Below are 288,358 nucleotides of genomic sequence, written 5' to 3'. Positions count from 1 at the left end.
CTGTTTTGCCAAAGAGCTATTTATTTAGAGGACAAAAATCAGTGAGTGTGGCAACTCTGAACTGCATGGCAGAGTCTTACAAGCTGCACAATCAATGCACGCAAGGCTGATCATCCAGGGAGACACAACACAGCGAAGCATTTGTAGAGGAAGAACGCATCCAGCAACCAAACAACAAGTTAGAACATTGTTTCTGAAGGCTGATACAGAAGAGATGGTTAGCCACCAGCAAAGGGCTGGTACAGCAACCGTGAGATAACACTGGTCAAATAAACTACAGTTTTATAGAATCACCCTCGCTTCTTCTCCTGAGATGATACACAATATAATATATGTTATATTTTGACAGCTTGGGCAGACAGCCTACAGTCAGCGGCTTGACAGACATGCCACTCGACACTTGCTGTCTGTAGTGTTAAAACAGCGTTACCTTAGTAAGAGTGATAATGTGGCACTCCTGCAGTTCTGACACAAAGACTCGTGTTTTTTGCCACTGCATGAAAAGACACATAACTATTAAATCTTACCAAACTTTTCTTGCTTCAGGCCAGAAATAATTATTAAAATATGTTTTATTCCTTGAATGTTTGAATAATTTTTTAAAAATCGTTCAGATTCATCAGTTAACATATGCTGCCTTACTCAAGGACTCCCGACTTTTCACACTCTTGTCTTTTCCTGACACACGGGCTCTGACTGGATTTTCCCTCTATGGACCACTGGACTCTCAAGATCGAGCATTCACATGAAAATATGCACCAGAAATCCTGCCAGCAGAAACTCGAGTAGTAAACTCAAAGCTGCATTTGCTGATTGAACAAGATTTCGCACGTCGCTCTTCTAAATTTTCTCTAAACCACTACCATATCTAAGTACTCGCTTATTTTTTGCGACTAAAAGATTTTAGTCTGTTTTTCCCCCCAAAAGCAGATGTGTTTTACTTTGCCTCAGTGACTCGCTTCCTTTCTCGACTCAAATTACTGCAAACCAGATCACAGGTCTTTCTTGCGAGGCCCCATTAACTTCAAGATGTCCTAATTGCTCCGTACATCATCCGACCCGATCGGATTCCAAATCGGATGCGTGTTAAAATGCGTCCGATGTGTTAAAATGCATCTTTTAAGCTAGGGTTACAAAGATTAGAGTTTTTTTCATGCCAAAACATTAATTTGGCAGTAAGATTAGGGTCAGTGTCCATTTACAAAATTATCATCCCCCACAGCATGATGCTGCCTACGCTGACTTTCACAGATTGCATGCAAGTTTATCCCCTTTTTTGCCCAAAAGTAACGGCTGTCATCATGGACAAACATTTACTTTTCAGTTTCATCAGACCACAGGATGTGCCTCCAAAAATGAAGGCTCTTCATCCTGGAGTGCTTTGACAACTGTAATCTGCTTCTTGAGTGATGGCTTCCACCTCGTCGAGTGGTTTTTCAGAGTTGGTTGTAGTATTTTCTTTACTGTGAATAATGACACTGTCTTATGCATCACTGTCTTAAGCATCGTCACAAGGTCCTTTGTTTTCTTCTGAGCTTTAAACGCACACATTTTATACCGAATCGTGTTCGTCTCTAGGAGACGCAACCGCCTCCTCCTAAATGGGATGATGGATGGAAATCCCCATGGAGATTATATTTCTATAGATTTGTTTGAAATGATGAATACGACACGTTTAGGAACCCGAAAATTGCTTTCAAAGACGAACCAGACTTGCGGAGGTACGCAGAGCATAAATGTTTTGAGTTAATTTATCAGAAGATCATCGTCTGGGCTTTTCAAAAAATAATTTGAAGACGTAATCTTAATGGATGTGAACTTCTCTTTATTCTGGCATTCAGCAAATTGTTGTGTTAATTCCAGCTGACCTAAAGGAGGAAGCGTTCGGGCTGATTTAATGTCGAGCAATGAGAAAAGAGGTTGCGTCTCATCACACGGTGTGTGTAAATATCTGTTTTCAACTGTGTACACGTACGGCACAGAAACAGAGAAGCCAAACATGCTGTATTTTATTTATTTCTTGGCCTGAAACAAGGATGAGTCCCTTGTCAAGAAAATGCTATAATGCCTCAGGTCAATAGAAACAAACAAGTAGAAAGCACAAACTCTTGAAAACACAACTTCTTCCCAGCAGTCCCCACAGTCAGGTGGAGATGTAAGGACAGCTCAGACTTAAAAGCTCACATATGATTGAAGAGAAATGTTTTGTTTTTCTTTTTTTCTTCTTTTTTTGCGTCCTTACACCAAAACTGCAACTATTGATCTCGGGAAGTTTAACAAACTGCACTAAGTCCAGTTCACCAGAACTTTCTTTAATGTAGAGGAATTTAATCCAGCTGGGGACAAACAAACTGTTTTAATTGATTTGATATAGATCCAGATGAAACAGATGATTTTTAAGGATGCAGTGCTGGCGATAAAAATACATGTAAATGTGACCACAAGCTGGAGATCTTTGGACATCTGTCGTATCCTGCCAGTCGTAATTTGAGGCACATGTTGAGCCTTTATACTCCACTGCCTTCCCTCGACTTTCTTAATTAAAAAAACCCCCCAAACTTTAATATCAATTTAATATGATTTATAATACTTCAGGAAAATGTTTGAAATCTGTCGGCCACCCACCATTCCAGCTCCCCGCATTTATTTTCTGCCTGGAGTTTTAACTTTTTCAACAACAACAGTCCCAGCGCCTGCTGTCTGACCATCTGCAGAAATGCAAGTCAGGGATTCTTTAGGTTTTCATGCTGAGATCCGTATCAGGAGCATCTCCTCCTGTTCCCATCTTCAGGAGCCAGACAGCTTTCTGCACAACTACCTCACACTGTTGGTCAGGCGAAAAAAAACAACCTCACTAACAAGAATGCAAGGCACTGAGAAAAAAAAGTCCTTGAGAAAAAGTTTTCACATCAATGACTAAAATTATACCTGGAGAATCTTAGTTTTCTGAATGTTGAACTGATTAGGTCATTCAGAGTTCAACTCAACTTCTAGGATTTGTGGGTTTAAAGGTAGTGATGGAAGGCAACTGAGTACGGGTGTTTAAAGGCTCATCATGCACCAACCTGCAGAGAAATCTAACAAGCTCCCCTGACACGCGCAGATCCTGATAAAGATTAAATGCTATCTATTTCAATGCTGTTAAAGGTCCCTCTTGATAGAGGAGTGCAGCAGAAAGATGGGCGAGAGAGAGACAGAAATTGAGAGCGAGAGAGAGAGAGAGAGAGAGCGAGAGAGAGAGAGAGAGAGAGAGATGCGTGTGTTTCAGCATGTCAACACATTAATATTTCCTCTGCAGCCCTCTGTCTCCCCTCATATCTCACCCAAGTGTCAGGGGAGTGGGTGGCAGGGCCTGTCTGGAGAGACAACACTCACGTTAAGCATTTGAGAACATCGGCTTGAGCAGTGCTGGTTGGTGTCATGGACAGGAAGCTAACACACACTGCAGCCGCGCGCAACATTTGCTGTGTAGAATCATCGAAATTTATTTTAGCAGTCTGGCCCTACCGCCTCAATCCCAAGGCATCACACGGTGCCACTTTGTCAGGAACTATTGGGCTTAGACGAGGATATATCAGGGCTGTTTATCAACAGCCAGGATAAACATGGTTACCATGGAGACTGATAGTTTTTAGTTTGATATCGATCTAGTTTGTTGGGGGTTCCCAAAAATAGTTTTTATTCGCTAAATGTAGGAATAATGAGATATAGGTTTATCTTCTTTTTTTTTTGTTGAAAAAAATGCATTTAAAATTTTAACACAATCACATTTAAAAAAAAAACAAATCTTTTTTTTTTTTTTTAGATGCAAATGTCAGATGCCAGAACCTTTGTGTGTTTCTGTCAAATATCTGACATTTGCAAACAACAGCAGTGGACGACAAAGCCGCTTCTCTTGGCCTACTAAGGGTTAATTTTTTTGCTTTAAAAACAATCTGTCAGGACACTGGAAAAAAAAAGTCAATTTTATTTGTAGAGCACATTTCAGCATCGAGGCAGTTCAAAGTGCTTTATTTACATCATAAAAATACACATTTTGATTGTTGTGTTCAAGTTGTGCAAGAAGGAGCTGGTATGTCAGTGAAGCCATAAATATCACCTCAAAACCAAACAGGTTGCATCAAGTACAGATGTCCCCAACGCTAAAGTCAGCATCCATGGTACAAATTTATCAAGTATCTTTTTCACATTGAAAGCTGAATGGGTATAATGGCACATTTTTAAAATAAATATTTGTTAATATCTGCTTCCTACAGTACACATTGCCTTTTAGAAAACTGAACTAAAACCAAGTGTAAATAAAAATGTTGCTTAAAAAATATTATCCTCCCTGCTGGGAAACTTAAGCCGATTTTTCAACTTTTTTTTTAAAATTAATAAATACGCGTCCTGCCAATGGAAGGAGGAATGGGGGGGGGGGGAAATGAATCCTGCAGGTCTGCTCAGGGGACACTGCCTGGTTAAAACCTGCTGAAGTGTCACAGGAAGGCTATTTTCCACTTCAAGTACTGTAGCTGATAGACTCTGATGTTTGGACTGAACTTTTCACAAATTAACAACACAGCCAGATTGACCTGCCACTTCAGGAACACCTGAACTGTTTTGTGTCTGATATTTTTTGGTCTGCGTTGATGCAGGATGCCAGTTCAGTCTGTGCCCTAAAATTCCACGGCTGCAAAAAAAAAAAAAGATCAATAGGTCCAACTTTTTTTAGTGGAAATGTCAAGCTGCTTGTCTCGTTTGCGAATAGAACAGCCTCATTTCCAGCTTGTCATCACAGAATGTGAGCACAGTGGTGGGGAGGCGTCGCCCATTTGAAGAGTCTGCCTCAGGAGGAAAACGAGGCATTCTTTATCTTGTTTTTCTCTGTGGAAAATAATCGTAGCTACAGTATGTGCTTTTATGTTGAGATCTGTCATTTCCTAGGGGAAGCCATTGATAGAGCCAAAGTGCCCAATGCCTACATGTACTCAACTACTCATAGAAAGCACATCAGACTTGGTATTTCTTTGATTAATTGTGTCTTCAACCAAAACAGAGTCATTAACAGAGCTATTGTTTGTTTTTTGACTGTGCGTTCTGGCTTTATTTCCCTTTCCCATGCAAAATACTCCTAGTTAGTGCTTCTCTTTTCAGCACTGAAGGTCCACAGCCAATGGCTCGATGCATTCTTTTACTGTCTCTGCTTTATGTCCCTCCAGTGCCTAGGTGGTTGTGGCAAATGGCCTCTGGGACTGAAATGAGAGGTTAGGGATTGCAGCACCATCAATGCCTTGATGTACAACTGAATATGACTGCATCGTATCATCCTTCTTATTGAGAAATCTGAAACGGACCACTGAAATAAGTTGGATTTGTTTTGAGTTTAACAGATTCAAATCTGTGCAATTGGAATTACATTGGATCTAACTGCTTCGTGAATTGCCCTGAAATGACGTTTGTTGCAATTCGTGCATAAATTAACATTCACGCAAAGAATTCCAGCTGTTAAATTATACGAATGACTTCTAATTTTCCTTCGTGACTTCAGACGGCGTTTTTACTTCTACAGCACTTTTATGGCATTACAGACCGTCATTTATATACCCAACAGATTTATATGTTAAGCAAGTTAATAATGAGCTTGGAGGTCTGTCACTGACCTTTAATGTAGCAAGTAGAAAGAAAAAAGCATTACTAGCATAAAGTCAGTTTGGTATTTTAAAACCATCAGACGCCTTTCGTGGCCTTCTCTTGTGGCTTGGACATAAAAGATGTCATGGAGTAAATGTCATGAAGCGACCATGAATAGCTATTGTTCACCTTGCCTCAACGCTGACTTTGAATTTATTCTGATTTCCCCCTGAGCTCGTCTTATTTTAGAATCTGTGATTGTAACGGACTGTAGATTTATGTGTTTGCAAGCATTGAAATTTTCCTTTCAACCAAAGATGAAAATGGGCAGAAAATCACACTTGAGGCTTTTCTCAGGGATCTCGTACTATGCGATCGGCCAAGGACCCAAACACAGGATGACAATGAAAAGTAATAGTTTAATGCCTGACCCAGAACAAGAAACTAGTGGAAGGATCTAACTTTAACTAAACAAGGGGGACTTGATTACAAAACACAATACAGGGGAGTAAATGAGCGGATGGAAAACAGGTGAACAAGGGCAGGAAACTGAAGCACTAAGGTCAAAAATAAGTAGATCAGGGGTGTCAAACTCAGTTTCGTTTTGGCCCAAATCAAGACCACGAATGCACTTAAAGGGCCGGTTGTGCCAGAATATATTGATAAAACCTGTTCACCAACTGTTAAAATATCAATGGATTCTTAAAATTAAACATCAACAATAATAATAATAATAATAATAATAATAATAATAATAGTAACAATAATAATAATAATCTTATTAGTCCCTCTGGGATTTTGTGATTCTTTTTGTTATAGCTGTAGCCCATTCTAAGTGTTTGTGAAACAAACTTGGAAATATTTGTGCTTATTTGTGACTACATTTTATTACTCGCTGCATAGATCATGGACTATAATCTGACATCAGTGGAGGCTCAGGCAGCTGTTAGTACAAGTAAAAAAGTTTTTGACAGTTTTTGAGAAAAATCTGCAATAAACTACCATTTATGTATTAGCTTAAAAAAGTGTGGGGATTTCTTGATTTTGTGTGAATTTCCACAATAATTCTCAAGAAATTGAAGGAACTGATCTATATAATTTGGCAGTAAACAGATAAAAACTGCATTGATTTGATTGACAACATAATATTTAAGCTCACTTAGTGTTTAGTCTAGAATCTATGGGGCCACATAAACTGCTATGGAGGGCTGAATTTGGCCCACGGGCCTCGAGTTTGACACGTGAACTAGATAATCAAAGACAGAAATAAAAATGAAACGCAACATGGATAAAACAACTAAATTAATTAAACTAAACTCAAAGTCCAACAGATCATGACATTATGAATGAAATGTGAAAAGTAAAAGTTGTAATTCTGAAAACTTAATGTAGCTTGCTGCATTTTTGTTTCAAACACAGAACTGATGCTGTTCAAGTTTATACTTTTGAAAGTTAGTTTTCCTGTCAGTAGTTATCAGTAGTTAACATCTTACATGCAGTTGTCAGATGTTTTGATGCAGTAAGTCATGAGAAAAAGGAAAAAAATCATTATACTAAAGGAACATCAACTAATTTTTACCTACAAGAAAAGAAAATTGGAACAAAAAAACTTCCAACAAACTCAGAGATGATAAATTGCTGTGAACTAGTGCTACATCGACAGATTGCACACTAATAAAATGTTGTTTTGCATTTAAGTTGCAAAAATACAATCATAGTCAATAAACTTTGGTATTATTTTGAATTTTGTTTATTTCAGTAACTCATTATAGAGTAATTACCCACAGACTAAAGTTTTGAAGCCTTTTCTGTTAATTATAATGATTAGAAAAGAGAGCATTTAAGGTCAGAATGTTACCTCAGATCAATAAATAAAAAAATTTTAATACAGAAATGAGCGAAACTATGTTTATTACCTGTTATTTTCAAAACCGATCTTTTTTTTTCAGACGCTCATATTATCTTTTTTCTAATATGACAAACAACCCAGTTTGGAAGCCTACTAAAGTACAACAAGGTATTTTTACTCATGTCTAGTTTAAAACGTAACATCTGTTTTAAAATGCGCTCGAGGAAACAGACGCACGCCCAACGGTTCGACACAACGGCGTATGTTAATTCCTTAATCTGCTCACGGAGTAACAGAAAGAGCCCCCGAAATAACCGAGCGGATCTGAACTGAGAAATCGTGTCTCTTGGTTTCCACCGGATGATATTGTTTAACCACCCACAGTACTTTTCCACATCATCAGTATCCTGCAGAAACTTGATGCTAAACTGGTGTCACACTGGCAATAACAGCCCATGCCCGTTTCTCCCACTTCTCCTGATATCTCTTCCAGCCTTTTCCTTTCCCTCCTATCTCTGTTCCTCTGTTTTTTTCCATCCCCTCTGCCTCCTTTCTCTCCCCCCTACCAGGTTCTTGGCAGTGCTTGGCAGTCGCCCACCTTGTCTAACTAGCAGGTTGATGTGCGTCTGTGAATGTGCGTATTTTCTCTTTTCCCTCCGTGTCTGTGTGTGTGTGTGTGTGTGTGTGTCTAGCAGTGGTCTAGACATGGTTTCCTCTCCTGTGTTTGTCTTTCTCCTCTGGCCAGCTGATCTGTTCAGCCAGGAATGCTGCTGCTACTGCTGCCATACTGTTAACACTCTCTCTCTTTCTCTCTCTCTTTCTCTGTGCAGCTCCCACTCTTTTTCCTCTATCACTTCTGCACTCATTTGATTTTCTCCTTAAATCTTTATCTCTACATGCCACCTATCTTTCTTCCTTGCCGTCTCACCTCCGCCTGCATCTACCAATTCTTTGCTGCTTTTGCGTTCTGACAAACACCAATTTTCTTCACAGCAATTTAAATATCCATCTCCGAATGCCCACACTTCTAATTTTAGAAAGGTGCAACCGCATTGATTGTTGGTCTCCGTTCTCCCCCCCATCCTCTTCTTTTTCTTTCTGGAGACAAACTTTTCTTTCACTGTCCTCCACTATGAGTTGATGAGCGTCCCTTGGCTTGTGTGCCGTGCATTCAAGTTGGTAGTTTTTGTATGCAGTCATATAAAAATGTTCGGCCCCTAAAACTCTTAGATGTTGGGACATATTGATATTTGAAATGAATTACATTAATACTGAGAAATTCAAGAGATTCAACTAGGAACAAACAATAACAAATACATTTAAAATTAAAAAATGTATGTTAAAGTTATTTAAAAATAAAGTTTATGGTGTGAAATAAATTAGGACACCCCCACCTGCTTATAGTGGTAAAGATCACACACATGCACACACACCCACGCACACACACATTTCATATCAGGAATATAGAACATAATTACTCAGGATTTCCCTCTTTATATAAGTTTATTTAATCAAGCACAGAACATAATACATTAAAACAATGCGACCGTTGTTTGTTTTTGGGATCACCATTAGTCATTGCCATGACAATGGCTACACAGAAAAAAAACTGGAAAAAAAAACATGCAACAAAAACAGCTAGACGTAACATAACATTAATTAACTTATAAAGACACAAATATAACACTTTATATTATAACTAAACAGGGCTCATTCAAATGTTACATTTAAAAAAGCTAAAGGAAAGGAGGTTCATATTTTCATTCCTCTAAAAACAACAGTTTTGTCCATTATCGCTGTTGCGTGATGGAAGAGTAAAAAAACCTTTAATATTATGTCTTGTGTTAAAATCGTGTAAATTGTGGCTAAATTGTAGTTTGGTTAGAGGTTTTTCTGTTCTGTACAAAGGTTTTCAACCCAGAGGCTAATTTGCAAAGCCAAACCTCGCTTGGTTTAAAATGCAAATACGAATTTGTTTTTGTTTCAGTCGTTGGTTCATCTGGGAATTAAAAACTCTAAACTCTGATAACGTTTCTATTGCGGAGCGCAAACTGCTCTAAATCTGAGGACAAGAACTGAGCCGATTTTGCCACTTTAATGGTTCCTTTGGCCACTGTTGTGCTGCTGGCCTTAGGAATCATTCTGTAGCAATAGTCCATGTTAAAAAAGAGAGATTTAAATACTTTTGTCTCTAGTATTTTATAATGGTACCACCTCATGGTTTTGTTTTTTCTCCAGTACTTTCAGTGTCTATTTAAATAGCAGCATCATAGCATTTTTACACCAAACGTGCCCAAGTCCAGTTCTCGGTAGCTACCATCCTGCAACCATTCGATGCGGTCATCCTCCAGCACATCTAAATCACATGATCATCAAATGATCATACATGTTCTTTCACCCCTAGAGCTAACTGCAAGATGTTAAAACAAGTCTCCAAAAACCCCTACAATATCCTCAAAAGAGCTACAACAGACACTTTATCGTATGAAAGTGAATGCTGGGACGATCAGAGGTTTTCAAGCTTTGCTCTCTTAACATGAAGCTTACCAGTGAGAATGTACAAAGAGCAAGATTTCTGGAATGAAATACGGCATTCCAGGAAAAGACCCCCGTACCAGCTGTGGAGGATAAAGCTGGAAGAATCTTGGTTTATGATTTCTCTGCTGCAGCAGGAACTGCAAAGCTTATGATCATGCACTGTCATGAGTTCTGCTGTGTATTGATGGGTGCTTGAGGAAAATATGTAAAAAATAAAAGCAGAATTAGAATTAGACCCTGCATTACAGCAGTAACACAAATCCTACCAGTAAATCCATGGAGGGACTGGCTGAGAAAAACAAAATGGAAAGTCGTAGACCAAGTCAACGCCAAGATCATGACCAGATGCCGGAGGGTGAGTTGAGGAAACTGCTAAAATATATCCCATCTGAAAGCGATGAGTGAGGCGTACTTTCCTCAGACTGATGTCAGGGATTGGTACAAAATCAACTCGGTGAAGTTGATTTTGGTAGAAACCGTTTCTACCCAACGGTGCTTCTATACCAAACGCAGTTTTACGTTTTGTGCAATGAGTAAAGCAGAGATAATCTTTGCACATTTAGAGCAATTACATTTCATTCTTTCCTGGACATGAGTTACGTCGCCTTAAGAGGGCCGTGCATCCACTGATGGCAACAAACCTCCTTGAATTGGGGCAAAGCACAAATTACACTGATAATATTTAGTTATTTGACCGGATGATTCGGTATTTGTACTAACAAGAAACTTACAGAGTGTACCTTAGGAAGCAGTAATTGAGTGCACAGCCAAAGGTCAAACCCACAGTTCTTGCACTCAGATTTTGATTTTTTTTCAACCTTCTGCACAGAGTTTGCATGTACCGGTGATCTCTGGGGACTTGTCTCTTTATGTAAGCTTTGCTGCTTCTTTTCCAAGGTACAGCTCATAAAGACAGACTTTTGGTTGTAGCTTAAATTTAATTAAACAAACCTTGGTTGACCCTGACGAAAAAAAAAAAAAAAAAGGAATGCATTCCTTAATGTTCATTTAGTTTGAAATGTTCATTTCTCCATCGCTCTTTGTTCTGCACACCTGTCCCTTCCTCCATCCTCAGCTCATCACTTCCTTTACCCACCTCCACCTCAACTCTATCTGTTCTCCCTTTTCCCTTTGCTTCAGGCCTTCAGGTTGTAAAACTTAATCTTCATAAAAAGAAGGAAGAAAAAGGGTTTCTTCTTTCATCTCCCTTGCTCCTCTTTCACAAAGACGCGCACAGGGGTGCCCATGTAGACTTTCTCTCACTTTTAAATTAAACTGATAAAATTCTCTTTCTAGTTGGCCTTGACAACGACCTGCACTCTCGGGTACACGCGCACTGCAGCAGTGGTCACACACCTCACATAAATAAGCAATAGGAAGGAGTTTAGAAAAAAGAAAAAAAAAGATTAATGCAGTTCCACCTTTACTTCAGCAGAAAATGTAATGGATGAGTCAATGCGTTTGGAGCCAAACAGCTGGAGGAGCATCTCTGTGCCGGTGCATAGATGCAAAACAGTTGATCGCTGGGTAGAAATAGAAAACTAGACTGAGTCAGAAATCCACTCATTTGTCTTGGTCTTGCAGGACATAACGGTGCAAAAGCTTCTGCAGTTCTTAAGTTCATTGAGGCCAAGATCCCTCCAAAATGTGTTTTATTGTGAGAAACAAACAGAAACTCATCAGAGAACTTGGCATTTGGGAAAAGTTCCTTCCCCGAAATACAAAATGATGGCAGTGCATTCAAATGCAATTCCTCAAGACTGACACAGATTTATACAGACTTCCTGCCCTACATCTTTGACAAGTAGGGGAGACATAAGATGTTTAAATGACAAAAAACAACAGAAATGTACATGTTTTTGAGTTAAAATCCGGCTTAATGTGTTTTTGGGTTGATGCATGTGACACAAATTTGCTTTAATTAGCCGCTAAAATGTTCTGAACTGAGGATTGTTGCTGAAAATTATGGTCTCGGATCCATTTGCTTTGACATAAATGCAGAAATGGACGGCCACAAATTTGGTAGTTTTGCTTTTTCAAACTCTGTAAAATAATACCATTGTTATTCACTGAATTAAATTTGCATACGAGTCTCGACAGCAGCTTGCAGCAATTTACAGAGACTAAGTTACAGCTAAATGTGCAAATTTTGCATGTAAGTGTCAGCTGAGGTTGCAGTTTCGCCAGTGATAGGCGCTTAACGTCATTTCTCATGGCATAAATCCCCATTTTTGTTGGTGACAATCAGTCACCAACATCGTGAGCGTCGTTTGTTGCTCGACTAAAGATGAAATTTATTTAAACACTGAGAGGCTAATGTAACCAAAGTAACCTGAAGTGTAAACCTTGGAGTTTGACTGGGCAACATGCAGAAAATAAACCTGCACAGCAACTTTTCTTTTTACTACTATTTTCATGAATTAAAATAGGATAAATTCACTCACCAGGAATGTTTTAAGAGACAGGCTCACTCAGCTGTTTTGAGATTCTGTTTTTCCTGTTTGTGTTTAGTTTGAATGGTTTTTTTTCCGTAAAAGTTCCTGCAACGTTTGTTTTGTTTTTCCTCCCACACAACGGGAACTTTTGCTCAGTTTCACATAGTAATTTTATTTGAGCATATTTATGTTTAGATTTCTTGGCCTGGATTTCTAAGTGATCCAAAGTGGAGAACTCTGGACACCTAACGGCCAGAGTCCGAAGAGACTAATACCCCCTGTGTCAGAGCGACTTTTGGCAAAAAAAACCCAATTTAAGTATTAACATTATGTATTATTCAAGTGAGAATTAACGGAGGTGTGGAACTGCATTGGCAGAAGCGCAGGTTGTGTTTGGCCTATCCGTTTCTTTTCCTCATCTCTTGTGGTGGTTTTGGTGCTGTAAGCTAACCAGGCTGGTTTTGAACGTCTTACCTTCCGACATTAAACTTTTTTCCCCTCCCTTCTTGTAATAAAGATTAAAACTTAGCGCTAGACAATAAATCGCCTTCCTTCTTGGTTCTTTATGAATTTTAGACTTGGGCTCAAATGTGCCGTGCCAGCAGTTTTAACAAATATCCGCCTTTTTGCATGCATGCTTTAATCAGACGGCTATGGAAATAATGCTTAGGTAAGAAATTAGATGCGCAGTTGGGAAAAATGCTGTTTCTGCTGCTGGGATTTCAGTGTTTTACAGATGAATTCTTTAGAGTGATCCACTGCCAAGCCCTGAAAACTCAGAGGATTGTGTAGGATGGGAGCATGCAGATGGCAAGTCGGAAAATAACAGAAGATAAGGACTGCAAAGCGGAAATCATAAATATTGCCACAAAAGATACGCGTTCTGAAACAACAAGACAGAGAAAGAACAAAAGCGGAGAGAAAAGAGAGAGAAAGATGATTTGTTTTTGCGACTCTTTACGCGTTCTCTCGCTTTTGCTGGGGCACCGTGAAGAAATTAAAATATGAATTAGGAGTTGAAACGACTGTCAGCCTTGATCCGTCGTCACCAGAGACTCCAGAAAGGCCCGAAACACCACTGGAGCAGCTCTGCATGGACACGCACAAACACGTCGACACACAGAAAGAAACACACGCTCCTCTCCTTCTCCGGGTCTCTAACCATCTGGTTAACTTATCAGTCCTCTCTCTCCTCGTTGTGATGGCAACCAAAGAAAACAGCGACTGGGGGCTGCCACACAGCACAATGCCTCTCTTGTCCTCTCTCCTCCTTCTCTCGCTCTCTTCACACTCCCCGGCTCCCTGCATCCCTCGCTCCCTCAGCCATCATTCCTTCTCTGGATCATTTCTCCTCTCGTTCCCCTCATTGCTTCGTTTGTTTACTCTACTCTCCTTTTCTGTGACTGCCTCCCATCTTTTCCCACCTAACAATCTACACTCCACTCTTCTTTTCTGTTCCAAACTTTCTCTCCTCTTTTTTTTTCTTTTACTTTTTTCTTCCCTTTCCCTCTGTCGCGTCTTCCCTTCATTCTATCCGTTCCTCCTTATCCGTCATCCACCCCACGGCAGCTCTGCCAGTTCGGGAGCAACACTGAGCTTCCATATATGTTTTTGGCAAAAAGTAGAAAAACTATTTTCTCCTCACAAAAGATGGGAATTTGAATATGTTGAGTCACTGCATAAGTGATTTTGGAGTCGACCATGTGGGTGGTTATAGAAAAACAGTCTTCAGTCAGAGGCTTTTTCGAATTGACCGTAATACAGACTGCTACATCACTCTTTGAATAATCTTGAATTAATATGAGTTACAGCAGCATTTCATTTCCCTTTGAGATGAATGCTTTTGAATTTCATTGATTTATTCTTATAATTATACACCTTATTCTTGAACTAAAGCAGGACATGTCTGAGTTGTAGACGTTTGCCCTACATGTCAAAACAAAGTTTACAAGACGTTGACCTCGAGTAGCGCAGCGTACTCTTTTAATGGATTCAACAGCTCACTTTGAACTTTCTCTGCCTGCTTTCCTGCTTCAGCCATTAACACTTCAACCATCACCTCTCTGTTCTGGTCGGTGCTCTGACTTCTTATCATAATCCGCTTTCTTGTTCTCTGCAATATTTTTCCACACATATTTATTTTCATTGCTGTGTTGATGACCTTCAGCTCCTGCTGTCCACCAACCCCGCCTCCTTCCTCCCACCTACCGCCATCTTTAATTTGCTACATCAAAATAGAGCTTAACAGAGCAACCGGTCTCTCTCTGCGCTAACCCATATTGAAAAAAAGGTACAATTCACATATTTAAAGGGGACCATAGCAGGAGGTTAAAGTGTTAGGAAAATCAAACGAGCATTAATCATTTCTGAATTCTTTACTCCATTAACCTGACATTAATCCTGTTCAGTTCAAATGGGAAACAAATATCTGTAGGAAAAGAATGTTTAAAAATGAAAAAGAAAAACGTTTTTACACAACTAACATAAAAAATACTGAGTCAACTCACGTTACTGGACTTCCTCACACCATCGGTTTCAGAGCGGTGACAAAAGATCAACATGTTTTCATTTTACAAAGGAATCATTCTGTAGAAGGTTGAAAAAAAAAAGTCTTTAAAAAACTACTTACACTACAGCGCAGTAAAGTCAGCTGATCAACGACGAGGGAAAATATGAAACAACAATAGCATTATGAAGACAGAAGGGAAACGACCAAGCAGGTCACCCAACAACACAGAAGCAAACACGGGAATTTAATACGTCTCTGTATTCTCCTTTATTCTGAGTATAACTGGACTAAGGAGTGAGGCTGGAAGATAGACGCCTTTCCCTTCAAACAGAACATCTAAGGCCTGTATAAAATCTCTCTGAACTTCGTAGAAGTACATAGTGTTGTCTCAGGGAACTAAATTGGAAAAAACCCCAAAACTAACACAAAGGAATGAACTAATGTGGCAATGTCAAAACAGAGGTAAACAGAGAAAATCTGGCAAGATATTAAGTACTACAAAACTCAAACACTAAAAGAATGGTGACACCTGATAGTTTAGGGTTTCTGGAGACTTTTTCTGTTTGTTTTTTTTTTTGTTTAGTTTCTTGCAGGATGCTTTCGGGGGGAACTTGCCTGTATGACCAGGCCTGTTTGCATGCTGTTTTCAGCCTCCTCGACTTGTGGAGCATTTTCTTTTCAGTCGAATGGTTGATTTTCCTGGACTCATTAACTGCTACAATCTTCTTTCTGAGAGCGTCAGGCAGCTCTTTCAGTTCACTCACCCTTTAACATTCAGGAACACGAAACGTCTGAGGCTCAGACAGAGCGAGCCTCCTCCAAAACACTGCACAACCACCTTCTTACCATACATTACCTGGTGTGGCGAAAAGCACACATGATGTCGTAGGGCGTACTTATTTTATCACAAGACTTTCACGAGGTTGTTTATGTTTATTAACGTCTGCTTAAATGACTCAAATTCAAAGAGACCACCTACTTCTGACTTTCTCAGTATCGTATTACGATTATATCAACCTTGCCTTTGTGTGCAGCCACTTCTGCTTACAGTACGAAAAATAATTACCAACAGCAAACAAAGATTTCACAGCCAGATAGTCACGTTTTACTGCGGTGCTTTTATTGCTGAGCCATATCTGAAGGGGGACACGGCGATCTAATTAAAATGTCTTTGTAAGTGATCTCAGGCCATTGTGGCAGCTAATTCTCTCTTTAATCAAAATCTTTATTACTTATATGATATACATAAACATGTTAATTTGCTTTCAGTATTCCCAAACATAGACAGAGGTATATTTTTTGTTGTCAGTGTGGTGCTTTGATGGTTTACCTTTCTGGGGTCTCTAATGAAGGGATCAAACAAATGAATGACGAGTTGGGAAAAAAAAAAAAGCTAACAGTTAATGCCTTTTCTAATCGGGTTTTAGAAAAGGTTGCCACAGATGGATCCTTCAAAGTGCATGGCAATACTTTATGCAGATGTCTGATGTTTGCCTCTTCTTTTCTCAGACTCCATTGTGGGTGTGCTGATTGTTAGGAAATCATGTGAGGTAATATTTGACAATGTTATGATAGTGATGCGACTTGACATAAATAAACTAATGATTAAAAAGTGATATTGTCCTTTTGCGTTGAGTTCACAGCAAGCATGACCCCTGAATAAGTTGCATCATTGAAACAATTTAACTGTTTCTTGCTGATTGGCCATTTTTCCATCTCTTAACCTTCTGAAATGTATTGAACAACATGTGATTCCGGTCCTGGTGAAAGTGCAACACAACACTTACATAATTAGCTAACGTCTGTTGCAGTTCAAGCAGCTCTTAACATTATGCATATTACATACAACGCCAGTGGAATAATGATACATTTACGATACATTGTGCAGCCCAGAGCACCGATTAAAGAATTATTGATTGAGAAGTAGTGAAAACAAATTTTGGCTTTGAGTTTTGTAAGTTTGAATTCGATATGTTAAACTCTGGCTATTTTAATTGTTATGGAGGACCTTGTCAACCCAGTTTAATGACAGGGATGTTAACTGAGGAAATAGTAATAGGTTGTTATAGGCCTGCTAAAATAACTTATTGGCTTCTTCTGAGACCTTTTGTGACCTGCTTAACAGTGGTTTATGTACAGTCACATTCCAATAATTTTTAATTTCCCCCCAAATAATGCATTAGTTTCAATCATGTCAAAGTGAAACTGTAAATTTTACGACAGGGTGATTTATTTCAAATGCTCTTTGAGGACTGGGCTTGCAGCTAATGAAAACAAAAAAACAAAATGCAGTTTTAAACAATTAAGTTATTAAATTTTTTATGCAGAAAGGATGCCCTCTGGCTTTGCTGAGGTGTTAAAGATGCTCGTGGTTGCTTTAATAGCAGCTTTCACCCTCATCTGCATTGTCAGCTCTGGTGTGTCTCATCTTCCTCTTGAAAATACTCCACAGATCTGCTGTAGCGTTTAGATCAAGCGGCTGCACCGGCTAATCAAGGACGGTGACATCATGATCATTAAAGCAGGTGTTTTTGTGACAGTATGGGCAGGAACCAAGTGAAACGGCATTCCCATAAAGAGAAGCATGAAACGCTGTAAAGGCCTCCTAGCAGACGCCTGTGCTGACCTTGGACTGAGCGCTGCACACTGGACCAACACCAGCAGATGACACCGCTGTCACTGAACTGGACTTCAATCGAGCTGGCTCCAGTTCCTCCTGAATCCACTTTGAGATTTCAAAAAGGAAATGCAATATTTACTTTCATCAAGAAGGAGGATTTTGGAACATTAAGAAGCCGTCCAGTCATTTTTTTTTTTTTTTAGCCCAGGGAAGACACTTCTAACATCATTTCGGGTTCATAACAAAAGCTGCCTTCTCAACTTTGAATCTCCCCAAAACTCGTGAAGAGGGTTTGCTATAAATTCTCTAAAGTCTGTGTTTATCCCTGTTGCTTGGATAAAGGACTCTGTGAGCACCCAGCTTCGTTAACAAAGACTTTTTGTGGCTTACCGCTTGTGAAGGGTGTTAGTGACTGTCTACTGAAGAGCCACGTCAGCAGTCCTCCCAGTGACTGTTTAGGCCGAAGCATTTCTGTAATATTTACTGGCTCAAGGAAGTAGTCTACTTTTCTGGGGTCTTATTAGCTGTAAGTACTAATCGCCAAAATGTATAGAAATAACCACTTGCAGCACAGACACTGTATTTACATTTACTTGGAGCTCATGAAATTAACAACTGTGGAAAGAAGGGAATTACTTTGGAGGTTTTCTGTTGTGATTTTTATTTTTTCCAGAAAACAGCAGCCTGAGTGAGAGCTGAATTAAAAGTGTTTGTTGATAGTGCAGATAAAAAGTATTTGCCTCCTTACAAATTTCCTTCGTTTTTCCATTTTGTTGCATTGAAATCCAAAATAAATACAAAAAACAGTTTTCAAATGATGATTTTGTTTATTAGACAAAAAAAAAACAACAAAAAACCCAACAAAGACAAATTATTAATACACATTCAGTTTCAGAAGCCACATTCAGACTTGATTGCTGCCTGACATGTTATTTTCTTCGCGTTTGTTGAAAGCACAAAATTTAGTTTTTAAAAGCAAGCCATCAAATTCATACATTCATGCCTTTCAAAATAAGAAGGCGGATTCATCAGTTTGCTGTGTCATTTAAGAATAAGAATCTATAAGAATTAGATTAACATTACATCTTTTTGAGAATCACATGCAGATACAGTTAAAAGTAGGTGTCAGTCTAACTCTACCTTTATTTTGAAAAATACTCGTGGCGCCGCTGCCCCCTCCCCGTTTCCGAGCAAATGTGAGCGTGATTCTGTGCTGCCCTTGCCTGAGGCTGTGTACGTTTCTGTCTGAGTGCATATGTGTCTGTACGTCCCTGCGTGTGTGAATACAGGTGATGGATGCGTTAGGTGAGCAGGTTAATGTCTCGCTAATGTAGATGAATTGTCCGCAGCCCATGTTACACAAAAAAAAGCGCAATCACATCCCACACCTCTCCCATGGACGAATTACATTGACTGTGAAAAGAATTAGACACACACACACCCACACACCCACACACACGGATCCTGTAGATGGATTATTACAGCGCCACACAAAGAGCTGCGAGGTGAAGGAGCTCAAACAATCAGATGTGGTGTGGCTTTATGTGAATTAACATCGTATCTAACTTCACGTCTCTGATAACACGAACGCTCACGCAGGAAACAAACATTTCTTTGCCGTTTGTTTCTTCTGTCAGAGTGCAGATGCTCTGGGGCTGGCTGCCTGTCAGAGGTGCCTCTGAGCCGCGGGAGGAAAACCTCATTTGAGCTCGGACCTCCTGTTGCTCCGGGTTCTGCAGACAGACAGCTGTCAGGCTTTGAAGCCGCTGCGCTCAGCTCCACAGAGCCGGCGAAGAGAGGGCATCCTGCCACCTGTTGATGCATCAAATCTCCGGGTACCTTTGTTAGCCGTGCCAAGAGGCTCTTTGCCCTTTTGGGCTCATCTCTAAAAGTAAACCCTGTGTACGCCGAGCAGAAGTGAATCATGTTCACGGTCTGACTGAAACTCTGACTGTGACAGGAAAAGTCTTTGTTCGTTCGGTCTAAATTGGATGGAAATTGAACTGCCTCTTGTGTGGAATAAATCCTGCGTTGATGCTGCTTTTATGGATCTGATGAGTTTTATTCTGTGCCGTGTGGTTGGCCTCTTAACCACCATTAGTTCTCAACTCAACAATTCAGTTTTGGAGTCAAATCCGGTCTGATGAGCCTGTTAATGTTCAGCTAATTTCCAATAACTTAATGCTCTCCTCCTCACTTGATCCTAACTTTTTATTCCATCTTGAATTTTCCTACCCAGTGACAAATGTAATTAACCCCAAAATGTAATCTCGTCTCTCTGCTGCATGAATTCATTTAACTGCATGTACTCTGTTTTCCATCCCATAGATTTTACTGCTGACTTGGGGTTTACCTGCTTGGCTGTAAACTCCTGTTTTGAACAGCTGACTTTTGTTAGCACAGTCAGCAAGTTATTCCTGTTAAAATGGAGTTTCCTTTCCACTGTGACCCCATGCATACTCTATAAGAGAAAGTCTCAAATTAGCATAATCAACCAAAACTGACCACGTTATTGTAACTTTGATCAAATTGTTATGCATATATTTAAATATGACTCTGTCTTCATAATTGGATTGATTTGAAGCCTCGTCAAGCTGTCTGGATCTTACAATTCCCTCAAAATGGCCTTTCCAAGCGCAGTGAGTGTTGGTAGCATAGTTGTGCAACAACTACTGAGCAGGCTGTGGTGTTTTTTTTAACTCCTCGGTTCCCTTTAGTTTGATGATGTTGTAAATTCTTGGTAGTAGTGCCTGTAACACTTGGGAAAAATAAAAATCCTTGAGTCTGCTAAGAGTTCAGTTTTCAGATGCAGATTTAAGCCAACAAAGGTATGATTGACTTTCACGCCGTCGCTCTGAGAGAATACCAAATTAACAAACATGTTTTTTGTTTGTCAGCACAAATCAGACTCTCTCATAAAGTCTGCAGGCACAGTGTGCACAGAGGTGTGGACGTGTTTATTTTCACCACAAGGCCTGCGATTATGGTTGCACTGTAAAAGTGTTGTTTTTTTTTATTTATTGTTGGTTTTTCTGGGTGTGTGACTGCAGTTGGTATGCCACCCAAAGCATGGGGCTGATTTCTTGATTTTTTTTTTTCCTTTTTGCTGATCGCTGTGATCGTGAGGTTCACTTGGACCAATGTGACCAAGTTTAAAATGTTGCTGCTTAGTATAAGTTTCATTCTTCAAACAAAATAAATGCATTTTGTTTGATTTGTCTTGTTTTTGAGTTTTAGTCCTGAGAGTTAATTAATTTAACATACCTAATGACTTAACTTTTTTCTTTAAATAAATATCTGAGCTTCAGACTTTTCAAATGTTTTATGTACATTTAAAGTAAGAGTCGTCCCCAGGTATCTGTTATTGGGTTGTTTTACAGTAGAACCACTTTCCAGTTTTTATCCATAATACCACTGGGGTAGTATATTATGCTCGTCTATTTTTCTTCACATTTTCCTTTCGACAAACTTCTACCCGTCGCCACTGTCACCCCTGCTTCAGTAGATTTCTTATCCTGCTGATATGTGCTGCAAACAACTTGACTTTTTTCACAGAGTTCATGCCAGCGAGTAGGCAGGAATTAAAACAACAAATATGAGATTTAGATTTTCGATTTGAAAGCAGGATTTAATACATTTGTAATGGTTACATTCAAAATGCCCCCTTTCTTTCAAACGCTGTTTAATTTCCTCATTAGCGCAGCTTCGCTACAACATTGTCTGTGCAAGCAGTGCACCTCTCAGTCTGTCTCTTTTCTCTACTTCCACAGTGTAAGCTGTGATCATAGGTCCGATTACTGTTTGATTAAACTACTGTTTTCCATTCAGGCAGCTGAAATAAATATTGCTGAAACTCAAAAAGATGGATCATATATAATTTTGATTTTTTTTAAAAAACATTTAGGTACGTGTGGCAAAATAGAAAAGGTGCCGCAAAGAGTGAATATCCAGCTCCGTCATAGTGTTATAACATCAAACACTTTCACACACAAACTGTTTGTAGGCCACAAAAACCAACACAATTAAATATTAAATTAAATTCTATCCTGTGGCTCCTTCATGAGTTTTCTATTTTTGACCTTTTTAAGTCTGAACAATGATGTCGCTTTCTTTTTTTTCTTTGAATCGGATTAAAAACAATTTCCCTTTTCGCATCTGTTTGAAAAAAGTAGAAAAAGCAAATGCTACATTTATGTTTGTGCAGTTTTCGCTTTATCAAAATGTTCATCTTAATGCAACACTCCATGCTGTCAGTAGGTGTAACATAATCCTATTTTGCTAAACTTGGAGCCAAAGATGTTATCTCCGCTTAACAATAAAAACGTCTGTGATAGATCTGATGTTTCTGGTGTTTTGCTTTAGCTTCAAAACTTCTGCTCTTCAAAGTTTTCTCTATATTCAGCTCCCATCCATCTTTTTAATTGAGAGGAGATAATTATGTGCATAAAGTAAGAAGTGAAATGAATTAACTCTCTAAGAATGATGATTTCAAAGAACATGCTGACGTGAGCATGTTCTTGAGCCGAAAGTGAACAAGCCTGTGAAATATTGCAGGCAGTAACATTCACAGTTTGGGAGGTTTGCCAGAAGCAATTGCATGGAAAGTATCTCCTTATATAAAAACACTGAAAGTGTAGGACAAACCTTTTAGACCGTAAACCCAAAGCGATGCAGCCGAAAAAAAAAAAAAAAGACAGCATGCCTTTTTTTATTTATTTATGCTTTCTTGCCTGTTCATCCTAATTTCTTTAGTCTCCAGTCATTTTTCCTTCAATTTCTCATTGTCTTCATTCCCTCTGGCTGTCTTCATTTATCTCTGTCTTGATTTTTCATCCTTTCTTTGCTGCTTCTCCCACTGCCAAGAGTCCTCAGGCCATCCCAGAGCATTTTACTCAGAATGTTCGTCTGTGACACGCATTGTGCAGTAATTCAGTTTTGAAATTGAGAATAATACCAATCCAAAATGGCTGTTTGAAGAGAGGAGAGAAATGGGAAATCAATGCGGCCAGCAGTATTAGTTCTGCTGGAAAGAAAATAAAAAACGTATTAAGATTGGGGTGAGGATGTAGCGGCTGGTGTTTGGATGCTTTCACCTAATGCGTTATCTTAAGTGTTTGATTTAGTTTATTGGATAAAACAGTGAGGCGTGAGTCCAATAAAAACCTTTTTTTTTTCCCTCTCTGATTCTCCAATATAGTTTTCAGGGAGGTTTGTAAATATTCTTCAACTTCCTGCATCTCCTTCATTCCCTGTATGATTTGAATTGTTTCAGAAAAAACTGAATACTTTGTGGAAGTGGCAGTCCTTATTTATATATTCATTCCAATTAGTTGTAAAATTCCTTGTGAGCTCGGGTTATAAATTGTGAGGGTGTGATATAGGGATAAATTATGGATCTCTTGCACATGTAAATAAAAAATAAATCATGTCAAGAGCTCATAGAAGCCAGGAATATGTGAAGACAGGAAGCTGCAAGACAACTCAATGTGCAAACGGGAACAAAGATGATGAAAATCAATCAATCAATCAATCAAACTTTATTTGTATAGCACATTTCAGCAGCAAGGCATTTCAAAGTGCTTTACATCGTTAAAAACAAAAACACAGAGTAATAAACAATCAGATAAAAATAAAAACATTTAAAATAACTTTTTGAATTCTATAGTTATTAAAAACTTATATATATACTTTCTTTCCATGCCCTATTTGTTGGATTTCTTTAAAAATAAATGCCACTAGTGGCAAAAAAAAGTGAAGTCCATGTTATGTTAGGACAGGAGACAGGATGTTTCCATCCCTGAAATTATGATGCATAGAATCACATATCTAATTCTAAACTATGTTACAGAGTAAACATAATAAAAACATGCTTTATCTGTGGCATTGTTCATTAAAATGGCACATTTCTAATGTAATAAAATTAAATATGATTGGTTCACTTAATGATATTGCATTAAGGATTATTATTCAGCAAGTACTTTTACATTTAATGCTTAAGTATTTTTAAAAGCCAGTACTTTTTTACTTTTACGTAAGTACAAATGTTAATGTGGTAGTTTTACTTTTACTTGAGTACATTTTTGTCTGTGTATTTGTACTTTTACTTAAGTCAATTTTTTGAGTACTTTCTCCACCACTGTTTAAATCAGGTGTGCTGGAGTCTGCGATACGTATTGTGCAGCGACTTTGCTTCTTGAATATGAGGCAAAAATCGCTGCGTTTCCATAGCAACTGTTTGTCAGTATCCTGCTAATGTTGAAAAACATCCACAAACCAGCCTCATTCCTGCACATCGTTCTCAAAACACCGTCCTAATACAGAAACACAATGGTGGCACCGTGATGTTGTGGGGAGGGAAGACGACCAAAGCTAAAAGGAGGATGGAGCTAAATACAGAAAACCTGAGCTGATGGGAAGATACATTTAACCATCTGTTGTTTAAGGAGTGATAGAGAAATAATTCCTTTATAGCTGAACTCAACTTTATTGCCTAAACTAGGCACCCTGTTGCAAAACGTCCCTTTTTCAAAACATACAAATGTTTTTATTGTGTTTTTTTCACTTAACTGAACAGAAAAAAACACATACAATACAAAGTTTTGCTTTAACAAACACCCATAAAGAGTTAAAGACTGGCATGTTGTGCTGCAGAGAAAATGTTGCCTTGGGGAAACCCAGACCAACAAGAAGTAAAACTTTTCTGATTTATTTAGTCTGCTATTTGAATACATATTTTTATCCTGCTTTGTCATAATTAATCCCCCATGCCCAGATTGTGAACTAAAGTGATTGTTTATTTTCGCCCAAGGCAGAAGCTGTACAGCACTTGAAGTGAGCCCACGTCTCTGATGCTCCTGTTAGTTCAGCGTTGCCACTTTTGTTTTTGGATTTACCGCGAGGGCCAGATTTCAGCCACAGAGCTCCAGCAGCATCAGTCGGCATCCTCTGTGATGCATGGAGAACAGCAGCACTTGGTTATCTGCATGGAGCAGGCTTCTCACTCCAAGACACACAGGCCTCAGAACAACAGGAAGGGGGTTTGTGCCAGTCTGGCTGTTCTGTGAACTCATTCATATAAACGCCGGTCACCGTTGGAGGCAGTGACGGACATTTTCTTCTCCCACTGCAAAAACGTGACTGTGAATGTCTGTAAGTCCAAACAATTCAAACAAAAAAAACTGAAAAGAGATGTAGTATTTATGTCATATGGCAAGCTTGTTTTATTTTTATGGTGCACAAAAAAGATTTTTGCAGTATTTAATACAAAAAGTGGTCAGAAACTAAAGACTAGACCAATTCCTAACCATCCATCCATTTTCTTTACACCTTTGTCCCTCAGTGGGGTCGGGAAGGTTGCTGGTGCCTATCTCCAGCTAAGGTTCCGGGCGAGAGGCGGGGTACACCCTGGACAGGTCGCCAGTCTGTCGCAGGGCAACACAGAGACACACAGGACAAACAACCATGCACACTCACACCTAGGGACAATTTGGAGAGGCCAGTTAACCTGACAGTCATGTTTTTGGACTGTGGGAGGAAACCGGAGTACCCGGAGAAAACCCACGCATGCACAGGGAGAACATGCAAACTCCATGCAGAAAGACTGGGGCCGGGAATCGAACCCAGAACCTTCTTGCAAGGCAACAGCTCTACCAACTGCGCCACTGTGCAGCCTGTTCAATTCCTAACCAATTAAAAGTATCTTTAATTCTGCTCATGAACGGAATAACACTGAAAGCAAATAAGTTAACGTTAGCTAGTTAATTAGTCAGGTCACTTACTCAGATAGAAAGCCTTCATCATCATCACCATCACCTTTATTAAAGACACAAATAAATCAATAATTTTTTTTAATGAAAATTAATTTTAAAACCAGTCGGTCAATTTTTAGCATCTCATTTAAAGGACTTTAGAAAGAAATATTAGGGAGTTTTCAAAGCTTTGTAAATACTGGATATAGATACATTCCTTCAGGATATCTGGATCCTCCTTCTAGTTGGATCCAGTTTCTTCCTTTTCAGCACATTTTCACACATGTGCTCAGAGTTACATGTATTAGTAAGTATTTAAAATTCTCATCTGTCATTTCGAGAAGTTAGCCAAACATTTTCAGTAAATTAAGCTTATTTTGACATTAACCAACTTTTATGCACTTATGTGTTGGGCCCATTTCTATTATTTTACAAAATACCCAAAATAATGCAAACTTACTGATTGTTAGAAATACGGATATTGTTCTAAAGAAACAAACTCATCCACCTTGACCTCGTCTCCACCAGTACTTTGTCAATGACATTATTTTTTTTTCCTTTGGAGCCAAAGACCAGTGTTTTAATGTTCTGTGGGCCTGAGTTTGAGTGCATTTCCAGTATTTCAAATGTTGTTCTGATTTTTCTAGAGAACACATGTTGACTTTGTGCAGGTCAAGAGGTGCAAAAAACCCTGCTTTTAAAGAAAATGACTCAAACTAAGCACCTAAACTGCCTGTGCTTAAGGTTGTTATCAGCAGTCCATCTTGCACCTGTCTCTGTCCAACACACAGACAAACACTACTGAGTGTTCTGGTTCTTTGTGTTTTTAATAATGCTCTTCATTAAACTGCAAGGTGCTAAAGTAAAACGTATGCTGTTTGTCTTTTTGCATTGAGTTTTGCAGTGAGCAGAAACATCATAACCGTGTGAAATCGATCAAATTAAAGCGTGCTTTTATCCGTGGTTTCTAAGTGCTCTGAAACGGCATATTCGTCAGCGGGTGGAAACAGCTTCTGAGTACAGTTCAGGTTATTGTGCGAAGCAAAACAACTTCACACTGACCAAATATAAACAATAAAAAGAACAAAAAGTTAACCTCAAAGATGAGTAAACCTTTTGTCCTACATGTTCATTATGAACTATTCTACTTAGGAGAAATTCTTTTGGTTTTGGGATACAACTAGAAAGAAGTCATCATGCACTTACACATTTAAACCACAGAGTATTATAAATATTCAAGTTGGTTCAAAAACACATCCCAAAATATATTTGGTTAAATTCCTCTTTAGTTGCAGAGAAAGCACACAGGTATTGTGGCCATTGTAGCAATGCAAAAGCTTAGAAATCAGTTATTTCTGCACTTTTTGCACTGTTAAAAATCCCCCCAGAAAGACTAGATTAGATTGAGCTTAAATGACATCCTGTTCTGCGTAATGTGTGCTGGAAATGGTCCAAAACATGGCGTGTCTATGAGCAGAAGTTATTTATATCCATATAGATTCATGACAAACGGTGCTCTTTAAAGTCATACTTTAAGTTTAGCTAGTTTAGAGCTCAGAACACTTTTGAAAGAAATGCATTCCTGAATTTCCCTAAGTTGAGTATTTCAGTGCACATCGCAGATCCAGGTTTGTTTAGGAAATGCATCACTCTGAAACTGTTTTGAGTTTGGGAAAAAAAAAATAAAAATACACCACATCCTTATTTGGCTTTCTTGTACCATGAACACACATTTACTCAAATTCTCTGTAATTACTGCCTGATGACTTCACAAGGGTGCAGCTCGTGTTTCCTGGCTAAAGCTGCTTCAGAGGAGAGTCGACATTCACCGGCAGCGGTCGGAAAGATGGCACTTTGCAGATACATTAATTTGTAGTAATGTATAGCAGGAGATGCTCTGAGTGAGCAAATTATAGAGTGTCTGATTTTAAACACATGAATCACAGCAGGAGATTAAGAATTGTTTCTAAATCCTATGATTAAAAATGTATGTTGAACTGTATGTGGCCTCAGTTTTAACAATGCAAACCGAACAATGCGTATGGTAAAATATTTGTAGAGCGTCAACTAAATAGTGTCACCAGGTGAGCTGTTGATCTTTACGGGTCACTCAGAGTTTTACCGTTAGTCTCATTTTTGTTTCACATGTTGAATTAAACGGTTCTCGTTTAAAGTTGGAGACGCTGTTTTGCAACCTAACTCTGATCCAGAAGTTTCTCTCTGATCTGTCTGCTGCGCTTCTCTGTCATCAGTTGGCATTAATGCAGCGTCGGGATTTGTGCCACACATCGAGGATTATGGTCACAAATGTGAATGAAAACACAGATTGTCGCCTCTTTTCATTGCTTAAAGGAAGACTGGCTGATACTCTCTTGAATGTGCTACGACTATCAGATGTGGATGATGTGCATTACTCTCTCAATGAATTGCACAGGTTTTTTTCTCCCACTTTTTCTCAGAGGAAAGATGTCAGAGGTCCAGCTAGCTCACCTGCAGCTTGGAAGCAAATCTGACAGAAGTTGACATATCAGGAAGTCGGGTCGCTTTAGGTTTTTCATTTTGATTTATCTTCTACATACTGCAAAATACCAAGGGTCATTAAATCCGCCCATAACTGTGACTCAGACGAAAGCGTTGCCTCCGGGATTTTTCTAAACTGTGTCGTAATGTGTGCCTCTGGGGCTTGTTCAGCTTTGAAAGCGAACCTTTTTACTGAGCCTCGTTCCTCAGATCTAGTACATATTGTATGTAGCATTCAAAAAGACAGGATATCTATGTAGAACCCGAGTAAGAATTCCCAGCCTGGTGCCAGAGCGTCTAAAAAAAAACAAACAGATGAACTTCAAATGTACAAAACCACACATGACGACACATGGACGGGATTAACTAAATCTGTGATATTACACGTGAGTTGTGACACACATGTAAAGCATGGTTTGCACATGAGCAAAACATGAAATATTATTTAGTGATGTGAGTCATAAATCAGTTCCCATTCCTTCTGGCTACCAACTAATTTGCAGATCCAGTTCCTATCTGGGCTTTTCTATTTCTGTTCTATGATATACATATTTATACAACGATAATATTTAATACTGGTGACAAACAAATAATTACACCATTCATAAAAAGGTTATGCATTAAAAATGACTAAAAGATTGTTAATGCTTTTAATATATTTGGGAGCAAAAAAGAAAAATACCACAAATGGATTTAAAGGAATGAATTAAAAAATTCAAATCATGCAAAGTAATTACACATGGAAATTATACAGTGCAGTAACATAAAAAACATGGGATAAAATATGTGGATTTCATTGCAAGTTTCACTTTTCAGATTTTTTGTTTTACATTCAAAAATGCATGTTTTTTTACAGTACATATTTTTCTCTAATTATTTTTCACTAATGCTCTTTTGCTGTCACATGTGAAACATAGGCCAGCGAGTTTTTCCATGTGATTGTATGAAAACTGTAACAGAGGCTTGCAACTAGAGCCAATTTACATCACAAATTAAAGATTTTCTCTTGGTAAACAGAAGCAGCGTAACCCTATCAGCAACGATTTGCTTGCACCTGATACTGGACTCTGGGTTTGGGCATTGAATGCTACAGTATGGTGGGCTTCGTCGTTATGAGATCCCAGATGTTGTAAATGCCTGCGGACATTTTAACGACCTCCGACCTCACTCTCTAGGTGAGCTTTCAGGCTCCCTGCAGATGTGCACTTCAGCCCTGCGACCTGCAGAAACCTGCTTTGTGTACCACACCGGCAATAACACACACATAACGGCACACACATAATCTGTTATACAGCCGCGGTTGCTGGGGTTTTGAGTTGATGCAGTTTATTTCACGTGGTCGAAGAACACATATAAATAGCCTCGTACCTTGGACAGGGTGATGCAGTTAGACACAAATTATGGTTATGGTTGTGTGTGTGTGTGACAGAATGAGTCAGTTGCAGATAGTATTTATAGTTATAGGAAGAGGTGAACAAAGGACATGAAGGATACACACACACACACACACACAAATGCAAATGCAAGGTTGGCTGCACGATCTATTAAACTTATCAAAGCACTGATGTTCTTTGCACACCACACACACCCACAGCAAAATATACAGTTGACAAGAAGCTGTTTATTACTGCTACGCTGTACTAATCAATGCTGTCCACATTGGTGACATATATCTTCGGCGATAAGGTAGTCTGTCTGTGTTTTCCTCAGAGATTGCGTTTGACCATGTGCATGTGCTGTGGTAATAGAGGCATAATTCAAAGAAAATCAGCTTGTGAGAGACTAGAGTGCGTGTTTCGGTGACACTAAATTTTTCCAAACAAATTTTGGCTTTTAAATCAAGAGTTCTTGTGATCTATGCGTGGCTTGTTGTTCATTATGTCATGCACTTTGTAGAAATGCACATTAAACATCAACAATCTTGTCACAGTAGGGGCAGTAGTGGGTTGATGAATCGCCTCCAAGGGTCAAACCGTAGCCGTCTCTTCAGCCATGGTGGGTCAGGCTCTGCTTGGGATCCAGTACCCACACACAGCCACGATCCAGATTCAACCCTCTGCAGCCTCTACCTTCATCTTCATCGTCTCCATCCGAGCAGATCTCCCTCAGGGATGCCTTCATCTTCGTGGAAGCAACAGTCGTCACCAGAAAAGCTGGTTTCATGTGGGCAGCCTTCAGCAAAGCTGCAAAATCACAACGTCGTCTACTCTGAGCTACCGTCTTTTTCAGAGCAGCGACCTTCATCAGAATCTCAAGTCCCGTCATCTTTTTTCTTTTCTCTTCGTCACATTTATTGTCTCCTGACCTCCTGTACTGACCGTCTGCCATCGTTGTCACCACGGCTACCGTGATCATTGGTTTCTCCTCTTGAGCCACCATCATCCTCTTCTCCATCGCAATCCTCATCTTGCACTGGCACTCATCATAGAACTGTAAATATTTGTTCCTTTTAATCTTTCCCGTTTGATTAATTGTGCGTTGTGGTGGGTAGGAATAGCTGGAATAGCCCAGCTTCGTAAGGAAGCCAAAGACCACGGAAAAAAGCTAAGTCTAGGAAAATGGAAACTTTCCCAGAAAGCCATGCAACACTGCTATTTACCTCAAGCAAATAAAAGAGAAAGCCAAAAATGTTTCAGTATTTCACCTTTGCTGTAAAATAAGTGTTGACTGCAACAGCTGATTGGAGTCGATGTCATGCTATCAATATATTTTGTTTGAACAGTTGTTGGCTGAAGTAGAGGAGTTAGACTTTTCTACCACCTTCACTACCTACAATCAGAAAATATTTCAATCTTCTCAACTAAACATTTGTGTTCAGCCCTGTTGTTCAATTATAGATTCCTTCCAGCAGTCATTAAAACTTTAATCAGACGTGATCAAGTAAACCAGACCGTAATTGTCTTGTTCAATAAAAACAAATGTCGTTTTCCCCGAGATAATCGGATAATGTTACCTGAAAACTAAATAATTCATTTATTTGTCGTCACAAGACGGCAAGATAATCAAATTAAAATTCCTGTGTTAAAAACTAAGAATAATAAAGCAAACAGAAGTCTTATAAACTAAACAAGGGATGCAGAAACGCTCATAGAAATTGGTTAAACTCTGCAATTTCTAAATCTTCCTGTACGTAAACGTGTTGCTAGATAAAAAAATAAAATAAAAAATCTCATTTTCATCCGATTTCAGAAACGCTCTCCCCACCCCCAGCTGTTCTTGCTCGATGTGCACAGCAGCAGCTCAGGCTTCAGTGTCTAAATCATCATCATCAGCAAACAACAGGCCATGGCTCGCCGCGCCGAAAACTGTTTTCTGGCCATCAAATGTTCCTCGGGAGAATGAGGTAAGGATGGAATAAACAGAATAAGCGGAGAGACGGTGGGCCGTCTCACCTCAAAACAACTTATTTGTTTCAGAATCAACAAGGCTAAGAGCTTCGGATACTTCCTGAGCCACGCTGCCAGATGGAATGAAGATAAACAGTGAAAAGCATTCTTAAGAGATGTAAAAGCAGATAAATAGAAAGCGCTGCAATGGCGCGCCTCATATTGGAAAGTGGGCTGGCAGCCTGATGGTTGGTGTTCCGGGAATGGTGTTGGAGAGGAAAATGACAAATGCTTCTGTATTTTTATAGGTTCACAGTCAATGCTTCCTATCCGGTTATGATGTTGCTATGGAAACATTTTTGTCTTTGAGCGCAAAGTACTCTAATTTTAAAGAAGTTTCTCCTCAAGACGAGTCCTCGGCTGCATTTTTTTATTTTTTCTGAATATTCCCAGATTTCATGAGGGAAGAGATTTAAAGATAAATATTCATATATTTAAAAAGAATAGACATCAATCCCTGAAATATCAATGCAATTCAATACGTTTTTGTTAAAAGAGATGCAGATTTAAATTGATTTATTTTGTGTTTGCAACATTTGATAGTAACGACCAAAGCAGGTCGTGTGCAGCTCAGTTCTGTGCACATGTGGCTGCTGGTTGTTCTCAAAGAGTCTCACCTCGGTGCTCATGCGGTTATTTGAAGATTTTTCTTTTATCCAAGTCAGAGAAGAGCAGCTGAGGCGAGAGGTGAGAATGTTTCCTCCTGCTGATGCAATAACAGCTGAGCTGCTTTTACTTGGGTATTCAGTTTGTGAAATTGTTCCCTTAAATAAAGCGAGTTGGATAATAACGGAGGGAAAAAAACGTGTTATCCCTACTTTTAGAAAAATGTGAGAACAGCTGCTCCATTTTTCAATGGTCTTTGAAACATTTGGAGTTTAGAATGAAGCTCATAATCTACGCAGTAGCACCACTGCATAGATTAAAGCATCAATAGGGGGTCTTATTACTTTCTAATGATGATTTTTCTAATAATCTTGACTCTCGTCTATGAGAATTTGCCTTTAAAATTTTACATTTGTGATTTTTTTTGGTATACATTAGCAAAAAAAAAAAAAAAAAAATCCAGACACAAATCAATCAGATTGACTGCAAAATGAGAATAAAATTCAAAATACAAAGAAAAAAAAAAAGAAGCAGAAAATATTAGCTGTGCTTTGTCAGTTCCTTGAAAAAGATACCATTTTTTTCTACAAATAAACATCCATACGTCACTTTGTGACTGTAAGAACCGACCGATATAGGTGAGTGTTAAATCATTGTAAGTGAGTTGTTGGAAAATTGCTGGAGTTACTTTCCTCCATCAGGAACTGATGGTGTGTGTCGTCCGTCAGTCCGCCGCTGCGGTCGGTGGTGTGGACCTGACTGAGAAGCAGCCGCGCTCAGGCTGTGCATGTAAACAAACGTTTTTGATAGCTTAACACGATTGAGGTGAATATATATGAAATTTGTCAGAGTGAGAATATCAGAGGAAAAAAAACTAATGTCAAGCGGTCAAATCATCTTTGCAGATGAATTTTCCATTACATCTCCAGCTGCTGCTTTGTTGAATCTCATCATAGTTAAAGTTTTAGAGGTGCTACATGAAGCTCCTCTGCCATTCTGACCCAAAACGTCTGGAGTGATTCCTTCTTTTCTCATTCTTTACTTTTTTCTTAATATCTGTCTCCCTTCCTTCTCTGGCTGCTTTTTTCCACTCATTTTTTAGCCCAGAACAATCCATTTTCAGAATGAGGATCATTTTTTTAAAACCCCTTTTAGTTTGTTACAGGTAGTCTGTTCCAGAAGCACAATTTCTTCCCATTTTTTTAGCTGAATGCATGACAATTTAAACAAGTACATAGAAGCAAAATACTATTTCTGTCCCAATAAGGAGATGCATGAAGAGCCATTAGCTGAAAACTTGGCACACAGTAGTTGGTGCTTTCCAACTTAATCCCACTGTAAATGGTGTACTTCCAGGACTGGGACATATTTAAAAATAATTGCAGGCTGCACCGTTTTTTGTTTTGTTTTTCTTTTGTCTCCCACAATACACAGACTTGGTTGTGATAAATTGCTGAAATTTTTTGCAATTGCTGTGGACACTGCTTGTTTTTTGATCGCTGGCTAAAGGTAGGAATCACACCTTCCCTGACTCAGCAAGGAGTCCGTATTGAGAGTTGAGATTTAATCCAGTTTGGTGTGCTAATCCACCAAAGGTCAAGATTATTCTCTTGTACTCTTGCGTCAGCATTCATTGCCCCTTAACTAACAACTTTTAAGCATCTTTTGGGGATTTTTTTTTTTGACGAATCAATGCTATTATGCTGAAGTTTTACTTGCATGATAATCAAGTCAATAGATTTTACATGCTTTTTCAATGGTTTTTTTTTTGGAATGAAAATCTGGAAGTTATGTTAAGCACATTAATTCTGCTTTTTCTTTTACAACCACCTTCTGCTTTTGAAGCTGCATGTCTTTTGGAATATGTCTCTACCAACTTTGCACATCTAAACACTAATATTTTTGTTCATTTTCTTTGCAAAATAACTCGAGTTCAGTCTATTCTTTTGCCACAAATTGAGTTAAGGTTTGGTCTGGATCCTTGTTAGGCCATTTATTACATGCATGTGTTTGATCTAAGCCATTAGATTGTAATCGAGGATGTATACGTTTAGGGTGCTGCACTGCTAGGAAATGGAAATCCACCTCAGTCTCCGTGGTATTCAGCTCCATCCAACTTCCAGTTTTCCAAGTTTTCAAAAAAAAAAAAAAAGTCACCGCTTGATACAAATGCCGCCACGTTTCATCCCCATGTTTTGACGAGAATGGTGGTCAGAACATAAATTTAAACTGATTTTTACTCGTTTTTTGTAATTATTTTCCCTTCGATTCACAATTACAAATTACTCTGTGTTGGTTTCACACATAAAATTTCAACAATCAGCTGAAGGATGATGCATCGTTGAGGCCAAATGTCAGAATCGTTTCTCTGTTAGGCATTGACCTGACTTGATTTCCCTTGCTACTCCCCGCACATCAGGCTCTGTGGTCAGCGACATGAAGTATTGAAATCCTGAAAGCTCCCCGATGAGCAGTAGATCTGATTTAGACGCCAACCCTCACCTCATTTAGACCGAAGTCAATGATATGTCTGTTTGTAGCAGTCATTAAGATCAATATATAGGGTCTAGATTTAGACAAGGCAAATTAACAAAAACAAACAATAAAAATGATGCAAAAAGCATAAACTGAATCTAGTTTAGTATGATAAACTGCTCTAAACTACTTGGTACTTTAGTATATTTAGTTGTGACAAACTGAGGGCGTATTTACTTATTTATAATTGAGGCCCCATCCTGGCACTAAGAGACTTTCTTGATTTCTAAGACAAAGTAAGGTTTGTTTTTGTTAAAGAAAAATTTGAGGTTTTCAGCCAAAATCAAAATTTCTGACCAGAACTGCCACAGTATCATACAGCAGAAACCACCTTCAGTCGTTTTTATATGGGTTAATCTGGATTAAAACATGTGTTTAGACTTCAGAAACGCAAAATAACTATTTTAGACCTTTATTAAGCCGTCCCTTTTTAAATGAAAACTAAATTTAACCTAGATTGTTTAGACATTTTCTTCCATATAATTATGTACGTATATTTGTTTACATCAGATCTGTCAACATTTTGAATAACCACATAAAGGACTGATTTAGTGTACATTACTTCTTATACTTTATATGTGCTGTAGTTCCCTTGTTTTGTTTTTATTGACACAATTTATGTAGTTAAGTAATTTTAACCTTGTTTGTGTGACCTTTGTTTGCTTTGAACAGGACAAAATGAGAATTGCCCAGGGTAAACAAATGAAAAATAGCCTTTTATCGCATTTACAGAAATGTCAGTTAATGTGCATTGTCCCTAAAAAAAAAATACATTAAATAAAATAAAATGATAAAAAAATGCTTTTTGGTTCTACAGAAAATCTGGAGGTCTGTTGATGAGGAAGATTATAAGAATGTCTGACTTTCTGAAGGGAAAACAAGAAAGAAAGAGAGGAACCTTAACACAGTCTGCCTAACAAATAACACTAGCAAGTCTGTGGATGCTGGTGGTTTCTGTTTTGGTCCGGTTGTCTACGTGAGCGCGGTGATTCATCAGACCCTGGCACAATGGCAGCATTTTAAAACACATTTATTTCAAAGGGAAACTGCTAAGTTTTACCGCAAATCTCTCAATAAAAAGTGACCTTTTTAGCAACATGTGGTAAGCACACTTGACAAAAAATAAATAAAAAGCATTGGAGTGTTTTTTTTCCTGGTGAAGCGATGATTACATGAGTAACATTTCCCAATCTGTCTGTCTGTCTGTCTGTCTGTCTCACCCTCACATGCATCCGGCCTGCTCGCCTCCACAACAGGAATATTAAATTCAATATTCCGACCAGATGCACAAACCTGCCGTTATTCCCTCTTCTGAATGATTCAGGAGAAAGACTGGGAGGCATTGTGAGAGAATACGTGTTTATATTTATGTATGTTGCGCACACATGTGGATGTGGTGCGCCGCCCCACAAGTGCTGTTTCTAGTTGTAATACATGAAGGCCTCTGCAGCATTTAAACCACATGTTTTACATAACTGCTGCTCTAGTTTTACATGAATAAAACGTGTGTCCGTGTGTTTGCTTGCTTGAGCGCATAGGCCCAATCCGTGCCGCGGAGTGTTATGGTAATAAAATCATCACACAACATCTCTGACATCTAAGCAGAAACTAAAAAAAAAGAAGACGAGAGCAGGAAGTGTCCTGAGGGAAACCTGTGGTTAAGGTTTCAAGTCGGAGTGATTATTCTCAATATGATGGCAGGTTTATTTCCATGCTAATTTCCAAGCATCGCCCCTTGATTCAAGCAGCGACGTCTGCGGCTGACACGCAAGAAACTTGCCTCCAGCAGACACAGGAGTTGATTTGTGGGGGCTAAAATCTTTCGATTTTTACCGCGTCAAAAGTGTTTCCATAAATATCCCAGCAGGAGCGAGAACTGGATGTTAGCTAGCATTAAAACCACTGACAAGTGAGAAGAATAGCATTAATTATGTTGCTAAGTTGCAATGTTCTGTCGGGGAATTTTGAATTATGTCCAGTGAATTTTATTCAAAACCATCGTGCAAGCACCATGGGAACGAGACTGTACTTTTTTTTTGCATTTTTTTACATCATGAAAGAAAGAAATAGAAAAATCCATCTAAAGTGTGCATCGGCTTAGATAAATAAAGCAAAAAAATAAATAAAATAAAAAACAGAGCAACAGAATGGATTTATTGTCCAGCTCCAGGTATTGATCAGCACCAAAACCGACTGATTCTTACAGGAACTTAAAATATCTTGATGCCCCCTGAACATTTTCAAGTTTTTTCACACTACAGAGACACATTTTAATGGGTTTAACTTTATTTTAGTAGATATAGCTGTCCACCTGTGCCACAAATATGCCAGTATCATGTTTCATAAGCAGCATCATGCTTTCTTCTTCTGTGGGACAGAGACCGTAGAAGAGGTAGTTTTTATGTGCCGTTACTTTCACTTTATTTTTATTTGTATAGCCTTCCTGGACCTGAACAGTAAGGCTATCCTAATACAAAATCTTAGATGCAGTTAAATTGCATTTTATTTTAATGTTGAATACATCTTGTGTTTTTGTGATATGTTGACGTTTTATTTATTTTGCATTGATTTTCCCCCGTCTACATCTTGCATTAAAACTTGCCTCCGACAACTGCCAAATTAGAACGAGTTCATCTGCGATCTAATGGGATTGGCTAAAGACATTGTGAGAAAAAAAATAAAAGCGTGGAAGGAACGGAGGACAGGTCACGAAGAAGAGAGCAAAGAGCAAACGGTGACATTTCGTCATAAACTAAGAGCTGGAACACGCTGCAATTTGGCAGATTAAGAGTTTGCGGTGGTGAGCGAGACCTCAGGGTAGAATTTTCCTTCTCTGAGGCCACTGAGACGACGACAGCAGATAACAATGGAGGAATGATGTGTACTCGTAATGCATTACTTCTGCATGGGCGTACGAGTGGGAAAGTCATTGCAGTGACAGCTAAAATGACTGGAAACAAACTGTACCTCAAAAACAAACTGGCACGCTGTGACGAAAGTGCAGTCGACTGGCTGCCGAGCTAAAATGAATGATTCCGATGTAAAAAGTGCTCAGATGGATTATCTCTTTTTATGCCTTGTGGATTTTTCATGCAAACCAGTGGAGTAGCTACAAAAGTTGCTTGGCTTTGAAAGTCTGTCACAGATTACCGATGGCCTTTGAAAGGGAGAAAACTACAGAGGGAAACTTTTTACATTGCGTTGCTTTAGTATTCCGCATCCATCATGTGCTTCTAATCTAAGAATATATCTATAGACGCTCTTCACGACTTTCTGCTAATTTATGACACAACACAAAAGAGTCATTATATGTCTACAGTGGTAAACATAACCAGACATATTGTTAAAACCTGCATATTTACATATTCTGTATGGAGTATAACATTATCTTATCTTCTGTCTGATATTAAATGTGATTTAGGTCCATTAAACCAAAATGATTGGTTTTATATTTACTTTTAAGCAATATTTTAACAATTCCATATATATATATATATATATATAAAAGCGTGGAAGGATATATATATATATATATATATATATATATATACATACATACACTGCTCAAAAAAATAAAGGGAACACTTAAACAACACAATATAACTCCAAGTAAATCAAACTTCTGTGAAATCAAACTGTCCACTTAGGAAGCAACACTGATTGACCCGACGAGGTTCCCCGTTGGCAATCAGTGTTGCTTCCTAAGTGGACAGTTTGATTTACTGAAGCTGATTTGTGGGTCTCCTTCCTCAGCTCTGACTAAACGTTTCTGAGAAATCAGAGATTTTTGATGCTCACTCCAAAACTCTGACTTTGTACCTAAGCCACTTTATACCACTTATTAGCATTAGCTGCCATGTTTTTCTGATGTCTTAACATATTTGTCCTGTTGTTCCTTTCTCATAATGCCATCTATTTTGTAAAACACACTAGTCCCTCCTGCAGCAAAATACCGACACATGACGCAGCCAAACCTCCCCGCCATCAAACTTTCAGCCCCAAATTTAAGAACGGTCGGTAAAACTTAGGCTTTGGTCAACTATAATCTGAATTATGTTGCTTTTGTCGTCTATCACTGATGTTAAAGTTTGTTTCATGATCCAAAACATGAAGATGTAAATAAAAGGCTAAAATAGAAGAAATCTGATGCTTGTTGCCTTGTCTGCATTGGCCTTAAAACATGTTAAAGGACATCCCAACACGTCAAGATAAGAAAAATACACATTTGAAATCAGCTTATAATTCTGTTTTTATTTACACAAAAGTAGATCTGCTGCTTTTACAAACTGATCTCATTTTTGAGATTGACAGAATGTCAAATATTAAATGTTTTTTGTGTGTAAATTAACTATAGTGATAGCCTTTTTTATGGGTTCTCTTTAGCATCATTGTCAGTGAAATTAAATGCAATTCATCCGATTTTGTCAATTCTAATAATTAGAAACAGCAGCAGCACTCTGTAATTATTTTCTGCAGAACTGTTTGTCAAAGTCCTTTTTTTCTGATTTCAGGCATATAATTCCTAGTTGCTGCTGTTGCTCTGAGTGTATTTCAGAACTTTAAAAGCTCCAGTCAGAAACATTAATACATTTCATTACTATAAACCTTTTATCATGCGCAACAAAAAGAGCAGTTATTACAACAAATCTTTGTGTCTGCAGCTTAGAGTCACTGATTGCTTTGCCATATGCGTGCTGCTGCGTGTGCGTTCTGCGTGAGTAATACTGCAGTATAGATGAAATACTGGCGTCCGTCCACGGCTACGAGCTGCTGCGAGATTGTGTGTGAAACAGAGACCGTGTGTATCACCGTGTGCGCCTCGTTTAAAGCCACGGCTTTTACATACTGGCTGCAAGACAAAAATAACAGCCCTGAAGGTAGAAGCAGACAAATCTAATCACACAACATGGAGGGAAAGCAATCACCTACTCATTTAAAACTGAACACAGGTACTCTTTCTTCAGCCCTGTCATTTCACATACATTCACTGTAAAAAAAAAACTGGACTGATGAAAGCTGTGGAAAGTTTAGGAAATGGTGAGGTTTTTTTTAAAGAAAGTGTCAGCACAGTGGAACGTAACCGCTGTGTTTTCGCCCTGCTCTTATTCCCGTTTCTTAAAAAAAAAAAAAAAAAAAAAAACGACCGGCATCAATCATGAAGTCACGTATTACGTTATGTTTAATTCAGATCAACACTTCTTAGGTAAACATCGTGATAAACTTGTTAAATATAAACCATAGGGCTGTTCCGTCCATTAACAGGAGAAAAAGAAGAGCTTTGTGCTCTAAGGTTGAAACAGTAATCAAGAAAATTATAGGTGCCCCTCCACTGCTGCAGCTTTTTCCAGGAAGCAGTGTCGTTTTCTGGGCCATGTTTTTTTTTTTTTTTTAAAACCTCTGTTGTTTCCACTGCAGGAACCAGTGTCATGCTCAGTTATGTGTGTGTGAGTCAAAAGCATGAAACGCTCCGAGAAACGAAGGTAAAAGTTTGAATGGACGACTGTTTGCAGGCCTCGAGTTGCAAACCGAATGTGGACGACCAAAACTCTGGAAGAACGAGTGGAGTTAATGACACTTCAGTGGGTTTTAGTGGCTGGCGTGATTACGTTTAGAGGCTCACTTGACAGTTGCATCTCGTAACGTTCAGGATTAGAGGACTCAAGTTCAAGACTCGTAAAGTAAAGTAAACTCTCGTTTAACAGGGAGAAACCGTCAGCAGAACCTGGTGGGCGTCCGTCTGTCACAACCGACGAAGGAACTGATGTAGGATTGTTTTAGATGGTCATGAGAGCAAACAGAAAAAGATTTTAAAAAAGACAAAAAACTGGACTAGTCTATTTTGGAGTGTCAGAACAAGGTTTCCCAGAGAAAGTAGAATTAAACATGGTTGTTGAAACAGTTCAGGATCTTTAATTTGTCCTAAATAATAAGACTCCCAAAACTTCTTGGGATAATTTAGATTTCAGACGTGACAGACGAGCAATATTCTGATTTGACTTCCTTTATGAGAGAAGAGCGCTTGTTTCAGTCGTATAAAAACAAAATCAGTTTGAGGTAGAACCTGTCATCTGCGTCTTTGTCCAGGCTGAATGTTTCCAAACGAGATCTGGCAGTTCAGAGGAGAGCCAGGCGTTTTCACAGTTCTGTTAAGGAGCGAGACTGTTGAGGAGTTGAGTGAAACTCTAAAAAAAAAAATAGACTAATTTTGCAGCCAAATCAGATGATGATCCAGACCCCTCTGTTAGATGAATGTTTGTGAACGGTCCCAAAGTGAAGGAACTTTAAGGCTAACTGTTCTAGAGGTAGGTTTCATTCAGGAAGAGGAAATTCTGATCCGTGAAATTTTGAGAAAAGACTTTGGGTTTCCAGAAAAGAGCTGAATATTGGTGACAGAGGAAGCAAAGGAGCCAGAGGACGACTGTGGAGCAAAGAGAACGTTCCAGTTGAGCTCGTGACACAAGGAGGCTTGACTCTACCACACTGGATGTTCATTAGATGAAGACTGGCAATCAAACAGCTCCTTCCATCTTTACCAGACTAAGGATGGAGTTGCAGTCAGGTGTGAGAGTTGCAGAGTGTCTGCTGCACCCATTGATGAACTATTTCTATTCAGAAAAGAGCCTCTTTCTCTCTCTCTCTTACACACACACGCAAATATATACACGCAAATATAATTTCAAAATTAAATATACAATAAGAAATAATGTTGAATCAATATACTGTAAATTAGGAACACACTGAAGATCCTAAAAGCAGTGAAATTCAAGAGCATCAAAGAAGCTGTGGATTTGTAAAGGATTCTTTAGAAGGGAAACATCGTCAATAAACAACTGATGTGCATTTGGTGTGGCACTGTAGCTATAAATTAAAACTTAATTAAGCCACAAACTGTCTCCTCTTGTTTATTTTCTGCTGATTAGAAAATCTTGATAATTGCTGATGATACCGATTTGCATAAATATGAGAAGATTCGACTTTCATTGTCACACTGTTGTAAGAAAATATGTAGTATTGACTAATTTTATGTATATAAAACAAGTCAAATTAGTTTCATTTCAGGCATTGGAAGTTCAAGAAAAATCTGAAACTTTAAATATACAAAATAACAAAAGAGAGGACAACAAGAGAGTCGAGAGCAGACGGTGAAAGAGAGAGAAATAAACTCTACAACAAACAGTTTAATAGAAATAATTATTAAAAAATACTGAATTAAAATTCAGTGGTAGGCGCAGTGATGGAAGGTGACAGGGTGCACCAAGAGAAATGCTCCCGGTGAAAGAAACACAGATGATGAAAGCGAGAGACACAGAGAATCATAGTTTCCATTTTCCAATGCGTCACATGAAAACAGTCTATTCATTAAAGCATCAAAACTAACACGCGAGGGTCTGACCACTTCAAAGCGTGGGACGAATATAAACAGAAATATTCAGAAGGAGAGGGGGAGGAATGACAAAGATGGCCTCTGTTTCCTTTGCCAGCATCAAACATCAGTGTTTAGGTAACGTACGGTGTGCATACATGGCTGTGCTTATGAAGCCAAGACTGCTTTCAGAGGATGTATGCACCAGCAAGGATGTGGCCAGAAACGGCTGCTGCTGGAATATATTTTCAAGTTCACAATAATAGGAAATAACTTAAAGGTGCTTAACAGTATTCCTATTGAAAAAAAAAACCATTTCAAGAAGGTCATTTGAAGATTTGTTAGTTTAAGTTCTACTAACCATTGAGAGTCATGTAAATGTCTTTATGTTGATGTCCTACTTTCACTTTTGACATTTCGAAACGCTATAAAATACATGTAAACCTGCAAAGTTGGTTTCTCAGATATCTGGGACACGACGACCCTAAGTGCTCAAGGGTCCCAGACAATTGGACTTTTTATTTTATCTTCGACAAATGAGGAGACGACGTTTGGTTGCCTTTTAAGCACTCAAGATTATAAAGCTGGTTGTTAATTCTATACTGCTTACATTTTGTCATTAATGAAAGGTTTTAAGAACGAGAGCAAAGTAACAAAGTTCCGCAAAATATATAAAACGTTGAAATAAAATGCTAAATTCTTTTAAGCTAATAAAAATGTAGGGATTTCTACCTAAACAAGTCCTTCAGCCCACAGTTTTGCATCCGTGGCTTCTTTCCAGGTACTCCAGCTTCCTCCTCCTCCCACAGTCTCAAAATACGACTGCTAATTGGGATGAGCGCTTCGGTCTGCGGACTGGCAACCTGTTTTGGGTGTACCCAGATGACATCCGTCTGTCCATCAGTCACAATAACAAGCAAGACTGTGTGAAGGAAGGAAGCCAAGTGTTGCACTCCTGAGTAATGTCAGTGAAAACATGGAAAAAAGCTGGTCAGCAGTCATGAGAACGGTTTGAATGCTGATATGTCAATAGTAATTTTTCAGGAGAAGAAAACAGTTCAGTATATATTTTTTTTAATAAAATGGTAACTGAAAACACAGATTTACATGTCAGAGGTGTGAATGCATTTGAATTTAACTTCATATTAGATCAAAATTAGGTGTTGGAATGTCTGGCAAACCTACAGCAGCAGATTACTTTTGTCCTGCGCCGAGCATAAAGCAAACCTGTGCACAGTTGAAAATGTGGAAAATCTATTTTTAAAATACTTTTTATGCACATTTGCAATTAGTTTGTTCGTATCACACACAGATAAAGCCTCTTGGTTTGGTTTACAAATTGATTTTTCTTTGTTTCACGTGTTACCCTGATAGAGGGCAGTCTTTTTCCAGTCTTCAACAGAGAAACATAGGAGCTACTGGAGCGATGCAGAAGAAAAAATGTTCCTGTGCTCTCATAGTATCAGCTTCACACCTTGAAAAACTCTCAATGAGAAAAATCAAACAGTAGAACAAGACACTAATTCGAGTTTTACAAAGTAAATCTCAAATCATCTGATGAATTTTTAACATTGACTGCAACAATGAATCAAAGAGGCGAGTCTAGTCTGAATATGTACTGCTAGTCCAAATTGATTTTTTTTTTATTTCTAAGACTAATTTGAATGATTTGTAGAGGGAAAGTAGAAATAATAAAGTCGGCATAATTTTTGTGTAAGAGAATGACTTTCCTCCCTCTTTATTAGTTTTTGGCAAACCCCAAACTCCACAGTTTGGGAACTCGCTGCAGGCTCTCTGACAACATAATGCTATGATTTATTCACTGTGGTTCAGAACTACACTGACACATATTTTGGCCTGTATTATTCAATCTCTGCCCAGGGGCCTCTAAACAGCAGTGGTCTAAACTTGCTAGCTGCCCGGGGTAAAACGCCCCGGGGGTCACGAGGCAGTTTTTGCCGTTGCTCTGTTGAGTAATCTTTGCCGTTAGGATTGTGTATGTGATAAATTTTCCAATCACTCTATTATTCACCTTCTCCATTCATGCCTTTTTTTGTGCTTCCCTCCATTTTCAGCCTTTTTTTAAAATTTTTGTCTCATTTCCAGTCACTAACTCCACACTGCCCCACTAACATGCTGTTAACCTCCCAGTATAAAAGAACAGCTCCTTTTGCTCTGTGTGGGATTCCATGGCCTTACAAGACAGGCTACATTGTCTCAAACAGCGTCAGGGCCTCTTCACCTGCTTCTGCCAAAAAATCCATTCATTTATTAAATACTGTAGAGAACTACACTGCCACTGTTGTCTCAGCCTCATTTCCCATCATTTCCTGGGAAATTATTGGAATAAATTTATTGATTCTACTGCTGATCTTCGGTGCTTGGCACTTTAAAAAAAAAATGTTTTTTTAATTAAAAATCTACTATAATTATATTTTCACATAATATCAAGATGTTGGTAAAATATGTTAGTCATTTATTATAATTACACATTTATATTTGTGTTACTTTTGTTTACTTATTACCTTATATTTAGCTTTTTGATACTTATCTACTGATGTTTTCTTTTACCTATTTTACTCACTATAGCAGCAATCATTTTGCAATTCATTGATTACATAGTTTTTACATTATGCTCAATTAACTTTAAAGGTCTCAGACGTTCTTGTGGAAAGTTCAGTTTTGATGACTTTTACCAGCCATGATTTTTTTTTTTAAACTTCCCTGTTGTAGAAAATTAGTTTCCTGTGTTGTATAGCAAAGAGCTGTTGTTCTGCAGGCTTGCAAGTTGCCCACATTCAATGCTTCAATGAAATAAGTGGGGTCGTTTCCGTTTCTGTCAGTGTGGCGCCATTACTCGTTGTAAGCTCATCACAAAAATCCTTCAAACATTTGTGAGTATCTGTTTCCTATTTGATGATTCCTCACAAACATTTTTCTGATAGGCATGCATGATATTTCAAGTCAGCTGCACAGTAAATGTATGTTATTGGTTATATGTTACACCTGTTGATCAGCATAGTTCTTTCGTGGTGGTGTTGTTTCTCTGATTGTCTTTTTGAAAAAAAAAAAATCTGAGCAGGAATCCAAGCAGAATGGTGCTTATTGTTTACATTAAATTACATTTTATCATATTTACGTATATTACACTTGGTATTTTCAATAGAAAAAGCAACGTCAATTTTAATAAAAACATGCAGCCTAATGTTGTTTTGGGCTCTAATTATCTGCTTGGCAGTGTTTCCTAATGTTGGTCCTCGGGGGGCCTCTGTCCTGCATGTTTTAAGTGTCTCCCTTTTGCCACACACCAGACCTGAATAAATGGGTGATTAACAGGCCTGTGACGCACTTGATGGCATGCTGGTGCTAACGGTGTCATTGGAATCAGGTGTGCTGAAGCAGAGACAACGAAAACACGAAGGACAGCGGCTCCCGAAAACCAGGGTTAAAAAAAAAAAAACCTATTGTTTGTTAAATCCTTGAGAAAAAAGTAATTAAAACTGAACCTGCGTTTCTTTGTGACGGTTAAAAACTGCCAAATAGGTTATGCTAATTATGAACTTTTAGATAGCTTGGCTGAAACCCTCCGTTCAACTAGGAGGATTCAAATGTTCCTTTTACATGTGAGGATGTGAGCAAATCAAAGTCAGGTTGTACAGTACATGTTGTATATGGAAGTGTACACAACAATACGTACAGTATACACGAACACACATGCAAACAATTGCTCTTTTTCCATTAACTATTGTTTTCCTGCCTACAACATGCGCATGTCCAGATGCCCCCCGTAACCAGTAAACGGGCCAACCAAAACAAGCCCAAGAAACAAAAACAAATACGCTTAAACCAAAATGAAACATTTTATCATGCTTTAAGCACAGTTCACTCGCATAAACACATAGATATATTGAGAAACATTTCGTCTCTGTGAAACAATGCAACGATTATCGGATTATCGTTTCATCTTTTGTTGTGGTGGATCTGGACTGCTGATTTAAAATTCTAAACAGATTCCATAAAAGGATTCTTTGAAGTCTTCTTCTCTTCGTTTCTCTCTCCCCTTCTTGTCTCATTTTTTTTTATCTTTGCATGTTGCTCGATCTGTCTTGAGTTGTTTGTTATGAACGAAGGCTTCTCGCCAGTGAGCTGCCGCTGACGTTGGTCTCCAAAACAATCATGTTTTTCAGTTTTTATCTTGTGAAAATATATTTGCTTCTTTACCTTCAGTAGGTCAAAGATCAAATTGGATCTTTTTGATCCTCTTTTTTTTTTATTTCCACCCTAGAATCTCTGCTTCTTCTTCTTCTTGATGCATTTCTGCCTCCCTTGTTTTCAGCTCACATATGTTGCGGTAATAACACTAAGTGAGCATTTTTAAACATCCCTTAACCTAATCCATGTTCCTATGATGACATAATTAAATTCCACTGTCAGATTACCAAACAGATTTATCTGGGAAGGAGACACGTAAACACAAATGCACATATCTGCTCAGTCACTTGTCCGACTGGCATGTTCCTCCAGCTGAAGTAAATAACAAGGAACACCAACGTGGTCTCGGTGTGCGTGATTGTGTGTGTGTGTGTGTCAGTGTGTGAGGGAACACCAGCGTTGATGGTTGATGAAGAAAAGATGTAACTATTAAACTCATTAAAAGGACGATTCAACAGTCACGCTTTGCTTAGACGCAGACGTGCGGGCCACGCAGACACACATGAGCAGATGTTTTGCTTGAAATCCCACGGAGGGAAATAAGTTTAGATTCTTTATCCCTATGGGAAGTTCTTTGCCTCTGAAAACGATCTGGTCACCCTTTGTGAAAGCTCAGGACTTTATATGTGAGGAGAGCGCTGGTGGAAAACTGTGCATCATTGTGTGTGTGAGCCCATAAACACGTGTTTGTATCAGCGCGTTATAAACAAACGGTTTCTGTCCAGTAAAAACATCTCGCAAATCCTTGGAAGTAATTAAGGCAGTTTCTCCATTACTAATTGGTTTGTTGTCGCTGTTGATTGTTTATTTGTTTTGTTTTGTTTTGTTTTTTATTTTTATCATGTTGCACAGAATCCTAGTAAAAGAAACTAAATTGTGGGATCTCCGACTCCAGACTTCACCACACACTGTCATGTCAGGTGACTGAATTGTTATCGAGTTCTGGAGAGATCCAATGTCTAAATTCATCCATAGAAAATAAAAATAAAATAAATCATTTTTTTGTAATGACAAAACATGAATAAGAAAAAAAAATCTTGTGTGAATAGCTAAATTACCAAAAATATCTTAATGTGCATTAATACACACAGTGGAAACCATCTAGTCTTTTTTTTATTTCCGCTCTTAAGGGGGCAGCCAATCCGCTCAAAGGAAAATAAATGAAGCTCTTGGATTGGCTGCTTTGAAAACACCACCAAATAGTGTGTCAAGTAACATTGAACCTCGCAACCTTTCCAAGTTGCATTTTCTCTTTGGAGTATTTTTTGAATATTTTTGGCTTGCGGCGTTAAAGTAGATAAATTAACCACAAATAAATCTCTAGAAATATCCAAGATTAGGTGATTAGATATGAATACTGAACCGTGGACATCATTACCTTCCATTGATGCATTGTATCCACTGTTGATTGAGAAAGTGAGACTCAAGTAGATGTAGGAAAACACAAGGTCTGACGTGTCAGTTTAGAAATATCAGCTGGGTTAGAGCCTTAACAGAGAACCCAAACTGTCGTACGTCTCAAAATACGCAAAAAACGTTCATAAATTGACCTTTACAAGAATCCAGAGATCTCAATGGAATTCACATACAGCCTAGAATCAGATAAAAGACTCGACATAACCACAAGTGTGAACATTTTGAAGGACACAGGCAGTTAGAACAGCACGCAAGTAAATCCTTTCTAGATAAAAAGGCTGTATTTACAATCCATTTCCACTCTTTTCAAAAGCTGTGCAAGAAGACAGACATCTGTTATGTTGTAAAGTGGGACTGAAAGCATCTGATCACTGTCACTCTGCTGTCAGGAACCAGACACAAACGCCCTGCATGCTTTTATCAAAAATAAACTTTGAAGTCCTTTTAAGGAGAGAAACGCTTCTTCCACCAGTGGCTGTTCAAAGTCAGATGATTCCACGGGGAGAAACGGCTGAACCTCAAGAGACTAAAACTGTGGAGGAATGCCCAGTAAAACTGGAAATGTCTTAGAGACCAAAAATATCTCAAAGCTCAGGAGTGTAATGTACCCTCACCAGCCATTTAGTTAGCTATGCTAGTTTAACAAGGTGCCTGAATGTCTTTTTGAGACTTTGGTCCACATTGACATGACAGCATCACAAAGTTGCTACAGATTTCCTACCTGTGCATCCAACAGACAGCGTGCGAGATCTGGTGACTATGGAAACCACTGGACTCCAGTGAAGTCATTGTTGTCTTCAAGAAACCAGGTTGAGTTGATTTGAGCATTGTGACACGATTAATTGTGGAGGAACACGGTCAGCGGTAGAGCTCAGATACTTTTGTGTTCTCTACATCCAATTGTAAATCTGTCATCTGAATGTTGCAGCTTTGAGGTTCATCACACCAATTTCTTGTTCTATCTTGTGGTGCATGTTTAAATTGTTTCCTGTTATTACCTGAGATGACTGGCACCCACCTGCTTAAAGGTTCAACATGCTGCATGTTTAGAGATACTAGTCCATGTTACTTAGTTGTAACAAAGGGTTGTTTTAGCTGCTGTTGCCTTTGTATTATCCCTTTCATTATTTTTTGTTGCATGCTCGCTGGATCTTTCTCTAGTTCAGATCATTCTCTTTAAATGCAGCTTTGTGTGCAGATCCAAGTTGATCAAATGCTCAGAACTATTATGTTCTGTTCAAAGCCATTTAAATCCCATTTCTTCACCATTGCAATGCTTTGTTTAAGCTTCAATAAGTTGTTTTCACTTTAAACAGGTCCATGGACCTTTGGATTTGTTTTCTGATTCACTGTTTCTTAACAAGCATCTGTCCGTCTGTCCTTGTGTCTATGTCCAGCAGTCGTTGGGCGAGAGGTGGGGTACAGCCTCGACAGGTTGCCTTTGTGTGGTGGGGTGATTAGCTGAAAGAGGAAACAGAAAAAGGGTTTTAAAGTGGCCTAGTCAACGTCCAAACTTAAATCTGATTGAGATTCTGTGACTGGATCTGATTGACCAGGTCATTTATTCTTAGAAACCTTCCAAGGTGACTGAATTAAACCATTTCCACAAAGATTAAGGAGGCAACGTCTTTTTCCCAGCTAATAAATTCAATCATCGTTCGAAACATATTATCCATGTCTGACGCTAAAATGTGTTTGACGATCAGAAACAGTTAAGTCTGAAAAAACAAGTAAAACTGTAAAAGATCTGTGACTAAAGCAAATACATGTTACAGCATTTTGCATCATAACTTAGTTTGCGTTGATTAGCACATTTACATTTGTCCGTTTGTGCCGAGAGACGGGAGTGTTACTTTGTCAGCTGTGCATAACGCCATACAAAGCCTGGTGGAAACACACCAAGTTAAGAGGATTAATTCTTCTCTGAAACCAGATGCCTTGGTTTTTCAAGAGCAGTCACACTTTCTAATCCTACAAACAACGCCTTTTATACCATCTATTTTATAGCGGTTAGCGGCAGCTTTGCTGAAAGTGGAAGACAAATCTTTCTGTGTTTACATAACTCCTGTTGAACGTGCCATATGAAAAGAGCTGTGAAAAAACAGGAGCTTTCAGATTAGCTCCCTGGAGACAGACTAGAATCCATTTTCTCTAATTCAGCTTTAAAAGTTCAGTCTGTGAAGCAGTAGTAATGGCAGAGTTTAGTAATGATTCATGTTATAGTAATGATTCGTTCTCATCCCAAAACACACACACACACACACGCACACACACACACACGCACACACACACACGCACACACACACACATGCACACACGCGCAAACATTTGTGCTTATCCTTGATAAAAATCCCCCAAGCACAAAAACACAAACACAGAAGTTCATTCATGGTAGGAATAGATTGCTGAAAAGCATAATTAATGGAGCTCTTTGCAGCACCTTTAAAAATGCACAAACAGACACAGATATTAATACTTTCTGTTTGCTCTGTCTCTGAGCACAGCATACGTCGCTGGTTGTCATTCATGTCGATGTTCCTCGCCTGTAATTTGAATGAGTGCGCGGCGTTGAAAGCCTGCTTGGAGTCCGCTGACCCGAAACTTGTTAAATGACAAAGTGGAGCTGGTGAACATAATGACACAGGGACACAAGATAAGCCGAGCCTTTCAAGAGGACTATCAGAATGCTAATCAGCTGCAGAGATTCCTTTATTTACCCGACGTCTGTTTACTCGGGCTTTGCTTTCTTCAAAAGTGGCGCTTAGCTTCGGATTATAACAACGATGGATCATGACGGTCAATGTCACCTAAAGGGTGCTTTTTAAAATTAACGTTAATAGTGAATTAAAAAAATTGCACACCTTATTAAATTCCTTCTAAAAAGCGTAAGAATTTGAAAAGGAATATTATTTTTTAATAGTTGCATTGTGATTTTTCTCCCTTCAAAATGTGCTACTTTAGGTGTGACATGTTTAGTTTTCTTGTTTTTAAGAGAGCATCTACATTGCATTGTCAAAAATATTATCTATATGACAGATTATTATTATGTTACACTGTACGTTTAAAGTTATCTTCCTCCTTTACCCTGGATTTCTGAATCCCACTTCATTTCGCTGTTCCTCTGCAGACTTGGATTGAACATCAGCCTCTGATTGGATTTGTATTTTTTGCATAATAAGCACAGATTCTGAAGTCCTCAACACTTGGTTTTCATCTGTTCCCACTCAAAATATTTCTGCCTTTTTAGCTGCCAAATGTTCCAGTGAGTTCACCAGCTTGTCACTAAATTTGTTTATCTGTCCCGCTCTTTCACAAAGAGTGCGCTTTGGGATTATCGAAGCCTTCTGTGGAACAGCTATTTGCTGCAAGTGAACCAGCAACACCACTGAGAGTGGAAATATAAACAAAACACTGCAAAACTGTGTGCTATGAAATAGACTGATTATCACAACTAAAATTCAATCTATTTTTGACGTTAATCCATACTAATGTACATGAACAATCCATCTCTCGTGTATCTTATCTGTCAAATTATAACATCTTTATTTCCCAACAAGCCATTTTTATTACAAATAAAAACGCAAAGAGCTGCTTAGCTTCAAAATTAACACTAAAAACATTTCTAGCAAATTGAATTGAATTAATCTGAGTTTATGTATATTCATTTTTCATCTTATTAATATATTTTTAACTAAATGTAACAGGAACAAAAATCAAACAAACAACATAGAGCACATTGGTCAACAATTATTCTACTCTCTACTTCTATGGAGGAAAACCAAGATTTCTGATTCAGGAGTGAAAAACTCATGCTAAGATGATTAAAGTTGTAATCTGTAACAAAAGGTTCAGACCTCTTAAACGTTTACAGAATGAGCTATGGGACCTGATTTGGTGCAATTACAGCTAACATTAAAAGAAGGAGAGGAGAGAAAATCATAGGAGGAATCACGTGTGATAAAACTTGGAATTGTGCCTCAGCTGGTCTGCCATAAAGCTGTCATTTATTCACAAAACTGACTGGATCGCTTAATTTCTTTTTTCATGCTTAATATACAAAATATTAGGCGTAAAAGGTGTATTGACAAGAGTTGATACTGTTTCTTTTTTGAGTACATTAAGCGTCATTAAGACATTCTTGCATCTGAGAAAATTTAAGAGGTCATCTACATGGGAGAGAAAGTTGCTTTTGCTAACTTCAGCCATTTAAACAACAGCAAAAAAAAAACCTTGATCACAATCATGTATAGATTGTGCTACAGCTTGCTTAGCCCCATCAAACTTTCACAACTGTTATTTATTTACCAAATAAGCCACAGGAGGCCTGAAACAACCAACAGGAATGTTAATGTGCCTTAAACATGCAAATTAACACATACTCACACTTCACGCAGTTTGATGGCAGATAGGTTTTATGGTACCTCAGAAGAACTCCTGAGATCTAATTAAGTTTTTTTGCTGAATGCGACAATTATTTGCATTATTTTTATCCTATAGCATGTAGGTTTAAACAACCAATCCTGCTAAAGACTAAAGAAAAAGTCTCTGTCTGTCTGTCTGTCTCTCTGTCTGTCTATGCCTTGACTCATGTATATTTATGATCAATCATCTCTGAGTGCAGCTAAGCATGGCCTATTCGATCTTGCTGTAACACTCCAGGATTTGCAAATTTAAATTCCTGCTTCAACGAGTAAATAACTGATTCACCATCTATTTCTGGCCTATACACACACACACGCACACACACACGCTCAAAGGTGTTGTGCCAGATCACAGCCTCTCAGTTATAATTAGATGTTTAGGATCCATTTCTTTCACTACTTAATCCTCTCTCTATTCCATACTCCCTGTTTCTCTATTTCACTTTGCTAGTAATATCAGTAACTATCCTGGCTCCTTCCCAATACTCTGCCTGGAATTGAGTTTTGCTGCTGTTGTGTGAGTGTGTCCTCCAGTGCAGATTTCTCTCTGCCAGTGTAATTGCTTGTTAAGCCGTTTCAAAAGCAGGTGCAGTGTGTCTGAATGAGTTCTCTGTTTTCTGAGTAGCTAACCGCCTTAACCTGCCAACGTACATGCGTGCACGTGCGTGCATATACGTGTGTGCGTGTGTGTGTGTTTGTATGCACAAATGTGAAATGTAGGTGACGTTAGGCTTCATGTCTGACAGCTTCCTTCTCTGAAAACACACCTAAGAAAACACACACTGCCTGGCTCACGTGTGGTGGAGAAAACGGGATCCCATTAAAAAACAAGGGGTGGGGAGGGCGCCCAGGGCTTCACGGCAACACGTGCATGTGTACGAGCAAATACGGATGCAAACACTCTCTTATTAAAAGACAACACTAACCATGTGTTTCTCACAAATGAAAAATCCCACGTCACAGAGAGTCAACATTTCCTTCTCAGGCCTTATTTTGAGACTTTATGAATCTGCAGTTTGTGGAAGTGCTCAGAGCACTAATTCTGTCACGCAATCCTCACCTACCTTTTCTAAGACTAGCCGGCAGCTCGCCTCAACATTTAGAGCAGGTCAGAAAGTTCTCCTCAACCTTACAACAACCCAAAACTTCACAGACGTTAACGGCGAGAGAGGTGACCAAACAATATAGCTCACGGGTGGAGACATAGGCTCTCCGTGACAGGAACGCCTGCCAATCAAACTAATTTTGTGCCGTGTTTTGATTATTTCATCTGTGAAAAGGCCATCTCACCGAGTTAGCTGGAGCCAAACTAAGCTTTGACCTTCAGAACGCAGGAGGAGAGGAACGGTCCCTAACAGTAGCCGTCCCCCTGACCTGACTTGAGTGCCAATGTCACTGCACTTCAGTTATTTCCACATCCACTCCATTTAGCAAGGAAATAACATCCTGCAATGTGACAGCTACAGTTTCAGGGTGTCAAGGGGAGCAAATGGGTTGGTGATGAACTTGATGATGTAGTCCATGTTGTGCGTTTCTGAAATTGTGTGCCAAAGTCTCATCATGTAGAAACTCTATAGATTAGATATCCTTTACTGCTCCCCATCTTGTGTTGAGGACATACATTTTTAAGCATTCTGCTTCATCAAATCCATTAGACTTGGAATTTTTAATTTTATAGTTTAAGCTTAGTTTGATTTTTAAGTTCATGCAGTTCACTGACAGATGCATGTTAGCAAGATGTTTGAATGTTGGCAACAAGGACGCATCGGTTTTCTTGCAACCCTACAAAGTCATGGTGGTTAATTTCTTAGTTGTAGTTGGATGTGACTCACACATGTATGGTTGTTTGTCTATGTATCTGTCTGTTGGCCTTGTGATGGACTGACAACCTGTTCATCACTAATGTACAGCACACTCCTCTCCAAAAGGAGCAAGTGAATATTTAAAATGGATGTATTCCAGTGGGACTGATTTGATTTAAGTATTTTCTGTCATCAGATTTAATGAGGGAAAGCAATGCTGTTCAGATGGAAAATAATTACTACCAGAAAATATTTAATCAAGCTTAAAGACATTTCACAGTAAACATGTTCCGGGGGGTTGGGGGAGGTGGGGAGGGGAGCGCCTTTTGCACCAAATTCTGCTTTGCATTTTGAGCTATTTTTTTCCTGCAACTTTTGCAAAATTTTCCTGAAGCTAGCAATATTTTTCTCAGACGTCGAGCAGGAAGGAAGTCTTGCAGCTTCATTAGCATGTCAATCAATAATTGCAAAACCACTGTGTTTGTCAAATGCAAATGATTTTCTACCACTTTTATATTGCTGCAAAGTTATGAATAGGTATGTGGGCTCTTACACACTTAATGTTTGGCTTTGTCCCAGATTCTAATTGTGAATTAACCCGCTTCACTGAATAAAGCTGCAAGATATCTTTAAACTTACAGCGTCAGAGCACAGAAATAGCCCATCAGACTAAAAAAAAACAAAACAAAGTAATTCACCCTGAAACATATGTTTATACAGGAAGTCTCTTTATACATTTTAAAGTAATTTTCACCCCAGTTGGTTGCTTGTAAGACTGGTTTGTAAAAACTATAAATATTCTAAAAAATATTCATTCTACCTTTACAGTCATTAAAATTAATTCTAAGGCCCCAAAGTGTGTAAAGAATGGTGGAGCATAAAAACCAGAGCCTTGGCATGCAGACTGCTTCTTCAAACATTTGTCAAAGCAGGGGTTGCTCACAGTAGCAATGCATTCAGTTGTGAAGTTTTCTGTCTACTTAGTATTCCAAAGTCAACTATTAGTGGCCTTATAAAAAAAGCATTGGAGTCAGTGGTGTAGAGCATGCTGCCATTGCACTTAAGTGAAGAGGAGACGTGTTCTCTGGAGGGATAAATGCCTCTGACCGATAATCCAATGGATGAGTCAGGGTTTGGGAGTTAACAGGAGAATGACTCTTTCCTGACTTGCATTGTGTCAAGTGCAAAGTTTTGTGCAGAGGGTAATATTGGGCTACCCTAAAACTCTTAATGCTTAAATTACCAAGGCTTTTTGGACAAGCCCGTACTCCCAATTATGTGGGAACAATTTGTGGATGGCCTCTATCTGTTTATTAATCCGCAAGACAAGGTACATAAAGACATGGATGAATGTCACCTGCATGGAGTCCTAACATCAACCCAGAAGAACATTTACAGTCAGAACAGAGACTGTGAGCCAGGCCTTCTCACCCAACATCGGTGTCTGACCTAAACAAATGCTCTGCTGGAGAAATGGTCAAAAATTTACATAAACCAACTCCTGAACTGGAAAGCATTTTTTTTTTTAAAAAAGCTACTTCGAAGCAGGGCCGTGCAGAGACCACTAAAGGGGCAGGTGCTCAAAAAAAAGGGGCACATCTAACCGCATTATAGGACAGAATATTAAAGCCACTCAGCTTTCAGAGTTTAGTAAACAATGATAAATTACAAAAATGTGACATATACAATCAAAGCTAAGGAAAATCTCTATATAGAGCATACAACTATGCCCATGTAAGATATTTTATTAGTAATTTCTTTCTGCAGGTCTATTTTGTTATAGTATTGCAATATTCAAACCCGCAATTTAGCAAGATATGTAAATCAGAGCTGGACCACCAGACATAATTACACTATTAAAAATATAAACAAGGGCACAATGCAACCTTTTTAGTGACTGTAATCTATAAACAAAGAGCTGCCTGTTTGCTGCACTTGCAGTGGAGGTGAAGATGGTCCATTCAGGAAAGCAGAGCTGCATCAAACTTTAACATGGAGTTCCATAGTTTTCTGCAGTTGCAGAAAAAAAAACAAAAGCAAATATTTAATTGTTAATGCAGGCCACCATGAGAAAGGCCTACTGAGTTTTGCTTAAAAAAAACTTTTTTTGAAAATTAAAATCACACATTTTTAACTCATGAAGTGAAATTTTTTTCTTGCAAAACAAACATTTGTGCATGTCAGAAATCTTTCCTTGTTATTCTAAGTTTCTGTTTGTGACTCAAAGTTTTTCTTGTGATTCTCACATGACGTCGTGGGCAGGGCCTAAAATTACAACAAATGATTTCTGATGTGTGTAAATGAAAGTTTGTTTGGCAAATAACTTTTTAAGTTCACGAGACAAAAATGAGTTATTTAATTAAAAAAAGAGTTTTTTAAACAAAACGTTTTGTTTTTAAAAAGGAATCATTACAATTCCAAAAGTTTTGATTACAATTTTATTTTACTTAACTGAGGTTATTATTTTTTTTCATCAAATAATTGGGGGGAAAAAATTTACTTTATACTCTGCGAACCAGACCCTAAACTTACTTAAAGTCTGGGTTGAGTTTTTTCCCCTTCATTAATGACACTTTTATTACATTCATTATATCTATCATGATAATGCAGGATGAGTTATTTTTAATTCTAAATGAATATCCTTGTTGGACTTTTATTTAAGTGTTATTCTCCTTCAAGATACATTTACTTAACGCCAGAATAAATGCGATGTACATTATGTAGCAAAGGAAATTAGATGACATATACCCATTTTGGAGATGATAAGTTTTGGATGGGCGATGTGCCTTTATTGCATAAGCGATACTGAAGAATGACTGATATCATTGACAGTACAGGGAAGAAGCTTTTTATTTATCTAGCTTTGCTAGCAAAGTCGTTAGCTAGCAGCTAGCTAATAGCACACCAACAACAGCCTAATGTCTGTATGATAAAAATACTGAATTGATAGATAAGAACAGTTTTTCCTCACCTGGTTGTCTCCTCCCGCTCAGTAGTTCTTCAGAGAAAGGCAGACGCAGAGGCCTGTCAGTGTCTGTTGTATTTCATTACTTCTCTGTTTAAACCGCGACTCCGAGCTGAAGTAGAAACGATACGTTCAACGTTTTCTGTCATCTGACAAGCAGCAAGTCTACTCCACTTTATTCACCAAAAACTGTTCTGTAATCTGGAACTTTCGCTACGTTGAGCTCCAGTTAGCCGCCTTATGTCACTGCGCGAGAGGCAACTGCGTCATGCGTCACGGGCAAAAGGTCAAAGGTAACAAGGTGACCGGAGGGCTTAATATGTTGTATAAAACAAAAACAACAACAACAACAACAACAAAAAACTAATAATTTCAGTACATACTGTATTACTATGTGCCAGAAGAGGGCTTAGAAAATAATAATACTAAAAAATAAAAAATTGACCAAAAGGGCACTTGGGGGCAAGGAGCAATAGGGAGCAAAAGGGGCAGGTGCTCAGGCACCCCCAGCCCACTCCCCCCCCTCTGCACGTGCCTGCTTCAACAATGGTCCAACTTGTTACATAAGTTCATATGTGTGTCAAAGCAAATCATAAAGGTGTCTTATGAACAGAAGTGACAGATTCAAGTATTTTTAATAAAGCAAATAATAAATAAACAACAAGGCCTAACATATATGCAGCTCAACAGTTTAGCAATTTATTGATAACAAAATCTTCAAATAAAACTTTTTAATTTTGAAAATTGAAAAGTTTGCTATTGCTATCTTCCTGATAATAATAACATTTTATAAGCAGTATTAATTAAATTATTTTAGACAGCTTAGATACAGTCTTTGTGCTAAAATAAACAGACAATAGGTTTGACACTCAAACTTAAAGAGAAACAAACCTGATGAGAATCTTATGGATACAAGAGTTAGTAGGTCAGAGAGGGAAAAAAAAAAACCTGGTGCAGGGGTTTCCTGGCTTCATGCTTGTCTCATTCTAAATCTCCTCATTTAAAAAAAATGGTGAAATTCATTTCTCACACAGATGGGAACAGGCAAGACTGATTTCATTAAAATACCCATCTGTTGGAGAGTGAGAGGAGTGGAGGGAGGTAAAGAGAACGAAAAAGAGAGATATAAAAAACAAACAAGGGTGAACCAAACAAAACACTTCTGTCGGCCCGGAATAATTTGTTTCCCCCTCCGATGATGAGAGGTGTGTGTTTTTTGGTACTGATGGGTTTCAAATTTGAATGGACAGGCAAGCAGAGCCAGTCAAAGGGAAAAACACACACATGTGAAATAGGGCAGAGTGGTAGTTGGACTGGAAAAGGTCTGAACTCAGGATACCTTGAAATAACAGAAGAAGAAGAATAAGAAAGCCAAAGTGTGGAAAGTGGAACTTTGGTTTAAAATTGCTTTTGTAGTCCTTCCACCTAGTGACAATTCTGAAAACAAAAACTTGATTAACGCATTTATTTTGTCCCAGAAACGATACCAAAGACTCTTTTTGAAATTCTTTTTCAATGAATTGTCTCCTGCTGGGTTTGAAGTGGCAGATGGTTTGATGATGAGCTTTAAAGCCCCGTTTTACAATTAAAACTCATTAACTGAAGTGTTTTCATTGATATGAAAAATATCCCACCATAAATAATGTTGAATCATGTCCTTGCCATTTTGAACCCTTTCATGGGTTAAAAGGGGCAGGTGCTTTTAGACAGCTGCAGTGGGCAGCTGTCTAAAAACCATTTTCTAGTGTTTCTTGTGGATTTTTGTGTTATAAATGCTCACAGACCACTGAAGTGGACACTAGTGCAAAATACAAAACACACTACTGGCCGTCCACTGCAAGTGCAAGAAAATTTTTGTTAAATCCAACATGGCAGACAGACGAAAAACCATGCCGACCAACCCGGTCCCTCCTTCTGCTGTAGACAACTCTCCCAGGTAAAAAAAAAAAAAAAAGAAAAAACATTGTGACAACAAATAACCAATAAAGAACAATACTACTGATGTATTTTCCAAATAATAACTTTGTATTTGGAGAAAATAAAAATAAAAAATCCTGGAATTTTTTTTTTTTTACAAAATCTTTTTCCCCGCCTTTTTCTAAAAACACTTAGGAAAAAAATCTTGACATAAAAAGAAAAAATCATAATTCATGTATTTAAATTTATTTTACTCATCTAACATTAAAGATGTTTTTTTTTCTTTGTGTGTATTTAAGTTTATTTTTGAGCACATTTAACTTTTCCAGGGGTTTTAGTTGTAATTAATTCTTCACAAGTTGTCCATTTTGGCCTAATCTTTGTTTTCTACACATTAATAATTCTACATGTGCAGTTTTTTTCCCCTCCTTTTTATTTATGACCAGTGGAAAACAGGATAATTTATACGTTAAAACACCAGAACTTTCTTTTTAATTTTTTTTTTACTTTGACCGCTTGTTGACATTAGACGAAAAAAAGGAAGCAGTAAAATAAACCAATGTGCTTCGAGGCAGCACAGTTAGGAAAAATCACGTTGTTGTGTCGCCTGTCACATCTCTGATTTCTGAACAACGGCGAGCTTCCAGAAACCGCACACAGGTGCTGCAGTGTTAGTGTGCCTGTGTTTCCGCACGAGTGAACAATGATTGCGTAATGAGGGGGTCTATCAGGGAACATAATTGTTACTGAAGACCAGCGTTAACTGTGACATGTTAAACTGGCCATTGTGGATGTAATCAGGAGGGAGTCTGCCATGTTGTCAAGTGCAAGTGGAGCTTTTCAGAAACGCTCCTCCTGGAACAAAAGCCACTGAAAACACACACAATCCTAGACGTCACGGGGCAAACGTAATTTTCAAAAGATTCGAGTGATGACTTGAAACCTTGATTTTCAGATTAACAGGGATGGCGCAATTCTTACCGCCGTAAGACCTGGGTACCAATTTGAGGACTTGGTAGAGCAAAGTTTAGTGCATCAGGAAACAGATTAACTTGTTTTTTTCGGAAAACTTTTAACGTGCTAATTAAGTTCAGTTAGGTTTGTGTGGAGATCAAAGACGAATGGGACTATTTTTCATCTGCTTTCCTTTGAAAATTTCACTATTTCTCACTCCTGAAGAAGTGAGAAATTTGATTAATTTTTAAAGATTTTACGTTTTTCTATTTTCTATAGTTTCAAATGCAATTAAAATGATGATTCTTTAGTTTGAACAGGCAGGAATGTGCTAGAGTGGGTACTCACAAGAAAATAGATAAGGAAGACAAAGTAACCACTAATTCGCTGCCTATTATAATGCAGCTCAGTGCCAAATTTACCCATCATTGTTAATTCTTAACGACTCATCATGTTTATGCATCACAAACATGACTTACAAATTAGGAGACAGCAGTACGGTTTTTATTGAAGCTAACAATAAGCTACTTAGAAGGAAGTCGGGTTCAGTCAGAGGCGGTGGGTGTGATCGTATAAATAAAACACAAGCGGGGGGAATTGCAGAGTGGATGCGGTAGCAGGGGGTTATGGAGGTACAGTGTAGAAGATGAGCTCTGAAGAACCGACTCTTTAAGAGTCAGAGATGCCCCTGTTCTGGTAGCTCTTGGCGAGCTGATCCGCTGTCGTGAGGCAGCGGTCTGGATTGTCTTGATGTGTTGCGTCAGCAGCCGTCGCTTGATGACCGCAGTGACCGGATCTTGGCACGAGCTTTTCTGAGAGAGTTCAAGTGGAGTGAGAGCATTTTGTAGGCCAACCTCCGTGACTTGAATTTGATCTACGATTCATTTCTTAAATGTTTATTTCAGTTAAGCAAATTCTAAATTAAAAGTTTGCTCAAAATGATCAACTACTTGGAGTAAATTAACAGGCTGTTTTTAAATTAAAACAATTGTCACAATCTACAGGTGTTTGTGTTTTAATCATTTCCTTGTTGTTAATTTCTGTTGGCATATACAGTGATTTTCTCTGTTCATTACTGTTAGGAAGACATGGCCACATAGGTTTGTCCCCTTGTGTTTATTAGTTCATACTTGTGTTTTGATGTTTGTGCACTTAGACTGATTTCTCTTTGATCTGTTTTAACCATTCTACCTTGGTCAGTAGATCCTTTTGATTCTTAGCACAGTTTCCCTTCCTTTAGCTCTCTGCTTTCTTCCTGCCACAGACAGCTGTACCACCTTTTCTCTGATTAGTTCATATAACTCCAATGTCACTTTTCCCGTCCCTCCATCAATAACTAAGCCACTATTTAGAGCTGAATTATTCTGCTTAACTGCCTGTGTCCCATGACTTGCTCTGCCTGCAGTTTTCTTTTGTGTTTTCTCCTTTTTGTGAAGGTACTCTGTTTTAACAGGCGGCATATCCACTCCTGGGTCCTTCCTAACCTAAAACACGATAATGACAGACCGCCAGGCATTTCCAGTTAAAAATTTTAGACCACAATATAAGTAAAAGTATATTTTATATAAAACATATATTTCAGATGCCATTATGGCACAAACACGACACAAAGACCAGAGTTAATATGCAACAGCCTCTTTGCATGTTATTAAAATACCACAGATGACAATATTGAGAAAACTTTATTTATGGCCTTAATATGACTTACTTGTGGAAGTGGGTCTTAGTTTTTCTTGGCAATGGGTAAATGTCATGTAGCAGGAACAAGGGCAGACATTTCCATCTGAATCTGTAAAACAAGATCAATAGATGTATATTTTTTTACAAATACATTATGGTTTGATGAATTAGACACTAAGTAGAACATGTTAAATTTCAAAGATCTACCTGAAGCAGTTTGGCTGTTAGTTGAGAAGGATGCGATTTTATTTATTTACATCTCAGCCCTGTTCTGAGATATGAAATTTAATTTCTGCCATGTTTATTGCAATATCACAGGGAATTTTCAAAAAGAGGGTTAGCAGAGATTATGTTTTAGATTTTCTTTGAAAGCCTGATTCTTTGGAGGTTTAATTTCTTCACTGTGTATGCATGCGCATGTTTGAGGCCATGCATTGGCCAGAGCATGTGATTCATACACAAGTGGGAGTGATGAGTTGGTTTAAATTGCTGTATAATTCATTGTGTCTCCTTTTTATTGCATTTGAACAAGTATTTCCCTAAAGAGGCAATAAAGTTTATCCTCTAAAAAGGCATAAACTGCCAGAGAGACTTAATAAGTGGTGGAAAATGAAGAGATGCCAGCGCAGAAGCATGATTAACAGCCTCTGTTTCTGGACCTTTGGCCCTGACCAACCGACTACGCTTCACCTCTGCATCGGAGAGTGTGCTATCATTCTCTGTAGGAGTGGAAGAGTTCAACAACAGCAAAAAAAAAAATCAAGTTACATGTGTTCCAGGGCGCCTGGGTGAAGCAGAACGACCTTGCTTTATTTCTTGAACTCCATTTTCCCAAATGGATGCTTATAATATAGCTGTATTAAAACCAACAACAAGAGGAGTCGTGCAAGCATCCGCCCCCCCACCCCTCACTCCCCCGATTGGATTTTAGCAGTGGGAGAGAGATTTATACTTTCCATGGGGGTTGTATGCATGTTTATTATGATGTGAAATTTGCGTGGGTATTGGATTTATTTAAGTGCAATTTTGTAATTAAGTTGGATCTACAGCGCCATTGAGCCCAGGAACAAGATTTCTCACTGGATCAATAAAATACTAAACAATCTTATGGCGTATGAAAAGAAATAACCACATATCCTCCAATAAGAAACAAATTGAATTGAAGTATTTGCGTTGCGTGCATTTATGTATTTAAGTATGGCCGAAAAACGATTACCAATCACCATCTAAGCTACTGCTGTCCTTTTTACAGTTTGACAAAGTTTGACATATGGGGCTCCAAAAGAAGTGAGAAGCAATGTTGTGTTGAAACATTTGGCTCTCTCCTTGTGTAAAGCAGCTTGGTTATGGACAGGATGCTGTAGTTTAGGGACATTTTAAGCAATTTCCTCTTTCAAAAAAGCCAGAAACATAAAAACACAAACCACTTATTTTTTTCCATGTATTTGAATAGTTTTTATTTATTTAGGACCACGAAGTAAAGTTTCCACAAATGGATGCAAATACAAATGCATTTGCAGATCTTCCTGTTTTAAAATCATAAATAAGTCTGAACTTTATTTGCAAAACAGAAGTAAAATAGCCAGATTTTTTTTTTTTTTTGCAGGTTTTAACTTTTTAATTTGCTTTGTCATTTAGCTGAAAAATATAACAACAAAGCTAAATGAATTATATTAAGTTTAAAAGTTTTAAGTAAATAACTGAAAAGAACAACTTACAGATTTGAGCATTTGGAAATCATAATTATCTGAAACATTTGATATGCCATTGGAAAAAGAAAAATTGGTAGATAAGGACAATTTATTCAGTTGTAAATAAGAACTTTTTATGTTTGGCAACATAGTGTTCATTTATAATAAGCACAGTGTATAATACATGTAATCAGGAAGCTAATTAATTGATCTTGTTGCACTGCTAAAAATGCTATGCAATGGCAATAAATCTAATCTAATCTAAAACAAACAATTTTTTTTTTAAAGTTTTGAAACCAGACTAACACCTAAGCCAAACAAAGTAAATGAAATGCATTTTTCAATAAAACAAAACTTTAACATAAATGATCTGCTGACATAACCTTGACTGGGAAGCACAGCAAGTTCCTCTCACGTTTTGTAACACAAACATTAAAACGCAAACCCAAAGCACAAACCCGGAGCTTCATGGAGAATGCACACTGGGCATTTATCTTTACAGTAAATTATGGTCACAGAGGTCTCATTGACTCTGTGCACAAATGCGAGTGTGTATCTCAACTTGTGCGCATGCAAAAGTCTTGAGTTATGAACTGCACTTCTGTGCATGTCAGTATGCGTGACTGTGCTTGTGTGTGTGTGTGTGGGGGGGGTGTGTGTGCGTGTTGGATTGAATAATGGCGATGTGCTATCTCATTGACTTCACCTGAGCCCCATTCATCACAACACAACAATGGAAATAGACTTTATGAGCAAAATGCTGCTTTAGCAATGCCTGCAAGCCTGCACACCTTAGCAGGACTTTTTTTGCGTGTGTGACCATAAAAACCCACATAATGACCCTCATGTCATCAGCACGTGTCAAACACAGGCGTCGGTATGTGCATGTAACGGACACATATGTGTGTGTCCTTTGGTAATTACTGTTGCTCTGATTCGTTTCTGCCTTATTGCACCTGCATGGAGAAATGATTTTTCCAGCAGCGCTGCAATTACAGGTTTGAAGCTGAATGGTTTTACACACACACACACACACACGCACACACGCGCACACGCACACACACACACGCACGCACACACACACACACACACACACACGCACACACACACACACACAACCACACACACACACACACACACACACGCACCCCCACACACACGTACACACACTCACCGCCGCCACCAAAAAGTTACGTCAGTTTAAAAACTCAAAAGGTGAATTTACGAGGCTCTTGGCATTCACTTAAAATGTAGACGTTTAGTGGCGTGCACACTCACAGGTGAGCATACACTCCACATTTATGCAAGTCAAATAATCTGCTCACACTCATCCGTTTTTATTTTTATAGTAACCTAAACAGTATTTGTGCTTGTTTTCCTGCATTTGCATAGTCATGTGTGTGTTATGTGTGTGTTTTTGTATACTACCTGACAAAGCACCAACTTCAGGGGACATCTTGCCTTTTGAGAACCAGATGGCGGCTGACAGGTAAAAAAAAGTGTAGATTTATTAGGGTTAACGTTAGAGTCACGCATACACATCGTAAATATAGATGTTAAAGTAAAGAGCAAGCACTGAGCACATAAGGACTAAAACCAAAAACTACATTCTGTTTGATTCACCTCACAATTGTTCAGCATTTTTTAGAGCCCTGCAAAAAGTTCAAGAACAGCCATAATTTCAGCAACATCTAAATTATATCTTTGTACACTGTATAGAAGATGACAAGGATGTAGCATGGCAAGACTGCGGATGATAAGAGAGACTGGGGCGGGAAAAAAAACACCATCCACAAGTCAAAGTTTTTTTTGTAATTGTGTAAGCAGCAGGTCACATTTCAGCTGATGGATTCTTTTGTTGCCCACTTTTTCTTTTTAGTGGCTCAGGACGTCGGCAGTGTGGGTTTGAATGGGACCGATGCTGACTTTTATTTTGATTTCTTCTGCACACACTTACAGTTTGTGTTACCAGGTTTACCTCTAAAGTGACAGTCCCACAACAATTGTTGTTTCTCATGTTTATGGTCACATCTGTGTTCTTTCTATGACATTGCAGCCCCTACTCCTGCTTGTAAAACCCTGATCCATCTTTGTTTCATTGGATTGCCCGGCGAACTCTGTATCTATCGTTTTGGTCTTTTATCTTGTCAACTCCCCTTCCTTCTCTTCCCAGCTGCACGATTGCCACCGCTGAGTTTTTATGTGTTGTGCAGGAGCTCAAGTGCCGGTCGATGCACAGCATCTCCATCCAATCTCTTCCTCCAGGTGTTTATCAGAGCTCTTATGACTTTTTATTTTGCTCTTTCAAACTTTGAATGTTTCTTTCTGCAGGACTCGGTATTGAGGTAGTTCCTCATGGTGCTTAAAGTGTGACAACAAATGTGAAAAATAAAAACTAATAGCCGGAGGGTCAAAAGTTTATTTTTTGCACACCTGACAAATGAAAATAGATATTATTGGTGAATCAAAGTGTTTTATTTATTACCGTAGTTTGAGGTGGCATCATTTATAACGCACATACTGATGGCTTTTATCGATTTATAGGTAGGAGAGGCAGAGAGAAGGCATGAAAACAAGTCACTGCTGCAGAGACATGATATCCTGGAATTGATCATAACATAACATTGACATGCAGTTAAATGATGCAGTGATTTGTAAAAGAAGGTACAGCATGCCAGTTAATTACCACCTCCTTTTCAGTGAAGAGCTCCCTTACAAGTGAAAAAAAAAACATGAAAAAATCTCTCAAAAGAGTAAGTGTGTAACAAAAACACAGGGTTTAATATCCATGATGGCAATAATTTTGTGCAGGATAGTTGGACACCTCCTGAAACCCGGCGCATTCTGCAGCGAAGCGGTTCACTAATTGTCCTGGCATCATCGGATTCCCACAACTTTGAGTTACGTTTTTGCCAGTGCTGCCTTACTTACGCTCACATTTACATTTTTATTGTTTTTAAAACAAACGGGTGTAGAAAGTACAAAAGCAAAGAGCAGCACTGCGGTGTTTCATAAAAATGCCGAGCTAACAAAACTGCAGATGCGGACCTGGTCTTCAGTAACTGTGTTTATTTTATCTTTTATTTTGTCACTTTGGAGCCATAAACCTCAATGTATTTAACAGGATTTTATGTGACAGACCACAAAGTATCTCATTATTGTTGAGTGTCATATCAAGGATCCATGGTTTACAATTATTTTTAACAAATAATATCAAAATGTTTGGCACACATTATCCAGATCCCCCGTTGCTAAAGCTGCAGCACAATGAGGCACAAAATTCAAATAGGAACTCAATCAGACTAAATGGAGAACATGTGTGAACATCAGTTTTGCAATCCTATTACAGGTTCTTTTCGTATTTACATCTGGATGCTGAATGGGTCATTACCACATGCATAAATATGCGTTGATCTACATTGATATGGTTTGTTGGAGTACATTAGAGAATAAACTACATTGTGAAAAGCGGGGAACAGACAGGTCAAAGAGAGCGGTTTGAAGAAGTTTAAAGCAGTTTGGTTACAAAAGCTTCGGACAGCTAATGTCCATCTCCAGTTCATGTTCATGATCTGAAAATGGACAGCAGCACAACAGCACAACTACCAAGGAGTGGCAGCCATCTAAAAGGATAGGCAAGCAAGGAGTGCATTAATAACAGAAGCAAAGATCAATGGTATCTCTGGAGGAGTTGTAGAAATCCACAGCTCTGGTAGCATCTCTTCACAGGCCAACTATTAGTCGTACACCTCATAAATCTTGCTCCTGTGGAAAAGTTGAAAATAGAAAGTCATTGTTGAAAAAAGAAACCCACAAGAAGTCCTGTTTGCAGTTTGCCAGATTTAATTACAAAAATTCTGGAGTCCCAAATATTTTTTTCTGCTAAAAACAAAACCCGTTTTTTTGTTCTCTGACAAACTGAGTACACACACAAGGGAAAAATAACAAAACACAAACACACACACACAGAAGATGAAGAATGATCTTCTGACTAAACCACTCTAAAATATGCTGAGCAAATGAACTAACCCAACCGCAGTTTATAATTATAGATTTACGTCTGCGTGGACGTTTCTGTGTGTGTACCTGTGTGTCTGTGTGGGACTTTTGTCTCGCTTTTCCGTTGACTTCACCTGACCTCAATTTACCTGCTGCCTACTTCTAAATGCAGGGTCATCCCTCCCTCCACGCACAAACACAATTTATGATGCACAGATGCAATTTATGATGCACAGATGCACATTCACACTTTTTTTTTTCCTCATTGTGTGTAGTTTTGAAAGTTGTGTGTGACGTTAGACTTAGTTTAAGATGCCTTTCTCTGACTTTCTTTACAAAGTCAGAACTGCATTTCCTTCCACCTCGCTGCATAGTTTCCCTCTCCTACCTGGTCACTAAAAGCTGTCAGGTCGCATATGCCAACTGGTCACACTCTACCTTTGTGTGTGTGTGTGTGCGTGCGTGTGTGCGTGCGTGCGTGCGTGCGTGCGTGCGTGCGTGCGTGCGTGCGTGCGTGCGTGCGTGCGTGTGTGTGTGTGTGTGTGTGTGTGTGCGTGTGTGTGTGTGTGTGTGTGCGCGTGTGTGTGCGTGTGTGTGTGTGTGGGGGTGTGCGTGTGTGTGTGTGTGTGTGTGTGTGTGCGTGTGTGTGTGTGTGTGCGTGTGTCTGTTAGTACTATAGTATGCTAGATATAAAAGACCAAAAAACATGTCTAACCAACATATCTGTGAGGAACTTTGTGATTTTTATTTGTGAAATGAAATAAAGAGAATAAGATAGAACCTGATCCAAAAGAAACTGTCATGTCTGACTGAATGGGAACTGAGATTTATCAACATGGTGGGACCGCAGTTGGTTCAAAGCTTTGTCTGCGTTTCATAATAATTTTAGTGAAACACTGAGAAACCTTTTCTTTTTTCATTTCTCTGACTTTAAGGGAGCGTTTCTCAGTGCTCCAGATGCAGAGTGAGTTGTCCCCAAGACATTCCAGCTGTGCTCGTATTCAGATGAAGTTAATTATGCTGACAAGTTACAAGACCAGTTTTTGTTGACTAATTTGAGATTTGAACATGGGCTTTTTTTTTTGTAGCTCATATTTGCAAACAACAGAAAGTCAGTCTCATTCAATTGCACAGTGTTACAATAATTAGACACTTTGCTGTTACGCCAGGCCACTTAACCTACTGATAATCTATCAGACAACTTTTGAGATTTTCAGATAGCAAATAGATTCCGTCTACTTTTTTGTGTAGATGGAATTGACCCACAATCACCCACCAACATGACAAATCTGGTCATCTTTCCCTTAAATGGAGGTTAATCTGCATGGAGAAATGTAAAGTAGTGGAGCAGAGTAGAACTGCATTAAAAAAGAGAGGTCTTGGACTGAGGACTGGGTTTGAGCAGCGTTGCAAAGAAAAGTTAATATCAGCCTTCAAATGATCCAAGATGTTAAAGAACTCGACCATCGTGGCTGTAATTGCAGCAAATTGTGCTTCTAGTATTGACTCAGATGGCTTGAATACAAGAAAGCCAAACTTTTCAGATCTTTTTCTTTTGTAAGAAATAATAATAATAAAAAAACATCTATCCTGGTTCTCTTGCTTCACAGTCAAGCACTACTTTTTGTTGATCTATCGTATAACATCCCAATAAAATACATCAAAGTTTGTGGTTTGTGACGTGACAAAATGTGGAAAAATCCAAGCGTTATAAGTTACCTTGTAAGCTTTTTAATGTCACAGCTGATAAAAGGGATACGGTCAATTTTAGTAAACTCGTGTGAAAAATTATATGGTTGCTGTAGAAAAGCTGAACAAATCATAAATGTTTCTTTGAAGAATCAGAAAAGGAAAAAAAGAAAAAAGAAAAAAAAGCGAGGAGCATAAACTTGGAAAAAGTGGAAGCAAGTAGAGCAGCTATTACTCAACACAGGATGGTTTAAACTGTCTAGTGTGAAGGCAGAGGCTTTCCATACATCACTCTGGTACCAAACCTCATCTGCTGCCAAGTTCTGTCATCATCTACTTTTGGTGCTTAGTATGTGTGCTTGATTGAGAGCAGGAGTAATTGTGTTTCCATTGTCTAAGTGTCAACAGCCCGTGGTGGGCTACTTGTTTGCATATTGTTAATTTCCCTCTCTCGCTGCGTCTGGCCATGTGTCTCTGCGTGCTTCTGTGTTATTTCTGTCACTGTCTGCATATGTCTGTGCATGTCAGCGTGTGTGTCCTGCCCGACCAAGAGGTGCCTACACAGCGACGCTCACTTTGACAGGCCTGCTGACACTCTAGCATTTAAGCCCCACAAATGTAGGTGTGTGCGAGAGAGGGTGTGTGAGGTATGAGTGACAAGGTGTGACACAGTAGCATTTGTCTTCTAAATGCCAGAACAGAGAACTGACACTAAAGGGCAAGAGAGAGACGGAGAGGGGAAAAAAACGTTGGCACCGGCCGAGGAACAAAAGCAGAAAAAGTGGAACTCGGAGAAAATTTTGTACTTTTTCAGTTATCACATCTAAATTGTTTGTGTTTTATGCATTTGTTGTTTTAAAAATACATATATATATATATATATATATATATATATATATATATATATATATATATATATATATATATATATTTTGGCTATCTTTGTTTAAACAGTGACAGGCTAACATCTACTGAAGACTTTTTCCAACTATGGTGAGTTATACAGTCATCTCAATGTAGCATACATTTAAATATCTTTCTATCTGTATGTTGTTTTCGTAGTCATAAAAGGTATTTTTCAAGATTATTTGTAAAAGAAAAAAAACAGAAAATTTTACACCTTTAATTTGTTTACACTCGTTAAAAAAATCTGAAATTAAAAGGTGATGCTTTTATGTTGAAGAATGTGCAAAAATTATTAGTTGGCCCACTGTTAATAATAATCTGCAAATATCCCTTTACAATGTATTGAAGGACATTAGTGGATTATTATCCTGCTGAAAAACAAAATTTCATCCAGTTTTTTAGTTTACTGGTAGGATCCAACAGACATCTTTTAAAAATGTTCCAACATTTCAAGGCGTTTTTAACGAAGCGCACCGCAGCATGCCGACCTCATGATATATCCTCCACCATGCTTAGCAGTGGGCGTAGTTTTCCATGTGTTCATTTATTCCACACCATGTATTTATTGTCCAACAATTCTAGTTAATGCCCCGGTGGAGTTTAGCCAACTTTTGCATTTACAGTGGTAGGATAGAAACGGGTTTTTCCTGGCCTGACTGCCAAATAATATTCAGTATTTAAACAAGAACTCATTGTTATTGACCAGACACTGACCTCAGTATTTCACTCTGTCCTGCAATTTTCCTCTATTCGCTGAGGAAAACCTTGTTTCTAACCCTCCCAAAGATAAGTGAGATTCCATCACTTTATATAATGTCATGAATCAGACGTGTTTGAGTTTTGTATTTAGCTCATCTTAGGTTGTGATTGTTTCTATACTACATTATTTATATATCTATATTAGTTTTGAGATTCTTAGTTAATTCTTGTATTATGCTCTTTGTGCCTCTGGTTTAGGGTCTCTATTTTAGTGTGTCACTTAAACCTTTGTTTTATAAGATCCTTTTGTGTCCCGTTAGAAGTCAGCTTATTCACTTCTGTGTTAATTAGACATTTCCCTCAGCTTCTCAGTTTAGGGCCTCACTAAGCTGCACTGCATTCTGTGACTGTGCTCACCTAGTTCCCGCGTCACTAATCACCTCCTCGGCAGATGTAAGCCAGTAGCACATTGTCTTGAGACGGTGACATTTCAAATGGTGACATTTACTCTACTTGTTTATCAAATACATAAATCAAATAAATAATAATGAAACTGAAAGGGATGCTGTTGACCAAAGGACAAATCTAGGAAGGAAAAGAGCCAGTTGGAGCCCAGCTCAGGGATTTGATTGAATGTTTTTCTCTCTCTCTCTCTTCCTGACCAAAAAAACCCTGAAATGAATGAATCTGTTTCTGCAACAGTGGGTACATAATTCTTTATCTGTAAAGCTGAAGGACACTGAAGGTGTTACCCAGCGGCAAAATCAATTATGTAAAGGTAATTCAAATGGAAAATAAGCAATTGTTTACTTATAGATGATGTATAGGGAATAAAAGCCAACCTAAACACTTTTCAGTCCATGATAGTTAAAATGTCATAAATGTGAATCCCAAGCTTGAATTATGTTTTGTGTAAAGTGGTGAGAAATTTATTTTTAATTTTAAAGCCACTCTTTTTTTTTTTTAAAGATGCAAACACACATGATCTTTGAGGACCCCTTTTGTTTCTGCTCTGTCAATATTTTCAGTTTGCGTTGAAATAACTCCGCCAGTGAAGTAGTCATTTGAGAAACCTGTGCGTCAGATCTCAGGCTTGGAGTCTGGATGAGTGCATGTAGTCATTTCACCAACGAGGATTCATTAAAACGAATTATTTCTGACGTCTCACAGGGAGCCAACCTGAGTGGATGCAGTCTCTCGCTTGGGGACTCAGTCTCATTAAATTATAATAGCACTTGTGCCTTGTAGAAACTTAGCTGAGGCACCTTGTGACCCATGTACAGCTTTTGATTATAAGAACGAAACTATCTTTCTGACTATAATGTCTGGTTTCAAAACGAAACAAAACAAAAAACTCAGCTTTCTCAGGGCTTATGCAAACAAAGCTATTTAAACAAATGTTGAAATTAAACTATTCTTGATTAGCAGTATCTTGTTTTCCTATTCAGTAGTCTTTATTTTATGCTAACAATTAATAATCTGGAGGGGAAAAAAAACTACATGCGTCTTCACAAGATATTTTGTTTTTGTTCTGAGTTGATGATTGTTCACCGAGACAATGAGCCAGCCTCCTCCCTGAGTGACACGAAGGCTGCAAATTGCTATGCTGTTTATAATTTATTTTCATTTTTGTAAAATCTTCCATTTTTCCTCAAGTGGGAAAGAAAAGTTCCTTGAGCTGCTTAACAAACCCAACAAATGTTTTAAAGATGGCTTTCTGAACCTCCGTTTTGTTGAGGTTATGATTGAATGCAGACACAAAACACATAAAAAGGCTGCATGTGCTTTTAAACCCTGATGTTGTATTTCTGGTTTACCAAGGGTTGTAATCAATTCACTGGCATTCGAGCTTCATAAAAATGCTTTGTTCTCCCATTTTTTGTTTGTCTGGCTGTCCTCTGGATTCATCCCATTCTTTGGACGAACAGTTGTTGTATATGTGTGCAACACATATACAACCCTCCCAAAGATGATGAGTGAGATTCCATCACTTTATAGTGGATAATGTCATGAATCATACGTGTTTGAGTTTTGCATTTAGCTCAAACAATGTGTTTCATTGTTATATGAAAACATGAAGCAAAGATGATGAATGGTTTTCAAAACTTGCAGAGTCACACAATGCTCACTAGGTGAGTGTTGCTTATTTTTATGGCTCTGAAGGGAAAAGCTGACTGACCTGTTCAGCACTGCACTAAGTTGCAGTATCCCTTAGTTACCCAAATCCCTGGAAATCCAGTTTGACAGAATTTATTTACAGTGAATGTTTTATATCATCTCACAAATCTAAGGATTGCTTGAAAGTGATATTTGATCAAATTACTCGTTTTATATGAAATTGCCTGAGAGTATCGGAGCCATGTCGTTAACTAAAAGCTCTGATAGGGAAAAGATGAAAAGAAAAATAAACATCTGAATGAAGTAGAAAAAAACATAACTGTCAACAAAATGACTTAAATGACTCTATACTGACTTAATATAAAACTAAATCAATAATCATATAAGTGTCTCCTGCTTTATATTTACATTTGTGTCAAAGATTTAATATCTAATTAAGATTGGAGTCAGCTACCATTTCTAACTGCTTCACATTAAAAACCTGTGAAAATCCAAAAATTTTTCCAAGATCTTTGAAAGGTTTTTCTGAAGGGCAAAGAATGCTATTGTCATTATGAAAGAAAAACAAAGGAAGAAATTGCAAAGTGTTTGAAGCCTCTTCAAAACATCCACAGCGAGACTGTGGTCGTTCTTTTTTTTCGAGGGCTGCATCTATATAGTAACCTTGGTGCTGCCTGGGGGAGCGTAGTAGCAGCAGTCGTACCTTTTCGATGGGATATGAAGCATCTGTGTGAATTGGTCGTTAGAGAATTTGAACAGGGAGTGCCCACACTGGCCTCATGCCAAGGCCGCAACTTAATCCTTCTTGGACCACAGTTGCTATGCGCATCACTTCTTGCCCCTGCTCTGGTTGGAATAAAAATGATTCTACCAAGCTGCTGAAACAAACATTTTGTCCTGTCCGTACAAAAGAAAGTTTTTTTGTAACAAGGACATCAGCACACTTCTTGTGTAATCTTATCTCAATTGGGAAATATATACCCAAATTTGACATATAGAATGAATGCTGGGTAACAAAGGGAATTTAGCATTTCATGCTGCAGTTCGAATTCGAAAGTATTTTTCATACAATCAAATAGAAGCCTTGTCAATGTTTGAAGCTTAAAGTGTAAAATTGCTATAAGTATTTCATAGGCAGTTCAGCCACCAACACTGTTTATGGTCGGGATGATATGCTGCTGACCTCGACTCTGTGTCATGGGCAGATGGGCAGAATCCTTCAAAGATCTCTTCAGTCTGATCAGAGAATCTTCCAGTGAGGAAGCAGAGCCACAAGACTGTGGGTAAGGCTCTACAGCCTCTGATGTTGCGGTCACCGAAGTGATTAAAAAGCTCCTCGGTGGTTGGATCCCAAGGTTGGGTGAGATTTGCCCAGAGTTCCTTAAAGAAGTGTTGGTTGACATGACTCTGCAATATTGCATAGGAATTCAGTTCAGTTCCTCTGAATTGGCAGACTGGTGAGGTGAGGAAGAGGACATGGGAGTTCGCCCAGCCAGTCTGCATGTGTTTTGCAAACTTGGAGAAGGCGTCGTACCTCGGGTAGCCCTATTTGGGGTACTTCAGGAGTGTATGGTACCAGGTACCAGTCTGCATTGTAGGCAACAAGTCATGTTTGTTTCCGCTGAGAGTTGCTCTTTGTCACAAATTCAGTTCATAACATTTATGGACAGAATTTCTACATGCAGCCAAGGCGTTGAGGGGATTCGTTTTGGTGGTTTTAGAATCATGACAATGTGGTCATTTTGGTTTCACAAGCTCATGTGCCTTTGCTGGAGCAGTTTGCAAATCAGTGGGAAGCAGCCAGGATGAGGATTAGTTCCTCCAAATCTGAGGCTATTGTCTTGAGCTGGAAAAGGGTGGAGTGCCTTCACTGATATGGGGAAGAGGTCCTGCCCAAAGTGCAGGTGCCTCAGCATCTTTGAGTTTTGTTCACAAATAGGGGAAAATGGAGTAGGAGATTGGTAGAGGACTGGAGCTGCGTCTGAGTGATGCTGGCGTTGTGGTTAAGAGAGAACAGAGTCAAAAGGCGATGATTCACCAGTTGATCTACGTTTTTACCCTCGGCTTTGGTCACCAGCTTTGGATTGTGACTGAAAGAACAAGATTGTAGACGCAAGAGATCAAAATTAGCTTTCTCTGCAGGGTGTCTGGTCTCTCTCTTAGAGATAGGATGAGAAGAACAAGGAGGGGCTCAGAGTACAGCTGCTGTTTCTCCACGTTGAGAGGAGTCAGTTGAGGTGGCTCGGGCATCTGGTTAGGATGCCTCGTCACACCTTCCAGATGAGCTGTTCCAATGGGAGGCGGTCCCGAGGAAGACCCAGGACATGCTGGAAGGACTATGTTTCTTGGCTGCCCTGGGAGCAACATGAGATTCTGGCCCAAGTGGCTGGGGAGAGGGAAGCCTGGGCCTCTCTGCTTAGGCTATTGACCCAATGACCTGACCCCAGATAAGCAGAAGACCACCTTAGCTTGTCCAGTCTGTTTTTTAAGTCATAGCCTAACTTTTGCTTTTTTCTTGTTTCAGCTTGTAGAGATGCTTTCTCTTTAGCCTCTCAGTTGTTTTGTTGATGGACGCTTGATGGGCTTTAGCTTCTCAAGTTGATTAAAAGGTACAAAAGATATAACATTATAGATCCATTCATATAAACTAATTGGGCTATGAACTGAACAATTAAAGCCATAACATGCAGCATTGGCAAACATGAGATAAGAAATCAAAAACTTTATTTATAGATAACAACTTGTCTTGCTGCACTTCTCTCTCCTAAACAACAGATGTCACTTTAGAGTAAATAACCATTCTTCACAGAAAAAAAAAATACAACTGCGCAGCAAGTATAAATTACTGTATCAACATCTAACCTGTGTAGCTCTGGATTTTGAGGGTGCGCTTGTAGTATTTGGATGAACAACAACAAGATCCAAACTCAAAAGATAAATGCAACGAGAAATAGGTTGATCAAAAAGAACGCATAGAACAGAGGACAAACTCATAGGGCTATACTTACTAAGAAGATTTGTTAGTATCAAAATTAAGGGAATATAAGATAGTAATACATTCCTCATGAAAATAAAATAAAATAAAAAATTGCATAAATTTACATGAAAGTATAGTGCAAGCAAACCAGTGAAGAAACCGCATGTTAGATTAAAGTTTGAAAATATAGACTTAAGAGTCAAAGAATGTGCTGAACGATCACTGTGTGAGCAATGGGAATGGGAGCAATGGGAAAGCGTCACTGGTTTTGCATATGCAGGCATGAAAGCATGTTGAAATCTTAAGTAACTAATGAGGTTTTGCAATGCCTCAGTTTTGACAAATCTGTCACATAACATTAAGTTCTCAAAACTTCATCTGTCATAAAACGCTCAAGACTTTGCACGCAACCAGGAAAAAAAAAAGCCACTGAAGAAGATGAGGAAGAGGAGAAAATTCCTTATCTTCAAACAATGTGGCTTCCTCTCCTTGGAGATTCTTGTGGCGCCTGTTTGTGTGCATCTGCGTGCGAGAGCATACGATGGCAAAGAATTGTTTGTGCAAGTGCGTCGTCATGGCTTTGTGTGTCCATGTTTTCTGATGTGGTTTTGTTGAACAGAAAAACAACCCCTTTAAGTTTAACAGATAAAATCCTCAAATTCCCAAATGGATTGATAATTACAAACAGGACAAGACTTATATGTGTGCGTGGATGTGTGTAGGGGGTGTCGATGCTTGTTTGTGTAAAGATGGATATGTTATGTGACTTCTGAAGACAAAATAATTACAAATTCCTGTCAGAGCTCAAAGAGAGGGTGAGTGGCACAGACAGGATACAGAAGTCTGAAATTTACTTTGAGAAGAGCACAATCAACTGAAAAAAGGAAAAAAATACTTAATGAACAAAGTAGAAAAGCAAGAAAAAGAGAAACCTATTTAAAAAAGACAAATTTGTAAGATATTTTCCAGGAGAATTAAGTCAAACTAAGACTAAGTGTTGTGGTTATTTCAGTCTGTTCTGACCCCGGGGGGACTTCAATTAGTTTTTTTCTGTAAATGAAAAAAGCATTTTCTTGTTTCACACTTTAATCAAACCCATAATTTCTTTCTATTTGCATATAAATTCTTTCTATTTTCAACAAGTTTAACTTGATGATTACAGAACATAATTAAGGCTGATGTTATCCTGCTGTGTGGGAGGATTTTATGTTGCAGACAGCTATGTCACCACCGAAAGCACATTTAGATTATGACGAGGAAGCAGTTGCTGCAAAGTCTAAAAGAATTGAAAAACATTCAATAAATGTAAGACATACTGTATATTGAATGTGTTTTCTGTGGTTTTCATTTGTGCACAGCACTGCAGGCATCACCACCTTCCGCCACTTGAGGCAGCAGTTGCTCACATTTGGACCTTCCTCCTCCTCGCTCTATCCCTCAAACCCCCACACACATGCAGGACTAAATACACACACACGCACGCACACACACACATCCCTGGACACGCACAATACCATCCATCAAGTGTGTGAAAGACCCTTAAGGCCTTAACATTACTCTTGTTTGCTGTGATAGAGTGCTGGACAACTCTGTCTCATTCTCTCATTCCCTCCCTGTTTTTCACTCTTTTATTCTCTTGTTCACCACGTCTATGTCTCTTAATCTTGAACTCTCACCCTAAATCTCTTTTGTTCCCCCCTCTGGACTTCATACCTCTCAATCCACCCTATCTCTCCTTCACTGCCCTGTCCACCTATCGTGTCTCCTGGATGCTAAATCCTCATTTCCTACAGTAGAACTGTACACACAGGACACACGCACACTTACCCTGGAGCTAAGAGTTACAGTGATTATAATCAGCGATTTTCCATTGCAGTGACATCACGGCGTGAACATAATTCTTCTTTACTGACAATTTTTGCCGTTTTGACTGAGCAGAGAAGAAGAGAAAGACGGGGACAAAAGCTCTTTTTGGATGGGATTAGTTCGCCAAACCACGTTTGAGATACAATTGCACACAAAGGGTGACAATGTTTCTGGGTTCCCATTTAGATGTGGTTCACCTCTTGTTTAAAATGGAGATGTCCTCAGCAGAACTTTAATCAGGCCTGATGAAAGTGGGGGGGGGGGAAATTATGCCAAATTTAAAAACTAATCTCTGATGTTTTGTTAAAATCCGTGCCAATTAAGCTCCTCTGCGATTAATGTTCGGCACCCTGTGGGATCAATTTTTTTCTTGTCAGGGACATTTTGTCCTAGCAGAAATTATTGTATGACAGATCTATATTTTTAGACATATTAACTCATACAAAAGAAGAAGAAAAATGACTTAAATATAAATACCAAAAAAACAAGCTTTTTTAGCTTACTAAATATAAGAAACTAAGCATATTGCAGCCTGTTTCCAGTCCATCTACTCATTTTCAGATGTGAGATGTTTGAAGGGTTTCTATTCCCTCCAGCTCTGGGCTTCAAATTTGTTGGCGTGAGGTTCTTTTTCTTGGATTGTGCTATTTGGTTTGGGCCAAACATGTCCTCTCTTCTAGTGTCTAAATAATGTTATTGTTTCACCTGTTCAAAGGGCAGTATTCGAAAACAGGGTTGGCCTAATACAGCTGTTGTTAGCTTCTAGATACATCCTTTCCCAAACGACTGAATTCCCTCTGAGTCAGCTCAGAAGAGGCCTCGTATCAAGTCATTAATTTGAATTTAACTTAAATTCAAACTAATGAGTTTTGTTTTTATTTCAATAATGCCCAATATAAATTAGGCATAACATGAGTCTTTAATAAATTGTGGTCATCGTTAAAGGTTCTGATTCATGGGTTGTGTTTGGTTCCTTAATGTTCCATTAGACATGTTTTATATTTGTGCTTATTGGAATACATTTATTATGCCTTGAGACAGAGTTGGGATTTTAATTTTGGATTTCCTGTGTTTTATGCTTTGAGGGTTTTTTTGGGGGGAAGAATTAAAGAAAATAGTTAATAGTTTTGTTTGTCAGACACCTTTTTGTGTTGTAACAACCTGTGCATTAAACTCCACCATTACTCTAAGTGTGACATAAGAATCTCACTCAGATATGGGCCCAGTGGGTAAATATATTTTTCTTTTAAAGACCTTCAGTCTGCATGCTGCCAAGAACCCAACCCGTCAGTCAGTGAAGGACATTGCAACCATTTGGCCTTTGGCTTGGCTGTCTTCAGTTACAGAATTTAGAGGAAAAGGTTGGCTGAAAAACATGTCCGGGCAGCAGCCTTACTTAGAGCCATGGGACACTGAGAACTTTAAAGAGAGAGAGAGAGAGAAAAAAAAAAGATCTATTTATTTCTCAAAATAAATAGATTTCAATTTTTGTTCTATGCTAAAGAGGCAATCTCCCTCTGGTTTTCTTTTCTTTCCACATTCACAGGCAAAGTTCACATCACAGCCGGTGAAAGATTAAAACTACTGAAAAAAAATTAAGACTCTAGAAGTAGTGACCCAAAAGTTATGTTCTGTTAAGGTCCTGACCCAAAAGCAGGAAACACAACGGAAGCCAAAGTGAACATCTCAACAGTTCATTGTACATTTTGAGAGGAATGTTTGAACCATTTCAGCGCAAGTTCAGGATCCCTCTCTCCTCTTGTTTGTGAAGATCCCACATGTCCAACTGAACTTTTGTACAGAAACCTCTGCGCATCCATCAATGTTTAGACCTTTAAATGCAGTTTCTGGTATCAAGTGTGCTGATATTCAAACCGTCAGTCTTGGTATCACAGACATCCAGTCTGACCCAAAATCTCCAACTGATAGAAAGCGTGAAATGGAAGCACTCTGCAAGGTCTTGGTTCTGCTTGTTCCACCTCCACCTATGCCTTTATGGAGACAGAACATCTTGATTAACAAATAAATGTCGGTCTGTATCGCTCTTTCCTTATCAAGAAAGAAACAGCACTTGTGGGGCCACAGTTTAAGACTGGCACATCCTTTGCTGCAAGTATTTCTTATATTTTTTTAAATAAAGAGTTTAAATATGGAAGAAGTCTTCGGTTTTCTTGGGTAAACTCTGTGAAAAGGGCATTTTATGTCAAATGAAAGATTCTCCTGTTGGTCAGAAATCGTACATTTATAAATTAAGTAATTCAATTTAAACTGTCATGAACACCAGGATGAATTAATCAGAAACTCTTCTTTAGTTGTCAGACCAATAATAAACACGTCCTCGTGGAGTCCGTTATTATACGATTACAACAAACAGGACCACGTTAAACTCAGAGACAAATTACAGGTTAAAAAGTTAATTCTGAATCTAGATCGTTTTTTTTTTCATCTCTTGATCTGAATTTCTTGTATACTGCATTTTTGTGACACTGTTTTTTATTGTTTAGCTCATAATAATTGCAATTATCAAAAGAAGTTTTACTTGGTTTTGTTTTTGTAATCTTTTTGTACCAAAAGGGAATAGAAGAACTGCTTGAGCCCTCTTAAAATGAAAACAAAACATAATGAAAAGAAACATATTGGTCCAACTCAGAATGTGCAACCATGCTGCACTGTGAATATTTAAAATGTGTTTTTGGTTGATTTATCTCCAGATTTGGTGCCACTGTTCCCTTTTTTCTTTTTCTCATGCAGTGGCAAAACAGGGAAAAGGAAAATCAAAACGGACACATGGGAAAATAATCAAAGACGGATTAAGAAGGAAAACAGGAGGAAAAACAGTAAAGGAGAAAATAAGATAAAGACAAGAAAAATTGAGTTCTCTGTTAAGTGGTGATGGATGCTGCAGAAGTGCAACCTCAGATTGATTTTCAGAGAGCTTCCTGTCAACAGGCCAACCTGAGAATGGAAACAGGTGCCTATGGAGTGAAAATGGATTACTGAGGGATCATTCACTCATCTTGTAACTTGGTCATGGTAAGCATCAATTCCACAACAATGGCAAATATATATACTGTATATATACATATTTTTAAATTTATTTATTTTTTTTACTATGAATAAACAAAATAACGTTTTTGCCATTATAGAAAACGCTGTTTGTCTACATAGCATTTTGGTTATTTAAAAAAAAAAAAAAAAAAAAAAAGAGCATTGCAATAATCGAGTAAACAGGATGCTGGTTATATGTTGACCTCATTAAGCTGAAGTGCACTGCAGAAATGTCGGAAAAATAAGAAATATGCACTTGAAATGTGGAGGGAGGAAAAAAAATATACCACTGGAGTAGTTTTCTGGTGCGCCAACATAATTAGAGCTGAGTTTTTAAAAATTAGAAAAATTAAATTTATCTTTGGAGAGGTTAGGAATCTTTTGAAAGGGTAATTTTTTTTTCCATTTAATAGTGTTTATTTATAAACTGGGTAATTATTTTTGCAGCATTTGTTTATCCTATGTCTAAATCCCAATACAGCTTGAGATAATTTGTATTTTATATGTCAGAGGCAAAGCAACATTTTTCTATACTAAACCAGTTGTCACAAGAATATATTGCATTTCAATACATTGCGATATTGCTTGAAATGTATTTATTCCATAAAACATATGTGAATATTTGTGCAAAACTGGAATACTCATGACAGAGGAATAACACACAATTATATTTACTTTTCCCCTGTCAGTATTCTAGTTTATTTTTATGTAACTCTACATGACGGGCTAAAGAGAAAGAAAGAAAGAAAAAAAAAGTAAGGCTGTAAATACAAGTTTTACCTACTATAAATTTAAATTTGATAACACAAAGTTCTGGAGACGTTTTCCTGTGGGCATGTTCACGCGTTTTCTGAAAGTGTCCATTTGGCGTGTCCAGAAAAACAAATACTAAATTTAATAGAAAAACGCTCAATTAATACAACGTCATTGCATCATCACACGACTCCCTCTTGGCGCGCAATAATCCGGAAATAGCTATGTTTGAATATCTGAACCCGGAAAGTGTCTGACACTGGAAATTACAAGCTGGGATGGATATAACAACTGAGGCAGGTTACCTGCGTGCGCACCCACGATGAACCGCGCCAGTTTGCGCTGAAGCCAAAAAAGTAAGTTGTGTGATACGTATGTTTGCGTGGGCGTGGATGTGCTTGAATGTCGGCACGGACTTTACTGTAGGACTACTTCCCAGCCCGTTACGGCTCCCCTGTCACATCTGAACGCTTATTTTATGTTTTTGCAGCCATGCTGTTCTTTCGGGTATGAATTACAACACGGAAGTTGGCTTTAGAGTGGAGCGTTTTATTTGGGGAAATGGCTAAAGGGTGATTTCACCTATTTTCCCCACCCCACTACCGTCAGGATATTTAATGTGCTGTACTTTGAAAGCTGAAATATTTAGGCACTTACATTTATTTATTTTTTAGATTATTCTGCAGTATTTGCAACCAGATGTGGTCTGATGTTTTTTGTTGTTGTTTTTTTTGGGGTAATTTCCTTAATCAGATGAAAAATTCAGTGTTAGCATTTCCAAGCAGCAACAGCTATGACACGACTTTTTCAGTCAACTCTCTCCCCTGCATTAATTTTGTTCTTTTCATTTCGGCATTGCCTTTTATTACACCGCGACCCAGTTCAAATTGAAATGGTTGAATATTATTCAGTGTAAAAATGTTCTGTTCTGGGTTTGTAGCATTTAGCATACGTCAACTAGCCAGGCTGCATTGACGAGTAAACATGTTGACTTCTGTGTGACAAATATTTAATTTGAATATATAAAACGGTCAACAATATTTTTAGTATATAGTTTCTACATCTAAAATAAATGTTTCTCAAAATGTATTGTTACAATCATGAATCCATTTGGGTATTATAGGTAGCTAATAGAAATCTCAAAATATAGTTTCTCTGAAAAATGTCATCCATAAGTTTGAACAATTAAAACGATTTGAAATCATGAAATGTTATGACAGGCCCATACAACATTTTGAAAAGCTGCTGACTTTATTGTTGTCTGACAGTCAGTGACAATATGCAATGAGTGTAATCCATACAAGCTGGCTGCGGAAGAATCTGATTATTGAATATCTTATTCAAAAACAATAATGGAAAGTTGAGTGAAAGGAAAAAGAGTGGTAGAATAAGGTGCTCTAGGTAATAAGGCAAACTTTTGCCTTCAGAGGCTAGTGAAGGAAAGCCCATTCATGAGTTTGGAGAAGACTCACAAAAGGTTGACGGCAGCTGGAGTCAGCACTTCAAGAGCCAACACAAACAGATATATCCAGGACATGGGCTACAACTGTCGCATTCCTTGTGTTAAACCGCCCCTGAGTCAAAGACAATGCCAGGAGCTCCTTTTCTGGGCCTGGTGAAAAAGTGCATTTGATACGAAAATCAGGGTCAGAGAGTTTGGATGAAGATTAGTGAGGCACAGAATTAACTGGTGTTGGTCCAAAGTCAAAGTAGGCCTGAAAAATATATCCATAATTTTTGAATGAGATGCATCTGTAATTACTGAGATGTGTGTGTCTTTCTGTTTGAGACTATAGCTCAAAAAGTCGAGTAAACTCTTCTTAATATCTACTACTGACATGTACAAACTGCCAGGATGTCAGGGGAGTTGCATTTGTGTATTTGCAGCCTGCCACCAGAGGGAGCAACGGAGCAGCATTCTCTGTTCCACCAGAGGGCAGGCGTGTGGCTGCACACCTGCAATCAATCTGCCTCGATATCTGGAAGATAAAGGGAGCCGGTTACCATTGCTCGATCCCTGACCGTTCACCATTGTGGTAACTCTTTTCCTTGTTTACGTGTGTGCTGATCTGATTTCATCTGTTTTAAAGTTACCTTTGTGATGTACCTCAGCTCTGTTACTTGGCTCTGTTTCCTTGTTCTCTGATACCAAGACCAATCCAACAAAAGCTTCTGGTTCATTTCCTACAACCACTGAAGTGCCTCCTATCTCCCCCAACATCATCTGTTTGCCCTCCAATGCTTCACTACTCCATTCCTCCTGCGTTTGTTAGCTTCTACAGCCTGCAGGCCTAGCACCATCTCATGGGCCATCTCCCAAGCCATCCCTCCGTGGCAGACTACACCTCGAGCTACAGTAAACATATCAAATATTCTCATAATCTCCCGGACAGACTTCCACAGGTCACCTGTAATCTGTTTTCCCCTTCAGTGTTCTTATTCCTCACATACCCTGGACAAATTATGGTCGGGACTTGGACTGTTATTCGGATTCTTCTTTTATAAACTTTTTAAAAGTTTCTTCTGCCTCCTGGGCCCTGTTTTAGAAAGCGGGCTTAACAAGCGCTCACCAGTGGAACATGGATAACATGATCACCATACCAACTGAAAGAAATCACCCTCAAAAGTGTGCATTTCTTGGAAATCTTAATTACGCCATAAGGCGAATATCAAGAAATGTTTAACAAAAACACAATACCAAGTCAATGTGTGAAAGTGATTTGACAGAGAATTAAAGTTGTATAAAGTGGAGGATTTTTATTTGAACAAAATATCATTGATGTAGACAGAGTAGAGAACTACAATTGGCTACTATGTCAACTACGTTTGCATTGGTTTAAGTGTATTTTAATACAGGATAGAATAGAATGAATGAAATTACATTTATTTTTGAACACGGCAGTTATCAAAAGTTACATTTAGATTAATTAAATGAGGTGCAGATGACACTGAGAGGATTGGTGTAAATTCTTGTTGAGCAGATGGAAAAACTGTCAATTAAAATAAAACAATCTCCTTCATTTTGCAAAGGAACCATCTCTGCAGCCACTTATGCCTGGACATCCACAAATGCATGAAAAGATGATGCTTAAAAATCTCAAAATGTGATACAGACTACATTACTGCTTCCCTGACACATGCAGTTCTGTGGAGTTCTTCTTTTATTTGTCTTGTTGGTTTGTGTAAGGAACAATGCAAAACTGTACAGCATCGGCACCCATAATTTTTAGATTGGCGCTACTTGGACACTAGCTGTCTGAGTCACAATGATTTACCTCCCTACAGTGGGAGCGCTACTGTCTGAAAACCAAACCTTAAACTAAACTACTTGCGCTAGATGGAAAATAAAGAATAGCTTTACACAACACCTCCTAGGGATTGACCCCTGGTGTCCGAAGTGACAGGCAGAGACACACACACACACACACACACACACACACACCCCTAACATGGGGAAATTGGACTTCATCACACTCTCTGAATCGACCTGAAGATTGCGGTCATCCTGATGGGCACCTCTGCAGTACAGCAACACTTAAAGTGGTGCAAACTTTTCTGACGACATGCTGCTGGCGTAGAAACAAATTACAGCACAAAGAATTAGTCTTCATTGTGTAGTGGTGTGCGTGGTGAAATTATATTGAGATAAATTGACTATGGCAAAAAACCATACAAGCAAAAGTATTGAACCAAGAAAGATAAGACATCAAATCGCAGGCTGATCACCCTCTCCTGACAGATATTTCAACAGAGTATTGCTCTCCAACATCTGCAGGCTCCTCTAGAAGAGGATGTGCTATTTTTGACACTTTTCTTGTGCCTGGTCTCAGCAAAACAGTAGGCAAGACTCAGGATTTACTCAAGCAATCCTGGTAACAAGAAGGATTGGTTTACAGAGGAAGTTGTGGAAGTAACTTGACTGTCTTTCTGAGACCGAAACCCAGGATATCCACATTCTTAGCCTGAACCTACTCTGAATTTTCACTTATTCTGCTTTCTTAAATGCCCTCAGAGTCGATGCACGTGGGTCGAAATTATTTTTTAAATCCATGACATAAACTGGACCCTTATGTACAACATCAGTCAGGTAAAACAGTAATGCAGGCATTGTAAACCATTCTTCAGCTGGCTCTGCACATCTATAAAAGTTTTGGTGACCTGTGCTACAGCCTCAAAAGTGTATTCTAGCTAATGAACAGAAAAGCACCACAAAAGCAACTTCCCCACAGTTGTACCATTTGTGCGACTGTGTTTTCCCTTAACATGGAGTGTATTTACTGTAATTAGAGTTGAGCTTTACCAACTAATTGAATTAAAAACACAAATTAGCCTGCGACTTTTGTCATTTGACACAATCTGCTCTGCTACACCAAGATGCTGCAAAAACAATCAATAAGAATTCAAAGCCTGATAAAGAACCGCAAGTCTTGGCTGAAACGAGAGTTTATGTAGTGCATAATTTATCCTCACACTGTATCCATTTGTGTTTTCTGTAACTTGCCCACTGCAACTCTTGAGTTACATCTTGTTGCCAAAGAGAATTGAAACCATTTAAACTGGAAACAGAATATTGACAACATGTAGCGACCGCAGAGAAAAACATCTTTTTACGGTAAAAGAAAGCATTAGGATTCAAAATTTATCTTGCTACACTGTGCTCGTTTTTTTCTTTCTTTCTTCAATCTCGATGCTTTCTGTAAATTCACCTTTTTTTTCTTTGTGTGTGTGCCCTTCTGTCACTTTTTAGTGGCCTCCTTAGATTCCTTGTTGTGTTTAATCTTATCTAAACTCACATCAAGTCCACCTCTCCTTATTTATGGCACTTATGTTAATGAATATAGATTTTGCACTGGTGGAAGGGTTTGCCTGCTAACATTTCTGGCTGGTTACAGCAAAAAAAAAAAAAAAAAAATACAAAATTGAGGGTGAAAAAATAAAAGGTTTGGAACATTTGCTTTAAAATGATGCACTTGTTTTGCTACGCTTAAATGTACATTTATAAATATTTCTAGGAATACTCTTTAGTACATTGCAAATTCCAACTGACAAATTAATGGAAACTTCACATCAGGAAATGATGTCAGAATTTATAATTTTTAGAAATTAGTGACAGTTTCGATTGCTGAGGAGATGCCGTTGCCTTGTTACTGGAGCCGCTGCCTTTCTATCATCTGAAACATGCACATTGTCTTCTGATGCCAACAGAGCATTTTGGTCCACAGGAACACTGCTAGATGTATTGTTTTTTGTCTTTTTCTCAACAGTTTTCTGTCGTGCCAACGTAAATCCCAGTAGATAAGCAGGTTCTAAAATACTCAGATAAGCCCACACTCTAAAAAAGAAAATAGTTGAACCAATTTAATTGAATTGCTTGTATAGGTAACAAGCAATTCAATTAAGTTGATCTAAATTAATTTATTAAGTTTAACCAATTCAATATATAATCATCCAACTCAATTTGTTAATTTATTTTTAACAAATTTATTAAGTATGTTTTAAGATAACAGATTTAAGTCAGTCTTACTCAAATCATTTAGTTTACTTCAAAAATGGTAAATAAACTTATATACCACTTTTCCAGTCATTTTGACCACTGAAAGTGCTTTACACTAGAGTCACATTCACTTAATGTGCAGATCAGTTGGGGTTTAAGTGCCCAGGGGGCACACTGACATGTGGCAGCAGGAAGCTGGAATCGAACCTTCAACCTCCCAAGACGACCACTCTACCCACAGAGCCACGGTGGCTAACCAGGGAATCTGTACCTGGTTAGCTTGAGTCATGGTGTCAGACGTGGGATACAAATATGATATTGAACTTAATTATTTGAAGTAAAGTCAAAGTAAAAAGGTAATTTAAGGAAAAGATTTGTGTATTTAGAGGACACTGTAAAAAGAGTATTGAAAGTTTGGAACTACTTAAGTTTGAGTTGACTTTCTGTAGAATTAAGTCAAAGATTTTAAATGTTTATTAGGATAAAATAAATTATTTGAGTAAGAGTGGCTGAAATTTGTCATGTTAAACCCCCTTATGAATTAAGTTATAAAAACTTAGCAAATTGAGTTGGAAGGACTTGGTGAATTGATACGAAACAGGATACAAAACTGGCATTGAACTGAATTGTTTTAAGCAAAGTCAAAGTGAAAAGTTCCTTTAGGTTAAAGATTTGTTGAGTTAAATGAACACAAAAAAGTAAGTTGTCATGGCAAAAGCAAAAGAATTAAGTGAAATTAATCTAAATAAGTCCATAAGATGAACTGCAGCCCAAATACACTTTTTAGAGTGCATCTGGCACCAACAATGATGCCACATTCACAGTCACTTAAATTGCCTTTCTTCTCCATTCGGTTGTTCTCACCGATGTTTAGATATTTAAATGCATTGCGTTGCTGCGATGTGATTGGCTGATGCATCGTTTGTGCTAAAATTGAACAGCTGATAAGAGACCAGTGAATTTCTTTGATTCCTTTCCAGTTGGGGTCTAATTTTGTTGTGGAACTAATTTTATCTGCAAATTAGCCAAGTTAATTTGTAGTCATCTGATTTCAGCTTATGATTTTATACATTGCTTTTAGATGCTGAATTAACTTGCTTATTTATTTTTACAGTATTTTTTTTGTTATTCTTATTGTTTTATGTACAGCACTTTGGTACTAAATGGGCTCTTAAAATAGACAACTGTTTCTTTAATAGCCTAAATGTCACTGTTAAAGGGACATTCATGTTACAAAATTTTTTACTAAGAATGTTCTTTTTTTATGCAAAAAACTGGTTTCGAGATTATTGGTGCAAGTGCAGAAGAGCCTCTTTAAGAAGCTTAAGAGACAGATAGGCAGAGGCAGAGGGAGAGAAGAAATATTTCCCCTGGACTTAATGCACTGTGAAAGGATTCATATGACTGTGGATAAAATAACAGCAATATGTGTGTGTGCGCATGCATGTTTCTGTGTGTGTGAAAGAGAGCAAGTTGGCATGCTACCTCGGCTACTTCTTCAATCCACCCATCGTGGAGATCGTCTATGGAAAATCCGTCTGGATCGTGCACATAGCTAATGACGTCACGGATGCGCAGAGTCACACTCGGTGCAGAGACCCGTTTTGTTTTGTTTTATAAATAAAAAGAAACCGACCGAACCAAAAGGGAGGGAGGAAACGAGATCGAGAACCATTTGAAAAGATAGGAGAGAAAGAAAGAGATGGAAAGAAAAGCAGATGACAGAAGTGGAAGATGACAGCAAGTTCTCTGTGTCTTACTTTTACGCACACACCTAATCAGTCTGGAAATGACCACCCCCATCTTTTTCCCCTCATACATAAATATCAAACTGCATAATGCAGGTACAACTAATCCCCTGTGTGTGTGTGTGAGTGTGTAAGGCTGGACCGTGGGGTGTGGTGGTGTGCGTGTGTGTTCATGTGTGTGTGTGGTTCAGGGAGTGAGGAGGAGGGGTTTGGGGTTCTGGCAAGGCATGGTAGTCATTTCCCTTCTAGACTCAACATCATGCAGATACACACACACACACATGCACGCATGCTAACGGCAAGCGTTGGAATATCATTACGGTAAGAGCTGCAGTGAGCAGGCCCCTGACACAAGCGGCCCTTTGTTCAAATGCAGACACACACACACGCGTGCGCACACACACATGCACATTGCAGACCCAGACTCAGGCCTTCCATATCGCCAATATAATTACAGCTATTACATCTGACTCAAATATAACTTTACATCTCGATCTCTGCTCGCTCCCCTCCTTCCATGTCTCTGTTTTTTACTTTTGAGTGCCCATGTTGGAGCCATGTATAACAGTTTGTATGGATGTGTGTGTGGGGGACGGGATAATGCTATATAAACATTACCTCAACTAACGAGCAGTAACTGGGCTGCGCCAAGGTGTGTGTGTGTGTGTGTGTGTGAGAATGTGGTTTAACTTAATGACCTGTACAGTCACTTTTTTGTTCGGTAAAGTTTTTTTTTTCTGTTAAAGGAGGGAAAGTCTTTCCATTGCTACTGATCAGAAATGGATGGACAAACAAAATACATATTTAACTAAAACTTTGTAGAAATAATTAGTATCTGATATTTTATCATTAAAATCTAAGGATAAAAGGGAAGATGTTGGTTAAAACGCCTGTAATGACGTTAATTTTTAGTGTTGACAGTGGAAAATATCTCTTTACCAGAACCAAAGTTATTTTTCTAACACGTGATTGGTATTGCACTCTGCACAACACAACTTTACATCGATTGTATGTACGAAAAAGAAACGGAAAACTTGTTTTTGGCACCGAATGAAGATAACATTTTAAGCTTTTTTTTCCCCAAGTGCTTCTACTGCTCCATTAAAAAATGGCGCCCTGGGTAGAGAGTCATATCTCTAAACATGGGGGTTTATAGGACTGTTTTAACGAAACTGAGCTAAAAATTAAGCTATTATAATTTTGATTATCAAATTATTAAAAAAAAAATGTGTGTGTTTATGAATGATATGCTTTGAATTCAATTATTAGATAAATTATTGAATATTTTACTAAAATGTACTAAGGTAAACGATGATTGAGATTATCTAAAAATCACAGATTTTTAATAGGCAATTTATTAGTTTGTCACAACAAGAAATAAAAAATGACTGACTGCAATACATATTTTTGTGAGGAACTCGGGTTCAGGTACGTTTTACATAAATATAAACTTTCCAGTTTCACTCTCCACAGATTTACGCATCAGAAAGTTAAACGCAAAAAAAAAACTACAAAGTTAATGAAAATAAATACAAACTGCAGAAAGATTTCCGCTTCATTTGTTTTTGCTTAACTGATAAAGAGGAGATGTTTTAGGCTATCTGCGAGTGTTATAGGGTGGGCCACATCAGCAACAAACGGTTCAATGAGAAGTAACAGACGGAAGGAGAAATGTGACAGGAGCAGCAGCTGGACCAGCAGCTGCAGCTGTTTGTCCCCGGCTCCCTGTTCGTACTTGAACAGAACAGGCTGCAAATCTTCAAAATCAGAGCCCGCTCGGCATGTCGGACAATATCTCAAGTTTTCCAATTTAACAAAACCAAAGACACACTTTTGCTCATTTTTATCTTCCTGCGACAGTTTGCACAGTCCAAATTTGCATCAGAACTTCCTTTACCTTTTCTCCTCCACATGATTGAAAGTTGAGGTTATTATCCAGCTTCCGTTTTCATTTCACCTCCACAGGAGTCTTTTTTTTTTTTTTTTTTTTTCTTTTTGTTTTACAACGCCAGCGAGTTTATTCTGAACCGGCAAACGTCTTGTGTTTGTTTTCTGTGAAGGCCTTCTTGGTTTTGGGACCAGGATTAATTGAAAACAGTCACGTCTTTTTGCGTGCTAAATCTGTACCAACGACGGCAGAATATTGATACTGATTCACTTCTAGACCCATAACTAATTTTCCAAGACTTGATATAGTGTATTTTATGCAATATGTTGAAATTAACTGCGATACAGTTTAAAACTTGCCATCAAAATTCACTAATTTGTGTAATTGTGAGTCCAAAAGAATGAATAATGATTTCTGCACACCATTAGTGTAGTTCTTGGTTTAAAACGTATTTTCCCCTGAGCTTTAGGGCAATTTAAAAACAAAATCTTTATTGCATTACTTTGAATGTGGAACACAGACAGAAAATAGCAGGCTGCTTGTTTGGTATCTAGTTGCAGACATGTATTTGTTTTCGTTGTGCTGTTTATGTTGTGCGATCCTTCGCTCTCGGAAAGTTTCTCCGTTGAACTCAATAAAACGGTCTCCGGTGGGCCCATGTTTATAAGTTTATGTTGCTCACAGCTATGTATTTTAACAAATTAGGAACACACACAAGCTGATTTGATACAGCCAAGTGAGAACTGCACTAAATTAGCTTTATAAGGAACAGGTGAATGCAGGCAGGCACATATGGGCAAGTGTGTGTGTGTGTGTGTGTGTGTGCGTGTGTGTGTGTGTGTGTGTGTGTGTGTGTGTGTGTGGGCAGCGCTACTTTTAAATTAGCAATATGGATGTTGTGTTTAATAAAACAAACACGGTTCTGTGAGACTGACAGAGGAAAAATTTTGGGAAAAAAGCCCCAAAAAACACCAAAAGGCTCATGTCTGCATCTGCTGCATGTTGAAAAATGCTCTGTACAACATTTTCAACTTGCACTGATTATTACTTTTTCCCCAAAGATTGTATGCGTTTGATCTTCTTCCATACAAAATGTAACCAGAAAGACTCTTATTAAATAATAATACACATTTCTTGTATACAGATAATACTAATTTAGGTTATTAGTATAATAAAATAATAATAACGTGTTCAAGATATGCATCTTTGCAAATAGGCAGATTGATTTATTTTTCCGTTTTTCTTTGCAAAATAGATCAATTTCAGTCACATGGGATGGAGAGCATCAGCAACTTTGACTAGGCCCTTTTACCTTTGAGATCAATTAAGAATTTTTTAATTAGAATTATGATTTCAGCTAAACCATTGTATTTCTAGGTGCATCTTTAGGGTGGTTGACCTGCTCGCAGGTGAACCTCTGCTCAATTCTTTGTTTTTCATTTTAACTTCACTCCATTCATTTTCCCATCCACTGTAACCAGCTTCCCTGTCCCTGCAGAAAAAAAAAGTCATTCCCACAGCACCATGCCGCCTCCACCATGTTTCTCTCTATCAGGCAGTTTTATGAAGTGTGTTGTCAGTAGGTATCCTTATGATGGATTCTGCCACCTGAGCTGTACGGCTCCTAAATCGTTACCACGAATCTTGACTAATGTTCAGTTTAGGCGGACAACTGGACCCGACTATGCTTGTAGTTCTGCCAACCTCCATTTTCAGAGGCCGAGTCCTTGTTTAACGCTTGGGGATGCTTTTTTTTTTTTGTCCCAAAACTATACAAAATCAGGTTATTGGCTTCTTTCTAATATAGCTGATGGCACTGGACTTTTTTCTTTTTAGGAATATTAAAGTGAATAATGTTGAACATATATGTCCCTTTTTAGATTTGTCAAAACTGTAAAATATATTCACATTTTAAAAAAATCAGACTGGTCTATCTCTTTGTACTTTTATGGCTTCATAAAGTATTGTTTTTTGAACAATTTCATCATTGAGGTTTAACGTGTTTGGAAAATAAAGTTGACATCTGGGTGCACTAGTCCTGTGATCTGAGAACTTTATTTCTAAAAAAACTGATGAATCATCTCGACAAACCTCATATTCTCATTAAAAGCTATAAAGCAATGACGAGAAACCCCTCCGTGCAAACCTTTTTTTTTTTTTTTAAATTCTCCTTTTATTTAATCACTCCATGTTCCTTCTTGGAAAAACGTGCGCTCATGATTCCTAACTGGCTAATTTGTACTTTTAAAAACCCGCTAAATCAGAGAAATGAGCACAAAATTGAGGCCAATTCTGCTTTGCTAAAAGGCATAACTTGTACTGTCAGGCGGAGACGGAGCTCCTCAGCAGGAGACTGACATGCAGTCTGCATATTTAAGAAAAAAAAAACAGCCACACACAGCTGGAGGGCCGTGGGCACCAGCTTAATGCAAGCAGCTCAAATTTTACTCCTTTTTAAAACAGGAATAAGTCAAGCATTAGATTGAAGAAAAGATTAATTAGTATTAGAGAAAATGCATGCAAAGTGACAAATTAATTTGTGCTTGTAATTATATACATTGTGTATATAATTTAGTATATTATGCAGGAGCTGCATTCTATCCTATTAAACATTTAACCCTTATTTATCACTAGCTTCTGTATCTCTCACAACAGAGTTGGATACCGGTGGAAAGACATGTTGATTTGACTCATTGACATGATGTTTATTTAACTCATCAGTGGTTTAATTAAAGAGTTGTACAATAAGATTCTGTTAAATTCTTTTAAATCTCAAGCAAAACTGGACCCCCGTCTCAGTAAAACAAAGGAGGTCAATTAGATCCACAACTAACAAGTCACAATGTTTACAGTTTTAATAGAACAGTATTTCTGACTAACAATAAGCTGTGATTAGGGAAAAGCAGTTTAGTTGAATCACTGTCTTCAGCTGTGAGGATATTTGTTTACTCCAGCTAAGTTAAAAAGAAAAAAAAATGCATGTGCACTTGTTTCTCGTTATATATCATTTTTTTTATATTTTATTTTTCTGTTCCAAATTTACATTTTCTGAAATATCAAAACTTAAGTAAATTACCTGATTTCACTTGTTTTCATGTTTTTTTTTCCATTTGATCATGTTGTGTTGATGCCAGCAACAAAAGCAATGCTAGTTTTTCTTTTTTTCTTTATGTTTTTATAAGATTTCTTGGAAAGCATAGTTTAACAAAACATCTGAACAGAGTCCTTGAGGAACCAATTTACAGTGAGCTCAACAAAGATGAAGGATAATGTTTATTTTTTGGATGTGTTGTGTGTGTGTGCAGTTGTGTTTGTGTTTCTCTGTAGAGAGTGCTGTTTAACACACACACACCCACGCACACACACACCATCTGGACCTCTTCAAACAGCATCAATCAATTTCCTCAAAATCAGTTCCTCCCTCATTTTCTCATTGAGTGTGCAGTATACTGTACATGTGATGTATTATTAATATCACTGGACATTCTGCCTGCATGCTTTTTGACAGTTTGTTTGAATTTTCTTCAAATCAGAATTTTTCACTGATCATACCGCGTTAATTTAACTTTATATTACAGTACTTGCTGCCTACATGCTCAAACCGCGGTCAGACATCTTTACAAGTTTTCCTGTTTGACACGTAGGCCGAGAATGAAACATTTGATTTATAATTTACTGGATGACCACAACATTTGCTGGGCTGAAGTCACAGCAAGAAGTCTTTGTAGTGCCTAGCATGCAACAGTTTGTTTTTGTGCATCAAACACAGATCCTACCTCTTTATGTGGAACAGAATATGCTCTGGGCAGTGTTAAAAAAAGAAGCCTAACAAGCTAATCACGTCTCAATGTGAGGAATGCAGGAGTAGCTTTCTGGACATCAGGAACTTGGTGACATTATTTCTTGTTGCCAGTTTATTGTGCTTATTTTATGTGGTGAAGCAATAATGCAGCGCCACTTACTGTAAAAAAAAAAAAAATTAATAAATAAAAGTCCACCAAACTGGAGTTTTGCAGCATAAGCTGCTTTTATATAGTCTCCAGAACCCCCAACGCAATTCAAACACTGTTGGTTCAGGGCAAATATAGAAAATCTAATTTTAAAGGGAATGCAATCAAAATCTTACTACATTTTTAGTTCTTGTCAAATATATATTTTTTCCCTCCTGCAGCTTCCTAACCCCTCTATTGTCCTATAGAGCCAGGGATATCGTGTCTGAACTGTGGCTCTTTAAATTTAAAATTTGCAGAAAAATGTTTGCATGGGAGGTTTTTGTACCTCCATCATCATGGAGGAGGAAAGTCCATGTGTTTTTTCATCAGCTTCTCAGAAGAATAGAAGGAGTTTCTGTACAGAGTACAACACACTGCAGAGCGTCCATCCTGTCCAACAATTCAAATCAGATATTTAAGTTGTTGGACACACGGGACTGACAAGGAATTATGCACAAAAATGTAAACATCCTTGTGTTTTTAGCTAAAAACTATGATCCAATCACACCAAGGGTCTGAAATATAGTCATTTTCAGACTTCCAAGCAGCCTAACCCAACCTATATGAACAATTTGGATCATCTTCTCTATGTGAAGGGGACCTTAGCTGCTGCTTCTTTCCATCAAGCAGCCAAGCCAGTCAGATCTCACAGGTTTCTTACATGGTCAGAAACCTAATGTCATAGAAATACTTTGCTGTGACTTGAACAGTCTGTTCATGTTTGCATGGAATTAAGATTACGGAAATTATCCGTTACCTGACGTTGGCTACCTATTTGACAGAATGGCAAAGAGCCAATAAGCAACTTTTTTCGTGTTAGATTCCTTCTACTTCAGAGTAGGTAACTGTTGAATTGGTCAGAATGAACTTATCCTATGCTACATGTATATCCATCAAAGCACAGTTGGCGAATTTTAATAACTTATTTCTGTCAGTAAATATGCCGTTTTGTTGTTTAGATAAAACGGAAAGAAAACCACACCTTTTTGCCCTAGAGGGTTTTTATTAGGAGGTCATTCAAAACCTAAACAACTGCTGAGTGACATGTGAAACTTGGAAGTATATATAATGTGGCAAATTAAAAACATAATCTCATTACAAATCACTGGAGCAGTTTAGCAAATAAGGATTTCTTTTTTTAAAAATGGAGTGAGAGATAATGTGTGGAAAAATGGAACATTTTTAGTGCTATATTTTCTTTTTATATAATTATACAGAGCTGGAAAAATAGGTAAAAAGAAGTTACAAACTTTTCAAGACTGCATAAACCCTGTAATTTATAGTTGTCTTATTATTTTAAAATTTTGTTGATAGATCTTTCCCAGATCTTCAGATCTGTCTACCAGTCTAGACTATCAAGTGACTTCAAGTAGTGTGATATCCTGCTGGTTTTCACATCAACAGTCGTCAGAAATTAATATATTTTAGCATCTGTCCTATTATTCTAATTACACCTTTTAGCCAGTGTGCTAACCTGCATTACCTCACTCTTATTGCTGTTAGGCCCTCTGATGTTATTACACACATTATGCCATTCTCAGTTGCCAAAGCAAGTAATCAAATCTTCCATTTTCATTTTCCTGTTGCATTTCTACTCATTATTACAGCCATTATACCCCCTCACTTCCATCCAGTCAGAATGAAAATGTTAGCTTGGTGATTCACTCACTCTCACTCAGACGAAAGGTAATACAATTCAGGTTAAGATTCCCCTTTGCACTCCATAAATATCCTTTTAATCAAACCGGCGAGCAGCTGCTTATAAAGTTGGCCACCGAGCAGATTTGTTATGTGGCCCAGTGGTCAGTCGGGCAGCAAAACTGAGGGCCGAGCAGCTTGCCAGCAAGCTAATAGTAAATTACCAGTTTGAGATATCAGCCAGAAAGAAGAAGAGAAAAAATTACCATCAACTAGTCAGACTGAGAGGGAGAAGTGTAATCAGTGATAAGTGATTAGGATGTTCCAGTCATTTAGGATGAACAACTGCATTCTGCAATTAGAGCATCTCTCTTTCACTCCGTCTCTGCACTCTGCCTAGTTCAATACATCTAGCTCTCCAGTTACTGTTGAGTGTGCAGCAGTCAGACGAATCACGTGCACACAAACATTAGGATTCTGCTCTTTGCTGCACTTAGAGAAACTTCCATTGAGAATCCATTTGTGGTCTGCAGGCACTCACACTAATTATGAATATAAATTCACTGATGTTCTCGGATTCGTTGGTTCTGATGAAGCCGTTTTATGAAATGAAATGTTTTAATTTTTAATTTTTTTTATTTTTTAAACGGAGGCGGAATTTTCAACAGGAATGGTTAAATGGTTTAAATGATCCAACGGTAATAAATTGTGTTGCATAAAACATGATCTCAGCTCTAAATAAAGTTCAGACGAAGTGAATATCTACTTTGCAGTTTGATTTGTTGGATTCATCTCGAAACGAGATGTTTTCTCTGGATGGCATGAAACAATAACTGAATTGGTACAACATAATTTGTATACAATATCCTGTAGGGTGAGGCAGAATTACTATCTTGCGGGGATGTGAGGGTAGAGGCTAATCTCCAGCCATCATTAGGCGGGGCTCACCCTGGCAATTTTACTACAATTTTATGTGATGCACCAACCAAATGTAATGCATAATTTTGAAAGGCCAGGAAATTAGGAAATGGCTTAAAAAAAATGTGACGTACATTTGAATTTAGCCAGCACATTTTCATTGCACCAGGTAGAAATGCTTTAGAGTTTTTCTACATTTCCATAAATGGAAATCATTGCTCAATCTTCTTTTCCAATTAGATAAAGGTCTTCCGTGTTGGATGGAGCTAAACTTTGAGCATCTGTTGTCAAATCTGGCCACAGTTTTGCAATTGGACTTTGTTTTTCGCTTTGACTGGCAAGTCAAAGTGAAAAAGATACGAATGTGCTTTGCTCTAAACAGGGAGTATACAAGCCCTGTCCTACATATTTACAATCCTACTACTTTTAGAAGCATGCCTGCTACAAGACACCTGAATCATATGGCTTAATTCTCTCATTGGCGTGTCATTGAGCTCTGCACAGGACTGGCAGAGTGCCATTTATTTTATTCAGGCTCAGTGGAACAGGGATGCATTGAAAAGTTGCAGGGCAAAGACTGGAGATGTGCATCTTTGAACAAAACCACTCTGTTGTATGTAGATGGGTGATGTCCCGAAGGAAAAACAACCACTTGAGACTGGTTGTCCTGCACCGGTCTCAAGTTTGGGGTGTCCTGTATGTGGAAACTGCAAGTGAAACTCCTTCTGGATTTCTTTCCACAACAACTTTTTTTTTCTTGCAACTCTTCCAGAAAGGGCAGATTAGTGGAGTGCATGAGCAATAGTTGTCTTGCAGACAGATTTTACCACTTGGCTTAAACTAGGCCTCTTGGCTGCTTCTCAATCTCTCCTTTCCCAGCTTGTCAGTTTAGGTTTTTGTAGGTGTGTAGTTGTGCCATATGCTTTCCATATTCAGATGGTGGCTGGCTGAGGAAATACTCTGAGCTTGGAATATTGTTTTATAACTAAACCCTGCTTTTAAATTCTGTACAACTGGATCTATGACCCTTTTGGTGTGTTCCTTGGCTGTCTTGCTATTTGTTAACTGCACACTTCACTCTTTGTTAATTCTTGACTTCTGAAGGCAATGGTGTTACTGCAGTTTATTTGACTTCCCCTGTTTTCAGATGTTTGTTTGCAAAACCATGCACCCATTTTCTTTCTCTTGACAATTACGCGCCATTTCGTCAACCTATCACATAAATTCCCAATAAAATATATTGGAGCATGTAATAAATTTTAAGAATTTATGAATGCTATTTCAAACCACTGTATGCACATGCAGCCAGCAGTTAAAAGTCCAGATTGCCCTACTCAGACAAAATTTATGCACCTTGCAGTTAAATAAATGAAGTGACGTAACTTTCTTGACTCTTCTAGAGAAATTGCTAAAAAATTGCCTGTAATGGCTAAAACACAATGGCAGCATTGAGTTCTTGTTATTGATGGTTTTAATTTACTTCCATGTGAAAGGCATTATTTAAAATGCGTTGTGTTACATGATTTTAAAAGTAAAAAGCACAGAAACGGACTTCTTCAGAGGCAATAAACTTAATGGAAAAACAAATATTAATTATGTTTGATTTGTGCATTTACCAAATATTTCAGTTTTTACCTCATAAAACTTAATTAGATCAATTTATTCAAATTTTAAACCGGCTTAGTTGGTTGGTGGCTGAATCCCATCCAAGCCCTCTGAATGGGCTGCCTGACAATAACAGAACCATCACACAAAACATCTGAACTCCACTTACTAAAATGGGAAAAGGTTTCAATACAAGCTTGACTGAAACATATTATTCACAAGAGATTCGACTGGTTGTTCCTAAGGACACTAATAATTGAGGTCTCAAGAGCAATTCATTATTCACTGTGGAAATGAGTAAACCATGTATGTAATGAGGCAGATGAAGTAATATAAAGGTCTTTTAACTCCAGGCCTTCCTTATCTTTTCTCTCCCTCTCTTTCTCTGTCTCTTCTCCATCCTCGTCTCTCGATTGCCCAATCACGCTCTTTGTGAACCTCTTAACCCCCCAGAGAAAGGGGAAAAAGGCTGGAATATTAGGTTTCTGTTGCTAATGGGACACGTTTAAGAGGAGCCATCAGAAAATGACTTTTCATCATTTGTTTTCAGTGGCGCATCATGGACATCTTCAATTTCACTTTTTTTCCCCTGTTTTTTCATGTCTCCATTAATTTCCTGGCTCTGTTGCAGCGACAGTCATAGCCGGAGGCACAACTGTCAAAAGTTGTAGGGCAATCCGTCCTGCTCCTGAGATTAGCATATAACCAAAATGCCTGAAGGAAGTTTAATCAAATTTGTCTCAAAACCTCAAGTTGGTCTTGGAAATTAACTCATTTAAATATAGTGGTCAGAGGTAAAAAGTCATTTGAAAAGAAAGAAAAATGAACAGACTTTCACCTGTCTTGAAAGTGTTGAGAATAAATAATTCTGTGTTTTCCTTTTAGCTAGTTGCTAAGCTAAACCTAAAAGGAAATGACATATTAGGAAATGCAAATGAGAGCTATGTGTTGGAGGAAATGACACACTAGGGAACGCCCTCTTTAGGGCGTGGCTTAGATGAAGACTAACAAAGGAGATCACAAACTCTTCTTGCAACTTTGTCCTGCTAACTCCTAAAGGTGGCATGAGAAATGGACCAGCTGTATTTTGGTGTTAATAAATGGATTTCCTGAATTCAACTCACTGACTCTTCTTCAACCTCATACATCAAGAACTCATCATGGAGAACGGATAAATTCTCCACAAAAGACAAAAGGAAAATAACTTGCGAGCTACTATGATGCATCTTTATAGATTTCATTTGGTTTAGCTTTTTTGACGCATCAAAATGTTTGAGATCTTCAAGCAAATTTCAATATCAAAGTTAACTTGAATAACTACAGACTGTATTTTTAAATGATTATTTCATATATAAACATAAAGAGTAATATACATGAGCCTTGCCTCATACCTATAAATGCACTTATATAGCATTTTATGAAGTCTCGAGGACCTGAAAGTTTCACACTACAGTTAGTCATTCACCAATTCGCGCACACGCTGATGGGGATAAGATACTGGATAGTAGCTACAGCTACAATCTGAAAGAATTGAAGTTGCCATGCAGCAGCGGCACCACCAGCAGGGGAGGTGGGGGGAGTATCTAACCCTAGGACACAACGACAGAGCGCGGATCAAGCCGCTCCACATGTCGCCACTATCATCCCACAAGTTTAGTCGAGACAGTACCTGTGTCTTAATCCAGACGGTGCTTACAAAGCCAACTAATTGTTTTCCCCCAATTGTTCCTGATGGGTTGAAGATATAATCACTGAGCACAGTTAAACTGCAAACCATGAGATAACTTCATAATTATTGTTTACAGAAGGCAGCCGGAAAGATTTGAGACAAGAGGGCATGTGGCAGAAGTCCCCAGTGCCACAGCATATGGTCAGATGTTCAAATGAGCTATCCACAAAGCTTTCATATCCACTCCTTTCCCTCTGTAACTACATTATGGCAATAACAAGATAATGTTGTTATGTTTGAGAATGAATAAAGTCATTTTTACTCCGACCTCCTTTGTGTCCGCCAATAAAGAGGAGAGATCCGATCTCAGTCGTGCAGAGTGACGCTCATCATAAAAGAGAAAATTCGATGTGGAGCTTTTAGCAATCAAGGGAATCAAAATTCGGTGTAAAGAAAGGTGACAAGAATTATGTGAGGATTTTAGAAATATTTTAGGGATATTTTTCAAACCAGCAAGTAGAGCTAGAAAAGAATATACATCCGAGTCATATAACCACAGTTCCTTACAGAAGACTAAAAGCATATTACAGAAAATTACTTTAAATAATCATTTATCAAAGGAAGTACAGAAATCCCTGGGTTGGATATGAATTGAGCATGAATGGCATAAAATGACGAATTGGACACAGCTGCCTTCCCCCTCAGAAAAAATCTGATGTGAAACGATCAAAAACCACAAAAGTAAAAAAAAAAAAAAAAAGGCAAAGTGAGAAGAGGACCAGCAGCCACCTTTTAGGCAGACCGAGAACATTTGAGAAAGTTTGAATTTTCTTTAAAATAAAGTTAAGCTGCGTGCTGTAGTGCATATGCCTAGATCACATGTTTAAGGCATGTACATAACATGTGGAAGCATGTGGAAAAAGGATAATAGAATAAGAGAAGAGATGTATGCGTAATAAAAAGGGAAAGATCAGATTTCACGATGAGGAACATGATTAGTTAGATTTGAAATGTAAGTTAGAAGAAGCAAACATCATTTCTCCCAAATTTATGACTAATGTAAAATATCTTGGATGTGAATTACATTCAACACATCAGTTGTTAGGAAAATGCTAGGAAAAAGTTCATTTCTAGCTGAATTATTTTAACAAACATCTTATTTTGTAGTTTTTCTGTAAAAGCTGTGCATTTTCCCCCCATTAAAACTGAGTGAAGTGAACAAGTGATTATTTAAAAAACACTCCAAAATAATCTGCTGCTGATGAAAACAGGTTTAAAGTTACTTTAATATGTAAAATTCCAGTAAAACCCTGATAAGGCACCTTGGTGATGCGCTATCTCTCTGTTGGTATCTGCTTTATGTCATTATCCTACTCTCTGGTTGGCTGCCTTCAAAGCATCAATGTGACATATTTTGTGATTATTCATCACTGATTTAGAGACCTTTGGAAAATCCTTGGTTCATTTGAGCTTTTCTACAGAAAAGTTTTACATTTTTATCTCGCAGCCACAGGAACTTCTTCTCTCACTGAACTTGATAATCCCTCTTGACAAGCCTGCTGCCACTGTGGTAATACGAGTTACCACGGGCTGATGAATGTCGTTGGTGCTTGCTTGTCCTTCATCCTCAACCACTGAAATTCCTCTTCTTTACCTATTTTATCAATGGCAGCCAAATTACTGGGCCAAACGGCGTACTGCAATGACTTTTCTGATGCTTGGTGTTGCTGACATGACGTCAAGATCGAGACTCCTCTTTGATTTTCTTTATAGTTACTAACAGAAAAAATGTGCTTAGTCTTGTCTTTGCTCTAAATGTGGCTAAAGATGGAGGACATAAACAGTGGTTGATTTTTATTTCAATAATGTACTCATCAAAACATTTGAAATGAGGTTATATTTGCATTTACTTTAACTTAGCCACCTGACACAAAACCCTTTATGGTTTCAGTGCCAAAGGTTTTGGCCACAATATGCTCTTAAAATATTACGATTTTGGTCATAATGTGCTTTTAAAATGAGTGTTGGTGTGTATATTGGCAAAATGTTATTGAAGTTCATTTATAAAGGAAAGTGGCCCACAACTTTTGGGAGTAGTGTGCAACTTCTTGTATGATATATTAAGTCATTCATGTCTAAAGTGGGGAAATATGACACATTTCTCAGTTTTCATCTGACTTGTAGATTAATTAATTACACATCTATCAACAAAACCGTCTGAATTGTCTCAACTCAAAAATTGCTGTTGTCACTGTACTGTAGATTTATCTAATACATTTTGAAAAGGAAAAAAAGAGTAGTAGGCATTGTCCTCCACAGCAATAAAAGAAGCCAATTACAGATATTTGCGTTTATAATTTCAGAAATTGAAAAATTCTCCAGTTTTCACAATGTGCCTTCTTTCTGTTTTTGGAACTGAAGAAACTGCTAATTGGCTAAATTAGGATTTATTGTGCTATGGTGGTTGCTACTGTCTTACAAGACGGTTGTTAGTTCAAACATTATTTTATTTGAAATTTGCCTGTGTTCCTCCTTAAATGTGTACCTTTTTATACCAGCTACTCAGACTCCCACAAATTGGGAAGAAAATACACATTAAGTAATTTGGGCATTCTTAAACTACCTTTGTGGGTGTTTTAGTACCACCAGCTGGTGTTTATCAAGTTGGAAACAAAGTCCACAAATCCCATTTGCAGCAGCACTCATAAATGCTGTCAAATGGTTAGGAACACCAGGCAGACTGGCTACATTAAAAGATCTGTTTACAGGAGGCCAAGACAAAAACGGAGAATCTGCAGAGGATGTGTCTTCACATACATAAATAATTGCTTTCAACAATGTAATCAGCATCACATCAATTTTCTCCCTTGACATTTTGTGCAAAACGCAACTACTTCAGATTTTTCTAAGCAATTAGTGTGTAGGGACTTTTCAAATAGGGATTCTATAATGTCGTGTTTCAGAATAAAAATGGACAAATCAAAGTTTGTGGGCAAAAACTCTGAATTTGATTTTGGCTGCTCTCAAGAAAGACACGTAAAACATAAATGTATTAAAAAAGCGAAAGTTACAAGAAAGTAGCTACTCGCCTGAAACTGTTGATATCCAGTCAGATCAATAATAAGCAAAGATTAAAATAACTAGCACCATGACTGACGAGCCTGAATGAGGGCCCAGGGTGATGTCTTGATCATGCATGTTGAGGACGATGGAGGTGCACACAAAAATCTCCAGACTTCCCTGATTAACAACTTCATCAGAGAGTGACATGCTGGACTCGGGACGCCTTCCTAATAACTGATTTTAAGACTCTTTTGTTTTCTGCCAGGATTACCAGAAATAATGAAGGATACTAAGGAAAATGGAAATACAAATGGGAGTGGGAATCACCTAATGACTACCCTGTCAATGACTTGGGACTTGCGTTGTGCTATTCAAACTTTATCACCAGTTTTGGCCAGCATCGAGGTATGAAACAGGTTTATACAAGCAGGTGCTTGCCAACCATCGGTATATACTGCAAGATGATTTATACAAGGTGCCCTGTATCCTTAAATATAATTTAACTCCCCCACCCTGCAAAAGAATGATTACATACTTCCACTAATATGTAAAAGTTTCTGTGTGAAAGCTGAATTGAACATGAGCAGCCTTCAATCTACACATGTATTATTTATGAGACTGGAGGGCTTTGGAGCTCATTACAGTCTAATGGAGACTTGGCCAGGTCCCCATAAACCCCCCTCAAGTTGGGGAAACGTGTCCCTCACCATATTGGCCTGGATGTCACAACTCCATCTGGAGCCATTTTTATGGCAGCCATTTTGTATCCCACCTGGCAAAATTTCACCAATTTTACTTGGGTGGTGGGGAGAATTCATGAGACGTGGGCTCGTGCCGAAGAATTGTGTTCAGGAGCTTCACAAGTGGAATCAAAAGGAGGTTTTTGTCTCTATAATCTCTGTCATCCATCTTTTAAACTATTCTCACTCTTTCCCTGAGAAGCAGCATAGGTCTTAAACAAAATATCTTCCTCTTCTTTATTGTTCCATTACTTTCTCCCTCCCCCCCATCCAACCAGAAATATATCAGTCCTCTCCAGTACTTTACTTTCTTTCTCCCTCCCTCCTTCTGCATATGCTGTGAATCAGAATAGCATTCCACTGGGAGCAGCTCTGAATATTATCTTAAATTTTTCATTCCTCATCTCGGCTGCTAGTTTTACTCTCAATTTGTTGCCCAGAGCCAAACAGCAACATGGGATTCAGAAAACGTGCAGACACCACAGAAAATGCGATTAAGGAGTATCCATCTCTCTTTCCAGCCATTTTTTAAATTTTTTTTTTCTTTTCTCCTCACGATTCCAGAACAACTTGGGAATCATGAAACGTGCTCACACCTCAGACCAGAGAACTCCTTTCTTCCCATCTCGTATCCCGTTTCTCCCTCCCCGTTTCTTCGCCTTCGTTTCGTCGCTTTTTATTTCATTTTCTTCTCACCAAACTGGCGTTGTGTTATCACTCCTTCTCTCCCCAGCTCAATGTCTCTCTTTTCTCCGCCTTTCTCCCTGTCTTTATTTCACTCCCTTATGCTCAGAGGTAATTCTCTCCCTCCTCTCTGGAGCTTTATTCATCATCATCATCCTTTTTTTTTCTCTCCCGCACGCACACACACGCACACACACACACACACACACATATAGTGCACTCTTTCTATTGACATGCACAAACCCAGTCTGCATATCGGTGTCACTCCTCTGACCAATAGAGAGGATGATGATAGCGTTGGGTGGCTGGTAAGAAAATAAAAGAATGGAGATAATGATGAAAGGGAGGAAGGCAGGATATACACAGAGGGGATATTTGAGGTTTCATACAAAAACCTCAGGTTAGAATTGCAAGTAAAGTTTAGTCTGTCAAAGTTTCTGCAACTGTTAAAGCTGATTTTAGGAGACATGGACTGGCCAGGCATTCTCAATGGAAGCATTATGTACTTGAGATCATCACTTAGCGGATAGAAAAACTCTAAACACAGATGTTAAATGGTCTGTTATTCAGCGATACACAAAAATGACACCAACGTCTATCCTTTCAGAGTTTTACTGTAATTAAAACTCCATAAATTGTTTAAGAGGAGAAAAGAAAAGACTGAAAACTTAAGTAAGTGTTCACCCTCCTTAGCTAATACGTTTTTGATGCACATTTTAGTTTTAATAAAGGGCTCCGGTTTAGTAGTGCTCTAAATCAGAGCACTACTTGATTTAGAAATATTCAACTATTATTATTTTTTTATTTTTGGGGAAAATTGATTCAGTCTGGGATCTGGTGGAAATTTAATCTTCTTATAGAGATCACACAGCGAACACTATACGTTCCCAGCATAAAACATGGTGGTGACAGCTTCTTCCTGTGGAGGTGACTTATCTATAGGGAGAGTAAATTTGTTCATAGTTGATGAGACAAAATAACTAAATATAGAGCAATCCTTCAGGGTGACCTTCTAGTGGAGGTTCATCTTCCAACAGGACAGTTTAAACTAATAGCCAAAGCCACAATGAATAATTTCGATCAGTTTGTTTGTGTGTTAGAAAGCCACTTGCAAATATAAAGGTGGGAAAATGGATGTTCAGATATTCTACATCCTCTCTGATGGAACTAAAGTCTTTCTGTAAAAGAAGAAATTGTAAAATTGTCAGTTTCTAGACGGTCAAAACTTTAGACATACCATGTAAGATTTGCAGATGTATTTCCAGGGAGGAAATAAACCCAACTACTTAATTTTGGGTTTCCCCCCACTCAACAACTCTGCACTGCTTCGTTTTGGTCTGTCACATAAAACATAGAGACAACTGGTACAATCTCTTCTTAAACAAGATGCATTTTATTTATTTATTAAAAATTAGAGAAAATTCAGCAGTAAAGTTGCAAAAAAAATAACACATTTCCAGCACCGCACTGTAAGTGTGCCATTCCGTTACTTTATTTTTAATTTGAATTATTTATTTTGATAGACATTTAAAGATATCCGCCTAGTAATTATATTTTTGCACCGTTAAAAAGCATTTCAAAAAGGATATCTACAACTACAAAAGGTTGAGAGAGAAATAAGTCTGACATGGCAAACAAAAAGGCTGCAAGAAACAAAAGAGTGGATGGAGTTTGATGGGGAGGGTTTGGCTGATGGAGATGACATGAACAACAAACCCCCTCTAAATTAGTAAAATATGGTTCAGTCAGAGAGAAAAAAAAACACTAAAGCAGAGAGCAAGCCACTTAAAAGAGATCTGAGAAATTACTTTGTTTCTTGTTCTTCAAGTCAAACACCAAAGCACTAATTTTGAAGATTTAGCACTCATGGTAAGGCCATCTCATTAGCATTACAACGAAAGAGGCTATTAAGGTGTCAAAATGTTATCAGCCGACGTCTTGAGCATTTTGATAAAAATGAAAATGAGGGGAAAAACTGACTATTTTGTCGATGAATGTCTTAAGAACGAATTTTTATCACCGCCCCCCATTTATACATATTTGTTTTTAAGTTGCAAATGTTTGCAGCATGTGTAAATTGGGAACAAAGGCTGCGATTAATTAAAATGATCAGGGAAGAAAGGCAGGAAAATATGCGTCTCAGCAGGAAAGTTCCAGTGACGAGTAAAATTAGTTATTCGGCTCTAAAATTGTTCGGCTTTAACATTCACAAACATTAACAAATAAAGAGTTCTTTGATTCAGATGTTTGGGGAAAAAAAAAGAGTAAGGGCAGGAAATCCAAATGACACACACATGCTAGTTAAACCAGGCTGTTTGCTTGTTCTGCATGAATCATGTGCGTTCTTTGATATATGTTTTCCTCTTCTCTCCTGATTCCTGTGATCAATCAATCCATTTGTCTTGTTAATAAACTTTTCCGACGGAGCTATAAAAAAAATTTTTTATTCATATATGCATGAGCACTAAGATAAACAAGAGTAATGCACATAATTACCAAATGAAAAGTGTGTTTCACACGGCTTTCTAATGTGATAAAAAAAAAAGAAAGACGAGGCCAAGACTGATTCACATCAACAAGGAAGAAGAAGGATGAGAATGGAGTGCGTACACTGAGCGCATTGAAGACGGATGATAAATGAACATCATGTGTCGTCATAGACAGCTTACCCATATGACATTAGCTAAGATGATGGATGAGGGAGGTTTGCAGACAAAAAGCCCGTCTCTGTGCGTCTCCATATGTTTGCGATAAACTGACAACTTTCTGTGTTTGAGAACTTCTCAATATGTTTGCTTTCTGTTTGTGTTTAATTGACAGAATTAGGTTTGGCACCCCGTTTCCAGCTCATGTTGTTTGTTAACAGAAACAAGTGGATGGATAAATGATTGCTGTGAACCGGTACAACACGAATAAACTGAACTGAGTAACTTGTGGAGATCAGGTTAATTAAATTGGATTGCGAGAGCTGACGGTTTATAGGATTGAAAGTACTACTTGAAAATTACAATCTTTAAGCAGGTGTGAAGCATGTTTTCCATTAAAATGTTTTTAAGGGTTATGTTCTAACCTTAAATGTCTTGTTTTCATTAGACGTCAGCATAAAATCATTGCAAATAACATAAATAAAGGGAAATAATCAATGGAAGGTGTTTTCCTTCATAGATTGAGTTACTGGAATGATAGTTGAATTCATTGAATGGATCTGTATTTCTCTGACTTGCAAAACTATTTAGGATTTTATGTGACAGATCCACAAAAAATAGTGAATGACTTAAAAATACAAGACAGGCATAATTGAAAAGTGGTGAATGTATTTATCTTTAGCTCTATACATTTGTATTTACAGGTGCAAGTCTTTTGGGCGTTGTCTCTCCCACCTTTATACATCTAGAGATTAAAAATTGGGCCAAATTATTCTTTTCACAGTAGTCAATCAAAGTGGACGGAGTCTATCGGTGGACAGTGATTTTGATGCCATCAGATTCTCAGTTGGATTTAGCTCCAGACTTTGACTGGGCCTTTTATAGAACTGGATCTGAACCAAGGGTTGTTGCTTCACCTCCACCCTCTACAGCTCTCTCAGATAAGAAGGTGATGATGGATTGGATGCATGGATGGATGAGTAGATTGGATGTTAGCAATGAAGTTACCTACTTGCATAATAGTGACTGAGGGAGCTCCATGGAGAAAGACCCTCGGCTGGGATTAGTACCTTCTCACTGTAAGTCGATAGTTGTACAAACTATGCCACTGTGCAGTCCGCTGCTTATTCCCCTGATGAAAATAAAAGAAAATGCACTTTTCCATGAAATACAATTTGCTGTTTCGCCAACGGTTCTTCTGGGGAAAATATGGCTTCACCCGTCTAAACTGGCACTGCTTGTGTCAATAAATATGGTTCAAATTGCCAAGAAAAACACATGTCAAGTCTCACTTAGAGAACATTTTTGAAAACCTAATTAAGCTGCTCATAAGCACGGCTTACAGTAAAGTGTTTAAGAAAAAAAGAAGCAAAAACAGAATGGATGGCAAGACTCGATCCCACAGAAATGGCTTTGATAGCAACGTGCAAAAGTAGACACTGGTGGCGTGTAGACAGTTGGCACCATGAGACAGACACAGAAAAACAGCGACACATCCACACACACACACACACACAGAGAGAGAGAGAGACATTGTGGTTTTTCTTCTCATGGATATATAATCAGTTTAAGGAGGAAGTTTTTCCCCTCAGTTCTGCTTTGATGCACAATCAGATTTCGACCCGCACTGTAATTCCCTGTCTCTCTTTCCCTCTGCCTCGCTCTCTGTCTGTCCCCTCTAATAGTCTCCCTCAATGGTGTTTGATGTGGTGGCACCCTGGCATTGTTCTTGCTATTGTGCCAGAATGGGAAGAGGGAAAAAAAAGAAAAGAAGGAGGGACAGGGGACGGGACAGAGATAGATGAAGGGATGGTATTGCTGCATTGATGTGGCATGGAGGCCCCAGTAAAAGTTGAAAAAAATCTGGATATAATTGACAGCTGTGCTGGTAAGATCTGGGATTCCCATCAGAGTGTGGAGGAATGTTCTGCAATGTTCCGGATTGACCTCTAAGTACTCACTGGAAGGGCCAGCAGGCAGCGGTACTCGTGTATCATCATCCCAAATACCAAATGGCAATGTTTTCAATTACTCCGCCTGCCCTTGTTTATCTGCCTTTATACCGTCCTTATCTTTCCTTTTGTGTGCATGTGTGTGTCTCTGTGTGCGATAAGTGTCTCTCTCTCTTCCCTTGAGAATGTGTTTTCATTTCTGTGTCTTGCACCAGTTTGCCGGTGACAATTTTACCCCAAAGTTCGGGCTAATGTTGATTTATAGATGTTATCCAACATAAAACATCATTAGGGAGGCATCTGAATTTTCTCAAATTTATTATGCTTGACAGCGAGCGCTTTTGAAGGATGGGGAAAAAACAAAACAAAAACACAGATCTTGTGTAAAAAGATGAACATTGCTGTCTGTTGTCATTGTTATTGACCCAGTTTTCTTTACAACATCACTTCATTTCATGGAGTTTTGTTGGCATTCATTATTCATAGCTAAAGTCCAACTACAACACATCGATCCAGTTGAGGTTCAGACTTTGACTGGGCCATTGTAACACCGTAATTCACTGATCTTGCTGTAGCTTTGCTGATGTGTTGGGGGTCGTTTTCTTCATGATGCTTTAATTTACTTTGTACTTAAAATAGCAGTTTCAAATGACAAAAAATATTTTCATTTTTGAATGAAATGCAAAATTTTGATAAGAATGTAACATTTTTATATGTTGTAAATTGTCAAAATGCAATTTAGAACAAGCTATGCATGTTCAGATTTATACTTTACATAATTTGGTGACATTGAGTTCTTGCATCAAACCTTTAAAGTCAAGGTCAGCAAATTATGTAAAAGTTTGGTTGACTTTATTATTGGTGAAATGAGAAATACCCTTAAAGAATTACTGATAAAATAAAAAAATATATTATTTTGCTTTACAATTTAAATTCACAACATTCTTTAAGTTTATCTTAAACTTAGAGGTTTGTTGAAGTCATTATCAAATCTATGCATTTCACCACCTTCTTATTTTATCTGGAGCCTTCTGATATTTGCAAAAGTGACCTTTGTGTAGTTTGTTGTGCGCTCTTCTTCTCCCTGAGAAAGTGCTGAAAAAGTTAAAAATGTCACCTGTACTTGTGAGGCGCAGCTCCGTGAAATCTCTGCAGTATGCCTGCAAATTCAAAAGAGGAGCCAAAGCATGTGTGAAAAACACAAAGGCAGATCATGAGAGTGTTTCAGAGAAAGGGAAAGAGAAAGAAAGATAGAAGCACGGGCAATGAAACGGTGAGAAAATGAATGAACCAGAAACGAAGGAAAGAGCGAGATGGAGGTGAGAGGAGAGGGACTGAGAGATGATTGATGGAGCCAAAATGCCGATTTCTTGCTTCATCTGATCTGCATTACTCTGCAATCAGCGGCCACACACATGCGGTGACACGCACGTATACGCACACGCTAGCACACGCGCATATCTACGGTGTGCAATCAACACACAGACACACTATCAACATCCTTCTCACATACCTAATCTGCAATCAACACACAGGTTCCTGATCAGCAGCTGTCATCACCAAAGTGCACGCATGTAGACTTCAAACACACAAACATGCACAGAGAACCACACTCGTATATCCACATATACGTCGAGTCTAAGCAGAATGAAATCTGTGCTTGTCGGCTTTGGAGCAGATAGTTTCGGTCATCAGAGAGTTCTGGGCAGATGAACTTAAAAAAGCTAAAAACAACAAAAAAAAAGTAGCAGAATGCAGTCCTGTCTGCATAGTGTGAATGTGTAACCCCGTAGCACCTCCCCGGCATCTTGAACACGTTCTGCGGGGGTTTGTGTTTTTGGACACAGACAACCTTGCCTGCTTTTGTTTCATATTTACTTTAATGATCCCCAGAGGACGTATTTATCTTACTCCTTACCTCCTCAACAGGAAGGTCAAACCTCAGGGTGAGCCGCACAACTGCAACACAAATGCTCCCCTGGAGCTGTGGACTGGAAGACTCCGTTGGAATTGGGAACCGACGGCATCTGCTGGAGTTGATTTAAGAGGAGCTTTGTTGGGGGGGAACCAGGGGAGGCTTAACACTGATGAAGGTGAGAGCAAGTTATCAAGAAATAAAAACCCAAGCACACAAATCTGCTTTTACCCCTGGTGGTAATATCTTAAAATGTCAACGGGCAAATTCCCTTTTCATTGGACAGAATATTTTTCTAAGTTCATCAGAGTTTCTGTGAGCGTCTAATCTGTAATCTATATTTTTTATTTTTTTTTTCCCTGTGGAGTATTAACGTAACTTGACAAAGTGGTCAATTATTCTTGGAGACATTTGTAAAAGGGAGAGATAAGAGAATATGTAATTCAGGTAAGGTACACATGTGTATCCATCTTCATACGTCGCGAAATGGCTTCAACAAAATAAATTATCAAAGAAAAGAACACTTTAAACAACTGGAACTGTGACAAACAAGGCTGGATGTGGACCCAAACTCTCACATTTGGACAACTGCAGCAAAAAGTGGCAACTTGGGGTTTCTAAATTCCCAGAGAAACCATTAGAAGCTCTCACATCAAAGACCAACATTTTTCGTGCCTCTGGCATATTTAGGTTTGTGTTCATTAGAAAATGAGATGGGAATCTCCCAAAAAAAAATATACAACACTGTTTGCAAAATCAATTTTGAACAACTTGAAAGGTTATTCGTATTTTATTAAAAAAAGTAAATGTTGGACATTGTTTAAACCCTTCTAAATAATCAGTACCAAATTGCATGTTTCGACTAGTATTTTGAAGATTTATTTGGTTAGGATACAAGATCTTCTTGCCATCACCCCGATGTTTTGCACTTTCAACAAATTCAGACATCTGGCTGAGCAACTCCAAAGCTTTAATATGACTTCCAATCAGAAGAAACATGGCAGCAAAATTTCAGAAACGCAAAAAATTTGGGCTTCTATGTAATTGCCAAGTTGTTTGGGAGGAATGCAAAAAAAATAAAATACCCCAAAAAGAAAACCTTTCCTGTCATTACAAACATAATCATAACATTTTTCCTCAAATAAAAAAAAAAAATCCAATAATGATTAATCACGTCATTCTCAGTGTTTAGTGAAGTGAAGTTTGCTTTTCTTCCAAAGGTCCCAGAAACTTTCTTGAAGCACACGTATTCATGAACATCGTGGCTGAAATATGAAAATGGATTATCACCGAGTCTTTTAGGAGGAAAACGGTTCAAAGCATAGAGCTGAATCAATACAGCAATTGTTCACCAGACACAAAATCAACCAATTCTTCAGACATAAATCCAATAGAAACCTCTTTAGAAGAGAAAATAAGTCAGAACAAAAGCAGTGTACATGTGATCCTATTGCAAAAATGGGAATGTAGTATTAACAGAAAAGACACCAAGAAATGCTGTACCTATAATTTAAGACAAGTTTTTGCTTCCTTAGTGCTAAGGTATTGTAAAATTTTAACAAGGTCTTGCTACTGCAATAAAAACTTCTGACTTCATCTCAAAAATGTTTACACATTTTTCTCCAGAGATGTAAATAATTTGTTTGTGTATGTATATATAACTATTCGTACACAAAAGGCTGCAAATTTAAGGGAGAAACCAATGTTGCATCTGCACATGACAGACAACTTAACAAAGATCTAATATGACTAGATCTTCAGACGGTTTTTTCCCTACAGTTTGTCACAGAGATGAAAAATACTGAGGACTTACAGCTTGACAGACGGATACAAAAAATTATTAAGAGCAATTAGCTGAAGATTTCTCTTTGGTCTTAGCTAAGCAGTTTCCTGCTTCTTTAAAACGGCAAAATCTCAGAGGGAATATTTGAAAGACCTTCATGGGTATTTTGCTGCACTAACAATAAACACTGCAATATTATGTCCTTCATATTCACAGACTTAAGCTGCAAATCTCCTGTTTTTATTGAACGCCTTAAAATCCTTTCCATTAGATTTAAATTAATTGCTCAAAAAAACACACACAGAAATTGCAAGACGGGCTGAAAAAAGTAAAGCAATAATTGAAAGTAGTGTAAAATATCAGTTCTTCAGAGCAGGAAAGCAGCAGTCCAACATCACTAATCAGATTGATCATTGTTTTGGGTGAAAATTAAATCATCTTTCACATGTTGCTTGTAGAAGAGTGATAGAAAACCAACAGACAGTCGCGACACGCTGTTGATTCAAGATAACAAAACTGCACATTTGCAAGTAATATATGTCCAATAAAAAGCAACTGTGATTTGTTTTCAGAAAATATGAGTTTTTGTGAAATTAAAGAAAAACAAACCTGCTTATTGTGGATTAGATTTATGAGGGTGCAAATGCATAACCATAAAAACATTTTGAAGCCTATGAAACAACCACCTCCCTCCTCAACCCAACACACACACAAACACGACTGTGAAATAAGTTATTAGGATGTTGATGTTTATACAGTCTTTAAAAGCAAATGCAAGCAAGCAGACACATATACAAGCCATGTGGGTGAGTGATTAGTAACTTAATGTTACTGAAGAGTCATCATTTTTCAGCTGAGTGCTGGAGGTTTGTTGCGATGAAATATGACCTCTGTAATGCCACTGTACCCCTCTTTCTCTCCGGTTCCCTCCATCCTTCCTTCACCTGTCATTCTGCGCGTTCGCGTGCATGCGTGTGTGTGTGTGTTTTTCAGACTCGGTTCCTACCTCCTTCTCATCGCTCACTCCTCTGCCTGCCTGATCATCATAATCACATATGATTTATCGACATGCACGCAGGCAAACGTACGAGAAAATTTGTACACAGAAATCCTTGATCAGATAGTCTGTGAGCCAGCCATTAGCATTTTTGATGATGTGACTTCTAGAAAATGACAAAAACGAAAGGGAAAAACTGGCTGACAAAATATGTTGTGTGAACATAGACTGTGCCCATATACAATTTTTTTTCTGCTTTTTTTTTTTTGCCACATTTGCATGTTTTAGATATTCCAACAAATTTTATTGTCAAAAATAACTTGGATTTACAGGAAAAGAGGCATTCAGACTAAACCGAGCCTAAATTTATCTACTTCCACCGATTGCGACAGTTGCCATCAAACATCCTAATAACTGGCAACTTGTTTTACCTCACTGAGGGTTTTTACCTACTTTTCCTTGTAGAATCGTTCCTCCTGAAATTGCTGCCAATGAACTTTTTCATTGGGACGTACACTTGAGCTTATGTTCAGAAATTAAATTCCCCTTCAGGATATTCTGATAGAGAGCTGATTTTATGCCGTCTAGGTTCTGAAGATGGAATGCATCCCCAGATCATAACCATATTTGACTTTCAGTATGATCAGTAAGGGGTGGGGGGGCGAAGGTGGCTGAGGTGGTAGTAGTTTATCCTGTAACCAGGTTGCGGTTTGAACCCCCACTTCGTCGTCTATCTCAGTTATTATATCCTTGGGCAAGGTGGTTGGAGGGCCTGGTGGCAGCCTGGCTTCTGTCAGTCTGCCCCAGGGAGCTGTGGCTACAGCATAGCTCAGCACCAACAGCGTGGGAATGTGTGTGCGTGCGTGTGTGCATGTGTGTGTGTGTGAATGACTGAATGCAGTGTGAAGCACTTTGAGGTCCTCTGGACTTGATAAATCACTGTACAATTTCAGGACATTTACTATGTTCTTCTAAAACGCTGTGCTAGTTTTACATCTGATATAATGGGACACACACCTTCTAAAAAAATTATAGGTTTTTAAGTATGTATGTCTTAAGTGCCTTTAAATCTCTCAAGTTGTTTTCTGAAGCTATAATTGGGTTTGTCTTAAATCTTGGGACTAATACGTTTTCAGGCTGATTTGAAAAGATTTTTGTTATCGTACATGATGTAGTCATTTGTATATTCTGTTTTTTATTTACTCAAGTTATCTTTGTCTGATAATAAAATGTATTTGAGCTGAAACATGCAAGTGTGAGACACGTTCTGGGTCTGTGACTTGTTTTGTACGACTTTCTTGGTGTATAGGTTCATGGGTGACAGAAATATTTAGCCTAGAACTCGAGTTTCTCTATCCAGACTTCGTGGATCTCTTCGGTACAACTTCAGCTGGTTCATCAGCTATAAAGATATTTCATCTTGAAAATCCACAGTGAAGTTGGGCATTTATTTTGTATTTCACTTGTTTTATGTTTTATGAAAAATGCTCCCTAAAACGAAAGAAGCAGAAGAGATCTGTAAGTGGCTGAATACATTTAGTCATTAATGTACATGCATATTTGTGTGCATATGAGTTGAACCTAAATAACTAAATTCCTGTGTGTACAAACACACTGTGACTAAAGCTTAATCTCTGTCATTATTTTCTCATCCTCTCTCCACCCAGCTCATTCTAATGTGCAACACTATCTTTAGCTGATGTGAAAGTGCTAAATGATCCCGTACTGCGCTGATAGGATTTATGGTTCATACATGCTAATGGTGGTTGGTGGCTGATGTTAAAGGTGCAATCAGTAATATTTTGATGGCTTTGTGCAAAGTGGCTCTAATTTACGAGCGAGGGACTTGCAAACGTTGATGATCAATGCCAGCAACTCGGCAGCCTCTCAGGTGACAGAGAGGCTTTTAAGCTTTCCGCACTAATGGGTTTGTTTAGTGAGTCTCTAGTTCTGATTGTGAAAGGGATGAACAAAAAAAGTAAATAAACTGTGGGAGTATTTTTCATTAAAAAGGAGCGAAATCCAAAATAAATGCCCAACTTGGCTGTGGATTTAAACATTCAAGGTGAAATATCTTCTTATAGCCGACGAACCAACTTGCAAAGGAATCCGTGAAGTTTGAGAGGAGAAACTTGTATTTCATTCACCCATGCTCCTACACCTATGGTGTCGCACAAAGAAAGTCATTCCCCTTGAACGTTTGCCATATCACGACCCCCAACTTAATTTACTTCACCAGAATTTTATAAAGTAGTTCACATTACTAGAGTGAGAGAAAACTTATATATGGCTTTCATTTTGTCGTCATTCCCCACCATAACCCGTTCTAGGAATGGGTCAAATATATTGCACAGTAAACTGTAACGCTTCAATAGTGACAGATACATCCTTGGTTTGTTTCCACCTCTGTATATTTATGAGACAAATAGATCAAGCATCAACTGATCTTTGTGAAATTGAGCATAATGTTTGTAGTCACGCCATAAAGTGATTCTCAGGCTTTCTGTAAATTAGCATTAGGGATAATTGAACGTGATGCCAAATGAAACCTCTTTCAAACAGGACTGTTTGTGCCAGTAAAAATACTTTTAAGACAGAAGTCTGCTTCTAAACTGTTTCATTTTTAAGGGCTGAAAGGCCTTGGCCCTTTGCCTTCCTCCTACAAGACACATTTGAGACGTCCTTCTACCCAGTTTGAATGTGCAAAACTGCCCTTTCTGGCTCTGTGCAACTTGATCATGGGTACTGCTAAAAGTTATTATGAGACGTTGAGTTCTCACTCTGCACTGATGAAGCTACAGTCGCATTGTTAGAGAGAGCTGATCCTCAAGGCTAAGATCTTCATTCATCGGTTGATCTATGCCCCTAACCTTCCTAAGCTTTTGAACTTCAAGCAATGACTGAATAAGATTGTGAATACTTGTGTACGAGCAAATACCCTGCGGCCATGGCTTGAAGGATTATATGTCTGGCTGGAAATAATGGACAGATGAATGAATGGATGTTCATGCAGGGATGAAATGCTGCAGTACAAGGTGGAGAAGATGTGAAGATAAATAGAGAGAAGTTATTCAACAGATAGACTAAGTTTGAAGAAATAAAACACTATGTAAGGTTGGAAAAGAAAAAAAAGTTAAGATATTTGTTAAAGCCGTCCAGGTATTTATCCAATATTGATGATGCTAGGAATCATTCGTTCTTCTACGAAGAAGTCGTTGTTTTCATTAGGACCTTATTTCTGTCTTAAAAATTTTTATTGTTTTGGTTTGATGTAATAATCTGATCTCAAATGTTGGGTTTTCATGAGCCGTCAGTGAAAAATCATCATAATTATTGTGTAATCAATCAATATAATGTTTTCCACTTAGTAAATTGAGCTGCTTACTGAAATAGATAAATCTTTCAATAATATTGCAATTAACTGAAAAGAGCTGTATAAGAGTGAATCATTTGTGTCTTTAACCCGATTTAACGTTGAAAAATTTTACTATTTGCATCTTTTACTGGGTCTGGCATGTTTTATTGCTGTTAAACTTGTTTTAATTTGTGATTTTATTTTCTTAACTATAAATTTGTATTTGCTCCTTTGTGCAGAGAATTAATTAGTAAAGTAAAACAGCAGAGACAAGGAAACGAGTAGAAAATATTGGCAACAAAAATGTTCTGGATTCTTAATAGTTTTGTTATTTCATAACAGAAGGACAAAAAAAAATCTAAAAATTAATTAGAAATATCCTGAAATGTCAGGAAAATTATGCCTTAGTAGAAAAATTGTAATCTTCGACCCATCGTACCCTCAGGTCTCTTTTTCAAGATCACGAAGGCCAGGGGATAAAACTTAGCGTTTCTGATTGTTGAAATACATAAACACATCACTAAGATAGCAAATATCAAATAGGTAATTGTAATTTTTTGTCCCAAAAGAAATTGATGAACACCAAAGGAATTAATTAGTCAAAAAACATGATATGAACTACACAAATAAAGTCAAGTTCTTAGATGGTGCCGTTTAGTTCCTCTGTCTTTCAACTCTTATTTTCCCATTACATTGGAATATATATTATGGCAGAAAGTCTTGAGTTTGTATTTCTTGTGGGACAGTAAACAACACTCTCTTTGTTATTCCGATCCCTTGCTTGTGGTACACACGGCGAGTTCGACAGAACATCTTTTCTTCCACTTAACCAGCGGGAAATCTAAAGCTTTCCTGGTGTAACCATGAATTTTAATGTTCAACTTTTTTTTTTTCTTTTCTCCCCCATTAATTTCCATTCTGTTTACTAGGAAGGATATGCACACACACAGCTGCACAAAGTTACCTGCACATTGATGCACAGCTTTTAATTCATCTGAGTGCATGTCAGTCAGAGCTCTGATTTCCCTGTAGGCTCCTTCCCAGCTGTTGCTTCTTTTTTTTGTACGAACGTCACCAGTTTACAGGCGCTACTCATTCTCCTTGCGTAAATAAATCAAGTTTGATTTCAAAGCTTTTTGGAGTTTTTATTTGTGAGCTTCTGCCTATTTCATCATCTCCATTCTCCTCCCTTGAATCACTCTCTTCTCTCTTTCCCAGATTTTTCCATTTCAGCCTTTTGTAACCGTTTTTTTCATCTTCATTTTTGATCCAGTCATCTGTAATCACTGATTTCTTTCCGCTTCATCCTCATCTACTTCTGGGACTATGATCTTAATAATCCCCGTTTTTCATTTAGCCGCTGCATGACTTCATCTCTCTCCCTCATCGCTTCATGCGGCATTCCTCCGCTGTCACCTGCCAAAGGTTTGGAAGCTCACGTGGCGATCCCAAAGCACTGTACAGTGGGGAGTTTTCAGATTACTGTTTGGCAACACATCCACCTTTAATGCATGATAAAAAAAAAAAAGAGATATGAGCGGAGCCAAAATTACAAAGTAGACACACTTTAATGTCTTTCTGTGTTCAAGCTCGCGGTTAAACGCTCAGACTATTTACTTTGCGGAAAAGAAATGGAGAGGATTTATTATTTTGCAGCTTAATGATGCAGGAATATCTTGACTACATCCCTATTCGCATGGGACGCGCGTTATCTGGGGACTCCATGAAATAAGTAAATTAATCCCCAACGTCTGTTTTTATAGACAAAGATTTTTTAACGTTAGCAAGAAAAGTCAATTTTCTGTTAATATAAAGTTAACCGAAGATGGAGCTAATCCTATTTCAGCATCCCTTTCATACCAAGTATTACCTCAGTAAATACTTGCTACTTTCCAGGTAAAACAATACAAACTGATGCTTTTAAAGAGTAATACAACCGGACTTGGAGATAAAAGTCTTGTCTATTGCCATTAGTTGGTTGGTTGGTTGGTTGGTTAGGAGTATGGTGTAATTTTTTTTCCAGTTTAACAAATATTTTGAACTTTTGCAAGTCTGAAGATGAAAAGAATGACAGAAAATTCTCTAGAAGTTGGGACTTGAAGTGGGAAAAGTCTCAAGTTGTTAACCAACCTCCAAATCCAACATGTCTGCCTTCCATGCACAAGTTACGGAGCAACAGTAAAAAAAAAAAAAAAGCACTTCTAGCAGTCTCTTTTAATCTTTCGCTCAACTTATTTCAGTGACAATGACTGAGTGTATTAAAGGTACTGTTTATATTTCAAACAGTAGTTTGCAGGGTCATTGAGCACATTAATTAACTAAATCTAACTGGTTTTGCGGCTTGAAACTGTAACACAATTAAGTTGATGTTTTCCTTTGGAACAATGCATTAACAGCAGTAACCTCCAATGCTTGTTCTTTATTCCCTGTCAGCCACCACACAACAACTAAGTTCAAATTTAACATACAAACAATACAGTAAAAACCATTAGTAATATTTTATGAATATTTTATTACTTTTATTTTTATACATCTCCTTTCAGGTATAAGAGCACTTTCCAAAAAAAAGAAAAAAACTCAAAACATTTCACATCTGCATAATTCAGAAAATCCAGAGTCCCCAACCTTAATGTGACTTCCAGAGTCCTTGTGCTACAACTGAAAGGCTCAGTCGCCTTCAGTTTTCAGCCCCTTATGTGGCACAACCAGCTCACCCCGAGCACAAGAGCTCACAGACCTGTTAGGAACATATAGGTGGAAAGGTTTTCAGCAGTATGCTGCAGTTTATCCCCTAAAGGAACCCCAAGTGATTAACACAATCTGAGAACCAGTACTGTTAATGGGAAGTAAGGGCATGAGCAATCGGGGCGTTTCCCAGGGTGGCATTTGAAACTGGGATGCACAAGCACCATATTATAGAAACACAAGCTTTCAGTAAAACTCTGGTTTTCTGTTGTCTTTAGTCATGTGTATTGCACCCCTGCTTGTTGCTGGGAACAGGGAGATGAGTCTCTTTTTTTTTTTCTTTCTTTTTTTTTGAAGATCAGAAAGTAGAAGACTTAGTTATATCGTTACACGTAGAGTTCATTTAATGTTCATGTTTATTTATTCAAAAAAGAAACCAAAAGCAAAAGCTGGGATTTATACTATTCAATTAGAACCTGTAGACACATTGCTAGTTCATGAAAAAAGCACCCAAATTGTCCTTTTAAAGCAAGTACCATGGGCTTATAGCGCCACAGAAGTAAATGTTCCTTTACACCGAATACTTTTTTTTATGTTCTCTGTGAGTCTGTAGCCTCCCATAAACTATCCTCTGATGCTTGGCAAAAATACAGATTTAGACATGTAACACTGTATTTAAAGTTGAGTACTGTTCTGAATTGTCGAAGTACAATAAATCCCAAGAACGTTTCTCACAGAAAACTAAACGAGACCTTGTTTTGAACTCTAACATTAACTGAAAGTGGGCATTGTTTGGCACCGCTGCGATTGACCTAGTTGAACCAGAGCATCGCCGGTATAAGCAGCTCTTCTAGATGCAGAAGCTGTCCTCCCTTGAAGCTGAGTGGTGTCCCAATAAAAGAGGGCCCGTCTACAAGGTCACAGAGGTTGATGGTTAGGACAATGTGAGCTCGAGAAGAAAGAGAGAAAAACAGTGGATAAAACCTCATCAAAAGGACAGAAATTAGGTACAAAAACAGTTTTATGAAGAGACAAAGAAAAGAAAAAAACCCCGAATCAGACAGAGGAAGGGAGGACGGGGTGGAGGCCTGGTTGATGGTCGTGCTTGAAAACAACACCAAAACCTTAAAGAGGAAAAGCAGAGACTTCACCACAGAAAAGCCGATTGCATGTTCAGTCCTTTAACTACAGGTCAAAACAACTGCACATGCATAAACACACACACACACACAACCATTCGTTCTCTCATGCTGTCGGGCCCACTTGCTGCAGGGTTATTCTAAGAGATAATGTCTTTAACAGTACAGAGGCCTTTCGGGTTTTGGTCCTGTGGCTGGACAGTTCTGAAGCCACAAGCTGTGATGGCAGCTAGCTGTTTTTAAGGACTGAAAAGGAAAATAATCTAAGTCCTTCACTGCAAAAGTGACAATAATGGACCTGACCCCAGTTACTTGTTGACCTCACTTTCTTTTGGGCTGGCTGGAGCCACTTTCCAGTTGGGGCAGAGATATTTTTCTCTGAGATATTTTCACAATAAGATAATATTTGGGAGACAGACATTAATTGCAAGAGAATATAATAGAACCCTCACTCCGCCCCCCAATGATATCAGTTTTGGGGAATTGAATTTATATATATATTTTTTTATGTTTAAGTAACTAATTACCATGTAAAAGGTAATAATTTAGCTATGCCTCCTAACGTCACAATTGAATAAACATGCAGGCCAAAGTACTATTAAAGGCAACATGTTGGGCCTCAAATACATTACAACTCATTAAATCAGCTGCTGAATATTTACCTCAGATCAATGACCAGTTCAAGTGTCGACCTTCTCTTTCCATTTGCAACACAAAAATATGTGAAATCCAATAAGCTACTCGTGATCCTGAGGTATATTGGTTTTAATTTGTGTTGTAGTCCTCTTGACCGTTTTTTTGAATAATGCTGTCTGTTTGGGGATTGTCCCAAATGCTTTCCATTTTTCAGACGATGGTTTGAACAGTGCTTTGTTATAAGTTCAGATCTTAAGATATTGTCAAGAAAACGCAACTTTAATTTAAACTGTCCTCACAACTGTCTCCCAGACCTGTCTACTTTGTTCTTTGGTCCTCCCAATGCTATTGTTCTCTAATTAAACCCCCGAGGCCTTTACAGAACGCAGTATTTGGACTAAGATTAGGTTACACAGAATTGTAGTCTGTTTATGACAGTAATTAAGTAAAAATGAAAGGAATTGGTTGCATGTCACAGTTTTCCACAGAGCCATGTCTTTTCTTTTTTTTTTTTTACAACGGCGTTTCTTCTCCATGCAATAAGATTCACTAACATTTATGGCTGCTATGTAAGACTGAAAGTATTTATATCTAAATATATTTGGACATAAACGCTACTGCAAGGTACTGTAGCCGTTGTGAGGCGAAGTTGGGCAAATTCAGATCGACGTGTTTAACTTTCTCTACAGCCTATTTGTGTTTACGGAGTAACGACACAACGGTTTCGAATCTCCGCAGAGGTGCATAGCAAAAGACCAGTGGAGGTCCGAGGCCTCCGTGTTCAAAAAGCCGGTGTAGGAGTGAGTTGTTGTGTTTGGAAGCTAAATTTTACTGCGAGGCCCTCGCTCCTCTCTGCGGTCAGTCTCTCAGCTTCTCCTCTTCTTTTTGTCTATCAGTCAATCTGTTTGTCTGTTGTGGTCGGTGCCCATTTTAGCCTAAGGACAAGTCGACACGCACGCACGCACACACACACACACACACACACACACACACACACACACACACACACACACACACTGCATACTGGCACTAAGCTCGAATAAAACCACAGTGGTCCAGCCCTTGGCAACGCAGCCAAGATGAACTGACCACTTTGACGTCCTTCTGGACAAATGTACGCACAAACACAGAAGAGATGAAGAAGAACATAACAGAGTAAAACATTTGTGCTTTTTGTGTTAATATACATTTCAGGGGAAATAGGTGGGCTCTTCTGTGTTAGCTGGCCGATAGAGACTCGGGAAGCTTATTTTCATTCCATTTTGAGTTTTTTTCCCCTTGCAGGTGTTAAATAAATAAACTTTTTGGAATTATTAGCTGGATGTGACTCACGACTGGGGAAGCACAAAGCATTTTGTTTACTTACAGATAAGTAAAGAACTGTACAGTGGATACAGGGTACAGTGGGTACAGTACACTGATGCGCACACTCAAATATGGACATATGCAGTACATGCACGTCCTTTGTAAGGCCCCAGCTAAAAGCAGAGGGGACTGTTTCCTGTCTGTCGAGCCACACCTAAAGCGAAAACACAGAGCGCTCCTGTCCAGTATTTGCTTGGAGAAATAGTGTTTCTCTGAATCCCAAACTTCTATTTTTTTTTCACTTATTTGTTTGAGTTTCATGAGACCCACCAGTATGCATAAAATATATCCTTACAAGTAAATACACCTAAAATTATGTAGCCAATAGTGGAAATTTAGTTTATTGGAGAGAATATATTGACCTGTAATTCTTCCAGGAATTATTGATTGCAGTGCTGGAGCATTTCATGTTTTCAGAGTAACTCAGTTGTTTAAAACACTGACAAGAGGCTAGATAAATGTTTAAGTGGTTTATTTAGGTAAGTAAAAATAAATATACAATCTTTGATTTTAGGATTTGGAGAGAAGAATTGTAGGAGTAGAGAAAAAAAGCTCAGAAAGATAATGTAGAATTCAGGTTGAAGGGAAAAGGTTTTACTTTTGCTTCATCGCTCTTCAGAGCAGAATCCCAAAAACTCTTTGGCTTATTGATAGTAACTTGTTCTTGGATTTTTGGATCAGTAGTGCTATATTTTGGAGTTCAGTCAGGAAGCTCATCAACATTTAGCATGCGTCTTCTCGTGGAAACTGAAACCTCAATGGCTGTGTTGAATAAGTTTCACTGCAAGATTTTTTGTAGTCAGTGGAGAATTTTTGACCAGCTGCCTCCAATGGGATCCCAGGTCAGCCATGGTAGTTTCCTCTGTCACATCCAGGTAGTGCAGTCATTGTTGTTGTATCTATAAACATGCAAGATAATCTTTCAACTGCATCTCCTGGCGTATTCATGGTTTTTGATTTTTTTTTTTTTTTTTACAGAAAACGGTAAACGTCATCAATGGAGGGAATTTAAATGTTTTGTCCCAAGCTGTCTTAGCACCACATATCTGATTAATGTGTGCTGTTATGAAGAATGACATTCAGGGATTGGATAATTTTGAGAAAATAGTGGTCCTTGAAAATAGAATTTTGTGCTGATTTTGAATGCAATAACTACGGAAGAGGATTGGGGCCACTGGGAAAAAAAAGTAAAACAGTTCTGACTTTAATCTCAGAATTCTGAGAAAAAAGTCAGAATTCTGACTTTAATCTCAACATTCTGACTTTAATCTCAGAATTCTGACTTTAATCTCAGAATTCTGTTTTTTTTTGTTACCAGCTAACACTTTTCTCCAAAGTACAAAACGGAGAAACTTTGCTGAGCTTTTCTTAGTCTTCCTGTCATCTGATTACTGTCTGAACATGTCATAGAAATTAGTTTCCTGTGACGCAACTTATTGCATCTTCCTTTTTCATTTTAAACACCCGACTGATACTGAAAATATCTAACTTTCAAGCTAAAAGTTCATACCGAATAGTATGACTTCAACTCTGTTCTGCTTAGTGTGATGCATTTCCTGTCAGGACTAAGATCAAAAGTCAACAAAAGCAACTCTTATGAAAGTGGTTTTTTTTTTATATACATACTCTAATAGTCAAAAAGACAAAACAAAATCTTAAATGTGCATCAACGAACAAGTATGTGTCAAAAGATATTTAACCATGTGCAAAATTTTCCTTGCTGACTCTCTCCTCATACCTCCTCTGCCAACCTTGGAGCTCCACACACCAACTATTGTTCAAATCACTTTGAATGGTGATCTCAGCCCTCGCTTATACTTCTCTTCCCTCTAAATCCCTACAAGCCAAACTCTGCATTCGCAGCCAATTAGAAATGAGAGGGTGAGAATTCAAAGGGAGACCTTCCCATTTATGAATCAAATTTGTTCCATACATGCATTTGCCATAGTTTGCGGATCTGCATTAGCCCGTGTTTATATGGATTTGCATTCATGTGTGACCGTGTGTCTTCAGGAAGGGTTGAAGCATTACATGTAGTGATGGTGTGCACATGACCGTATGTGTGTGTGTGTGTGTGAGTGTTCACGTTGAAGAATTATGCCGCTGTTCCCCTCATCAACATGGTTTACAGAATGTTCACTTTAACCTGATGCTCTGTATGTATACATTCATGTCTTGGGAGGTCTGGATTTATTAATCCGCCTGTGTATTTGTTTGATGGACTTGTTGGATCACATAATGTGGAGGAAATGGTAATCAAAATGTTGCTTTGCTTCATCGACTGTAGCTTGGAGAGCTTATTATGAGCTGATGGTCTTTTCATAAAGCCATGTGGATGGAGGTTAAAGCCCTTCTACCATATTGATTTCACCCTGTAACTCCACTTCATTCACAAAGAGGAAAAAGGAAAAACTGAAAATGTTTGGAGCTACTTTGACACACAAGACAGTGTTACTCCCAGGGACAACAAAAAGTTTAAATTACGACATGACGCCCAATCATAGCCTGATTTTTTTATTTTTTATTTCCACAATCTATGACAATTTGCACAGAGATTCAAGTTTTAATATTAAAAGGAGATAACTGAAAGACTTTATTTGCAGCACACATTCAGAAACATTAAAATGATTTCACGCCAAACATAATTTGCTTTATTAGTTCCTGCTGCTTAGCAATCATTGTTAAAGTGTCTGTTTAGATTGTGCATATCTGGTCTGTGATTGATACAATATGTGCCTCGATAACCTGCCAAATATCCAGTTCATCTATTTATCCATTGTCCATAGCCTCACATCCTTCCAGAGTTTCAGGGGGGCATGGGGTGAGAGGTGGGGTACACCCTGGACAGGTTGGTGGTCCATCACAGGGCAACACAGAGAGACACACCCACACCTACACACACGCCTACACACACGCAAACGCATATCTAAGAACAACTTAGAGAGACCAACCCACTGTAACTTTTACAAACAGTGAGAGGAAGTCAGAGTACCTGGAGAGAGCTGATGCACACATGCAGCAGAACATCCAGTCTCCATCCAAATTGACCCCAGGGTGGGATTTGAATCTAGGACCAGGTTCTTGCTGCAAGACAGCATACCAAGCACAGTGCCGCCCACTGTCCAATGCATTTTAAATAAATAGACGTAACGCAACAAGATAATCCGATTTACCTCTCTTAACTAAGCGCAGTGTGAGTTCTTAATGTTAAGGTAAACAGAGCCTGACTTGATGTGGAATATTTCAATCCCATTCAATATGAAAACACATATTGAAGGAATTGTAACTTAATATTCCTAATTTAAAAACAATTTTTTCACAAAAGGGTGTTGTCCAGACAATCTAGTGCACTTTTTATGTGTGCGTTTGCAATTCCGAAAAACCAAGCCTAGAGCAACAGTGGAAAAACCTGCCATTCTGCAGATGTGCGTAATGCTAATTCATTAATCCACCAGTGAGTTGCAAAATGCATTCCTAACATTATCAAGAATAGAACACAAAATTACCTTTTAAAGAGTTTTCTTTTAAAACGTCAAGCTTTGGAACTCCCCGAGGCTTCAACGCTGTTGTAAATTAGCACATGTAGCACTTATGAAAGTTTTTACTTATTAAAGAAACATAAAAATATTTTCCTCCACATATTCTATTTGAATTTCAAATGTTACTTTCAGTCAGAACATACCACATGTTGGTCGAATCAAAAGATTCCCTTATTGAATATTTTCAGCCCACAGACACGTACATTTAAGATGAGATTTTATGGCTTTTCATAACAATGTTTCAACAAGAAAGTGGGGATTTATGAAGCGAACAGCCTCCATATATGGGATCCCCACTTCGTCCTGGCAATGACAGATTATTTAATTAAAAATAGTCACATTAACACAACCCAAACTCAGTACTTGTACTGGACCTGCATTCACCACTGCTAATGTAGTTCAACATCCAAATACAAGAATTTACCTGCACTAGTCTTATGTTTATCTATGCTTATCTCATAAAATACATTTAGAGAGTGTACGCTTCAAGACTAAATCTTATGTTGACAGAATCCAGCTTCTCGTGGATATTGTCCAATCTATAACACAATGATCAAGTCTATTGTGTTATAGAGTTGATCAATTACACAAATATGTAGAAATTGACAAATGCCCATCTCCATTTAAACAACAGGGCAATATACAGTTTATAAGTATTATAAGAATAGATGCATAATCAGGGATCCTGATCACTTCTGAATCATCTTCCCACCAGATTAAGTCAGTGTGATCATTTCACTTCCTTAAAGTTCTCAATTGTTTCATGCTTGCCTCTCCTCTTTTTTTTTTTAGCTTCAAATGAACTGGGGTTTGGACCTATTCCACAGAAACAACAAAACTGATGTTAGAGAGAAGTTTTGGATGCAGTGTATATGCATTGGTTTGATTAAAATTGTTTAGTAACACTTTTATAAATGAAGCCACAGGCCAGATAAAACACAATCAAACAAGCTGTGAGTGATTATTTACACAATATGCTTTAACTTAAGCAGGTCCAGTATTTGTCCAGAACAATAAACACATATGGAGCGTCACAGAATTGGGGGGGAGGGAGGGAGCTAGTTAGATGTTTTTACCCATTTGAAATATTTCCTTTTATATTGTGAATCAATTGTCAAACACATTTTTTTTACAAAAACTGCAATTACATGTTTTTTTGAAATAAAGTTCTTTCCTTTTTTAATTCAACGTTTGTGTCAACTTTTTTTTTGTGAACAAAACATTGTACTTGGTGCAACAAAGAGAAAAGAAAGTGAGAAAAAATGATTCCAGATTTGGAAAAGTTGACTGATTCTGGAGAGGAAATGTACAAGAGCCGGCCCCTGTCTAAATAAATGCTCCTTCTCTTCTTGAGTTTCCAAAGCAGAAAACACAAAAATGCCAAGAAGATGCCAACTGGGAGAGATTGGAAAATGTGAGGTGGAAACTGTCTGGCTACAAGGGACACACCTAATCTGACTTGATGGACATCATGGTTTTACATTTTGGAGCAGAACATGTTGCACTTCTACCCTTTTTCTTTGGATTACATTTAAGCACCCATACCCTGACTGTAGCTGTTACTATGTCACAATATCCAACATACCAAATGTGTAAAACATGTGACTTCCAAGTTCGGATTTGAAGATTTATACTATTTATACTATTGCAGTTGATGTCTCTACCAGGCCCCTGTTGTGTAGCCTTTAAGAACTCAAAACTAATCTTTAATCCAGTTAAGAGTTCTTGGTGACCTTCCTTGGTGTTAAAATGTATTTTTACAGAAATTAATGAACAACTTAAACTGAGTCCTCGGTATTTTGCATCGGCATCTAACTAAAAGAAAGTGACCAATAATTTAAAAGGAATGAATATGTGCATAAGCTGTTCAAATGTTCAGACCTTAACTACTATTTATGTGTTGAATTTATGCGAGATCGTGTGCATACTGCTAAAAATATTTATATTTTAATTCGTTGCAGCACTGTTCACATTGTTGTTGCACAGCTATTAATACTTTGACAAAACAATATGATCTTAATTGTGCATTCGCCAATTACTTTTAGATCTTTGTTTATGTGTGGCGTTATGTTTATGACACATGCAAAAGAACATTCTTGATACACGAATGTATTTAAACAGTTTCTTTGCTTGAAATCATAACATAACTTGTTCTTAATATTAATTCTCAGTGGAGTTATTGAAGTTACATAAGTCAAATTTAGGGCATATATAAAGATAACATTTTTGCGAAGGTTGTATTCGTTCACTATGCAGACAAACAGATTTTAGATACTTTTTGAAAACAATATTTTGTGGGAGGAAAGTCAAGTGGATAAATAGCAACATGGGGGCACTCTCTTTCTTTTAGCATTCTAATAATTTATTACATATGGATACATTTTATAAAACTTGAATAAGTCTAAATTAACTTTGAGAAATAAAAACAAATAAATCCATCACAAAACACTTAAGACCCATCAAAAGTCCACATGAATATGAAAAAAAGAAGTCAGTGTCATGATGATGAAAATTATTGTCATTAATATAAAATCCCAGTGTCTGGATCAGAAGTGGAGTCTATGAAATCATGAAAGTATAATGGAGATTTTATTCACATATTACATCTTTCTTGATAAATTTCCTGCTGGCTCTTCGTGGCAAGAGGTTTCACGCTCAACGTCATCCATCACGAACGGCTCGATCAAATAAAAGCCGTCCCCCCCAGAGGATCGTAATATCTGAATCTCTGCTCACCTGAAGTAAAATCAAAAGTTTTTAAATCACATCACTGAAATTGAGAATGGGACAATTTCCATAAAATGAATTTATATTTCTGAGTTGCCTTGAGATTTTTTTAAAGGAGTAGATTTCATTTAAGAGGGAAAGGAGGCCACGGGAACAAATGTGAGATACTGTTTAATGGGAAGCATGACTTGTGAAGAGTAAATCTGGTTTCGGTTTACATGCTGCCTGGCCGCTGGTCCGTCCATATGTCAGTTCAGCATTTATAGATTGTACATACTGACTTCGGCTCGCAAATCAACAGCCTTTCTGCCTTTTTTTTTTTTTTTTGCTCTAGAATCCCCCCACCGTTTGCTGTCTCTAAAGCCCTTGTGTACAATAGGAGCACAGAAGCTCACACTGAAAGACTCTTTGTATCGTATTAGATGAGAATTTAAAATGCAGTTTTCAAAACTTTTAGGCTTTTATTAAACGTACAGATATTAATCTGACGTGTTCCAGCTGTGACATAGTGCACTGGCTGTCAAGTAAAGGGGGAACGACAGAGTTTTGGTTAAAAAAATATGTGAAGCATTATGTTTGTACGGTTATGGCACAACAGTGTAAACAGACAGAAGTATCACTCTGACTGTAAATTAATCCACTTTGATTTTTAATTGGTTACTCCATTGGGATGATGTAATTAAGAATTAAAATGGTCCAGAAAGATTTTAGAAACTCAGCTGTCTAATGAAGCTACATATATATAAAAAAAAAAAAAAATTCCCTTCTCACCCTCCGCGGGTGGTCTGTTTCATCCTCTGAGCTCGGGTCCTCTACCAGAGGCCTGGGAGATTGAGGGTTCTGCGCAGTATCTTGGCTGTGCCTAGAACTGCACATTTCTGGACTGAGATGTCTGATGTTGTTCCTGGGATCTGTTTGAGCCACTGCTCCAGTTTTGGGGTGACTGCCCCGAGGGCCCCGATGACCACAGGCACCACTGTGGTCTTCACCTTCCAGGTCTTTTCCAGTTCCTCCCTGAGGCCCTGGTATTTCTCCAATTTCTCATGCTCCTTTTTCCTGATGTTGTAGTGACTTGGTATTGCTACATCCACCACAACGGCTTTCCTCTGTTCTTTATCCACCACCACAATGTCCGGTTGGTTCGCCATCACCATCTTGTCTGTCTGGATCTGGAAGTCCCACAGGATCTTAGCTCTGTCATTCTCCACCACCTTTGGGGGTGTTCCCCACTTTGATCTCGGGTCTTCCAGTCCATATTCTGCACAGATGATATATATATATATATATATATATATATATATATATATATATATAAAAAATTCCCTTCTCACCCTCCTCAGGTGGTCTGTTTCATCCTCTGAGCTCGGGTCCTCTACCAGAGGCCTGGGAGCTTGAGGGTTCTGCGCAGTATCTTGGCTGTGCCTAGAACTGCACATTTCTGGACTGAGATGTCTGATGTTGTTCCTGGGATCTGTTGTAGCCACTGCTCCAGTTTGGGGGTGACTGCCCCGAGGGCCCCGATGACCACAGGCACCACTGTGGTCTTCACCTTCCAGGTCTTTTCCAGTTCCTCCCTGAGGCCCTGGTACTTCTCCAATTTCTCATGCTCCTTTTTCCTGATGTTGTAATCACTTGGTATTGCTACATCCACCATATATATATATATATATATATATATATATATATATATATATATATAAAAGCTAGCAGTTGAATAACAGTTGTTCAGTCTTGCTTAAAATTGACAAAAAAGTTCCTCAAAACTAAGCCCCTTTTTAAAAGGTGCTCTTGTATTGTCAGTGAGAATGAGGTCAGGTAGAGAAGGGGCCAAAACCACCATGGAGCTAGCTGAGCACTGCTGTCCTTGGATCAGACCTATTTCTCCATGAATTAGTGATGAAAGAAGCAGTTGTTCAGAAACTGTTCATTTCCTTTTCAATTGGACTCAAACAGAGTGGAATTAATGAAGCAGCATCACATTTTACATTTTCTCAAGGCTTCTGGAGGTAATTTACACCAGTTCCTTTCGATGCTTTCTTATTCAACGATCTAACCTGCATACATTAATGCACATCACGTGCTATCCCATCATTAATAGAAATCACTCATTTATTAGTATGAACGTTTTATGAAAAATTAAACTGCATGATTGAGCCATCTTACAATGAGCAGTCTTAATGAGTGACTGCCAGAACAACAGCTTTGCATTTTGTAAGCGTTTTTTTAATCCACATTTCATGTTAATCATCTGAACAAGAGTCATAGCTGTGAAAAGGTTTCCACGACTACATTTGTTGAAGACATACTTCACTTAAGTGAGACTTTTAATGAAAAAGACCATTCTTTTCTTGCAGTTAGTCGACAGCAAGATAAACATCTCCCATTATATGAGCTAAGGCCAAAGATAGTAGAGAAAGCCTTGAAAATCCTTGGGTGTTATTCTGCATAATGTCATATATTTTTGTAATGACTGAAATGAATCAGAAAACTGACTTTTGTGTATTTCACACTCTGACCAACTCTGTAGCGTCAGAACTCCATCGTGATATTTAATTTGGCTGAAATAATAATCCCCACAGATGATGTTCCTGAAACATGCAAGACATCATCTTTACTGGCCTTCCTATGTTATTATAAACAAATATTTATTTATGGACATATGTCAAATTATACTCTGTAAAGTATGATTTGATATTTTAAAACTCTGAGATAGCTTCTACACCAAATGCGACATCTAGACGGATCTAGAAATCTGGAACCGTCTCTCCATCTCTCTCTGACAACTTAAATAATGGGGTAGGGAAATCTCATCAGGGTGACTTGAGAAACAGCATTGAAGAGATTTGGCCCAAACTGATTAACCAGTTCTGATCAACTTGATCAAGATTTAGTTTCAACCAACAGCTCTGCTGGGATTCTGCCACTGAGCTGAGAAACTGGATATTCAGGTCAAGAGGTCTGGAGGTAAGGTCATTTTATTCATACAGCACATTTTCAGCAGCTGAAAGTGAAACCAGACTGAAGCCAGAACTGAAGCTGCTTTTAATTCCATCTGAACCTGTGGTAACTCAAAACACTATTCTTCTATTGAATTCTCGATTTTCTTCTTTCAACTGTAGACGCAAGCAAGGTATTTCGAACTTCAAATTAAGCACAAAAACTATATCTTTAAATTTCAGAGCAAAAGTTAGATCTGAAATGGGCTGATATTATTTTAATCTTTTCTAATCAATTCCCTTGAGGATGTTTCATTTTGCTCTGTTTGTTTCTTGAAAAATAATGTATTCCCTCTAATTGATCATTGATAGATTTGAAACTGATCAGATAAATGATACAGAGAATAGACGTCGTTTTCCAACTTGCATTAGCTCAGTTTCTGAAATGGATTGTTTAGCATCATTATTTGGGTTGAGTTGGATTATATGTGTTTGGATTGGAAAGTGACCCTAATTGGATCGTAGTCTTAACAAATTGTGTCGTTAGAAGCACATTTTGCCCATATTGGATTCAGTACAGTTGGACTGACTGAGTTTATAAGTTTGTAAGACTTGTCTTATAAACTGTCTTGATGTGACTTTTGTGACAAATTTATGCTAAATTGACAGATTATTCAGATACATAACATTTTTGTGATGTTTTTGGTATGCATTATTGAGTTATCTGGTATTTCAAAAGGTTAGACTGTGCAGTAATTGGTTCATTAGTAAATCAAAAATATTTTGAATGAGTTATTTCATGCTGTTACAAACATGAGGGTCATGGGTATGAAAATTCAATTTACTTTGGAAAGCACAAATATGAAGGACTTTTAAAACTTACAAGAATGAAAATTGTATAATGGAAAGCATAAAAAGCAGGGTGGAACTCGTTGGTGACTCAGAGTTAAGGTGCTGGGCCTTTCAGAAACCAAAAAGCTTTGGAAGTGTCATTTTTTCCTGCAGCTATTCTGTAAAAGCAGAACATGTTTAATAACTTTGATTTGCAAAATCATTTTCAAATGAGAAATACAGGAAAGTGGTTTCCAAAACAATCCAGATCACCAGGCAGTCTCCGGAGAATGAAACCCTAGAGAGCAGCCAGTCAGTGACCTACTGGAACAAATCCGCAAGCTGCTGCTATAAAAATGAATATGGACAAAAGGTTTTCAGCATCTTGGAAAAGTATTCACCACCCTTTAGCTTTTCAGTTTGTTGCTTTACATTTCATTCACATCAAATGCGTCTTTAGTAGACCAACACCAAAGAGTATAGAATGATAAACGTTAAGGAAAATAATCCAAGTTTTAATCTAAAAATTTATATTGTGCTTTATTTTTCTGAACTTCTCATTCAATACTTTGTAGAATCAAGATTTGGCTTCAATTCAAGCAGCAAACTTCATGGTGTCTCAATCTCATTTACAGAGCTAGAGAAAAAAAATTGCAAACGAAAAAGTGAACAATATCTTATAAGTACTGATAATCTAGTAAATGTCAGAATTTATATTGAACTCCAAATGTGTTTGGTAAAGAGGAGTGAAGTTTGTCATAAAAAAACAAAAAAACAAAACATGACAGCATCCCTCAAACTTAAGATTGGATAGGAACATTTTTTTCCAAAGTATAATAAACAAAGCAAACCACTTCTCTGAGGTGTCAAATCCATGAATTTATTGATTTATTTATTTGCCTCTGTACGTCTGAAGAATGGAAAAAAATAACAGGAATACATGATGTGTTACTTAAAGTGAAATGGTAGCCTCAACAAAACAGCAAAAGATAAAGAAAGGACAAGAACGAAAATTGGAAATTGTATATGGATATCTGCACAGCAGACCTGCAGCCACATATGGGTGCTATATTTCTCCAGAGTGACTTTTCTTATTTTAATTTTTCCCTTTGGGATTTGTAGAACCTTCACTGCTTTCATAGTGTTGGATCCACCAGCAGCAGCAGCAGTAGCTGCATGTATGCCTGCAGGCTTCAGAACCTACTCTGTGGGCAAAAGAAGAAAACAAGCAAAAAAAAAAAAGAAAACCTCTTACCTTTGACTTCTGAAGGCCAGTGTGTAGAGGAAAAAAAGTAAAAAGTTCACTGTAGCTTCCTCCTTCAGGGAGTAACGAGGTGAGGAAGCTTTTGAAGGGAATGAAGGAAAGCTCACTGGAAAACAGACAGGTTGGTTTTTCCAGAGAGCTTACAAGGTCAGATTCAATTATTTATAGGGCTTCCTGAAACACCTATACATTACTGACATAATTTCACAAATAAGTAAATAAATAAAAATAAATAAAATTCTGATTCACAGTGTGTACCTTTATAAATCTTGCATCTGATTAAATCTTCCAACAGGTAGATAAAGTCCCTGTTTTCAACAGAGGGTGCGCTATAGAGTAGCATTTAGACTGAGTAATGCATAAGCTGTTGCAGTCATGTAGCATGAAGCCCTTTAATGTTACATAACTGTTACAACAGGGAATGTGTTTGACAATCATAGTCTTATATTTTTTAAAGTAGCATTTACAACTAATTCAATAAAACGATTTATAGTGAGAAGGTGGTTGAAATTTTAGAGGGGACCAATTATGCTTCCTTGAACAGGTAAGAATAATTCTGTGGGATGCACAAAACATGTTTATTACATTTTTTCTTGGATAACGTCACCTGCTTAGTTCTAGAATGAGCTGTTTAAGGGTCTGGGTAAGAAGCTGGGCTCAGCTGGGGTTGCTAGGTAACGGCAGTATCCGGGAGATTGTGACTTAATAATCTGAACTTTTTGAAACGGCTTGTTTTTCAGATTCCCAAAAAACATTGCTAGAAATATATCCAAGATTTATTTTCGGTCTTTTTAAGACTTATGATAAAATTGTGGCAAAAAAAATAAAAATACTGTAACTTCCCACTCCTGTTACTGTTAAACAACAAATGGCAAAAAGAAAAACATAAAATGTACAAGAAATTCCAATTGAATAGAAAAATATGTATTTTTTAAAAAATGTGCACAGCACTGTCATACAAATTCACCCTCTTTGCTAAGAACATTTATGAAATCTATAGTTTAGTCTAGTCCAGTTGGAGCACATCCATAAGAATGACTTACAAGAAAAACATGCTTGTATTTAACGTGGTTAAAATCTAAATAAATATATAACGCATTGGTTAACTTAAGACTTTTTGAAGCCTAAAATTGAGAGTGAAGAATTTTTTACGACTTTTTAGAACAGAACAATCCTGAATATAAATAATCACTTCAAATTCTAAACACAGTGGAGCCAAATACTAATAAAGACAGTAATATTAATACAGCATCATCTATTCCCAGGAGCTTTGGACCAGAGGTTTACATGAGTGTCTCCATGTGCTCCAGCTTATTCCCACCATCCAGATAAAGAAACCTAATTCTAAATTCCCATAGGTGTTAGTGAAAGGGTATAGAAATGTGTTTCTTTGTGCGCCCAGTGAAGGACTGTGAATCTACAGAGTGTTCCTTGCCTCTTGGTGAATAACATCTTTACCAGGCTCAAAACCCTATGAGAGGAGCTACATCAAAAAGGGTACATGTTGGCAGTAGTTTCCCTTGCAGTTTGAAAGTATGCAAAGTGATGAAGATAAAGTAAAAATAAGTTAGTAAAAGAATCACAACCAGAAGTCTGTATGATTAAAAGACACACTATCAACGGAAATTACTTAAAAAGGTAGTACTGACACAAGATTTGGTATTTGAGCTTTTAAAGGCCTACAGTACTGATTTCATATCTCTGATTATATATATATAGGCCTGTCACGATAACAAAGTTTGCTGGACGATTGTCTAAAGAATTATTGCGATAAACGATAATATTGTTTCAAGACCTTTTGACACCGATTTAATGGAAATGACTAATAACGCATGCAATTTCCTGCCATAGATAGATGCACTTTATTTTCAAAAGAACACATAACACTGGAACTGATAAACTAAATAAATAAAACAACCAAAAACAAAAATAAAATGGATTCTCAGTCTCCATTAACAAAAAACGTACTTGAATAAAAACTAAATAACGTAAAGCCAAAGTGGAAACAAATACTGCATTCAACCAAAAGAGTGCAGATTATGAAGTCTGTATACTATATTCCCCTTCAGTAATCACTAGATTTAAATGGATAAGATGGGCACATCCCACTACCTAATGCAGTAGTTCATACTACACGATTTTTGCTCCTATTTTCTTCTTATAACAATCTTAGATTTCATTCAGTCAGGACTTTATGCTGACTCTAGCCACATGCATCACAGGTAGATTCTAGTAAAGTATTGATTAATGCCTGATTTTAAAATTAGTTAACTGGACTTGTAGCCATTATTTTGTGCCCATGTGGCTGGACACCACACGGCACAATCGCACCCGATTGAACCGTTATACCTAGGATTTCTGTCGGCTAATGTGTGGTCTCTCAGGTTTTGAAAATGGGCCGACAGTCGGCCGACAACTCGTGCAGTGTGAGCTGGACATTACACCGAGGAAATGAGGAAGGGAAGGTCAGTGGAGAGCACCGTAGCTGAGCTTTTTTTCATTCAGTGTCATCAACAGAAAGAAAACGGGCAGGAGGAGACATAAAGCCGATAATTAAAATGAGGTCAATAGGTTTAATTTATCGTGCGATTAATTGATTTATAGTTTATCGCGATATATATATTAGTTGAATATTGGATTCAGTGGGGCATTCATCAAGTTTTTCTATTTTAATTTTTAGAATAGCTGACAAAATTATTTATAATTTATTATAATTACTAATAGTACGATCAAGGCTATTCATGATTAAGTAAAGTCTGGGAGTAGAATTTTCTAACAGGTGCAGACAGCATAAAAGAGACTATTTACAATGAATCACTATAGCCCTGAATTATAATTAATGCCGTAATAACTTTCGTCAAATCCATATAAATACAGACTTTACATTGACATTTTATCTCAGAAATGTTTACGATTAAAAACTCTTTACAACAAAGTGCAAACAGTCTTCTTATCAAACATCACATGGCGTTTAAGGATGTCACAAGGGTTTTGCCAGAAGGTCCAAAACAGTTTTCTGACTTTCAACAAAATACGATTTATTTATTTACTGACTAATCAATAAATAGATATGCCATTTTTAAAATAAAAATGTAAATGAATAGTGATTTTTTTTAATACCCCTTGTACATAGACTTATTGTTTTTTAGTATTTGCCAGTTCCTAACGGAAGCAAACATTGTGATTTATTGACTAAACTCCAAATATTAATCCACTAGCAGTCAAGACTAATTTTGTTGTAAGAAAGTTGGGAAATGCAACCCGAGATAAGAACTAATAGGCACTGTTAACAATGAAAAAAAAAAAATAAAAATCATACTATAACAGAAAAAAAGGTGAGTTAGACCCTTCACCACATGTTGGTGAATAAGAGATTAATACGCGCTTATTTATTTGTTGCACAGGTTCCCTAACTCTTATTTAAAGTGCAGCTGCAGTCCGTCTTGTTTGGCTGAGTGGCTACTTTGCTCCGATAACTTCTAACTTTATTCTTAGTTTCTGATTAAGATCTTCATTACCTGTGTAAATCAGGGAGAGATAACAGTGTGTGTCACTTTAAGAGCGAGTCTTCGGGTGGCTTCTTGATATTAATAGAGCCGCTGTGTCTTCCTCCTCTGACGTAATGCCTACAGAGAGACAAGCGGAGAGGTCCTGTCACAGCAAAGCGATAACACTAGTCTGAAAGAAAAGAAAAGAAAGAAAAAAAAAGGAACGATAACGAGCTGACCTGCTTTGGTTTGCTGTGACCACCAACTCCATGAATAACAAACTAACTATAGCGTCGGGAATATATCAACACCAGAGCCAAACTCACCCACTAATCAGTCGGTATTAGCCTAGTTTATGTGCTGCCGCGAAGCCTTTAACTATCTCGCTTCCCCCCACCCCCCCCGCTCTGACCAAAGAGAAAAAAAGAGACAGCCAAGACACAGTCACCCCGTCCGACATCATCAACAAACAAAAAAAAAAAAGCCCACAAAGAGACGAACCAGCCAGACAGCCATCCAGCCAGCCACCATCTTTACAGGCTGCTGAAAGAGACACAATCTGAAAGAGAAAAGAACCTAATGCTTATTTTGATCAACAGGTAAGCATCCATACATACAACTATCTCTGCAAGACCTTCTCTCCTTTTTCTTTTTCTTTTTTTTTTTATTAAATTACAATTATTTAAATATATAAACCAAGCGATGCAGGTTTGGAGTCGTAGACGGCGAGAGATGAGCTTCTCAGACGAGTCAGCCGATGAGACGTGTTCGTCCGAAAAGGAAGCGATTTTGAAGGGGGAGACAAAATGTAGCCGTTTGTAGTTTTACGACGGGCAGCGGTCGGTTTGCGTCTTATGTAACTAACGGCCTGAGTAGCAGCAGCAGCGTCGGTGTGAAGGGGAAGAGAGACAGAGCGAGCGAGAGAGAGAGAAAGGGGGGCGGAGGGGAGGTGGTGGTGGCGGTGGCGGCGAAGGGGTGGGGTGTGGGGGGGAAATCTGCTGCTGAATGAAGAAGAGAGGAGGGAGCACCGCTTTGAATTCACATGGCAATTTACATTTAGCTTAGGACACCCAAACGCCACACTAATGCGAATTGTGGGGGGGCTGTTTCTGCTGTAACTGCTGCTGCTGCTACCGGGGACAAGCTACTGCTTTGATTTAAGTTTGAAGCCAACAACAAGCAGAAAGCAAGCAAAGGGGGGAACGTGGAGTCGCCTCAAGTAGGTTTGTGCTTTTCCTCTTTTTTTTTTTAAGTTCTGGGTTGTAAGTTGGCGATAAGTGGCGTCCTGATTGATTCTGATTGCAGTCAGCTAAACTCCGGAGTGATTTCTGTTACTGCAAAGGAGCTCCCGTGTAACTACGAGTCTGCTGTGTTTGTTGTTTCATTGATAACTTTTCACGCCGCAAACTTGATACTCAAGTTCAGATTTCTGACGCACGTCGCGGAATTAAACGGAAAGTGTTGCAAGCCAAACAAAAACAAACAGCAAACGTCACTCTTCAGTTCCCTGATGCTTATTGGGGCTGAAAAGCGACAAAAAAAGTGGGATTTGCACATCAAAGAAGCGTTGTTTATTCGATATGGCGCTGTTTTCATTGTTGAAGAGCGGCGTGGTGGATGTTGAGTTGTCGACACATCCTCCCTTATCAACCTTAAAGCAAACAAGTGCACGCGAGCTAAACTCAACTCTTATTTACCTATTTCGTGTTTTTTTTGTTTTGTTTTGGCTGAACGCTTCATGTTCCGAGTTGCATTTTACTCAACTTTTAGAAAGTACCCCGCCCCCCCCTTCCTTCCACCTCCCCTCCGCTCGTCGTAACAAACTGTGATGTTCCTTTGAGATAAGGGTGCTGGGTAGGCATGACAACTCTGTGGGGACAGCAGGGTATGTGAAGGCAGCACAATGAGGCAAGGAAGCTTTTTTAACACAGTCCTCCACCAGAGTTTTCCAAATCGGAGCCCCCCAAAAACTCCACAAAACAACGTGCCTTGCTTTTATTAAGCAGATAACCAGCAGTAATGTATTTTAAAAAGCAATGCGGGCCTATTGAGCTTCTGTTTAAGTTACCCCACACAATTATCCTCACTCGTTTAAAAGTTGAAATCAGTGCTTATATTCTTAAGAAAATATCCAAAATTACTGAAGAGTGAGAGTGGCAGCTGAAAATGAGATCAAATATTTGTATTCCAATTTGTAAATTTGCTCGAGGTGATCTAGTTTTTATTTTAGGCAATTCAGTACTATTTAACCATCCATTAGTCTTTCCTCTGCATATTTATACATTTCTTAAGACGCATGTATAGTTTTAAGGTGAGACTTTAACTACATGCTAAATTGTTCATTAAAATTAGCATTTTTGAACCTATTGAGTGAAAATGTTTCTTTAATGATCCGGGAAAGTTTGGTAAAAAACTTTTGTGATGTAGACATATATTCAAATTTGCATCTGAGGTCTAATTTTTTTTAATGAATAGATTAAAACTACAAGTGTGCAAGTTTCCATGCGTATCCTTCAGGAGATCTAAATTGTAAATTGTTTTAAATTAACAATGCATGCCTAGGCTAAAAAATTAACTTGTAATTCACTCCAAATATACTGTAAAATGTGCATTTTTTGCATCTTAAAATGTTAGGCTTTGACTGTCAAATTTTCCCTAATGTTTTTTTTTTTCTCTGACTCAGAAAGTTACCTCAGAGATATCTCCAAAACAAAACCCAAGGGTAACCAAGATAGAGCCTGGAGGAGGCACTGATGATGATGAAAACTTTCTAATATCATAAAAAGATTTATCGGACAACCATCCAGTATAGGAACTCTAATTAGGTGAAGGAGAAAGCTTTTATGTTTTTTTTTTTCTTTTTATTATTGACCTTTGCAGTTCTTATAAGAAGGTTACAGTGTGCAAGTGCAGTATATTTTTCAGAAAAGATTCTTCAGTAAGAGAGAAGGCAAGTCAATCACATTTTGTATAGAAACTTTGCAAAACTATTAAGCATGGAGACTGTTAAAGAGTAAGGACTTTTCGTATTTTAAAATGCTGAATTGTGCATAATCCCACACTAAGATTAGTGTTTAACTGCATATACAGTATAACTCCCTTTAATTCGGCCGAGTCGTTGCACAGCTTTGCTCTCCACATAGCCTCCACTTCTCTGTGACGCACTTAGAATCTCCTCTTCTTGTTTAATTCACGTTGATTCAGTTTAGCATTCCCTGTGAAAGTAAGTTGGATAAGACTTTAAGAGTCAGTCTCAGGTTGGCTTTTTGATGTCATTAGAGGTGCTGCGTGGAAACTTTATTTATCTCTTTTCATCTCAGTTTTTCACAAGATCTCTTCAAATCAGAGCCTCCCCTAAAAGCCTAACAACAACTTGCTTTGCTTCTTTTCAGCAGATAACCTTTAATTTTGAATTTTAAAACAAATCTCAGGCCTGTTTAGTCTCTCTTTAATCCTCCCCAAAGAGTAAGAAACATTTTTCTTACTCTTTTAATACTAAAAATTCATCCAACAAAGATATACGCTTAGTTTCAAAGTTGATTTAGATTACACTCTAAAAATCTTTTTTTTAAATTAGCAGCTTTAGATTTAAATGGTTTAAGTTCCGACTGATGAAGGGCTCCCTAAGCAAAGAAATGGAGTCAAAGAAAGTTGGGAAGATTCCTGCGGCGTCCGTCAATCCAGAGTTTTAACTCCCAGTGAAATGAAAGATGACGGCTGTAACTTGAAGCATTAGCTTTCCTGCCTAAATGTAAAGCTACAGATTTTTAGTTAATCACATTTAATTTCTGTATTTCTTTTAGACTTTATGGCCAGAAGAATTTACGGCATGTTCTTACAGCTAAATCAAATTACAGAACCTCTTATTTACCCCCACGTAAAGTTTGTAATAAAAATGCAGCTCCATATATAGATTTATTTTTTTTCTTTGACTGTTTTCACATCTGCTTTCCAGTGGTCTGCACATGTAATAATGACAAATTTCTCAACAGTTCCTCAAATCTCCATGTCTGTCTTTTTCTTTTCTTGTAATTCTTATTTAAAAAAAATATAAGCTGACATGGATGAGCGGCGTTATTCTTAGGGCTTGAATTAAATGAAAATCATGTACTTTTGATCAACTTCCAAATCTCATAAAACTTGCAATTAATGTTGCCCGTCACCCTCTTCAACGTTTCAGCTTTAACTAGATTAAATAAATTCTAATCGCTTTTATAATCAGGCCTGTCAAACTTTTACAACTTGAACAAATCTCTTTAAAATGACTAAAGTCACCCAAAATGTGTATAGTCACTATGGTAAAGAAACAAAAAAAAAACTTTCTTTCAGGACACTGGATACCATTGTTTCTTACGGGCTTGTTCATAGCACCTATTAAACGTCAAAACAGTTGACAACTTCCTAAAGCGAGCCTATTGCTTGTAAAACTCATTTGTGGATGTATGGGTGAGAGTGGGAGACAGCAAAGCGCTTATTCCCTTTTCTGTGTGTGTCTGTATGGGCAGCGGAGACGAGCCATGGCTCACTCATATGGCTGCAATATGTGAAGCCGCTCTTACTTGTGGTGAAACTCGGAGGAGAGAGAAAGTTTTGAGAGAGAGGGAGAGAGAGAGCTGCGATGGGAATGCACAGAGTGAGGGAAAGTCAGGAATGTCCTGCTCGACTATAGCTGGAATGTATCTCCCGTGTTTTATTGATGGTTTGATGTTCTGGAAGACATGAGGAACAACTGTAGTGATTTTGCGGGCTGCCATGTTATTTGTATCTGGTTGTTTCGGAGCAGCCCTTACATTGCTTCGAAGTGGGGAGGAAAGGCCGGTTTGAGACGGAGCGTAAGAAGTCGAGGCCAGTCTGAGTAGCTTTTTGAGGGAAAGTAGCAGCGATTCCACCCTTGGAGACATCATTTGTTTTGCCTGGTTGCCTGTAAGGATTAAAGTACGGGCTCGCAATGACGTGGATGGGGTCCTGTTAGACAAAACCCAAAAGATGGACAAAAACTCAAACAAGTTTACAGGATTAGGCATGGGCCGGAATGAGATTAAAACTCACGTTTAACAGCAACACAATATTAACACAAAAATTAAAACCAAAAATCTCTACCATGGTGTAAGGGCTTTTTTTTTTTTTTAATAGAAAGCGACTATTGTCCCTACTGCAGTAGGTTGTTTATTCCTTTAGTAGTCATAGTAGCTAATAGCTTATTTCAAACATTTGCTTTTTAAAGCAACATCAACAAAAAAGAAAACTTGGTTTAGTGCTTTGCCCAAACCCAAACTTCCCTTATTTTTTGCATAAGGGGAAAATGTTGCAGTTTTAAAACGAGTCAAAACTGCAACATTTCTTAAAATAATGCTATCAGTTTACTTTACTTTACTCTGCCAGCTAGCTGACTCTGTGGAGCAACAGCTTGGGCAGGGGTTGTACTATCGCTGCATTCGATTTGTCTTGGAAGTCAGAGCTCGGATCTGGGAATGGTGTCACTGCCGAATTTGAAAGCCAGTACAATTTGGTAATTGCTACGGCGCTAATTAGTAGCAAAAGAAGCTGGTGATATATTTTTGTGGTCAAACACTAAAGCAACATGTTCACTAAAAGAAATATAACCCTATCTGAGCCAACTGCTGAGTAATATGCAAACCATCAGAAAGGCTAATAATAGTCTATTCCTGCAAGTTATAATGCACTGCGTATTCTGGCATACTAATTTTGAACGCTGGACTTCCCGGTCAGAATCCTGACTTCAGGGGACAATCTTGTTAAATTTCAACTTTTGAGTGCAAAGACAGCACACTATATTTTTACACCACATGCAACTAGGCATCAGCTGGTATCAGATTCCCACGGTACTTTACCCATTACGGTATTTACACAATTGCAAATTGCGGTTATTTAAATCAGAAGAATAAGCTGTCATTCTTACTTCTGTTAAAATAATGTAATAAATAACATTACATGTTTTATTGTTATTTGGAAAAATAATCTAGTGCAGAAAAATAGAATGGAATGTATTTAGTAGCTCTCATTGTGCAGAATTTTTATTTTTTGTTTGCCAATTTGTTCTCTAACAAAGTGAATCTTGGAGTAAAACAACCTGATAGTCTGGTACTATTAGTCAGACTATCTGCTCCTTATCCCACTCGCAGTTGGCTGCTAAACGGACGTACTGCTCGAGGCTGTCAGACTATATAGTTTCAAAACAACTGAAGTCGTTGGTTACACTCCTTTGGGTTTTACACCATGGCTGTTTGTGTTCTTTATGATTTGGAATATTTACAAACAGATGGGTTCTTGTAAGAAAGGAAATGTGTGGGAACCTTCTCTCACCCAGCTGACTGGCAGTGCACAGCAAAAAGTAGGCAAGGGTACAGAGCTGAGTACTAAACAGTCAAAGAAAAATCTGGTTATTTTCTGCAGACCCTCATTAAAATGAATTGAAACCACAGGAACAGTATGACAGAAACACTAGTACCGACTCGTGACTGATAAGAAGTTTGCACCAGTTCCCTTTTGGCGGCAGTGCACGGATTTTGATCTTTTATTCTATACATGAGATTCCATGTGAAGTTTGAGCTCTTCAATTCTACTACTTACCTTGTTGTAATAATTCGTCTGCTAGTTCAGACTAATGCTGTTTTTCGTATTAGACTAGGACCAGATGCCAAATTCTCTCTCCCTTGAGAACTAGTACAAATACGTATTTATACCGTATATGATAAAATAACATATGTTTTTAAAGTAAAATTTTTACTTTTACCCTTTGCTTTTGTGTAACGTTATATGTTAAGTAATTAGAAATGTGGGAAGCCTTTCCGGAGCTGTTTCTCATAAGTGTGCTCAGCTGACGCTTGTCGAGCGTGTCAGTGCCACACCGCCGTGTCCTTCTGGAATGAACTGTCTGACGACAAGTTCCACAGGGAGACCTAAAGAACATTTCTGTCATCTGGCATCGCAGTATCTATTTATTTAATTTCTAATCACTTTCATTTACATTTGCGACCACTTTAACTCCCATTGTTTCTAATAAGCAGGAAAAAGATTTCATCTATTAGTGCAATCAGCTGTTATTCATCCCAGCCCTGCTTGCAGTTCAGATAAAGGAAAACACCCATTTGTCACGGATAGTTTATTTGAAGCAAAAAAAAAACTTTTTTCAAGGCTCCTGGCTTGCTTGTGACTCTCTGATCGCACCTTTGTTTTACTACCCGGTGCCCTGCTTTTGCTCATATCTCAAGGACGCAATCTTTATAGCTATTTGTTTTTTCTTCTCCTTCTTCCTACTGTCCCAGCATATCGTGACTTTGTATTAGTTGCCCGTAGTTGGTGGCAGTGCACGGATTTTGATCTTTTATTCTTCTTGCTTCTTGCTGCAAGTCGGTCTCTGCTACAAAGGCCCCCCCAAAACTTGTCATCCCCACTGCGTCTGTGGTCTGTGCAGCCTTGTTTAGGCTCAAGTTTGTCTTTTAATGTCTTTGTTCTTTTTTAGACTTAAAAGTCTGTCTTCAGATAACGAGCACATGTTCTTGGTTTAGGGTGAGATGAGTCTTTTTTTGTTTTTTACCGTTTTTCTGAGAAATCCTAAATTTGGGAGATTTTCTTTAATGCGAGAGGGTAAAAATCTTTCTGTCATGACACAGTGGAAACTGATAGGCGGTGGTTGAGTTGATTTAAACGGGTACAAAAAGAGTGGGGTGGTGCAGGCAGCAGTACAGCCTTGTGGTCTGTTCTGTTACCGAAAGTTTGTAATGTTCAGACCTGCTTACTACTCATACTTTTCTTTGTATGACTGCCAGTTAAAGCTCTAAAAAAAAAAAAAAAACATGCAACAGATAGCCCCAGTTGCAAACATGTGCATCTGAGTTTCACAATGTCAAAATAATTAGGAATTTATTCACAGCCTTTTGCAGCTTTGGCTCGTGAGGCAGCTGGTAAATGAAACCTGCTGGCTTCTGATGTCAGCGCTCTGAGTTTTGAAGTCCCGGCTGCTTTGACTCAGCGGTACGAGCAGGTTTGATGCTTCCTGTGCACCCAGACCTTCAGTTATCAATCACGCCTCAGATGAATTTTGACCTTGTGTAAAACACCTGGAGGTGAAGTTCCAGCTGTGTGCTTGATGAAATTTGTCAAAATATAATTACAAAAGGAGCTCCCGGTTAATTGATAATGAACTGATGTGGTGCTTATTTTATTTTATTTTTTTAACTGTTTAACAATGAAGGCTTTTTGTGTAAATATCACAGAGTACTTATTTTGTACTTAAGATGCCTGTTTTGGGTTTTTATAATGGGTTAAGTTTTAATTTAGATCTATAGCTATAGATGGTCTTCAAAGTTCGAGAGATTATCTAACTATAATTTGGCCCTGCACATGTAACGTACAGCACCTTACATGTTTGTTGGCACAGATGGTAAATATGCAACACCTGGATTTTTTTTTTTTGTCACATTTAAAGTTCCTCTTCAGCATTTCATTATTGCTCTTAATGTAGATGAGTGATTTTTAGGTGAGTACATAATTTTCTTTTGTCACTTCCTGACTTGTAAAGATCAGGACACATCTGCTCTACTAGATATGGCATTCATGTCAGCCAAATTAATTGAAAGTCAGACTTTCAATTAAAAAAGTTTTATTCCTTTATCTGGGTGTATTCCAGTGATCACAGCAGGAAAATTGTTCCATTTTCAATAAATCTAATCAAATTAAGCGTTGTATTTTTCTAAAAAAAAAAGATTTAGAATTAGATTACTCTTCCTGTCCCCATTTTGCTAGTTGCTAATGTGTCTCAATAAATTTGGTTTGCTACTTTTTTTTATTTTTAATTTGGCTCTAGTGGCCTTTATTTGAAGGTAGTTTGACAGGAGGGAGGGTAATCAGGGAGGGGGAGGGCATGCAGCGAGTGTCATCAGGCCGGGAATCGAGCCTGCGACCACCTGCATGAGGACTAGGGCCTCAATACGTGGGTTGTGCTTTGCCCCTGCGCCACCACAGCACCCCTGGTTTGCTACTTTTATGTTACTGCAGGTCATAGTTTTTAGACGGTCTCAGATACTTTGGCATTTATTGCAGACTGCCAAACTGAACTAACGTTTATTTCTTTTGACTTCTCAAGCTCATTTTTCACACCTGTTGGTAAGCGTAAAATAAAAATAATGTGAGTGACATGAATGTGATGTCATCCTGCTTGTTTTTATAATTGGTGCCATACAAACAAAAAAAAAACCATGTAGAGTTTTCTTATTCTTTCAGGTGAAGCTGTTTGCTTTCTTTTCTAGTGTTTTTCACAAAGTTTCTTTTCATTTTAAATAGTGATTCAGCTTGGAAAATGTAATCTGGTAATTTCCATCTGATTTACTGTTTTTTTTTTGGAAACAACCACTGTGAATCAAGAAATCCACTTGTCGTTTGTCTCATTTACTAAGATCTTTGCAGCAGATTAGTGCGTAACCGACTGCAGCTTGCCTAACATCAGCTTTCGGTTTACCTCCATCAGAGTTTTCCGCTGGGCATTTTTGATGTGGCCAGTCGCCTGAACACAGGTGATTTCACTCCCCTTTTGCCCCTGCCTATTTCATTATTTGGCATCTGCTGCTATTGCATATCTTCACCCAACATCACATGCTTGGCGGTAGCAGTATTAGTCAACGTTTATCTCCAGACGGTTCGGCTTTGTTGATAGATTCCAATCAGTTATTCTAAGAGTCGGATGATTTTTTATCTGCAGCTGCTGACTTCAAATCTATCTCATTTACAGTTTGGTTTTGAACAAATAGACTTGCTGATGGTTTATTTCTGAACTGAAGGTTAACTACCTCCTCTGCACATGCTCAGATTTCTTATCAGACAATTCTCTGCTTCACTTTTTCCTTTGTGTTCTCAAATGTTCTGAATCTTTGCATTCAAATTTCTGGCTTCTTCTTTTTTTTTCTTTTTTTTTTTTTGACTGTCGTATGCCCTTGACTGTCCTGTAATCACTGCCAGGAAAAGGAGTTTACTTGCTCCAAGATTGCATTTAACTTTAATGTTGAGTGTGTAAATAGTTGCTGACATTTGTTTGCTATTGTGCTCTTTCTCAGTCACGAACACGTTTTCTCCAATTTTCCAGCAATCACGCATTTTATTCTGGGCAGGCCTTACAACTGTGATGCATTGTTGGTGGCTAATACAATTTTTATGGATTTTTTAATGTTTTTTATTTTATAGCTTTTGTTTGCTATGTGTGAGATGGCCTTCCGCACGCACGCACGCACGCACGCACGCACGCACGCACGCATAGACACACCCGGTGTATTCACTTACAAATAATAATAATAAAGATTAGGAATGAGAGTGTAATAAAAATAATTACCTTCACAAAGATTTTAAACAAAAACTATATGAAACAATTGCTTTGATGTACAATAGAAAAACCAATTATTTTTTTCAGTTGCGAATATGAATTAGCTTTTTGATCATACATTTTTCAACAGATTAACCTTCTAGCTGTTCAATTGGCAAAACTAACATTTATTTTTACAGTTATGATAATGTTATTTGAAATATCTGTTTTTCGTTAAATTAGTAGGCAAAACAACCTAAGAAAACAACTTCTAAAATGAGCAATAGTGCTTTTTCCATGTTCCATGGTACGCAATGATACTTTGCTGCTCTTATCTTTAACGGCCAACACAAGAACAACAAACTGATATCACCCAGTTAATTAGAGGCTCTCTGGTCAGGTAACTAGCCTGCAGTCTGCTGCTTATCTGTCATGCTGCTCCGAGGTTGGCAGCTGTAGTTTTAAAACAATTGCCTCAGTAATAGTGAAAGGGGGGGTGAAAACTTTTTGTTTCCATGTCATGACTGCCTGCGTTTTTCACAACCAGAAATATTTCTAAACAGTCGTCTTTGTTGTAAGGCAGGTCAAAGGCTAAGAGCTTTCTTTCAATCTGCCTAGCAACTAGCGCGGGAGGGGCAGCACTGAGTCATTTTTATGATCCGTTTGCAGAAAACTCTGGTCACTCTGGCACTTTCTCTGACATCATATAAAAAACACTTTAAATCACAGGAAGAGTAAGGGAGGCGGGGGGGAGGGGTTGACTTTTTCAAAATGTAGGTGCACTTTAATACTGACCCATTCCCAGTAGTCTTTGCCAATTCACTTACTGGGTCTGAACCTGGAAACTTTCCGCTTTATCAGCTTGATCTTTGACTTTCAGTTTGGTGATTTCAAAAGCTGCGCCATTACAAGACCACTGATGGTCAGCTGGCTGAAATAAGGTTTCTACTTTTCGGCTTACTAGAAAAAAAAATTCACCTGTTTGAAATGTTTCCTCAAAGAAATAAAGCAATGGTTTTAAAATCAGTAATGCTGTTGGTATTTTGTTTAAAACTATAATGCATACACCATGAAATTATGGTATTTGTACTCAGAATATACTGTAAAGTTCTTATTTGGGCCTATGCCTAATACATCCAATGACAATGTAACACAGTTGTAGTTGCTTTTAAATTTAAACCTCATAGAAACAAATGTCATGTTATGCACTATTGTGTTTTTAATCTGTGCATGAAAAAGATTATAGTTAGTTATAACAGGCCCTCTGACACCTCATCTCTTACCACTAAGGTCTTTGTGGCTTATGAAGAAGAAATTTTGCACTTCTTTATCAGTTTGATTTAATTTGCACACAAATTTGCTTGTGCAGCAAGCTGGAGAAAAATATTTGAGTTCCAGTGAGAGACAGAACTATGCAAGTTTTTACCCCCAGAAGTTAGCTTTCAATTGTATTTTAGTTTTTCTATTCTTGAAAAAAAAAATGAAACTAGACAAAATCTGAATCTGTAGGTCAAAGATTGTCGTCAAACAACAGTAGATGATCAGTTGTCGTTGAATTGTTGGAATGTGTTCAGTTCAAGAATCTTCTGCATGCTGTTGCATTGTTAAGAGTACAGAAGCAATTTTATCATGACCGCATTTCTTTTACAAAGGGTCTCATTTTTTTTGGAGCTTTTTAAAACTTTAGCCTACACACACATGGTCACCCACACACGCACACACACACACACACACACACACACACACACACACATAGCTGCAGCCCTATTAGTATTGTAGTCTGGGATCAGGCTGAAACATCTGGTGGCTGAGTAACTTTTCAAAGTAGTCTTTGTCCTCAGTCTGAGCACGCATCTGTCTGTCAAAGTGTGGTTTCCTCTGTGTGTGTGTGTGTGTGTGTGTGCGTGTGTGTGTGTGTGTGCGTGCGTGCGTGCGCGCTTTTATTGTGCCCCACCAAATTAATACTTTGATTCAAGCTATTTTCTTTTATTCCTTTAAGAAACTAACCACTGTTGTCTCTGCTTTTTAATGTATTTTTGTGTCTGCTTCTGTCTGCATGCATTGCAAAAAAAAAAAAAAAGAAAAGTTCACAAATAGCCAGTCTGGATTGTTGTTTATGCTATCCATTTCATGTAGCCTTTGCTGGCTGCTCTATAACCTGGAGGAATAAAAAGAAGAAAGCGCAGGGAGATATGACACCTTTTTTAAGTTGGCTGTGCTCTTGCCTGACATTATTACCCAAATCTGAAGGAGTCAGCGAGACAGCTTTACCCAAGTGCAAAAGCACAGCGGACTCTTTCACCTGTGCTCTGCAGGATGACGCTGGGATGGCTTAGTTTTTTTCCTTTTTGATACTGCAAAATAATTCTGCAGGAGCAGCTTTGGGCTTAAGGGGCTGCCGCCCTGAAGACGGTTTGAGCTGATGCCCTTAGGACTTCACTTCAAACCACACAAACTTTAAAAGGGCCTGGACTCGTCTTCTGTTAGAGCAGTATAGAGTTCTTTGTGCGTTAAGCTGCCATCATTGGACTACCACTGTGGGTATTAGTGCTGTGCTGTTTAAATGATGAAAAGGTTTTTTAACTATAGTTGGCTAAAGTCACAGGAAGTTATTTGTTGTTGCTTATGCTTTGACACTAAACTAAAACAGATTTGTGCTAGCTTATCATTTGTAAATCCTCAGTGAAAATGTCTTTTTTTAATTTAAAAATTTTAATGGTGTTGTCTTCATCTTTCTGAGGCTTCATGCTTGAAAACTTAATGTTTACAGCTTTATTTTTTAATGCTGCTCAAGCAGAACAAAACATCGGGTCAGAGAAAATAAAATGAATGTCGGGAATTGTGCTTGCATTGATAAATCTTGATTGAAATAACATTAAGGAGTTTTAAAGTTCATTTATTTTCGAATTAAATCTTCAGAGAACCAGGAAACGATTATGGTGCCATAAATGTGATACATACACAACCACATTTCTGGCAAATGGATAATAATTTTAATCTACTCAGCCTCAAGACTTTTGAATAGACTTACTTTTTTTTTCTCAAAAATAGTTGGTGAGACCTTTTTTGGTCTCATTTTTATTTTTCTCAAGATTCTGTATTTTGTTTCAAAGCCACCACTGTCTTGGCTTGCCAATATCAATTTGAGCAACTTTTGATTTCTAAGGAGTGTTGCTTCATTACAGCATACATCATAACTATTTATTGGATTTTGTTTGTGAAATAATTTTTCAAAATAACTGCTTTGCAATTTGTAATATTTCTGAGGATCTCAGATATGCTGTTCAATTGTTTTGATTGATTACATGTAAGCATCAGATTCTGTTTGTATTCGCTGTAGAGTAAGTAGACCCTTTAATAACTTCTAAAGCTTCCACAACAATAAGTCCCGTCAGTGAGACCTTTTAGTACTTCAATATGGGAGATTTACTTGTATGAAAAATGATAGGATTTTCAACTTTTGACCAGTTAATTGTAGCCAGTCTAGGAAAAAAAAAAAAGAAAATCAGAAACGTATAAAATAGATTTTCCTTCGTTGAAAAACTACTAGTCTTGAAAAGTCTTGGATATCAACGGAAGCAGCATTAGTGTTTTCACGGACCAGAGAATATAAAAAAGAGAAAACAAAGAAATGAGCTTGAGAAGATAAAAATCTGGTTTTCTAAAGAATAAATTGCTTGAACAACCAGAGTTGCTGTTGAACATATGGCAACTGTGCTTACGAGTAGCACCAGTTAGTTTTGGTTCAGCCAAAACCAACTGGTGCTAGTTTTTGCAACTCAAAAAGTTGAGTTGCCAACTTTTTGCACAGGCAGACCGTAGATGTTGAGAACCACCAAATAAAATGCTGTCAGTGTCGTGAGAATCTTTGACATTATTCTTTCTTTTTGTAGGTTTGATTTGACAATAAAACAATAAAAATACCTTCCCATGGAAAAAAAAACAATGAAAAAAGTCTGCTTTAGTGATCTAAATTATGGATGCGTTACTCAGGTTAGAATAAAGTTCAACCCTGTGATTTTTACAACATAAAATCTTTAGAACACATTATTCTTTTTAAGAAGACCTTCACTTTATGCTCTTAGTTTTGTTTTCAAAAAGCTTGAGGATGCTAAAAATATAATTACAAACTTTTAAAAACTTTTTTAATGTAGACATTAAAAATGGTCTTAAAATCTGGATACTTTGACTGGAACTGGAATAACTCTGTTGATGACATTTCTATCTGTAAATTACATTTTTTTTTAATTAATCCAAAACAAGGAAGCTACTTTATTTTTTTTTAAAGACACACCAGTCTGATGGCCAGAGACAATAGCAAATTTTGTTGCTTGGCTCCGATCAGTAATTCACCGATCAAATACTGCAACAATTATTATATGCATCAGAGGTAATATCTTCCACTACTTTTTATTTTTGTAATAGTAGTGGCAATATGCTCAAACTGTTTAGATTTGTGACTATTAAATAGTCTTGTAAAAGTCTGAATGTTACAGCATTGTTCAACCTTTAACTATAAAGATGTACTCCTGCCTTATTTATCTACAATTCTCTTTAAAAACTTCCCCAAGTAATTTTATGGAGCTGATTCATCAGAATTCATTCAAGGAACATCTGAGAGACTTTTAAAGATCAGTAAAATGTGTTGGCATCAGCATGTTTCCTCTTGTGAGATATGAAAGATTTTGATGGTCAGCATGTTTTTTTTTAAGAATAACATTTTAAAGAGGAAGTTTTCCTCCATCATAAATAGTACAATTGCTTAACACTCCAGCACTCTCATTCATTGGACCTTATGAGTGATATTCATGTGTTTTTTGAGAAAATGTAATGGTGTTTTTCCCAATAAGTTACTAACCCCACGTTTTAATTGTTTCCCCTATGTGTGTGTGTGGAAAAAAGTGGATACAGGGATAGATGAATGATGGGGGAAGAGAGGTGGTTCTTTTTTTTTTTTTTTTAAATGGAAATTGAAGGGGGACACACATCTGGGGGTCTTTCAGACCTTTGTGGCAAGAGACGAAGAGGTGGGTGTCAGAGGCCCACAGTCAGAAGTGTGTGTGGGTTGGTTGGGAGGGTATTGGTGGGGGAAGAATGGACAGATAGACAGAAGAGGAAAGGATATCTTTTCATCTCTTGGAAGGTAGGAAGGCGGAGATAAGAAAAAAAAAAGCCTCCAGAGGGATTCTGGGTCAGCGTACGGCTGCGAGGAATGGAGGGACCGATTGAGTGCGGAAAAAGAAAATGGTACGAAAGCGCATTAAGTGAAACAAGAAGCTGGAATGGACATGAGGATGGATTACATGTGAAGGAAAATCAGAGTGGAAATAGGGTGAGAAAATAATGGCTGGAGCGATGGATGCGCAACAGAAGGATACACCTATTTGCATAAAGAGGAGGAGGAGGAGGGAAAGTGGGGCGAGAAAAAGGAGCAAAAGATCACTTGCTATGGTTGAAAACTTTACGGCTGACAGTTAAATTTACCTCAGCTCAATGTGTGTGTGTTTGTGTGTGTGTGTGTGTGTGTGTGTGTGTGTGTGGGAGTGTGTGTTGCACTGGGTGAGAAAGCCCAGTGGGGGGCATGGCATTTGTTCAACAACATGGCTTTTGCGCTTTTTTATTGCTTTACACACACGTTGTCTTCTTCCCTTTATTTAGAGGCTGATTTAATCTAATATGAAGAGTATTCTCTCTTATTTTAGATTTGGTTAAGCAAAGTGAATTAACTTTTATTTGACTATGTTCACCGTTTTCTAGAAAGTCATGAAACATTTTGAGTTTGTAGAGGTTCAGGAACATGTACATTGCATAAATTGATAAAAGCATTATTTGTTTTGTTTTTAAGGACATCTGCAGGAGTAATTTTTCTTGAAGTGAAATTATTGAAATTATTTCACCAGGAAGCTGCTTTGTTAGGAATGTTGAAATCAAAATGTTCTTGAACTTTTTTTAAAAATTGAATTACACTACAGTTGTATGACAGTATATAAAGCAATAACAATTCATCAATTGATTCAAGTACCTCAATTATTAAAATTCCTCGAGGCAAATTATCTGCCTTGAGGATCCATTAAATTTAGTTTTACTATTTAGCACACTGTGTTCCCACCAGATAATTATTTGTGTTGCGCAACGCTCTCACTTCCGCTAGAGTTGACAACTGCTACGCGCTATTGGCATAACGTAGGGTGACCAAACGTCCTCTTTTCCCTGAACATGTCCACTTTCCATGTTCTGTCTGAGGCATCCAAGGAGATTTCACTGATTGATAAAAGTTTCCAGGGTTTTATCATTTTTTAAGGGATCAAAATGGATCATTAAATTGATGTGCAATGAATGGAAAGCAAGAGCCTCTCTCCCAGAGCGCCTGCCTAGAGGGTGTTTTTGAATGAATAGCGGCAAAGTGCGTGGCGGGTGTATGTACACAGGTGAAGCGGAGACACAGAAATGGACCACAGCGGGCATTGCTACACCTGCGCTACACATGTTTAGCGCAGGTGTAGCTTCATGAACGAAACGTAAAATAAATTTTCTAGCACCCCGGTCACAACAAATGGGTGGCGAATACACTGTGGTGTGTACATAGCTGGGATATGCGTTTCTGTGTTATGAAAAAGGTGACAAAGATTTCTTCTCTTACATGGACGCACACGCTATAAATGGCTATGCAAAGTGAGACCTTGTCTACTAAACTGACTGCAGAATACGAATAAAAACTGGAGTATTCTTTTATTTAAAAATATCTCTGCTTTTTATTTTTATTATTACATCGAATATCATTCCAGGCTTTGTATATATATTTTTTTGTCCAGGTTGACTTAAAACATTATTGTTACATATTGATTTCTAAAAGAAGCGTAATTGCTAAGGATGAACAGATATGGAAATGTCTAAATATGTAAATATCTACTACTGGTATTACCAATATTTTATCCTTTTTATTTTTTTTCTTCATTTGATTACTCAATTAGTCATCAGAAAAATCAGTAGATTACTTCATTACTAAAATAATCATTTACAACAGCAGTATGGAACAACAATTTCCCTTAAAAATACATACAGCAGGAGTTCTATAGAATCTAAACATTATCTTGAAAATTACCGAGGCGGCACCAGTGGTACATTTTATGGCTGGCATGAAATGTAGAGTAAGTTAGATGACCTTAAACCATTGATTAATAAAGTGATAGTATAAGCTTCTGCAATTGTATGCAAACTCACTAGAGATAATCTTGTAGATTATCTTCAGTTTAGCACTGTGATGTACTCCATGTAACAGTCACTAACGGCTCACAATCTTCTTGATGTTCACCACTGTGTTTACAAGTGTTCAGAAAAATCAGCTGGTTACCAGATTGGGCCGATTTTTACTTGATCAATACTGACTGAAGACAGGCTCTTTAGAAGCTTAAAATCCTGCACCAAGTTATTCTCACAGCAACACTCTTCAGTATGGATGCTGCTACAGAGAGAAGGCAACTCAAAGTTGACTATTTTTAGTGTCAGGTGCATCAAATTAACTTAGAAGAAGCACAGAAGTGTAAGAAGCCATTTAAAACTAAACTGCTTTCTGTGAAATGGCAAGACAGATTTGCTGTATATTCATGGTACGAAGGAACAAGAGTGAGCAAGACTTTTTGCAGGCAGCTGAAAGGCTAAAGGGCACAAAGGAACAAAGTTGCTCTGTTTTGTCCTTGCAAGCTTTCAGCCTCTGGTTTGGAAATCAAAAAGTTCTTCATCCTCTTAGAATTACATACAAACTGCAGTTTTAGTAATATTAGTCACTCTTACTCCTAAACTAAAATGAATTGTTAACTCCTGTTGCTATTTATGTTTTGTCTATGGGTTTCCTATCTTACATAGAACAGTATAAATAATGCTAGAAATGGGTATTTGAAATTATGGTAAATGTAATGCAAAAAAATAATACCAACACAATTATTGTAATCAGTTTAGCTCTGATAGAATTGTGATATAATTTGGACGTTGTCACTGATTTACTAACAGAAGCAACTCAATTTATTAATGATCGTGAACTGATTTATGAACGGTGAGAAACTGTCTATAAAAGGCCGTGCATACTTTTATTAAAGATATATACGTGAAAGGAGAATGGTATCAGTGATTCCCCCTGCTTTCAGGCTATGAAATGCTGCATTAAAACTTAAGGTGAGTCACCCTGAAAATATGATCATATTTGGCTTGAAATTTTGATTCAAATCCAGTTTTTGTACAAAGTCCGACAACTTTCTCCATGCTGATTCCCGATAGTGCTTCCCTTGGCCGGCGTGCAGATAGACCGGCTTTGGAAAGCAGCATAATGTCAACATTGTGGGTTTGAAATGTTCCGTTGTGTGTGTGTGTGTGTGTGTGCACGCGGGCGTGTTTGCAGGTGTGTATGTGCATCTGAAGTTTATCCAGACTATTTTCCCGTAGGGCCTTGCTCTTGCAGGAAACGTCTTTGGTATAAGGAGTGGAACTTGTGTGTTGGTCAGTAAGTGTAGAGCCTGTTTTGGTGTATAAATCTGTTTGGATGTGTGAATGTCCACTTGTGTGCAAGTGTGTGTGTGTGCTCGTCTTTGACTGACGTAATGTTTGAGCTTACCCAGACATTGACAAACCACACCGTGACAAATAACACACACACACACACGTACAGTGTTGTGTGTGCACGTGTCCTGAAAATCATCAGTGATTTCTGGCAGCCGGTTTGATGTGTGTCTCAGTTTGTTTTCCGTTTCTTTTGGGGAGGAAAAGACAAGCAAAGCAAGAGTCAACAATCAACATGTTGATTTATGCAGCTACTAGTTCTTTCCATTACGCCTACCACCACCACGGAAGCAGAGTTTGTTCTCCATTATTTTTGATGTATGAGAGCCTTAGCTGTGTAGCGCAAGGTCAGAATCAACAGTCAAGAGTTGATTTATGCAGCTCTTGGTTCCCTACTACTATCGTACATCAGGGCAGGATATTAACACTGTTCACAAGGCAAAAGTGGCTACTCTCTTGACTGTGGTTGGTGAGTTTTGTCCCCTCTACCAGCCACAGCAACTGTTGATTATTGTCTTCCAGTGACTTCTGAAGTGTAGCAGCAACTTTTGGCAGGCAACGTCAAGACCTCCCATTTGTAGGTCACAAACTGTAAATCTTCGATTAATGCTCGTGTGTGTGTGTGCGTGTGCAACTTGTTTCAGTGAATACATTCTCAAAGAATTTCATTTCTCATTTTAGCGATTGTGACAGCAAGTTTAATTCTGTTCCCTGCTGCACAAATATTTTCTGGCAGCAAATATTTAGCAGTAAATGAGGAACTAACGTTTTCAAATTATTTTTCTTCATGGAAAAAAAAGTTGTTCAAGATGAAGTCGTATTTGTCTTTCAAATTCAAATTCTCATGTAAATCAGACTTGATTATGGGGCTTCACAGGGATTAGTCTTGCACCTGTATGTTTGTCACAATACTTTTTTATGCTTCTAAAAGGCAACATTTACAACAGAATACATTCTGCTGATGTTACTTGTACACAATAGCACTGAATTTGAATCAACTCAAATGGACTGATTTGTATTACCAAGGAACATACAGTGCTATGAAAAGGTGATTACCCCAAAGCCCTGGAGATTATCAAGATTTTTTTTGGGGGGGGAAAATTTGAAATTGTTCTTTGTTCGTTTTGGTCAGTAACATTGAAACCCGACTGTGCCAAATATCTAATTAATAAAATATATTTAAATTCTTGATTAAAATACACGTTGAATGTTTTTCGTTGTCTCTTATCTTGGCACCTCTCTGCGCTTGTGAAATAATTCTGCCCAGATGAGTCTCAAAAATATCTCGGCTATATGTGTTCTCACAAGTATTTGAAAGAAAGCATTCCTGAGAATAATCCCCGTAGTCACAGCCCACAGGAAAAAGAAAATCATGTAAAGCACATCGAGACACTCCGAAGACACACATTATGGGAAAAAGTCAGTGTCTCCGTAACACGCACGTGTCTCACTGTCAGAACACCACTTAAAAGCTCTGGGTGTTGCTTGCAGCAGTGAATAGAGACCACTCCCTCAGCTTTCACTTAAGCAGCTGAAAGATCTGGTTGATCAAGGTCGCTGAAAGACGCATACAGAAGAGCAAAGCAGCCCCGACACAATGCTTTCTTTCCTCACAACAAACATGATAAAGGAGTTTCTGTTTTGATCCATTGTTTATCTCTGCAAGTGGATTTTTACCAGGTGGAGCTCCTTATCAGCAAACCAGTTTGCACAGTGTGAAGTTTAAAGAATTATGCTGAAAAACATTTCTTCAAATTCTGGTTATGCTTCTTAGTTTTTATAGTAGTATTTTCTGCTGACATGCCTGTTTTTTTACTCATAAGGAGCTATGCAGTCTATTTTGAGTTTATGTTAAAATAAAACTAATAATTTTACCAATATTGCTTTTGCATGACAGAAACTTCCATAATTCTCTCGCATTAATCTGATCAAAGCAGCTGATATCCCTCACGCTTGAGCGGCCGGGTAACCTGATCGGTGTTTTGGTGTACTTTGATTTCACAGCTGAAACAAACCTACTAGGAATTGGAATTACTCTGCTCATTTTGTAAGAAAGTGAGTGGTAAATGGTTTTGACGTGGACATCAGCAGTTAATGTCGACTGCTCTTCAAATACACTCAGCGGGGTCCATTTTTCTGACATCTCATCCTCTGGGAACCATTAGTATTTTCTATCAGAGGTAAAACTATATTCCTTCATTGTTTTCCTATTCCATCAATCTCTCTGGCAGGAAATTGCTTCAATTGAGTTTTCACTTGTATATTCAGATTGGCATTGGACGTGGCAAGGTAGATGTAGATCAGAAGTTTGGTTAGTTTGATAAATATGAATGTACTTTTTGATGAGCAGACATTGGGACAGATTTTCATAGCTTTCCTTTTTAAGACTTGTACTAAGGCTTGTGTATGCCTTTAAGATTTATATTTTTGTTAGCATTTAATATGCAATTTACGAAATGTATTGAAGTTTTTCATTGTATTTACAAGGCGCTTCTAGCTCCTGCGAAATAGTCACAGGCCATTTTTAGATTGTCATGATATGAGATCCTTTTGTTGAGTTTGAACAGTTTCACAGTATTTAGTACTTATAACTATATTAAAGGTATGTGGTGATCACTTGTATTTACAACAATAAAAAATTAACCATCATGGTTATTGCTGCTATTCTGACTTGTACAAAAATATTAGATATCCACTAAATTTAGTAGTAGTTTTTAAGTAAACATGTTTATAGTGCAGATATACATTTTTGACATGTGGATTATAACAATCTGCTGATTAATTAGCTGGGCTACCTGCTCCAGTAGTCAAATGGCAGTTGGCTATCTAAAAGATTTTCAAAACATGCAAATGTGCTTTTCTTACAAGCTTGGGGAGCATAGTAGCCACCTATCAGCCAGCTCGCCTGCAGTGCTCAGCAACAACAAGAAAATTATTGATTTACTCTGTGATTCGTGCAGCCGGAGAAAACTCGAATCGCTCTAAAATTTGTCTGGTAAATTGTTTCAATTGTTTTTAATGAGATATATTATGATCTAACCATTATGTTGTTTTTGTTTTTTAAAATCATTTTAACCTACTCACTTGGCATCTGAATTTTTTCCTGAGTTTGCAAAGCTTTCTGAATTTCTCTTGAAGAACTATAAATAAAATCCTTCAAAGATATTTTGGTCTGAGCTTTCCTGACATGATCGGCCCTTGACTAATTAATTATATTAAAAGCAGAGGCAACATTTTACTGTGTGTGGAGAAATGACTACTGTAAAACAGGGTTTTGATATTAAATTTAAACAAATTTGCTGACATAATTTCATATCAAAAGTGAGTATTTTAGCATTAGTAATTGCAAACAGCCAGTGTGTTTGTGTGACCGTAGGCCCTTATGTCTGTTTCCTTTTTCCTTAAGAAACAACCTCAGTGAAAAGTATGGTAGTTTGATCTGTCATTACTTTGGTAGGGTGTATTCATTGACCTGAAAATATAGGAATTTTGGGTTTCAGGTTGCCTGGTGACTGGTCAGTTTGTTACAACTTTAAATTGTTTTGTTTAACAGTTGATTTCTCTGTGCATCTCTGTCTGAAATAGTTTCTCCTCCAGGCAAATTATTGTAACTGATGAAATGAAGAACACTAGTTGGAAAAACAGGTGCTAGTGTTACACCTGTTTGCTGGCAAATCCACGTGTACATGGAATGTTTTTAATCTTTAGCAATACTTCTTGATCCCTCAGATCTCATTAAGGAAGTTGCTTTTTAAATACATGTGAGCTATGAACACATGTATGGTACATCTGCTACTTTTTCCCAGCTGCCAGAGCTGATCTGAGCTCTTTCCTTACAAATAAACTTGATAAATAGAAAGAAAAGAAAAAATAAAAGCAAATCCAAACAAGGAAATTACTAAAGTAATCCGTTTCAGATGGAATAGTTGAGTATGAAACAATGTGCCCTCTGTGCTTTAATTGGTGGAACATGGAGCTTAAACTTTGTCTACATAACATCTAAAAACTCAGCAAGACACATCAAAAAGCCCTTTCAGAAACGATCATTTTCCCAAGTACAGAGCGGAGGGGGGATCGGAAAGACGAGGAAAAAAACAAGCATAATTAGTTTGACCACCATGTCATTTGAAATGGCATTAGCAATAACAAATCAGAAAACAATAAAAGATGAGAACAAAGATAAATTAAACGTATTACGTTTCATGGTTAAAGCGACTGAGAACGAATCTAAGCCATGTGTGTATCGTTCTCAGTTCTCATATATGTACATATGTGTATTTCACGGGCAGCGAGGTAGCTCAGCATGTGTGGGTATGTGCTTATATACACATCTGTGCGTGTGTGTGTGTGTGTGCTGTGAGCTAGCCGAGACTTGCTGAGTGGGTGTTTGTGTGTAATCATCTACGTCAGGCCGTCATGAATGGTGTGTTTGAGACAGAGCGGAGTGTGGAGTTCCTTGGGCTGGACCAAATTGGAAACAGAAAAACAAACATTCCCCAGGAACCCCTGCTCTCCACCTACCCCCGCCTGCCTCCGTCTGCTGCCTAGTGGCGCAGTCCAACCTGTCTGGAACAATGTAATGTTCTATAGTCAGACCGGACCACACACGTCCTTCAAGGTGGGGGGGGTCGGAGGTGGTGATGGTGGGTGGTGGTCGGAGGGGGGGGGTCTTAGCCGCAGTGACAGTTGGGAAAGCAGACAGAAGAAGCATTTGAAAATGACAGGGAGCTCCGCTGATGGATTGATACGACAGACGGCTCGAGTGGAAAACTGAGACAGAAAAGTAGGAGTTACACTGGGAGGGAGGTTAAAGTAGCTGGGGATGAAAAGAAAAAAAAACAAAACGGCGAGAAGTCTTTGTGGAGAAAATAAAGAAAACACACAATGTGGAATAAAGCACAGTGAGGCAGCGAATGACAGTGATTAAATCAAATGACTAAGCAGGAGCTCGATTGAGTCAGAACTCCGCAAGGAAAAATATTTAGTTACGCTCCCTCCTTCCAATAAAGAAAACCTTTCTCTCTCCTCTCTTTTCCTGTTGTTCTACTAATCAGTAAGTAGCTGGCCTGTTTTCTTCTCTCTCGCTCTCTCTGCTTTCCCTCACAGCCAAAAATAAAAACATTCCTACTTTCTCGCAACTCTAATAGCTAATACTATTATGTGGTCAGACTTGAAACAACAGGAAGCATGTATGTGTGTGGATGTGCGCGTGTGTAGCTTCAGAGTCGGGATATTGCAGCCTGGAGAAATCGGCAGAATGTAATCCTTTGTGGTTATAGTTTTGTATTTATAAGCTGATGTTTGATTTGCTTAAATTGCTGAAAGGTTATCCGAGGACACGGGACATTTACAGAAATTTTTACTTATTCCAAAACCATGGTTTTTTTTTTTAACTCCTCTTAAAATATGACTGTTTTTAAGATGGGAGGGTATAAAGATGACTCATAATTCCAGTTATGAGTCATAATGTGCAGATTTCCCTTTTTCACGTGAAAACAGTCAGTGTGTTCATTTTCTATTTGTGGTGCAAACAAAGTTAGAGCTACATGCGGAAGTGGCAAGGAGCAAAGGTAACCCTCGGAGTGGGGATTGCAGGATGAGAACGCTATTCATTCTCATCTCTTTCAGAGCTAGTGTTGCATAATTCATGTATAGTAAGCTTCAAACAATAGACAGGGCTCTTTAATTCTGCATGTGCGTATGTTTAAAAAATATGTCTGACCCACCGGTGATATCCAGTACGCTGCAATGCAAAAAGTAAAACATTTTACAACCATAACTTTCAATGTATTGGACTTTTATTTTCTAGACCAAACCAAAGTAGCACATAATTGTGAAGTGGATGGAAAAGAATATGTAGTCCCTTTACTTGGACGCACTTAAATAAAATCAAGTGCAGATGTTCTGTGAATTGTTAGGGAACATTAGTGAATAAATAGCAACACCAAGAGCAAGGAAAACAACAGAGTGGTCAAGGAGAAAGTTGTGGATAAGTTCAAAGCAGGGTTTTTAAAAAAATTAAAACATCTGGCCTTGAAGGAAGAGTTTGCAAGTAAAAAACTGAAATTGTGAGAAATGACCTGGCCAGGTGATGTTAAAATGCCATAGCAAAAACAATGCAGAGCACCCTAATGCACTATGTCTACTGTGAAAGACGGTGGTGGCAGCACCATGCTTACCTTCAGCAGGATGCTGATATTAGAAGGAAATCATCGAGTCTGCAGCTCTGAGACCTGTTCTTTTAACTTTGGGATCTTAACCATACTGCAAGAGCTACAATGCATTAGCTTAATTCAAAGTACATTCACTGGGAATGTCCTAGTCAAAGTCCTGATGTAAATCCCAAAGAAACATTTTTGGCAAGATTGGTACACACACACTCAGTCTCCATATTTTTACGGTTTTATTTGTGGTGGTAATTGAACGATGCACACCTTTACACACGCCATCTCCAACAGTCCAAAAACAATAAAAAATTGGCTGACGATTGAAGTTGGATGGATGGAAACCAGCAGGCGCCGAAGAGTGAGGTGGGACTGAGAAGAGGAGAGGGAGGGGAGTGGCGCAAACGGAGAGGGTGGGATGATTAGATTATTATTATTTTTTTTTTTTTTGCGGTTGGGGCAACAAAAGACGGGAGCCGAGAATCGAAGAGTCTGTGTTTTTAATGCTAGAATTACAGAATAAAGGGAATGTAATTGTCAGCGGTCACGGCCACTGGAAATTTGATATGGAAATCCCAGGAAATTACTCATTAATGACCTTCTTGTTCAGACTCATGGAACAATCAATATTGAAATGGAGTTGGTAATACTTGTAGAGAAAGTGAGACGCTGGATCCTGTTGCGACTGAATGCTGCTGCAGGCTGTTTGTTTCGTCCCCCATCAATTTTTCTGCACCACTCTCTATCCTGAATGTTGTGTTTTTTTTTTTCCAAAGTGCTTTACCTGATTGTGCATGTAATTAGTGTATTTGCTGGAACATTCCCAGTGTATTTATACAGCTACACTTAAGTAAATTCACATTTTATCATTTAAATAATAAAGATTCTATCTAAACTGAAGTTAGTACATTTCTAGGTCTTAAATGTCAGAATGAAATAAATTAAGGGCCTCAGCCTTAGTTTACACTTGTCAAATTTTCTCTAAAAAGTTTTGTCTTATACTTTTCCAGGTTAAGGCAACAACTGTGACTGAAGACCTAAAAGCAGGACAGCATTTGTCACCCGGACTCGAGCTGACCGGGAACAAAACTGTGATGGTGCGCAGCTGAGCAGAAGAGGTGCTGCAGCTCTGGACCAAACCTAGCCGATGCTTGTCCCAGTGAAGGACCTTTTTAAACACACGGCAAAGAAGCTGAACCATTTTTACTCTGACAGTTGTGGACCTCTGAGGACTCGCAGGGGCCAGAAGAGATGGAGTGATACCAGTTTGGGTCCGACGTCTGGTTTCTGCTTTCCATTACTTTGTTTTGGAGTAACAGAGGAACCGTGCAGAAGAGCTGTGCTACCGGACGGACTCGCGTAATCAAGCTGGTTGAACAAAACTGATGCCAAAGCCAGGAGTCAGCCATGATGTTTTGATAACCTGATGACCAGCACAGGTAAGATTTGTTTAATTCAGCTCCGTTAAATTTACTCAAAAGCCGTCCACAGCTAAAACCGAAAGGAGTTATTTTACCACAAGATACAGAAACACCTACATATTTTATTGACACCCCTGATAAAGATAAAAGGGTAAAAAATTCTAAAACAAAACAATGTTTATTGTAGCAGCAAAACTGAAAAATATAGGAAAATACTGTCATCAATTTAAGTATGCTTATTTATTGAAAAAGCATATTCGACATTAAGAAATAATTTTTCCGAAGTTAATAACACACTATTCCTGATTTTTGGGGCATGGAGTCTTAGTTATTTTTGACGGTCTTCAAATTGGGAAAGACTGGAGAACATGTCATTTATTTTGGTCAGATTTATGTTAACGTTTCTGAGTCCGGAAGTAGCTGCTGCATCAAACCTTATATGTACAGTTCATTAGATATATTAAGAAAGAAAATATAAGGGAACAGAAATATGTCTACAGAGTTGCAACTTTTTTTGTGTGTGAAAATATTCCACTGCAATAAACAAAATTATTTCAGAACTCTTTGCACATCTCACACTCTGCTGACTCTTTCAGATGTTTTGTTTTGCAATTAAAAAATAATACAGAACTTTTTTTTTAAATACAAAGTTACTATTTTGTCAAATTCTGTGCATTTATACATGTTATGTATAAAACCAGCTTACATATTATTTCAGTTTAAACTGTTAAAGGGACATGTTTCTGTAAACTTTAGTTTTCTATGTCTTATATTTGTATGAAAATATCAGTTTAGACTCAATTAAAATAAACATATTTATTAGCAACAGGGATCTAGAATCTGTTTGTGTTGTGTAAGCATTTTTCCATTGCAATTTTTATTTTTGATTTGTCAAATGCAAGTTTTTTTTTTTTTAAAGCTTTACAAAAAAAACACAACTATTTAGATAATTTATAAAAAAAAAAAGAGCTTTATTGATTTGTGGACCTACATTGCTTCCTGCTCAGCAACCTCAGCTGTTTGTTCACATCAGCTACGTTTTTTTTATGCAGAGTAGCAAAGCATGATGACAAACCTGTCATACTCATACCGTTGGGGGAAGTGACTGTGCATTGCCTCTAAATGCTCCCTGTGCTCTGGGTTTCAGTAATAATATTTGCCCATGATGAGGGAAATCTGTTACTGTACGGCTTGAATGAGTAGAGTTCACGTCCATGAATAGTTGAAGAATGTCTCTGACATTAAATGTCAGAATAACTGACTCATAGTCAAACGTTCCCTGCTCCTCCATCATGTCCATGCTGGTGTATTCCAGTTCAGTAAGCCCCATTAGCAGAGCTCATTAGTTCCTCACAGTGAAAATTAGAGGGGATATCTTTATCAGCTGCTTGGCCGACGCTAAATCTGTAAGTACAGGTTATGAGTGTGAAGTAGACTAAATCTGTTTGATGATACAGATTGCTAGCAACATTTTTTGATGATGAACTATGTCATATTTTATAACATAGTTATGTGATGGTAAGCTTATAAAATAATCATGTAACATGTTGTGTTGTTTGGTGACATTTTAAACCCTGTTTACGTTCATTTTGCCGCTTTCAATGCGCTGACACATTTGCACGCTGTTACACTACAGGAAATGCAAATGCATACAGTGGAGAGGTTATTATGTAAGTGTGATCACAAGGCTGCAGTGGTTTGTGAAGAGGAGTACGTAATTATTGCAGCGTCTTCTGCAAATTTCATGTGAAGTTATTCTGATATTTCTAAATACTTAGTAAACCTTTATTTTATGTGAGTTATAAATGGGTGAGTTTGTAGACGTATATATTGTCTTTTCATACCAAATCTAATATATATTTTATACCAACACAACTTTACTTTGTTGGACTTGAAATTACATATTTTAGAAATGGTGTATAGACACTTTGTTAATCTCTTGTTTACTATATAAACATGCATGTGTCAGCAGTAGAAAGGGAAACAACTCCTCATTAATCAGGTTTGGTATGAGAGGCCATCTGCCACAACCCACCTGGGTTTTGAGATGGACGCCATAGTGGTTATTGTGTAACCACTATATTGTGCTATAAAAATACACTAAGATAATAATATTTACATTTATGAGTGTATTTTTAAGCTTAGTTCCTACCCCTTTGTTTGCAAGTGTAGAAACTGCTCCTATTTACCCTTCTTCAACCCCACAGAAAGCGTTGTGATGCCCCACTGCTTCAGAACCTAAGGCTAAGGGCTGAACATGAGGGGCAAGTGGTGAAATAGGACTCTGCCTTAAAAGAGCCGTTAAACGGTCTACTGGCTCTATCAAAAATGTCTATCAAAATGAAACGCAGTCAGACCAGATGTTTCAGGTGTTTTAGACTAAAAGAAATTATCTCACATTAGCTTTACATTCACAGTTTTGGTTTTCAGTTTTTCTTTGAACATAATTGTTATTGATGCACCACTCAGCCAGGATGCAACAAAATTGCCAACCTTTACTTGACTGCCTCTGACTGGTGATCAATAAGTCAAATGGTTGAAGATCTTTTTTTTTTTTTTCCTGTTTGTTCATTTCCCTTTAATATTTATGCAGACACCTAAGAGAGCTCATGTCTCAAACCAGCGGAGTCCTGCGTTTCTCACACTCTCATCGTTTTCTTTCCCCCCCGACTTGGCAGTTTAAATTAATAACTAGACGATCCAATCGATTGACCAGAGATCGATTAGCAGATCAAAAACCACAAAATCTGAATTCTTTTTCAGTTCCTACACTGCATCAAAACTAAGATCATTTTCTGATGAATTCAGAATCATTACCTTCATCAAAGAATGGGCAGTAAATGTTTTCTCTTTAGTGTTATTGATTTTAGAATATATGAATATAAATGGGGGGGAAAAAAAAGTAACTTGGCCGGTCAGACCTATTGGAAGACCAGAATTTGGCATCGGGCAGAAAAAGACAGCATTTCCACAATTAAATGTTTTATTATGAGTTTTCATGCAGCTTGACCCCTATTTAATTTGTCCTATTGGTGAGGCGTTGCACGACTTTTTAGTTTGCAAAACAATCCGCTAGGTGATCGATTCATGTGAAGATTCGATTATTTATCTTCTGTTTCTTTAAAACTGTCTGAATTAACAGTTTGTAGATCTTTTTCTGAATTAATGTCATGATAAATTATTAGTGTTTAAAGTTTGAGTAAACACGGTGCCTGTTTTGCGCCCCTGAGTGGAAGCATGTGTGCGCCTATGATGGAGTTAGTGCTTGTATGTTTTTCATTATGTGGTACGGTGGCTTTGCTTGGTGATGTTTTTCAGTAGGGCGGATTGCTTTGAGCTGCTTGATGCTTTTAGACGTGGTTTTGATTGTGTGTGTCCAACTATGTCTCTGCATGTGAATATGCATGCCTTTAGATGTGGACTGTATATACAGATGTTCGCTGATGCGCATTTGTTTGTGTGTGTGTGTGTGTGTGTCTTGTGGTATTGAATGCTCTTTGATATGCCTGCTCCTTTAAGACTTGCTTATAACTTCGGAATGTCGAACAGAGATAATTCAGTCATTCCCACAAAGCAGTTTGACAGTCGTACTACACACAAACACATTAGCATGTTCGCTGCTCACAAAGCAGTTTGTGTCTGTGATGTATTTGCCTAGAAATAAGTTCTGCCCTTCTGTGTAAGTTGAGCCACAATTGCTTTTTTTTTTTTCCCTCAGTCTTTCTAATTTTCATACCATCGTTTGTGAAGCACATTCATAACGGAGCCCGGAGTTACGAAAATGTGTCAGCTTGCAAACGTCAACTACCTGTTGACCCATTTGCACAAAATATGTCAGAGGATAGCTCATTGTGTGCTGGGTGATCTCATCTTTTCACAGCTCTGCAGTCGGGGATATCACTTCTAGTTCTCCCACGACCACATATTTTGTCAGCGTGTCACGGTGTGTGAGACAAAGCCGTGACCGTTTATCATTTTGTACGAAAGGCACACACAACACTTTGAATCCGGTCTGTTTTCCAAAATACTGAATGGCAAATAGTTCTAATTAATTACAATTAAAGGTTATTAATTATGCAGGCAAAGATTTATAAAGACGGTGTCACCATTCGTCATTGCAATTAATGACTTCATTTGTTAGTTTGTAGACTCAGTTAAAGGACACAGAATCAATCAGAGATCAGTGGCAGATGGGAGCGAACCACAGTCAGTCTGTTTGTAAGAAACCGATGTGGGATTGGTCGAGGTTAGTGTCTTCACACTGTTTTACCTCATTCTTTCTACCCAGCAGAGAGGCTCTGCTCCATTTTTTGTTCAAAACATTCTTCCAATATAAATCAGTTTGACTTTACTAATTGGTACTGATGCTCCAGACTGAAGGCAAGTCTTCCCCGTAAATATTCACAATACCAAAAATCATATTTTGTCCTACTCTGGTTTCTTCCCACAGTCCAAAACATGACTGCCAGGTTAATTGGCCTCTCCAAATTCTCCCTAGGTGTGAGTGTGTGTGTGCATGGTTGTGTGTCCTGTGTGTCTCTGTGTTCCCTTGGGACAGACTTGCGACATGTCCAGCGTGACTCCGCCTCTCGCCCAGAACATTAGCTGGAGATAGACACCAGCAACCCTCCTGACCCCACTAAGGGACAAGAGTGTAAAGAAAATGGATGGATGGGTATTTTGTCCTTTTCCCACCTCTTTAGTTCTAAAAATGTAAAATTACATTTTTAAATCCAGTTTTATTTTTGTTTCACTAATGTTAATTATTGACTGATTAATTATGCAGTGCTTGTGAAAATGATGAACTTCTGGAAAAAAAAAAAAACAAAACTGCAAAGTAAGCATCACACTAGTAGAGAGTTGAGTCAGTTTTCTGATTATGTTGTTTACTGCTTTGTAAGTGTTGGGGACAACTTCTCAAAACTAATATTGAATTATGTTTATTAGATTACAGACTTTTAAAAGTTGAAGAAAAAGGGCATCTGTCTTTGCTTAATTTTTCTCTATGAAAAAAAAATTGCTCAGATTCAGATGACTTACAGGCAAAACAAGAGTGATGGACTGAGCCTAGTTTTTTATCATTTGCCTCATTTGTGCGATTTTGGAGAGAATATACATTAAAGTTTATGACGCAAATGAGCTTTTATCGTACATAGCACACACGTATGCACACGTACATGTTTGGCTTAGTTTAACGTTCGCTTCTTGAAAATTGCTTGGATGCGATCTTTGTGTCTGTGTTTGCACACATGCAGTCTGCATGTACGCTCTTGTCTGGGTGTGCGCAGATTTGGGTGTGTGCTCTTATTTTTGTTTGGTTTGCCCAAAACTTGTGTTGTAGCCAAGAGAACAAGTGTTAACAAGCTCTGCACAGACTGCATTTATTTAATCCATATGCCGGTGATGTATACAGCTGTGAGCTGCTCCTGGTGTGTCTGGGAGGAAAAATCACTCTGCACTTGCGGTGTTGTGCATGCTAGAAAACTACTGCAAAGTCAGCTTGAATGTGACTGCTTATACTGACCAAAAGCTTCTTCTTCTTTTTTTTTTTTTCTGAAATCTAAATGATTGTACCTGTGCAGATTTATTCTGTATCGCTATAGCCAACCTTTGTCTGTATACATTTATAATACAGGAAAGCCTAAACTGAAGCTGTGGAAGATCTGTCAACAGAATTTGAATTGTACACTATAGGTTTTACAGTTTCTATGTAGTTGATTTGAAGAGACCCAGACTCTGGCAGGACCAGAGTCACTCCAGACAACTGGGACTGTAGCACGACCAGTTACAGCAGCCAGGCAGCTCAGGCAGCAGCAGAACATCCTGCCAAAGCGACAGTAGTTGGGAGCCATAAGATAGTTCCAATTGGTAGTTTGCTCACATTCAGGTGCTAACCAAAGCCAAATGCAACCGAGTCGGTCGCCATGCCACACTGAGCTTATTTGACTGTGTTTGCAGTAGCAAGGCAGTGACAGTAGAAAGAAAGGAAGAAAGAAGGAAGGGAAAACAAAATTCAAAATTGATAAAGAAAAAACTGACTATAAAGGCAAGTCTTTACTCAGTTCTTAGTTGAAATGTGTGCAGTGTTTGTAGAGAGCATACCTAATATTTTCTGTTGATGATATGATTTTTAAAGCTGCTGTCACACTGTTTCTTGTCTTGTGTTTAGGAGTAGATGAGCTTAATATTTTCCCACCATATTTTGTGGTAGTTTTGATGACGAGCTAAAATATCATCAGTTGGTATCAAATGTACTCCCTGGTTTGGGTGGTGTCAAACATTGTGAACCAGAATTTATTGTCATACTAGTCTTTTGTATTTGATAACGACGAAGAGGTGATGATTGCCCTACTTGCAACATGTCATACTATAAAAGCTCATTTGTGTCATAAACTTTAATGTATATGCTCTCCAAAATTGCACAAATGAGGCCAATGATAACACCAATGTGGTTCGCGCCAAGAGTCAAAAAAGTTGTGTGTTTGCTGAAGTTGGCATGCATGTTCCACACATACTGTACTTAGTCCAGTCATCTACAAGTTAAGTGCACTCTGATAGAACAAAGGAATATGCAGAGGTTAGTTTTCTCTTATGCGAATTAGACCAGTGGCTCTCAAACATGTGACAAGCTCCACATGTGTGGATATATGTTTTTCTAAATATTTACAGCATACTGACATTTTTGTCTGTTTTTACTCAGTGTATGTAAACTTCTGCTTTTAACTATATGCTTTTTTTTCTATGACTCTTTATTTTTTTGTAAGGTTTCATAATTTTTAAAGAAGTGGTGAAAAGCATTTTCCGCATCGCACACAAAATAAGAAAATAAAGTAGAAACCACCTTTTACGGGAAACAGAGTTTTATGTATTTGATAAGCCGGAGAATAATATGTGCAGTTTCTTCCGTTTTCATATGAAAGGAAGTTTCCTTTTCAGCAAGATGAGTCAGCTCTCCCACAGCTCTTTCTCATGGCATCATATCTTACAGAAGCCACTTGTTTGGTCTTAACAAATCAATGCTGAGTAAGTCGACCTGAAAAAAATCGGACGTTTCTGTCTCCAGCTGCTTTGACTCCCTCGGATCCGTTTGACTGCAATAACAAACACTGTTGAATTTTAATCCTGACTTCTTTCAGGGCCAATTGTCTGTAATGGAACATGAAACGTTCCATATTGTTGAGAATATTGGAAGACACGCTGCGCCATTTTCTGCAAGGGGAGAAAAGCAAATTGAGAGATTGGTGGTAAAATATAATTAACTACTGTCAGGCAGAAATACAACAGTGTCCTTTTCTTTTAAACGGAAAGAAAAGACAGCAATTACTCAACAGTGAAGACACAGAAAGAATGATATACAAACCTGAATATATATTCATGTTTTGATGTGAAGGAGGACTTTAGGAACTCTCCAGACTTTGTAAGTCGGATGCTGTTCGGCAAAACGTATTTTCAATTCAGGGAAAATGAACATTCATCCTTCAGCTGTCTGATTTTCAGGGTTATTCCGTAAGTAGTCAGGATGAGTTTGAGTAAAATAAGTTCAGCTAAACTCAATTCACCATCTCACAAACTATAAATCCATCCATGGTCCAATCCATCTGATTTATTCCCAATCACTATTTTCTGTTGACGACAGCAGGTATCTTCAAACTCCACATTCATTTTCTCTGAAATTTTTGTGTAACTAAGAGGTTCTACAAATTTTTGCTATTTTACAAAATGAATTTGGTCAAAAGTAGCCAGTTGGTGATAGATAACATCTCGATAGCACAGTTCTCCAACGGCAAACAAGTGAGATATAGCTTTCTAAATAGGCAAAAATAACGTTTGATGCAGGATACATCCATGACATGTTTCCCTGCTGTCTAATGAAGCTGACTTATCTCAGCTTCTCTTGGTTATTTTGTTGAAAATCTACGTACTTCTGGACAGAGGAAAATAACTTGACTTTAATGCACATGTGGCCTAGAATGCCTAATGCTTAGGCTTTTCCATGTGTATGTTGATATGTACGTCTGTGTTAATCTCCAGAGCAGTTCCTTGCTATTAGTGCACCACTGAACAAGGCAGCAATTCATCCAGCAGGTTTAACTGTTGATGTGTGTGTGAGGTTGTGTTGCAGCTTTCTATGAGTAGACTGTGTGTTTTTAGGGAATTGTTTCCGTACGCCTGTCTGCACCACATGGCCCAATGTGGAAAAAAAGGCCCCTTTAGGGGTTTGTGTGTAAGAATGCGTGCACGCATGCATGTGTGCGTGCGTGTGTGTGTGCGTGCGCGCGCGTGTGTGTGTGTGTGTGTGTGTGTGTGTGTGTGTGTGTGTGTGTGCGTGTGCGTGTGTGTGTGTGTCAGAGACAAATGGAACAAGCCAGAATGTGGGTTGCCCAAAGTGAGGCTGAAAAACAAAAATATATATTGAAAAAGAAAAAAAAAATGTTATAGGAGCGACGACGTCTGTCCTCTCCGCTTCCACATTCCATCTTCTTATCTTTTATCTTATTTCTCTATTTTGATCCCAGTTATTTCTTTAATTCCTCTTGTCACTTACCAATTGTGTCTTTTTTCTTGTCCTTACTTGTGCAAGGAATTACCAGCCGTAATTTGATATCTTACGCCGATGATCACTTCCTATTTTTCTCCAATTATGGCTTTCTTCTCAGCAATCACTCCTGCCGCTCTCTCGCCATTTAAATCTGTCTTGGGGGCAGAATATTGTTTTCAACGTGGAGAAAATAATCACTTAAATTTTGTCTCCAGTAATCACTTTCTCCTCTCCTCTTGTTTTTCATTTGTCTGTTTTGTTTTTCGCTTGTCGTTTATTTTTTTTCTAATTGGTATAAACCTCTGAGCTGCGGTAATGACTTCTGAGGTTAACGAGCTTCTGCTAACAATCACTCACTCCCTCACTTGCATGCTCACACATGCAAAAATACACACAGTTGTGCAACTGAGCACACACTCGCGAGAAGGCGTTCATATCCATGTGCACACAATTTGTGGCCAATATAGTTCCAAATTAAAAAAAAAAATTAAAAAATCCCCTCTACCTTTAGAAATATTTGACTGCAAAAGATCTTTTAAAACCTGCTTGCACATGCGCCTTTGTAATTACCTTGTCACATCTAATACATAAACATGAATGACAGTGGTCAGAAACAGGTGGGGGAGGTGCAGTGCTGCGTTACTCCACACTCCATACACCTAAAAACATTCAAATGACTCCCTTTGTAGTATGAAACTATAACACTATAAAATCTTGGTGCGCCTTGATAATTGGACAGAGACTAATGCTTTGTGCCAATAATTGAGGGGGGCAGTGTAGAAAACTTTAGACAGCAATTATCCCCACAGCATCCAGCTAAAAACAGTTACTCTAAATCTGAGGTCGTACACAATTAGCCTACAGTGTATCCAGGCTAAAAGATAAATAACAAGAAAGGGAATTTTGTAAACACAATTTTGATTTAAAAAAAAAACAAACAAAACGACATTCCTTTTGAGTATCAGATTGGCTAGTCAAGGGTCAAGTAGGTCAAGCTGAAAATCGACCGTCTCCATTCACTGTTCCATCAATTGTTATGAGCAAAGAACATCACCAGTGTTTGAAAACATGGTTTTTCACTTTACGCACTCACTAATAAATATGCCGTTCTACGTCTGTTAACACCAAATTATCATTAAGGAGTTAACATGCATAGGCCAAGGCACACAGGTATCTAATACGTCCTTATCAAAAAATTGGCACATTCAGCAACAGATTAAGGACTGTGGAAGCATAGCTTTGAGATGTTAAATTCCACTAAGCCGTATTGATGGCTGGAATCTAACTCTAGTCCTGTCTGCAGCGAGCTCCTTCTCCCGGTGTGAACTCTGCTTTAATCTGCTCTCCTCTTCTCAGTCTCGCTCGCCGGTATCTTGATATGGTCTGTGTTCAGCAGTGACTTCTAAACATTTACATTTCTGCTTTCAAGTGCTGTTTATATATGGCCCTTATCTGCTATCTAACACACACGCACACTGAGACGGGGACAGATAGTGAATCAAATCTTTAGTCGCCCTGACAGCAACACTGTTGCTATGTCCATAATAGGACAGGAGAAGAGAGGAAGCATAAAGCAGAAAAAAACGAAGAGTGCCACATAGACAGAAGGAGGAGGGAGGGCAAGGCAGATAATTTGCCACCAGAGTGTTTTGTGGTGAGGTGAGGCGTGGAACTTTGGTGACTTTAGCACACAGGCTTTTTTGTATTTCTCTGATCCTCAGTAGGGAAATTTCTTTTTTTTTTCACCTCAGCTCTTTAGATTGCTGCCCCCGCAACACTACAGCACCCCAGAGACAGGTTGGCCATTACATGTCTTGCTCAAGGGTACTTTAGGAGTTTATAGAGGACAACTTGGGTCTCGGTACTTACTTTGAGTCACTCTGCCACCCTACCCCGCTACCCTTTGCTTGGGAACTCAAACGCTACCTTATCTTGATAAACTCTTAAAGATGGAAAATCAACCTCGGGGATCAGTTTCCTTCATCTTTACTCAGCAGGGGGAAGACAAGAGACTATATGTTGTTCTGGCTGGGGAAGAAGATAAAGCATTAGACTCCCAGATTTCTAAGAAAATCAGTTGGACAAACATTGCAAAAACAAAACAACGGAAAGAATAAAATGCTCATGAATGTGGTATCATTTAAATGCTTCTAAAGAACAATTTGTACCTTTTTTATAGTGTGGTCAACTGCACAGACCAAATAAATCATTTGAAGTTAGCACTTTGGAATTTTAGAAGTTTCTGCGTTTACAGGGCATTGGCTTTTCCATTGTAAATATAGATTTAAGGGCTAGGCAATCAAATTTTCACTGCTGTTCTCCTTTTTTATTTCGGTTGCTACTTTTTACATTGGATCCCCATTGATGGGTGTTGGCAAAGTAGGAGTAACCCCTTAGGGGCCCCTGGGCAAACAAAATGATCCAGTTTCGATCACATCGCATGGCAAACTGCTGTACACATAAAATCTAATAGACATGTAAAATCTCCTAGATTTTACGTGTAGACTGAGTAATCATTTTATCTACTTTGGTTAAATTTCTTACAATAGTAAGGCGTCTTCTGTATGGAAAAACATTCATCAGTTTTCACCCGTGCTCCTAAAAAAACTGACTTCATAAACCAAAGATTCTGATAGCATCATCTATAAACTCTGATCTTTATTTGCTTACATAGATTCGGTTTAAAGCCAAGTGATTAACTGGGCCATTCTAACTGCTTGATTTTCTTTCTTTAAAACCTTGTGGGTTTCTATCGTCGTCCATTGTCTGTCCTAAAAATCCATGAAAGTAACGGTGTACTAGCCACTTGGCTCCAGATTCTGATTAAAACTTTACCACTACATTACATCTGACCCAAATAAGAATATTATGTCTTACATATTATATCTTATCGTAAGTAGTGGAGTCTTAGCGGTTGAGTCAGTTTTTCTTGTTTTCACGAAAAACTTGCACGGTAATTCCACTTCTGAAGCTTTCTGTTACTGGTGTTTCTTTCTTTCTCTTTTCTTTTACCCCTTAACACATGCTTCTTGTCTATTACCTTGGTTATAAAAAAAATCATTTTTATAGGTCATTAGTTAGCACTAAACCAAATGATCTTGTTAATAGAAAGGATTAATGTTTTTTTTAAATACTCAAGTTCTTGTTTGTAGCTTCTTTCTTTTGTTTGTGTTTGATTTCTGTGTATGGACTACTTGACATTAAAAGTGGATGGTATATTGATGCTGAACTCCCAGCACCAATATACCATTGGTGCTGAGAAAACATGCGAAAACATGTTTTTTCATGCTTTCGCATGAAAAAACTGAAAGTAGAGCAAACTTAACTGTAAAGCTTAGTGAAAAATTCAGCTAGCAGAGCAAAGTTTGATAAAAATCGACTGGCTTTATTTTGCATAAATTGACAGGAAAAACTTGATACATTTCTTTGGACAAACTGAGTTTTCAGAACAATAGAGGTTCAGTAGCATCTGCAAAAAAAGTCTACCCCAGCAGTTTAGTGTACACCCTTTCTGTTGTGTTTCTTGTACTTCTTGGTTCAGTGGACCAATGTTGTTACATTTCCAGCTCTGTTGTAGAAGTGGACCAAGCAAAGTCTTCGGAAACACAGGCACGTTAGATATGCAACGTCTGGCTCTTTTTAGCCTGATGTGATGCTGTTCAAAATCAGTTCAGACTCATCTGGCTCAGTTCAAACGCTGTCCAATTGGTGGCTGTGAGACCTTTTCCCCCCCCCCGTTATTTAGTATGACATAACATCCAATGAAACAGGAATATTAATCCCCTGTCTGATTTTAAACCCCTGTGTGTCAATATCACTCTTGCAGTGTTAGACTAACTTCCTGTTGGCAAGCCACCTCAAACCTAGTGTGTTTCCTCCAGTTGGCCTGATCTGTCACCTTAACCAACAAAATACTAGGGGTGAACCAATTACAGTTTTCTGACCAATTGCAGATTACTTATATGTAAAAGGTCTAACATGCCTATTCTGATTTTGGCCAATACCAAGTTTTTTGTTTGAAATGTCGCTAAATATAGCAAGAAAGTCACTGAGTTGGCAACAGAGGCGTCTCATGGGAGAGCAGAAGAGGACAGCGATGAACTTTTAAACCTTTGCTGAGGTAGTTGAGATCAGGGGGTAAATATCAGCCAATCACAGATCTCCCAAAATTAAGGAAATTGGCATTGATAATTCGACTGGCTAATAAATTAGTGCACCCCTACAACATACCCAAAAACTTGTCTAATTACTGAATATTTTTTCTTAAAATTAATTCTCACCATTTCTTTCAAGGCAAGACGAACATAAAGGTTACGTTATATGTGTACAAGTATTAACACATCCTTCAAGTTCCCTTTTACTATGGTCAGTTTCTGACAATGTATTCTGAATTATCTCCATTTGGCATCATTATTCTACTTTCTTTCGCATGAGGATGGTTCCTTTTCTTGTCGGAGACATAGATATGCAGTGTCAGAGTGATAGATAAACAGTAGGCTTATACAGAAAGACACTGAGTAATAAAAAGTCTTGTAAGGCAAGAATTATGGTGCTAGCATATAAAGGGGGTAATGCAGTGAGCAAGACTGAGAAAGGAAATGACACATAGGTGGAAAGAATCTTATCCCTCCTCCTGTCTCATGCTGGCTTTATTTTCCTGCACACTTTCACGCATACACACACACACCTACATACACACTGTAATTAAATGGTAATTTAACATTTCGTATCTGCATATTGGTTTAAAGAAGTTCAAAGCAAATTTCTATAAATCCTGCAAGCATAAGACTGTGCAGGCAGTTGAGCATGTGATGTGTGATTTATATTGAGCTATTTTACTCACCACTGCTTTTATGGATGTGTGTCCACATCTCAGTCTTTTTCTTTTCTTTTTCAAGCTGTCATTTACATTTGTTTGATTTCCAAAACCTAAATGTTCCAAAACCTAAAAATGCACAATATGCAAATTTTAGCTGGCTGTTTAGGAGGAAAGGGACAGTGTAACATTTTATTGCTTGAAAGTTGATGTGAAGGTTTACTTGAACTTGGCTTCAGCAAACTCAGAGAATGGCAACTGGAAACCAAATCTTAAAGAGGATGAAACAATCAAAATCCTCAGCTTTGGTGCATAGGATGATGAAAAGTTGTGAAATATCTTCAAGAAAGTAGAAGTCCAGTTGCCTTTGATCTAAGCATGTCCCTAGGGTTGGATGACTGAGCATGCGCCATTGTACCCTTTGTACATAGACATGTGTGCCACTAAGACCTTGTGTATCAAAGGCAGTTTATGCTGCATATCAATCAAGTATTTTATGTTTCCTCTCATCCAAGCAATTTGTCATTAAAAAAACAAAATAACTTGAGTATGCAACCTTTGGTCTGTCCATCCTGGGAACCAAATAACCCAAAATAACCAAAATACACCAAACAACCAATTAAGGAAAATAGTACACTCACCCTACTTTTGCACATTCAATCAAGTGCATGCACAATCTTTGTTGATCGTGTGCAATAAGCCCTCTTATTGCGTGTGCATTTTTTATTATTGCTTGTGCAATTTAGCACTCTTTACGTTGAATCTTTACAAAACAAGCTGTTGCTGTATCTAGCTCATGTTCTATTGATACTCATGCATAAAAAAACATGCCACAAGAGCCTACTTGTGGTTTGACCCAAGTACTGTGAAGCTTTGTATATGACATGGTGGACAACTCCAGATGGTATTTGCAGTAAAAATGCACACAGTTGAAAAATACCTTCATCCACTCACCAAGGCTAGGATGTTGTTTTATACCACTCATCAGAATAGATCAGACAGAGATTAGAAGGAAGAATAAGAAGAGATGAAAAGAAGGTAAGAAAGAAGGGAGGAGTTGGATATAAAATGTGACATGACAGGATTTAAGGCGCAGTATCAGTTAGATAACTTTAAGAACTTAACTCTTTGCGAATGCACGTCCATGCATGTACGCAAGTGGATGGCGTGTGTTTTTTTTTTTTTTTTTTTTTAAAGGGTGGATCAGCAGTTAGATGGGTGTGAAACGTTACATACTTTTTCTTCTTCTACTGATCCACACCTGAATTTCTTGTAAATCTTTGACCTATTTAAAGAGCTCTAATCTGGCTTGAGATGGCATGAATAATCCACCTCAAACACTTGAAAGACGTTGATCTGACAGCTCTAATGAAAAGGGTAGATTGGGTGTGTTGAGTATCTTTCTTTGACTACGTCATTAATTCGAGGGCTGATGATAGTGAATCCTTTCTCTCTGCTACACCCCTCGTAAAACAGGCATGTCTGGGTAAGATCGAGATCCTTGATAACGTCTTTGGAGTTTATTTACTTATGGTAAATGGCTTGTGCTTGTATAGCTCTCTGTGAAGTCCAAAGCGTGTCACAGTCTGTCTTTCAAGTACACATTCACATGCTGATGGTGGGAAGCTACTGGATAGTAGCCACAGCTGCCCTGAGGCACACTGACGGAGGCGAGGCTGCCGTGCATTGGCATCACCGGGCAGATGCACGCGTCCTGTGGAGCGAGGATCAAACCGGCAACTCGCCACCATCATGCATATAAAAGAGAGTACAGTGGAAAACAGATTTTTACATGTGCTGCCTGAAAAAGAAAATACCTTTTTTACTACGGACATTAAATTAAGCTTAGCATTTCCTTTTTTAGGACAGCTACGACTGCTAAAATTATTCATATCTGCTACATTGCAGGTTTGGAGTTGTTGTTTTGCATTTGGAAGGTTGTAGGTTTGATTCCAGCTTCTTCCTGCCTCATGTCAATGTATCTCTGGGCAAAACACAGATCATTTGGCAACATGTTGCCAAATGATCTGCTTTTTAGTGTATAAATGTGCACGTATTTACGAGTGAGAATGGGTCTGTACTGTAAAGTCCAGTCATACTGGAACGGTTCTATATAAAATGAGTCCATTTATCTTTTTATTATTTTTTTTTTTTTTACAGTACATGCTTTTAAACAATTTGGGGAAGGTGTGATGATGTCATGGCTTCATATGCCTTTAGGAGGTTAATTCACAACATTAAGTAACAGCGGCACAACTGGAAATGAGGAAATGTAGTTTAAGGCAACATGTCAAAGTCCTCCCTGAAAATCAAATGAAATCAGTCAAAATATCTGGAGGAGAATAATCGATCTTCACAACTCTGATTCCTCCTCAGTTACAATGTCTGACAATGCCATGTGTATCTGTTTAAACTATAAATGAAACCATAAATACTATGGGAATGTGCAAACCTTTATACCATTTGAGAAGGAGAATGGTTCTGTCTCTCTTAGACAAACATGATTTGCTACAAAATACATGCATGAAGCTCCTAACAAAAGCAAGATAATGTTTTAAAAGGGGGATTATGCAGAATATATTAGTTATATGCTTTATATAATGTTATAATGTCATTCCCTCATGCCCGGAGTGTTGACTCACTCAGGCATGTTTGAGGATTCCTTAAATCTCCCACGGCAGCCATTCGGGATGCCTCAACACCTGCTCACACAAGCCTTTATTTCCCAAAGCTCTGCCTTGGAGCTTCAGTCATCAGTCAAGTTCTCACCCCACACAGCACCTTTGCCCCACACAACTCCTCCAGACTAGCGGCAGTAGCAATTAGAAAACATCTGGTGGAACCTCACGAATGCTGAACTTATCTTACAAACTGCAACTCTCCTAAGAACAGCTGTAAATGGCATTAATAGACAACACCGAGAGACATCGTTGGGATGACGTGCTGGAGGCCAGTTCCAACTACTGTGACGGAAAGTCAACTTTCTTTTGAGTTGTTTTTGATATACGCGACATTTTTCATAACAGAGTTAATTGATTATATTCTAAAATGGCATAAAATGCACAATATCGCACTTTAAATTTTCTACTTGTAACTGTTACTGAGTGTCATTATTCACAATGAAGTGAGTCTTGAGCTGCACGTGAGCTGGAAGTCTACATGCAGAGGAAGAAGCAATCAATCCAAACAAAACAAAACTGAAAAAAAGTATCATTCCAGTTTCCTGTGGTCTGATGAAAGCAGAATTGAAGTGTTGAGCTTCAATAAAATTTGTTCCAAATCCCAAAGCCTTGCTATGAGACCTACCAATTTTTGGTCTAAGCTAAAAAGGTGTGTGCAAGACAGACTGCGTTCAGATCTGAATCAGTTATACAAGTTCAGTAGGGAAAATCTGGTTGAAATTCAAGCGAACTTCTGCATGAAGCTTGTGAAAGGACACCTGTAACATTTGACTTCAGTCGTACAGTCTAATAGAGAAATCTACCACAACTTAATGGAATGTGACAAATTTCTGATTTTGACAGATCTGAAAATTCATTCTGGCCCTGAGACAGAATAATTAGTTAGGATTATTAACTGATTCATTATCTAACTGACCAAAAACATAAAAGGTTTTGTCTGATTTATTGTCAAACTAGAGAGAGAGAGAGAGAGAGAGAGAGAGAGAGAGAGAAAATGTTGCGTGCATTTTTATGCAGCGAGTGCAACCGTCAGGCATCAGGTATAATTCATTTTCCACATTTGGACCTTTGCAGTTTTCTGCTATCTTTTTTTTATTTGCTCAAAGCAAAGGGACATCAAATGTTAAACAATAAATCTTCATTTTGGCTGCATGTGTACAGCTAGCTGTCAGGCTTGTCAAAGATATGTATCTTCATCCACTGCAGTGGTTCTCCTTGATGAGCACGTTGCGTGATTTAAACAATCCAGGTATAATGTTTTTACCCTCAGGCAAGAACATGACAAATAGCAGACTCAAGCCAAAGTGAATTTCCACAGCAGGTATTTACAAGGGCCTCTGTTTACCTGGCATTACTTGCTCTTATTTAAGTTATTATCCAAAGTGCATCAGCGGTGGGGAACTGGCGCCTGGTCCACAATACGCGATTAATGGTCGATGCCGTTCTGTCGATATTTCAGTCAGAAGACTCGTGTCAAGACAGCACCCCCCGTTGAATAATTGCTACCTTCATCCTGCTCGCAGAGCATCTGCTCCTCGCTCTTCCATAAAATCATCCAGAGAATTCTGAGACGGATCGTCACAGCTGATCGATTTCAGTTAATCATGTTGGGAATGCAGAATTAGATCAAAACGAGTACATCACAGCCCACCGTGTGGTGTGTGTATAGCTGTGCAGTTTACTTTAAGGCTGCGCTTACCGAGTAATGTTTGCCAACGGTAATGTAATGTAATTTAAAGTAGTCTTTAGACTATTCTACTAAAATACAGATATAGTGCCTTGTAAAACTACTCACACCCGTTTTGACTTTTTTGCTTTTTTTCACTCCACCACTCTCGAAGCAGTGGATACTTGTGAAGTGGAAAGAAAATGAGGTAACTTTTTTTTGGAAAATGAATCCAAAACGTATGGGCTGCACAGTGGCGCAGTTGGTAGAGCTGTTGCCTTGCAGCAAGAAGGTTCTGGGTTCAATTCCCGGCCCCGGTCTTTCTGCATTGAGTTTGCATGTTCTCCCTGTGCATGCGTGGGTTTTCTCCGGGTACTCCGGTTTCCTCCCACAATCCAAAAACATGACTGTCAGGTTAATTGGTCTGTCTAAATTGCCCCTAGGTGTGAGTGTGTGTGTGCATGGTTGTGTGTCCTGTGTGTCTCTGTGTTGCCCTGCGACAGACTGGCGACCTGTCCAGGGTGATCCCGCCTCTCGCCCGAAACGTTAGCTGGAGATGGGCACCAGCAACCCTCCTGACCCCACCAAGGGACAAGGGTGCAAGAAAATGGATGGATGGATGGAATCCAAAACGTGCCGTAAATATATGTTAAGTCTCATGTACTCTGATGCACCTAAATGAATGGAAAGCAAATGCCTTCACCTAAATACTCAAGCTTGTCATGATGTGTGGTTGAGGTTGGACCAAAATGCAAACCGGTGTGAGCCAGGATCCAGGATGAAAAAGAATCCAAAAAAACAACTTAAAAATTACTGGGAAGAAGATGCAGGGAGCCAGGGAACAAAATGAACAGGTAACAGGGAATAACAGGAGGAACCAGCAAGAAGTGAGAGCAGTAGAGGTGCATATATACTCGATTAGTGAATGCTGGGACTAAAGATTGGGATGATTAGCTAATGGATTGCAGGTGTGAGACGAGAGAGAGAGACAATGGCACACGGGGCGAGGGAAAGTACACAGACATAGGAACTAGAAAACATGAATTTAATTGCACAAGGACTAACTAACAAGTGACCGATCAAACAGAAAGTTGCTCTAATCAAAATCAGAATAAGGATAACACATCAGAACCCTGAAAACCCCAAAGCAACTCAAAACAACCCAAGATCCTGACAGAGCTGTGCATAATTTATTCTTAGTGTAAAACCAGCTGTTTTGTGAAGGCCTCACTGGTTTATTGCAGGTAAGTGATCAGACAGCGCCATTAAGGACAGGAGAGAAGTTTAAAGCAGGATTAGATTATAAATCAAGCATCTCTAGGCCTGCCAAGAAGAGCATTAATCAGAGAAGAAGCTAAGAGAGGCCTATGGTAACTCTGGAGCTGTGGAGAATCCACATCTCAGGTACAAAAATGTTTAATTAGATGTGCAGTCTATAAATCTATAGTGACGGTAAGAACACTATTGTTAACAGAGAAACATAAGGAGTCCTACTTATAGATGTTGGAGTTGCAGCAACAGGCAGAACAAAGTGATCAGGTTGTTGACTTGCATGCGAAACGCTATGTGTGAAATAAAAGCAATAACGCATTACCATGGTTGAGCATTGTGGTGGTGACATCATGATATGGGGATTCATTCCCATAGGATGTTTGGAATATAATTCAAGACAATCCCGTGAAAGGCGGCACAATGCTTGAGACTGGGGCGGAGGTTCACTTTTAGCAGTATGACCCTGAACGTACATCCAGACCTCATTCCAAGTGACAATCTGTGATGGAGCGATTCCATCACATCTGACTGAGACTTAGCTGCAGGTCGACTTTTAGATGTCTCTGCTTCTTCAGCACACCTGGCTCCAATATAAGCTCATTAGCAGAGCTCTGTAGAGCTTGACTGCATGCTCGCAAGGCAGTGTCACTATTTAATTTAAGTGTGTGGGACAAGGAACACATCTAAAAGTTGCCTGAGTCTGGCCCTGGACGACTGCAGTTTGAAATCACCGCTTTGAGCTTAATGGTGCAATATTTATGGGAATGTTGCATCAGTCATTTACGGTAAAATGCATCAGTCATTTACGGTAAAAAGCCTGTCGAGTTTCATACCTAGTGACGTGTCCATACTTCATTTACTTCTACTTGTTGTGGCTGTTGGGTTAGACGTCTTATTCAGTTAGTTTAGCCATCAGTTTAACTCCCACCATGCTCACTTTCTTCTCAGCAGGCTAGTTTGTAATCGCGGATAAGTCTAAGATGCAGGTACTGATTAAAGTATTAAAACACCATACCTAATCAAATTGCTGACACTATTGTCTGTGGTTAAGTGTGTAAATAAAAATAGAAACTTTTAGTAAACTCATGTAATGTGTTTCACATTTTGTCTTCAATTAAGGGGTGAACCCCATGGCTTCTCAGTGCTTTGATTAGAGGATTATTATCAAAATTGATTTAAGACCACCTGCTAATCTTTCTTGTGCATGCAGCCACATGACTGTTGCATTCAGTTTCAATTCAGATTCCTTGGTGCTGCAGGATGACTGCATTGCAGACTACAAGAACGGATTTGACTCCTGCTGTGCACGAGCGACACTTCTTCTACAACTAAAGTAATCATACTGTATTTATTGTACTCTTTAAAGCCCATCTGCATTAAATCTAAACTAAACCCATTCAGCTGAATCCACGGTGAGTGAAGGAGCTCTTATCTAAAGTACTGATGTCGCAATGACCTGCAACTTCCCCCCTAGCACAGGAAAGCACACAGTCTGCATGTTTTTACTGATGTTTGCATCTGTGTGTGGTTGAGGGGTAGGGGTGTCCTTTTGGTGCAAATCATTGGACGTCAAATGCAGACTTCATCTGAGTAAGGAAGCTAAGCGAGTTTAGCCTTTAGTTATTACAGCGTGGTAAAATTAGACCGATAATCTATACAGTTAGACTCCTGTTGCTTTTTTTTTTTTTAGTCAGACCTTTTAAGGAGAAGACTTTCCCTTAAGCTTGACAATGTATCCACCCTTTGAAAGTGTAACATCTGCTTCTTTATTAGTCACTTAAACTCAAATTTTTACACAGTGTTTTTTGGTTTAACTAGTTAAAGTTTAAAGCCTCAGATGTTGCCTATAAACTCATTGTCTGCATTTTTGGATGTCTGGTGCATGCTTGTCAATGTGACTGGAAGATATTTTAGCGTGTTTTTTTTTCTTTTTTCCTTTTTGTCAAAAAAACCCCCAACCTTTTATTTCTTTGATTATTTTATTACAACGTAGACTAATGTTGGTAGAATCTTTAGTTGGAAAATTAAAGTTTGTCTACAGCTGGAGTCCCTGTGGGCAGGTGAAGAGTTTCATAACATTGTGCTTTCTGTTTGTGGGTTGTGTGAATGTGTTCGCTTCTGTCAGTTGTTGTGCAGGATAGAGGAAATGAAAGCTCAGACGTAGCCCTGAGGCATTCAGAGCTGTCCTAGCGTCCTTCACATGCATTAGCATTGCATGTCTCTGTGTGTGCGAGGATGTGTTTGCGTGTGCTCCAAGTGTGTGAGAAAGTCTGCAAGTTATTGTGCAGATAAGGAGAAAATACACTTCTTTTTTTAATTCTCTCATTCATGCTCACATGAACATTTGTTTCCACCCTGAGACACACGGCCACATTTGCGTGTAACCATATGCACACATTGTCAGGAAGTGATTAAATCTCAGCTTTATAATTGTGAAATATTGGGCAAAAGTTCTTCCTCCTTCCCCTTTTTTGTTAGAATTTGTGTCTGTTTGAAAATGACTTAGGGGGTGTTGTGAACAATGTTCTTTCAAAAATTGATAGCTATGTAAAACAGGAAGACACGAGAACCGGCATGAGACAGCCTGAAAGTCTGAAGTTTAACTTAGAAATCAATGTTCAATACATATCTGACTCAAAACAAAAGTAGTAGATGGTAAAGTTTCCTGCTCAAAAAGTTTCTAAAGTGATTATTTATATTGTGATTTTGCCAATTGAGAAATATCTGAGGGCTCTAGTTCAGAGACTTGACAAACCAGAACCCTACCCAGGAACTTAAAAGTGCTGAATGTTGCAAATCAGTGACTCCATACAATTCTTAGACGGAAAGCTTTTAAAACTAATTTGAATTATGAACTGAGCTTAATGCAATAACTGTTAGCGCAATAAAAATTCTCATAGCAATCATGCACATGTGATTTCTGCCTTTGTTTGGCCCAGTGTTGATATGCGCAGGCATTAATTAGCATGTTCCTCCTTACAACTGTCACCATAACAGCTTGCTTTATATTAGGGAACCATGTAGATGGTTGTGCATGTTTCACTTTTTTACACATAATCTTTGCTAAACTTGAGAGTTAACCTGTACTACAATAACACAACTGTAGTGAGGACACAGTTTGTGACACAAGTCAAACTCTAGAAGTCCACTAACAGTTTTCTGTCCCCATTTTGTTGGACCCTAAAAATCCATGCAAAGGTACTGATAGAAAATTAGATTGCAGATGCAGCAAAACACTCTTTTTTTTCCATTTGAGTGTGACACATGAATGGAAACTAAGCAATCAAGATAAGCTTGCAGATTCATTTGCAACATTTTAACAGATTTTAAAAAGTAATATCTGATGTTAACAGAAGCATTTGTCTAATTTGTGCTCAAAGCAACTGCTGTGAGCACACAAATATTCAACATATTTCCTTTATGAAAGTATTTTTATCATGAATGCGGTCTTTGTTTTATGTACATCAATAGCTCATTACACAGGGGATCAAAACGCTAAGTATTCACCATCCATCTATGGTACTCAGTTCCTGTTTTCAAGAGCATAGCTACAGAGGCTTTCTTTTTATTTCTTTATTTTTTTGTCAAAAGAGGATTTTAAAATGAGTTGTTTGCTTTGAAAAACACTGAAAAGGTCAATTGTGTTTTATTTGTTTCATGCTTTTTTATGTTTATAGCTTTAATGACTCTAAAGTATGATGATATTTGCCCCTTTAATGAGATTGTGTGAGTGTGTGTGTGTTTCTAATTTCCTGCTTGTCCCCAGCAACCCCTAAGCTCTAATCACAGGAAGTTTAGAGGAAGTTATCGTGTCTGTGTTACACAAACACACACTCACCCAACAACCAACCCACCCACCCACACCGACACAGCTGCCTTCACCCACGCTTTCACACTTGTTAGAGGAGAAAAAAAGGGGTGAGAGGGGGGAGGAAGAAAGAAGGAAAGAAAGGGAGGAGACGGTGTTCAGGTGTGATGGTCTTTTTTTCTCGTTTTCTGTATAAAGTGTGAAAAACCTGCCTATGTCAACACCAGCTTGTCTCACTTTTTCATCTGCTCTGTTTTGGCTCTGCCCTCTTCTGACAGAAGAATCTGCCACTCTCCAGCAAGCAAAGGAAGAGAGTATTTCATTCTTTGTCTGCTCTCTGTGACAGCCTGATGCCTTGAAATGCTTGTCAAGGAAGACTAGTGAAATGAAAACCTGGATAACAAAGCTGGACTGCTATTGGAGTTACCTGCTTTAAATGCTTGTACCATAATGTCTAAACGGGTTGCCAGTTGTGCTATAACACACCAAGAAAGACCAGATAATTATATGTAACAGCAGTGCAATGAGATGGATACAGACGTAATCTCATATTTAAAAACATTAAATCCTTCCAGGCTAGATGAATCCTATTTTAGTAGAGATACACAGATCCAATATTAATATCTGTATCGGTTCTGGTATTGAAAACATTTCTAGACTGGGTATTGGTGACAGTGTTCCCTTATCGAGAAGGGCACATCTAGTCAATCTAATTCTGTGCTTTGTGTTTTGAACAAAGCCATGCCTTATTATTTATTTTACATTATATTTAGAATTCCTAATTGCACTTTTTGAGCCATTTAAAAGAAGGTCCACAAACCTTCTTTGTTAAATTGTGCTGTTTCTATATGTTTGACCAAGCTTGTGAAGCTATTGGTGACTTTAAGTGAACTGTAATGGTGTAGAGCCATCAAATAAATTTGCTATTCAGTACTTTTATGTCTGTTTAAAAAAAGGAAAAATTTTAAGTACACTCAGCATTATTTTTCTGTATCGGATCAGTGTCAGCCGATACTGATCCGATACAGCATCAGCCAATATTTGTGTCGTATTGGAAGTGAAAAAAGTGGATCGGCGCATCCTTAATCTTTATAAAATCAAACAATAGAGTGAGAAAGCCCATACCAAAAGTATAAACTAGTGTTTCAGATCACTTTTGAAATGTCTCTGCAGTGAGTTTGGTTGACAGATTTCATTGTAAAACCTTATCAATATGAAACCATCTTTGTGTCAGTGATGACTGACATAGACGACTTTGAAAAAAAGTCAAATTACTACCAAACGGCTTTCTGGGGATTTAGATAAATCATAACTGCTGTTATAAGACACGTCAGAATACTTGATTTTTCCATCAGTGAGTAGCGTTAGTGAATGTGTTGTCGAGCATAGTGTTGGCATCTGTATACTTTGGAACCTTTTCTTTACATTTGCCAGAAAACCCAGAACTTTCCTCAAATATTTCAAATTAAGCGATCCAAAGAGAAATAGTAGAAACTTGGACATAGTCGGGCTGCCAATCATTCCAGAAACTGTGATCAATAGCCAAACCAGAATAATGTCAGATTCTTTTATTGTTGGTGAATTATTAAAGTTATTAGTTGTAAGGACGAGTCCATCTTGGAACGAGTGAGGATGAAAGAAATCCTGCCCATGTTTGTAAACTTCTGAGTGAACTTCTGTGAATTGCCTCTTTGGTTTTATTTTGAACTGTCTTCAGTTAAAAATGCCTTGAAAGCAAAACTCTATTAAAGTTTTGACCATTTAGCAGATCCCCCTCAGTTGTATAGCAAAGACTGTTTGATGTTTTTTTCTGTTGTTGCTGTTAATATGCTTTCTTTGTACTGTCAGTGAGTTACCTTCAGTGCTTAAGCCCATGATTTAATACTTTTATCTTTGAGTAAATTGTTTTTCTGTTAAGTTTTAGGAATTGAGTTTCAACCTGTTTCACCAGAAACAAATTTTTTCGTCTTTTTACTCACATTACTTTAGTACACCAACATGATTTTATTTTTACTCTGAATAGGTTTTGAGAGGCAGACACAACACATAGAATCAATCAATCAATCAATCACATTTTATTTGTATAGCACATTTCAGCAGCAAGGCATTTCAAAGTGCTTTCCATCCATCCATCCATCCATCCATCCATCCATCCATCCATCCATCCATCCATCCATCCATCCATCCATCCATCCATCCATCCATCCATCCATCCATCCATCCATCCATCCATCCATCCATCCATCCATCCATCCATCCATCCATCCATCCATCCATTTTCTTACGCTTATCCGGGGTCGGGTCGCAGGGGCAGCAGCTTCAGAAGGGAGGCCCAGACTTCCCTCTCCCCAGCCACTTCTTCCAGCTCCTCCGGGGGAACCCCAAGGCGTTCCCAGGCCAGCTGAGAGACATAGTTCCTCCAGCGTGTCCTGGGTCTTCCCTGAGGCCTCCTCCCGGTGGGACGTGCCCGGAACACCTCACCAGGGAGGCGTCCAGGAGGCATCCCGAGCCACCTCAACTGGCTCCTCTCGAAATGGAGGAGCAGCGGCTCTACTCTGAGTCCCTCCCGGATGACCGAGCTTCTCACCCTATCTCTAAGGGAGAGCCCAGCCACCCTGCGGAGGAAACCCATTTTGGCCGCTTGTATCCGTGATCTCGTTCTTTCGGTCATGACCCAAATCTCATGACCATAGATGAGGGTGGGAACGTAGATCGACCGGTAAATCGAGAGCTTCGGTTTTTGGCTCAGCTCTCTTTTCACCACGACGGACCGGTACAGAACCCGCTTCACGACAGACGCTGCCCCAATCCGCCTGTCGATCTCCCGCTCCCAGTGCTTTACATAATTAAAATAAAGACAGGAATAAACAGAGAGAAATAGAAAAAGATTTAGAAAAATATTAAAACAAATAAAAACAAAAAAGATAAAAACATTAAAACCTCAGAGTTTTAGTTATGCCATCTTACAAGGGTACTCACACCTCAGAGTTTTTTAAGTTAAATTTTAAGTTATTTCTGCTTTAGAGATTGCCTAATAAATCCTTAAATGCATCAGTGTTTTAGTCGTAATTCAAGATTAGTGTCAGACAATGACAGCTGAAGTAAATACAAAAAGCAGTTTCCAAATGATGATTCCATTTTTGTATTATGGGATAACTTATTGAAAGATAAAACTAACCAAATAATTGTTCCACCCTTGGCAACTACAGCTGCTATCAGGCAGTAACTGGTAATATATATTTTCACTGGAGAGGAACTTAGTCCCACTCTTATTTCCATAATTGTTTTAATTCAGCCACAATGGAGGATTTTTGAGCATAGGGTCAGGTTGCAAGATCTCATTCAGATTTATGTCCAGACGTTGCCTAGACCACTCCAACTTTTTTTTGTTTTTTTTGTTTTTTTGTCTGCAGCTTTGAATATTTCCCAGTATTTTTACGCTCGTACTTCTCAATTTCTTTTCTATTTGATGTCTTTACCCATGTTACTCAGAAACAGTAACATTTTGAGCTTTATGCAATACCACAACAGGAGTTTGTAAGCAGCTCAAACTGCTGTCTACTTTTGACTCACTGGTAAACCAAATTTGAATAACTGCTGTGGTAAATGGTGTTCCAAAATATGGACAATGACTGCTGGAAGTCAAAAATTAATTTAGAATTAATCAGTTGTATCCCCTGTTGCTTTTTGACAGTTTTCTCGGTGAACTATAATAAACATCACATCATAGGACAAGGTCACAGTTCATTCTCCTTATGTCTCCAGAAATCTGCACATAACCAGCAGGTTAAAGGACAGCGAAGCCAGATGGTACATCAATTATTCATGTTATTGTAACTATACACAAGGATTAATAAAAGCTTGATATTAATAATAAGTACACTATTAAATCTTAATGCGCATTTGTCCTTTGGTTGCAATTTGCATGCTGTGACAATGAGCTGGGTTTTTAAAACCTGCATTTGTTCAGATGCGGTGCAGAGTGTTGACCTCGATTTGCTTATCTCTGAATTTTCTGCCAGCATCTTTTTTACAGAAAGCTGATGTGCTTTCTCTGTTACCTCAGTGATCCTAAAAAGTGGCTAACTTGGAGCCTTCTTACTTCATTAACAATTTTCACACTAAAAAGCATGATTAAAATCACCTGGTTGTGCTTCTACACAGCTCATTTACTGATGAGTGACTAGTCAGGATCTGTGAAGGGGAAAATTGTCTGACTCCCATTACAAGCTGATTTCTGGGAACATTTATATATTTTACAATCGGTTCTTAAACCTGTATAGCTTGTAAATGTACTCCTAGCTTATTTACATAGGCAAACTATTCATTATGAGGTATTTTACCTTTATTTGCGTAATATTGTAAAAGGACTCTGTATGTCTGCATTTATTGTCTTACCTCTAGCCCGGAAGATTTGTTGTTCTTGTTCTTTTAAGTGACGCTTTGAATCTCTGTGAAGCTCTTTCCCGCTAAGACAAACCCTATAAAGTCCAATTCTATGTGTTGACATGTGTTTTCCCTTTATGTCCTTCTTTTTTTGTCTCTCGCAGTGCCAGACTTTACATTCTGGCAGCCGGTTAACAATAATTAATTGCACGCACTCCTGGCAGTCTGTCTGTCCGCGCGTGTGTGTGCGTGCGTGTGTGTGTGTGTTTTATGTGCAACGTCTGAGCTAGGCCTCGCGACAGTCTTATGATTTATTGCTGAACGGATAAATTAGATTTTGCACACAGAAACACGCAATATAGGGCGCTCCTCGCCACAGTTTGCCTGCTGCGAGGATGGTTTCAGTGATATCATCAGCCATGATGAGACAGAGACATGCAGAGAAATGCCTTTTTAAAGGAGCGCTCTTAGACATGACCACACACACATGGTATGCTCCCCACACACATTCACACTCAGACAAAATATGCTCTAAAGACCATAGCAGGGGAGCTCTGTCTGTTTCTGTGTGTGTGTGCTTAAAGTTAAAATCCAGACGGCCTTTCCAGAGACCAGACTATTGAGTCTTATAACTCTCAGGTCACAGATTATTAAAATAACAGAGGAGATATAAAGTCTTTGCTTGTGTGTGTTTGCGTACGTATTGTACAACTACAGTATCGGGAACTGCCAAGAAGCTAAAGAAATGTGAACATAAATCTTTCACACAATTGTAAGAATATACCTGACTGACTGGATAATTGTGTGTAAAACAACAACTTATGCATTAACACGTCTGTACGTAGTGTTGAATACTGCTGTATTCATTCCTATTGTACCTTTTTATGTCTTCTCAAGCCATGTAGCGAACACACCCTGCACGCAAAACATGACGAAAAATGAACGCTGCCGCTCCGGTTAAAACATAGTGGTGGCCCCGTCATGCAGACACATTTAGATGTGGCTGTAAATTTCTTCACATTCCTGCAGAAGTTACTGTTTTATGGCCCTACGTTTCCCACCTGTGGCCCAACACACCGTCTTCAAAGTAAAGTTTTATAGAGCATGATGCTGTCGTGTAGCGTTGTCATTTTAGCCTTCGCAGATGAAAACAGCTAGTTTGTGTCATGCTGCCTGCATCACAGTGGGGTAGGCTTCCTGGCTGGGTCAGGTTTCTGTCACTGGTAACGTTTTACTGTTTAGCTTCCTGTATGAGTTGTTAATTGAGCGTGAAAGTATGAATCCAGACCATGTTGTGCTTTTGTTTTCTAAGCCAGTTAAGGGAGATTTGTTGAGAGATTGTCTCCCTGTTTTCTTCCCCCCAGAGTACCTGAATGGTCTGAATGCAGATTTCTCACACAAAGACTCCTTATTCTATTATACAATACTGCGTGTGCGTGTGTCCTTATTGTGGTTTTTACCCAGTGCTCACTTTTTTCTCCAGAAAGGACAGATAGCCCTCCTAGAGCGTATCAGACACTCACGGGACAGTGCTTACCAGACCCTGGGTGGTGCAGTAATCTGTAGTCATTATTGAAGGTCAGACTGCTCTCATATACTTTTAATAATGTTTTTGTGGTGACGGACCAGCCCATCCACCCACCTATCTTTTGGATGAATAAGGAAACATTTGGGGCCATTTCTAGGGGCGGCTTGGAAAAGTTAACTGACACATGACCAGAACAGGACCACTGACGATCTACGGCCGGCAGATCAAAGCTAAACATGACTTATGCATGCATGGAAATTGGTGAATGGCATTCATATATGGTAATGTTGCATAAAATGTAGTACTTTTTAGAGATGTGTTGATCCCCACCAAACCTCCCTCTGGTGCCACCATTCATATCGTGTTGTATTTGTAAATACTAAAGGAAATGAATAGCTGATTCGATACAAGATGCTAATTAGCCTGCGTTAATGGCAGAAAGTACCACATTTTCCTCCAGACATTTTGTGAGGAACTGCTGCTTTTTTAAAAATTTTTTTATTCATTAAAGGCAGGGTGAAAGACAAGTGATGTTATTTTGTGCACAATCATGTTTTTATGTAAGTTTTTTTAATTGGAACGTGATTGTACAAAAACAAACATTTCAGTTACTTTTTCTGTTCTTTTTTCCTAAATTTATTTGATTCTGAATTTTAAGCACTTCATGTTTTTTTCTTATTTGTCTAAACCATATAAAGCAAGAAGTTTGTTTTCGAGCTCAACAAAATGTTTTGTTGCAATTTCTTTTAGATTGGCTATATTTGTAGAACAATCTCTATGTTGCTGTTTCATTATTTTTAAGATTACCTGAGAGAAAAACAAAAATATTCCTTCAAATTCAAGTTCTACCTCAAGTCAGACACATAATTTTTCATGCTGTCAATACTAACATTAAAAGAATAAAATCTTGTTCATCCAAAGTCTTTGTCAGACTTTTACTAGCATTTATAATCTGAATTGACTTTAAAGATGGTAATCAGTGGATTTCTAATATTAATTTAGTAATTTTTTTGTCTTTGAAGGACATTAACGTTCACTCACTTGTCCGAGATGGAAAAGCTGGGACCAAACCTGCTGATCTGTGTTTTGTGGTCATGTCATTCTACCTTCTAAGCCTAGCCTCCTGTAATTACATCAATGGACCACACACTGGTCATATTACGTCCAACACCGGTGAGATGTATTGAATATTGAATCATTCTCAAAGGTGGAAGATGTATTAACTATGAAAAAAACGGGGGTTTTGTTAATGGGAAAATATAAAACTGGCAAAACTTCATGTAGCTTTAGATTGTTTTTACTTCTATCTTGTATAAGAATTTGCAAGCATTCTGTGACACTTTGTTCATTTTTTAAAAATTCAAAAATGCACTGAACCTGTGATTTGAGCTTCAGAAAATGTTTATGTAAACTGTATGCATATGAAATGAACATTCAGCATCTAAGGTCAAGTTTACCTTGAAGTAAAGTAGAACAGGTGAAAGAGTGAATTCAGTCAATCTTTTTAAAATACTCTTCTTTAATATGTAGATTTGTGATATTTCTCAATTAGCTGGACTTGACAAAGGAATTGTTAATAATTTGACCTTTATCGATCAGACGTTAACAGGTTTATCTCTTTTTTTTTCATATTAATATATCATTTAGGTGTACGTGTAAAAAACTGGAAATAGCTGTAGTGTACATGCAAAACTACTCTCAAAGTTTTGTATTGACTGGAAAATCTTTCCTTCACATCTATATGTGTTTCTTTGTCCAAATAACAATGCGTTGTATGGACTTAAGAATTCTGCCCTGTGATGGACTGGCGGTCTGTCCAGGGTGCATCCCGCTTCTGGCCCAATTACTGCTGGAGACAGATATCCCCCGGGTGGAGTCAATGGATGGACTTCAGAATTTCTATCATTTGATGGGATAGTGGATGGCAAAAAAATCTTAGCTTTTTGTTTTATTATAGAATGAGTGAATGAGTGAAACAAAACGTTCCTGATTTATTTCATTCCTACGTCCTCAAAAGCTACTCTAATGTCACAGCGTTCGCACATTCATAATTATGCTATTTTTTTTGTCTACTGCAGCATCGTTTGACATATGGTTCGACTTTTTAATACCACAGTTCAACAGCTGGTGATAACTCAACGATATTTTTTATTTGTATTTTTTAAACAAAGTTTGTGCAGTTTTTCCATCAAGAAGTCAACACGACTCTTGTGTTCTTTTTGTTCCTCAGTGATTAACTGTACAGATGTTGATAACAGCAGACTATCTGTCTTGTTGTGCAATCTGTCGGACTCCTCGGAACAGCTGATCATGTGTCAAATTAATTATAAGAACGCACCTGGAGGATATTTCACACATGACACTGGCACGTTCTGTAGCCGTCAGATTAATGGGATGATGTGGAAATGTCTTGACACAGACAAGCAATGCAGACACAGATGGAATCGCATGTTGGGAAAGTCTGGAAGTGAGTGGAGCATAGAAACTGGGACTGGGGGAGAAGACAGCCATGAGGGCGGGAAGAGGATAAAAGATTAATTGAGAGAGTGCTAGAAGAAAGACGGACAGATAGAGAGCTGGGGAGTGAGGTGTGTTCTTAGCCTGTGTGTGTGTGTGCCTGTGTCTGACTGAGAGCCATTTAGAGGGTGAGGAAGAAGAGGGAGGGAGGCTCATAATGAGAGAAAGGCATTGAAATATGAACGTCTGATTAAGCTTGACATTTAAGATGCCATGTTTTGCATGCTGTTAGCCCATAACAAATGAGTCCTACATTTTTGAAGAGTGTGCCTGCATGAACATGACTCACCATAATTGTATGTGTGCAATTTGCGTGATGCATGGCGGGAATGAATTGGGCCTCTGGTACAGTGAGTGTAAGTCGGGATTCTGGCATTGATTAGGGGCCCCGCTAGTCAACTGAAAACTTCAAGACTTGAGATGGCAGGTGGACTTTTTCTTCCTTCTGTTTCTCCCTAAAAGCTCATTCTGCAGTCCCAATAAGAGCCATGCCTCTATATTACCATTTTCCAAGCTTTAACTAGTTTCATCAAAAAAAATACTTCTCTCTCAGCCAACTTTTCCCTGTATTTCTGAGAAAGGCCAGAGACCCGGGTCACGCGCTAAGCACAACTAATCAGCATGTAGTTGAGGTGGTTTTCTATTATTATCCGAGTGCTCTGAATAGGTGCAGTTTCACAGACTAATCTGTTTTGTCTGTGTGGGTCATGTGAACTCTTTAGCTAATATTTTCTGCAGCTGCTTTCATTTTCTGCAAGCCGACGTAAAGCTACAAGCTCTTTCACTTCATTTTATGAATTTAGGACCCTCTGGAGAAATTTTGTGACCGTCGCATGCAAACGAGCAACCGCTTGGTGCTGCTTTGTACGGTTAGCTTACAAGAGAGGATGAATTTGCGCATCATGGTAACTAATGATGGGATGTTTATCAAGACAAAAATTTTAAATACAGATTTTTTTTTTTTTTATCTTTTGGCAGAAAAGTACAATATTAACAAAAAACGGTCAATTTCTTGGTTGTAATATTTAAATTTAAATAAATTTATTACAATGAAAATCGCCTATTACTTTTGTTCAAATCCATTCGTCCGTCCGAAATGGCCTGAGCGGCCTTTGTCAATATGCAACTCTTTTTACTGGTTTTACTCTTTAATTACACTCCTTATCAGGTCTTTTTTCTTATTTTCTGGACTTGTTTTGCATATTTTTCACTTTATATCTGTGACACAGAATCCGCCTCCTTCCTGAACGAGAACTGGACAGTCCAATGGTGTTTATTCTTGCATATAATCAGGTATCAACTTGACTTTACTCTTTAACCAAGAATTGGGAAAAAAAAAAGGTCGGACAAAAGTACAAAATCCAAACATATTTTCAGAATTTATTGTTATTATCATGGATTATTAGAAATAATTTCTTACATTATCCTAAAGCTTGCATTTGAAACACGCTTTACTTTCATTCTTTTTCCCCCAGATCTTTAAATTAAAATCAGTCTGAAAAACCTCTACATTTAATCAATGGTTGAATCTCACCAGGAAACAAAAACAAATCACAATTACAGCTTGTCCTCTCTTCAAGTGTCCTCACACAATCACTTGCTGTCAGAGGCTTTCTTTGTCCATGTCATTATTTAGATGTCGGAACTGGAGGTGTAAAAATATAATTGTGCTACTTTAGACCACCTATAACCGCCATCAGCATCACACAGTTCAGAAGTACAGAAATCGCACGCTGTTTCTATAAACTTGACCAGATACACTGGTCTCATCTCTGTTGGACAAATTAAGCCCAAAACGTTTCACAAATAAATAGTTGATTTGTTTATTTTCTATTGTTCAAGAGTAACTTTGAAGTATGATGAGTTGTGGTTTAAGACATGCTCTTATTAGTCATAATAAACACTTCAAATTAGAGGAGGTTTGATTTTTTTTTTTTTTGTTCTCATATAATCTTGTCCTACATTTTCTCTCTTGCTCTCGATGAAGGCGGACACTTTTTTCCTCTGCTCCCTCCCTGCCCATGCCTACCTTGCTTGCTCTGTTTTTGTCCTGTCTTTTTCTATATTTTTGGAGCCTTTCTTTGCACATCATCCAAATCTACAAATTTTGGATCTGGTCAGCCGATCTTTCAATGCAATTGATAAAATTTTCGACGAGAAGTCTGGGCACAGGAGAGCCCTCTTGTCCTGCAAGGACACACCCGGCGGGATTTACCCTGGATTTATTCATGATAACAAGATTTCTGCTGTTTGGAGTTTGTGGATTCCTGGATTATCGACACATTTGTGACAGACTTGGCCGAAATAGCGAACACTTGGACTGTTGATGTGGACAGAGACAAGGACTCTAAAACTCACTAATGGGATGGAATCGATCTTGGAGAAGTTGCTAGTTTCGGTTCAGTGGAACGACCAAACTAATTTGGATGATTGGGAACTGAGATGTATTGGAGAGACTTTAGGGAAGATTGCAATTTATAATCTTCCTGACCTAAGAATTGGCTTTCCCCATGTGGCCTTGGAAGGGCTGCATATTTCCAATCTCCTTGAAGATATGTAAAGACAACACTCTTCCCTTCTCACCCCCTCTTGTATCCATGGAGTTGCAAAGCTGAGCGCTCTTAAGGACATTCCTGGATAAACGACACCTGTATTGGACTTCCCGGGAGGCTCAGTAACGTGGTTTCATGGCCCTTTGACGTCATCGCCTTCACTCGTGTCTTTGGTTTACCCGTTGTTTTGTCTGAATGTTGCCATTTGCCTTAATGTATTCTTTCCTCTTTTTTGTTTGAGTTTGTTAGAAATGGTGGAGTACTCCCTATTTAACCCAGAAAAGGCTTATTTTAGTTTATTAGTAATTTCAGCAATTGTGGAGTACGCACTATTTAGATCAATGTTTTACAGCCCAGAAATGGAATCAGAATTAGAATTAGAGTAACTACGAACTTGGAATCCAGAAATACTTAACAGGAACAGTCACTGCTTAGTTTATATTACTTTTAACCCTGAAAAGGATTTAGAACAAACTTAGAATTGTGGAGGACTCACTTTAACCCAGAAAAGGAATTAGATCAGTCACTCTTTAGCTTATTTTATCAGAAACTGTAGAGTACTCACTATTTAGAAATGGAATTAGATACTTGGCAACCCTAAACAGGAGCACTTAGTTTACATACTTTAGAACAACATTAGATTAGTTTTCTTTCCTCTTTTTTTCTTTCCTTAGGTTTTTTATTTTGTTTGTATTTCCTTTTAACTCATGGAAAGCACTTTGAATTACCTTGTTGCTGAAAATGTGTTATATAAATAAAATTACCTTTCCTTATCTTCTACCCTTCTTCTTCTACTCCCTTCTTTGGCACTTCAAACTATCATTTACCAAAAAACAAAGGGACAATTTCTTTTTTATATATTTAGCTTTTCTTGTTTGGAACCTCTAGACCTATTAACTTCATCCTTCCAGAAATAGCGTTAAGATTTTATTGGAATTAAGTTTTCATTCTCTATTCTTTGCATCAATAACTTTTATTCTCCGTCGATCTTAAAAAATAAAATCTTTCAAAACAGATAACAAATGGACAAGAAAGGGAGAGAAAAAGATTACGCCACAGTGAGAGTAGTAAAAAGAGGGAGATATAAACCCCCCACTACAAAGAATGACACAAATCAAGAAACATTAGGAAAAACCAGACCGTGCCTTAAGCATTATTTCTTCATATGTTGCTAATTAATCCTTTGTTTATGAAAGAAAGAGATGCTAACAGCAGCGGTCCCACGGGGAGGGGAATATCTGGAGGCAGAGGGAGTACGTGGATGTGCTGAGAGTCGCTATCAGACCCATCCATTACCGCAACTCAATAATACGCATTTAGAGAATTAGCTTGGAGTCATTGGGTGAAGTGGTAGAGAAGTGCAGGTAATCTGTTTTTCTTCATTAGTGACATACAACGTAGTTCGAAAGAGAAAAACCTTCTTTGATAACTTAAAGGCTACATGAATGTTGATGGTGAGCTGGGTTCACTAATGATTCTGCATATACTGTGCAGTTGGATTGGAGTTGAGTGTTTTTAAAGCTACACAAAGCAAACAAGCCCTGAAAATGGGTGACAAATTGCAGGAATAATGGTAATTTTTGATTTTACTTGTTCTGTGTTTTGGGAAACAGAGAATATGCTTTTCAAACATGTTTAATACCAATTAACTGTAAAAATAAATAAAAATAAAAATGTGTCTTTAGGCATTATACATCAGCTTGGTTTTGCAGGGCTGCCTAAGGACAAATTGCTCATTTTATTCATGTTTAGACTAAAAGACCCCAGGCTGGGATTGGAACCCAGGACTTTCTTGCTGTAAGAAAACAGTGCTACCAAATGCTATAACCACTCCGTAGAGCTATAATAGATGCATTGCTATATAGCTCTAACATTCCTCTGTGTCTTTGTGAAGATAATTTACAAAGAAAGAAATTCTATATCAGAACTTGAAAAGATGAGCTGCTATCTGTCTCGACTTAGTAGACCTAAGAAATGCAAATGCTGAATGTAGCTACAACAAGTGCTAACTCTGGGCAGGTTGATAAGTCAGTAGCTGCAGAACAGCAACATGCAACATTGGATACAATGCAGACTCTAACAAGTAAAGAAAAAGCTTAAGTTACAGATGAAGCAAGTTTGCCAATTAAGGAAGATATTTTTACAGAGCTAATCAGTGCATCATGGAATGCCTCTGATATAACCTGTGATGACCTTATATACCATACGTAGTAACATTTAAATTCACCAGTGAGGTTTTCCCCAGATGGCTATGTCGGCCATATTTCACCGATCCTCGCTCCACCGCTTGTTGCTGGGTCCTTTAGCAGCTGTCCTGAGACGATTATTGGCAATTTCAGATAAAAGCCTCACTTGTGTTGGAACTAATTGCTGCTGATGGAAATGATTAACTGTCACATTTGTCTTCGTTGTGGTATCTGGGCTATTGTGGTGTGTGAGGGCTAATTGTAGCTAGTAGCAGGAGTTGTTATGCGGCATTTTGTAGTGGGTTATACCTAATTGTAGCTGATAGTAATCGTTCCAGTCTGTGAATACAGCCCGCAGCACAGAGAGGTCGAGCTTCGACGTACAGATGCTCAGACTCTGTGTGAACTTTCTGGCCTTTTATAGGAAAAAAAAAAAAAAAAAAGGCCAGACTGCAATTTCAAACAAGTGTTGGATAATGGCAATATTTTTCGTCCTATTGATTTTACTTTCTCCTAAAAAATTACTCATAAGTGTAATTATTGTCATCATTAGTGCTTTTATGAACTTTCTAAAACATCTCAGCGCGCACATAGGGCAGATGGAAACACACTTAGGTCAGTCAGAGCCTTTTAGGTCGGGATTTCAGCTTCATTGCTTCACCACAACGATCTGTAGTTTTCCACTGTGTATGTGTGTGTGTGTAAGTGAATGATGAATTCTGACTGGGTGTGGTGAACATCAGATGAGATTTTCCTTCGCTCCCTGCACTCTCTGCCTGTGTCACCCACACACACACGCAAGAAGTGAGTGCCAGGGCTGGTCTAGGCGTGGGCCCTCGCAGACATAAATTGCTTTTATTTTAATAGTTGTGCAGAGGGGGCAAAGACTGGAGGCTGAAATTGTAAAATGCTACAAAGGCCGCAAAGAGAAAATGGAATTCAGCAGTCCATTTTTTCCCCCCCATTTTTCCTCTTGAGCCCCCTTGGTGGCATTACAAGGGTTTTAAAATTTTGTCCTGATTGTATGTGCGTTTGCATACTTTTGTTTTCAATCATTCCAAAAGGAGCTTTCGACTACATTCCCTGAACGTCTTTCGTCTAGAAGTGTTTATCCTTTATGTGTAAAACAGAGAAAGTTAGCAGGTTGCTGTCTTTAAATAAATAACAAGCATTTTCAGCCTCGGATTGATCACAGGAGTCGTTCTCATTGTACACGCTATCTCTCCTCCAGATGGATCATCAAATATGCATTATTCACTCTCTCTTTCCTTTCCTCTGTCATACTGCATTGATCTAAAAGTGATCAGTTTTGGCGTCTATCGGGCGTCTCGGCATGTTTGCGATCAAACAAACGCATACAAACATGGGTCAATGGGTTTGCTGTGTTTATGAGCCAATATGAAGAGGATAACCACAAATAAACACACTTGCACACAAAAAACCCCCAAAACACGCAATATCTCTCTGTCACGACTGTTGTGAACAGTGCAACCACAATTGTTCTCTTTTCAAACAAAAGAAAGATTATGGTTTAACATAAAACACATGTCTGGTTATTTGGTGGCTTTTGTAAAGTGATTATAAGAGGGAAAAAGGGACGAATGGTAGAGGAGAGGAGGAAAAAAACAGGGTGGGTAAGAACTGAAAGAAAAATATTATTGATGAAATTACTTCAATTATATTAACAATTATTCTTGCGTGTGGAAGAAAGGAATACGGAGGATCAAAATGTCGTGGAAACAAAAGGAAACGGACCCGGAAAGTGTTTCAGAGCAGCATTTTAATCCGATAATATGACTTGTAAATGTTTTCACGCCCCTTGTTCGTTTTCGGTTGTGTTTGACCGGTGTACGTCTGGCCACTAAATGGTTGACTGACTTTAAGGCCTTTTATTCTCAAAATAGTTGAGTGTGTGGAGACTGCCAGTGAACAGCTGTTTCAAAGTCTTCCCACTGTTTCTCATTTGGTTTTGGGTCAGGACCTTTCCAACACCCAAATATGCCTTCATTTAACTTATTCCGTTGAATCTCTGGCTGCATATCTAGGGTTGATGTTCTGCTGGAAGGTAAATCTCCATCACAGCAACCAATTTGTTGCAGGTTGTTGTAGATTTTATTTCAGGATTATCCTATATTTCACTTCATTCATCATCCCATGAACACTGACCAGCTTCTCTGCAACTGTTGGGGGAAAAAAATAAAAAAAAATCACCATAAGTTTCAATGTAGCGACTGTGTATTCAGGTTAATGTGCAAGGTTAGTTTCCACCATTTTTGTTTTTTTTTTGTCCTTTAACGTGTTTACTGCATCTCATACGTGGCTTGAGGAAAACTGTGAACATGAGTTATAGTGGCTTTTTTTTTTTTTTAGCAATAGCTTTCCCTTTCTTACTTTTTCATGAAGACCCAAATTTTATAATCCTTAAAGAGAAGTTGTTTGTTGGAGAGATCTTTCCACCCGAGCTGGGACTCTCTTCAGCTCCTCCAGAGTTTGCATGAACTCGTTGGCTGATTTGATTGGTAATGTGCTCCCTGCCCAGCCTAGTAGATGGGATTTAGATTTATAACCCTGCTTTAAATTTCTCGACAACTTTATCCCTGACCTTTCTGCTGTAATCCTTGCTCTTCGCGATGCTGTTGGCTCCCTCGTGCTCTTCAAAAAAAAAAAAAAAAAAAAAAAGCCTTTAAGGCTTACACAAAGCAGCTTCATTTTCAATGGAATTTAAATTACACACAGGTGGCCTTTACTTACGAGCTAAATTACTTCTTTGATAGATTTTATTTAGAAACATCAAAGTAGAGGGGTTAAATACAAATGCAGTTTTTTAGAGACCAAAACAGAGACAAAAGGACAGGATAGTGTTGCAGCTGTAAAGTGAATGAAAGACGGGCAGAAACAGAGGAGAAGCAGAGAACTTTGGATTGCTGAAGAGGATGAGTTGCCATCCGCAGGCTCAATCATCCATCTCTGTGATACCGGATGTTTGGTTTGATGTGGTCACACAGTGGCCATAGGCCCGCCGATGGTGTCTCCCTCCCATGTCTCGCTTCATCTCACCCTCCTCGCTCTCGCTGTCTCGGGCTCTCTGATATGGTTTTTGTTCTCATGTGGTCACATGCTGAAGATTTTCATGGATGGTTCCCATCATGATAAAAGAAATGTACTTCACATATAGAGTTAGGAAAAGAAAAAAACTACCCACCAGAAACGAATTGCTTCAATGCTGAGATTTTACCTGCACATTGAGTCAGTTTTTTGAAGAGTTTTGGGTTAACTGAGTCCAAGCAATTTAAGACACATAATTAAAAAAATTTTGTTTCTCTCCCTTTCTATTTTTTTTTTTTTGCATCTTTAGAGATGGTGAGGAAGAAGAATCCCCCTATCCGGAGTGTGGGAGGTGAGGAGGAAGAGGAAGAAGAGGGGAGGAAGCCAACAGGAGAGGAAGAAGATGAAGGAGACGAGGAGGAGAGAGTGGCAGCGGAAGCAGATCGGATAAACCGACCCTCCGAACCGGAGTCCTCTGAACGGATCCGAGGGAACGAGGAGCAAGACGAGGAGGATGAAGCAGAGAGTGAGTGCACCTCCTCCGTCGGTGAGCTCTACATTAATGAGGAGCGAGGGGGGAGGACCGCAGGCGGAGGGGCGAGGGCAAAACAAGTATTAGCGGCACAGTGTGAGAGACCCGAGAGCCAGTCGGAAGCCGAGGACGGGGAGAGGGGAGCAGAAGGAGGGGAGTATGACCACCTCACTCCTCCTCTCCCTTCAGCACCTCGGGTCCTTTCCAGGCAGGAAGGGAGGGAGGAGTCAACCAGTGACACCCCGGCACTCTCGTCCAGCCCTTCTCCCAAACTCCAGGACTTCAAGTGCAATGTGTGTGGTTACGGCTACTATGGCAACGACCCTGCTGACCTGGTGAAGCACTTTAGGAAGTATCACCTGGGTCTGCACAACCGCACACGACAGGATGCTGCTCTTGACACCCAGATCCTGGCCCTCCACAACATGGTGCCCCAGCATACAAACTTAGGTAATTCCTGCTTCAATGAAAGTTAAATTTTTGGTTTAAATAATCCTATTTTAAGGCTTTCTTAATTTTAACTCGCCACTCTTTTGAAAGACAAACTGGTCCAACTCATAGGGCAGTTTAACATCATTTCTGATCAATGCAACTGATTAATTTACTATTTAAACATGTTCTGCTTGAAGCACCTTGAGTTGTCTTATGTGTCTTTATTTTCCAACTCATTTTGCTGTTCTGATGTCAGATTTACAAACAGGACAGGGAGCGAGAAGTCAAACCAAAGAGCTGGGGAAGACGAGAACTGATGGACAGAATCAGCAGCAGAGGACGGTTATGATGAACGGAGCGTACGACATACAGGTACGTGTCGCCCAAAAGTTACAGATGAAAACGTTTTTTTTAACAAAGTCATAGTTATTTTGTAACGGGCATTGTTGAAGTATAACGTCATTTATTTTTTCAACATTTCTTGTACAGTAGGGGAGTCAAAAACAAGGTATTTTCCATCTAGCTCTAATATGACGATGGTATCTGCTCAGACTTGCTTTGAAAAGAAAATATACATCAATGTAGATTTGAGGAAGAAGAAAATCCACGTACAAGGTGAAAGTAAGCTTCCCTGGGAATTCTAGTTGAGAGTAATTTTAGTGTCAAGCCTGGATCTCAATCCTCTGGAGGTTAGAAAAGTTGATTTTGTTGTGTTCAGCTCCGCTTTAAATCAAGAGGGTCCTAATCAGGGAAATCAACAGCTGCAGACTTGGTCCGAAAAAGAAAAACAAAAAGAATGCAACGCCCTCCACTCAACATTGATTTGCTGTGGCTGCTAATGATAAACATTAAAGTGTCTGGAAGGAGGAAAGAAAAAACTTTACATCAAGTATGTAGTGCCTCCTATAGAGGCTCAATCTGTGTTATTTAGCAATTTTTTTGTTTTCACTTACACCATATCTTAATTTGCACACAGATATTTTGTGATATGTCTAATAAAGCTTTTTGCTTTGTTCTGCCAGTCTATCTGATATCTAGAATCATTGATAATGATTTATTTAATTGCTATTTTTGCGTATTGGGACAATTACGAGTCAAGGATTAGAACTGTGAGTCTGCGCAAACAGAAACCACAAGGTTTTGTACTAAAAAGTTTAGTAAGGTGATTTTATAAATGTAGTTGAGAGGAAAACTTGATGAGTTTCATTTCATTTATTCCAACTTCCAGTAATTTTGCTCAGTTGTATAATGGACTCAAAAAAAGGCACAGCAGTCCGCATGCAGACCTACGAGTCCGAAATAGAAAATCCAGCGGGTTATATCATCATTATGAAGAAAAAGTGAAAGTATTAGGGGAAAAAAGGGGGAATGAAAGGGATCTCTATTCTCTCTGCCTCTCACTTAATTTTTCTGCTTTCAGCCCACGTTTGGAAAATTCCATCTTGTCATTTACTAAGACCAGGATCTCTGTCAACCAATGAAAAATAATTGTACCAAAAAATAAAAAACAATAATCGAGGAAAGGAATAGTGCAAAGGAGAAATGAATAAGAAATGGAGATGGAAGAGGAAAGGAGAGAAGGTAGCGAAAGAGACAGACGGTGAAGCTGTACTTCTAATCGACTGTGAGGGAGTCTAATGAAACAGCTGTCAGACATATTTAACCCTCTCTTTTTCCTCCATTCACCATTATTTTATACGTCTTCGTCTCTCCTTCATATCTCTGTTGTCACTTTTTTTTCCCCTTGCTCGCTCTTTCTGAGTATTAAATCGGTTTTTCTAAGTGCTCAATTTGTTTTTAATCCATCTTTCACCTCCTTCTTTCCCGCCACCCCAGTTTCTAGTTTCGTACTCTTTTCCTCAACACGTCCTATTTGCCCTTTGCATTGTTTGATTCTAAACCTTCTGGTGTTTTCTTTAGGCACAAAGACATGAAGGCACAAAAACAATATTTTACGCAGATGGCACTATAAGCACTAAATATAAAAGGCATCCAAACTTTAATATGAACATTAGCACAAATGCAGGGATTAACGTATTTTAAGCTCGTTCCAGTCCTCTGAAATAACGTTAATTGTATATAAAACAATTTACAAACGTTTGCGAAAAATGTATAAAATGCAGCTAAGACTCAGTTACATTATGTTTTTATCAGCTCCCTATTATGTTTTTAGTTTTTAGAAGTGCAATATTTCCCAGAACAGTCATGCTAATTTGAATTAAGGTAAAGGTAAAGTCACTAATCCATCTGATTTTCTGATTTAGTATCAGATCATTAGTTTTATTCTAAATGTATGTGGAGCAAATCACAGGTTAATATTAGATCTTAAAGTTGTTAATTACATTTGTCCCCTGGCTTTAAATGATAGGTTTCAAAAGTAAGTTGTGCTTGAATGTGTCTCCTGTATGTGACTCAGCCAACAGCATGAAGGTCAGCCTCAGCGTCTGTGCAGTTTAGCAGTAAACCAGACAGTAGGCAGACAGTCGGCAATTTATTGTATTTTATTGGGATATTTTATGTGATTCTAAGTACATATATTTTTTTTAAATTTGCATTCAAGTCCAACTCCAACAGCTTAATCTCTACTCTAACGTTTTTTTTTATCTTCTCTTTTCTCCTCCTCACCAGGTGACGTTGGGCGGCACCTTAATCGGGATTGGCCGCAAGACGTCCGACTGCCAAGGGAACACTAAGTACTTCCGCTGCAAGTTTTGCAACTTCACGTACATGGGCAGCAATTCCTCGGAACTTGAACAACACTTTTTGTCCTCGCATCCTAACAAAGTAAAATCTCCCCCGACCACGCCCCTGCTGGCCACCAACAGCCTGGCGACGCACGACAGCCAGCTAAAAGGGAGGAGCGTGATGCTGGACGCCGGCGAGCGGGTGGCGGTGCGAGCCGAAGACGACTCCGTGGTCGGGTACTTCATCCCGGTCAGAGCGGGTTCCGACTCGTCGGGCTGGACGGGGGAGGCTGGTCGAGGGGCCATACAGGCGTGTTATTGGTGTAAACTCTGCAGCTGGAGTTGCGAGTGGTCAGAAGGTTCAGCTAAGCTTCTAGAGCACTATGAACAAAGGCATAAGGCTCCTGCTGGTGGCGCTACGAGCCCTAACAGCTCTGGGATTGACAGAGAGAGGGAGAGGGGAGGAAGAAAAGATAGAGGAGAGCAAGATCATATGGCATCCAAAAGCTGCAAAGATCACTTCACCTCCAGCCAAGGTAATGAAAGAAGTGTGAAGTAAGTGTGGTGGAACTTGGGTGCAAATGTTATGCAACTACTGCAACATTGCTTCTTTATGTTTACTATAATTTTAATCAGAGCTGTGATATTGCTTTGGACAATTATCCACCTTGAAAAACGATTCTGACTTCTTGAACTTTTAAATATTTTTTCACGCTACAGTCTTAAACTTTTATGTATCTTATTGAGATTGTCTGTGATAAACCAACACAAAGTAGTGCACATTTTTAATAAAGTGGAACATCTGTTAGAGAACATTAGCAAACAACATCATAAAGATGGTTCATAGATAAAGTTGTGGCAAAAACCCCCAAAAACTTTACGGCAGGGTTAGGTTGTAAAACAATACCCAAAGCTGTGAACAACTCACAGAGCTCTGTTTAATCCATCCTCTAAAAATGAAAAGGGTATGACACAACTGTGAACCCATGACATTGCCATCTAGCTAAATTGATAGGCCGGTCAAGGAAAGCATTAATCAGAGAAGCAGCCAACAGGCTGATGATAACTCAGAGAGACAGAATGAGAGGCACAAGGAGCTTCGCTTGTGATTTTCCACAAGCGATGTCGGGGACACAGCAAGACGTTTGGAAGAGAACAAAGCTGAACTTTTAATTGAACTCTTGGCATGCGTTCAAACTGCTGTCTGCGGCAGAAAATCAACATTTGACATCATTGGAAATATTTTCTCTGTAGTGAAATGTGGTGATCATTCTTTCAGGATGCCTTTTATTTTTTTCAGCAGTGACAAAGAAGCTGGTCAGATTATGGGAAGGGGAGTGGAGGTAAATACAGGAGAGATCTATATAAAAACAACCTGTTAGAGGCTCCAAAAGGAGACTGCAGCCGAGGTTCACCTTCCATCAGGACATCAAGCGTAAAGCTAGAGCTACAGTCAGATGGTTTACATAAAATCACATAGAACGACCCAGTCAAAATCCAGACCTAAATCTAATTAAGAATTTGTAGCTTGAAAATCGATTTCTTCAGACACTTTCCGTCCAAGCAGTGACCAAGTTGAAACTTTAATGCAAAAAGATGAGATAAAAATTTTCATCTTTACATTTACAAAGCTATTGGAAACATACTTGCTGCTGGATTTGCAATGTTAGGTGATTCTATAAAGTGTTGACTCAGAGACTTATAAAAGAGCAAATGTTTGTAAAAACCTTTTAAAAACCACATATCGTTTTATCATCACATGACAATAATGCACTACTTTGTGTTCGTCGGCCATGCAAAATAGTCTCGGTCTGTGATTCTGTAGAGGAAAATGTAGGAAAAGTTCATTTAAGTGTGAATATTTTTGGAGGGCACTGTGCATTTGAGCCCCTTGCAAAAGGTTTTACAGAAGGTTTTTGTGTTCTGCTCCCAGGAGACCCAAAAAGTGGTGATTCGGAAGCCGTCGTGACCAGCTACAACTGTCAGTTGTGCGATTTCCGTTACTCGATGGCCCACAGTGCGGACGTGATCATCGTCGCTCCGTTGCTGCTGCACTACCAGCACAACCACTCCATCCACCGCTGTTGCATTCAGCACTGCATGTATTGTCCTCAGGGGCTCTGCCAACCCCAGAAACACCTGGGAGAGGTGAGCTGCTTGAAAAGCTGAAACATTTGATGTTTGCTCTGTAATTACTAGGGGGGGGGATATATATATATATATATATATATATATATACTGCTCAAAAAAATAAAGGGAACACTTAAACAACACAATATAACTCCAAGTAAATCAAACTTCTGTGAAATTAAACTGTCCACTTAGGAAGCAACACTGATTGACAACGGGGACCCTCGTCGGGTCAATCAGTGTTGCTTCCTAAGTGGACAGTTTGATTTCACAGAAGTTTGATTTACTTGGAGTTATATTGTGTTGTTAAAGTGTTCCCGTTATTTCTTTGAGCAGTGTATGTATGTATGTATGTATGTATGTGTGTATATATATATATATATATATATATATATATATATATATATATATATATATATGCGTTTTTCTGCAAGCGCATGAAAATGAATTGGAATCCATGAACAGGTGTAGAGTTAATTGTTCCGATTTCCTGCTTAGTTAAAATTCCCTAGCTTCTCTGAGTCTGCCCACGCACACTGCCTAGCCTCCTTTGTGCCAGCTGCCAAACAGTGCTGTTGCAGCTGCTAAAAATACAAAAAAGGATAGTTAATATTTTAGGCTTTTATTAATAATGCACACTAATTTTACTGCTGCTGACTTCCACTTTTTTTTTTTTTTTATGATGTGCTTCAAACTCATCAACCCAATTCTGACAAATAACTGTAGCATGCAAACATGAAAACAACTGTTTGACAAAGTATTTCTCTCGATAGGTATCCCACCCTTTTGCTTGCCGCAAGCCAACCTGTTCTAAATGCTGTTCAAAGTTTCCTCAGCCTGCTAAGCAGCAGGACGCCATTGGTTCAAAACCCACTGCTGCCACCTCACCCAGCGTGACCCCTCCTAACCCGAGAGGTGACCCCAGTGTGATTTCTGGTTCCACCTTTCACCCCTCTAACCAGGCACATCCTGTTGTTGCACAAGGTATTTAAAGGCATAGGTGCAGCAAACCATTTCCATTTGCTGATCATTTTCTTCATGTGAACATTTTAAACTTCCATCTTTCAGGTTTTTCTTTTTGTCTTAATACTGTTCTTCTCTCTAGGTGTCACTCACTTGTGCGACCAGTGTGCGTTTGCCACTACGGACATCGATGTGTTGCTGCAACACTATGAGAGCTGTCACAGCATGATCAAACTAAAGGGGGCACCTCCACAAGTCAAGGCTGAAGAGGAGACTGAAGGAGACAAGGAGGGAGGCAGAGGAGGCGCAGGAGAGGCCGAGCACAGTTGTACGAAGTGTAGCTTTGTCACACAAGTGGAAGAAGAACTTTTTAGACACTACAGGTGAGCAGGACATCTCACAAATAACTAATTGATAATTGTTTTTGGACAATATGTAGTGAATAAGAAAATCCTCCATATGTTTCACTACGATGCCAATCATATTGGCTCATCTGAAGAGAAAATATTCCATACCGGATTCTACACACCTAAGTATTGAAAGCAGCTGCTTAAAACATTTCATTCAAAAGTCAAGTACGCCACCAAGCATTTTCTGTGCTTGGATGGCCCTACCACTTTTTTTCACCCAGGAAATGTGATTACCTGGGTGATCACATTTCAGCAACAACCCCTTCGTGAAACTATTTTTGAGACCATTTTTGATACCATTCATACCCGTTTCCAGCCAGGTGCAAGAGTTGAGTGGTCCTTGAGAAAATGTTTGATTTTCCAGGTCATATGCATGTCTTTAAACATGCCTACCAATGCACTGTTTGAATTTTCTTCATGCGGAACAGAGGATTAAACAGGAAAGGAGTGCTTCCTGTGTTTTTGTGTCTATTTTTTTTTATTATAACTTACTCTTGGATGAGACAGGTTGGAATATCCTTTTTAACAGTCAACTACCCAACTAATCAATTCCTTCAACCAACTAATTCACAAATTATCCAACCAGCAGACTAGCCTGGCAATTAATTAACCAGCTCCGTAACCAATCAACTCACCATCTAGTGAGTAATGAATATATCCAACCAAGCTACTAGCCGCTAAAATAAAAAAGACCGTTTATTACTCATCTGACCAGCTCACCGTTCCAACCACAACCAGCTCGCTCGCATTCAGTCAGCTCACCAACCAATTACCCACAAGAACAGCAAACCTTTGCCTTTTTGCGAATTTACCTGATTGCATATTTTTTTGTGAAATGTACTCGATCTTCAAATTAGTGTGCAGAGATTAGTTTCTGTGGTTGTGCGACGATGATTTATATTGTGTGTATCAGTGCCTGTTGAGGTATAGTTGGTGTTGAAACTATTACAAAGACGAATCTAAATGTTTGCAGATTTTACCTAATTGTGGTAAAATCTGCAAACTCTCGTGAATACTGGTGGTTCACTGCATAACAAACCAGCTAACCATACAACAAACCGATAGAACAATCAAACAAAAAAACCTGTTAATCAATTATGGATTGATGTTGTTTGCATGCTCCATTCTAAACACAGTGGTCCTTCAGTCATCCCTACATTTTTTTTCTTTGACAGAACAAGCCATTTGACATTCGAGGACAATTTACCTCTGAAGTTCACTCTAGATGTTGGAAAAGCCGCGAGAAACCTGAAACAGTAATAAACCTCACTTGCTCAGTTTTGTCTTTACCTGATGCAAGTTAGGTTGGTTCTTGATGGCAGTCTTCATTCTCTGAAGCTCACCAGTCATTTCGCCAGTTTGTGCTCTGCAATTCTTGGCGAAAATTGAAGAAGAAATCAAAGCATGACTTTACAATACATCCCTGAAGTAAAATTAGGTCTTCACACACAGATAACTTTAAATGAGATTACCTGACTTGGATAAAAATATTCAAGAATACAAAAGACAGTAATTTTTCTTTTATATTGAGTATTAAATAATCTATGATTCTGTACTTCTATTTAGCATGTGACAAAGATTTTAGTGGGATCCCAGAGAAATAATAAAACAGATATATTTTCAAAAGGTCTGCAAAAGAAAGATTGCTGCGGGGTGAAGCATGGTAGGGAAATAAAAAGAAAGGAGAGAAAGGTGAGAAATCAGTTATGAGATGTTTTTTTACGGTCCAGTCGCATTTCAAACAAAATGCCCGTATACTCTGAAACTCGCCGCTGTGATCAAATAAAAGTGAGCTAAAGCCACAGTTTCATACCCCCAGTAAAATCAATCAGAGCTAAAAGGATTCTAAAGTTTTAGAGAACAAATTCGGGATTTAATTCAGTGGTGTTTGAAACACAAAGGGCTGTGGTGTAATGAGAAAAAAGGTTACCTGCCGAAAGAGTGATCACCCAGACATATAAATGAAAAAGTGCATTGTATAATCAGTGCTCCTAGCTTCTAAGCTAATTATTAGATTTTATGTACAAAAACACAGAAACGCCGCTCAAGTGGTGTTCCCTCCTCTTGGTAGAGCAGCCAGAAAAGGCATCTTAATTTTCTTTTTGAGATTGCATTTATTAATTTAGCTTATTTTATCGTCTTCGTTAACTGGCTACAAGTAATCTATGGATTCCAAAACCGAGCACAGACTTTTTAAGTGTCAGCCTTAAAAAAAAAAAATTCTTAATCATGTCACAATTTTAATTGAACAGGAAATCACCACTCAGTGAACATTTTGCTTCACTGCCCTAAGACTGTGACACAAGACATTGTGATACAAGTTGTAATTTTTAGCAACGCATTAGAAAGCCTTACAGTGCTACAAGCATAACATAAAACCTAATATTAGGATTTCAACGTAATCTTGAAATAAAGTGCAGTATAAATCTTTAGTTGATATTTGATGATTTATGCTATATTTTCACATATTTTGTTTTAGTTCAGTGGCTGTCGTACCTAAATGGTTCTGGTGCAGTTGTTTGGCATCTCCAGTTGCATCTCCAGGGTCCGGATGACGGCAGTCACATCGCTTCAAATGATCTGCACTAACAGAATAATCACACCAGAGTTACTTTTAATCAAACCAAACCTGTCAAGTGTGAAGACACTCTCTAAACCCATTGGGTTTTAGATGGCCTCTCCGAACTAGACATTCTTTAACCTGCTGGAGAATCAGCTTATAGCTTATGAGAAGGAAAAGAAAATCTATTTACTCCTCTTATTTGTGCTTTTTCTTTTCTTTTTTTTGTGTATAATTTCATTGATTTATTTATTGCTGTGTGTCTTCTCTACATACATGTCTGCTCACATTGACATTTTTGGCATACTTACTGTATATCCTGCTGTTGTAAAATACTCACACTGCGAGGCATCAATAAGAAGCTGCTGTTGAGAAAAAGTCAAGTGAATGCAATAGCCAGTGTTTAGCAGATTACTGCTGCTGGGTGACGACCTGAGCAAGTGAGGCTTTGGTTCAACATGACTTGACTGCCAAAACAATAGCCCTCGACAACATAGCACAAGATATTTTCAGAGTACTTTAAAAGCCTTTCAAAAAGTACTCGTACCATTGATTTTTTAAAAAGTTTTATGTTGGCTTAACAAGCTCCTGTGTAATTTTCAGAAATTTCAGGAGATAGAAGTGCCGAATAGTGAAGTGGAAGGAAAATGATGGCATTTTCTGGGAAGGGGTTGGGTTTTATTTGCTGGGTTTTAAATAAAACCCAGCACAACTAATTGTCTTTAAAAGTCACTTAGTAAACAGTCTCCAAATGCTCTGTGAAAGCCTCTGAGGTGTTAGTGAACACACAGTTTCATGAACACAGCAGACTAATCAGGGATTCGGTTAGAGAGAGACGTCCCAACCATCTAGTGTTGATAGTATTTAAAGAAAAGCATGATCTAAATACGGGATCATTCCTTCAAGAAAACTCATTCAGAGTACTGAAACAGTCAGACTTCAGCTGATGTTTGGCTCCTGGTAGGACAATAAAGCATCTTTGCGTTTGAATAGACCAGTCAAAGTTTAAATGCTCATGTCATAGAGAATCTTTGGCCAGACTGGAAAATTGATGTTTAGATGATCTGCATTCAGTCTGACTGAGTTTAAGCTGGAATAGGGCTTTTTTTTTTGTCTCAATGTGTGCAGAACAGTTTTAACAGATACTTCCAAATTTCTGCACCTGTAACGTTGGGAAAACATTATAGATTGAAAGGTTCTAAATGCAAATCCAGTCACACTTTTCAGATTTTATTTGTAAAACTGTAAAAATCGTGTAGAGTTTTTCGACCTCATAAATGTTCTGCTTTTATGTTGGTCCATCTCAAAAACTGCAACAAAATAAAAATTAAGTGTGATGTTGTGTAAATGTTTATATTGTCAAAACATTCAGAATTAATATGAAAACAATTTCGTAAAAAACAAAGAGGTGAATAATCGAAGTAATGCATAAACATTCACAATATTCCCTTTCTATAAAAAAACATACAGTACATAAAGGTTATTGGGTAGTACGGCTCGTGTCAAGTAAATGTAAATTAGCTGCCCATGGTCTGAGTTTGTGTGGGTGTAGGTATGTGTTAAAGGTGATTCATTGATTTTTTTTTTTTTTTTTTTTTTTTTTTTTTTCTTGCTGGCCCACACATGAAGCACCCAACATGTTTTTTTTGTTTTTTTTTTCTGTGCCAGGAAGAAAACGTACCCTGATGTCTTGCTCTGGAAATATAGCGAAGCATTCAGGGGTTGGCCCAGCAGGAAACGAAGGTGGCTTGTTGTCAGTTGATTCAGTGCTTGATGCTCAGATTCATTTATGCTCCTCACCATTTTCGAGTAATTCGTGGTGATTTAGTGGAACTCTGAGTCACTTTTTGGCCACAAGTTCCCTGAAAGTCAAGACCTGAGTGCTCTGAGGAAATCAAGCAGGGCCAAATGCACTTTTGATTTATTCATTTCCGGGGGGCGGATTTTCTTCGCTCCGTGAGCGATTCTGGCGTGGAGCTGCGTGAATGGGGGACTTTTACTTATTTAAAAGGGTAGACATAAAGATGAGCCGAGTCTGAACTGAAAACAAAACAAAGTCTGCAGAGCTGCCTTCAGTCACATTATTGTATTTCTGTGATGACTCATTACTAGTTTCGATGACTCCCAATGTCACGATCTGGTTTTCTGATTCAAACCGAAAATGAAGATTTGTACTTTTTCTTTCTTACCAGGCGTGTCCACGCGTGTTGCCGCTGCCGACACTGCGACTTCACCGCTCCTGATTCATCGGCCCTCCTCGACCATTTTAATTCTGCCCACTGTCAAGACGCCTCTCCCTCGTTAGGCTCCCAGCCCACCTTAATGACACCGTCGCTGGCGCTTTCGGCCAATGGCTGCTCAGCTCCCTCGACTTTGGCCATTAAAGAGGAGAGCAAGGGGGATCTACGACTTCTGTACTCTCTGGCTCCACCTGAGGGACGATTGGCGGAGGGCGGCAGAGAGGAGCCCGGCGGTGTAGTAAAAAGCGAGGGAGTGGAGGAGAAAGAAAGAGAACGGGAGAAGGGTTGGGTTCTCGGAGAGACAAGAGGGCCGGGAGAAAGAGGAGGTGAGCAGGCCCACGGATTACTCTGGGTACCCAAGGAGCGGATGGGGCCCGAGAGAGTAGCAGAAAGAGTAGCAGGAGGTGGGAGCCCCTCTCTTTTCCCCTCCCCGCTCTCCCTCTCTTTCGTTTCAGCCAATCACGAGGGCTCGCAGCAGAAGAGAGGCATGGCTTCGCCTGGCATGGTTTACCTGGCAGACACCAAGCCGTTTTTGGGAGATACCAAGTCGTTTTTGGGAGGAGGGAGACCAGGGGGAGCTACTGCAGGTGGAGGAGGAGGTGGGGAGAAGCAGAGCCAGATACCTTCACAACAGTATCCAGGTGGAGGAGGAGGAAGTGGAGGTGCAGGAGTACAGGAGGGGAAAGGCGGAACCACAAAAGAAGAATCCCAGTCTCTGCTAAGAGTAAGCAGAACATGCACCACACACGTTATCAGAGTCCCTTGCTAAATCTTTTCCTGTTTTTTTCAAACCTGAATGAAAAAAAAGAGTTATGTGGGGGGTTTATGGTACAGAGCAACACAAAGTAATCCAGAAATCAGAGGTGGAAGGAAAATTATTCACATTTTGCATGATTTCTACAAAAGAAAAATCTGCACAGTGTGTTGGCTATTCTGTTCTCTGAAACCCCTAAATACAATTGATTTCACAAGTCATTTCGTAAGTAAATGGATTCCCCTTGTGTGTAATTTAATCTCACCATAGATGCATGTGTACTATATATACTGGCAGGCCAGGCAAGAGAAAAGCCAAGATGGCAACAATGGAGGCACCCAACAGAGATCAACAACTCATGTAGAATTGGTTGACGGGACAGCTACTAATTATTTGCTTCCCAAATTCTGACTCTGGAGAGAAGAAAGACATTGTGGCAAGCGAGATACAAAAAACATCTCACGTACATTTTGGTGTCATGAACACAGCAAACGTGTAGATGAAAGTGGTCAGATGAGATCAAAATGTAACTATCTGGTGTAGATGCAAAACGTTATATTTGGTGGCAAACTATCTGCAAAAATCACTCTAAAACATGGAAGTGGGAACACCATGGTGTGCAGAGGCTTTTTTCTGACAGAGAAGCTTTTTTTAAGGTTTTTATTCGTTAGCAGCTGGACATGACGAAGGGCAGAGATGAATAACTGGGAGACATGCAGCAAGTGACCGTCCTAACGTGGAACGTTTTTAGCGCATAAGCTGAAGAAAAAGCCAAAGAAATGTTCACATGTACAAAGCTGGTGGAGACGTACTCTAAAGGTCTGAAGACGGTAACTGAAATGAAGGCTGGTTTTATAAAGTAGTGACTGAGATGAGCTAAACATAAACACACCTTTCAGATTTTTGTATGTAAAAAGAAAACCCACAGAAAAAACGTATGCTTTTCCTACCACTTCGTAATTATACACTATTTTTAAGTATTTCTATCACACAAAATCCCATTCCAGTCTATTGCTATGTGGTGTCAAAGTGTTAAAGGGGTAGGAATACTTGTGTAAGTCATTGTGAGTACTGATTTCTTTGTGATGGAAGCTCACAGGTCAGCTTTGTCTCGTTCACTCTGGGACTTTGCAGAGTTCCGCCCCGACTCTGGGATTCTTCCTGCTGGGAATGCTAGTTATCAAAATGCCTCTTTTAATACACTTTCATCCTCAAATCATCTTCCCTTTGATTCCAGTGTGTGGAGTCGATCTCATGTGGCGAGCTGCTACAACCTAATCTGTTTGCCTCTAATCATATTTGCAGTTTATGCAAAATATGTTTGCCAGCAAAGCCTCTCGCACGAATGCGCTCATATCTGTTGTGCACATGCCTTCATGACATCATTTCCCGTTCCCATCAGCCACATTCATCTTCCTCTTCTGAATCAAATTTTAAACTTCACAACACAGGGAAACTTTCCCGTCGTCCTGGCAACTGAGGGTGGCTAACCGACTGTTCCCATGAATCCCACCTGTCACTCACTTTCCTTTGCCCAACTCTGTGGACCATAATGCTTTTCACTCTGCAGTGATGTCATGGACTGGCAGGCGTAGCTTGTGGTTCACCAGCGCCACAGAGCTTATTTGCACTGATCACATTAGATCAGAAAAGACTATTCTCTCTCTCTCTCTCTCTATGTGTGTGTGTGTGCGCGCATACGTGCATGTGTGTGCATTTGTGGTGTCAGGGCACTGATACTGGCAGTATTAAGTGGGAGACGGGTGGAACCGGTGTGTGTGGATATGCATACGAGCGCGACAGTTGAGTCTATGACTTCTTTGTACAAGCTGTGGTGGGGCCTGCTGCAAATGTGTATTTGTGTGTCTGAGGTGTTGGCAGCAACTTGGCAGGGTGGGGCAGCAGGAGGTTTACTCATTACTGTGGGTGGGGCCGTGTGTCCCTGCAAAGAAGTGGGAGAGTGACACTGAAATAGAAGAGAGATGCATGAGAATGAAAGGGAGGGCCGAGATAAAGATACTGAGAGCGCACTAATTAACTAGCAATCCGTTTGTGGCACTTTCTAGAATAATACAGCAGCCGCTGCATTTACTGACACTCCTCGATGTTATGTGTGAAGTAAAAACAAAATGAATTATTGCAGAAAATGTTAATAAACCCTGCTGTTCGTAACGTGCATGAACCCCTTTGGTTGCGTTTAATCTTCACCAGGTTTTGTGCATAAAACAGACGAGTGCTTAACCGTTCTTCTGGGCACAATCTTTGTTGCATCATCCAGAGTCTTGGAAGTGGGAACTGCGTTTTGGATCATTATTCTGCTAAATAACACGGCCACGACTCATTTTTAATTATCTAGCTGAGGTAAGGGGATTTTTTTTGGTTTTAAATTTCCTGTTGTGTCAAAGACTTTGTGATGCAATGCAGTCTGACAAAGTTCTGAGGGCCTTTGGGAGAGAAAATGGCCCACAGCATCACAGATCCTCCGCTGCAGTTCAGTCTGGGAATGAGGGATTTTTTTCCACACACTCATCTTTTGTTTCACGCTGGGTCCAATTGGAACACTTATTTCAAAGCACACAGTTTGTGTTGAAGACCCAGTAGCATGCAGAAGATTCATATATTCATTATTTGTGATTGTGAAAGTGGCATCTCTTGCAAACTTTATTGGCATATGATAGTTTTAATGGACACCTCTTGAGTGCAAAATGCCACTCTTTATTGTTTTGTTGTTTTCTGCAATTTCGTCCTCTATACAAGAGTCGCGGACTTAAAAAAAAAAAAAAAAGTTCAAATTGTTCAGTGACTCTTCTTTTATGGAAACCGTTTGGAGTGCAAATTAGTGTGTGGAGTTAGATGGGGGTTTTTTTACACATGGGATTTTAACCTATGCATGCCATGCACTCAGATTATAGGTGGATTTTCTTCTAAATGTTTCTTTGTGAGATTTTACTACTGTGAGGAAAGATGAAATTGGTGTTTTCCCCATATCTTTACCTGCAGCACCAGTACAGCTTCAAGTCAGTGCAATGAATGAGTGATGGGGTTGATTCAGACTGTGCAACAAAGACGTGCAAGTTTAATCAACATCCTTATCTTGCATCTGTCCTTGCCGAGCGCTTCACGTCTAGAAGATTCAATTTATTTAATTAGAGATTATCGCAGACCTCTGATTTGTTTAGCCGAGAAGTAAAAAAAAAAAAAGATGTACATTTTAATAAGAGAAGCAAGAGATATCGATGCTACGTTTTCACAGATTTTCTCATGCAGACACAATTCATTCTAGACGTCACAATAGGCTGGAGTTGAATCATTGCTACTCAAAATGAGAGAAGAATAAAGGATTGTAAGTAAAAGTTTGATCCTGTATGCAGCTTAATACACACAGACACGGAGGAGAAAGCCGGTTGAATGAGGCCCAAGAGAGAAGAAATTGATGCGATGTAAGTGAATCTGTCCAAAATATAAAATGACATTTGGAAATGTAATGCGATATCTCCATGCATGGGGGGGTTACCACTGGGGTGGTAAAAGATTAAAAAGAGACAAAAGTGGAAACAAATACCCCAAGTCGGATTTAATCTTCACCTGCGTGCGCGGGTGCGTGTTTGTAGATATGTGTGTGCGTTTCTTCACCTGTGCGGCGCTCCGCTTGCCTTTGCGGAGTGTTTTCCCTCAATCCCCACTCACGCTCTCCGCCGCATCGATCCGCCTCTCCCCTTCCCCGTTTCATTCTTTTTCTTTCATTTCCTGTCTTTCCTCAAAGGACAACTTGCCCGATACACGGGGATCGATGCGCACCTCGCAGACATTAAAGCGCTCGGCTGCACGCGCGCACACCACCAATGTGCAGGCGTGCAAATGCATACGTATGTCCACATGGAGAACGGGAGTCTTTAGTATGCTGGTACGTGCAGCGTTTTGCTTTGCAGAGGGAGGGAAATACTTTCTTTGAAAGGTGTGATGTTTAAACGCTGCACACTGTTGCCTTGCTGAGGCAATGGCCTGCTGCTGGCTTTGTTGTCCCAGTGATTTATTACGTGGACAGTGTTTTGTCTTTGTGAAATTTTGCTTTCTCGTTGTTTGACTGAGAGAAGAGTTGAGACCATGCCAGATTTAGAAAATAAGTTCAAATGAAACCTTTTAGTTTATAAATGAAATGAGACGGGCATTTGAGCCACAGTGGACTTTAGGGTTAAGAGCCGCGAGGCGATAGAAAGGAAACACATGTGAAGACGTGCAGATGTACCAAACCATCTGTGAGTCGACATTAGATTGAGTTTATCTGATACATTCCAGATTTCCTGAGACAGCAGGTAAGCGGAATGGATGTTGGCAAGGAGGATGAATTTCAGGATATTACTGTATGAACTTCTTCTAGTAATGTGTTCCTAATGTAGCCAGATATCATAGACTGAGAGTAAAGACATTCACATTAAAAATGGACAGGAAAGGAGAGAGAATAAAAAGGATGTATGGAAGGAAGAACACAAATAAGGACAGAACTAGGGGAGGAAGAATCAAAGGGAAAAAAGAAAGGAAAGGGAAAAGAAGGAAGGCTACAGAAAAAAAAATCACACAAGACTCTTTCTGATGATTCCTTCTGAAAGAAAGGACAGTGAAGATCATAACGAACTAAAGTATGGCAAAAGGAATGGAAAATGCAAATAAGCAAGAAAAACACAAGGAAGAAAGTGAGAAGGAGCGGACACTTGGAAGAAATTAAGAAACACATGTAATATCCCGCTAAACCTTGTTTAGTGGACAGCGACTGTTCCTTTCAGTTCTAATTCAGATGCTTCCTATTTTCCTTCTTTACGGTGCACATGCTTCTGGATAACTGAATGTGTTTCTCACTCTGCTGCTTCTTCACCTAATTGCATGCAATTTGTGTGCATTTGCATTTGAGTGTGTGTGAGCGCATCTGAGGCTGCGTATTTGAGGAGGAAATTAAAGTATAAACTTAGCTTATTTGCTGTACTGATAATTTGGCATCACTTTATATCCGCTACAGGAAATTAGAGCTTATGTTTTAATTTGTCTCTATATGTGTGTATGTTTGTTTTTTTATTTTTTTTTGTATATGTATATGAAAGATGCAGTGCAATGTCATCTGATGATGTTTATGCTATCTAACCACATCATGATAAGTTTAATAAAGGTGAAAATGTCGGTGCCGTCTTCTTTGTAAACCTAAAATTTAAATACTAAACACCTCAAATTACCTTTATATCTGTGATTTTGTCTGTTTTTTGTTGAAGAAAATGTAAGATAATCACTACAGAGAGTAGAGATGCTCTGATCAGCATTTTAATTAGGTGATCAGCTAAAGAAATATGCATTTACCAGATTATCTTTTTTTTTTCCTTAAATTTATTTATTTATGAATACTGCTCACCATCTTGGGTTATGTACTTAACCATAAATATTTTTTTTTATAACTTGCGAGAAAGTTTTGGTTTTGTGCAAACAAGTCTAAGGAAACAGTGGGTGGCTTGAGGCTCTTAAACAGTACTATGTATTTAATAATTCATGCTGAGAGATTGCTAAGATTTCTGTTGTTTTATTCAACAACAAAGTCCATAAAAAGATGAGAATGGATCATAATATTTAAACACAATCGAGCTGCTGTAGTCATGATGGTTCAACAACAACAAAATGTTTCAATTGACAAAGACTGCCTTAAAGGGAGAATCATGTATTTTTTTATGCATTAGTGCCTATAGTTATATTTTTTGTAGCAATTAAGACAAGAAAATATTTTAGTAGCAATGGTGGAATCATTTTACTTAAATTCTGGAGCTTTTAAAACGCCTAACTGTGTCATTTTCAGTTCAGTCCAGACCTGTTACGTTAACACATACCGTTTGACTTTGTGGTTTCTTTACTTTTTTTCATTTTTAAGTAGTGTCCTTTCATATTGGCCATATTTGCATAAAGAAATACCATGCACGATGCGACTCCATCAGAACCACGCGTTTCTATTCATCAAATTGCTCTCCAGCTATTAAGCACCAAAACAGCTTTATAAGTGAGATCAGCCTGAGTTTAAATACTGATTTCCTGAACACTATAGATGATGATTCCCATCTATTACAGAGAAAAAAAATATGAGCACTTTATTTACCTCATCTTGTTAGACTGTCGGAGTCTGCGTGGCAATGGGATGCACGGTGGTTTTCGCCCTGTTCCTCTTAAGCACACATATTCAAAGTCTCTGAGACAAAGATGTATGCTGCAGACCTTTCAGTTTGTTTGTGTAGTAGTCACATTTCCCATCATGACACAGACTCAAATAAACACAGCCATGGTGGAAAAAAAAAGAAAGAAAAAGTTTATGTATGTTTTTCCCAGTCTTGGTGTGTTTTTGTGTCTAAAACAGAATTGGCCTGTTTTTAATGTCATAGAAAACCTGGTTGCTGCAATTCTTGTGCAGTGTGTGTGTGTGTGTGTGTGTGTGTGTGTTGTCTTTGTAGAAGAGTTTTATGTGTATCTGCTAGATCAGAGAGCGTTTGTCATGACAGTGTGGCTTTACGCCGTGTGACAGTCCACAGAAGTCTGATTGTCTGCAAGGAACATTACGCTTGGCTTGGAAAATAAATTACACCATTTTAACCACATCTAGGCTAATTCCGGGTAGTCCACACATGCAAAACAGGCATACGTGGAAGGTGACAGCTTGGCATCTTTGTCTCACAAAACTTAAAGGTAGGTTTATTTTCCTTTCCCCTGTTTGCTCATGATGACAATTCTCCATTGACATATGCTTTGAACTGCCAGATTAGCTGACCTGGAGACTTCTGGTCATGTCTGAGTAACATTTTAGCCACATCATCCCACTTCTAAAAGTGTAAAGCGTGGGATCACACATAAAATAAAATTTAAAAAAAAGTGCATAAAATTGACTTTGAAATCCTGGGATTTGGCAGTGTGGTTCTTATTTTGGGTTACTCTGTGGAAGCAGGGCGGGGCAGTCCTTATGCATCTCCAGCTTCAGACAAACTTCTTAAAATCTGAGTGTGATGGCACTTTCAGCCTAGATCGTTACAACTTGGAACCTTGAAGATGTACGTAGACGCTTGGGTTTCCAGGAAAGAATTTCAGTCTGCGAATCAAAGATTTAGTTTAGTATTTTCTGACAATATTGAACTCAACTAAAGCTAATTCTTACCTAAAGAACCTTATTTGACAATGGCTTACTTTGATTTTCTTTTTTTTTCTGAGGGGGGGAAGGCAGACAACAGCTGCTACAAAATGAAATTGTTTGAATGAACTTTAGGTAGTTTGTGCTGAAATGTTCAGATAGTATTTTCTCTTGAGGGCAGAATCTGGTTGTCTGACGAATATCTGTATATTTCTGTCTTTATTCTGTGACTTTATGTAATATTTGTCTGCATCATTGTGAATGTACATTGCCCTGTAAAATGTTGGGTATCTCCCGACAACATCAAACTTCCCTGAATTTTCTTTAGATATTTTATTGGACAAACCAAAGCAAAGTAGTGCATAACTGTGACCAGGAAGAACAATTATGAATAGTTTCAGATATTTTTTTATTTATTTTTACTAATTAAATAATTTAAAGGTGGTGTTACCATGCAAACCGCAACATTCCCACAGCCTAATGTTGCCATCACCATGTTTTATTATAAGGGTGGAGTGTTCAGGTTGATGTGCAGTACTAGTTTTCCTCCACACATAATGCATTTTGCATCTAGACCAAAAAATGTAAGTTTATTCTCATCAGAAGAGAGCACCTACATTTACGTTTCGTCAGTCGCCCTCTCTTCCGTTCAGGTCAGATTTGTGAGGAGCAGAACTGATTGCTGTCTTGTCCACTAACTCTTCCTGTCAGGTTGTGGAATCGTATTTGGCTGATTCTCTGCTTGGAGAAATTAAAGAAAACCTTTAAAAGTTTTCAGACAGAGTATTCAGATGGAGTTTTCAGACATTTAAAGCACTGAAATGCTTTAACAAAAAAAAGCAGTTGAAATAGACCTTTTGAGTCTTATTTATTCTGTATTACCTTGTAATGTCATGTAATGACTTTGGCTTCAGCCTAACAAGCCGTTAAATTACATCTCTATTTTTACAGTATTTCATTTGTTCAGACACATGTCACTTACAAACACTGTGTTTCATTGGCTCGTCTGTGCGGCAGTGACACATACGTTCCACCCTCCCCTCCAGCGAAAAGACCAGCTGTTTTTCATCATGTCGACATGGCAACGCTAAAACACAGTGGTTATTTTAGCTCCTAGCTGTAATTTAAACGTTTACATCAATTACTGTTATAATCATCTTCCACACACACGCACGCACACGCACACACGCACTATTGAAAGTGTGTGTATGCATGTATGCATTTATGTGTTTTATTTTTTTTAATGTTTTTTTTTTTTGTATTTGTGTTTTTCTGGCCTGACTTGCACATCGAGTCGCTGAGTCCTTGGATATTTCTTTTTCTTTTTCCATCTCTTGCTCTCTGTGTGGCTGTGTAAGGCAGGAGCCATTCACTGCAACCTGTGTATGCGTGTGCGCACGCGTGTGTGTTTGCGCGCACATTTACATGCGTACAGACTTAGTGTGTGTGATCACACATGGAATCAATATTGAGGCCAGATGTTCGTTTTGCTACAACAAGACCTCTACACGCAACGCCAGCCAGCCACACATACACCCACACACACGCACACGCGCGCACACACACACACTTATAAAAGACACCAATCTGGCAGCACTTGTGTAATTAGGAAGCTGATTGGTTAGATTAAATGTCCATCTGACCCCTGACCAATAGTCAATTTGAAAACCCTGCCTCCCTTCCCCTTTTCCTCTGTCTCCTGGCCTTTCCTTCCTGCATCTCTGCTTTTGATCTCTGACTTTTTCACACAATCAGGCAGTTATGGTAACTGATGTAATTTGACAAATACGACCGAAACAGTTGGAGAAAACTATGGTAAATAGTTCAAGGAAAACTGCTTCCAGTAAATGGATGGAAATGGATTGACAAATAGCTCCAGGTCACATTTTCTCCGTCTTTATCTGTCAGTGTGTAATAGGGGGAAAAAAAACTGTCTTGGTTCATATAAATTCAATAGGCTGTCACTTTTTCAAATGCTCCGGATAAAAATGAATGTCTGTAACCATAAACAACTCAAAATTTGTTCCAGGTTTGGAACGATGACGTTTAATAAACTGCCCAAATCTTTACAGGGAGCCGTTTCTTCCAAGCCGTTGTATCTGTCAGTTTATTTAATTAGATTTTTTTTTTTTTTTTTTTTGCTGTGCCGCTAATGTCTAATTCTGATCATCAGTTCTGAAGTTTCCATAAACTGTTATTTTGGATCATTGAAAGTGATATTCTGAGAAAAATATTGTTAGTAATAGGTTCCCTTGCTTCGAGAAGTATGATGTCCTATCTCAGTGAGTTTGTGGAAAAATAAAATGACTGGAAATATCAAACAAATACATAGTTTTTGTTTGATTATTGAAGCTCCACACCTACAACTTTTTCAGCTGGAGCAGTTTTAAGTAAGATGTAAAACACTTGATTAAAACTATTAAATCATTACAAGAATACATTTTGTGAATGTGTTATAACTGTTTTGCCCGTCTATCTATCCTTTGCATCAATCAGTCTTTTCCTGGCTGAGGCCAGTTTGCTTTGTGGTCTGACCTGCTGCGTACTTTTCTTTTACTCAAGAGCCATATCATAGGAGAAAAATTGGATTTATAAACAGAATGCTTTGTTTTTATGCATTTGCTGTCCTCCCTTAAATATGGGAAAATTAAGATTCTGGAAAAGTCTGCAATTGTTTAAACATGGCAAGTTAGGACTAACATAACCAACCATAGCGTGATCCTTCACCACTTTGTGCTTCAAAGTAATCCTCATTTTCTTAATTTTAATTCAGACATTGTCATGAAAACCTAAAGAGCCACTAAAATGTGCAAATTATGTAAAATGGACTAACAGGAATTGCGACATCACTCAGAAATGTAATTTCCCCTTGCAGTACATTTTAAAAACGGTATAAGCTTTCCATATTCGGGTTAAATACACATAAGATCATATTTGAATTTAAACTTTTAGTTAATCTGTTTAGTTAAAGTCATTATAACGCTTTAATCCACTTCACCTGAGGACGTCTTGCCACGCCCCGCTCTGATGTGTGTGAGAGAGGGAGATAGTTTGTTTGGGAGGAAACGGCGCCATGGCAACCTTTGTGGCCCGAAGGGCTTCGTGGTGAAGTTGGAATTCTGCCCTGGGCATGAGTACATGCAGCTCAGCTTCATCACTTTTTGCCAGGGTATGTTAGTGCATGTGTGATTTTCCTTCTCCAGTCCTCTCTGTGGACACATAAATTCTGCCCCAAATCTATAGCAGACACACACACACGCACACACACACAAACACCCACCCAAACATAATGCCATGCATGCTTGATAAGTGTTGAAAGCTCGAGAAAGATGCATTGCGTTCTCTCCTTCCGTTTGTCTCAACACTTAGCCCCTCCCCTTTTCTCCGCTTGTCTCCCCCTGCTCGTTCCCTGTGGGCTCTTCACTCATTAGGCATTCTACAGTAGTGTGTGCTGCTGTGTGTGCGAGCGTATTTAAGGATTCTGCTCCACTAGCATGATGCATCTTGTACACTCAATTTCCCTCAAGACCATTCCTCTTTTGTTCCCATTCTCCGTGTCTGCCTGACTGTGCAGCACAGCGGCACCAACTTACCACAGCTTCAACTGTTCAAGACCAGTTCAGATCCATCCATCCATCCATCCATCCATCCATCCATCCATCCATCCATCCATCCATCCATCCATCCATATGATACAAATTCAATTTCTCTTAAGGATCATTAAAAAAAGTTGCAAACTGACATTCTCCTTTCGAGTCTCAAAGCAACAAAACAGCAGAACTTTACACTGTGTTTGATTGTTGGTATCATGTATATATTTTTTAGATGACATGTTAGTTTTACAGCAAAAGTAAGTAATATAATGCATGCCTTCACAAAAACTGTCTTGAAAGTCCACAGAATATTTGCGCAAAAGTGAACATATCACCATGATGCTTTTAGTCAAGAGTGACGAGTTTCTTTGTTAGTAGCACTCCAGGTATGTTTTTAATGAGGGGATAACATGGTGTAAAGCTCAAACTGGCGTCTTTTGTGTCCATCTGGATGAGCAATCCCTCCTGGCAAGCCACTGCTCTCTTTTAGTATATGAAGTTCACTGAACCTCAAAGTCTTGGAAATTACCTAATAAATCTTTCCATACTGATAGGTGTACAGATTATTTCTCTCCTATTCTTTAATTTGTTCAGAATGACCTTGACCTGTTTTTTTTTTGTTTTTTTTTACCCTTTAGCCTACTTCATGTTGTCAGTCAGGTTATATTACAGATATTTCTTGATTTTGTAGGCCGAGCTTTAACCAAATGTGGATAATCATAATTAATTCATTGGTGGTGTTCATTTGTTATTGTTTTTTTTTTTTTCTTAAATGCAACCAAAACAGCAAGAGAAGAAAAGATTAAGCTTTTTTTTACATTGAAGATACAACATGATGTGTGAAATTCAATGACATTATCTACTTAATGATAATAGTTGACATTATTAGTGTTATTTTAGGATCAAACATGTTTGCGAGCAACTTGCAGTTCAAAAGTGATAATTTTTTGACTGCAAAGGCACCCAGAAGAAATCAGTCAAGCGTACATTTAATGTAATGCTGAAAACAATTTTACATAAGGCAAATGATACAATGCAGGAAAAGGAATCAAAAGTTTAAAATGTACAAATGACTCCATTAATAACTGCATTAAAAACAAACGGGGCTTTTTACGTTTTAGTTCAGCTGTATTACTATTGCAGATGTTTGGCTTCTGTGGACGAGCAGTCACATGGATGTCCGCACTCATTCAATCACACTGATAAAAACATTCCCAAAGTTAGGTCCCAGAATCCCATCTATCCTGTTTCCTTATAAACCAGGTGCAGCCAAACAATAGATGCATGAGTGCATGATTTGTGAGCATCTCTGTGTGTGTGCTTGTCACCATCAGTGACCAATGGGCTTAAATGTCCTTGAGTTTTTTTATTTTTGTGTGTTTTTTTTTATCTTTACAACTTTGCTTTAATCAGATACCACAAAGTGCACATAGTTCTACTTACCCAGCATCTGACTGTAACTGTAGTCTGTGTTTATGTTTCTTGTTTCAGAGAAGCACAGAAACTGGCCACATATGTCCATTCGCACTAGATCAACACAACTGCACCACTGTTATCTCCCCTTGTCCCAGGAATGTTGGAGCCAGGATCCATCTCTCCAGCTGTAACAAAATACTTTCCCTAATTCTTAGCCAAGTCTGATAGGATCCACTTCCAGTCCAGCGCTAATTCATGCATTTTGGGTTCAGGTCCAGGAGATAATCAGAGCCGCTTTAGAGGAGAAGTCTCCACTGAAATTGGACCGGTGTTGTTGCTTTGATCTTCTCTGGCTCACTGATTAAGAACAAGTCTTCCTCTCTATCAGCATCAGCCCTGAGTGTCACCATGCTGCCAGTGATTTTTATCAGTACTGGTGACAGTAAATCTATAACTGACAGTGAAATAAATACTGGATTTTTTTCAATGTAATATGTCTGTTATTAGTAGTTTGATTACCCTTTAATTTATTACGGATGGTCAAAATTATACACAGCCAGATAAACACATTTACTCCCACTAATGTTGAATGAAATGTTAGCAACTTCTCTCTTGACCACACACTTTTAATAGCCATCAATAAGCATCTGGTATATTTCTTGCTGAATATTGACCACTCTTATTGGGATAATTGAAAAAGGTCAACTTTATCAGTCACTGATAATCTATCAACCAAATGTTGTGTAAGTTTCTTTTTCTATATGTGTAGCACAAAACTTAAACATGCTAATTAACCTATTTAAAGAAGAAAAGAATCTCAGTATTTTTAGAGCGTTTAAATCAATCTCGAATAACGCTCAGATGGGGCCGAGGCCCGTGTTGAGCACATTTCACGCGTCGTTTTGCCGAATCAGAAACCGTCATGACCAGTGGAGCCACATGAGTTCTGGGGCACCTTGAAAAACCACTGACATTCAGCTCCATGTGCCACTTCATCCAAAAATGGTACCATGGAACATCTCTGCATGAAATGTTGTCTACTTCTGTGGGCCTGGGCTCATCTCAAATGGACAAATGACACATGTTCTGTGATCAGATGAGTCCGCTGAACAGCTTGATTTTTAAGGAGAAAAGCAAACAAAGCAGATGTCACGTCCTGCTTGCCAAAGACACAGTCCCAGCCATCCAGGCTTATATCAAAAAGGTGGCTAAACCAGCTTCTGGAGGAGGTTTGGGTGTTGTGTGATATGGATTGGGGATTGTGAAATGGGTAATGTGCATATTCATGAAGGTACCACTGACGCAATTTAATACATTAGATTTTTTTTAAACAGTTAACCTATTCTTCATGGGCCAAAGGGGCTCTTCGCCTGTACAAGTTGGGTTCATCTACAAGAATATGCATGCCTGTATAATCTGCTTGCAGTCTGGATCAACCTCAATTAAAATTGTGCAGCATATCATAAAGAGGGCAAGCAGAGAGAGATGACGACCATGGCTTGTTAAACAGCCTAAATCTTGTGTTCAGCAGGAACTGTAACAATTAATATTCTCAGTTCCCATATCATTAAAGGAAAGCATGACTTAACACAGTGGTAAATATTCTTCTCTTCTAAAGCAAAATTGATGCAAACAACTAGGAATCTCTTAAGCTGATAAAAGACATTAGTACAAGTTTTGTTTCGTATAACAGTAATTAATCCCGAACCCTACCACAAAAGATCGTAGCTGTCATAAGCAAAAAAAAAAGAGTGAAGAGAAGTAGAGAACCAGTGGAGACAAGAGTAAAAGCTACAAATAGATAAAGCGCAGTGAGATGGCAAAGATAGGAGAAGGGGAGGAAGAGAGCGAAGACACTGAGAGAAAATAAAAGCAGACAGAACAAGAAAGGAGAGCAGCTGCCAAACTCTGAGTGGGGTTAAGCATTGCCACAAGTACAACCTAATAAGGTCTGAAAGTGTGTGCACACACACACACACACACACATACGCCGACTTGGCCAATGTAAAGACTAGTGTTTCTGCAGTAAACAAGACTAAGCAGTAAATCACATTTGCCCCCAGAGCCTCTGAGGCTGGATATAGTTTTGATGCATAACACTGAAGTCTTGTGGAGGAGGTTTTTTTTCCCCCTTCTGTGCTGACCTTAGAGTGTTTCATTTGAAAGTTTTCTGGTTGTAGACTCATTTACAAGTCAAGTAGATACTGTTGGTCAGAAACGCTCTTAGCCGGACCTGTTCAGATGACATGTAACACCTGTTTAACAAAATGTACGCAACCGCAAAAAGTGGTGATTTTTCCACAGTGTTAGATTTAATATCTGCAAATGAACACGGTCGTGACAATATGCTGTGATGCAAGCCCAAATCCTGTCTGCACGATTTACTGTGTCGACAGGCTCCGTCTTATTTCCACTTTGTGCAGTTGGCCTATACATTTTGTAATAATGTTGTTGTTTATGTCCTCATTGGAGAAATTGGTTCTTCCGTGGAAGAAACAGTTTATATTTAATGTGTGAAAAATTATGCTGTATACTTGTTTGGACCCCTGGGTCGGGCAGCTTGCAGTAATTTCATTCCTTCTGGTGCTGAGATTCTATGCAATTTTCAAGCCAATTTGTTTAGTTCACAAAGTATTATGTGTGTATCATGGATGTTTGTATTAATTTACTTGGAGAGTATGTGATCAAGTAGTGTAATGTTGTCAGAATGTGATGGCATATGCCGTTCTTTGCATAATGAAATAAAATATGTGGCTGCTAAACAGAAAAAAACCAGCCAAAAGGGAGAGAATGGAACCAAAATAACTTGGCCACCTGGGGGCAGTCATAACATCAAAAGCCACACACATATTTCATAGTTGTAACATAATTAAAAAAAAAATTAATCTTGCTTACTCTGATATAAGACACATTTGTAAGTGGAGCATCATAAATGGCAACAATAAGAGACTGTTTTCTGTATAACTTTCCAAATCGATAGTTGTTTAGAATTCGATATTAAAACTCATTACCGTATTTTTCGGACTTTATGCCGCTACTTTTTCCCCACACTTTGAACCATGAGGCTTTTACCCCAGTGCAACTTTTCTGTGGATTTTTCTTCAACCACTAGGGGTTGATTGGATAAAGAAATGTTGATTGTCACAATACAGTTATCCCTGTCTGATCTTTAAAAAGTGACAGCATCACTTGAATAAAACATGAGCAAAAAAGTATATTTATATTTTCCAATTATTGAGCAATGTTTTGGTTGAAATAGAACAGATGAAGGTTTCACTTCTGTCTCTTTTATATTCACGTTTGGCATTTACCAAACAGAGAGGGAATACACTTTAATTTAGACTGTTTAATAAACAACTAAGATGAAAAGATTTTGCTCATAACCCCGTCTTAGTTTTCAGCTTAGCTAGCACAGATCATGGGATGAGAAGATATTACAGGACTTCGATGTCTGCGGGACATTTGCTGTTTCCTGGACATTACAGAGGCCACAGCTTTGCAAATTGGACCGCAGCAACACAGTAGAGGGCCTAAACAAACTCAACAAGCCAACCACTCCAAGCTAAATAATAACTGTTGAGTCCCTTACAAGCACTAAGCGAGGAATGAATGTTGACATTTCTCCCTGCAACACAGCCCTCCTAAGTAACCCAAGAAGCCAAAATGAAAATTGTCAACTCCCACAGTATTCAGACAATAAGAATTAAATCACACATAAACACCCACACACAAGTAAACCAAAGTAGGCAACTTCTGCCTGCTTGCTCTCGTTGTGCCTGAGGCAAGGAAAAAGCAAAGTAGCCTTGCAAAACAAAATGAATAATGGGAGGTTTTAGAGATTGGGGATACATTTGTTCCCCCCTTTCACTGTGTGGTTATCACTTTCTCTCTTTGAGTGGTTTCTTTCTCTCTTTCTGTCTCCCCCTTTCTGCCAAAGGGAGATTAAAAGCTGATAGGAGATTGCAAAGACATGTTCCACCCCTGTTCTGACACACGCACGCGCTCACTAGCACAAAGACGGTAACATTAGCTCTTGTATAGCTGGGAGCTCTTGATGTAAAACACATGTTTCTGTCTCAACAGTGTGTGCCGGTGTGTCTATGGCTGTTTAAACCAACTTTATCGCTCCATCAGTTCAGAGACAAGGAACGATTCATTCAGACTGGGAAGTGGAGAATGGTAGTTTGGCTCTGTGGTAGTGTGTAGGTGAAGATGGGTGTGTTGTAATTATATATATATAAAAAATAATAACCCCCCCACCCTTCAGTTTTACCAAAGCAATTTGATTTTAATAATTAAATAATTGTATTTTCAATGATTGTATTGGTGCATTTTAATAATATGTTCTCCCTTAAATTACTGGATGTCCTAGACGGTTCAGAATCTGTTGGCGTCATGTTTGAAGTCCTGAGTATCATTACTGGATAAAACACTTAATCTCTCTAAACCACAGATATATTAGGGTGAGATGTTGACTGAAAAAAAAAACTGCTGTCATTTTGGGAGTCTTATCTAAAAACAAGTTGGGGTTCCGTATTTTGTGTAAGAATATTTGAAAGTTTAGTATCTGGGGAGGTGAAAAAACAAGTGAATTGGTTACCTGCTTGCTCAGGTTTCTTAGTTATGGACAACTTAATGACTTGGCTAATATTTATTATATGTTCTCCCTCAAGTTGCTGGATGTCCCAGACAATTCAGAATATGTTTATTCATCTAAAAGCTTTTTGTAAAAAGAGAAAATACAACTTATAAATCGTTTTGCTCTAAAACTACTTTCCAGGGTTAAAAGACCAAGACTTTGTATGAAAAACAGCTGCCAGGGTAACATTTCTCAGGTTAAGGATTGAAAGCTTCTTGGTCCAGGTGCTTCTTGCCAAGTGGTGGCTTTGTGTGATAAAAAGCTATGTTAATACTAAAGCTATATAAGTTTTTTATTTAAAAGCTGAATACACTATTTGACATGTTTTATGTATCAGGACTACACCATTGCTTGATCATGCCGAGCCACCAAATTTACTGGTACTGGTTTAGGCACAGACGTTACTTCATCAGGTTAAGGGACAACATTCACTTGATTAGGTTTCGGCACCAAACTGATTGGAATCCGTCTAAACAATAATTTATTTTTCGGTCTTATTTAAGACTCAGAGTTATGTGGTAGGGCACAGTTTGGTTTTGGCCTCTTTTAGGCACTACATTTCTCATGTTGGTTAGGCTTAGGGACCAAATTTTCTGGCTCAGGTTTTTGCAATACAGACAATTTCAAGTCACTCATATTTTATACACTGATCTGTGTGGCATCAGACTTCATCGCCCAATTTTGTTAACACCATTAAAAATAAATAAGAGCCTGCTTCAGGTTTGGAAGATATAATTCATCAAAGACTCTGCAAATCAAAGTCTACGTTTTTCTTTTTTTTCTTTTTTTTTTTCTTTCATCAGCCTGTGTTTATGCAGTGCCCACAGTTTAGCTCAGTGTTTTTGTTTTTTTTCTTCCTTCTGTTATTTGAAATTGCCATGCAACAGATCCACTGGATCAGAACTGTAGTTACACTTTAGCAAAATTGCACAGTGCTGCGAAATGAAAGCGAACCAGCACATGTCGATAACATTTTGTTAAACCGATTGATAGGATGGTCAAACGGCGCCGAGTGAAACAACAGAAAACAAATAGATTTGCTTGATAAAGGTTTCTTCTTGCCGCCAGTCGTTCTAGCAGACTGAACTCATCTACATTTAGATTCACCGGCCAATGTGTGTGGTCATCCGTGCCTTTCATTTAGAGTGTGTGTGAGCTTTATTGACCAGCAGATGAAAGCTTGGAACACGCGTGTGTGTGCGCGTGTGCGTGCGTGCGTGTGTGTGTGTGTGTGTGATGAGAAGCAGGGGACCAGATGGACTTATGGGAAATACAAACTTTTTATTTATTTATACAACTTGATTAAATGGCATTTGTTTTCTGTCTCTTGGCTTGTATGTGTGACTATGTGTGGTAATGTGTGTTTGTGTGCGTGTGTGTGTGTGTGTGCCTTGTGTTTAATGACAAGTAGAATGGAGGGATCAGAGCAATCAGGATGGAGTGATTACTAAGGGGACCCGGGACAGTCACTGAGAGGGAGAGGAAAAAAATAAGTCAGATTACAGAATCGATTAATTTTTAACTGCTTATAATTCCCAGCAACTTATCTGAAATGTGGTTTTCTGTGATCCTTATTTGTTTCTGTAGGATGAGTGCCCCTAATCCCTCATCTCTTTGTACTTATCTTCCTTTTATTTGTCCAAGTACATGTTTTCTACTCTGCTTCTTTTCTGTCAATATTCACATTTTACTCTGTGCTCCTGTGAAAAGGTCATTAATTACAGCTTTGATTTTAAAATATTTTCAGTAATACTCTAAGGAAACGTCCATCCTTTCGTACTGAACTGTCAAAGATTAAGAAACTTTTAAGTATGCATCGTTAATATTTAAAGACATAATCTTTGGATTATTTCCTTCATGCTTGTATTCCCCTTATTCACTTGAATCAATAAAAATCAAAGGAAAAAAAAAGTTCCATATCAAACCTCCAAAGGATTTTCAATATTCATAAATTCACCATCCATGTGTTATTTTTTTTTCTGCACAATATCACATTATTCTGTTAGTTTTTATGACAACATTGCCAATTAAATGAAAATAGATCCTGCCATTGCACAAAATCATTATGTGCTTTGTTGACCAGTCGGAATCTAATAACTCCTCTCGGCAGGATGTGTTGATCTTTAGTCACATTGATTACTGCAATAGTTTCTTCACCAGAGTCCCTAAAAAATAAATACTCCTGCTGCAGCTGATGTAGAGCGCTGCTGCTCGCGTTCTCACTAAAGCTAGGAAGATGGAACACATCGCTCCTTACACTGGCTCCCCGTAGCTCAGAGAGGAGGCTTTATATGTTTTATAAGTTTCATAAACTTGTTAGTTTATGAATCACTGAATGGCTTAGCACCAAGATACACTGTAGTGTTGCCATACTGCTGCAATTATATTAACCTCTCAGACCACTTCTGGTTTTAGTCTACTCTTCATCCCCCGAACCAAACCTGGTTTGGGGTTTGGTTTCAGTATTTATGCTTCACTAATCTGGAACAAACTTCCAGAAAATTATAAAACTGACAAAACACTGAATTCTTTTAAATCAAAGCTGAAAACCCACTTGTGTAGTGTTTTCCTTTGATTACTACGTGGACCATTGAATCTTAATTCAGTCACAGTTTCCACACTGAACAGTGAATGACATTACATAGAATAGTGTCTTCAATGAAAAGAGTTTGTCAAAAACCTCATATCTACATTTTTCATTTAGTTTTGTGTTTTTGTAAAAATGTGTGGATCACATCTGTCTGTTTTCATAGTTAAATTTATAGTAAGAAATACATAAAAAAGAACCCTCTACTTTTAAAGGTGTTCTAAAGTTGCATTTAGAAACATCTAAATGTAAAATTTTCAAGATAGGATTTTCTTGTCTGACAGTAATGATATCAGTTTTCTGCTTTTAGAGCTTCTTCTTACCCAGAAAATATTTTTTTCAACACAACGCGAACTCGATAACTTAAAAAGAATGAAAATACTCGCTAATTTGTCTCTTTTGGGGGTGGGGAGGCTCTTCCACATTAATAATAGGTTGGATGTTTGTGACTGCACAACAACTAAATATTTATCTATTTATCCTGGTTTACACTAATCTTCGCCAAAGAGTTTATTCTCCGTGTCTATCTGCTGGAAAGATCGAATGGAAGACAAGGAGTGTCTACATATGTTCGAGCACAGACTCCAACCTCATAAATCACTTCAACTAGTGTTCAACAGTCGATCTTTTTTCTCCCTCTACCCCCTTTTTCTTCCCTCTCTTCAGCTTGAAACTTGCCGTCCTTCCTCTGCCAGCAGGGAGATTTGTGTTCTGTGTCTCTGTCGTATCGGATTAGAGGAGAGACAACAAGAACAGAAGGAAAGAAGGAAAGGGAGAAAACAAGGGAGCAATAGATGGAGAGGATAGAGTAGGGTGGAGGAACAAGAGGGAACTGCATCAAGATTTTTGTCTTTTTTTTTTTTTTTCATAGTGTGTGCGCGCACCCCGTCTACTTGGCCATGGCTCTTCCTCGACGTGTGTGTGTATCTGTGCCTGATGTTATCCAGATGTGCAGCTACAGTGGGCTGTAAAACACAGAGTTATTGTCATAACATTGTTGCTCCCTGTGTGTGTATGCGTGTGTGTGTGTGTGTGTGTGTGTGTTTGGAAATTGATTCATGAGAGTGTGTAGTATGTGCGTTGCTTCCTGTCTTCATCTCAACACTTTACTTTTGAGCTGCTGAGGAGACAACACATAGACACGCTTCTACAATACAAGCACACACTTGAGACAAATGTACGAACTTTCTTTACAAATACACGTCAGGTTTCTGCAGCTTAACTCAGTACAACCATAATCCATCTGTGTCCAGGGTGTCCAGCTCCTGGCTGTTGTCCATCTGTATCGGTGTCTCTTAGGTACTAGTTGGGGATTTGGAATGAGTGGGCCTCCTCCGTCAGCCTCTGCTTTGTGGCTGTGTTGATGAAAAAGCTTGCTTTTGGGCGACTAAAAATAAGTAGCACGCAAAGCACTGCATAAATTGAGCTCTGGAAGTGAGAGGCCTTTACTTAAGAAGGTTTTATCTTCTAAATGTAAACCCTGATTTCTAATATCTGTTGTTGCGTTCAAATGTCTGCATAAAGTCTCACTTTGATCCACTCTCATTACCGGGGAATATCCGGGTGACACTAACATTCTGCTTCCTGCCACCGTTTCAAGTCCAAGAAGTCCTTTATCCTTTAACATCATAGTAAACCTGCCATTTTTTATTGCAGCTTTTATTGTGAACACGTTGCAGCCGCGCTAAATGCAACAACATGCTGCGAGTAAAGCAGATCCCGGTAGAGGGCGACCAAAATGCTGGGCACCAACAGTTGGAGACTGAGTAAACCAACCTAAACTAAAGAACTAAGGTAAACGCAGAGAGCACGGGAAACATGCTAGTCCGTTGCCATTCTCCAGTTTTGCTTCAGGTATCAGAGCGGCTTGTCACGGGACGTTTCAAACGGACCATCTATCAACTATCAGCTCCTTTCACAGTGGGAACATTTTGTACCTGCTCAGACGACCTTTGATTTAAAGCCTGGCAGACAGCCGGATTTAAAAAAAGAACAATCATATAGAACACTGCGAGCTTGACACTGACATTTCACAAGAATTACTATTAATTCTTGTGAAACTGCATACTTGAAGTTTCCAGACGGCACAACTTGTTATTGCAGCAGAATCACATCAGACCAAAAATATCCTTCCAACAGTAAATGGACAGCAAGTTACACATCTCAAGGGCCGTATTATTAGAGAAAGGGGGAACGAAGACAGTTGGGGAAATGCTGAAGGTGGACAAAAAGCAAATGTTGGTTGAACACTGCTCGCGTTCTTGGTTATCTTCTAACGCTTCTTCATATTTGTCACAGGTCTTTTTTGGTTGGGAGGCTGTTAAATCATCAGTTGCTGTGTCCGACCTCAGACTTAAATTCAAGCTTCAGGACCCAATGTATGAATTTCTTTTTGTGAGGAAAGATTTTGTCTAACGTAGCCGATAACTGCACAGTGTGTCTTAAAGCAATTTTCCATAATCTACTGAGAGTCCACATTTCCTTCTGTAAGGAAATGTGGTTATGCGATTCCACTAAATAAGATCTACCAGCGGGAGGCGGCTCATTAGGAATTTGGTTCAATCAGGTGTCATAACCTGTCCTGTTTATTGGAGTCGGCTGACTCAGACAGAGATCAAGATAAGAATACAGCTAAGGCCAAAAAATATTCATACAAATGGCAGATTTAGATGTACATGTTTTATTCAGCTAAGATTTTTGCTTTGGATAGAAAATGAAACGGATGTCTCTCAACAGATGCGACAAATCGATGTAAAATATCTTTTAAAAATAAGATATTTATTTAAAAATTATATATATTTTTATGGTTTTCAATAACCAGTTTAAAAATCTGTTATATGACTACTACAACAAAATCTTTCTTGTAATTGCAGACAATCTTTTTGTTTGTTTCCACTGATATTTTGATTATTCATCTTGCGACAAGTTCCGAGTCTTTACGGTTCAAAGGTCTCCTTAAATCACCCTAATCTTAAGCTTCCTTCACAGATTCTGTGTCAGATTTAGTAAAGGACTTTGGCTGGGCCACTGCAGGACGTTTATAACACTTCCAGTCAAAAGAAACATGTCGAACACATAAGATGTCACTTTAAATTTAAATTTGGCAGGCATACGAAAAATTTTGGCCTTTGTTGTGTGCTGTGATTTTCTGGAAATATGAACCTAAATATATGGCCACGGGATAGTTTTACAATATAAAAATTCTCGTCAAATTAATACCAGGTGTTTTGTTCTCAGTCACACATGTCTTCCCACAGTCAGCACAGCTAAAGTCACAACTATCTTTCAGAAAAGCGTGCAGCATTCGTTTTCAATGTGAAACGAGCGGTTTTAATGACTCGGTATCTTGAATGCAGAGCCTTGATGTGGTTTTCTTGGTTCTGTTCCTTCCCTTTTGCGACTCTGCTTACTGTCAGTCACCTGACGCACGACACCCACAGGAAGAATATAGTTTTACCAGGAAACAGTGCCTCAGGGTGCATTGTGTGAACATCAGCTCGAATTCTTTGATTCTTCTCGTATCGTTAAAGGTTGGTGAAGATGCCAAAGAGGGAAAGCAGCTATTTATTTAATATGCTCAGTAGTATTATTATAACTCACTAGAAGAAGTATAAAACATTTTTTTTGCTGCTACATAACAAGCACTCAAGCATTTTTTGTATCATGTCGTATTCTTTGACGCCGCCTCCGGTCTGTTCTGTTTTCTAACAAACAAACGGACGCGTGGAGATCGACCAACTGCTCCTAATTTCCGCACGAGGAAAAATAAGTCACAGCCTTCAAAGATGTCCTTGTGTCACGTCTGATGTTGGATAAGATCAGTGGCGCTCATCCCCATCAACTTTGTTTACTCCACTTCAACCTTTGAGTTCCTTGCCGTTTTAGTTTATTTTCTGCACAAGATCTGAGAGTAGATGCAGCTTCAGATCAAATGGGATGATGATTGGAAAAGGAAACCATCCACTGTGACTCTATCCCTTTTCTGTATTATTTTATTGCCCCCCTCTCTCTCCTCCTTCTGTCCTCTGTCTTCTTTCTTCTTCTCGGTAATGACTAGATGCTAACTATCACTTTGAAGATCTGGGTGTTTGCCAGCTGTAGGTGTCTTTAGTGAGCCTACAAGATGGGGTGTCTCATTATGAGAGTGCATGTAGCAGTGTGAGGAGAAAAGCGTGTGTGTGTGTGTGTGTATGTGTGTGTGTGGGGAAAGGGATTTATGGTATCAAGATGTTGGTACCACCAGTAGTAATTTGCTCTCTCCTTTTCCACAGGCTGCTCTCGCCATTTACTCCCTGTTCTTGCTCTCTTCATATCTCTGTTCTCCTCCGCTTGATTTTAATTTTTTTTTGTTGCAGGGGTGGCGCGCGAGTACAGTTACAGAAATAAACTGAGATTCCTTGTCCTTGAGTGACCCACTTTTCCTCCCACTCTCTCCGTGAATTTCAATAAAAACTTTGACAAAAATTTGCTATGTTCTTTTTAAAAAAAAAATTGTTTCTGGTTACAAGAAATTTCACTTGTGCTTTGCAGAGTTTTTTCTTCATGAGCAGCAAGGCATCTCATAGAAAACGTACGGTCCTTGACTTGTTTTTCAGCCATCCCTCTCCCTGTTTTCACTCATTCCAACCAAATGGAGGCAATTTTGCTTAGTGCCAGTGTGGACTTTGAAAAGTAGAGAATAAAATTATTTTTGAACAAAAAAAAAAAGTAAGTAATTCAACACTTTGCCCTTGAATGGATAGCATGAAAAGAAATTTATATATTCTGCAAATAAGCAAGCTTTCTTACTAGAGTTTCTTGAAAACTCAGTGGCAACATACTGATATTAATTTGTAGGTTGCCATTGTAACAATAGTATTAATTATACATTTCATTCAGAAGCAGCTTTCACACAAATCAAAGACGCTGTACAGATCAAGCAACATAACAAGAAACACAAATTAAAGTAGCTCTAATAAAACAATGGTTTTATACTAAGAGTTTATAATATAGACTAAAAAAAGTGTAGTCCTGTCTGGATCCCTTGCTGTGTGCCACGTTTCATTTTATCTGTAGTTTCACCCATTGTTCAGGAGGAGAACTACAAAATTATTTGCTCCATTATCAATGCAGGATTGTTCTGTGGGCTTAAACTTTTCATATTATAACTAGAGAGATCAACGTTAACGCATGTGATTCAAATCTTAAATACATTAACATTACATAACGCAGATTAATCTCTGCCGACTATTTCACAGCAGTGTGTCATGGGGCTACATCACCTACTTGCTGCTACAAAAAAAAGCAAAAAACATCTGATAATTTTGTATTTTAATTGGGTGGAGTGAGGCTGGAGGGGCTTACACAAATGTGTGCATTTTTATATTTCAAGATCATAGGCATAGAGATTAATCGTGATTAATCACAGCACCAGAGTGTGATTATTTAGTTTTTTTTTTCGTTTTTTTTTTCAATTGATTGACGGCACTAATTATTATACCATCAAGTTACTTAAAACTGTGCTTACCGAAAAACCTTTGTTCATACGTCAAATAGATCAAAATAAAATCAAGTTGCAACGGTTTTTACTCTCAAACTTTGTGTTTGATGCATCAATACACCTGGATTCAGCTACATGCCATACTGGATAGAATTACCAGCTTTTCAACTCAATAGAGTGAGTTGGTACAAACAATAAAAATTTTTTTTAAAAATGTAACAACCCAACTCTATACACTACTACTACAATTATTCGCCCTTGGGTAGGATCCTACTGGGTTTGATCATTTTGAGTTTGCAGACATGCATGTAAAACAACTTTAAATCCAGCGTATATATTTGTGTCTTTGCATATTTAACTATGCATTTCCTGATTAATACTTCTTTATGGACTCTATGCCCTTTGTCTTCCAAGGCAGCCTTTTTTCACATACCACATTAAGCTTTACTAACCCATAAAATCACCAGTTAAAGGCATTTAAAATTATAGGAGATGAGAAGAAAGACTCACTGGAGCTGCAAAGCACATCACAAAAGATCTGTGAGGCAGAGTCTAGTGTTGTAGAGTATCGAACAGTGAAACAGAGTTAAGTCATGCTCTTTTAAAAGTTCTAGTTGATCCCTTGACGTAGCTTTAACAAGCCACCTGTGAAGGTGTCGGGGCCGGGTTTGATTCAAAGCCGAGTTTAAAAACTTGCTGATGAATCTCATTATTTGGAAGATGTCTCAGCCCTTGGGTTTAAAGTCCAATTAGGCCTCAAAAAAGTGACGTCTGTTTTTTTTTTTTTTTTTTGTTGCCGAGTAGCTTTTCTCCATGCGTCGACGTCGTTCTCTCGGCAGACGGAAGGGCCGCATGAATCGCAGTATGAAAATTGCTCAACAAATAGGGTGTCAGGTGATATTCCCTAAGCAGCCATTTCTCTCTCTTGTCTCTCTGATAACGTGAAGGTTATCATACGTGATGCTGTCTGGAGCAAATGGAACAGAGATGAGGCATTGATTACACACACGCACGCACGCATGCATGCTTGCAGGATGGCTGATCTGTTCCGTTCTCCTTGACAGCTGGAGCATGGCCATCAACACCCCTTAAAGAGGGTGTGTGTGTGTGAGCACATCTCTTTATTTTCAGTGGTGTTTGTGAGTGGCCCCTGTGCAGCGAAATAACTTAGAGAAGCAAAAAAGAAAAAACGGAATGAAGGCAGACAAAGCTGGAGAAAAAGGGTTGAAGTAATTCAGATATTGATGTTTTAGTCTCTAACTCCACCCTAAGGGCCTGTCTAGGTGAAAATGTCAAATGGGCCACATAGGCTGACGGCACCACTTAGCAGTGGCGACGCCTCAGTGGTAACACAGAACACACACACACACGGCGGCACAAAACTTCTTAAATTATAGTTTGCATGAAGCCCAAGCTAACACAATGGATATGCACTTCAAACCAGCTGCACTTTGCATCTGCAGATCGCGGCGAAATGACCTGGGCTGAGTTATTTTGGCTGTAGCCGGGGAAAAGATTACTGTGAAATTTGCTGCAGGCATTCACTGTGCCCAGAAGACCCATTTTTCAGACCTTTGGGACCCCCAGTGTTGAACAGTCGGTAAACATTTTCACTCAACCTGAAAAATGTTCTCGGTGTAAAGGTTTTCATAGAAACCCTGGCTTTAAATAGAAACACAAAAATTCTTATGATTAACCCATTAAAGTAACAAATTATGGTCGGTTTGCCGTTCTGTTTTGTTTTTGTTCACGCTGTTTTTATAACTTCTATATTTGTAACGTTATTAGAAAGCCTGGCTCATTTTTTTTTTTTATTGCATCATGTTAACAGGCTACACTGAAAAGTTGAAACGGGAAAATGCTACGTTAGGCTTCTGCTGCAAGAAACCTTTGAATAAAAAGCGTGTTTTTGTTCTGATATGACAAAATAAAAAAAGCTGTATTAATATATATATATATATATATAAAAAAGCATAGATTCATATATATAGTCTTATTCTTAATAAATTTTGCAATAGTCAGGAGCTTGACATATTTGTCATGTCTTAGCGTAAAATAATTAAGTCTGTTTTAAAAGATTTCTGACTTTTGGAAGTGTTTTTGTTTTCAATAAATTGAGCTTGTCAGTGTAAAAATGAATAATTCAAACCCAGTTGAGGACCACCGCTCCAAAATATAACTCTTCTGTTCCTGGAACAACATGAACCCCTAAATTGGACTCGGATTTGGAGTAAAATTTCGACTGATTATTTTTTCAACCTCACTGCATAATCTTTCTAGGCTTTACTACTGAGTAGAAAAGCTATACAATCCTTGAAAAAAAATGCAGGTAAGGGAAAGGGATTTGCATGACTGTGTCTTAAAAGAAATCAACTGAGTGGGTAGAATAGCTTTTCATTCATACTAGATGGATTCCTCCGTGTTTTTTGTGTAAGACTTGTTTGCCTCTTAAGTACAAAAACAGCGACAGCTTAAAAGCCACTATAAAATGCTGCTAACAATATTACGTAAACATACACTATCTTGGATATAATTTTTGTAATCTGGTAAAAAAAAAAAAAAAAATACACATCAGGACCCTTTTGCGAGCCAATAGGTGGCAGTAAAATCCACATGTCTAACGCTAAATAGGATGTGATCTGGAACAAATGCAGACGCAACAAATACAGCTTGTTGTTTCTTCCAGGTTGTTTTCCATTTTCTACCAGTAAGTTTACCTACTCAGCAGTCCAAAGTTAAAGTAAAAAAAACAAAAAAACAAATTGCACCAACTCGAGCTTCCTAGCTTTTTAGATCACGTTGTCCATTTTGTTGTCAGACATTGGATTTCCTCGGTTGGTTGCACTTCCTGTTTGTCAGAAGCGAACACAGCACACCTGTGTTCAGCAAGAGACTTACAACCAGCTTTTATTTAGCAAAATGATGCACAACTGCTACTTTTATGGCGCATAGCTACTTTTTCTGTGTGTTTATGTTTATAGACTCACAGATGGTGAACATTTTATAAGCAGCCGTTGTTTTCCTCACAGCAACAAGTGCGGCTGTGCCAGCTCCTTGTCTCCCCCCACTATAAATACTAAAGCGGTTTTGTCCGGAGCATTGCAAGCTCACTTTGCTGCCTCAAATGTAATGCATCGTATAAAGGTTTCAACAAACACACTTTTCCATTATTGATATGCTGAGGGACAATGTCGGAGTACAGTTGGCAGCACCGTGAAATATACCGGAGGGTTGCTGAGAGTTGCCTCATGTTCGTTGTTGCTTAAGGAAAGGCTCGTCAGTTCCACACTAATGATGCTTAAAGGTCACATGGTATTTTAGTAATTTCAGACACACTTTATTATTGGCACTTGTCCTCCTAGCAACAATTTCATCCAGCAGGCGTCTAAAGTATGGATCAAAAACTCGATGGATAGATTAAGATTGAGCTGTCAGAGAACAGACAGATGTTGGCGATGTCTGAACAGGGGTGAACAGGGTGAAAAATTATTATTTCATTTTAGCTTCAAGGAGCCACGGTTCCGGCAGTCTAACAGCCATGATGCTGCGAGTAAATTTCATCATCTGTTTTGTGAAAACCTGTTTCGAACTGAAAATCCAGCGGAGGGCTTTGAAACACCGTGCGTTGTAAGCGGGAAACTTTATGGACTTTCCAATCCTCATATCACTTTAACTTATGTGTTATCACTATCTCGTTTTGTTACTTTAACAATTTTTTGAGGGAGGGACGAAAAAAAAAAAAACATGTGAGGACCCAGCTAAGTGTGGTCCTAATTTTCTCCTATTATCTTGTGTCTTAGCAAATGATGAGTGTTTTCCCTCGTTAACCATCACAGGAGAATGTCTCGTGGACTCGTGTACGCTCAGCGGCACCTACTGATCCAGCCTGGAGCATATCAGCTGTGATAAATACTCAGACGGAGGGGAACTGCTCCCTCCGTTAAGAAGGCAATTACACAGCTATTTCTAAACATGTATTTGCCTGTTTTTTTTTTTTTCTACAAATACTAAACATATTTGTTGGATCACCACTTGTACACACATTTCCCGCTGGGGTCAGATGATTCTTGCCGTATCCGACATTTTGTTCTGCATTCAGTTCAGTCGTTCACCTTAAATTTCAACACCTGGACTCGAGCTGCGAGACTTGTTACTGAATTCAGCACCAGGTCTGACCAAACTGGCAGCGGATCCTGCTCTGTGTGTTTCGCTGTGCTTCTCTCCGCTCAGTGTTCACCTTGAACCTTGTGCCCATTAAGTGTTGCTCATTTCTCACTGCTATGACCTCTGACCCCTGCACTCACACACGCACGCATACGCACACACACGCGCACACACACACACACACACGATTATCTAAAGCAGAAAAATATGCAATTTGCCACCGGACTGAGCCAGACAGACACAGAAATTGGTCTAGATGAATAAACTTTTCAGCCTTGTTGTCTTTGACTAAACATTTTTTTTTTTATTTATTATTATTTCAGACTAAACTTGCTATATGCATTTTTACATAAACACTTCTGGCTGCTACACAGACAAACCACGAATCTGTTTGACAGTTTATACACTTTTTAGTCAATTCATCATCTATACCTGCTTATGACTGCAAGCGGTCCACTCGTCTTGAGTGAAAAACTAAGCAAATTAGAATACAACATGGATGCCTCCTTTTAGTTTTCTTTTATGTCTTTCTTGCTGCACTGTTGATTTTAAACCTTTTATTATATATTTTTTTCTCTGGCTGCACGTACAGGAAGGTTTTGGTGAGCATCTATTTCCTTACTAATGAAGATAAACACACATTTTCCTTAGGTTTTTTTTGTCTTTTTCTCCTGAAAGACAGATAAGAGAAATGGGCCAGATCTTTACTTAAAATGCATGAAATCATGAAAATGCAGAGAGGCGTAAATACAAATCAGTTTCATATGAATCCTGATGTGAGTGACTGTAACTAGTGACAGTATGTTTTATTTTCAGTTGGTAATATGCAGCTTTTTCTGTGCACGGATTATCTGAATGTGTCATGTGCATCTCTCTGAATGGTGTGGGAATCAACCCACTGCCTCATTCTCAGATAAACGACAAAATAGAGTCTAATACACCTAATAATGCACTTAAAGCCTCTGGATAAACAGCAGGTATTAAGGATGCACATTATGATAACTTCTGCTTTCACTCTGTATCCTTTTTCCTCTTCTCCACTCCTTTTCAGAGGGGTGATTTAAGGTCTCACTGTCCTGGTTTCCACACTGAATTATGTGCTCTTGTATGTGTGTGGTAGTGTTTATTACGTGTGTGTGTGTGTGTGTGTGCTGCAGCTAAGTTGGTTAATTTGAACCTACAGGGCCTTCCCATGGCAACGCACATGATTCTTCGCTTCCTCTCTTAGTCACTAACACACAAACACTTGTGCTCGTGCTGACAATCAGGCATCCATTTCAAAGGCAAACGCTTAAAGATACAAACACTGACATGGTGCTTTTACTGGTCAGCATGAACTAGGTTACTGCTCTTCAGAATCCAAGAGGAAGGAAATGTATTTTTTTGAAGTGGGAGAAGAAATCAAATGCATTTTGTCCAGCAAAACTGGTAAATACAGGTTGATAACCACTAAAGAAAAAAGAAGAGTAGAATTAGAATGAAAAAAAATCCCCCCTACTCCAAGCATGACTTCTGTTTGAGAAAAAATGCACAGTATAACACGTCCTATCTTATCAGAAAGGTAGCTTTAAAGTGCAAAAAAAAAAATCTTTTGATAAACAGAAGCACGCATATGTTATCAGTTGGTTAAATCCAACTGCACAGAAGAGATGCCTGCATGAACACCAGCGCAGAACATACACCACAGCTTGTGGCGCCCGGCTCTCTGGACTCATAACATGCATGCATGGATAGAGTTTATCAAAACTGAGATCTATGTGGAACCAATTCCTTTTATTCTCTGCTGGTTCTTCACCTCTCTCCTGGCCCCTTCCCATTGTTCACCCGGTTATCAGGCTCAAGCCCACACCGCCTCACCGTGACGTCGATGCATCTGCAATCGTTTATCAAAATTAGTTGACTGAAAATAGGATTTTCCTTCTTTGTATGGGTATGTGTGCTTGTGTATGTGTGGCCCGGTCTGTTTAAGGCTCTTGGCTGAGGTCACAGAAACAGAGAGGACCTCACTGTGCCACAAAAGGTAGCTTCTACTGTATTAACCAAGCACAGGAAGGATGGAAAAGAAAGGCAGCAATTGGAGGGGGGGAGGCAAGCTCCGGAAAGGAGAGATCACAAAGAAAGAAAAGAAGGAAGCAGGCCACACACTGTGGCCCACATTACTGTGTGAGTGAGAGAAAGTGAGGGGCACTGACCTTACTCTCCTTTTGTGTAAACTTTGTGTGTGTGTGGTGGTATCACCCTTTTCTGGTGTTTTTTTAAAAAAAAAATTTATTTTTTTAAATATACTTTAAACATTTACACATGTTCATAGAACAACACTCAGTGTGACAGTCCTGTGGTGCATCGCACTAGTTTCACTTGACAATTGTATTTGTTTGTGTATACCTCAATATCATCATTTGTTCATTATTCCTGTTTGTTATTCTGGTTTTTTGTCACCTGATTCTAGTTTTTTTCTGTCTCTCTTACTCAGCTTTGGTCTTTTTCTACCTGGATTTTTTTGGGGTGTGTGAAAAGAATCCATTTGCCATGGGACATTTTGTACCATCCATGCTTCAGTTCATATTGCACCTGTTTCATACTCACACTGATCACTGACAATGTAAAGCCATTTTCTGTAATACAGAGATGGCTTTCCTTATGTTTTCCAGGCACACAGTGCCATTTTACAGTCTGATCAAGTCACTATGTTACGGTCAGTTATAAAAATATGTCAAATATGACGTAAAAGAAATTATACTTCCTCATTTAACACTTATTTAAATTGGGCTTCTGTCTCTTTAACAAATTTCTGCTCTTACTGAATCTCCGCCTTCAGAAATGCATCACATCGCTACTCTAATAACCTTTTAGCAGCGTTTTTAAGCAGCACTGCACTGAGCAGTAGCTCATACAAGGAGCGCAGCAGATGCGCTGTTTCACCAGGTGTTTGCTAATTTCTGCTGGCGAATCGGACGGAGCTGAGAGAGGGAAGCCGCGAGGGAGGTGGAAGCTTGGTGGCTTGGACACTGCCGCTCAGAGGAGGAGCTGCGCCTTGAAGGTGGCGCCAGGTCCAACCAGGCATTTTGGACAGCTGAATGGTTGCCATGGGAGATTGAAGGATTTCTCAAAAGTGCATGAAAGAATCAAGGCAACACTAGTTTTCTCAGTGTAGGCACAAAATACAAATACTGTATGTTTAAAAATAGCACCGGACCACTAGGCGGAACTCTTAGACTTTGTACAGACCGTTACATTTTCAACCTGAGATGGTTTGGCAATCGTTAATTATGAGAATAAAAAATAAATAAATTTAAAAAAAAGTTGAATTCACGTCAAAGAAACTTACTCATGCTCCGTCCTGGCACAGCAATTTTACACACTTAATCGTTTTACATGTGCAACATATAACACAAAGACTCATCAAAATGATATGTGCCTCATTAACCTGAAAGGGATTGACGTTTGACAAAATGAACTTCATTTCTTAATGTTTGGTTCTAGATGTGTTTTTAAATAAGCCAGTGACAAAGGAAACGGTGTGGCCACAGTTTTAGATTTACTATTACTGTGGCCGAGGGGGTGGAAAAGTCATCATGCAAATCCTAATGTTGTGGATTCATTTCTAGCCTATCAATCTGGGTAGGAAGTATGAATGTGAGTGTATTTAGGCGTGGGGTTTGGTGAATGTGTCTCTAGTGCAAAGCGCGTTGAGTGGCTGGAATTCAGTCCATTTACCAAATCTATTACCTGTATTCCAAAGGCCGTTCTTTTTATTACTCTACTGGTTTCGCATTAATTAGAAAACGAAATAATTTGCTAAACTAAGCAGCAAATACAGACTTTAAGCACCCGTCTGGAAAGAAAATGTTACAATTCTCATTTTCAAAAGACAACGATGGGGGTTTTCATCACCTCTCTTTGGCACCGTGACGTTGAGGACCGAAGCGGGTAGTGTTAGTAGCTGATTATCAAGGCTGTAACTCTTTCTCTTGTTACTTTTCCACATTTCTTGCAGCTGGTAATGATCACTGAGGATGACCTTAAAAAACTCTATGGTAACTATGCAATCTAGATTGTTTTAGAAAGAAAAAAAAGTTTATTCATGACAAGGGTGGTCCTTTCCTCCTATTATTTTAAATGGATCATAAATACGACTCGGCTTGTTTATTGTCTTGTGATTAATTTTATGGTCTAAGTTCTTTGACCACATGCTTTAAAAGCTGGACCTAATGTGGAATAATCAGGAATCTGGGGTCCTTGTTTACTAACTTGTTCAGTATGACTGTTTTGGCTTGAAATCTTGTCCTGATATTGGAAAAGCAAATTTAAAGGAGGTAGTAGTTGAATTTAGATTTAAATTCAGTGGTTGCTTTGCTCAGAGCAATAAATCTGTTTGTTTTTGCGTCTTTTTTTTTTATTCTTCTTCTTCCCAAAATATGATTTTCCCTCTTTAAGTAATGTTTGATGCGTCTCATTATCACTGCTGCACTGTTTGAAGTGAGCAGCAGGAAAGTCACATTTCAGAGTCATATTTACACAATCTGAGCAATAAGTTGCACCTGATTGCTCCATTCGACATCTGGATTACACCTGATTGCTGCTTCACTGAAAGATGCGTCGGTGAAGAAATATCACAGCTTTTACAGCAGAATTAAAATGATCAGCACCTCAAGGAGGATGCAGTTGAAGAGAATCTTGAACAGTTTATCTACTTTTTGTTTTTTGTATTTTCCCTGTTGGCTTCTCGTTGGATAAAATGACAACCAAAATTAATTCGGAGTCATTTCTTTTTGAATTCATTCAACTTTAACTCAATTACGGTATTAAGGAGAAGACACTTAAATGAGCACAAAAGAATTGCCGGGGTGGGTTCCTGCAGCTGTGTGCATGATATGCAAGCAGACATAGACTGACACACAGGAACGCAGAAAGTGGACAGACTGAGTCCTTGTTACATTAACTGCAGTCGGTTTTCGGTGTGTCTCTCTCTCTGTGCGTGTGTGTGTGTGTGTGTAGGTTACAGACAGGATTAATTTGTTGAATCTTTATCTGAAATGATCCTTGTATCCTCCTGCGCAGCTCTATTTCTTGTTCACATTTCCACCTGAATGTAAGACGGGACGAGTGCGCGCGTGTGATCCATTGTATAGGATATTGGTCCTGGCAGAATGGAATTCAGTTAATTCCTCCAGCTACTCTTCTAGGTTGATTAAATAATCGCTGATTTAATGAGTGTGTCTGTGCAAGTGTGTTTGCGTGTGTTTGTGTATGTTAAAAGCAGGGGATGACTTGCTCTGTAAGCGAATTAAATGTAATTTCATTTTGGAAACTTTGTTCAGAAATGTATTTAGACTCCAGTACCATTTTCTCTCCTTCTGTCTCTCGATGTTATGCCACGTAACTTTAAGGATTAAATTTTCCTTTTTCATGCGTACTCCTACCTTGACATACTTTTAAAAGTGTTCATAAAGTTAAAAGGATATAAACTCTTAAGAGGTAAAGCAGCTCATGCATAGCTGTTCTTTAATGAATTATTTCAAGTGAAGCTGCACTGGCACTGCTTGAAGACGTTACCACACATCCCTTGCAGATGGTGAAATGCATTAGAAGGGCTCAACTCTACTACAGGACCTAAACCCTCGGATGCTTATCTGTTTCAGCCAGCTCCAGCGTGACGATCCAAAAAAAGCGAGCGGTATAAACACTTGGTTCAGCATCTGTAAATTTTTGGCTTCGGGAGAAACTTAAAGTGGACTCAGAGCCGCAGCTGAAGTGTTTAGTCGCTGTGCGGTCGTGCCATATGTTTGGTGCTGAATAAACATTCCAAATTAAGTTATTTATGACGGTATTTCCATAATTTATTGCAGTATTTTAAGAGGACAGCCATCAAGACGCATCAAACAGCCCCAAAATGTGGTGAGAATAAAAAAATAATAATTTGGGCAGATGCTCATTTCATAGAAAGTTGAGCAAGTCCAGCAGAACCACAAAACTCTTAAAAAAAAAAAAAAGTTAAATCAGAAAAGTTTTGATATATGAAATGATGAAATCTAGCCCGTTTTTCAGTGAGCGTATTTTCTCCGACTAACACCAGTAAGGTCATGTAGCTTATTAAATCGAACACCATACTGGGCACAAAGGCTTTCTGCTAAGACAGTGGTTCTTAACCTGGGTTCGATCGAACCCCAGGGGTTGGGTGAGTCGGTCTCAGGGGTTCGGCGGAGCCTCTGCCTCTCAGCATGGATATGAACTTGTGTCTTTAATTACTTCAGCAAAGCTCACAGTTTTTACCAAATTCTGTAATCTAAATCTGCTCCTTAGTCGCATCTTTTCGGGGTTGGTACTGCCTCTAGTGGTGTGGGGGTGGTTACACAGCTAATATAATTACATTACTAAATCAGAATTTAGAGGTTGGAATAAGAAGGGTTCTGTGAATGCGCATATACAACTGGGGGGTTCGGTACCTCAAAAAAGGTTAAGAACCACTGTGCTAAGAGCTGCTTGTGCATTAGAGCAGAAACTGACCAAGCTGATTGGGAGTTATTAAACCGCCAAATGTTTTATATGCAACTCCTCGTACTCTTAATTGAGGCTGATTTCAGTCGTTTTCTAACTGCAGAAGCTGCCGACTTGTCTATTTTGATTTGATTTGTAATGTCAATCTGTGATTTTCAGTGTTTACTCTCTTCCTCACATGATTTTAAAGGTACCAGTAGAAATCTGGAAAATTGGGAATTTGATATAGCCATTGGTTTTTTTCCGTCCATCCATCTATTTGTCCATCCATGTGTTTGCCTGCTCATTCTTCCATTATCACGCCATCCTCCCATCCATCTATTTCTCCATTATCCTTCCATCTTTCTAGCTCCTGTTTACCCCGATGAAATCTAATAACTCTCCAAACCAAAAGTTAATGTTTTCTTTACCAGCAGAGGAAAGAACTATTTCAAACAATAAAAGTAACTGTACCAATCATACTTTTTGTTTTTGGAGTGCAGAAAGTACTTTTTTTTTCCTGTGTTGTAGCCTCAGGAGAAATAACTGTTATGACTATTTGAAATATTGATACATGTTTTGAATGTGTATTCCTACCATGTGTATCCCCATTCATTTGTCCACCCATCCAACATTTGATTTTTTTTTTTTTTATAATAAAAAACAACCATCTTGGTGTTGAGCACCACAACTTGTTCTAATTTGTCACATCATAAAGCTGATGATGCTGTTCTATCTTTTGGAGCAAACTCTAACACCCAAAAACTATATTTGCACCATATAATAGCAGGATCGTGTTTAAAGAGATGTTTGAAACTCCACAATTTAGTGCTGCATAAATCACTCGTCCTTTCTTCAGTTGTCTCCAGCAACTTTCTAGATTCAGTTGGGGACTTTGCTTTAGCTTGAATAACTCCAGTACTTTTAGTCACCATTGAACACCTCTGGGTTTTGACTGTGCATCTATCTTTCTGGATGTGTGTGTGTGGGTGGGTGTGTGTGCGTGTGTGTGTGTGTGCACACCTTGCCCTATGTTTATGTGTATGTCAGAGGGCGTTGTGTTGGTGCCACGTAAACGATTATAGGGCGCAGATAAATAGAAATCATTAAGCCTCTGAACTGTAATTATCGTCAGTCCTTTTTGGGGAGGCTGAGGTGAGTGGGAGAGGCCAGGTATCGGTAATAAATCAGCAAAACACACACAGATGCCCACACAGTTTGCTAGTTAGCACCAGTGCATCCTGCCCAGAAACCTCGTCGACTCGTATGAAGACAAGGGTGTACGGTTCTGAGCATTAGACTTCATGTTTACATAATATTACGTGCGTTGAGGCATTTGAGCATTTTACATTTCCACAAATATCAAGCCAACCAGCCGCTGACTGAAAAGGAAGCTGGGAGACCATGAACCCAATATGTGCGCAAACTGTCCTTTCCTGTGTAATTGACACTTGAACCATACCCTCACAGTTATACACATTGTGCTATCTTTCTGGCCCAGGCTCAGGGTAGTGAATGTTTCCCCTAACACACTTCTTGAATCATGGCCTCAAATCCAAATCGAGCATTGCTTCATTAGCTGGTGGAAGCAAATATTTTCAGGTGTACGTGTGTTGCAACGAGGGGCAGCTGTGGGGCCATATGCGAGTGATTTAGGAACTCGGAGGGAAACCGAATTCTGATGACAGACGCACTGTTTGGCTTGCAACACTAGTCACACATACACTTGTGCACATACACACAGGAAGCATACATCAATCAATCACCTGGCTCTGTCTCTTTACATGTGGTGACCGTATGGTGAGCTCCCCATGCACTCGCAGGAACACACAAGCTCTGGCTCGGTGTGCTGCCGAGGATTTGGTCATGGAGGTGTCCTTCTGTCCAATCTCAGGTCGTCATAAAGCACATGTTCCACGAAGAGTCTGATTAGATTAGCTCAGCTGTTTATTGCATGTATTAGGTCATTGGGCAATCAAGAAATTTCCCGTCCAAATCCAGACTGAAAAGAGCCAAAAGAATCAAGGAAGTAGCTACCGCAAACGCTCCAACCTTGCCGTGTGGTATTTAGGAGAGCATCTTCTCACAGCCGTGGGGTTTTCGACCTCATCATGTTCACCCTGTGTGGCGCGCAAAAGGCTTGGAAGATTTGTAACTGGATGTGCAAAACCAAATACAATTTAAGTGATGGCTGTTTGTCATTTAAATAAGGGGTTGAAGACAATGTTCATATGTGTGTAGAAAAATCAATACATTTGTTGAGGTTGTTTGCCTTTAATTATTCTTGTCTACGTAAATCAGCTCTCTGTAGTTTGGGTGACTAATCACTGCCACATTTATGTTGTGGGTAAGAAAATAGGATTTTTCTACTGAGGACTGAAACTGTCACAATCAAATATATATATATATATATATATATATATATATATATATATATATATATAGCTATTTTAATGCCTCATTAAGCCTAGAATTTGACATTTTAAAATGTGCTGTTTTATCTTTTTGTTAAATAATTTTTTTATTTGCGGGGTGTGGCGCAAAGCCATATATTGAGGCCTTAATCCTCGACCCAGCCGTAACAGTTTCAAGTTCTGGTCCTTTGACCTTTGCTGCATGTTTTCCCTCCTCTTTCATAACCCATCTTCCTGTCAATTCACCATCTCTGAATGAAGAGCCAAAAACAATCCTTAAGAAAAAAAAAAAAACTTCCATTATCTTCATGTCTGTTTGTCCGTTTGCCAGCTTGTAGTGTGTACAAATTTGGGTGGTCCCAATTGTTGTGTACTTTCAAAAGAGATGACGTCCCATGTTAGGTGGTGAAATTTGTTTTGCACATGACTTTGGACTGAAGCGGTTGGGTAATTCTGCATGTTTGCATGTGTGGGATCCCAAAAGTATCATAAAGTGGTTTATTGGGTTTTGACACTCGCAGTAAAAAAAATTCCAATAAATAAATAACCCAAACAGAGCAGCGTCTACTGGGCTCTTATGCTTTTAGCTGGCAGCACCAAGCAGATGTTAAGTGGAGGTGATCAAAGTGGCTCCATCTGCAGCTCTGCTCTGAGATTACCAACAGCCTGGTTGAAGTGAGACCCTCATCAGTGTTTTTAACTAGTATATCTGGATGTTCTGAGATTTTTTTCTGTGTCATGCATAACTCCCAGCTGTGTCATGAACACCATATGACAAAACGTTAGCACTAGTGAGAGCAGGAACAGTTTTTGGGAAAGAAGAAAACTTCTTTTTGGGTCTGCTGTTGCTTAAAAAAAATCATTCTGCATGCTGTCAATGATTAAGATACTTGATTTTGCTAACATTTACTCTCTTTCTTTGCTACTGCCTTGAAGGTTACCTGCATCTGCTTGTGTCACACCACAGCCCAGTTTACTTGTATATTCATGGGGACCAGCCTGATTCATATTTTCCACCATATTGCGTCAAAAACGCTTGTAATCGTTTGCCATTGGAAGTTAGCTTTCAACGCAATACTTTATTGTGTGTCGTTTTGGCACAACAGTTGCAGATCTCTCCGTGGCTGAGAGCAGGATTTGAAAGACTGAGGAGAGGAGAAAATAAATACAAGAGATGTGCGATGATGAAATTTTATTTTAATAACCGAAAGAGAGAAGGAAATGGTTTGCGAGACTGAGGAACTGAGTCACAGAGGAGAAAGATGAGGTATGCTGTCCTCGCAGGGTCATAAAGGTGGTGAGTGGGGCCAGAGGCTTAATGGGATGGAGAAACGTTGTGATTGGCTCATTACTGTGATGGAGCACATTGCCACAACAATTGGCCTTTTCACCCCCTCCACCGCCACCACTTCACGCCGTTCTTTGCACACACTGCTTTTGTATGCACCGCTGCGCCGTGAACTGCAGAGGTGTGTATATGAAGAAGCATACGCTCATACAGCAAAAGTCAAATATTGGCCCGCTGCAGTTCTCGGCGACACTTTCTATTGCTGCAAGGTGAAAGTCTAAGTCATTCATTTGCATATCTTGCAAGCAGCACTTTGAAAAAAAAAAAAAAAGAAGCAAACCCAGAAGGATCTCAAGAGTCGCACATATTCACTTCTTTTTTCTTTTTTTTTGACACAAACATATTCCATTGAATGAGCTTATTTAACTTTTCAGACTGTGTTTATTTTTGCGGAAAAGATGAATGTGTTCAGTATTGTGTCAAATTGGCAACAGAGAGCTCATCGTTCTTCAGCCCCAAAGCCAAGGTGGTCGTTCTCTCTGCCTGTCTCATAAACTCATCTGCCAGTTCAGTCATCTGTGGCATGCCCATTAAAAGGGAATTATTTCAAATTAGGCAAAAATTGTCGGCACCGTTTGCGCTTCCATTCTCGTTATAACTTATAATGTCTTCCCATATTTGTTTGCCCGCATTTGAAAGTTTCACATCAAGTTGCTAATGCTGCACATCATGCTGTCTCTTTGCAGCGACGCAGAGGCAGTGGGGTTTTCTGTGCAAACTGCCTGACCACCAAGACGTCGCTCTGGAGGAAAAACGCAAACGGAGGCTACGTCTGCAACGCATGTGGTTTATACCAAAAACTGCATTCGGTAAGTCAGACACAAACACTTTCTGGGTGCAGATTAGTCTATCACAGACAGACTAATGTGAGACGAAAGGTTTATGGCGTTTTAAGTTGAAAACAATTTAAATATTTAGATGAAACTTGTCATCGACCACTAAGAGGAAAATAGTGAAGAAATACGCCCTCAAAACCCCAGAGAGTTGTCTCTGGGTGTCATTATTCGTTTCACTGTCAGCAATCCGTCCCTATGAGCATTGACAAGATGTCTGAAAGAAAGTGCAAATAATCCACTGATCTGCGTTGTCTGCAGTGTTCATGATGGCAGCTGAGGCCTTCATTTGATGTGCAGAGTAATCTTAGTCATGTTAGCATGTTAGTCAAATACTAGAACTGAAAAACACAAAGTAAGGCAAAGTAAAAAAAAATGTGATTGAAATCAAAGTAATGTTATACTTTAGATTTCATGTAAGAATTAAATTTAAATGTGAGCCTTAAAATTTCTCCAAATGATTTGTTCAATTTAGCAACGAGCTGTATTTTGGTAAATATGCTTTGTTTTTGTTTAAATTCGGAGCTCTGAAGTCAATTTCTTTGCATATTCAAAATATTGTCGTAGATTTGTAATGAGAAATAGTATTTTCTTTAGTTGCTATGGTGTAAAAAAAATTACATAAGAACCATTTTGCCTAATACATTTTTTGTAATGTCCCCCTGTCCGCCTCTAATATTGCTTAAACTGCCTGTTTGATAAGTAATAACTGCAACGAATTAAATTTCCTAAACAGTTTATATTATGAGGAAATCATACGGGAGTAAAGTTTTTGCAATAAGTAAAAGGAAATTTGTCTGAGTGATGAAAATTAATTTGAAGGGCTGAACTGCCATCCACTCATATGAGACTCATAAAGGAAAGGTTGTTCATTGCCATTTTATGGACTGCTGTGTTTTAGTGCGCACGCAGGGTGGCTTTGTCCGCTAATTATTATTCTTCCTGTGTGGCCAATTAGCATGCGATGCAAATGAAATTGTGCATAATGCAGTTAAATGCTTAGTATCTGTTTGACTCTCACTGTGAAAAAGTAATACTGTAGCAGAGGGGGAAAAAAAAAAAATGTATTGTTAATTTGGCGAGTGCCGGGAGTTTGGGGAGCCTTTCGGCAGTCGCAGCGAGCCAGTTCCTCGGCGTAGGAAATGTGATGGAATGGATGGAGTTTACCATCAAAGCCTGGGGAAAGTCGATGGAAATCCCAAATTTAATTAGACCGCATGAAGTTCAGCTGAGATAAAGAGCCAGCTTGATTTTTAGTTGACTTGAGGATATCAAGCTTATTCAGACATCCTCTCAAGGTATTCAGCCTAATTATGCACTTTACAAATAATATCAGAGTTATACAGGGCCCCAAACTTTATAATGTGTGTAGCCCTGACTTTAAAACAGGCTTTCTAGAGAGTTGGAAAAGTCTAGAACTGAAGAATTTTCTGGCTTTGAAAGAATATGTGAATACAAAATAGGAGTCTGGACAATCTTTTTTTTTTTTTTCAAACTTAATCCCCAATCAGATAAAATAATCTGTCCTCTTTCCCTCTTTCATGTTTTACTTAACCTCCTTCTTTGTGTCCTTACTTTCTTCTTTCCTGCCTTCCTTCATTGTGCTCTTCTTTTTACCTTCCTTTTATTTTGCTCTTCAAGGGTTGCCTTTTTGTCTTGTATCCTTCTCTGTCTTGTATCCTCCGTCGATCTGTGTGGCCTACCTCCCTTCTTCCCATCTTTACTTCTTTCTTTGCGTCCTTTCATCTGTTCCTACTACTACTCCTTCCTTTCTTGCTCATTCCCTTGTCTGTATCTGACTGTCCTTCCTGTTTTCTTTGTTTCATTCTTCTTCCCTAAGAAGGAAGCTTCCTTTCTTCCTTCCTTCCTTTGAAAACGTTGAGTTTCGGATCAGAATATTTACATGTAGGATCCCCAGTAAAAATACATTGGAAATGCTTTGAAGCGAAATAAAGAAAATAAACATTGTTAATGAATGAATGAGTGGGTAGACCATACTACAAGCCTGTTAGTGGGATGACGAGTCACTGAAGAGGGCACTGAGGAAAGAAGCTACCGCATCGTTTCCTCTTTCCTACCCCCAAAGATGTCCTTGGTTCAACCCGTTCATCTCATCTGCTGCTCCAATCACGTCCCGTCTCCCTCCACTCTTGGCAGTCCTCACGACAACCATATTTTATATCCTATAATAAAAGTTTTATACGCTCTACACACATTATTAGAGAGGATAGCAGCTAGTAAAACACTTGAGAGTCCGAGAGGGGAAGGGAGAGTTATGAATAAAGAGGGGGAAACGGGCAGATGGAGAGAAATGATGAGTAAGAATAGGAGTGGAAAGATAAATAAAGTTGGAGGGGAAAAAATGGAGGAAAAGATAAAGGCAGCACGAGGATAATGAAGGGGCAGGGGGCGACTGAAGAGTGAGAGATGGAGCCTGTCGCAGAGATTAAGCGAAAATGCAGAATCCTACATTTCAAGAACAGATGGAAACAGATGGAAGGACTGATAAATAGAGCAAGAATTATGCCTACTGGCAGTAAGTCAGCCTAGGTATTATACCATCTATCTCTATTTATACGAAAGTGCAAAACATCACAACTGCCTTGTTTGATTTGAACATCTCGCATTTACAGGATTAGTAGCTCAACAACTGAACTGAATATTTTCCTTATTATGTAAATGTCCCTTTAATTTAACTGCAGTTCCTATGATGACTAAGCTTTCTTTACCAATGAGGTTAATAATTCAGACTTACAATATATGTTGGTTACAGAAAGTAACCCTCCTTTCTGAAACATATGAGGTGACTTGCCTGCATTTATGTAATTCTGCGGGCAACTTTATGTCAAAAATTAGTTTTTAAAATAAAAATCTGAGAAGTGTGGCTTGCTTGTACTCAGACCCTTTAGTCAATACATTGGAGGATTGAACCAAGGTTGTCTGCAGTTGTAGCTGAAGTTCTTTGGGATAAATCCCTATCAGCTTTGCACATGTACATGCTGAAGGTTTTATTCATCATACTTGGGTACAATTGCTCAAACTCGGTCAAATTAAACAGAGATCATCAGTGCTCATTACTTTCCACGCCTTGCAACAGAGGATCAATTCATTCTAGATCGGGACTTTGACTGCACCATTTTAACACATTTAAACAATTTAACTGTACCTCTAGTTTTACCTTTAGGGCTATTGATCCATTGGAAGTGAAACTCTAACATGATTTGTTCCAGGATTGTCCCATATTGCTTGAGTTATACTGATATGAAGTCACTGAGGTGGGACTGTTTACTAATTGGGTTAGTTATTAAGTTTTTGTTTGTTTGTTTGTTTTTGTTTGCTTTTGAGTTTGCAGATTAGAGTAAAGATGGGGGGTGACTACAGATATCGTCCACTTCAATATAATGCACTAGTTTGTGTTGACTGTTCACCTAAAGTCCCAATAAAATACACTTAAATGTTTATTGTGTATATTTACTTTTACAAAAAAAGTCAGCAAATTGGCAAAAAATAGCTTCGGAGTGAAGCAGGTAGCAAAGAAGAAAGTCATGTGATATTTGGCAACATCACGGATCCTTTCTTGTCATTATGTGGTCCCATGTAATGAAATTCTGTTTGGTTGCAGTAGTTTGAACCACCATGTCATACCAAATACTGACTTATAGACCTGTCACTCAGACTGCAGCTTTAATTTTTTTATAACCTGTCACGCTTACAAAGCTCTGTTGCCATCAAGTTCTTGCACCATCATAGAATAATTCGTCTGTAATTTCCCCTGTGCATCGCATTGTGGGAAAACTGCGTCCATCATCAGACCGCCGACAAATCGATTAGTCTTCCAGTATTAGTTGTTTCTGTCAGCTTCTACTGTCAGCTGATTCAAATCCCAGCTCCGCAGTCTGGAAGCGGTTCTCTCTTGCTTCGCTTTCTTCTTTCTTCCTCTTTGTTCCTGGCCTCTTTCTCCTGTGGTTCCTCAACTTGCCGCTTCCCACTTGTGATTTATCTTCCCCCCCTTGTTTACGTCTCTCGTGAAAGAAAAACAAACAGGAAAACTATAGAGAATTAGAGAAATGTCTGTGTTATAATTTAGGCAGTGTTTAGGCTGCCACTTCTCCCAGTGGTGTAATCTTGTTTAGGATATTGATTCAGACTTCTAAATTGTGTATAAAATCTTCAGAGGGACAGTTCCTCTGTTAACAGTGGAGACGCTTTGCATTTTGCTGAAGTACACTGTAAAAAAATAAATAATGCAAAAAGGCATTGTGGACTTTTGGCTAGGACAGCTTAATAAGATATTCTTCTTTTTACTAGAAAAATTAAACTGAGGACCTTTGCATTTTTTTATGACTGAAGTTATTGTTTATTTTAACAATTGCAAGATCAACTAGACTACAAGCCAAACATGCATCCCCCCCCTCCCCCTGAACTAACTGAGTGAGACAGACTTTTGCAAATCCAGGGCTTTTCACATCAGGATTTCTGCAAGTTTCAGTAAGTTAAATTGTTAAAACAGTGTAGACATGCCAATTAGCACATTATTTTCTAACAAGAAAACTTGTTAGAAGCTGAAAAAAAAACTTGAGAGCTTCATCTTCAGAGATTCACCTTCCACCAGGAAAACAACCATAAATATAGAGTCCGAGTTACAATGCAATGGCTTAGATCAAAGAATGTTCATTAGTTAGAATTGCCTAGTCAAAGTTCAGGCCCAAAATCAACCAAAAGCATTTGCCAGTACTGTTGATCGCAAATGTTCCCCATCCAATCCGGCTAAGTTTGAGTTATTTGGTGAGGGGAAAAAATAGAAGATAATTCTGTCTGTAGATTTATAAAATTCGCACTAAAATTCATACTACAAAATACTTGTTCAAGGTCTTGATTCGGGCGAGAATGCCAATGCACATGTTTTTTAAAAAGTTTATAAAGAGTCAATTTTAAATAAACCTGAGGTTTTGACGTTTGTTGCACTGATGTAGTTTTTGTCATAAATAACTAAGTATGCACCAATGATTAGCTTCAGCAGTTTATGAGGAGAAAATGGAGGAGCATGTGTTCAGAAATGCTTTTGACTACTGGAAAAAGAACTGATTAAATTCTTAGCAACTGTGCAATTTTTACTCTACAAAATTCTGCACGCCTGTGATGTTCTCCTTTTCTCAATTTGTATTTTGTAAATGTATTTTTTTAATTTGCCTTGACTAATGTAATTTGCAGTTTGACCCTTATGAGTGTGGGATGCACTTCTCAAAGTAGAGTTAAGCTTGTGTCCTGGGGGCAAACTGAGATGACAGAAGATGTGAGTGTGCCCCCTTGTGTTTAGGGCAAGAAGTACAGCTTTCAGAGGCGGTGGTTATGTTGGTCTGAAAGAATTATGTAAAACAAAATTACAGGTTTCTAACATCTAATGACATTTTCAACAACGAAAAAGATATGCTGTCTTGATTGATCAGTTTGATTTGATTACACCATCGACACTCACAGAAGCCTCTCAATCATTGAATAAGTTATTTATTAAATGTTATTATAGTCAAGTATAGCTGGTGTATGTACACTTGACATGTATTAGTCAAATCAGCAGCATTACTCGCATGACAGAGCAGGGGGACTCAGTAATATTCCTGTGTGTCTCTCTTTATTTGTAGACTCCGAGGCCCCTGAACATCATCAAGCAGAACAATGGCGAGCAAATCATTCGACGGCGGACCCGAAAGCGCTTGAACCCCGACACTTTGTCGTCCGAGAACCCGGCCCCAAAACAGCAGCGAATCACCAGCGAGGAGCGCCTGAACGGTGAGGAGTTGGACACCAGGAGCTGCCCGTCAGTGAAAAGCCAGCAGCCTTCTCCGCGCTCACGCTCCCCGCGGTCCACTCAAGCCTTCTTAGCCAATCAGACTCTTGAGATCCACAGGCGCATGCCTCCCCTCCTCCTTCCCTCGCATCCTACCCCAGCCATGGTGGCCGAGAGCAACGGGGGCATCACAGATGGGGGATTAACGTCAAAGCTAGAAGTGGGGAAAGGAGGAGGATCAGAGAGGGGAAGCCCAATTGAAAAGTACATGCGTCCGTCTAAACCCTCTAGCTACTCTCCTCCAGGTTCGCCAATTGAAAAATATCAATATCCGCTTTTGCCATTACCTCTTCCATTGACCCTGTCACCTGATTTGACACCTGAATCTGATTGGCTCAGATTTTGGACCAAGTATAAGATGGCAGCCACCTCTGGGGTCCCTGGTAGCATCAGTAATCTGAGTAGCCCCAGTGGGATTGGAAATAACGCCCATCATCTCGGAACCATGGTGACCCCTGTACAGTATCACCAGCAAAGCTACACGGTGCCTTACTGTGCTTCCCCTTACTCCCCTCTGCCGCCTCCCCCAGCCCCTTCTCACTACCCTCCTCCGCCTCCTCATCACGCCCAAACGTTATCTTCTGTGTCACCGGAGAACGACACTCCTTTGGATCTCGCGATAAGGCAACGAGACACGAGCAGCGCAAATATGTATGTGTCGAACGGTTCAGAAAGAAAAAGGAAGGAGTCGCCCCAAAGTGAGACCTCGATGGGAAACTGGAAAGGTGAGAAGGAGCGCGAAGAGATGGCGGAGGAAGGAAAACGTGAGTCGAGTATCGTGTCGAACTGCTCGAAGGCAGACGCAGCCACACAGGACGACCTCGCCAACCGCTGCACTCACTGTGGCATCTACTTCCTGGACGAGGTCATGTACGCCCTGCACATGAGCTGCCATGGCGACAAGGAACCATACCAGTGCGGGTTTTGCCTCCACGTATGCGCGGACCGCTATGACTTCACCACGCACATACAGAGGGGCTTACACAAAACGCTGCCGCCGCCGCAGCAGCAACAGAAGGATCACACACCAGACGGCAAAAGTCTCCATGTAATGGCAGCACCGGAGTGTCAAAGTCAGACACCTGCACCGAAAGATGGAGGGATCACAAGCGAAGATGATGAAGTCATGAGTACAGATCACGATGGCCAAGAAAAGAAAGATACAGACAGTGGAAGTATGCAAGAAGTTGAAAAAGAGCAAGAAAAAAGTAAGGAATTATGTGGGAAAGCGTCGTTGGATGATCAGAAATCCCCGGAGATAACAACTGTGGCAGAATCTGCAAAGCTAGATGGGCTCACTGATGGAAATTAAATGACTCGCAAAACATTAATAACATGTTATTGGAGTATTAGGCTCTATGTTCCTGAAGGTATGCTCATTTCCTAATGGGCGTACCTTACAAAGCACTCCCACTGTCAAAGGCTCAGAGAAATATATTGCAGGACCCAGGTGAACTACGGCTGGGCAAGGGGAGAAACGGCCTGAATCCTCCGGTGAGTTACGGCTTACCTGACAGATTTGTGGCAGGGAGTCAACAGGGTGCTGGCATCCAGCTGAAATCACTTTTCAGAAACAGCCGATCTGCGCGCATTCACATAGGAGGATCGGAGGCTGGACTAACATAGCCATCAAACAAGAGCAAAAACAAAACAAAAAAAACAACTCAAAGTATAACACTTGAACTTTGCTGCGTTGATTTCATCTGCTGCATTTACCCTTCTTATTTCAGAACAGCCAGATGAGATCTGGTGTGAACTGCTGCGCTTTTGCCCAGAACATGTTTATTTTTCCTCTCAAGTGGATCTCAAAAACCAAAAAAAAAAGAAGAAAAAAAAACACTCTGTTTTGAGTATTTTCAAACTGGTTTGCTTGAAACCAGCTAGGGCTTATCTGCGGTTCAGTTGGTACGAAATTGACCAGTTTCCTTCACTTTATCCCATGCTGTTTCTCAAACTGATCCTGGATCAATGCAAAATCTACACGGTGGCTGAAAACTAGTCCTAACCCCTTTTTGAAACTGCTTGAATCCAGGTCAAACTGTTAAAACTGGTCTAAAGTCTTCATCTGTTTGGATGAAAAACAAACTAAAAGACTTTATTTTTTACTTTCCACTGTGCCATGATACTAGCTATGTGCCTGGCTGCCTGCCTAAATAGAACAACCATTTATTAACCTGCTTGACATTTATATTAATGATATGAATAATAATAATAATGGAAATAAGAAGAAGAACCATGATGGCGTCATTAATCGAAAATGCAATTTGCTACATTTTCTTATTTGTCGTTTTGTAAAGGTAAAAAAAACAATGTTTTGTTTTTTAAAGGAAATGGTACTATAAAAATTAGTCTATTTTAGTTCTTTTTTTTTCTCCTGTTTTTGTGTCTTCAATGAGATTTGTTACGTTGATAAAAGCCGTCTAACAAGAACGAAAACTGGTACAGCAGAGGAGGGGGTTGCGTGCGCACATGTGCGTTTGTTTTACTGCATTTACAGTGTGTGTGTGTGTGTGTGTGTGTGTGAGGATCGAAGGTTTTCCGTCCCTAAATGATGATGTAAACACAATGAATGCTAATGCTCAGTTTCTTAGTCCTCAGGGGTCACACGTGCACACCAACCTGCCTTCATCACAGCATGTGACACATCATTTGTACACATCAAAGGCTTGGTGAGATAAGTGTTTTTAGCATGTTGTGTCTTGTTTTCTTTGGTTCTTCCTATATATGTTTTTATTGCGTGTTGTTTTTTTGTTTGGCAATAGGCCAAAGTGTTTCTTTTATTTTTTATTTTTTCGGTTATAACTTTTCTTAATGTCTACATGTGTTTAAGTTACTAAGTGTATTAGAGAGACTTCAGAAATTAGGGAGCAAAACCCAACATTTTTATCAAACTGATCAACTTTTTTGGGTTAACTGTATAAACTAGTCTTAAGAGATTCTTGCCTACAGTGTTTTATGTCTTATTGCTCAGTTTTGTTTTTTTAAGTTACCTTTACGTAGCACATTATAGCATCTTCATAATTTTGGAACATCTGTTGCCTTTATAATGGATGGAAACTGTTACATTTTTTTTACCATAAATATTACAGAAAACCTTCATAAGAAAAGAAGTATAATTAGATTTTAAATCCTGAAGTTAAGAAAAAGTTCTCAAAGGTATTTTTTCCCCCTTTTTTTTGTTTCTTTTTCTCCGAGACCCCCTCAATCAGTTGAACGAGATGTTGGTTATCTTACCTGTTGTCAAAACTGATGGAGACTTCTTCAGCCTCGCTGCCTTAGATGCTAGAAAACAAAAAAGAGAATCCTTCGCTGGATATCAAAGAGAGAGAGAGGAACAAGATAAGGATCAGGAAATAACTATTTTTTATATTTATTCAAAAGATGTAAAAGAAAAAAAAATACCCACTTGGTGCCTGCTAATTATACATTTTTTTGAAGACATTGATACATTGATCTTCTCCATGATTCTCATGTTCCTAGTTTCAAGGAATGCTACAGAATCGAAATGTCGCAGTTTCAAAAACGGTGTCGTTTTGTTCCCACGGTTCCCACAGGCAAAGACAGTGTGGGGTTTCCTCCATGCGTATAAAATACCACAACACCTTCTTCCCCCTTTTGTCAGTCAGCTGTGTTTTAGTCTAAATTATGAAGTCAAATAATTTACTTGCTCTCAAAGTAGTTGTGCTTTTTTTCTCGCTCCCTCTATTCAAAGGTACAATTAGCATCACAGGTTCAAATAAAGAATCCAGAAAATAAAACTAATAAATCCTTCATCTCAAATTTACAGTTGGCATTGCTGATTCAAATAAATAATTCAGAAAATAAATATAATAAATCAATATTTTGTATGATTTATTATATCATACAAAATGATGAGGTCTGGTATTTTAGCCTGAAACTGACAATGCATATTATTATAATACGTTCCATAAAATTAAGACTGCAGATTTTCAAGCGATGGGGTTAGAGTACTGAATTTATTTTTGAATATTTTTACTCAAGGTCGTCCAGTCAAGAGAATCTCCTACTGGCCCGTGGCAATCCTTTAAAAATCCGAGTTTTGTGTAAGAAGACAAGAGTTTGTATAAACACGTGACTGATATTAGGCATCATGCAATAACTTTTCAATTTTAGTCTCCAAAGAAGGAACCATGCTTCTCTGTGGTTCTGTATTATCAAACTTGTCAGCTTATTTTCCATGTATGCACACTACCTTTTACAAATGATGAGCCACACATCTCAAGGAACAGACTACAAGTGCTTTGGTCTTCATTCGAGGCATTACATATTGTGTAATTGATGTCATAAATAATAATACGACTAGATACGGTACCTCCAATAAAACTGGTTTGAAATTAGGACCAACATTGGATTTCATGTTGAAACTGAGAAATTGAACATAAAACATATTCAGTGAAATGTACGATTTTGAAGAGAAGTAAAAAGTGATGCAATTATGGTGGAGAATAAAAAACATTGCCAGTAACTGCAAAAATAAACCTTTACATTCAGTAGATCTGTTTAATCATTAATCTATACGTAGATTAATTTAAACTGACAAGCCAGCTATCTATTTCTCATAAGATTCTCAAATAAAGCTGCAGGTTGTTTGTGCAATATAATTACCGAAGTAGTTGAAGCGTAGGTCAAGGAGTTGGCTGTTTTTTATTCTTTTTGTCCTTATTTCAAAGAAAGACGCATGATCTCCATTAACTGTGTCATTTAAATCTACTTTTACTAAAAATGTTACCCAATATGCAATGTCTGGGGATGTTCAGCAAACTTATCATTCAAACTTTATTGCCATTATTTTTGGCAATATTTTGTCCTGTTTTTTATTTTGTTTTCATTTTTAATTTTTGTGAACTTTAAAACTTTTGATCTGTTAAGGGACTTCTAGTACATAAAGAATGTTTACATCTGTTTTTGTAGCAAAACAAAACAAACAATGCACTGTTTTTAAGACAACGATGGAGTGGATGGAAGGATGTTGGCTGAGATGGAAGGATAGGAGCATCTGAAGAATTTCTGGGAGAAAATGAGACGTACAGTAGCTGATAGAAATGTTTTCTTGGTTTTTCCTTTGACTGTATTTCAGCATCATTGCATTGATTTCACGTGCTGATTTGAATCTAGGTGTAACAGTACATCTCAGTCCTCTCCTTATTGTCCTTTCTATAGCCTGCCTTCTCTCAGCATTCCGTGTTTTCAGTGATTTACAAAGCATAGTGAACACGTTTCTCAAGGTTTTGAATCAGAGTCTTGCGCTGTCTTCAAAATGTTCACTCATTTACTGACAAACTCGTACTAAATTTAACTGGAAGAGTCGAGAGTTGATGCCTTTGAAGCTTTGGTTGTTTTGTACCTGACTTTGAACTGACAAAATAAGGCAGTGTCGTACAGATCACACCTCAGTTCATATCCATCTCATGAATATTGTATACCCTCATTGACAGACAGATATTCAATCAATACATTACAGAGACATTTTTTTTTTATTTGTACCCGTTAGTTCAAATGTGCAAAATAGTATCTATAGTCTTTATTATTACTAACTTATTGTACAGATATTTATCTCCGAAACTCAACAACTGTGGACAGAGAGTGGTCTTCTTTCTTCGCTGACCACTGGTGGTGGTATGCTGCAGTAAGACTGACTGCAGTGCTTTGGAAGCAGGACGGACGTACGGCAGCACAGCTCTGTTTTGTCATAAAAGGTCCCAATAACAAAGAAAAAGAAGCTAGTTTCGTTACTAGTTGCGAGAGGGCAACAGTGCATCTTTCATCCGAACCACAGCTCTGCTCAACCCCGTCCGCTTGGCTGTTCCCTTCAGTGTCTCTCCACACCGCCCACTTTTGGAAATTTTCATTATTTGTCAGGGGTGGAGTTTTTGCTTTCAAAGAGCATCTGGTTGCACCTTAAACAAGTCTGAACACCAGAGTAATTAAGTTGTGGGCATTAGCACTGAGCTCGCTGTAATTGTTAGCTAGATAGCATTAAGCTAATTTTTAGTGATTGCATCCTTGCCATAATCTAGACTCATTAGCGATAGCAGTCTAGCGCTAACATGACCGTTAGCGTTAGCTGGGCAACATTAGTATTGAGCTAACCCTTGGTGCTAGCATACAAACTTAATGTTTACCCAACTGATATTGTTAGTACCCTAACGTTAGAGTTGATCTGGCCATTACTGTACATGTTGTCATTAGTGTGAAGCTAATGTTATGGAATGCTAACAATGTAGGTGAACATTAGTATTAGATTGAAAATTATTTGTTTAGACCACACCATAACGATAGGTTTTTTTTGTGTTTGTTTTATTTATAAGCTACTGACTGGTTCTGCAGTGTTTTGACGGAAAAGGGCCATTAAAGTCTTCTTTATTGTCAATTCATCATGTTTACCCGACATACAAGGAATTCAAATTAGGTTTCTGGCCATCCCCCCTGTGAAACTAAAAACTTAGCAATATCACAAAGCAATAAATAAGAACAAATAGTAGTAAATAAAATATTCCATAATCTGTACAAAAATACAACAGTTTTATTAAAAATTCCCTTAAACCAAACACAAACTCTTAGATAGTTAACAGCTTAGATGGATAGAGCTCATGGGAGAGATGGAAGGAAGGGGGCAGATCTGCAGCAAAGGTTCCTGTGGGAATGAATAGCTTTTATCTATGAGGTGCAAGATCTACACCTACGCCACGTGGCTCTCCGTAAATGCCTATTTTAAAATGTTAAAATTTAAAATGAACTCTGTAGTGAAAGAGTGGACAATTTGAACACAGTAATAGCTACTCAAGTGTTTAAATGCTGACCTATCAAACTAATTTAAGCTTTGACTTCAACATGGCTCTGGTTGGTTCAACGATATTTACTGGGTTTTGTCATGAATTTCAAGATGGTTCATATCAAGAGAGCTAACATTAAACAGGAATACAACATAAGTTCTCTCCTGTATTATTATGTTTTATGGACTTATTAGAAACATTTCTAGGGGACTGAAAAAAGGGCTGTCTGAATTATTTTGGCTAATTCTGGTGTGAAAAGTTATTTTGATGAACCAGAGAGATTTCCCGGTAGGCTGGGGGCCAAATATTTCTTTTTTTTGTTTTTATGCCATGATGTTTCAGTGTCTTAACTTTTGAAGGAAAATATTTTCTCTGTTAAGTCGAAAACAAACAAAAAAAAACTGCCTTGACAGCAAAAACTTTGTTCTTGCGCACTTTTGAGTTTGTTAAAGCCCTCTGAAATCCGGTCCCATTTGACGATGCGTTTTTGTTTTCTCACCCACTTTTTGACAATGTCGCACCCATTTAAGGAAACTGTACTAAACCATAAATACACTTGTGTCTTTATGAATGTTGGGATTTTAACTTGTAGATCATGGTATCGATTATGCAAATATGCTAAAAAAAAATAAATAAAAAATACACATATATATATTAAAAAAAAAAAGTTAGGGTCTGGAGAATACATGGTCTTGTTTTACTTCAGTGATGACTATATGCTTTTTGGTTTAATGGCATTTTGAATCAGCGTTTACATTGGGAGGCCTTATCACGTGTTTTGTCTTTGTCAGAATGTGTTCTAGGATTTGATGCTATTGCTTGCACTCCATTTATTATGTTCTTATTGCCAAGGAAGGGACAACACACACACACACACACACACACACATAGGTACATAGTGAGCGTAGATTTTGGGGTGAACAGTGTTAACTAAGGCTGGTCTAATACTGGCTGACAATACACACCACACTCACACACAGTACGTGTTTATGTTTAATCAGTTTATTATATTAGGAGTTTGTCTCTTCTATGTTGAATGGCTTTTGTAGGGAAGGTTGTTTCTTCATTTTTAGGTCATGTTTTCTCTCATGTTATTTTATTCTGCTACCTTTCTGTATGTTATTGTTTGTTGTTTTTTTTTTGTTTTGTGTCATGCAAAAATGATATTTCAGCAACATATTTTGACAGCCAAGAAAAGTTTGTTACACAGCTAAACTTGAAGAATAGTGATGACGATTATGATAATAATAAATAATAAAAGTTATAACAAACATTCTCAAAAAAGGACAATGTGTGTTTTATTTTGACATGGTCTCTAGATGAAGAAGAATGCAAGTGTTTTATAAAAACGTATCACATATTATAAACCTAGTATTTTTTTCTACATCTTTGTATTATCAAGATGCTCATAAAGGATTTTATTCCAAACCAGATATATATTTTTTGAAGCCTGAATCTTAAGCCTGCTGACCTCAAACTGTGGTTTCTAAATGAAGCCACTACATTAATCTTTTAATCTATTTCTGTTTGATGCCTCCTGCACCTCTTGATACCAATATCTATCTTTATTTTGTATTTTCATTTAGGTAGAAATGAATGGCAGTGTAAGAACATGTTTCATAAACGTAATTCCTTTTAAATTAAATTACTGAAGTTGTTTGAACTGCTGATCCACGAAGTCAAAAGTTTCTGTGAGATCAGCTTGCAGTCTTGTCTTTAAAGATATTTGGTACGACTTAAATGTAAATGTATTCCTATTGTGAATTTCCCCCTATAAATGTTCAATTTCAATTGAACAAAAAGTTGCACGGTAAATACAGTCTGAGTGTCTCAAATGATAACATTACCTGAATTAATAAAACAATCAGGCCAGATCTCCTGCCATTTCAGTCTCTCCAAGGATTTGGTATGCTGAGGTGAGTAGATATTCATCTCTACACAGAGTGTTTGCATACTGCGGTATAACAAAGCCTTCATACACATTTTAAAAATATTTGTCCTGTCTACAAAAATCTGCCTGCATGGTTTATGGGATTAATTGGGTGTTGGGCTGAAGACTACTCGTATCCCAAAACACGTAAGTAGTGCTGATGTTCTCTTTGACACTCTTCAGCCTGTTTAACAAAAATCACACATATGTGGAAGAACTCCACTGTTGTGGTTTAAAAACAAAAAGGAAGCGACGGTAAGTTTCTGTCAATATTTCTGAACTCTTGATGTCCAGTACACACCATCCACATTTTTTATTTTTTTTACATTTACATTGGGAAAACAATTTTAAAAATCTTATGGAGGCAATTCACAAAACAGAGCAATCATCTTTTTTTGATAACTTTGTTGCTACTGCTATTTCTACACTGGTGGATCACATGGAAAATGAGATATCTCTCGTGTTTTTATCCTCTGTGATTATACTTGATTGTAGTTACAAAGTTTAATGTAGTGCTCATTTGGGCTATCACCAAAAAATTATAATAATACATATTCAATGGCGGAATTGCAAAACAAATGGGAAACCTGCAGACTCAGTAGAGCCATTTGCACATAGTTTAACAAAAATAAATTTTATTTATAAGCTTCTTTTCAAGCCTGTCGAGGTCGATTTATATCAACATGAAGCAATATATTGTGAACAAAAGTTATAAAGGTTGAAATTGATCTCTCTCTAGCTGCAAACACAAAATAATTAAATAGAAGAAGGGGTTTATCTTTCTATTTTATTCTGCATATTATTGCTTTTGCTTATGCAAATGGCATGTAGTTAATCCAGGTTTTGTATCTTGTATCTTTCATGTTTTGTTTTTTTTTTGCCTTCCGCTCTTCTCTTTTAAAGGAAACAAAACACCTGTATTGCTTCCAAGTCTTTTGTGCTACTAACTTTTAATCAAAATTAATTAGTTAAAAACATACACTGCTATTGCAATTGCATGTTTGGGTTTGTTTTCCTTAGCTGGTGAGGAAATCCAATTTAAAAAATGTTTCCACTAGATGCAAGTATCGTTTTCTATTCAGTGAAAATATTTTTTTTATTGCATGTTCTAACAAGTTAGGTAACTTTACCCCACAACTCACATTTTAAGTTTTAAATGTGTAGATTTTAAGTTTGGTTTTATCAGAGTTTTGGAATCAGTTTTTTTTTATTTTTATTTTGAGTGGTTAGTGTTCTTTTGATATTTAGCTATGTTTTCGGGCTGCACAGTGGCGCAGTTGGTAGAGCTGTTGCCTTGCAGCAAGAAGGTTCTGGGTTCGATTCCCAGCCCCGGTCTTTCTGCATCGAGTTTGAATGTTCTCCCTGTGCATGTGTGGGTTTTCTCCAGGTACTCCGGTTTCCTCCCACAGTCCAAAAACATGACTATTAGGTTAATTGGTCTCTCCAAATTGCCCCTAGGTGTGAGTGTGTGTGTGTGTGTGTGTGGTTGTTTGTCCTGTGTGTCTCTGTGTTGCTCTGCGACAGGCTGGCGACCTGTCCAGGGTGACCCCACCTCTCGCCCAGTACGCTAGCTGGAGATAGGCACCAGCAACCCTCCTGACCTCATTGAGGGACAAGGGTGTAAGAAGATGGATGGATAGCTATGTTTTCTTGGCATCCAGTTGTTTTAGTGATATATTGTAGCATCTAATGTACCCCTGTGTGTATCATTCACACCTTCCTCCAAGCTCCTTAGTCTTGCTTCCCACACAGCTGCCATGCATTTTGCATAATTGGACTCACCTGGATTCTGCATGAGTTTTCTTGTCTCCTCATTATTTAGGCATGCAGTGTTCATTCACTCTGGTTTGTCCTTCCGGTGTGCTCATGCTGGTTCCTGTGCACAGATGTCTGTCCTATTTTCCTTCCTGTTTGTTTTTCCTGAATCAAACCTCCTATAAGTAATTGTTTCCCAACACATCTGCCTTTTTCTTCTCCGCATCCGGGTTTTCCTGTACCAAATAAGACAAGAAATGAATGACGGTGATAAAAAAGGAAATGTATGTTGTTGATGCGTCATCTTAATCGCAATCTTTGATCGAACATTGAGGTGTGACCACAGAGAGATCCTATCCTGGAGATGCATCTCTCAAAACTTTTAACATTCAACTTGATGAATATTGATTTAAGCAATTGTGTATCCAGAGTGAATCATATAAAAAAGAAGAAAAAAAAGCATTGCTTGAAATTACACATTTAAACAGAAAGAATTATGTCAAAATAAAAATCAATAGGATTCTTATGCACCCTTTTAGTTTTCACGTTTATCCCTGAAATTGAGTTTTGATTTCCATCGTGGCATCAAGGGATCTTTGTCTCCTCGTGTCCTCCAGTTTATGTTTGTTTTCAGAAGATTTAAAAGTGACATAATTTTTAAACAGGTTTTACAATATATCTAAGTAGAAGGTTATTTGAAAAAAAAAAAAAATAAGTAGCACTCTTAACCTAACACTGTACATCTTTTTACACCATAGAAAAGTAACGCAGATATAAAATAGGGCAATAAGAATATTACGTAAAACCTAAACGGATTCCGCTTAATTACTTTTATTGAAAACAAGAGGAATATTACAGCAACAATTACCACAGAGTCTACCATATCATGACCCCGGCGCTGCTGAACTACGATAACACCAGGTTTCCTCTCCAGTACACACCCCACTGAGGTAATTTGAGAACCTATTTTCCTCCAGGCTCTCTTTGGGTCAGGAACTTTGACAGACTTAATCAGCACAGCGACGCTATCTTTTAAATGACAAAAAGCGTCTAATCTTTGGGTAATATTATGTATAGCATTATCATTTTATCTTTGCGGCTATAAAGTGAACATTGATCAGGGTTGATTAACTCTGCCTTTGAACTTGCAAGGAAATTATGTAGCAGCATGATACCATTTATATCTGTGTGTGTGTGTGCGTGTGTGTGTGTGTGTGCGTGTGTGTGTGTGTGTTGAAAGCGTAGAACTGTGAGATGATTGGCCACAGAAAGTCGGCTTCAGACTGGAATACTAAACACCCTGGTCTCTGCCAGAGAGGTCAGCACACAGGCACATGCAGCAGAACATAATTATTAACCTGCTTGAGCCACACACACAAAAAAAAGACCGGTAAATGAATAAACTTTTGCCTAAAACGATAAATGTAAAACCAAATGTTTTCACCATGTATGGACGGCAACGTACCAGATAAAGGAGGCACACTCAGATTGAATGTTGACATTTTCTAAGTGTGATGCCTGCATGTCTTCTCCCCTGTGTTTGGTGTTGGCCCCTGACGGTGAGCCTGTCAGCCTGCCCGACTCTCTGTTTAAACATCTCACCAACAGCGGTTCTGTTTATCGTAATTCATGTTTATGTATGAGTTACTAACACCGATGACAGGGAGGTTTGACTGGGTGTCTGCACGTGAGAGAGCCGCAGGCAAACGTGTGTGTGTGTGTGTGTGCGTGGCTGCGCAGGGACACGTGTAATAAAACACTGCCACAGTGGATGTCATGTTTTCATAAGGCTTGATTGAGCTGTAACCTGCTAGCTGACATTTTGCAACAGCTCAGATTTTATATTCTGACATATGGGTAGCAGACAGACGGACGGATGGGGAATGAATGCAATGTATGTGGGTAGTCATTGCATCATAAAAAAAAGAAGACGGCTCAGATATTCATTAAATACCATAAATATAGGAGTCATGCCCATTGCGAGAGTTCTTCTGACAACTGTAGCACTCTAGTTTTGCAAGCAAAAATGTGCATCGGTTGTTTACATAAAGCACACTCGTTTTTACTTGAGGATGAGCTGAATATCACTCTTTGGTTACCAGGAACCTGTAGGTTGTGTTACTTTATAGAGAGCAAAGTTTGAAATGACATGATGGCTTTATTAGACAAAATGAATTATAATCCCTGATCTAATAAAATTAAACTCGGTGTTAATTCAGTTTTAATTGCATTGAAGCAATTCAGAACAAATGCAGTCTCAAGGCACTTTATTAAGAAAATGCTTAACTAGGCCATTGACTTCCTGGTCTGGACTTGAACAAAGCCATTCAGTCCGCGTTGGCCACACTTCCAAATATTGAACAACAAAAGCCGGAGCAAAGTTAATGTAAGAAATGGTAAAGATATCGCTCAGCTCGGCACTCCTTCGCAGTGGGGGACGGTTTTGTCCGGTGCGCGTGATTTTTGGTCAGCTTCGTTGCGTGAGCTCCTTCATCTCTGAGCTTGCGCATTACACATATCATGGCCAAACGTAAGAAACTGGGTAAAATCAGATTCAATCATTTAAAACTAAAACAGAGCTCATGCCTCCAGCAAGCAGTCGTTTCTCGACCCACTGAGAAATATCCAAATGATTCACAGAAATATGAATAATTTGATCGTAAAAAAGACGAATTAAATCACTTGCATACATTCCAGTTCAGTCCGACTAATAAATGACCACATTCATGTCAGTTTATTATTCCAGTTTGTGAAAGGATTTCTATCCTAGGAAGCAAAGGAAACTGCTTTTAAGTCATTTACAAAGGAAAGCAGATTACACTTCTGTTCTGGGTTTTTCTTCAGTGAAGACTTGTGAACAAATAATTTAGTATTTCCAACAATAGAAGGAAACTGGAAGGTTAAAGTCCATCCATGGCTGCTTATGGAGAATGCTTATCTTTTTACTTGGAAGACGTGACGGCTGAAAACCTCTTTTGCCGTCTCTAATGAAAGAGTTGTCATTTCTGTCACAGTCTCTGAAAATAAAGTCATTTGACTGCATGGAAAAACTCAACAGGCACTTTGAAGGACAATCTCAACACTGAGTCAATCAACACAATCAGCTTCTCCAACGTTTATTACGTCCTTCGTTCTAACAGAGTGTCCATGGCTGAAACAGAAACTCCTGTTACTGAAGGCGTAGCGCAAAAGAGACGCATAACATGTACAGCACTACTGTACAATGCAACCACAGAGCAGAACATCATATTATGAATGCAAATTGGAAACGTACAAAAAATTTTCTTTTGCAAAACTCCTACTGTCGATGTGTCTATTTTTACATGCAGAAAGTGTTTGGATTGGATTCCATGGAGAGACCTCATGAATACATTTGGAGGTTCAATTTGACAAGGAGGAAAAAGAGCAGCAGGGACATAATTGGCCTACAGAGCATTGTCAGAGTCCCTGACCACAGCGGTGGCACTCGTATGTGGAGGGAAAAGTGATTTTTGCAGTTCTCCACTGCTGTGTAAACTTAGGAATGTATCACAATGGTCTGTCAAAGGTTGCCTTTTGGAGTGAGCAGCAGAAGCACCATGGATAATGGAATATTTGTGCTATTGCAAAATAAATGCACCGTTCATGTCTATAAATCAAACCGACACATATGAATAATGTTCCTCTGCCATTTTATTTTTTTTAGTTCAGAGTTTGACAAGGAAAGCAACTTCTGATGTGTTTTGGTAATAAAACGGTTTGTGAGGCTTTTTGGTGCCAGGATAACATGTTGGTCAAACAATGGCGTATTGCCATCATCATTTAAATGATTTCCAGTCATAAATATGGATTGAAAGGTGTCCCCTGTCATCAATGTCGACTTCTTGATGTGTTCTTTGTGACTTGTCATGTTCCCGTTTTTGTTTTTTTGATTGATTTTTTGCGGTCTGCACAACCTATAAATAACAAGCAAACGTGAACATTTTGAGGCAGGTGACAAATTTAAATTTGAATTAAAATGACCCTAACAAGGAATCTCACTTTCAAAAGAAGAAGCAAACGATGCTATGAATTACTTTTATTCTGATTTACGATGACATCACATACACCCCTTTCCAACCTTCAAAAATCCAGGTTTAATAAATTAGAATATAGTAAGTTTGGTTACTTCAGCAACTCACTTCACAAAGTGAAACGCATCATATAGATTAATTACACACAGATCGTGTTGTCAAGCCTCTACTTTGGTTAATTATCATGAAATCAAGACGAGATTCAAATATGTCAGTCCAAAAAAGACTAAAAATAAAAATGTTATTATGCAAGAGTGAGTGAAATGAAACACATGTCCAATACCTGCTTAAAGGTTGTTTATTTTCAAAGGCACTTTTATTCTGACACACAAGCTTCCTCAAAGTATATATTTTTATTTACTTGACATAACTAGGCAGATTCAAACGTCAGGTTGCTTGACACTTGTGCCCCCTTTTGGAGGAAAGTAGACACTATAGTTTGAATCAGAGTCACTGCAACGTCTAGATCGCTGACCCATACAATGAGCAAGCAAATATTTTATTATTTTTAATGGTGCTTGCATGTGGTACAAGTGAAACAGTGATATTGTGATGTTTCTGGATTATTGTTAGCAACATAAATTGAGATATGACAAAAAGTCTGTGCGTGTTATTGTAGAACCTTTCCTGTAAAGCAGTGGTCCCAAACTACGGTCCTAAGAGGCCGGGCTCCTGCAACTTTCAGATGCGTCTCCTCTTCGGCACACCTGGCTCCAAGATGAGCTCATTAGCAGAGGTTCTGTAGAGCTTGGCTGTTGTTATCTCGAGGCAGTTGCACCATTTCATTCATGTGTAGGACAAAGGACGCATGTAAAAGTTGCAGGACTCCGGCACTCAAAAAACTGCAGTTTGAGATCGCTGCTTTAAAGATTTTCAATAGAAGTTTGCAAATTGGTAAGCAGCAGTATGTCACAGAACCTGGAACACAAGAAACCAAGCTTGAGTCTCGCTGGAGTTGAGAAAGAAAGCGAGTTAATTGATGTTGCTCTAAAAGACGTGGTTCATGTGTAAGTGTCCACCTCTTAGGAAGACCTTACGTGGGTCTGACACAACTTACGGCATACCTAGCAACTCCTAATGACTAACTTTTTTTTTTTTGTGCAATTTAGAAAGGACACAGGTTACTTTTTGGAGAACTTCTACAAAAAGCGTCATCTTGTGGTCACCCAGTTTCCACGACAGAAAATCACTTTAACCTTAAAGTGAATTGCTGTGGTGGAAACATCAACTCATTTGCTGTGAATAAAGTTAAGGTTATTCACTTTTAACCTTTAACTAAATTGCTGTTTTGGAAACTGGGTGACCACAAGATGACACTTCTTGCAGGAGTTCTCCAAAAGTAGCCTTAAACTAAATAAGGTTACTACACAGTAAAAATGCCGGTGTTGAATTAACACCCAAAAGTATCTATATGTGTCCAAGTCAGCTGGTGTTAAATTCAACAATACAAAGTGTCACATTAACATTTACAACAGTGCTGGTGTTAAAATATATTAAAAGTAACACCAGTAAAGTGTTGATCACAAAACATAATGTCGTGTTAAAAAGTTAAATAATTGACCCACAAGGTGTCAATATGAATCAAATCCAGTGGAAAATATTCAAAACAATACACTGAAATAGAAAGTTAAACTTAAACCCATTTCAGTATTATAGACCAATTTAACAAAAAAAATGGGCGTTGATTTTTTAACACTTTCAAAAGTGTTAAAACACCAGCAGGTGTTAATTCAACACTGGCATTTTTACTGTGTAGGTGAGTAACATTAGTTAGTCACTAAGTTCTCCAAAAGCAGCTTTAACCTCACGTAACGTCACTTCGTAACCTTGGTGAGGTTTCGTAGCCTGGAGAACCGATGGAAAAAAGTGGCATCTCGTTCTCCCCCAGTTTCCACAACAACAAATCACTTTAAGGCTTTAGTACACATGTTCACCTCAAGTGCTAATATTCCCTCAGGATGCCTGTGTCTAAGGTTGAGCTTGCAATTAGCATATTGTCATTCTTTGTCTAATTAGCATTTGTATATAAAAAAAAAATCTAAGAAATATGACTGTTGAATTTTAATTTTTTATCAATAGCAATAATATCAGCAGGGGATGTGGAATGTTATAGCTCTGCCACATACGAGAGACATTTAGGTATTTATGTCACCTTTTCGTTGGGTCCCTTGCGAGGGCCAGCTTTCCTGTTTCCTAAAAAGCAATCCCACCTCAACAGCAGCTCTTTTGAAGTATAGTTGGCAAGATCATTAACTTCATTATGCTGGAAAGGAAAGTAGTTATGAGACAATTTTTAATGAAGCATAAATAAATTGTGTCCATATGGAATATCTTGTCAGCTCCATCATTGAAGATGGCTTTATTAAAGTACCGCAATGATGTTTATTCACCGTGTTTCCCACAAACGTGTATGAAAGCTGAACAGTCAAATTTAGATGAGCCATAGCATAATAGATTTTTTTTTATTTGCTATTTATCATGACATATCTGTGTCTTTATTCCAAGTCCGCCTCTGATTGGTTGATTAGCGCCTAGTGATGACTCATCAGGAAAGAACAAGTTCCAGAGAGGGAAGATGAATAGCAATCAGGTGACCCCCCCCGCCCCCCCCCACTCAGGAAACCTGTTCAGGGTTTTCTGTTGCTTAGTTGCACCTTGTTTTATCTGATGCTAATGCTGCCCTGGGCAACTGCCCATTTGGTACATTTCCAAACCACCTGCTGTGTGGTAAGACAGAACTAGGGACCCAATCAAAAGCTTTCCCTGACTCAGTCAGTCAGAGCTGTTTACCCTGTCGAGATTCAGTAGCTTTAATGCAGCTAATCAAAGTAGACTTAAAAATAATAAAGCAGAGGAAGTTTCACATTCACTCCCACATTGCATTGAGTGAATCTTTTCATTGCCATGTGTCCTTCACACTCATGGTTTTGGAGTTCTTTAACAAATCCCTTAATAATGTTTTTGACAATAGCAGTAATAAGTGTGTGTGTGTGTGTGTGTGTGTGTGTGCATATGTGCATATGTGTTTCTCTGAAAAAGATCAGCTTTTCAGTTTCCATAGTTCTTGCTCCATATACCAGTTATACCCTTTTTTTCCCAGATAGTAACATCATTAAACACAATACAGCTGATTATAAACATTTTTCTATACGTAGCAATGTTTCTTTTACTTTTTTTTCAGTTGAGATTTCTTTTGTCTGGGTTCAATTCTGATTTTGTTCAGAGTGTATAGTTCCTCATGGTGATGCATTCTGCAAAGCTTAGATAAGTTCTCAATATGTCTGGGAGTATTTAACTCCTATGTTTTCAAAGAAAAAGTTCACCATGTGCTGAATGCATGTTTGTGGTTTAAGCAATAACATTTCTGTTCTCTTCAGCTATCAGCAAAACCAGAATTAGGCATCAGGGAGGCTCACAATTAATCTGAGCCGGACACAATCTAACATAACAAGTACGCAGCGACCGCGAGTTGGGCTGTTTTTGTTTTTGTAGTTGCTTAGTTTTATAGAAATGTTTATAACAGTGATGCATGCGATACCGATTTCCTTCTCAAAAATGTTGCAAACACTTTTTAAACCACTTTTTATTAGTATAAGTTGTGTTTAATGCTTGCAAGGCTCTTTACGTGAAAAGTGATGCTAAAATTTGCGGAATGATGATTTTTCAGTGTCATTCTGTTGTGGAAATTCAGTGCAATTATTCCATGAAAAAATTGGGAAACAGCTAAATCCTCAATTTATTATTCTATCATCTATTTGTAAAAAAAAAAAACACCCATGTATGATCTTTATTATTTTAGCCAAAGTTATAAAAACCCATTATGGAGCAAACCCGTGTATTAGAGCCTTTTTTTTTTTTTTATCAACTGAAACAGACGTCACATGATTTAGAACGCTGCAAAGCTGGGAGAAAACTCAAACATTCCTGATGTTATTACATGAGGCAACTAAAACACAGCAAAAAACATAACAGTAGTGTGTAAAAAAAAAAGTTATTTCTCTAAATATAGTGGAGAAAATTTGATCAACTTTAGGGATGTAATATGTCTAAATTTGTAAAGGACGCTGATTAACTCCTCCCTGATGCCAGGCAGCTCATTTTGACCACTTGTATCCAGTATCTTGTTCTTTCAGTTTTAATCCATATCTCATGACCACAAGTAAGAGTCAGATCAAAGATGAGAGTTTTTGCTCGGCTCGAGTCTTTCTTCACCACAACACACCGGAGTGGCGCCCACATCACCGTAGACGAAGCCCCAATCTGTCTGTTCACCTCACGTTCCATCCTGTTGTCATTTGTGAACAAAACAGAGCTGGTCTGCTTGAGGCAGCACTCAAGTCAAGTCTTACTCTGGTCTAAAATGTCTTACTCAAAGAAAAGTTTTCTTTCTTTAACTTGCTGCCCTCTCATTAACATAGAACTGGTAAAGGGGGAGAACATTTCTTCCTACAGCTCCAGTGGAGCGCTTATTTTATTTAATTTTATGGGTTTCTTTCGTGCAAAGCCTTCAGAGCACACTAAATACTGTAATGACTGACTCATTGGGTTATTTAATTTTCTATTCGTGCTTATCAGGCTCCCTAAATGCTCTGACAGAAAGATCTGCTGGTTTAAAAATTTTGAGCCAAAGGCAATTTCAATTTACAATTCACTGACTTCCCACTGCGATGATCTTAATAGCACGTATACGTCTTAACTTGGCTTCAGGCTGTTGACGTTTCAAATCAACAACTACTCATACAGCAAGAGATTTATTCAATCTAACAAAGTGTACGAACATTATTCACTGGTAAATTAAGATTTATTAATATATCCTCATCTAAGTTAAAATTGCCCGAGGAATCCTAAAAATTAAAATGACTCATGAATAAAAATATAAAGGGGTCAGAAAGCTGGAGGCTATGATCTTTCCCTTTTGCCAAAGGAAGGGTTTGTATCAAGGTCTTTGTTTTATTAATTTATTATTTTCACTTTTGTTCTTTAAATTTATGCCAGGTTAGATGTGTTGTCTTTCAGCAAGCAGGTCTCAGGTGTCATCTGTGTAACACTCGACTGTTCTCTGTTTGGGTTTCTCCAGTAACAGGCATGCATCTTGTAAGGTTAACTGTTCGTTCTAAATTAAACCTCAGAGCATGTCTGCATGGTTGTTTGTCTCGGACAGTGGCTGTTGTTTGTTTTTTTTGCCAACATGACAAACCACACAGGTTGTCATTTCTGATGGAGCTGAAGCTTTGGGCTTTCACACTGCAACTGGAAAAATACTGGAAGTTTCTGCTACTTTTAAAGCGACAGTAACCGTGCGGTGGTTTAACGTGGCTAAACATCACCGTCTCTAGAAGGTAATCTGATTGACACTTAAAATCCAAAGTGTTTTCATTTCATTCAAGATTAAGAAATACAGCACAGCTACAAACTGTTTAGTACTGAAATCAGTGTTCATAGATAACATTTAGCTCAAGGTTTTATAACTGATCCACTATTCCAGTATAGTTTAGGTGTTGCCCTTCTGCCTGACTTAAATGAACAAATGATTAATAGACTTCTGTAGCACTTGGTGGCATGAGGAGGAGATAACGCAGTCATTTAACTCTGTAATGTTGGAACAGAGATGCGTCGAAGACATGAAGGACGATGGGTGCTGAGAAACACAGATTTAGGTGACATATTGATGCACATTAATAACGCAGAGAGCGTAATAATTCAAGTAAATCTGAGTTATTATAAATGAAGGGGTGTTCAGGTTATCAGTCCTTTTGCCTCGTTGCCATTTTGTACCGTTGCAGGTTTGATTGTCATATGACTTTTTTTTTGGACATAAGAGGATGAGCTTTTTCATACTGGGTGTTTAGCACATAATCTGCTCAACTATCAGGCTGTAAAAAATGAAAAAGAGGTGCAATATATTTTCCTGACTAATTTTTCAGTGGTTCCCACATACCTGAGCGTGTGTACGGGTGAATGACTGAATGTAGAGTGAAGGAGCTCTTTGGGATCCTCTGGACTTGAAAAACACTATGCCAGTTCAGATCATCTACCTATAATTTATGATGAAATACCTTTAGAAACAGAAGAAAACATGCTTATTGTAGCCCAGAGGGGAAATTTTTAGCACTTTATAATAAAAAAATACTTAACGCCAAGAAACAAATAAACAATGTTTTAAGTAATTTTAAGTTGGCAAATCCAAGTTTTAAGTTTTAAGGCATAAAATGACAGTGAATGGGAGACGACAGTTCTGTTTTTTTTTTTTTTTCCTCATTTGGATAACGGTTCAGTCATTAAATAATTTGTCCCATATCTGATGTCACAGGGTTTTAATAAACTCATTAAATTTCACTGTAGTATACAGTGGCTTATGAGAGTTTTCATAACTTCACCAACTGATATTAAATACTTTAATATTTAAATATTATACTTTAATATTTAAAGTATTCTTAAATACTTTAAATGTTAAAGTTTAAAAATATTAAACTTTAATATTTTTGATTTTCATTTTGTGAGTCTTTAGTTTAGCCAAACTGAGCTGTACTGTTATTTGTTTTTGTGTTTTTAATTGTATTCTGTTTAGTTGCCCCTATTCTGTCTTAATTGGTCTGATCAGCCAGTATATAAACCCATGAGTGTCATTTCTTTGTTAGGTCAGTTATGTTTGCTTGTGCAGCCAGTTTGTTTACATTTTTGCCTGAGTTCAAGTTTTGTTTCTTTGACCTCTTCTATGAGCTCAGTTCATCTTTTTATCATTTTATAATCTTTGGGTTAAAATAAAAAAAAAAAAACCTATTTTTCTAATTAATATCCTGCGACTCCTCCTGTTTTTAACTCGGTCCATCACAGTGCACTTTGCCGAATTTATAAAGCCCAACATGATGTCTGAGTCACAACATTAATTCAGGAATGTTTCTCCATTATTTCAAGGATATTTGCTTTGAATTAATTCATCAAACTGGAGTCACAATAGACATGTTAGTTGTGCCCCATTGAAGGAGAGCCTCACTTTGGGTGCCATGCCTGGATGAACCACTGACACCGCCTCACAGCAGCCAGGTGACAGCTGGGACAGGCTCCAGGATTTCCCCCACGATATAGAAAAAGAAAAAAAAAGAAAATAGGTTGAGAAAATTGTATGAATGAATCATCATTTGCTCTCAGCAGTTATTAGTTCCTAAATGAGCAAAATTACCTGGAAGTGGCTAAATGGCAGTCATAATGAGACTTGGTCGAATTCTCTAAAATGTTAAGGAAATGAGCTTCAGTGCTTCCATAATTACCTCATTTAACATAAAAACATTAGACTGTTCTTTGAATTAAAAACGGAGACAATTCTGTTCCGCAATTCAATTTATTATTTATTTTCTAAACTGATGCTTATGCAAATTAACTAAACGAAAGCTTTTTCATTACGCTCCAACTTTATGATGAAGAGTTATTTTACATCATATTTCAGGTCCGTAACATGATTTATCTCATCAAATATATCTGAAGATGCTATAAGGAGATTTGTTATTTTTGTTTGTCTCTTTTATACCTGTAGTCTCACAGCAATGTGGTCAGATTTTCACATGAAATAAGTTTTATTTTATTTTATTTTATTTTATTTTATTTTATTTTATTTTATTTTATTTTATTTTATTTTATGAACTCTCTAATGGCATTGAAAATCTTGGCTTTGGCGCTGAAAGAATAGTTTTCTGCCATTTGGACACCAAACTAGTGCTACAGAAAGTATGCATGTTTGAATAGTTCATATAGTTTGATAAAGCTGTTATCAAACGTAGTTATAATAAAGTTTTCTTTCCTGCTTCAGGTCTGCTACATTCCCATCAAATTTCAGACCAGAAATTGACTCAACAATTTCTCTCTTTTTTTTTTGTTCAAAATCCACTCCCAAATTTTTTTCCAAGAAACAAGCAGGAAGTAATACCATAATCCCTGCAGGTTGAATATGGAAATAAAATCAACTCAATCAGTCTATTAATAAAATTGAAGGGGAAAAGCTTGATAATATGTCTGACTGGAATCAGGAAATGATTTTAAGTCGGTGCCTCTTAACCTTTCAGCTGAGTGGCCACTCAGACTGAAGGTAGTTGTATTTGAAAGTCAAACCTTTTTACTTATAAGCAATTTAAAACGTAATGAAAGTTTCCTTCAGACAATGTGTTAACTCTGCCTGTACTGATTCTTTAGATATCTCATCCAGAGAATTATTTTGTACAATTTAAACGCTTTAAGTTTATGTTTAGAACGCAGAACCATGTCTAACTAAAATACATGACAATAACACCATTCAATAATTACGTCTTTTTTTCCACAGTTGTATAAAAATGAACTACATCTGCTACATCTTTTGAATCTTCTGAATCTGATATTGTCTACAATATTGGGTAAATAATGTAGACAGTTTCTTTCTATAACTGGCTCTGTTTGTCTTGTAACCTGTCTTGGGATGGAACTTGTGATTGACGCTCTCGACTATTAGACTACATGAGCAAGCAAAGTTAAATTAAATTGAAATCATTGTTTTTTGTGTATAGAATGTTGGTAAGAAACTGTTCAAATACTGGACATGCCAAAAAAACTTGTTCTCAAACCTCCTGAGGTTTTCCTTGATGCACCGTGGTTTAATTCCTGGAAACCCGAACCCTACGTGGATTCTTTCCAAGAATCAGGATTTTCTCTTTATGTCTTACAACATTGACCTTCATCCTCTTCATCCCCTGGACTCAAGTAAACATGGCTAGAAAGTACCAAATACATTTGGAGATTTTTTTTCTTTTCTTTTTCAGAGAACTAATTGGACATCGAGTCATTTATAGCCATCGTTGTGCTGTTTAGGCATCCATCCGAATGACATCTGAGCACTTCTTTTAATAAAGTAAACCAAGATCGGAGTAAAATTGCTATCCTGATTGTAAGTAGAACGTATTAATGTCAAGAATAGCTTAATCAAAACATTTTAGTGTTTGCCTTAACACAAATGTGCGAGGAGGAGACACGAGGGAAAAAGAAATAAAGCAAAGGAGTAGAAAGAGGTGAAAGAGAAAGTGACTCACACATGTCTCTCTCCTCCACTTTCCCACTCATGCATCCATTATTCAGTATACCTTGAGGTCAAACTCTCAGTGTCTTTTTGACATTTCTCCCATTTCTTCCACTGTATCACCCGATCCATTCTCCTCTCTGGGTGTTTCTTCTTCTCCATTTCAGTGACTGTCATACCTTCATTTTCCCCGGATGTGACCTCAGGGACAGGAAACCTTGCTGTGAAACATCAAATTTTTATAGATGTAGTTTCTTTTCTTCCTATATATATATATATATATTTTTTTTTTCTTTAATTAAAGGCATATGTGGGTAGCCTTTGAAAAGTAAGAGTTTCTGACAGTAAAGAAAAAGTTCCTTGCCACTTCCTCGTCTCCTCTTCCTGTTTAATCCTGGTGCCCACATACTTGGCAGAACATTTGCGTCACTGGCAAAGTTCACATATTTGTGGTATATCTGTGACAACTGAGTCAGTGTTTGACCTTTTTTTTTTTTTTTTGTGCATTTTTTTGATTCAAAAAGAGCCGTTATCACAGTGATATCTCTCCAGATTGCTTTTACTCTTTTCAGAAAATACAAAATGACCCATTCTTAAACTAATGAAGCAAATTAGGACCTTCAATAATTTTTTTCTGAATAAAAATAAATGTCAGATATGCACTGCGCTCCACAACTTTTGAAAGTCCTGATAAAGGCTAATATAACTTTTATTCTGAATACATTTAGTAAGTTGGGAAAATCCCATGTCTAATGCTTCAGTTTCTGACACTTCTTATAATTCATAAAAGATCCAATTAAACGAATCTTTTTTGTTCACTATTTTATTGACATTTTTAGGAAGTTTTACTCAATCTTTAAGTTCCTATTCCGCCTGGGTAAAAAAAATGCGACACAGAAGTCTTTTTTTTATGTTGGCCATTATTCAGAATAGGAAAGACTAGAGAATGTGTCCTGTAACTACAGCACACTTGCTGGTCTTCATTAATCTGTAAATGCTTACAGGATAATAGTTACTTATCTAAAATTATCAATAATTAAAAGGATTAAAACAGGTGGGAAAATGACCAAGAATGCAAGTTTAATTTGCAATCACTCACAGTGGGTGGTGAAGAAAGGTAAGAGTTGTACCTTGATTTCACAACGTGTCAATAAATTAAGAATGAATATGTGAAAGTACACCCACTGCTAATAACGGTGGAAGATCTTTTATGCTGTTGCCCTCTTTTCTTTTTTTTTTTTTCCGGAAACTTTGTGGGAGTAAAAGCACTGTAAAGTCTTTGAAATACAGGGAGATTTTAAATAAAAATGGGTTAATCTCTGCCAAACAAGTGAACACAAGTCTTTTCTAGCCCTTTCAGCAAGATAAATATACAAATAATATAAAAAAAATAATATAAGTGTACCAATAGCTGGATTATTTTAAAGTTCTAAGTGTGAGAACATCTTTACTAGAGTTGTCAACAATTTTTTATGATCCTGTAAATGTATAATTGAAACAGGGAACAAACCACAGACAGGCTTTAAGCAATTAAATTGATATTTCTTAATGCGTAGACATCTAATGCTAGGACAGAGACGTTATTTCTGAAATAAAGCAATCCTTTTCATTGCGTTTAAAGTTCTACATTCTCAACTAAGGGAATCCAACATGAACTGTTTCGGTGCTTCACAGTGGTCAAAACACAAAAATGATAAGAGAAAGAACGAAATCATCTGAAGCTGCTCCTTCGCCTCCTGCTCCTCCCTGTTCTTCTCACAGACACACCTGAAGGCTTCCTGCCTGAAACACGCTCCGACCTAACCAGGATACAACAGCACATCAGTATGATTTATGTTTTGATTGATTTCTATCAACTTTAAGTCAGCACAGGAACATTTAAGCAATTATAGAAGCTCGCATTATCCACAATGGGTCCCAAATAATATCGATTTACACTCACTTGTGATTGGTGAGCCTCATAGCCTGGGTTTCCTGTGATTTAGTGGCAGGAGTGGCACCCAGCATTGTCTTGTTCTGCTGAAGCCCATCTGCTCAAGAGCCAGTGTGTTGAATCTTCCACAGGCCTTTGTTGTAACAAGTGATCATTTCAGCTGCTGTTGAATTTCCATCTCCAACCAGTCTCCCCATTCTTCCAGCGTCAACAGGGCATTTTTATCCACACAACTATCAGATACGTTCTCTTTATTTGTACTATTCTCTATTAACCCTAGACATGGTTTTTGCATGAAAAACCTAGGAGATCAGCAACTTCTGCAAAACCCAGATCAGCCCATTTGACAACAGGAACCGTGCCACGCTTAGGATCACCTACATTTTTGTTCTTCCCTATTCTGATACTCTGAACTTTAGCATATTGTCTTCACCACCTCTAGAGGCCGAAAGGTATTGATCTGCTTCCATGGGGTTTGACTGATTTGTTTGTGTGAGCAAGCAGCAAAAAAAAAAAAAAAAAAGTGCTCATCCTTTCACCCATGAATGTGCACGTTCAAAAGTGTCCGTGCACCACACTGACTGCTGCACTTTTCTTTCCATTTGACCTGAACCGTTAGAATAACCCCGATAAGCAAAGATATTATTTTTTCATCAGTCTGGACTCCAAATATCTGCACTCATGAGCAGGAATAATGGGGTATTAAAGTAATAGATGGATAGATCTACCTTAGTGTCCAGGTAGAGTGACTCCAGTGTTTGGTTCATCATTTTAGGTCCTTTTAATCATTTCTCTGTTAACCTTTGACACTGTTAAGTGAAAGCCAAGTGGGCTCTGCTCTGGTTGAGTTCTGTGAATTAAATAAAAATTTGTCTTCTCGGTTGTTTTTCTTCCACATCTCCTCTGCAATATGTTCTGGGAGGCGGGGGTGAGGGCTACACTGCCTTTTCTCACTTGTAACACTTAAGTAGGCATAGAAAACGACAGCCTGATTGAAAGTCTATGAGATTGAGTACTTGAATTAATAAACAAGAAGTAGTGGCCTGGATGTGTAGGAGCAATTTATCCCTGAAATTTGGAAAGCAAAGACGGACGTTTTAATGGAGAAGGGCAACGAGACGAAAGAGGGGGGGAAAGAAAAAAGGGAATTCAACAGAAAATGTTTGCATGGCAAAACAAGAAACTAAGACAATGGAGCCCTGCTCACTAAAACCTGAGGAGATGCAACAGATGGCAGGAAAT

The 288,358-nt window shown here is 38.4% G+C and overlaps 1 protein-coding gene and 1 long non-coding RNA gene across 5 annotated transcripts; both read left to right on the top strand.

Moving 5' to 3' along the window:
- Nucleotides 1-80,625: 80,625 nt before the first annotated feature.
- LOC145553810 (uncharacterized) lies at nucleotides 80,626-112,272 on the top strand. The gene is made up of 3 exons (XR_014089858.1): nucleotides 80,626-81,191; nucleotides 82,723-82,871; nucleotides 110,801-112,272. It is a non-coding gene; the product is annotated as an uncharacterized LOC145553810 (long non-coding RNA).
- A 25,391-nt stretch (nucleotides 112,273-137,663) lies between these two features.
- trps1 (trichorhinophalangeal syndrome I) lies at nucleotides 137,664-264,995 on the top strand. 4 transcript variants are annotated; one of them, XM_008422125.3, is made up of 12 exons: nucleotides 138,526-138,754; nucleotides 163,568-163,996; nucleotides 203,285-203,500; nucleotides 203,696-203,956; nucleotides 204,195-204,310; nucleotides 206,567-207,158; nucleotides 208,556-208,770; nucleotides 209,526-209,736; nucleotides 209,858-210,098; nucleotides 214,878-215,649; nucleotides 255,624-255,746; nucleotides 261,410-264,995. In XM_008422125.3, the coding sequence occupies exons 2-12, from the start codon at nucleotides 163,984-163,986 to the stop codon at nucleotides 262,925-262,927; spliced, it is 4,278 nt and encodes a 1,425-aa protein (XP_008420347.1). In that variant the 5' UTR covers nucleotides 138,526-138,754; nucleotides 163,568-163,983; the 3' UTR covers nucleotides 262,928-264,995. The 4 variants fall into 4 exon arrangements, with proteins under 4 accessions (XP_008420342.1, XP_008420347.1, XP_008420346.1 ...); XM_008422120.3 differs by lacking the exon at nucleotides 138,526-138,754 and adding an exon at nucleotides 137,664-138,130 and having other exon boundaries at nucleotides 203,285-203,956; XM_008422124.3 differs by having other exon boundaries at nucleotides 138,526-138,750; nucleotides 203,285-203,956.
- Nucleotides 264,996-288,358: the final 23,363 nt, after the last annotated feature.

Source organism: Poecilia reticulata, chromosome 11 (genome assembly GCF_904066995.2).
Source record: "Poecilia reticulata chromosome 11, P_reticulata-male-v2, whole genome shotgun sequence".
In the NCBI taxonomy this organism is placed as follows: domain Eukaryota; kingdom Metazoa; phylum Chordata; class Actinopteri; order Cyprinodontiformes; family Poeciliidae; genus Poecilia; species Poecilia reticulata.
The sequence above is the reverse complement of the archived record's forward strand: the minus strand, read 5'-3'. Positions and strand labels throughout refer to the sequence as shown.

Coding starts and splice junctions, on each gene's coding strand:
- trps1 (XM_008422120.3), top strand. Junction 215,650..255,623: donor AATCCCAGTCTCTGCTAAGA/GTAAGCAGAACA, acceptor GTCTCTTTGCAG/CGACGCAGAGGCAGTGGGGT. Junction 255,747..261,409: donor TATACCAAAAACTGCATTCG/GTAAGTCAGACA, acceptor CTTTATTTGTAG/ACTCCGAGGCCCCTGAACAT.